The following is a 249,003-nucleotide window of genomic DNA, read 5'->3' on the forward strand; positions in this document are numbered from 1 at the left end:
CATAGAGATCACCTGGCCATAGCCCAGGAGTTTCTGATTCAGGACCTCTGGGATTATTTGCATCTCAAGTAAGTTTCCAGGTGAGGCTGGCCACTCCTGGTGCAGGCACCACACTTCGAGAACCACTGACCTAGGTAGGAGATAAATGATGGAGGGTGTCTTGCAGCAAAGAAAAAATAGCAGCTGTCCGAACTCAGTTGGCTTTCTCCCCACTCTGGATTAGTTCATTTGTTCTCAGTATGCTTCCCCATTTATTGAAGGGTCCTGCGTCATTCGCTCATGGAAGGAACCTCATTTTTACCCTAGAGGCTAGAGCTTCTTGTGGGAGGGTGGTACGGTGTGTGTCGTTAGTCAACTATGAGGAGCTTCGAGATTTTGCCACCCCGGCTGTTTATAATGCACAAGAGAAGAACCACATTTCCTCAGGTGCTGCTCTCTGTGCACTAGATGTTCAGCACTGGGAAGCCCAAGGAAGTCCCAAACAGAAACCTTACACAGTGGCTCTGGAGAACTTTTAACTAATGGGCACTTGTAAATCTAACAGGATTTCCTACCCGTGTGAATGCCTTGGGTAAAATGCTCATTAAACTGTCAGCTAGCAGAGAGGTGTTGCTCCTGGGAAGAGGGTCATAGCATCCTGGGGTGGAAAGAAGCCTCCCCAGGCCACCGGAGTCTTCCCCCCCATCACTCACTACCCAGCCCAGGCTCAAACCCTTCTTTACAAAGCGCTTCAGAGGATTTTATAGTTCTCTTGCAACTCTATCAGGAAATTATTCATTTCGTCCAATCCAAAATATATATCCCTTTTAAATCTGTTATTTCCTCTTGTTAGAGAAGAACTTCTCTGTGGAAATTGAGAATGGCTAACCACTGTCCATCGTAGAACCATTCTTTTTGTACAGTACATAAAGTCCCTTATAAGATCACTCTTGAATCTTAGTTTTTCCCTTTTGTTTCAACATTAGAAGAGTTAACATTTATTATTACTCAAATAACACCTGCACATGGTAAGAAATTTTTTTTATATAGCACAAAATGGTGTACAGTGGAAAGTGAGTTTGCTTCCCACCCTTGGCTCCTGGGCTGATTCCCTAGCATTTACCTCCAACAACACTTTCATAAGTGCCTACTGGAAGTTGTCTGAGTATACTCTGTCTACATGCAAACACAGACACACACGCTTTCTTTTATTTTACTCGATGACACATCTTGGGGAGTTCCTTCACAATAGCAAATACACTTCTTTGTAAGAATATATCAGAAATTATTAATCAGTTCTCTTTTTATGGTCTTCCAGCTATTTCCAGTTTTGTGCTTCCAGATGAGGCACCTTAGACACACCTTTGATTATGATGACAAATACAAGATTTCCTAAGGCCAAGTTGCTGGGTCAAAAGTTTTGTGTGTTTTTAATTTGGCAGATTACATTCAGTAGAGGTTACACCAATTTATGTTCCTTTCGACAATATTCAAAAGTGCCAGTATTTTGCCATACGTTATTGTGTGTTGACGACTTCAACGTTTTTGCCTGATAAACAAAATGAATGCTATTTTAAACCTATTTTAAATTCACACCTCTCTTATTATGAGTACCATTGAACAACTTATAAAAAAATTATTGCATTTTACTTTTAAGTAATCTCTACACCCATGTGGGGCCTGAAATCACAACCCTGAGATCAAGAGTTGGTGTCCTCTACCAACTAAGCCAGGCCCCCCTCAGTGAACACTTGTCATATGTGTATTTATGTTTCTTTTTCTTTGAAATTTGTTTATAACCTATTTTTCTACTGGTTGTTCAACTTTCTTCTGTAGTTTTAAATGCTATTTATATATATCAGGAATTATGCCCCAACTTGTCATTTCTCTTTTGATTTAGTTTAAGTTTTGACTTGATGTAGTTTAAGGTGTTTTCTGTCATGGAGGAACTTCTAATATTTATTTTTTATTTTTTTATTGGACAGAGATCACAGTAGGCAGAGAGGCGGGCAGAGAGAGAGAGGGAGAAGCAGGCTCCCTGCTGAGCAGAGTGCCCGATGTGGGGCTCGATTCCAGGACCCTGAGATCATGACCTGAGCCAAAGGCAGAGGCTTTAACCCACTGAGCCACCCAGGCACCCCAGGAACCTCTAATTTTTATGTAGTTAAATGTAATCGTATTTTTTCTTAGTGACTTTTGAGTTTTATGTCATGCTTAAAAAAGAAAGGGCTTCCTCAATCCAAGATTATTTTTTAAAGTTCCTCCTTGTTTTCTTCTAGTAATTTTGTGGTTTTTGGTTTTGTGGGTTTTTTAAAATATTTATTTTGGTATAAGGAGATACTGATTCGAGTTCATTTTGCTTCCCAATAACTCCCCACTTGTTCCAACACTACTTACTGAATAATCCATTTTTCTTCTATACTGATATGTAATGTCATTATAATAATAGCCTAAATTCCTGCTTGAAAGTAAGCAGGTTATTGGTGTGATCTGTATTCTTCCATTGGCCAGTATATTCATTTGCCAGAATCTCATTATAAGAAATAGTGCAACTTTATAATGCATTTTAATATCTGGTAAGACTAGTATCCTCTGTTACTCTTCTTTTTCAGAACTTTCTAGATATACTTGCATATTAACTTTTCCATAGAAACTTGAAAATTAGTCCGTTTGGAATTGGAAATTATCCTGTTGGTATTTCTGCTGAGACTGCATTAAATTTATAGATTAATTTAAGGAGAATTGGACTTCTTTATGGTTATTGTCTTCCCATCCAATAAAACGGTAGCATTTCCACTTATTTCAGTTTTCTTTTGTGTCCCTTAGTAGCATTTTAAAGTTTTCTTCACGTATAATTTGAACACTTTTTGTTAAGCTCATTCCTAGGTATTTTTTGGTCCTTTATTGTGAATGGATATTTTTCCCATTTTGTTTTCTGTCTTATGTATATTTTTGTATCTCATTTTCATATCCATCAATTTTCTCAATGCTTTCGATTTAAAATAATTTTTCAATTGAGTGTCTTTTTGTGTAATCTGCAAATAATAATTTTAACCTACTCTTTCCCTGTATTTTCACTTTTTATTTTTTTTCTTCTGATCTAATTGCAATGCTAGTGCATCTAGAACATGGTCAAATATCAGTGAGGCTAGTAGACCCATTGGTCTTCTGATCTGAATACAAAAGCTTCTACAGTTTCCCCCATTCAATGTGATTCATGTTTTAGATAATGATCATGTTATTTTATTGAGTTAAGATATTAAGGAAGTAGCTACCTATAATATTTTGCTAAGAGTTGTATAAAAATAAAAAGTGGATGTAAGATGGTTTCATGACTTTTCAGCATCAATGGACATGATTATCATTTTTCTCTTTTGCTTTATTAATATGGTGAATTATAACGAGTTTTTCAATACTGAATAACAAATGGCTAATATTTATTCAGTGTTTTAACTATATGCCAGACACTATTCTAAGCACTTTATATGCATTAATTCATTGAATGTTCTCAATACATTATTATTAACTTCATTTTATAAATGAGAAAGCTGAGGCATAGAGAAGTTAAATTATGTGTCCAGGGTCCTATATCTGTTAAGTTACAGAGCTGGACATAGGCATTTTGGACATAGGCATTTTGGCTCTATGCTTTCAACAGAACTATCTTTAATTTTTTTACCAGGAGGCAGCATGACCACTTTTTTTTTTTTTAAATAGATGGAGACAACGAGAGGGAACACAAGCAGGGGGAGTGGGAGAGGGAGAAGCAGGCTTCCCGCTGAACAGGGAGCCCAGTGCAGGGCTTGATTCCAGGACCTTGAGATCAGGACCTGAGCGGAAGGCAGATGCTTAATGACTGAGCCACCCAGGTACCCAGGAGGCAGCTTTCTCTTAGTGTATGGTTGGATTCTGTCCACTAAAAAATTATTTAAATTTTTTTTACCTTGATGTTGATAGATTAGTTTGGACTACAGTTTTTCTTTTTATATGTGTGTGTCATCTTTGTCAGTTTTTGAAATCAATATATTGTTTGTTTCAAATCTAATTTGAATGTTTTTCTTCTTTTACTGTAGCCTGGAACAGTTTGAGCAGCCCTGGAATTACTTTTTCTGTAAAAGTTTGGTAGAAGACATTCCTCATACCTGTGAAAGTGTCTGATTTTGCTTAAGGAGTATGAATTTTTGATAATTTATTCCATTTCTCCATAATAATTAGTTACTTAGATTTTCTAAAACTTTTCATTAATTACATGTTTCTAGAAAACCATCCATTTCAGGGACACCTGGGTGGCTCCATTGGTTAAGTGTCTGACTTCAGCTCATGTCATGATCTCACGTTCCTGGGCTCCCCACTCATGTTGGGGGAGTCCCCACTCAGCGGGGTGTCGGCTTACCCCTATGCCCCTCCCCCTATTCATGCTTTCTCTCTCTGTCTCTCTCTCAATTAAAAATATAAAATCTGGGACGCCTGGGTGGCTCAGTTGGTTGGACGACTGCCTTCGGCTCAGGTCATGATCCCGGAGTCCCAGGATCGAGTCCCACATTGGGCTCCCAGCTCCCTGGGGAGTCTGCTTCTCCCTCTGACCTTCTCCTCCCTCATGCTCTCTCTCACTGTCTCGCTCTCAAATAAATAAATAAAATCTTTAAAAAAATATATAAAATCTTTTTGAAAAAAATACATCCAGGTGCCTTGGTGGCTCAGTTGTTAAGCGGCTGCCTTCAGCTCAGATCATGATCCCAGAGTCCTGTGATGGAGGCCCACGTCAGGCTCCCTGCTCTGCTGGAAGCCTGTTTCTCCCTCTCCCACTTGCCCTACTTGTGTTCCCTCTCTCTTTGTCAATAAATAAATAAAATCTTTAAAACAAATACAAAAAAAAAAAGGAAAGAAAAGAAAAGAAAAGAAAATCCATCTATTTCATCCAGATTTTCAGCTCCATTTTAGTAGAGCTGAGCAAAGAGTATCTCAGAATTCTTTTAATTTTTATTTATTAGTTCCCCACTTACTATTTTCATTTTGTATTGTTTGTTCACTTTTTTCTTAATTGTATTAAGCAGTAAGTTTATTGTTTTATTTTGTTTTCAGAGAACTAGCTCTTAGATTTATTGTTTCTCCATTTACTATACCATTTCCTGCTTTAACTGTGGTTACTTCTAATTTTGTATATTTTTGTTCCACCTTTTTAATTGATTAGGTTGGCTAATGATTTATATTTCTCTTTTATCGTTTTCTTTGCTTTATTTTATTTTTCCCAAGAACCATTTCTTGGATCTATTTATTAGTTCCGCTATTTTTTTTTAAGATTTTATTTATTTGAGAGAGAGAAAGCATGAGCAGGGGGAGGGGCAGAGGGAGAAGCAGGCTCACCACTGAGCAGGGAACCTGACAAGGGCTCCATCCCAGGACTCTGGGATCATGACCGGAGCCAAAGGCAGATGCTTAATCAACTGAGCCATCCAGGTGCCCCAAGATTTTTTTTGTCTTTGATTAAAATTTTAATTTCCAGTATAGTTGTACTGAGATCAGAGATTCTAATACGTAGTATTTCTGTTTTTTGAAATATATTGAGATTTTTCTTTGTGGCTCAACTTTTGTAGATATGGTCATTTTTAGCGATATTTCAAGAATTCTTGAATAGTAGACATATATTCTGTTTTCAGGGTTTAGAGGTGTAGATAGATCAGAGATACTCATGCTTCTGCACACACATGGTCTCCACCATACTATGGGATGTAGATTTTCAATAACCTTATTTGCTTTTTTGTCTGCTTAATCTGCCAGGGACGGAGAAAAGTTAATTAAGTCTTCCCACAATTAACTTTTTGTCTATTTCTTTCTGTATTTACTGCAGTTTTCGTTTATGCATTTTGAAGCAATGCTATTTGCCGCATGAAAATTCACTGAATTATATGTGTGCCATTACAAAGTGTCTATCTTTGTTTTTTTTTTTTAATGTTTTTAAGTTGATTTATGTAAGTAATCTCTACACCCAACATGGGGCTCCAACTTGCAACCCCTAGATCAAGAGCCACACTCTCGATTGACCAAGCCTGCCAGATGCCTCTATCTTTATTTTGTATAGTGCTGTCTTGAACTTACATTTGGCTGATATTATGATCCTTGCTACTTTTTCCTTGCAATTAATTTGCATGTCTTGGCTGATCCTTTTACAGTCAACCTTTCCAAGTAATTTTTTTTAAGATTTTATTTATTTATTTGACAGATAGAGACCACAAGTAGGCGCGAGAGGCAGGCAGAGAGAGAGAGAGAAGGAAGCAGGCTCCCCGATGAGCAGAGAGCCCAATGCGGGGCTTGATCCCAGGACCCTGGGATCATGACCTGAGCCAAAGGCAGCTTTAACCCACTGAGCCACCCAGGCACCCCTCCAAGTAATTTTTTACAGATGCATTTCTTGAATGTGTTACATGGTCGTTATAATTTCTTATCCAATTTGAATCTTTTTCATTTAAATAGAAAAGTTTTCTCATTTACATTTACTGACAAACTCTTTTTGATCTTAGTTCTATCATCTTATTACATGATATATTATTTACCCTCCTTTTCTGTCTTTTGCTCTATGGCATAGGTTCTCTTGCTTTAAGCTTTATGCTGAGTGAGGTACTTATCTTCTAGTAATTTTGAAGACTGACATTCTACTTTTGTTATTCTAATGATACCTCAGGAACCTTTAATAATATGTTGAAGAGTCTTCTTGACTGGTCAACTTCAAGCAATATATTTTGACACCCTGCTGTAAGAAGTGAGGAAATTAGCAAGACTTCCTCTTGCCCTCCATACTTTCCTGCCCTTCAGAATTAGCTTGTCTCCCCCATTGTACTCAATCGCTACCATTAGCTTACTTCTTCTTGGCACTTATCATAAGTGTATAATTATCCTGTTTATTTATTCATTTACTTGTTTGTTCTTCACCTCCCTGAGTGGACTATAAAATACTTGAGGCCAAAAGCATTGTATGCTTTTGGGCAATCCAGATGAGGTGACGTAATTACTGAATAAGAGCAAGCATTATGAGATTACCTGATCCAGCTCTTTCTTCACAAGAGAAGAAACCCAGCCCTAGGGGTTGGAGACACTTGCCTTACATCATAGAGTTAGCAGGTGAAGGAGCTGGGTTAGAACTTAGATCTGCTCACAGAAGCTTGTTCCCAAACTCCAGGTTTCCTCAAAATGCATCACCACAATGTTTACATCCTAACACCAAGGGAAGGTTTACACTTACACAAGACCAACATTGAAAATATTTTTTTTCATTATTCTGATTACTATCACTCAGCGCCTTCTAAAGGACATGTTTGAAAATAGCTTTATTTATAATGTGCAATTTAAAAGGATTGTCATTTCAAACATCCACAATAACTGCCATAACTCTTTGTAGATATATTCTGAATCTTGACATTTCTAGATTGAGGAAGCCTGACAGGGAGAATACCCTTGCTGTAAACTGGGAACCAAGATTCTAAGTGACACACTCAAACTGGGAACCAAGATTCTAAGTGACACACTTAGAATGGCAAGAATTGATTCCAGAAAAGAATTTCTGTTTCCTGGCAACCAGCTCAGGACTCCCTGAAGGGCACTTTGAAGGAAAGTTCAATCAATGGAAGGGTCAAATGTTTTCTTTTTCAAACGTCCATTTTGCATGTAATGGCTGCTCCGTCAGACTTTACGGGGTGTTCTCTTGTTCCTGAGATCTAGGGTCCTTCTGCGCAAATGCATGTGCTATGGATAAGGAATTACTTAAACTGAATTTATTGACATTTCTTAGAGCATATGAGTTCAAAGAAAATTATTACAGGTAAGAACTCTGTCTGTTAAAACACCACTGTATAGATTACATGGTGATATATGTGGTTAGAGAGACATCCAAGAAAAGCTCGGTACAGATCTCACAATTCTAAAGACTACCCTTTACAACAGGTCAGTAAATCTTGCTTCTGACCCCAAAGCCACCTGCCTGGCTCTGATTATTTTTTCAATCTGACTGAAATCTCACTTGTGGAAATGAATGGGGGTGGGTACAGAAAGGGTGTGTAGTCTGACAGTCCACGGTTTGATCCTGGGCCTTTGGATGGCCTTGAGAAAGGCCTTTAACTTTGCTAAGCCTTCATTTCTCTAGACTTGGATAGAACAAAATAATACTGTTTTAGAGGGCAGATGTGATATTTTGATATTTATGCAGGAATCTGCCACTTTGTATATACTTCACTTAACCACAGCACCTTATTGGTTGTCAAAGATTGGCATGAAGGTCTGGACCAAATGGAAAACCAAGGACTAACTCATGATCCATTATCATTTGCACTTAATTAGGAATTATGTCAGTTTCTCTGTCAGTTCTCAAAACTCTACATTAAGCATAGAAAATAACTCCTGGGATTTGGAAAAAGTTTTCCCCTTAACCGAAAGACAAATGGAGTCAGCAAGAAGGAGAGTCATAAACCTAAAACTACACATGTCACTACTCAGCTCTGTGGGTGAGCAGTTTTCACAGGGGGCACTATGGTACCCTGTGGGGGTCCATCTGTGAGTGTGGAGGGTATGCCATGGATCCCCAGAGCTTTGGTTCTCTGGAGAGCTCTCTGTTTCTGACCAACATGACATATTTCCTTAAATTTTCAAGTTTCACTCTTAGACTTTCAGTTTGCTATCCATAGACATCATTACTTTGTGTGCTAGAAATGAGTTAGAAGGAATAGGGCAGTCTTTCAGAAGACAGACCTATGGGGAATAACCCTATAGAAAAATGGGGAGTTGTCATATCTCACTCAAGGAATATTATGGAGCACTTACAATGGACTAGAGTATGTGAGTGCCTGGTGGGAGGAACACCGAAGGTCCATCAGACTCATCCTGTCCAGTGTTGAGCTGCAAATAACTAGATAAGACTCTTATGCTAATGTGGGCCAAGTTAACCCAAACCTCAGTTTCCTAATGTACAGAAAAAAGAGGCCTGGCTTAGGTGCTTCCCCAAGATCCATTGTACTTCTCTGATACATATTTTTACAAAACTTTACCCTTAGTTCCTTAAAAAACAAACCCCAGGGGCACCTGGGTGGCTCCAGTGGTTAAGCCTCTGCCTTCAGCTCAGGTCATGATCTCAGGGTCCTGGGATCGAGTCCCAAGTCAGGCTCTCTGCTCTGCAGGGAGCCTGCTTCCTCCTCTCTGCTTGCCTGTCTGCCCACTTGTGATCTCTCTCTGTCAGATAAATAAAAAAAAAAAATCTTTAAAAAAAAAAAAACCCAAAGGATAGAGGGATATAATAAGAGACAAACATTTCAAGTGGTTTTACAACATTGTAATGTCCTCTCTAAATTTTCCCTGAGCTAATAATTGTGGCTTCACCCCAGATGCCAATTTTAGCTCAACATTTAAGAATCATTGTGGGAGAGTCCCAAAAGCTTAGAGAGTTGAGTCCTTTTTTGGCTCCTTCTTCTGGTCTGCGGCTGCTAAGTCTTCCATGTAGATCTTTTCCCCTCTTCTTGCTGCCTGCTGGTTCCTCCATATTGTGTACTTTCTGTGTTAATTCACTTTTATTTGACCCTTAACATTATCCATCAGATTCTCACGTGGCCATTAGCATATCTTTGTATTAGTAGAGGCCTCATGGGCATCTGGCCAAAATTCCCATAACTCTTGCTGCTCTTTCTACCTCCTTCCTTCTCTGGCTCTAGCTCTCTATGGGTAAAATTAGCATTTAGAGGTCTAGCCCATCCACCCCTGTCTTTTCCTCCCCAAAATCTCAGCTTTCAAAATGAGCAAAGTGGTAATGCAATAGGACACTATTATACTAAGGAAGTTGGGATTTTGCTTATTGAAGAAGTGGGGTTTCAAATCATAATAGATTTGAATTTTTCTTTTGAAAACATTACATTCAATGAAGCTGTATGTGAGCTAGGCTCACAGTCTACGGTTTATATTGTTATAATTGGCAGATGAAATAAAGATTATAAAACATACTGGAGAGGGAAATGCAACTTAAATATGTTAGAAGTGTTAATTCAAGACATTTCAATTTTTTATTAGCCTCTTTATAATTAAAAGCATAAACTAAATGAAACTAAAAATTACGATAAAAGGATATTTTTAAAGACTCAACTTAATGTAATTATCAAACATTTTCGGATTTGCCCAGAGTCATCTCCATCTATCTGCCCATCTTTCCATTCAATACTGGCACTGGAGGGCAGGGGTGGGAAGCATACAGAAAACAGACTGGATGTTGTCCCTTCTAAGGAGCTTTCATTCTAATGGGTGGGGACCCAAAACAGAAACAAAAAACAAGCATACAAGTAGATGAACATAATAATTTCAAAATGTGGTGAGTTCTATGAAAATGGTGGAGGCGACCATGGTGGAAAATGCCTGGGGAGCACTTTAGGGTACCAATGTCTGAGAAGATGGCATTGGGGAGGGAGCCTAATGATGAGAAAGAGATAATCATACACATATCTGAACAAAGGGTGTTCTGAGATGGAAATATTAATGTTCTTTACAAGGAAAATGAACTTCCATCCCCAAAGCATGTTTTCTTGAAAGGGCTTTCAGAAGATGAGGGGAGAAATGAGTAGTCAAGACAATTCGTAAACCAAGCTCTAGCTGAGAGAATATAAGTCCTTACAGTTTTGGCTTGTGAAGCCAGCAATGATGGGGCCTGACCCCCCACTTAAGCTCTCTGTTCTGTCCTCTACACTTTCTCTACTCAGCAACACTGACCTCTTCACTTTCCCCTGAACCTTCCAGGTATGCTCCCATCTCAGGGCCACCATTCATGCTATTCCTCTGTCTGGAATACTCTTCTCCCAAAGATTCACATGTCATGTTCTCTCACTTCCTTTGGGTTTTTGGTCAAATATTACCTTTTCTTTGAGGTCTTCTTTGGCCATCCTACTTAAATGTGAATGCCTTGATCCGACCCTGGCTTTATTATTATTATTTTTTTCTGTAAGAGTATCATCATTTTTCATGGTATACATTTTATTAATTGTTTTTTTTTTCCAGCCCTCCTTCCTCTAAAATGAGGGTAGGGACTTTTGTTGGTTTTGTTAAGTGTATCCCCAGGGTCTAGAATAATGCTTAGCATATAATAGGTGCTTTTTCTTTATTTGTTAAGTGAATGAAAGAAGAAATGAATAGTCATATTTGCAGAACTAAATGGAAATTATTATACTTCAGGCTAAATATAGTAAATGGAATACATGTGTTTATCTCTGTCCCCTCCAGAAGCTTCCCTAAAAGAACATAAAAGTGCAAACTCACAAAGACTAAGAACTAGAAAAGATAAGAGCAAAAGAGAGATTTCAACAGAATTTTGATAGCTGATACCCTTAACTATTTTGCCAGGCTGGAAAAAGCTGAAACATAAGCCTATAGGGAAAAGCCAATTAGAAACAAGCTCTTTGTGCCATGGATCCATAGAAAGGCTCAGGATTTGGAGGCATCTTGTACCTCCTATGCACCTTTCTCAGGAAGCTACTAGAGGATGCACCCCAACAAAACAGAAAAGAAATGAAGAAAGAAAAAGACTTAGGATTGAAGAAATAAGAATCTAATACAGGAGAGAGGTAAAGGAAATTTCCAGCATGAGAACAAAGGGAGGTCCTGGTCTGACAGATGGTTGGCAGGTAGAGGGAGTAAGCAGTCCAGATTGTAGCAAGACAAAAGATTCCAAGGTTGATGTCTTAGAAAAAAAGAAGAAACTGATAGACAATGTGGTGTATTTGAACATACAGAGAGAGATTTTACAGTTTTATCAGAGGATTTAGGGTTTGATCAGTTATGGGAACATGGAAAGTTAACAAATGAGAAAAGCAATTATTAACTCCAGGGAAAACAAAGAGTTATACAAAAATGGAAATGGAATTATAATTTGCTACTGTGACTCAACTGTGAATAACACTTACTTATTCATCATAATATGACTTTAAGAGGCTGAAGTAGAGGGCAGGCATTTGATGTATGGGGAGAGGTGATAGTATTAGAAGGAAAAAAACCCAGTATTTTCCATAGTTGGGAGTTGGTAGATATTAGCTAAAACTTAAAAAAAAAAAAAAAAAAAAAGAAAGTATCAATAGAAACACATTATTTAGAACTCTAGAGATAAAATACAAGAAGAAATGGCTAAAAATTAAACGTGATGACCTCTGAAAACCAGGACTATGGGTAACGAAGAGGTAGGACAGGAAATGCAACTTTTCATTATAAGCCCTATATGCTTTCTAAGCTATGTGCCTATGTTGTATTTTGATATAAGTAAAAATTAACAAGAGAAAATTGTGCTTTCTTAGTAATCTCAAGGGAAAGATTTGAAATAAGACATGTTCATCCTGGAATACTCATACATAGAAGATATTTGTTAAATGATAAATGAATGAGTGAGAACTGTCATAAGCTTATTTAGAGTTAAGAGTATTTCACTGGCAGCAGATGGAATGATGAGAGGTCCTGCACTGGGAAACGATTTAAGGAAGCCCAGAAAAGATGTGTAATTGTGTACCCCACCACAATGGAGCCCTGGGGTTTCTGCTCAGTTTAACCTATAACACAGTGTAAGGCTGGCAAAAATTGCTCATTTCCATACAGCTGACTCACAGATTTAAAAAGTCCTGAATGGGAAATAAATATGCTGCTCTTAATAAATGTCTAGTTAAGGTATAGTTAATATAGTTAAATGTGAAAGTGTATAAATGATATATTTTAATAGCATTCAGAGCACATTTCAGCACTGAGATGAATGCAAACTTAAAAAAATTCTAACATCCTCTAAACACATTGCCTTATCATAGCAAATGATAAATTACTAAAGAAAAATGTTATTCTGCAATGTTTTGAAGATTAAGTGGAATATGAGTGAAATTAACATTGTGTGTAAGTGAAGCTGTGACTATATCATGTCAGGGTAGTCATAAAATTGCGAAGGGGAGAGAATTAGAGTTTTATGCCACAGAAATGGAAGTAGTTTTCATTTTAATTGTTTTTCTTTAAATGGATTGTTTCTGTAATATACTATATTCTTTCCAGTTCACAGATGTTCAGGAAGGATAAAAGAGTTATAAAATATTCTAATGTGAGCCTTTAAAATAGCTTTTTTGGAACAGAAAAAGAACAGCCTAAAGAATTCAGAATTTTTAAAGTACAATAAAGCATTCATATTGCAAAGTTAGTGATTTGCATTTTGTGATATGGGAAAACAAATGGCCTTTTAACACTGATGCCACGGTTGGCCTCTCAATTAAATAAATCCGTTTCATTGGTGATATCTTTCTTTAAAGTCAGATATCCCGACAGCCACTTCCTTTCTTTCCTCCTCTTCTCATCTTCTGCAAGCAGTTCTTTTGTCCTGGCACTAGAAAAGTCCCCTTTTCTCTGTCATATAAACATGCTTCTGGGCTTCATTGGAGCTAACCCGGATGGATGAATTTGTTGTGCCGTTGGGCGATGCTCCCAGCTGTCCCTCTGCTGCCTCAGAGCCCCATTCTCCCTACACTCATCCTGGAGCCCCTGCCTTGGGCTGCTCAGAAGCTTGGCTACATCTATAGAAGTAGAGTGCTGTTTGTGAGTGCTAACCTCACAAATGCCACCTTTAGTATTTCTCTTCCCCTTCTTCCTTCTTCCTACTTTTATTTATTTATTTATTTTTTTAAAGATTTTATTTATTTGTCAGAGAGAGAGAGCGCTAAGGCAGACAGAGTGGCAGCAGAGGCAGAGGGAGAAGCAGGCTCCCTGCCGAGCAAGGAGCCTGATGTGGGACTCGAACCCAGGACCCTGGAATCATCACCTGAGCCAAAGGTGCTCCTCCATGATTCTTTCTACTACTTGCATCCATGCTATGTACAAAAGCTCTAATTTATCCCAACAGCCCTGTTTTCCTCTTACTATTATAATTGCTTTTTCTTTCCTGGACGCATGGTTGGAGCTTAATATACATAGCCTGAAGAACGGGATCACTGTCCCAGGTGGTTAGTGTTCTGTTGGAGATTAGCATTTAGATTAAGATGCTACATGGGGCTCCTGGGTGACTCAGTCAGTTGAGCATGGGATTCCTGGTTGCCTCTCAGGTCATGGTCTCAAGGTCATGACATTGAGTTCTGAGTGGGGCTTGTGCTCAGCATGAAGTCTGCTTAATTTCCTCTCTCTCCCTCTGCCCCTTTCCCTGCTTGCACACTCTCTCTCTCTCTCTAAATAAGTAAATTTTTTTTAAATTAAGATGCTACTTTATTTGCTTATTTATTGAACAACAACAGTATTTACTGAATGTCTACTTAATTGCACATACTGTGCTATGGTTGCAATGTTGAACAAGTTGAAATGGGCTCTGTCTTTATGAAGTTTACAGTCTGGTCAGCAGAATAAACATTAAGCATACAGCTGAATTGAATTACTTGGGGAACCCATGAATTTCAAGTATCATAAGTGCTTTGGTTTTGCAGTTCCTTCAGTAAGCCAGAAGGTTAGGATGACCCTACCCTCCCACCCTCCTCTCTACAACCCAGTAAAATAATTTTCTCTGGGGGAAGCAACACTATTTGGTGATATTTTATTTTCTATCAACTATTTAGAAAAATAAATTATTCTGCTCATTATGCCATGATCCCATTCAGCATCAGAGTATTTTCTTTTTTTTTCTTTGTTTTTTATTTTAATTCTAGTATAATTAACATGCAGTGTAATATTAGTTTCAGGAGTACCATATAGTGACTCAACAATTCTGTATGTTAGTGCTCATCATGATAAGCATGCTCTTTTTTTTTTTAAAGATTTTATTTATTTATTTGAGAGAGAGAACACAGAGGGAGAGTAAGAGGGAGAAGCAGTCTCCCTTTTGAGCAGAGAGCCTGATGTGGGGCTCAATTCCAGGACCCTGGGATTATGACCTGAACTGAAGGCAGATACTTAACCAAATGAGCCAACCAGGTGCCATGATAAGTATGCTCTTAACTCCCTTCACCTTTTTCACCCATCCCCACCCACCTCTCCTCTCATAACAATCAATTTGTTCTCTAGAATTAAGAGTCTATTTTTTGGTTTGTCTCTCTTTCCTTACCCCCCTCCCTTTGCTCATTTGTTTCTAAAATTCTAAAATCACATGGTATTTGTCTTTCTCTGACTAACTTACTTCCTTTAGCATTCTACTTAGTAGCTCCATTCATGTCGTTGCAAATGGCAAGATCGCTTTCTTTTTTATGGCTGAAAAATATCTCATTGTATATATATATGCCACTTCTTTACCCATTCATGTATCAATGGACACTGGGGCTGCTTCCATAATTTGGCTATTGTTTAAGTAATGCTGCAAGAAACATAGGGATGCATGTATCCCTTTGAATTAGTGTTTTTGTATTCTTTGGCTAAATATCCAATAGCGTAATTACTGGATCTTAGGGTAATTCTATTTTTAGTGTTTTGAGGAACCTCCATACTGTTCTCCACAGTGGTTACACCACTTTGTATTCCCAGCAACAGGACACAAGTGTTCCTTTTTCTCCACAACCTCACCAACACTTGTTGTTTCTTGTGTTTTTGATTTTAGCCATTCTGACAGGTGTGAGGGACATCTCATTGTGGTTTTGATTTGCGTTTCCCTGATGATGAGTGATGTTGAACATCTTTCTGTGTGTCTATTGGCCATCTGTATGTCTTCTTTAGAGAATCTCTGTTCATGTCTTCTCATTTTTAATTGGACTTTTTGGTTTTTTGGGTGTTGAGTTGCATCTGTTCTTTATATATTTTGGATACTAACCCAGCATCAGAGTATTTTCTAATGTTTTCCTTGTCATTCAGCACTTGGTTTCACTGGGCAAAAATGCTTTCTGAGTATAAGAGTAAATCCTTCCCTCTCTTAGTCTGGCCCTTCCTTCCTTCCTTCTCTTTTTCTCTCCTTCCATTGGTAAGTATCGTTTATAACATTAAAAGCAGTAACTTCACTTCAGGATCAAATTTGGGTAAAATAACAGTTTTGATAACAATCCCAGCATTGTCCTAAAATGGTTCTCTATTTATTGATGGCTCAGTACTGCCTGGTCAAGTCAGATGATGTCCTGGCCACATAGAATTTGCAACTACAAATCCTGTCTAGCACATTTATTTTGGTTCACTCAGGCCTTCCCTACTGGTGTGTCTTTTTGGAGAGGTATGAGAAGAGACTGAATGGGTGGAGTGGGAGAAGCTACTCCTTCTTATAAAAAGGAGAGGAAAGAAGGTGACAGTACAGCTGTACACAACAGAACCCAGGGAAAACCTAAGTGAGGCCTAACAAGTATTAGAGAGTGGAGGGAGTCCCCACAGGCAAATGACAGGGGAGATTTGTCGGGGAAAGAAGGTGGAAGCCAGGGGGAAGCTAAGGGAAATGTGCTTCTCCAACCATCCCTAGTGCTTGACTAGGGCAATATTGCCTCCTTGACCAGCCTGTGGAGTAAGGCCATTATGCTTCTCTCTCTGGCTCTCTTCATTACCACGTCTGTGCACCCCCATGCTCAACAAACTTTTATTGAGCACCTCTTTTGAAAATAGCATTGAGATGATCGATGATCACACATCTTTTCATTCCTCAAGGAGTGTAAGGTCTAGTGGGAGGGAAAGAAACAGACCACGGAAGTAGTCTGTGGCAGGGTGAATGAAGAAGTTACTCTAACAGAAGGACATTGGCAGGGATACAGAGAGAAAGGAAGAATTAATTCTGGTAGAGCCTGAGGTTCAAATATGGGAGCTAAGTGCTTAGCCATAAGACAAGGTCATCATATATGAGACTGTAATGTATGTGATGTATCTCTCAACTCTTCATATCAAAGAAGGCTGATGTGTAAAAATGTAATCTTAGAAAAATTAGCTGAGACAGTTACAGTATAAATAGGTGCTTTGCTTTACAAAAAAGATTATTTTTTTAAAAGATTTTATTTATTTCTTTGACAAACGGAGATCACAAGTAGGCAGAGAGGCAGGCAGAGAGAGAGGGGGAAGCAGGCTCCCTGCTGAGCAGAGAACCTGATGAGGGGCTCGATCCCAGGACCCTGAGATCATGACCTGAGCTGAAGGCAGAGGCTTAACCCACTGAGCCACCCAGGTGCCCCACAAAAAAGATTCTTTAGATAACAAGTGTAGGGGCACCTGGGTGGCTCAGTCGGTTAAGGGTCTGCCTTCTGCTCAGGTCATGATCCCAAGGTCCTGGGATCAAGGCCCACATTGGGCTCCCTGCTCTGCAGAGAACCTGCTTCTCTCTCTCCCTTTGCTCCTCCCCCTGCTTGTGCTCGCTCTCTGTCTGTCTCTCTTTCTGTCAAATAAGTAAAAAATAAAATCTTAAAAGAATCAAAAAAATAAATAACAAGTATATCTCATAATAGTAACTAACAGAAGGCATAGATTTAGATTAAAGACTTTTGAAATGTTACTATATCCATATTAAAATATGGCTTGAGCTACAGACATATTGTTACACATTACTTTTCATATGTTTCTGTTGTATTAAGCCAAACTATACCTGTAATTGTGATTACAAATCACAACCAATATTTAGTAAATCCAAACATGTTAATATGAACACACCCAACAAACTTAAAATACATAGGACAATAAGGAGTCAAGAATGCAAGAGGCTCTCACTATGGGTTCCTTGACAACCACTGGCATGAATACTGATAAAGGTCTTCCTCTAGTTCTTCTTCCTGGCTGCACATTAAAATCATATAGGGTGCTTTTTTAAAAATCCCAGAGGCCAGAATCCCTAGAAAGAGGACCAGGGCACCAGTGTTTTTTAAAGCCCACCAGATAATTCTGGTATGTGGCCAAAACTAAGAACCATTACTCTGGGGAAGGGGAAGGGCTTCGTCAATGTTAATGTGCATGGAGTCTTGGGGAAGGCAGGTCCTGATTCAGCAGGTCTGTAGTGGAGCCCGAAATTCTACACTTCTAACAAGCTCCTTGGTGGTGTTGATGCTGCCAGCCCAAAGGCCACTCAGTGGCAATGACATTGGATTTAAACCATGTGCACTGGTACATTTGGGGGAGCATATGATTTGCCAGTGGGGGGACTTGAATTCTCCAAGTCTCATGCTGGAATACAAATGGAATTACATAACAACAATAACTCAAGTTGTACTAGCTCTCATTTGGATGAGTTCTCATGGTGTACAGCACCCTGTAAATATGTCCAGTGGTCCTGTGATAATTCTCATGGGGGGTCTTAGGGAGGGTCTCCAATGGGGTCACAAATATTTCCCCCTTAATTAGCTCTGTTTTTACTGACAACCCCTCCCACCCAACCATAAGACACACAGTGATTCCAATGAGGAATTCATTCAGCTGACAATTCTAGGTAAAATTGAGCCCACCCCTCAAGGTGACTGCCCTGTCTGAATCCCTGCTCATCTTCAAGTAAGAACCATCACCATACCAAGCTTTGCTTTGTTGCTAGAAAGAACAGAACAGGTCCAGTGGAAAAAGGAGAGTGGACAGGAGGAAGGGGTTCTTGGGAGTTAATGCTAAGGAGCATTACAGCCCCAATCTGCCTGGCAACAGGACACTTCTGGGGATCCCAGACTGGAGGGCTGCGCTGTGAGGAGAGGGCTGGACTCCTTGGCAGTGTGTTAGTGCGGGGACTTTTGGCTTTCCACAGACTGGCTGTCTCATCCTAGAGTGGGCTTACGTGACTGGGCATGGGTGAGCGGCTTTCCCATCAGTGAAGGGTGCTGTACTCAGGGAGTCATCTCTCCCTTCCGCGGCTGTACCAACCTCTGTGATTCCTTCTTACCATTTTTCCGAGTTTTACTTTTTCTTTCCATTTGCTCCATTCCCATCTTACATGTGGAAGAAATGATATGGGTCTGTGCCCGATGTTTCTGTTAAACACAAAATTATCTTCTCTTTTGCCAAAATGTGCTTTTTGGGGAGTTATGTGAGGGGCTGCTGGCCAGTTGAAGTGAGCCTCATAATAATTTTAAATATCAATTAAATGAGGCTTGGATATCCAAACCATTCTGCTGACATTTATGTCAAATGGGCCTATAAGGATATATACTTCATTCTTTGGTGCATATTTCTATTGTGTCATAAAACTCTCTTGAATAAGCATTGCCTTTCTTTCTTTCCTTCTTTTTTTCTTTCATTGTGTTATGTTAATCACCTTTCTAAGTGGACTGGAGATGCCAAGATGCTGGAATCCTCCAAAATTTTGTCTTACGGAGGCAAGTAGTGTGAGGGTCACAATGTTCAACCATCTTAGCATAGTTTAGACATAGGAAAGCAGAAAGTACCCTACTGCAAATCACCACCTCCAGTACCATTCACTTGTGAAAATCCAAACTTCCTAAACATACAAATTAAATGAATGTTGGACCCTTCATCTTACCAAATTTTCCTGAAGTTGTGAGTTCCTAGAATACATTCACATCAAGGCAGCTTTCCAGAAGTTAAGCTCCAGCACTATATGAAGTATGCATACTTCTCCTCCTGCATGAAGCATTCCGACTAATATTAATCATGTAGCCTGCAAAAAATACTTCGCAAGAAGGAAAAGATCCCCATGTTTTTACATTTGTAATCAGAACAAGATCAAATCTCGTCTTTGAAGCCAAGAATATCTAGTCCTGGAGAGCAAAGGAAAACATGCAATGTTCGTCAGCTTTCCAGCAGCCTGAGCCAGAACCACAAAGATAAGCAGCTCTTGGTGCAGGCTATGGTTAGGGGCCCAGTCCAGCCTGCCGGGCCTTCCTGTAGGATGACAAGCGGGTTTACTGGCCTGGGCACACAGTTATGTCCACCTTGTGGGCAGACATCCCAGGCAAAGGCCTGCTGCTCACTAGGATTTTCCCAGACCTGGTGGACCCCTCCATCCAGGCCTAACCGGGTGATTGTCAAAGCATTCCTGGACAGGCAGGGTCTTAGGAAAGCCATGTAGTTCCATCCCTTAACTTATGAGATGGAAAAACAGATAACCTGCTGAGGATCATAACACAAATGAAGGCTGGGGTTGAAACTGCAGTTTCATGCTCTTGGCTTCTAGTCCAAGGCTCTTTGTCTACCTGGTAACATAATGGACTCTTCACCTCTTCACCTCTTCACCTCTTTACCTCCACAGTGGGGGTACTGCATGTAGTTAAGCTGCCGGTTAACCTGTTCATCAGTAAAGAATGATCATGGAAAACTCTGGGACCTGAGCTCCTCCAGCTATAGCGTGAGTTCAACAGGTAGAGATAACAAACCCCAGGCTTCCACGTGCCCACTGCTCCCAAGCCCAGCTCCCAGTGCTCTTAGCAAGGAGCCCAGCCTTCTCGAAATCTCTCCCAATAGAAACCCTAGGATCCTTCACCTTCAGCTCCCGTATACACAGCCACAGTGGGGCATTAAGGCTGCCTTGATTTCCTCCGGGAATGAGTAATAGTTCATGGAGTGTTTCCTAGCGGCTCCACATGGCTCCAAATCATAGCCGGTGGCCATGAGAGCTGCCAGCTCCCCCAACAAAATTGGGAACTTTGTGGACCCCACGAGAGGCCTTATTTATTACATCTCCCAGAGAAAGCAGACCAGGGCAATAATCGTCAAAGTAATATTTACCCCTTAATAACTGCCTATTTTTATACCGGTGTTAGAGGTTAATAGCAGTGTTATTTACTCCTCTGCCAAAAAGAACTGAAGGATGTGAAATGTAGCAGTCAATAAAGCTGAACAGTCAGATAAATAACATTCATATTATTTCCTGACAAGTCCTTCTGCAACTCAGGGATATAAATAACTCTAAGAAAGCAGTTCCTGCATTACAAGTTTACTGATGTGTAAAATGTAATTTTAGAAGGAGCTTCAAACCCTAGAAGCATTGGATTCTATAACTATATACATGGGCAGACAGCCCCCACGGTGTGTGCACATGTGTGTGTGTGTGAGTCCCCTGGGAGCACACATGCATCCTCAGATGTGCTTAGTACCTTAGACGTGTGAATGTGGTGTCACTGTGCCTAGCTGTTGCCTGTTCTTTCCTCTCCACTTCTGTGCTATGCCCTTCTCTGCTTTCCTTCCTACCTCACTCATGGCTCTTAATCTCTCTCTCCTGTGCTCTTAAAGTTGGAGCACACGAGGGTTCTGTCCTAGTCCCAGGCTTTCCACTCTCTCGTCTTTCTAGGCTATCCCGCTCATTCTCGTGGCCAATTGGCCAACGTGTGTCTCTGCTCCTCCGTCTCCCTGAGCTCTAACTCTGATATGCTAGTAACAGGATCCTTGATTTCCAGTTGGATGTATAATAGGCATCCCAGTCACAGTCTGGCCATGAGGCAGCTCTAAATTCCACCCCAACCCCCACTGTCTTCTCCACATCAGCAAATGGTACCACTTTCCATGCAGTTGTTGAATTAAAAACCTAGTATCTTTTTATTTTTTAAAAGATTTCATTTATTTGAGAGAGAGAGACAGAGACAGAGACAGAGATATTGAGAGAGAGCATGAGCAGAGAGGAGAGGGAGAAGCAGGCTCCCCACTGAGTGGGGAGCCTGATGTGGTTCTCCATCTCAGGACCCTGACCTGACTCATGACCTGAGCTGAAGGAGATGCCTAACTGACTAATCCACCAAGCCACACCCCCAGTACCTTTTTAATCCCTCCTCTAATGTTCACCTGCCTCCCCACCTTGTATCCAGTTCCCGAGCAAATCCTATAAACTTTTCCTTCAAAATATGTCTGGCATCCATCCATCCATCCGTCCAGCCATCCATCATCCTTTTCTCCTCTCCACCTCCTTTCCTTTGTCCAAATGCACCATCTTTCTGATGGCCTTCCCAGCTTCCATTCCAGCCTCCTCCTCATTCTCCTCCCAGCAGAGCAAGCTTTAGTATTTTTTTTAAAAGATTTTATTTATTTATTTGACAGGGATCACAAGTAGGCAGAGAGGTAGGCAGAGAGAGAGAGAGAGAGGAGGAGGAAGGCTCCCCGCTGAGCAGAGAGCCTGACGGGCTTGATCCCAGGACCCTGGGATCAGGACCCCAGCTGAAGGCAAAGCTTTAACCCACTGAGCCACCCAGGTGCCCCAGAGCAAGCTTTAAAATATGAACCCAAGGGCGCCTGGGTGGCTCAGTCGTTGAGTGGCTGCCTTTGGCTCAGGTCATGATCCCAGGGTCCTGGGATTGGGCGCTGCATCAGGCTTTCTGCTCAGTAGGGAAGCCTGCTTCTCCCTCTCCCACTCCTCCTGCTTGTGTTCCCTTTCTCACTGTCTCTCTCTCTCTCTCTGTCAAATAAATAAAATCTTTATTATTTAAAAAATAAAATAAAATAAGATTCCAAATGTCTTTCCTTGACATGCAGACCCTACGGGATCTCACCCGTTCCTCCCTGACCTTTTCTGCTATCTGCGTCCCCTCCTTCATTGTCCTCTGGCCACAGACTCCACCTTTGGTCCTCAAAGAGATTCTGCTCAGACTGCTCTGGAGCTGATGTTCCCACGCTGGTTCCTCTTGTCAGTCCATGAGCAGGCTCTCCCTGGTGGTTCAACCATCTGGTCTAAATAAATGCACCAGCACCCCGCTCACACCGTTCATATCATCCTTACTGTGTTCTTCAGAGCACCCACCATTTCTTAAAATTACATTGTTCATAGATTTGCTTGCATGTTTATTACCTCCACTAGGCTGTAACCTCCCTAAAGGCAGGGATTTTGTCTGTATTCTTTACCACTGTACATCCTAGGAACCCACCAGACACATAGTGGCATCTTTGTAAGTGTCCTGGGGTTGCCATAACTAAGTACCACAGATCTGGCGACTTAGACAACAAAAACATTTTCTGACTGTCTGGAGTCTTGAGATCATGGTGTTGGTGGGTTTGTTTCCTTCTAAGGCCCCTTCTGTGGCCTTGTAGGTGGCCACCTTCTCCCTGTGCTCTCACATGGCTTTCCCTCCATCATGTTTAAGCCTAAACTTCCTTCTCTTATACGGACTCTGATTATATTAGATCAGGGGCCACCCTACAGGCTTCATTTTAAATTAATTATCACTTTGAAGATCCCGTCCCAACATACAGTCACATTCTGAGGTATTGGGGGTTAAAGGGCCAACATAAAAGTTTTGGGGAAGGGGACACCCAGGTGGCTCAGTTGGTTAAGCGTCTGCCTTTGGCTCAGATCATGATCCCAGAGTCCTGGGATCAAGCCCCACGTTAGGCTCCCTGCTCAGCGGGAAGCCTGCTTGTCCCTCTTCCTCCCCCCACTTGTGTTTCCTTTCTCGCTCTCTCTTTCTGTCAAATAAATAAATAAAATCTTAAAAAAAAATAAGTTTTGGGGAGGGACACAATTCAGTCCATAACAGCATCTAATAAAAACTAATGGTGATGATCAGGAAAGCTAATATTATTGAGAGATTTTGTGCTGGACATTGTTTCAAGTGCCTTTCCTGTATTATCTGAACCTTCACTAGGAAGATGAAAAATTAAGAATGTCACCATTTTCCAGATGTGGAAATGGAGTCACAGAGAAAACAGGTGACCTCCTGGAGGTCACAGGTTATAAAGGGTGGAGCCTGAGTGATTTGGGGACCTGTGCCCTTTCCCATTCCCCTGCCCTCCACCCCGTGTTTATAAATCTCTGCTGAATGAATGGATAAAGAAGCCTGTGTGGTAGTCATTTTTGCTGCGACTGCATGGCCACCAATGCCGGCACACATTAGACAGGAACACCTCATTAATATCTTGGACTCCCTTCTAAAAATGATTTGAAGCCAATGATATGAAAGGGCATCTATATAATATCATTAGCAAAATAGAAATTAAAATAGAGAATCAAGAGGAAGAAGAGGAAGAGAAGGAAAAAGAAGGACACTTACAAGGAACCTGGGTGGCTCGGTTGGTTAAGCATCTGCCTTCAGCTCTGGTCATGATCCCAGGGTGCTGGGATCGAGTCCCCCATATCAGGCTCCCTGCTCAGCGGGGAGTCTGCTTCTCCTTCTGCCCTTCCCCCAATCGTACTCTCTCTCTCTCTTTCAAATAAATAAAATCTTAAAAAAAAAAGAAAGAAGGACACAAATTGTGAGCATTAATGGAGTTGCTGAGATGAACCCTAGTTTTGGCTCTGGGCTTCCTAGTTCTTTTATTCAGAAAGAAAGCACACCAGTTCCTTAGATAAAACTTTTTTTAGAGCGAAATTCTAAATACATGCCTCATGCACTTGCGTTCTCCTGAGAGGATCCTCTGTCCATTAGGGACACTGTGTGATTTCACTCATTCTCAGTTTACTAATCCATTTGGAGTGAGGCCCTTGCTGACTTTCTTCCTTTGCACCAGTTTGGTGGAAGAACGGTTTCTCCTCCAGCAGAAAGCCTCCGAATTGCTGAAATGTTAACCACAGGGAAAGAAGCCCCCATTCCAAAGAGGGGGACTGGGTGTATGCAAAGGAATGAACTCATCTTTTTTTTTTTTTTTTTTTTCAAATGAGAGTGGGAATGGCAAGTTGGAAGGGCCAGAGAGATTAGCTTCCCCTTTAAGAACCGGTTCCCCAGAAGAAGTAACTCAGACACAGCCTCCAGCAGCCAGTCAGAATTTGGCAGAAGACATTGCCTATAAAACACCCTGCAAAGGGCCTGCCATATAGTAGCACTCAGTAAGTATCAGTACACTAGGGGCTTAAGAAGTGTTCAGGACTCCGTAGGAATTCGGATGAATTATTCTCTAAAGTATTTTCAATAATATGGGCACAGAATAGTTGTTTATTAAATTGTGGAAATCCTGGTAAAAAACAAATTAGAAGGCCATTTCCAGAAACACTTAAAAATATATATATCTGTAGCCTTAGTAATGGCCACAAGCCCCACCAAGTTCTAAGCGTCTATGATTTTACTCTAAAATAAGAGAGATGTGCAAAAAGATTATGAACAAGGATGCTCATTATGGAATTATTTGTAATAAAGAAAATAAGAAATTAGATTTATTTTGAATAAACCCAAAAATGATATCTCAAAGGTTGGAAAAAGCTGAAAAATACCATATACATTGTTCTGCAATTTTTTTCCACTTAACCTGTCTTGGTTTTTATGACAGCATCTCTAAGTCTACTATATTCTTACCTTCCTGCCCAACTTTTCATCATGAAAATTTTCTAATAAACAGAAGAGTTTAAAGAATCATATGATGAGGGTCACCTGGCTGGATCCATCGGTCAAGTATGTGACTCTTGATCTTGGGGTCATGAGTTTGAGCCCTACATTTGCTTAAAATTTTTAGGGGTGCCTGAGTGGCCCAGTCAGTTGAGTGTCCGGGATTCCTGGTGTCAGCTCAGGTCATGATCTCTGGGTCCTGAGATTGAGCCCGGTGTGGGGCTCTGTAGTCAGTGCAGAGTCTGCTCAAGTTTCTCCCTCTCTCTGCGGCCTCCCAACCCCCGAGTGCTCTTGCATGCATGCTTTCTTTCTCAAATAAATAAATAATATTTTTTAAAAATACTAAAGATTTGGGGCTCCTGAGTGGCTCATTTGGTGAAGTGTCTGCCTTTGGCTCAGGTCGTGATCCCCGGGATCCCTGAGATCTCTCTCTCCCACTTCCCCTGTTTGCGCTTTATTTCTCTCTCTCTCTCAAGTCAATCAATCTTTAATATATTTTTTAAAGATTGATTGATTTATTTGAGAGAGAGAACATGAGCAGGGGGGAAGAACAGAGGGAGAAGCTAACTCCCCGCTGAGCACAGAGCCTGATCTGGGGCTCCATCCTAGGACCCTGAGATCATGACCTGAGAAGGCTGATGCATAACTGATTGAGCCACCCAGACACCCCTAAAAAAATTTTCTTTTAAAGAATCATATGATGAATGTCTGTGTATTCACCTTTTCAATTCAACCCATCTTAGGACAGACTATTTTACTTATTCCTTAATGATGTAGATTTATGCTTCTTCCAGTTTTTGGTGGTACACCGCCCATCAATAATCATCTTTGTATATATACCATTGTGTGTATATACAAGTAGATCTGCAGTATAAATTCTTGGAGGTAGGGACTCAAAGATCAAAAGATATATGGATTCTAGAAGTTGATCTACGTTGCCATGTGTCTTACCAAACTGGTTGCCTAAAGAGGGTAGGAAAATGCTCATCTCCGTTCACATCTGCCAACACTGGGTATCATCAAACATTTAAAACAGCTTATAATTTCACAGATGAAAATGGTGTGTCTCTTAGTCTGTTTGGGATGCCATAAAATATCACAAACTGGGTGGCTTAAATGAGAGACGTTTATTTCTCACAGTTCTGGAGGACAGAAGGCACAGATCAGGGTGCCTGCATGGTTGGATTCTGGGGAGGGATCCCTTTCTGGCTTGGAGACAGCCAAACAGCCACCTTCTCCCTATGTCCTCAAGTGACAAAGAGAAAGAGCAAGCTTTTTGGTGTCTCTCCTTGTAAGAGCACTCGTCCCATCATGAAGTCCCCACTAATATGACTTCATCTAAACCTAATCACTGCCCAAATCCCCATCTCCAAATACCATCACACTGGGGGTTAGGGCTTTGACATAGGAATTTGGGGAAGATACAAACATTCTGCGTGTAACAATATCTCACTGTGGTCATGTTTGTTTCTATTTGTGAGTTTTTAATATGTCTATTTGCCATTTGTATTTATTTTTCCATTAACTATTTGATTAGCTTCCTATTAACAATTTTCTTACTCTGTTGATTAACAAGAACTTTTGAATTTTAGAGAAATTAGACTTTTGTCATATATATTGCAGATTTTTTTTTAGAATTAGTCATTTGTCTTTTGATTTAGTTTATATGGCTTTTTGTGCAGAAATTCTAAATTTTTATGGCTTCTTGTCTCCCTTAGAAAAGTCTTTCCTTCTTCAAGATTTACAAATTCAAGGATAGATCTTTTTCCCTAATCTTGAAGCATGAATTACTACTTAAGTAGGTCATGAGAGTCAGCCTTTTGGTATGACTTAAGCAGTGTTTTTCTTAATTCACAACCACTAGAACCTTAAGGCCTTGCATATAATGGTGCTGGAGACTTGAAAACTTGTCATTTGCAAACCTTCACCAGAACTTCTCCTCACAAACCCTTCCTCTTGTGTTGTGTTAGGCACTTGGAAAGTATCATGACACATATTGTTCTAAGCCAGAAATCCCCAAATATTTTCCTGATGGCAGCTACTTGTGATTTCTCTAAAGTCTTCAGAGAAAGCAGGGAAGCAAGTGTACCTTTGTGTGAGTGTGTGCGTGCGTGTGTGTGTGTGTGTGTGTGTGTGTGAGAGAGAGAGAGAGAGAGAGAGAGGAGTGGGGGTGGGGTAGTTATGGAGATCTGATGTCTGCTTCCCCCTCCACTTGAAGTGACTAAAAACCAGGGCAGATAGAATGATTGAGCAGGTTAGGGAGAGAAGGGAGGAAACCACAAGGAGGCTATAAGGAGCAGGCTTGAGTGAGCTGGCTTGAATTTTGACCCAGTAAGGCTTGGAACCCTATTAGTTGCAAACCTCAGAGCTTTTAAAAACAAATCCTATTGAGGTTTCTTGGTAGGGCATGTCCCTTTCTGGAGATTTCAGGCCTGTACGATCTGTCATCATGGAGCACTTCATCACTGTCTCTTCTGCAAATTTCTGAGACTAAAAAGAAATGGCTGGAAAAAAAAACTCCTAACATCTCCATCGGGTTATAATCAGTGAGTACAGTAAGTGCAGGGGGTTGATGACTGTTTGCAGAGTATGTTATTTTATATATCTTGTGGGAGAGGTTGAGAGGATTCTGTTTAAAAAGGCTGCCCTAATAAATGATTTACCAGGGCAGCCAGAGATCAAAGAAATTGCTCAGAAATTGCATCTCAGGGCACCTAAAATTGTAAGTTTATGGAAGTCCCCAGAACCCCAAACCTTTTATGACTTTTATATTAGCTAACCACTAAATTTTCAAAGCAGTGTGACTGCTGTGGGTTTTAATAGGAGCTGCATGTTTGACCCCTCCTCCCTTTAATAAATGTAAGGGTGATGCTGCTGAGACATTTTGAAAATATGGTAAATGTCATGGAAGATATTACACGAGTGAGGCTCAAGCTAGATGGTGGAAAGTTTTAATTCTGATGTGAAAAAAATTGACTGAAGACAAATCCCACATACCTTGTAAGAAAATGATAGGAATACTGCCTTGGACATATTGTGTTAGCTGGAGTCTACATGTAAGAGCATTGTGGGAGGTTAAGAAGCTCTGGAGATCAGAAACCAAATTTAGTGGCATCCAAACAGGCTGGACACTGATTACTCTTGCTTACAGTTTGAAAAATAGAAAAATTTCCCAGCACCCTCAGGACTTGGGAGAGTTTCTCTGGAGTTAACTGGTGTCTCTCTTCCCAGACAAGTCGTGGTCTAGTCTGAAAATGGAGAACCAAAAACAGGTAAGAAAGTGATTTTCGAAGTATATTCCAAAGACCCTGAAGCCCATTGGTGATCTTGATTAGGGATCACTCGTAAGTTTTTTCAGCCACCTGGGGACCTAGTCTGGGCATCACTGTGGAGAAGACATAAAAGGGTTATTCACAGGGACAGAAATCAGAATGATTGGTTTCCTGACATGTTGGTAGTTCAAATGAGAAAGTGAGGTGACAAGCCTGGTCCTGGTTCCCCCATCATAGACAGAGCCAAAAATAATTCCCGACACTTGAAGGAAATTTCTTCTAATGGATAACTTTGAGGACATTCATAGTGATGATGACAACGACGTGATGCGGAGGATGACGATGATGATGGTAAGGATAACGGGGATGATGGTGGCAATGGCAGTGATGATTGCATAGCAAGGACGGACCTTGGTCCAGGGACTGTAGAGTCTTGAACCAGAAGAAATGACCACAGGTGATAATATACGGTAATGGAGTATAGGCTTTGGCATCAGAAAACCTGGTCATGTCCTGGCTTCATAGTCTTGGACAAGTCATGCCTCCTTTCTGAAGTTCAGTTTCCTAAGTGCCAAAATGGGAATAATTAGACTCCTCACCTTTCCCCTTAACAGAATTGTCATGAGGGTCAAGTGAGAGTATGTGAAAGTGCTCTATCAACTGTAAAGTACTATGCAAAAGGGAAGAATATAAAGGTAAGAGATAGGAGATTGTTTGCTAAAAGGAATCTACCTTCTACTTAAGCAGTTCTGAGAAAACACGGAGCAGATGATTAAAGACTTTTCTGCAAGAAGTTTTTGAGTTTGCTTGTGGGAGTTACTGAGCTTGCTGGCCCATACGGCTGCTAGCTAGACTCAGCAAATAAATACAGGTTCCTGCTGTGTGGAGTGTGTGGCATTTTCTGTTCTGTTTAGCAGAATCCTATATAAACCAGTCAATATTTCCTAGACATTCAACACTGTACTAGAAATTGGGGATGGGGCTGAAGATGTAGAAGGAGCACCTTCCTTGCTAGCCTGTCTGTGGTAGACAGAATAATGGCCTCCCAAAGATGACCATGTCCGAGTCCCTGGAACTTGTGACTATGTTAGGTTACATGGCAAAGGGAATTAACATTGCCGATGGAATTATGGTTGTTAATCAGCTGTCGTATGATGGGGAATTACCCTGGGTTATCTGGGTAGGGCTAGTGTAATTACAAAGTCCTTAAATGTGGAAAAAGGAGACAGAAGAGGGAGAAATAGAAAGATGGCAGTGTGAGAAGGTCTTAGCCTAAAGTTGCTGGCATTGCAGATAGAGGAAAGAGCCATGAGACAAGTAAAGTGAGCATCCTCCAGGAGCCGGAAAAGGCAGAGAAATGGATTCTTCCCTTCTTCTAGAAGAAATGCAATCCTACCAACATCTTGATTTTAGCCCAGTGAAACCGATTTCATACTTCTGACGTCCAGAACTGTAAGATAATACATTGTATTGTTTAAGCCACTACCTTTGTAGTAATTTGTTATGGCAGCAATGGAAAACCAATATATTGCCTGAGAGCCTGCTAGGCAAGCTACCTTTGTGGGGAGACGGAGCAAAAGAATGGGAGATTTGACCCAATGGTACACATCACATGATGTCAGTGGAATTTGTCATGATAAATTCAAAAACCTAAACCAGCAAGCAAGGTCTGCAAATTTTCCCATTTGGGAAGCTATAGTTGTGTGCACAGGAAGTATATCGGCACCAATGGCCAAGCTGTACACAGCTTCTGGTCTGACATTGATATATTGACTCATCTGGTTTATGTCTGTCTTGCTCTCACTAGAATATAAGCTGTCAGGCTCACTGGTATAGCTTAAATGCTTAAAATAATGCCTGGGTTCTAGTTAGTGCTCCGTAATTTTTTATTAACAAATTCACTCATTTAACAAATTTTAAGACTACGCATCAAGTCTGGAAAAAAAGTTAATTTTAGGCAGAGATATGCATCAGTTTTGTCAGCCTCTGTATTTTTGTACATAGAATACAGTATACCTGGCATTTGATAAGCATTTATTAAATGGATGGATGGATGATTTAAATGAATGAATGACTTAAAGAATGAAACATAAATGCTTCTTGCTCTCAAGGGCTCCGTAGTCTATGGACTTGGTTTCAGATTTGTCAATACAGCCACTAACACCAAAATCGAATTTGCTTTCCTCCTCAAAATTTCTAGTAATTGGCAATGATTTGTCAGGTCAATGTGTTGTGGAAGAGGAGAGCGGAAGGCAGAGAATGGAAGTGAGGAAATAAAGTGGCGTTCTAAATGGGTACTTTTTGCCAGGTAGTATGGGGACTCATCTAGACAAACAGAGTATTTTCTGAGACAACTAATTTCTATTTTTATTTTTATTGCACATTATTTGTAACTTCAACCCCCCTCAGAAGTAACCACTCTTTTAAGAGTTTGGTCTATAATCCCCCCTCTTCACCTATCCTAGTAGCTTACTTATTTTCAGAGCTGCTTAAAGTAAGTATAGGCCTAGACCTTGATATGATACAAAATTGCTGAGAAAATCAATTTAAAAACATACACTAAAAATAATATGAGAGACAGCCATGTAACAGAAATCTCTAGATGGGAAAAATCATTTTTAAATTACTGTGATTTGTACAATAGCTGGATTTCCCATGCTCTATATTTTTGTCTCTTTAAGGTTTTTCATATCTTGAAATTGGAGCCCTGAGCCTATTTGACTGAGAATTAACAAATGAGATTCTATCACTATATTTTAAAAAAAGAACATTTCCTGACATTTATGAGAATGATATTTTTTGTGAAAAGTTGTATAAAGTACTTTGGAAAGAAAAATTGTGTTTTTCTCAAAGGCAGATGAGGCTATCAGTCGCTACTCAGCAGCCTAAAGATTCTCCTCCATGACTGACACTGACACAACCCCAGAAAAAAGACAAGTCAGCAAACTAGGACTGAAGTCCAGTCAATGCTCTCAAGGCTGTCCTTGAACTTCTCTGTTACTTATACTCCCCCCAACTCTGTTTTGTCCTGACATTTAAAGAATGGGTTTATTTGTAATAATAATTAGCGCTTGTGTATCACTTAGTTTACAAAATGATTTCCTACCTATTTTCTTAGTTGATCCTTGAACTTCCTAAGAGATATGTGCTATTGTTCTTGTGGTAATAATTAACTCTGATTTCTCAGATGAGAATACTGAGACTCAATGAGCTTACATGTGACTTGCCCAAAGTCATATGGCCAGTTAGTAGCAGGACTTCCGCCTTCAAATCTCTTCCCTTTTCCTCAAAGCACTGTTGACTCCAGATAAGCCCTAGGCTGTAACCTCCTGACATTGTCATTTAAATCCTCAACAACTTGTTAGGAGAAAATTAGACAAGGTGTATTATTTCACTAAAATCCTTCAGCAGCCAATGCAAAGTGTCCAGTGCCTCCAAGATGTCTTCTGAGATGGGGAATGGACTTGCTTAAGAGAGAATAACCAGCAGGTGCATGTGACCTACATCTGACTCTCCCCCGCCCTGCTGCCAAGGCCTGACTCGGCCCGGGATGCTGTGTTCTTCATGGGTGCAAGGCCTCAAGAAGGCAGAGAGCTTTCTCACAGCAGGTTTGCCAACACCACTCACCCCAGTGTCACTTTTCCCCTGGGCTGCTGTCTCATTGTCCAGACCACACTTGCAGCCAGCCAGAAAGACAGGTGAGGGAAGTGACTTATCAGGAACTTTCCAAGGCTTTATTGCATTTAATGCAGGTCTGGACAGAGGGGAGATCCAAAGGTGGTAAGACCCCCGGGCTGTCCTGGAATGTATGTCAGGCTGTTGGTTTCAAGAGGTCTGGCTCATTAGCTCCATTTGTGCACATAGCTGGGAGCAAAGCATTACAGAAGAGCCTTAAACAAATACAAGATGGGGTGAGGGAAAGCTGAGTTTGAATCCTGCCTTTGCTACCAAATAGCTAGAAACATCCTAATCTTTGAGATTCCCTTTTATCATGGAGGTAAAATGGAAGTAGCATTGTGTCCCATTCCTGGCATTTAAGGTTATAACGACCCAATGAAAAAACATTTGTGAAAACACTTTAAAAACTCTAAAGTACCAAAATAACATCTGTTTGAGTTTTTGGTGGTGGTGGTGGTTTGTCTTCCAGATCGAAATCTCGCTCATAAAAATCTTCCACAGCACAGAGACATTGATACAAACTCATGTCTCCTCTCCATTACCTCATCATCTATGTGCCTTTTTAGCTCATCAGTGAATTCTTTTTTTTTTTTTAAGGATTTTATTTATTTGATGAGATCACAAGTAGGCAGAGAAGCAGGCAAAGAGAGGGGGGGAAGCAGGCTCCCTGCTTGAGCAGGGAGCCCGATGTGGGGCTCGATCCCAGGACCCTGGGATCATGACCTGAGCTGAAGGCAGAGGCTTTAACCCACTGAGCCACCCAGCGCCCCTCATCAGTGAATTATTTACTTCTCCTTTTCCCTGTACTGACTTGAGTCCTTTTCTGATGACTTACCTTAGCATGGAGCGTTGGTCCTCCTTCCCAAGTAGTCTGAAGAGATCTCAACTGAGACCCATTTAATGGTGGGAAAGTAACTACAGGGTGAAAATGAAGTCTCCCTTCTGTTCCTCCTAATTTAAGCAACACTGCTCAGACTGCTGATCTGACAGTTACTAAAGTTGAGGTTCTATGGCAGGGATAGGAATTTTGTCCCCCAATATGTATTTTCTCTCTTCTGTAATTACAGATCTTTTAGCTGGGCACATGGCTGCTGAATTAAAAGCCACATTTCCCAGCCTCCTTTAGGTGTGGCCATGTGACTAAGTTCTGGCCAATGGGAGGTAGGTGCAAGTGATGTGTGCAAATTCTGGGATATAGGCTTGAAGGGAAAGGACACAAACTCCCCTTTTCTTTTCCCCTTCCAGCTGAATGGAATGCTGATGTGGCAGTTGCTGTTGGAACAGTCATCTCAGAGCACAAGATGGAAGCCACGTGTTAAGGGCAGTAAATAAGACACTGGAAGCAGCCTAGGGCTCTGATCTGCTAAAACACCCTACCTTTGGCATGAGACAGAGAAATGCATTTCTTTCCTATTTAAGCCACTATATTTGTGGTTCTCTTGTGATGGCAGCCTGATGTATATCATAACAAAGATTATAAGAGGAATACTTTGAGGTCTATAGTTTCATACTTTTGAGCTTGGGAAGTTTCATGTCTGCTCTAGATCTTGGTCTAAAATAGGAAAAACTCACAGGTGTTCTCCTATGGCTTCCTCCCTTTGTGTCAGTGTTCACTGTTATCACTACTGTTGTGTGGTTATCACTATTAACATTGCTTTAAATAAGCCAGGGGATAGAAGCACAAGAAACAATAACAACAACAACAACAACAAATAGATAAGTTGGACCTCATTAAATTTAAAATTTTGTACATCAGAGGATATTATCATGAAAGTGGAGAGACAACCAACAGAAAGGGAGGAAATGTTTGTAAATCATATGTCTATTAAGAGTCTAGCATCCAGGGACACCTGGGTGGCTCAGTCAGTTAAGCATCTGCCTTAGGCTCAGGTTGTAATCCCAGTGTTCTGGGATCGAGTCCCACATTGGGCTCCTTGCTCAGTGGGGAGCCTGCTTCTCCCTCTGCCTGCTGCTCCCAATTCTTGTGCTCTCTCTCTGACAAATAAATAAAATCTTTAAAAAAATATTAAAATAAGAGTCTAGTGTCCAGAATATATAAGGAATTCTTACAACCAACAACAAAAAGATAAACAATCCAATTAAAAGGTGGGTAGAGAACTGGAATAAACATTTATTTCTCCAAAGAATATATACCAATCAGTGACCACCAAGTCCACATCATTAGTCATTAGGGAAGTGCAAATCAAAATCACAGTGAGATGCCACTTCATATCCACTAGAAAGGCTATAATTTTTTACAAGGGGAAAATAGCAAGTGTTGGCTAGGATGTGGAGAAATTGGAGTCTTTGTACACTGATGGTGGGAATGGAAGGGATTCAGTTGTAGTGGCAAACAGTTTGGTGGTTCCTCAAAAAGCTAAACACAGAGTTCCCCACCTCCTACTTCTAGGCATGTCCCACACAGAATTGAAAACAGGTACTCAAGCAAATACATGTACACACATGTTCATAGCAGCATTATTGACAATAGCCAAAAGGTAGATACAATGCAAATGTCCATCAGTGGATGAGTGGACAAAAGCGTGACGGAATACACATTCAATAGGATATTTTTTAGCCAGAAGGAATGAAGTGCTGGGACATGCTGTAACATGTCTGAACCTCACAAGCATTGTGCTAAATGAAAGCAGAAGTAAAAAGTCTCCTAGTGTATGATTTCATTTGTAGGAAATATCTAGAATGGGCCAATTCTTTTTTAAAGATTTTTATTTATTCATTTGAGAGAGATTGAGAGAGTGATTGAGCACAGAAAGAGCAGAGGGAGAAGGACAAGAGGACTTTCCATTGAGTGGGGAGCCTGATGTGGGCCTAGATCCCAGGACCCTGGGAGCTGAAGGCAGATGCCCAACCAACTGAGCCACCCAGGCACCCCTAGAATGGGTAAATTCATAGAGACAGAAAGTAGCTTGGTGGTTGCTAGGCACTGGGGGAAGAGGAGTAGGGAGAGTAACTACATAACAGGGTTTCATTTTGGGGTGATGGGAATGTTTTGGAACTAGATAGACTTGGTAGCTACACAGCATTTTGAATGTATTAAATGCCACTGAATGGCTCACATGAACATAAAAATGGTTAGTTTTGTTATATGAATCTCACTTCAGTTTAAAAAAAAAAAAAAAGCCATAGGGTTCCAAAGCAATAGTTCTGTTATTTCCAGGGGTCTGATCGAAATAGGAATGTGAACCATCTAAGCCACTAGGCTGCTAATAAGCACCTCTCCTCCCCTAAAAACAACCCCCCCTCCCCCTCCTCCCCACCATTCATCAGGCTCTACCCTGCTACTTGTCAGGTAGCATTAGTTGTGCAGGTATCCAGGGAACTGGGGCGCCCTTGCTTTTCCTGATTCCTTATTATGTTAGGGTGCTGTGAAGGGACTCCTACCAACAGGTCTGGTTTCAAACCCAATTTTGTCACATACTTGCTCCATATTCTTGAGAAAGTCCATTCTTCTGAGACTGAGGTTTCTCAATCCAAAATGGGACTAAATAATATTCTCCTCTCTTCATTTCCAAATCCAGAAACCAATTGCTTCTCAACACCTCCGTTGTTACCATCTTGGTTCAACCGACTGTTGTATTTTCCTTGGTGAATGCCATGGTCTCCTAACTAGTCTCCTTCCTGCTCTTGCCCTCTCTCCAATCAACTGTTATGCTGCCATAAGCATAAGTCAGATAAGTTTTAAGCATAAGACTTAAGCATAAGTCCAAGCATAAGTCAGATTGTGTCTCTGCTCTGCTCAAAACCCTCCAGAGCCCTCAGCTCATCAGGGGAAAAGCCAAGTCTTCGCATTGGCCTTCAAGGCCCTCTATGATGTGATTCTTGCTTCCTCTCTGATCACTGGTTCCCTGGCTCACTCTGCTCTACACCAAATGCTCTTTTATGTTCTTGACTCAGAGCCTTTGTACTTGCTGTTCTTTCTGCCTGCAAAGCTGCTCCTGCCCTCAGCAACTCCAGCCCTCTCTCAAATGTCATCTCAGCAATGGGGGTCTTCCTACCCTGGCATTCCCTATTTCCTTCCTGCTTAGTTTTTATTTTATATTACAATTACATTTAGCACCATTTAACATTGAACAACCAACAAACATATTTTTGTTCATGTATTTGTTTTTTACTTGTCTCCCCCTAAAGTATAAATTCCATGAGCTGCTTTGTGCATTGTGGTATCCAAAGCACTTACAATAGAGCCTAGAATGTAGTAAGTGGTCAATAAATACTGAATGAATAAATGAATGAGTTCTTTTGAAGATAAAATAAGATGGTAAATGTGAAAGTACTATAGAAATGTAGAGTATGTTATTATTTGTATCAAAATGAAATTCATCTCAACAAGGCCTCCATCAGTAGGATTTGTGATAGCTAGAGAAAATAAATAACAAAAATTAAAATTTTCACTGCTCAGAAAACTTTCATGAACCCCAAAGGCTATTTTATGATCTGATGCAGCCTCCATTTTTAGACCCTCATCATTAGTAATATTCCCAGAACTCATTTTGTCAACCTTAATGGAATGGACTTCAGATGTTCCCTGATATGTGTGAGTCGAAGGAGCCTACGTATTTCATAGCCTGTGTGGGATTTTACGGATATATCAAATTGGCTTTTTATTTGCTACTGCAAAATTAAATTAGGAATGAAAGTAATTTGGTTCAATGAAAATAAAAAAACTAAACTCAAAATAGGGGGAAAAAGGCCAAATCACACAGAGGTCAGGACTGCCAGGAAGGTTCCTCTTAAAGTCTTATAAATAGAAGGTAATTTCTAAAATGTCAAGGGTTTCTCGGCTCAATTAAAATTATTTGTAGCACAAATGGTTGAGACCAGGGAGTGCTTTAAACCATGAAAATGCAGTAACAAGAATAATAAGCAACTAGGCTATTGTAGTTCTGGAAGAGTCTTACTTAAATGTTGAAGAATCTCAATCATGTCGGATGCCAGAAAGGACCAGTTATAGAGGGAAGTGGAGCTCTTTGCCCTCAGATTCCTTTCCTCCTGCTCCCACTTAGAAATAGGAAAAAGCCAAGAGCCATTCTGCAATCGAAATGACTTCATTTCCCATGTCCATTCGAAAGAAAGAGCCATAACTCAATGCATACACATTTAGGACAGTTTGGGGATGGCCGTGATGCCACAGCCCTGAGCTAAGAGCATATAATTTCTTCCTAAATGTGTTTTGGACTCCGTGGCTGTCATCTACTAAAGGATGAATTTTGCAAATATTATGAACTTATCCATTTGGGAAGTGAAAACAAATATGGGAGAGACCCAGCTTTTGTCATAGATAAGTAGTTCTTTACATAGCAAGCCCGGGAGCGTTCGGAGCAACCTCGCAAAGTCCAATGAAGTGTCAGTTCAAGCCAGAGGCGTGATCATTCATTGTCAACATGGACTGTCACCAATTACGGCCATAATCAGAAAAATTACTGATGATTGATACCAATGGCAATGATGATTACTCTTGCAATAAGCTTAATTAAAATAATGAAGTGTTACTGCATGTGTGACTTAGTTGTGGCATGGGTGAGATCATGTGTATGTGCCACAAAGAAGTCATCAGCCAGAGTGGCGTACATATTTCAATCCTGACACAGCAGGGAGCCCAGAAGAACTGTGTGCGACTCTTGTGGTCCCCTCCCTTCTCACTTAGGCCCAAAGTTCCTCATTTCTCCTGCACACGTAATTGCTGCCATGAGTGCAATGACAAGAGATCAGTTCAGCCATGTACGCCACCCAGCAAATGCTTGATACTGTCCACTTCTGGTGGGCCTTCCCGTGGAGCTGCTTAGTGGACTCCATCTGGGGTGGGAGGCAAGTTAAGCTGTGCACTGTCCCCACCATGGGCAACCTACCCCCTCAAAGGGGAGAGAAATGCTGTGGACGTCCTGGAACATGGGCTCCAGAAAGTTCATTTTTCTTCCAGAGCTGCCTGCTGCTTCCTTTTCCTCAATTCCTTTGGCACCAGGGAGGTGGGGGGAGACAGGAGAAGAAAGAATAAAAAACCATCGAGGGACTTCGGAGCCACCCAGAAGGACAGCCTTCAACCCAGTGCTGCGTCCATTTCATATAATTGGTGAGGGCCTTAAAAACCCAAACAGCTCTCATCCACAGCAGGAAGATCAAAGGGACATTTACCTACTCACTTCACTTAGAAAAAATAAAACACCCAGCACAAATTGCGGGCTTTTAACTATCTTGTGAGACCAGAAACCTAATCAGAGTGCTAAGGACTATAAACATGTAGGAAGGGAAGCAGACAGTCAAAATCTGATTATGAGCCCAGCAGCACTGATAGGGCCCGATGGCCTACCTTCCTGCAGAGGGATCCGGTGAGAGGGAGCAGGGAGTGAGCAAAATTGGCCTTGAATGTCTGTCCTTCACATATAGAAGGATTTGGAGCCATACAGGCCACCGCTTGCCTCATTTCAAGAGAAAAATTGGCCTCAGCAGTTCATGGACCTTTTTTCCCTGCTGTTCACAAAACATTCATTGTACATTAGCCATAGAAAAATCAGACCCTCATGTAGCATATCAGAGCAACTTTCTCTAGCTATTGAGAACTGGGATTTGTTTCATTTATCCAACAAATATTTATTGAACATTTGCTTTATGCCAGGCTCTGCTCTGGGTGCTAAGTCATGGCAAGAACATGACAGATGGAGACCCTTGCCCTGTTAGAGCTTACATTCTAGTAGACACACACAGTAAACACATATGCAAAATAAGAGTAAGTCAGGTGGGGAACATATCATAGAGATGGGGGATTGAGATTATGTATGGGGTGGGCTTCAGTTTCAGATAGGATGGCCAGAAAAGGCCACATAAAGAAGGGGACACTTGAGTGGACACATGGGAAGTGCTTCTTGGAACTACTAGGCTTGGAATCAGGAAGAAATATCAGGACAAGTCATCAAAAGTAGGAACGGGACTGGCATTTATGGAATGACACTCTGTGCCAGGCATGATGGTTGTTGGCTCCTATATGTATGTTATCTCTTTAATAGTGCCTTCTGTTGGCATCCATCGAATTACAACAAGTAACTTGTTTGAGGTCAAGTGTACATCAGCTGGTGTCTCTGTTACCCCAACTCTGAAGTCTTCTGGGCATATAAATGACTCAAAGGAGTCATTCTTGGATTAAGGTCTTGCTGCAGTGCAAAAATGCACAAAAATGCACATTCCCTGGAACCACTACCACCACTACCACCAATCTATTAATTTTTGTGTCAATTGTGTCATCTTCATCACTGTTAACATTTTGGACTGGATGAGTTCTTGTCGTGGGGAAAGCTGTGCATTGTAGGGTGTTTAGCAGCACCCCGGCGCCTCTTCAGTAGATGCCAGTGGTGCCTGCTCCGCGCCCCCCAAACTCCACCTCCTCCCCCTCACCTCCAAGCTGCAAGAATCAAAGATGTCTCCGCAGGGCAAAATCATCCCCATTAAGAACCAGGGACCTAATGTGAACTGAATTAAGTTTGAAAATACATGTATTTAAGATAAACTCGAGCAACCTGTGCACCATTCAGCAGCACTCCATAGCCACTCTTTGGCGAGCCCCTCCATGTTCCAGGTGTATGGTGGATCTCTAGGTTGCCTCCCACCTGTCTCCTGACACCTGCTTGTACACAGCGAGTCACTCTTCCTTGGCCTGCCTGCCACCAGTCTGCCCTCTTCCACATCCTATATGTCCTCCACACAGTTTCTATAATGAGACCTGATGCTGTTACTCTTCTCTTTAAAAGCCTTTGACACGGGACGCCTGGGTGGCTCAGTTGGTTGGGCGGCTGCCTTTGGCTCAGGTCGTGATCCCAGCGTCCTGGGATCGAGTCCCACATCGGGCTCCTTGCTCAGCGGAGAGCCTGCTTCTCCCTCAGCCTCTGCCTGCCATTCTCTCTGCCTGTGCTTGCTCTCTCTCCCTCTCTCTCTGACAAATAAATAAAATCTTTAAAAAAAAAAGCCTTCGACACTCTTTGAGAATAAAATCCTAATGCCCATCACGATATTCCAGACCTCTCACAGTCTGGCCTCAACCTTCATCTCCAAGCTTCACTGCCTCAGTCTCAGGTTCCAGCCTCCTCGTTTGGCCTGTGTGACCCAAAAAGGGTCATGCTTTCTTGCCTCGAACACACCCTCTCCTCTGCCTCTGGTCCATCTCTTCACTTTTAGGTAGCAAGCCTTATTTCTCCTTTAAAACCAGCCCTAGCTGCATCTCTTCAACTAAGTTTTTCCCAAAATTCTTCTCAATTCTTTCAAAATGTTGTTTCAAGATGTACATCCCCATATACCTTGATCACACTTCTGCTACTACATTGCCTCAGCACATCTTTCTGTTCATCCATCCAACCATCCATTCATCCAACAAATGTTTGCTGAGCACCTAGTATGTGCCAGGTGCACTTCTAGACCCTGGGGATTGTGATGTAAACAAGCCTGGCAAAAAGCTCTGCATTCACTGAGCTTATACTCTAGATGAGGAGCGCAAAAAAAAAAATAACTGAATATATGTCATATGGTGCTACAGTAAGTTCTAGAAATAAGAATGAACTAAACCTGGGACGCCTGGGTGGCTCAGTTGGTTAAGCAGCTGCCTTCGGCTCAGGTCATGATCCCAGCGTCCTAGGATCGAGTCCCACATCGGGCTCCTTGCTCATCAGAGAGCCTGCTTCTCCCTCTGCCTCTGCCTGCCATTCTGTCTGCCTGTGCTTGCTCTCTCTCCCTCTCTCTCTCTGACAAATAAATAAATAAAATCTTTAGAAAAAAAAAAAAAAGAATGAACTAAACCTAATCCCTGCTTTCAAGGGACTATGGCGAAAAAAAAAAAAAAAAGACTATGGCTGTGGGCCAGGGTGGGGGAAACATCGGTAAAAAGTGGGGGAGGAGCAGTGGAGGGGAGGTTAGGAGAAAGAAAGAAAGAGCACACTTACTCTGCTCAAGTGTTAGGTCCCCAAGGTCACAGAGAGGTCAGTGAGATGCATAAACATCTTGGAGAACCTTTTGAGAGGTTTAAGTTAAGACATTTACAGGGTGGAATACATCTCAGAGGGGCCTGGCCTCTGAGGTAAGGAAAAGAGACAGTTGTTAGAAATGCTGAGATGGATTCCACATCCAAATTTACCGCAGGCCAGAACTTTTCCCTTTGTTTCAAGGTCACTTGCAGAAGGACTGGAAGCCTGGAAGGCCACATCCCTCGTTCACATTTTGCTCCTGAAATCCTGTGCTCCTCGGGTGGACCTTCTTGCTGGCTAACTGACAAACAACTTCATTCTCCCTAGGAGAGGCACATCATGTCAGACAACTTGTCATGTCCCCCTTGAGGGACAATCCAGGGATAAAAAAGGCTGTCTCCCAGGCCTCCCCACAAAGCAAGAGGTAAACCAGAATACATCAAATAAGAAGCCCAAAATCATTCCAAGAAGTTGACGTTAAATCAACGAAAAGATCTTGTGGGTTTTACTTGTCCTGTTTTACGTGGTTTGTGTGAATTTCCTCCCACCTCCCCATCCTGCCAGGGCTTCAGGAAGATGTTGACTTTCAAGTCCTTGAAACAGTTAATCTTTGCAACCATCGTTCCAAATGGGAGGCTTAAACTGGGGATCAGCTCACTCTGTGTGTAGGTCATTTAGAGCTCAGTTTCATCTTTAAAATATAGATTAGCCAGGAGAGTATGAGTTCAGCATTTCTATGTAATGTTGTTTCATTGATCCTGCAGACCAACTGGACATGGCTTTGGATAGATACCTAAAAATTAGTTTCAAAACTTTCCCATCTTTTAATATTTTATAACCTGTCAGAAAATCAATTATGGACTCTGCCCCCTTCCAATGCTTGGTTTCATAGGAGCCGATGTTTAAAAAAAGTGAGTTTCTTTCCTCTCCTTTACAAAAAGCAATGGACAAGTTCACAGTGAATGATGACTTCAGGGGAATTCTTGGATTTGTAAAGATTTAGAGATGAATTGAATAGCTTTGACCTGCCAAGTCCAGAGCTTGGGTTTCTCTCCCAGGCAATAGTCAGAGATGGGCTTTCTTAAACACTGGGAAAGATTGGGGATCCAAAGGTTAGTGCTGTGGGGATTCACCCTAATTTGAACTTGTCAAATATCTTCAAGCCCAGGGAATCACAAAGGGCTTTCTCCAAAATCCACCCCTCTCTTATGCACATGCGTACCCGCAGAGCATCGTCTTTCAGGTTTAAAATTATTTTTCCACTTTTTTTGTGGTAGAGGAAGATTTCAAGGAAAGAAAAATATTAGGAAACATGCCGAAGTGATTTTTCTTTTCTTTTCTTTTCTTTTCAGTATTCTATACAATTTCCTATATGAAAGTGCATTCATGGGGCGCCTGGGTGGCTCAGTGGGTTAAGCCGCTGCCTTCGGCTCAGGTCACGATCCCAGGGTCCTGGGATCAAGTCCCGAGTCGGGCTCGCTGCTCAGCAGGGAGCCTGCTTCCCTTCCTCTCTCTGCCTACTTGTGATCTCTCTCTGTCAAATAAATAAGTAAAATCTTTAAAAAAAAAAGTGCATTCATGGTATAAGAAAAAAAACTTTAAAGATCTTATTTATTTATTTGACAGAGATCACGACCCGAGCCGAAAGCAGAGGCTCCAACCACTGAGCCACCCAGGTGCCCCGGGGCGGGGCGGGGGGGACTTTAAAGAATAACAACTTAGGTCAAGTCACACCAACATAACACCAAGAACTGGTGGAGAGAAAGTGGAATTAATTCTGGTGCTGGGTTAGCCACAAACATCACAGCTTCCACACCATGGGAGTTCTTGAAGAAGACATACATGCACCTGTCACTATTGCGTGGCTGTATTCATCACAAGGAACTGTGGTTTGTCCCATGAAAATAGGTTCAAGAAATGGGGTAAAGGAGTGAGGAAGAGAGAGGAGAGGATAAAGGGCGGGGCTGGGAAGACTGAGGATAAAAGAAGAGGTGAAGAGTCAGAAGAAGAAGGTGAGTCGAGTCACATGGCTGTGGAACTGGTAAAGTGGGGTTCCGAGGGAGACTCCAGCTTGCCTCATGTCCACGGGGATGGCAGTAAGTACCAGCAGAAGTGCCATAACCCTCATCCTTGGTAGGAGCTGGGGCATAACTGGATGTTATTCTTTAGATGTAAGTAAAACACTATCTTTGTTATGCTGCCATAAATAACCAGAAGAAGCCTGGGAGATAAAGACCCATAAGTAGCTGCCTTTGGCCGCAGCTCCCCAAATAAGAACACCAATTACCTGCCTCTCTTTCCACTTTCTAGCAACTCATAGCCTGAAAACCAACAGTCAGCTGTCTAGCCACCAGCAGAGTCTTTCTGATCTCCCAGTGGCTAAAAACCTGGGCATCCTTGGGAGGAAGGGGATATGTTTGGCTCGGGGCACAGGGAGAATAAAGTGGTTGTTGGTAGAAGGCACGTGGGGTGGGCTGTGGGGCGGGGCATATGCTGAATCACAGTAAATGGGAGGTTACCTAACAGATTAAAAAGAGTATGTTCAGTTTCTGCTTTGTAACCTGCCTGCCTTGTTGGTTCTGAGAACTCAAGTTATTTCTTGCTTATCGCCTTTGCCAAATTTGTCAAGTCCCCAAAATGTGCCACAAGGCAAATGAACCCAGTTTGTTTCTTTCCACTATATGGAAGGAACCATATTCTTTTCTTTTTTAAAATGATTCATTATTTTTTTTTAGAGAGAGGGACAGCAAGCAGGAGGAGGGGCGGATGGAGAGGGAAAGAGAGAATCTCAAGCGGGTTCCACACCCAGCACAGAGCCCAACTCGGGGCTCCAACCCACAAGCCCAAGATCATGACCTGAGCCAAAACCAAGAGGCAGATGCTCAACTGACTGAGCTCCCCCAGGGAGCCCATGGAAAGAGACATATTATTTTCTTATTCCCATTTGACAATGACATTTCACCTTGGCTGGGGGAAATGTACAAGCATCCCCCTGCTTATTAGTTACAGAAGTGCCTTAACATCAGCCTCACTTTCAAATCCACCTCTCATCGGGCAGTGGGACCTTCAGCAAGTTAAGGCACCTCTCTCTGCTTGCGTTTCCTCACCTCCAAAATACAGGGATGATAATAGTACCAACCTCGTGGAGTGGTGGCAGGGATTCCCCATGGTAAGGAATGTAAAGCATTTAGAAAAGTGCCCAGGGAGAGTTTAGTACTCTGTGTTCAGTATTATTTCCATCGTCAAACATATTTTTGGTACTTCATGTACCAGGCACCATGCTGAACACCAGAGACAGAAAAATGAGAATGTCTTTGGAGTTTATATTCCAGTGGGGTAATAATCAAATCATAACAAATAACAATAAGAAAAGCAGCTAATATTGATTGGGAGTATAATATACATAATCTAATTTGATTTTCATAATCTTAAGAGGCCGGTAAGGATATTATTTATAGGAGAGGAATCCACAGGCTTAAAAAGGTCAGCTACCTTGATCACACAGCACAGCTGGTGAATGACAGAGCCCGGGCTGGAATCCGCCCACCTTGCTCCCCAATTCTAGGTTTTAACCACATCTTTCTCTCACTTTAGTGGAATGTGGGCTACTTTCAAATCATAGTCACGTTTCTGGGGAGCCAGACCTCCGCCTTGTCCCTTCAGAGGATCATTGCCCTGCCTCCCACTTCCTTTAATGCCAGGCACTGAGTATTTTGGTAGCCACTTATTTAACATGATAAAATTCCGCTACCCGGTGTAAAACGTTCTCCCCCCGCTGGTCAGAGGAACGAGTCAGCATTTGAAAGGACATTTAACACTGTTCTGCTTAGCCTTCATGCTGAGAGATGCACGCCCATCTCGAGGCCTACCCTGAGCCAATCGCTGGAGAATGGTTTAATTGGTTAATCATATAAATTACAATCACTTAATCATTTTAATCACCATCAGCCAATTAGCTCAGAGTTATGGGCTCTGAGGTAACAGTTATGCAAATGTTTGTTCCACGGTAGGCTATTAAGATCAGTTGACAGAGACGGATGGGTGGAGGAAGAAAAGGAAAGCGAGCATTTGTTTAGGTTCAACTTCTTTGCTGTTGGGTTGTAATGAAGCATTCAGTGAGGAGAAGCCTTGAGCACAGTGATTTCTTCATCTCATCCAATGGGAGTATGCCAAGTGGATGAGAGGGAGGCCCCGGAGGGAAGTGCAGTGGTGGAGGAGCGAGGAAGGACCAGCTAAGAAACTGTTGAATCTAGATTGAGTTCAGCACGGGACTGCTTTCCTGATTGCCCAGTGGCACTGTCCTGTCACAGCGACAGAAATGAAGAACCAACATGGGGACATAACATTTGCGACTGCCTTTCCCCCACTAGGCAACAGGGGGTGTCCACTAATAATGCAGGACGACTAGGTCAAGTTCGAATGACGCATCCATCTGTATGTAGTCATTATCATCTATAATAAATCTACATAATAACCATAAAGAATGTATAACAGTCCTGGAATGATGTAAGTCATCAGGAGACCAGAAACTTTGAAGAGAATCTGAAACATCGATGATGCAGAAGGAAATATGCTGTATATATCCAGTTCCAGGGTGAGCACCTGGCACCTGAGAGCTCTTCAAGAAATACTTGTGAATGGACAAATTAATAGTGACCAAATGGAACCCAAGAATCGAGGAAAGAAAGAAAGAGGTTTGAATCTGTTTATGTAAATGAGCTGTGTAGACATGGATGTGCGGGTGTGCCCAGGACACCTGGCAGCCTTTGCCTGTTTTTATCTCCCATAGCCCTGAATGTAACTAGAACTTTCTGCAGGATGGTCAAAAGAGGGGACTTGCTTCTTCGTGAGCCTTCAGCTGTAATATTTTCAAGTGCTATGACAGTGAGGTCTTAAAGACAGAACTAACCTTGTCAGAAATGTATAGGAAGTGACATGGTTTTGTGGTCCCCAGGAGATCCTTTGTGATTATGGGAGCCTAGTCTTTCTTCAAGGAATATCTTAACTGCCCCTGAGACTTTTTCTGCCTTTGCTGGTTAGTTGGGTCTAGGTTGGGTTGGGATTCTCCCCGTCATTTCCTGGACACAGACAGACAGACACCCACCCAGTGTGTTACAAAAATTGATTTATTTGAACTTCTATTGTGTGCCAGAGGTCATGAAGGGACGAGGTAAACAGCACTGCCCAGCAAAACTCTTGTGATATGATGATGGCCATGTTGTCAGAAGCAGTCAAGAGAGGCCTATTCTTGAAGGCTGAAATAGTCTTGGAGAACCTTCTGAAAGAGGTGGGTTTTGATCTGTGGAGATTGGATAGACAGAGAGAGAAGGGAGGGAACTTCAAGGAGAAAATTAATTTGGCAACCCAAGTATCTAAGTAACATCCATGTCATTAATCTAGTGATAGTTTTTTTATTTTAAGGCTTTCTATTTTCCAATTAGTAGTTTTTTGGCCTGGTACCTGGCCTTATTTGAACTTGTTTACAGAGGTAGGGCCCAGAAGTTTCTTACCCACAAGCGGACAGGTCAGTGTTTCTTGGTGGTAGCTTCGTGTTTGACCTGACATTTTCCCTCTTGTTTGCCTTGCTTTTCTCTTCCTCAAACAGGAAAAATGATATTGACCTAACCTACCACTGTTTGGAGGAAAAACTGATAAAAAATGGTAACACACTTCAGAGAGTGAAGAACTGCTGTAAAAATGTCTAACAATGAGGGTGCTTAGCTTAGTAAGACACAGAAAACAATGGGTAGAAATGGAAAATTGGACAAAAATCGTATAAAGAGGTTTTAAAGGTTTTCTTCCTTCTGCATTTACAACATTCTATTATTGACTTTAGATTTCTTCTTGCACTTAATTAGTCAAAAGCCAGGAGAACACTCTCTCAAATCTTTCCATTGGTCAGACACAAACCAGAGTCCACGTTCCTAAAGACAGAGTTGCTGAGTCACTCCCATCTTTGATTTCTTCTCTGTTTTCAGTTTTCATAAATACTAAGCTTACACTATATTTATTTGTCCTTGTAAACATGAAGTCACTTTATTTGTCTCTGGGGATCCCCGCACCTTTACTCCAAAATTAAATATAGGTCCCTGACTTCCTGGCGGGCTCGTTTAATGAAGACACTATGGTAAGACAACTCTTTTAAAAAAGATCTTATAAAATTAGAACAGTAGGTTCGAAACTCATTCTGACTCCAGCACCCAAGAGATGTGGTCAAGCCATATGCCCAGTTTGGGTCAAGTTCCTCTTACCTTTCATGGCTCAGGACGGAGTTGGAACTTAGGTTAGGCATTCCCTAGACTCTAAGCCCAACCTGATGTATATGTTATAGGACAGTTTGTGTCTTAGTTTGAGTCGACACAGAGGCATGGATTCAAGTACAAGTAACTTCTTTGGGAGGGACAGGGAACACTAGCAGGGGAGAAGGGAAGCAATACAGACAAAGTGGCTGATAAAAGGTGAGTAATTAGACCAACTGTCACAATGAGTGACTAGAGCTGAATCCAGGACACACACCTCAGAATGAACCCACCAGATGGCAGCTGAACCATGGTATTGAGACAGCAACTACAGTCAGTGATTGGTTGAAGGCAGCTGGAGGCGAGGTTGTTAATTCTGGGCAGAGAGCTTTGCATAGTTCCTGAAAGACCTCTAGGGCTTGGAGACACAAGTACTGGCAGTAGGAAATTGTCCTTGTTCTTGGAGCACACTAACAAGGTGAGGTTGGAGGGATGTGGATGGGACAGATACAGGGAGAGCAGCTGCTACAGTTTGAACCATAATATTTGTACTTTCTTACTCAAGGGTGCAAACTGGAAGATGAAGATGCTTTAGGGACAGAATAGCATGCCCTGACCAGACCAGGAGAGTGCCTACTTCCTATAGCAGCTATAAAAAGGGCAAGGTCATCTAGACTCACTATTGGCAATGTGCCTTGAGTCACACTGTAGTCATCACTCAAGCATCTGAAAGGGTCTGAAGTGCAGACATTATAACACTATTACAAGCTTATGAGAGGAAGATCATAAATACACACCAGAATCCAGAGGAAGCCACAAAACAGCCCTTTATTTTTTCCTTTGGATCATCTATCAGAGGACATGGGACCCATTCTAGACCCTGGGAATGTTGGGTGGTTTCAGCCCTCCTGCCCATGATTGGCATCAACACAGCCATGTATCCCAGGCCTGGTCTATGAAACCTGAGCAGAAGTTGGGATGGTGCGTGGGGCTGGTGGGATGGAAAAGGTTTTTCTTGCTCATAAGTGAGATGCCTGGATAAAAACATTTAAAAAAATTATTTTTAATTTAATTTCAATTTAGTTAACATATAGTGTATTATTAGTTTCAGGGGTAGAATTTAGTGATTCATCGATTGCATGTAACATCCGGTACTCATTATATCAAGTGCCCTCCTTACTGCCCATCACCCAGTTACCCCATCTCCCTACCACCACCCCTCCAGCAGCCCTCTGTTTGTTTCCTAGAGTTAGGAGTCTCTTATGGTTTACCTCCCTCTCTGTTTTTAATCCTATTTTATTTTTCTTATTCTTCCCCTATGTTGATCTATTTTGTTTCTTAAATTGTACATATGAGTGAACTCAGGTGGCATTTGTCTTTCTCTGACTGTCTTATTTCGTTTAGCAGAATACTCTCTAGTTCCATCCATGTCATTGCAAATGGCAAGCTTTCATTTGTTTTTTTTAATGGCTGAGTAATATTCCGTGTGTGTGTGTGTGTGTATCTCACATATTCTTTTTTTTTTTTTAAAGATTTTATTTATTTATTTGACAGAGAGAGATCACAAGCAGGCAGAGAGGCAGGCAGAGAGACAGGAGGAAGCAGGCTCCCTGCTGAGCAGAGAGCCTGATGCGGGGCTCGATCCCAGGACTCCGAGATCATGACCTGAGCCGAAGGCAGTGGCTTAACCCACTGAGCCACCCAGGCGCCCCTATCTCACATATTCTTTATCCATCAATGGACATCTGGGCTCTTTCCAGAGTTTGGCTATTGTGGACATTGCTGCTATAAACATTGGGGTCCATGTGCCTCTTCAAATCACTGTTTTAATATTCTTTGGATAAATACCTAGTAGTGCAATTGCTGGGTCATAGGGTAGATCTATTTTTAACTTCTTGAGGAACCTCCATACTGTTTTCCAGAGTGGCTGCCCCAGTTTGCATTCCCACCAAACGTGTAAGAGAATTCCAGAACATCGTTTTTTTGTTAGAGATCTTTGAGACTGCTTCTGATGCCTGGGACTTCTACACCCACTTTACTGGCATAAAGGGTAACCACTGACTTAAGGCGTGTAGTAGAACAATGGAAAATCCTTGGGTCCATGAGCCTTTGAGTTATCAGTACAGGAGACATCCCACAAGAAAGACTTCTTGTTCTTTCAATTTAAGATACTTTTGGTTGGGTTTCCTTTGGTTTAAGACAATTTTATGTTACTTATGACTAAAAGAAACCTAAGTGATATAATGTCAGTTAACCCAGCACGTTGGTGAAGAGAAGCTCTAGGATATATTAAAGCAATTGAGTCTGGGACTGTGCAGATAGCCTGGCTCAGGCTGGAAGCCTGTTCCATGATGACTATCAAGTTATCTTATGCTTAATTGTCTTAACTCAGGCTTAAGCATAACACAGTACCACATAACACAGTACCACAAACTGAGTGGCTAAACAACAGAAATTAATTTCTCAAGTTCTGGATACTTGACATCCAAGATCAAGGTGCTGCCAGGGCTGGTTTCTCATGGAACGTTCTTCCTGGCTTATAGACAGCTGCTTTCTCACCACATCCTCATATGGCCTTTCTTTGGTGCACGTGCGACCCTAGTGTCCCTTACTCCTTTTATGAGGACATCAGTTCTATGGAATTTAACCTTAATTACCTTTCTAAAGGCCCTCTCTCCAAATATGGTCACATTGAGGACTAGGGCCTCAACATACGAATTTTGGGGAGACACAATTCAGTCTATAGCTTTAATTGTTTATATGTAGGGGTAGGGAGACTAATATTCCCAAGTGTTCTTGGCTTTTTTTGTGTGTTCATCCTCCACTTACAAGCTAATAATAGTTATTTATTAAGCCCTTACTACTGCACAACTTTCTGTTAAGAATTTTAAATAGATCAGCAGTTTTCAAAATGTGGTTTACAACTCCTAGGGGTCCCCAAGTCCTTTTTTCCTAGGGATCTGCAAGGCCAAAATTATTTCCCTAATAATATTAAGATCTTATATGCCTTTAGCACTGTGTTGACATTGGCACCGATAGTACAAAAGCAATAATAGGTATCCAAGGAGTGGCATCACATTATATGAATAATCATTGTATTTTTGACCACCACCATATGCATTGCAGATAAAAAAGCTGGTTTTTCTTAAGAATGTCACTGATGATGCAGTTAAAATTATTGGTTTTATCAAAACTCAACTCTTGAGTACACACATCCTTTGACTATTCTGTGTGATGAAATGGGCAGTTCACACAAAGCCCTTCTGCATAATGAAGTAGGATGGTTGTCTTGAGGAAAAGCACCTGTACAATTGAGTTGTAAGATGAACTGACTGCTTTTTCTCTTGGAATACCATTCTGTACTTGAAAGAACAACAAACAAACAAGCTATGAGTAGTCAGACTTTGGACTTTTGCAGACTTCTTGCAAGTGAACAAATTGAGACAGCTACTTCAGGGAAAACAAGTGACAGTATTTGTTACCAATGATAAAATATGGTCTCTTGGGTAAAAATTAGAAGTTTAGGAAAACGTGTATTTTCTTCTCATGGAGCTTGACAGCTTCACAATATTTAAAAACAGTTTTCTGACAATATTAGAAATAATAATAATGGATATGATTTTTAAATATTAATAATAAAATGTTTAATGTATATTTTCCAGCTGACCCATATGTGATGTTTCAAAATCATGCATGAGTGAAAGGTCTAATCAAACCAAAAGAGACCTCAATGAACTTTACTGTAGGTAACAGCATATGAGAAGTTCATTGATAATGGATTTTAGGTTCTGTATTGCAAATATTTAAGAAAGTGCTACTTGTCAAGTTTTTGGTGTAGTAGCAAAGAAGAATGTCCACAATTATCTGAAAGGCTATTTAATATCTGCATAAATCTAGTTTTTTAATATACTTCAAATGAAACAATATATTGCAACAGATTAATGTAGAAGATATGAAATTGAGTTGACCTCTATTTACCCAGACATCAAAGAGGCTTACTGAAATAAAAAGATTATTCTTCCCACTAATATTTCATTTTAGAAATTGTGGTAATTTTTTACACAAATATGTTATTAATGTTGATATAGAATGGGCTTATTGTTATTTTTTTAAGAATTAATAGATTTTTTAAAATCTTAAGATATAATACGGTAACTATTGATAAAAATAACATACATAAACAAAAATTCTTTGGAATTCTCAATTTTTAAGTAAAAGGATCTCAAAACCAAAAAAGTTGAGAATTAATAACATAAAATAATAATAATAATAAACCAACTGAATAGATAGCTGTGTCGGAGTTCTCAGCTGCAGGCACGAGAAACCCCTCTCACTAGCCAGTTTACAAAGAAAAAGAATCATGTAAGGACATCAGGGCTTCCCCAAAGCTAGATGATTCTTCTACCATCTTTGTAAAAAGGTGGATTCCATGCCTTCTCACCCAGGAAAAAAGTGACATACTTTCAACAGTAAAAAATGCTAAAAATGAATTTGTTCAATTCAGGCATCATATTTCAGGGTTCTCAAATCTGGATGGTTATGTGAAAAAAGGAAAGGATATTTTAAAGTAAATGTCTCCTTTTTTGTGATTGTTGGACATTCCACTGTTACAGAGGAAACATCCTGACGTGGTACAAGTGAGAGAGGTCATCTGTTTATATTCTGCAGGATACCAAATTGGGGCAAGTGATGGACCTTAAAAAAGCCATAAAGCTGAGAAGCATTAAAGGTAGGAAAGAACTATTATAAACCGGATTTTGACTTTTAACACACCCGAAAAGTGGCATTGCTGCCAATAAAGATAATGACTAAAAATTATGCCTATTTCCATTTTCATATATGGAGAGGGGAAAAAATGAGGGAAAACAAATGAAAAATAAGGGAGCTATCTTAATTTTTAGCAAATGGGTCAAGTTTCCAGTATCCAATAACCAAAGAGACCCTATTCACCTTTGGCTTGATTCCCTGGAAAGGTAAGCCCTGTGAAGGCAGGCACTGGTGTGTCTTCCTCATTACTAGACCCAAATGCCTAGAACAGTACTTGGCACATGGCAGGTACTCAGTAAATACCCACTGAAGATGTGAACAAAAGAGACTTCCTTGCTTTGCTTTCATACTACAGCTGCTCTGCATTCTTCAGAAGCCCTGATAGTTTCATAAATGCCTTGGCATTTATAAGCCCCTTAATGTAACACAACAAATAACTGAGCTCCCACTAACTGTACTGGGCACAGAATCTGCCCTTAAAGAACTCTTGACTGATCAGTGTATTGTCTCACTGCTTCTCACATTTTCATGTGCATATGAATCCCTGGGGATCTTGCTAAAATGCAGATTTTGCTTCAGTAGGTCTGCAGCAGGTCCTCAGAGCTTGCATTTCTCAGGCAGATGGCGATACTGTTGGTCACAGCACTTTGAGGAAAAAAGCATTCTGGCACATTTGATTATGTCATTGCATACTGGATGATGGCTCTGTCAATACACTGAGCATTGGCTAATTCCCTTAGCATGTATAAACTTAGCTCTGGTCTTGTTATCCCCAAAGGTGTACAAATCCCAGAGGGCACACCTCCCAGCACAGGTAACCTGAAGGCAGGCAAGTTTACTTTACAGTTCTGCTGAGGTGTGGAAGGGACGAAAGGGTGGATGCAGTCTGGGTGCTGACAGGAGATAAGGCATTTCCACACCTGGCACGGGTAATAGAGGCAGGGTCTCCAAGGATAAAATTTTCTTTCTCACTGCTGGAGACTGCATTCTCATTGTCACATCTAGTGGAGATATTTCATAAATCTGCAGGGTAATCATTTAGAATTTAAATTCTTTCTCACTAAAACGTGTTCATTGAGGACATGAAACTTAGCAAAATGTACAGGCTTTCTCCTCCCCCCCACATCACAAATGTGCTTCCTCAGCAACTAACAACTTTCAAATGATCTGTCACATTTTGCATAATTAAATCACAGTCTCAATGGCAGTGAATCATTGCAGGAACAGTTGGATGGCACAAATAGAACACGAAGCATGGAGGGAAGAATTTCTTGGTTAGTAAATACCTCTTACATTGAGCTAACTATTCCACACTAGCGAAAGGAAATTGATGGAAATACACTTCCAATTCAGATCCACAAAAGAACATTTCTGGAGCACCGGCTGGGGTGATCCCTGCCCTCAAGAAGCCTCCAGTCTTAGGAAGGACAAACGTCAACAACAAAAAAGTTCACCCATGGAATGATAAGAGCACCAGCTAGATGATGGTATGATAATTACAGGATGGTTATAATAAGGGTCACTTATAATAAGGAATCATTTTAAATAAAAAATTTTCATGTCTACTTTCTTAACACACACCTTGGCCACCCAACAACACAGGTTCTTCATACCTCAGAACTGTCCTCCCTCCAAGACTCTGAATTCAGATTTAGTTCCCCATCATGTCATTATCACTCTATTTTTCCTGTGCTGGGCTCTCAATAAGCCTCACTAGGACTTCCTCACTTTTTAGACAAGTGCGGTGATTTATAACACAGAAGAACATCAGACCCTGACTTTCTGGGTTTGTATGAGCTTGGCTAAGTCACCTAATTACAGTGTGCCTCAGTTTCCTCATTTGGAAAATGGGGGTAATAATGGAGGGTTGTTGTGAGGATGAAATGAGTTTAGTAATGCAGGTAAGGTGTATAGAGCAGTACAGGCTCATAATCCCTACGTGATGTTCGCTCCCAATGCGATCACTACTCCTTATTCTCACTGTTCGTCTCCAGCTGTATTACCTCCCTTGCTCCTGATGCATGGCAGTCAGTCTGCCCTGCCCGCATTCACAAGGTACAGCCCTGGAGACCCTTGGAGTTCTTCTCTACTCCCACTGCTAAGCTTTCAAGTGTTGTTAGAGAAAGATGGAGTCAGGACTTCTCTTGGTGTGTCTGTCAGTTCCCTCTGCTCCCCATTCTTGGTGCCCCCAATAAACAGGGGTGGGCTGCAGCCACTGCGAGCCCTTGTGCCCTGGCTATAGCTGTTTGGCCTAGGAACAGACCAATGGCCCATGTGGGCCTGTTCTTCTCTCTCCCAAGACGTTGACATTGAAATGGAGACCTTGAGTTGAACCTTTAGTGGCAAGATTTTGGGGAGAGGGCCCCTGACTCTTGCTGCTGAGGCCCTTAGCATTGTCCAGGCTTCTTCACTTGTCTTGGTCCCTGTTGAGTCCTCCCCAAATCCTTCCAATAAATTCCTGCTCTCTCACACCCCAGCCAGAAGGTGTTTCTATCTTTCTCAAACCAAGGGAACCTCAACTGAGGCAGCCAAGAAACAATGACAACAACGTCTTCTCTGAAGTCGTGCTATTTAATCTCAGGTGGTCCATCATTAGGGCTGGGCACATACTTATCATTGCCTTAGTCACTCCCTGCAGAATTCCCCACCACAGCTGAAGTTGGAAACTTCTCCACTGGAGACTCACACAACTGGCTGCCTCTCCCTCTCCCTCATTCTCCATTGCAGTGGTTCTCATCCCTGGCTGCACCTTGGAGTCCCCTGGGGAGTCTGAAAAATACAGACACCTGGGTCCCACCACCAGCGATTTGGGTGGAATGGTTGGAGAGCACCCTGGGATATTCCGAGCAGCACCCTGCATTGGGAACCCCTCGGAGGCAGACCAAGACTGTGCCATGGGAGCTCCATTCAGCCGACCCATGCTTCCTCACATTTTCACCTTCTCTAGTCCTTTTGTCCTCCTTCCGTCCTTACATGTCCCTGCCCTAGACTAAGGCCCTCACTGGAGAAGGTGACCTGTCCCTGTACCACCCTAGGGACCTCACTCTTCTCCCTTTGTGTTCCTCTAGCCAAGTTCCTCAGAGGAACTGTCTATAGGCTCCAATATGCGCTAAACCAAATTAGGGAGACTAAAGAACACATTTATCCTCCTGGGCATCCCGTGATTCAATGATTATAATTAAGAGCTTTTAATGAGTGGAAATGTGCGGTAGTAATAATAGCAAACACATACTTGAGTGCGCAGTACAGTAATACCAGGGGTACTGTGCACTTTCTGCCCCTATAAATATTATCTAGTTCCCAGCACCAGCCTCTCAGACAGGAGCTGTTCGTATCCCTTTACAGATGAAGGGACCGAGCTGTGGCAAGGCTCAGGAGCTCACCAAGGACGCTGAGCTGGAACATGGTGCAGCTGGGATTCCAGGAGATTAATAATAAACATTTAGTAACAGGTCCTTGTTTTTTATTTAAGAAACATACACATGCGTGTTTTGTTCTCACTTAAATAGTTCTCCACATATGGTTAACTCTGAGTTTGATTTTTGAAATGGCAGTCTGACCAGAATTTTAAAATTAAGACGAAAATTAAACAGCTGCTGTCCCTTAGCCTAGAATCACTTATTCTGTAGTAACAGCCCTTTTTTTTTTTTTTTTTTTTTTTTTTTAAGATTTTATTTATTTATTTATTTGACAGACAGAGATCACAAGCAGGCAGAGAGGCAGGCAGAGAGAGAGGAGGAAGCAGGCTCCCTGCTGAGCAGAGAGCCCGATGCGGGGCTCGATCCCAGGACCCTGAGATCATGACCTGAGCCGAAGGCAGCGGCTTAACCCACTGAGCCACCCAGGCGCCCCTAGCCCTTTTTTTTTTTAATGAGAAAGAGAATGTAGGAGGGTAATTGACAGCATTTTATTGTCTGTGTGAAGGCCAACAATTGTCTAATCCAGCCATGTCATATGCTAATATCGATTAAATTTAATGCTGAGATTTTTCAGCAAAGGAAAAAAAAAAATCAATCTGTTCGTATCAGCCTAAGAGGGACCATTTATGGAATTCTTGCCGTTTGTAATTGACTGCTGTGAGAACAGACACTGTGTAACGTACTTTCTCCCGGTGATTATTTTCTGCTTTCCTTAAGAAACTGCAAGTTACAGTAGTGCTCCCTAGGAGCACTGTTTGCTGAGTCGGTCTGTACAGCTGAGGGGGAATTACCAGCCGAGCACCAGCAGGTTGGGGGAGGCTGCTGAGGCTCCCATCACTAGAACAAGTTCACCCATGTGACAAACAAGCCCTTGCTACCCCGTGGGCTACAAAAAGCAATTGACTGCTGCTCAATTAGGCAGAAATGAGACTGTCAGTCACTGAGGTGGAGTCGTGAGAATTGCCTTATCTGGTTCTCAATAGCAATTTGGGTTTTTGGAAGTTATTTTACAGTTGTAATTACAAAGGGAAATGAAGTCTGCTTTCTCGCTGTTACCAGGTGCTCTTGTTCCATTATAACCTTGATGAATAGCCCCCCAGAGCAAGCTCGCAGGCTGTGGTACTAACTGGTTTTATTACGCAAATACAGGATTGAAAAAACACCATTCAGTTGAAGCAGCATCTTCCAAAGGAAGGACGTAGCGGACTGTCCTCCTTCAAGTATTTAAGTGAATGACATAAACGATATTTAAAGTCAACAAAATCCTTTCAGACCAAGAAAACCATATTCTAATCTAGACTTTTTATTTAAAAATTAGATTTCATGGAATAGGATAAACATATTGCCAAGATCCAAAATCTTCGATGGACTTGTTTCTGGCCCCAGAGACTCACTGGAGATGAAGGCAATCACGTGGCCAACTCTAGGTCCTGGGGCTGGCACCGGGGAGGGCAGAACTTCTCCAGAACTCTGCTGCTGTTTCCTAGGGTCAGACCTTGGGGTAAGCTCCTTCACTTTCCTGGGCTACACTTTTCCCTTGACGGAGTTTTCTAAGAGGGCAAAACTTCTAAAGAGGACTATTGGGAAAAAAGCTACAGAAACCAAGCAGAGCAGAGTGGGTTCCTAGAATGTTGGAGGGGACTTGAGCAACCATGCTGGCCAGTCCTCTTTTTGACAGTGCAAGGGACCGAAGGCCAGGGAGGCAGAGTGACCGCCCTACACCCTTGGATTAGTTGCAAAGCCAGAAGGAGTAATGAATCTCTGAGTCCCAGGTCAGGGGCATGTCCAGCAAATCCCTAAGTGCTGTGTAGAATCCAATGCAAAAATCACAATTTACTCCTTAAATTCGACACACAGTGGGTTGCACAGCATTAACTCTGTTTCTCAGAAACAGCATTAGCTGATGGTCAAATGGTCAGGCCATTCCCTCTTGAAATGGGCATTATTGATATCCCTGGATTAAAGAGAGCACCCATGATACGACATTCATTAAGCATATGCCATCTGTCGGGTGCTGTCTTGATCAGTAAGCTTCCTGATGGGATTCCCATCCCTTCCCCCTAAATAAATGAGGAGAGTGGGTTCCTTTCATATTCTTCTGCCTAAAAAGTTTCCTCTGAAGTTCAGACACAACAATGGAACTAAACCAATGAACCTTCATCTCCCAAGTATTTCAGAAACTCTACACCTCTGGTGGCCTGAGCAAGAAACCACTTGCAAAGAGTTGGGTTGGTGTGTTAAGAGCTACCCTTCTGACCCTTGCAATAAACAAATAGTAAAGTTGTCTTTTGCTAGTCAGTACAAAACTCCCTCTCACTGCTCTAAAAACCATTTGGAATTGGTCCAGCCTACATATCTGTTGGATGTTTAAGAAATAGATTAAGAGGTCAGCAGGGAAAATGAGACATCTCCAGATGGTTGTCTAAATGGACTATGTATGGTAGGAAGGAAGGGATGGGGGAGGGTGTTAGTTGTGGGGAAACATAGGGGCTAGTCAAGACCACAGAACCAGAGAAGCTGAGAGTCACCAGGTGAGGGAGCCTGTGACAGAATTTGTTCAACAGAGAGTGGCAGAAAACTCAAGTCAATGGGATTAAACTATATTGGGTGGTACCTCTTAAACTTTAAAGTGCACAGTAATTACCTGGGGATCTTTTATTTTTATTTTATTTTATTTTAGTTTAGTTTAGTTTAGTTTAGTTTAGTTTTTACCTGGGGATCTTTATAAAAGTGCAGACTCTGACTCAGTAAGTCTAGGGTGGGATCTGAGATTCTGAATTTCTAGCAAGCTGCCAGATAATGCTGATGCTTTCTGGTCCTTGGACCACATTTGTTAGGGTGTTTAATAGGCCATGTCCCTGATGAGACAACTGTAAGGGCAAACTTTAGGGTTTCCTTTTTTGTTTTTGTTTTTGTTTTTTTAGAGGGGTTGCAAAGAGAGTGGGAGAGAGAGAATCTTAAGCAGGCTCCATGCCCAGTGTGGAGCTCAACGTGGGGCTTGATCTCACAACCCTGGGATCATGACCAGAGCCAAAATCAAGAGGTGGATGCTTAACTGACTGAGCCACCCGGGTGCCCCAAACTTTAGGATTTCTTATCCAAAGTTTCTACCTTATCCTTAAGAATCCAGTTTCTATTCATTTCTCTGCACTGCTTGCTACAGTTTGCTCTGAAGTCAGAGGATGCTTCTTCTCGCACTCATATAATGACTCTCAATGCTTACCTTTTTATTCTTATTTAGTTAGCAATCACCTGAGAAAAGCTCTGGAAATTCATCTCAGTTGGATCTGCTCAGGTCACATGAGTCTGTGACCGGTCAGAGGAAAGGGCTATGTGACATTTGCTAAAGCCCATCAAGTCCCACCTCTCCAGTTGGGTGAGAGAGGAGGCTCCCCTACAGCACAAGATCTTCATGGGTGAGAAGTGGCTAAACAGATTCAAAAATATTGTACTGCAGGAAAAAGTATGGAAGAAGGGATGTTGGGGAGCCAAGTTAACAGAGCCTGCTGTGACCAGAGTTGAAGAATGTGCTGTGCTGGCTCTGAATTCTTTGCCAATCTTGGGTCCTTTGATGTCCTGTAGCTTTCACTCTGTGTTTGCAAAATTCCATTGACAACCTCATGCTCACAAAGGGTTCTGCCAATATCAACCCCTCCCATGGCCACACACACACCTCTAATCCCCTCAATAAAGTGGGTAAGACAGACATAGGAACGTTGGTGTTTAATGAGTGAAGTATGTTTTCCAATCTCTGTCTTCTATATTTTGGACCTCCTTCCTTGCCCCTACCATTTGTACTATGTGCTACCAGATCCAAATGTTTTCTTGGGAGAACCTAGTAAAATGTATCTACTCTCTATTTCACTTAACAAGGTGACAACCTGCTGACCTCACAAACCACTTGGTATGATGTGTGACTGCCTAACCATGAAATGTGTTACTTCTCCCAGAGGGACCATGCTTACATTTTTGACTGGCGTCCTCTGGATGGTTAGCATCTTGTGTTAAATGACTGAGCCCCATAATGGGGTTTCAGGCATCATGACAAGCCCCTGGGAGAAGGCATTTTCGGGCAAAGGAGCTTTTGGTGTCCCTTAGGCCATAGCATGTTGGTAGCCATGTGTTCTCACCCAGAGAGCATGCTAGTCCAAGACCAATGGGAAAATGAACTTTCAGTATAAATGCTACTTCCTACATGGAAACTTTCTCTAATTGCAGTCCCCACCCCATAATATAAAAAAAGATGTTGTTTACACCTCTATTTAGTGCTTTTTGCACTCTAACTTGCTGTCATTGTTGTTTCAATCCACCGTATTGTGCATTCCTTGCAGATGGAACCTTCATGGTGCCAAGCATGGTACCTGGTAGCATGCAGATATCAAATATGTGTGCAGTAAATGGAACTGAAGTGGTGAGAGCAGTCACATAACTAAACCAAGATTCTTGTAAAGGCTACTCTCTCCTCTGTAGAGCTACTCTACATCAAGCACTAACTAGTAATACTACCAATGATTCACTTCCATTGTTTCTGAAATTGAAAGATGCCATTGGAAAGAGTGAGCATTTCAAGCCATCAAGAAATACACTCCAAAGGGGGGAAGTAATAATACAATCAGGGGTTAAGAACCAGTAAAATCTAAATATGGCTTGTCACCACATTGATGATACCTTTCTCAGAAGAAGGTAGAGCAGATAAGAGCAAGAAAAAGGAAAGGAAAGAAGGAGGAAGGGGAGGAGGTGCAGGGGGAGAAATTTCTGGGCCAGGTGAATATTTTGGCTATGGAGCAACAGGGCTGAGTACTAAGTGGAGAGGTCACTTCTGGTAACAGGCTTGAGCAATGGAAACTTGAGCAGGGCACAAGTGCTTCCAGTGACCACTAAACTGATGCAGGTAATCCTGTTAAGGAAACTACCCCAAGATAGCCATAGGCCCTAACTAACCAATGGGCTACTTACAACCAGGTACAGTTCCTAAGATTACCAAAAAGAGGGAAATTCCATAGCTTCCCTACCGCCTCACTCTACCCTATAACTATAGCCCCTCCCCACCGCCATGTGGCAGACAGTGTCTCCACTGCTGTCTTATACACATCTCCCTTCGGTGTAGTCAGTAAACTTCTATCTCTTTGTTCTGCCTTGAGTGAATTCTTTCACTTCCCACACTGCTGGCCCCCACCCAATAGGAATGCACTACGCTGTTGTTTTCTCCCTCTGCACACGTCCTCATAAAGTCCAAATTAAAAATTAAAAGAAGAGTCTTTTGAGGATACACAATATTGTCTGTACCTTCTATTAAATCTATTAAATTTGGAAAGTAGCCGAGGCAGCCAGCCATGTAGGAGCAGGACACTGCCAGGCCTTCTTATAGAGGGCAAAGTGCCATCACTGAGGATTCCTGTGTATTCATGGTCATCAACGTCTCCCCTAGTTATCTCCCCTAGTTATCTTGCACGTTTCATTTCCTTCCCCAAACTGGCAGGAAAATGAATTAGATTTCCATTTTTAAATGTGCAAAGTTTTGCTTAACACTGGTTTAAATTATTGAATACTGGAGCAATAAGGTATGAGCTGAGAATGTAAAATTTTTCCAGAATCTGCTTCCACAGTAAGTTGTAAAAGCTGTTGTTTTGCTCAGAATACCACTGGAGATGATTTTCAGTTCCTTAGATCGGGCTGAGGAAGTAAAAAAGAGTGGAGGAAGGAGATATTTTTAGTTTTCTTTCTTCAAAATGGTCAGTATTATTTTGGAAAAAGACATAAGAGATCACACGATTTTGTATAGGTCCATTGTGTATAAGTTCTCTTTCAGCTTCTGCCCTGGAAAAGAGAGGGAGGTTTGGAGCAGTGAGACAAAGGGAAATTTATTTTCTCACCCTGAAGAAGCTCATCCTCAGCTGCACCTGTGAAGGAAGCTGTGCGATGAGGGCTTCATTTTCAGGGAGTGCTTTGAACTTTCTAGCTGTGGGAACAACTGTATACAGGAGAAAAGAGTCAAGTACAACACCCTATGGGAATCTAAAAGTTTTAGATTTGAAACAAAAAGAAAGAAAAAAATTTAAACATAAGAACTAAGAAACAGACTCCAAATTATTCCTAGATGCACATTTTTAACTCTTGCTTTCATAAAATTGCATTCTAAAATGCCATTTAATAAGGGAAGAGTGTTGCATTATAGGGCCAGAGGCTTAGTTCTGGTGCCATTTCTGTCACTTATTGCTGTGTAACTTTAGGAAAATCACCCAGCAGGGTCACCAGCTAATCCTGATTTTAACCCTGAAAGTCCCATGTCCCTGGAGATTCCTCAGTCCCTGGTAAATTAGGATAGTTGTTTGCCCTCCTCGTGAAACCAGTACTACACTATAAGTTAACTAACTTGAATCTAAATAAAATTTTAGAAATAATGCTGAGTCTCCCTTTACTTATGTGTAAAATAAGGGAGTTGGAAGAGATCAGCTCTTAAATCTCATTTAGCTCCAGATAAAGCTAGCTACCTTAAGCTGTTACATTGTTTTATTTGTTCATTTACATATATACCTGGACTATTTTTACCAAGGATTTGAAGAAGCTTATAAGGATCAACAGTATAAAATAAAAATAAATAAATAAATAAATAGGTTTTAAATCAAAACAAAAACATCTAAAATAGAAGAACAAAACTAAGATTTAAGTTGAAACAAAAATATGCTGGCCATCTGACCCAATAATTATTAAATTTGAGTGGCAAATTTGTCTCTGAGCTTCCTGGCAGTCAAAGCAAAAAGGGAAATATAACCTATAATGTGATTGACATTGTCTACTAGGGAAAATATCAATTTATCAGGGGAAGAGAACACACCTGCTCTCTCTCTCTCTAAAAAAGAAAAAAGGAAAAAAAGAAATTCTATCCAGATGAAGGTGAACATCTTACAGAAGCAATGTCCTTTTAAAAAATTATCTTCTTTTTGGCTTGTTTTGTTGTCCTAAAAGCAATACATGTTTACAAAAAATTCAAACAATAAAAATGGGTAAAAAGTGAAAAATAATATTTATTTTCCCTTCCAACTGACTCCCCAAAGGAAGATACATTTCTTGCTTGTCTTTTTAGAAATGTTCTATTGAACCATATTTCTTTTTTTTTTTTTCATTTTTCTATAAGATTTTACTTATTTGAAAGAAAGAAAGACAGAGAGATAGAGAGATACACAGAGTGCACGAGAGCACAAGCAGGGGGAGTAGCAGAGGGAGAGGAAGAAGCAGGCTCCCCTTTTGAGCAGGGTGCCCAATGTGGGGCTCCATCCCAGGACCCTAGGATCAGGTCCTGAGCTGAAGGCAGAAGCTTCAATGTCTGAGCCACTCGGTCCCCTCGGTAAAGTCATTTTGTGCTTCTGAGGGACAACCAGTATTTGATTTCTCTTTCCATGAACATCTGAACATGTACATGCCAGAGGGTAGAGACAATTTCCTTGGTGCTGAGAGCCTGCAGTGAGTTTACACCATTAACAGACATTGTATTTAGACGGGCACTGAGGAAAATCACCACCATTCCTTAGGCAATGGGTGGTCGTGAGCATTTTCCAGGAGGTCATTCTGTCTATGGAAAATAGCTTTGAAATGAGTTGCTGAAGAAAATGGACTTGGGAGATTTGACATTCCAAACTGGAGCCATTTCTAGAGGTCATTTTCTCCTTCTTTGGATCATAAACTCAATGACTGCATCCCATCTAGCTTGCTTATGACACCAAGGGCACAGAGATGTGTGCACATGGTGTGCACAGGGTGCTGTGATCCTCACTGGTTTTCCCTTTCTCCAACTGCAGGAGTCGGCAACTGGAAATGGACCATGTACATGTTCTCCCATCAGTCACTTTTGGGGGACAGATCTAGCTGAAGAACAAGGTAGGGCTTTCTCTCCTCCTTTGGTCAAGAGAGCTTCCCCCATTCAGAGTTCCTGCTGGGAACGGAGGCAGGGGTGAACTGAACAAACAGAATGTCCTGTAGAAAACCAGGACCCTGTTCTATAGTGCTGCAAGCCAGTAGGTCATTCAGGTGATATGCTTGGTGCGTCGGAGTGTTGGGGCTTGTTTTTGTGTGGGTCGATGCGATGGAACTGGGCATGTGGGTGTGATGAGTGCATGCGTTTCTTTTTTCTGATCAAAGATGGTTTGTCAAGGATCTGAAAGTTGACTTAACAAATACATTACAAAACATATATACAAGCTACTCACTAGTATAAAGGTCATTTTTCTCAGATGGATCTCAAATCAAAGCATGCACCTTATCATTTGGTCACCTTGTCATTTCATAACCAAGACCCTTACTCACTTAACATAGGCTACCTAACATGGGTAGCATAAATGACAGCAGGCAAAATGTTCCAGAAGAAAGAATTGTGTTTTGAGTAGTTCTGTAGGATTCTGTAGGGAATCCTGTGAAATCCAGAAGCCTATATTACCATGGCATACAAAAATTTAGATATTCTAAGATACAACATGAGATGTCTTGACATGAGATCTATTAGATTCAGATTTTTAAGCTGGTGGGATTCTTCTTCTGAACTATATGCAGTTCAGATGGTTAAGTAGTTCTGACTCACTATTACAGTTAGTGAATGCTGGAAACTGGAATACAAATAACATTAAACTTAGGAAGCAGAAAGAATAACCTGTCTAGTGTCCTTGACACTTGCCTCACTTTTTAACTTTATGGGCCCTTTTGAAGAATCAAGACAGGCATAGCAGAGATGTCTTTTTCTCTTCCTCTGTTGGTGGCTTCAGCTGGAAGACTGGAAGTCTGAGAGAGGAAATCATTTAAAGGTTCTTCACTCATGTCTGGCAGTTGATGCCAACTGTTATTATAGCTGGGACTGAGGGTTGGAACACCCACTCATGGTTTCTTACTGTGGCCTGGGCTTCCTCAAAACATGGCATCTAGGTTCCAAGGCCAAGTGTCTTGAGAGAAGGAGCCAGGGGGAAGTTAAATCCTTTCTCAGACCTGATCTCAGAGGTCATATAGCATCACTTCCACAATACTCTGTTGATTAGGGCTATCACTCCAAGATTCTAGGGGAGAGAACATAGATCTCCATCTCTTGGTGGAGATGTGTTAGGTATATTGTAAAAAGAGCATATGGGATAGGATAAATGTGTAGATGTGGCCATCTTTGGAAAATATAATCTTCCATGCTATCCCAAGGGTAGAGGTTATTTTTAGCAATGACATAAATGCTAGGAAGGTCTACTAGACATGGTTATTGGCAATGCCTCTTTTGTCAGATCCTAGAGTAGCCCTATGCAAAATCATCAAAATAGTTGGGCTTAGCTTCAAGGATGTGTCCTTGTCCCCCAGCCTTCTACTTGAGACTTCTAATTTTGCTTTCTTCACTCCTAAACCCATAATGCCTTCCAGGTGCCTAGAGTTTTCTATTCCTCTACCATCATGAAAACTTACCCTTGGGTGTTTCACTCCACCAAGGCCTCAAGAGATTTCACTTTCAAACTCACTTGCTAAAGTGAAAATGGCTTCACTTTTTAGCCACCTCAGAGAACGAATATATTTCTACAATACCAGGGCTTTGTGAAAACAAGGTCATGTGCCAAGGCATGATTTGGGGGAAATGGTAAAGCCAGTTAAAGTTCTTGATAGTTTGTAAATTTAGGAATTTGTTCCTTTCTTTAGAAGAGCAAAAGAATGTCCTTGATACGCACCAGAAAGTAAACTCTTGCTATCTGTGGAATTATGGTTGACTTTTATTTTATCCTTTCGTATTTTCAATCTTTTATAAGTTTTCCACAAAGAATCTGTATTGATTTTGTAATTTGGAAACAAAGCTATTTTTAACAGCTTTATTGAGATATAATTCACATACTATACAACTCACCCATTTAAAGTGTACAATTCAATGACTTTAGTATATTCACAGAATTGTATATCCATCACCACATTCAACTTGAGAACATTTCTATAACCACCCGCCCCCAAAAAAACTCCATACTCGTTACCTGTCACTTTCCAAAACCACCACCTCTTCATCCACTATTTTTCTGTCACTATAAATTTGCTTACCTTGGACCTTTCATATATAAATGAAATCATATAATATGTGATCTTTTGTGACTGGTTTCTTTTATGTAGCATAATATTTTTCAAGTTTATACAAGTTAAAGCATGCATCAGCACTTTTTTTATTGCTGAATAATATTCCATTGTATGGATATATCATATTTTATTTAGCCATTCATCAATTGAGGCAAATTTGCATTGTTTCTACTTTTCAGCTATTATGGATAATGCTACTATGAACCTTCATTTACAAATCCATGAGTGAACATATGTTTTCATTTCTCTCGGTAATATATCTGTGAGTGGGATTGCCAGATCATATGGTAACTCTGTTTAACCATGTGATGACCCTTTTCCAAAGTTGGGCAAACCATTTAACATTCCCACAAGCAATGTATAAGGGTTCTAAATTTTCTACATCCTCACTAGCCCAAATTATTAGTCCTCCTACTTAGTGTAAAGTGGTATCTCATTGTGATTTTGATTTGTGTTTCCCGAGTGGCTAATGAGGCAAAGTATTTTTTTGTGTGTGTGCTTGTTGGCACTTGCACATCTTAGGAGGAATGTCTATTCAAATTCCTTGCTGATTTTTCAATCGGGTCAACTTTTTTTTAAAATGGATTTGTAGGGGTGCCTGGGTGGCTCAGTGGGTTAAAGCCTCTGCCTTCGGCTCAGGTCATGATCCCAGGGTCCTGGGATTGAGCCCCTGCATCGGGCTCTCTGCTCGGCGGGAAACCTGCTCTCCCCTCTCTCTCTCTGCCTGCTTCTCTGCCTACTTGTGATCTCTGCCTGTCAAATAAATAAATAAAATCTTTAAAATAAATAAATAAATAAATGGATTTGTAATAGATCTTTATATTTTCTAGATACAAGTCACTTATATGATGGGCCAAATTTTTCTCCCATTCTAGAGGTTGTCTTTTCACTTTCTTGATGTATCTTTTGACACAAAAGTTTTTAATTTTAATAATGTCTAGTTAATCTATTTTTTCTTTTATTGCTTGTGCTTCAGTGTAATATATAAGAAACCACTGCCTAAGACAAGGTCAGAGATTTACCCCTCTATTTTCTTCTAAGAGTTTTACAGTTGTAGCTGTTACACTTAATTCTGATCCATTTTCAGTTAATTTTTGTATATCATGTCAAGTAGGGGTCCAACATCCTTCTTTTGTATGTGGAATACCATATGCTGAACTATTCTTTTCCCCATTTCATTGTTTTGGCACCCTTGTCAAAAATCAATTGAAATAAATTCTTATTTATGTTATTTATCTTGTTTCCATAAAGCTTTATTTCTGCTTTATCAATTTTATTCACAACTTTGTATCTCTATCTTTATGCCAATTCCACATTGTCTTGATTACTCCAGCTTTGTAGGAAGTTTTAAAATTGGGATCTGTGAGTACTCCAATGTGGCCTTCATTTTCAAGATTGTTTGGACTGTTCTGGGCCGCCTTGAATTTTCACATGAATCAATTTCATACAGATCAATTTGTCAACATCCGCCAATAAGTCAGCTGGGATTTCGAAAAGGATTGTGTTGAATCTGTAAATCAATTTTGGGAACATTGCTATCTAAATATTATGTTTCCTGATCCATGAACATATGATGTCTTTTCATTTATTTGGGTCTTTAATTTCTTTCAGCAACGTTTTATAGTTTCCAGAATATGGATTTTTTCACTCATACTTTCATTAAATTTGCTAAACAAGGGGCGCCTGGGTGGCTCAGTGGGTTAAGCCGCTGCCTTCGGCTCAGGTCATGATCTCAGGGTCCTGGGATCGAGTCCCGCATCGGGCTCTTTGCTCAGCAGGGAGCCTGCTTCCCTCTCTCTCTCTCTCTGCCTGCCTCTCTGTCTACTTGTGATCTCTCTCTGTCAAATAAATAAATAAAATCTTAAAAAAAAATTTGCTAAACAATAAATTTTGTAAATTTATTCCTAAGTATTTTATTCTTTTTAATGCTATTATAAATATGATTGTTTCTCAATATCATTTGGTTGGTTTATTGCTACCATGCAGCAATATGATTGAGTTTTGGGTATTGATCTTGTATTCTGCAACTTTGCAGAGATTATTTATTAGTTCTAATGGTTTCTTTAGTTTGTTCTTAGGATTTTCTGTGTACAAGATCAGGTCATCTGTGAATAGGGATAATTTTACTTCTTTGCCTCCAATCTGGCTACCTTTTATATCATTGTCTTGCCAAATTGCCCTATCTATACCCTCCAATACGATGTCGAATAGAAGTGGTGAGAATGGACATCCTTGTCTTGTTCTTGATCTTAGGGGGAAAACATTGAGTCTTACACCATTAAGTATGACATCGGCTGTGAGTTTTTCATAGATGTCTTTTACCAGATTGAGGAAGTTCCCTCCTGTTGTAGTTTGTTAAGTGTTTTTTTCAGGAAGGAGTATTGAATTTTGTCAAACTTTTTTTTTTGTATTTATTGAGAGGATTACATGGTTTTTGTCCTTATTCTATTGATGTAAGTTTTCATCCTTTTTCTATTGATGTGTTGTATTACACGGATTGATTTTCAGATGTTTAACCAACCTTGCACTTCTGGGTAGATTCCACTTGAGCATAGCATATTTTATATGTTGCTACTATTTTTTTTAAGATTTTATTTATTTATATGACAGAGATCACAAGTAGGCAGAGAGGCAGGCAGAGAGAGAGGAAGGGAAGCAGGCTCCCTCCTGAGCAGAGAGGGAGTCCGATGCGAAGCTCGATCCCAGGACCCTGGGATCATGAACTGAGCCGAAGGGAGAGGCTTTAACCCACTGAGCCACCCAGGTGCCCTATATTGCTACTAGTTTTGTAAAAGTTTTGGGGTCTATAGTCATAAGAGGTATTACTCTGGTTTGCTTTTCTTAGGATGTCTTTATCTGATTTTGATATCAGAGTAGTGCTAGCCTCACAGACTGACTTAAGAAGTCTTCCCTTCTCTCCTGTATGAAAAAGTTGGGGAAGAACTGGTATTAATTATTTTTTAAAAGTTGAATAGAATTTAGCAGTGAAGTCATCTGGTCTTGGGCTTTTCTTTGTGGGAGGTTTTTTGATACTAATTCAATCTCTACTTATTTAGGTTTATTTAGGTTTTCTATTTCTTCTTGAGTAAATTTGGAAGTTTTTTCTTTCCAAAAATTTATTTATTTCATCTAAGTTATCTCACTTGTTGATCTTTTGAAGAATCAACTTTTGGCTTCATTGATTTTTCTCTATTGTTTTTCTATTACTATTTCATTGATTTCTGCTTTAATGCTTGTTATTGCCTTCCTTCTGTTTGCTAACAAAGTTATTTTTGACTTTTTGAAAAGAAGGAAAAATTATTCATCCAATATACCCTTGATGATTATTAGGATTGTTTCCAGATTGAACTATTACATATAAAGTTGTATGAACATCTTTACATGTATTTATATGAATGTATATATTCATTTCTCTAGGAATGGAATAGGAATGAGATAGATGTATGCTTGGTTTTATAAGTGTTATAAGATAAATTGAGGCATGTTAGATGTTAAGAATTTATTTGAGCAAAAATTAATTCAAATCAGGCAGCATCCAGTCTAACAAATGGGAAAGAGCTCCGAGAACTGTATAAAATGAATAACCTTTACAGGTAAAGGGAGAAGGAACAAGGAAGTTCTATTAGGCAAAATGTGGGTGGGTTATTACAAAGCTACTCTCCTTTAAAGGATGGCAGAGGTCTATCATGTAGCTTATCTCACTAGTGGTGATCAGGCAATTCCTGACTGACTGGTTAAGATTCCATTTCTTGGGGAGCCAAAACTATATTACGTCTCAGTTTGGTGATATCAGGCTGAGCGTGAGTGACTATGTTTGGGGCCTGATGTCTTGTTTTTTAATATAAAAAACTATTAAACGGTTTTACAAAGAAATTGTACCATTTTACACTCCAACTAGAAATCCATGAATGACCCCCCCCTACACACACACACATTTGGTATTGTCAGTCTTTTTCCATTTAGTTCTTTTGCTAAGGAGAATAATGGTATTTTCTGATTTTAGTTTGCATTTCCCTGATAATCAATGAGATTGATCACCTTTTCACTTCGCTCCAAGTGACTATTCAAATTTTTGTCCCCTTATCTCTTAGTTGTCTGCTTTTCCCCTATTGACCTCAGCTCTTTATATATTCTATGTATACATTCTTTGTCAAATAAGTTATAGTACTGATTGGGTTCAGGACACACTACCTCAAAATATGTAACATCTTGACCTACTAAGTATTTCAAGCTGAAGAAATGACAGGTGCAGGAAGGGCTGTCTGACCTCCCCCTGAAGCAGGTCATAAAATCCTCAAGGGAGAAGTGCCCTTCCTATATCCAAGAAAAGGAGCATCCTTACTTCAAAAATAGAGACAGAGAGAAATCTGAATGACCAGGCCTTGCTAAGTTCCCCCAGCTTACCACCCTTACCCTTACGTCATGTCTTTGTCCTACCATATTTTCCCACAACTTTCCACTCTACCTCAAACCTACCATAAACATACCCAGATTTAACTGTTTCTTTGAATATTCATTTCCTAATGAAGGCTTCTGTGTCACATGAAACTTATATCAAACAAATTTGTATGCTTTTCTCTGGTTAATCTGTCTTTTGGTACAGGGGTCCCAGTAGAAGACTTAAAGGGGTGGAGGAAAGACATATTTTCCCTCCCCTACAGTATACAAACATGGACTACTATACAGCAATCAAAGTGAATGTACTATTGCTACATACAACTCTGTGGGTAAATCCATCCACGTAACAATGAGCAAAAGAAACCATCATAAAGGAATATATACTATGAAAAAAAGAGTATATACTATGCAATTTCATCTGGATACGATTTAAAAATTGGCAAAACTAACCTACTGTATTAAAATTCAGGGGAGTAGTTCCCTTTACGATATTGGGTAATAACGGGGAGGATGCATTTGGGGACATCTAGGATCCTGGCAACATTCGATTTCTCCAGTAGGACACCGGTCACACAGGTGAGTTCAGGTTTTGAAAATCTACAGAGTTGTCACTTTGTGACTAGTGCACTTTTCTGAATGATTATACTTCAACAAACTATTCAAGAGAAGGAAAATCATATTCTTGAGAAATGTGTTAATTACCTGGTATTTATGAGCAGGTTCTCTGCATATGATGTATTTCTCACTTATTGTATTAAGGTATTGTTTTTCTTTACATTAAATATATTCCTTGTGCATACTCTCTTTATATTATAAGACAAACATTTCATCCAATAATAGGTCAATAGCAGGGTTTAATTTTTCCTTTGCTCTGGGCTGTAGACACCTTGGCAGATAACACAATCTGAGTTCCCCATCAATCCCATACTGCTGAATACAGTTCTCGTACAATGAAATGCCGCAGCTCACACTGCTATCGCTGTCCCCTTAGGAATTCATTGTAAAAGGTTTCACTGTACTTTGTAAAGCAATTTGGAATCCTTCATGATGAAAGGTTCTATATAAAGAAGGTAATATAATGGACTTGGCTTTCAACTTCTTTCATTTAAGCCTTAACAGAAACATGAATCTAGTATATTAGCATCATAAACCAATAGGTGCTATATAAATGCTGAATAGAAATATTCTGGATGAATAAATTGCAAATATAGCTATGTATTAGCTAAGTGCTTTACCAAGTATTATGCAAATGAGGATTAATAAGGCAATTACACTTAATTAAAATAATAATAATGCCACATTCTTCCAATCCTCTCAGCACCCATTGAGTTAGATATTGGGTGTGGGTCTGCCACTTAAATCCCAAGTCTCAATGCAAACTCACATGAGATGCATCTTTGGAACAAAACAGCCTTCCTTTGAGTCCATACCAAACAAAAGGTCTAAGCAAGTTAGTGGGGAGAGGGGTAAAGGAAGCCTCTCCTGCATGACATTGACTTGATGCTTTGAAAGAGTCCATGATACCTAAAACAGTGTTCCCAGTTCTTGGAAAATGTGTAATACTGTCCAGAATTTCTTTATGCTTCTCAGCATTGCTTTGGGGACTAGATCCTCCAACACTTCCTGAGGCTGTGATCACCGTTATTAAATCATTAAACAGTTGTTCTTATCCCAAGACAGGGACAATCAGAAACACCCTAAGTTATCCCTACATAGAGCCTAAAAAATTATTAGAATGCTGTTGATGAAAGGTGTGTTAACATGAATCATTATCATCATTATGTTTCTTTCTTTTTTTTTTTTTTTAATAACATGTTTGGGTACTGAGAAGTGATTTCTACTTATATAGGAGATGCAGTCCAAAAAACATTTTTTTTTGTAATTTCAAGTCCAGATTTACAGAGAAATGTATTTATGATGAAACATATAAAATCTACAACTATTATTTTTGTGTGTAGATCAGATGAACTACTCAGCTTGTGGGTGAAAAGTGGCAGTTCTGTTTTCTCCTCTCCTTTTCGAGCCTTGCCATGATACGACCGAGCACAGCAAGGCTCTCGCTAGAAGCCAATATTCTTGCTTCAGCCCTCTGGACAAAATTATATAAACCGCCAATCCTTTTGCAGTAAGTTTCAGATTTCACTATGGTTGGACACAGATTTGAAAAAGGGGGAGGAGGAGACACCACCAGACTGGAGAGACTGCTACGCAGAGGATGGCAAGCAGCAGCTGTTCCTTGTCTCCCTGAAGATGAGCTGGGCTTCCCTGAAACGGGAGGTCTGGAGGTCCATGTCTCCGGAGGGAGCTGCACGGAGCATGTACGAGTCCTCACCTGGAGGAAAGCACAGAGTGGACCCCACTCTTTGTCTCTACTTCTTCCGGTTGCAACATCACAGGTATTTTGCAAGAAAGAGCGTATTCTGTCCAAGAAGATCCTTGTCTTAAAAGTCATCCAGTGGGTCCCAAAGCTGTTTTTGTTACAAGAAACACCAAATAGAAAGCAAAAAAAGCCCTCCGTGGGGTCCCTCAGCAGCCTATTAACACTGGTCTAATCTAGTGGAATCCAGGAAGTGAGGTCATTGTTAGTTAGATTCACACCATCTTCAGTGACGCCTTCATGAGGAAGATGGGACCTGAATCTAGGCTTCACATGGCCAGTAGACTTTGTCTGAGGGATGTGTCCATTGGGGTTCAATGCAGGAAAAACCAATCACTCCAGGCGTGTCAAGCACAAAGGGATGAAACACAGAGAAATAAGTTCACATGAGGAGTCGGAGGGATAAGTCAGGGGCGTTCTTGAGATTGGACATTTGGCTTCAAGACCACAGCACAGCAGCCATGATGTAGGGGTGCAAAAACTGCCAGGGTCCATCCTACTGGGCGGCTGCTTGTGGAACAGCATTGCTGCAGGAAGAGAGTCTCAGCCTCCTTCTATCTTCCTGTCTTCATGCAAGAGCCTAAACGGTATCTAGAACCTAAACGATATCTAGAACCATAACCTCCAAGGCATCCAGGGATAGAGCATTTAGCCTTCCAGTTCTGTGGCAGAAACAGGCACCTAGAAGGTGCTGACTGGGTCGTGACCAGAAAAACGGCGGGGGGGGGGGGGGCAAGGGGAGGGATGAGACAACATAGGGGAGGAGCCTGAGCAACAGTGGAGCTAATACAATCTGGAGGGCGATTCCAGGTCAAGTGGGAAGCTGCAGTTCCGCCGTCAAGTCTGACAGAAGTCCTGAATGGATAAATGGAGGGCAAGGAATCGTTTCTCCATTAAAAAGCTAAAGACTTGGGCGCCTGGGTGGCTCAGTGGGTTAAGCCGCTGCCTTCGGCTCAGGTCATGATCTCAGGGTCCTGGGATCGAGTCCCGCATCGGGCTCTTTGCTCAGCAGGGAGCCTGCTTCCCTCTCTCCCTCTCTGCCTGCCTCTTTGTCTACTTGTGATCTCTCTCTGTCAAATAAATAAATAAAATCTTTAAAAAAAAAAAAAGCTAAAGACTAGCTCAAGCAGTCTTTTTTCAGGATGACATTAGATGTCATCTTTAATTTCTTTCCTATTTTTATAACATAAGTAATCTATGTTCATTGTAAAAATATTAGAAAATACATTCACCAAAAAAGAAAAATAATCAGTCATAATCCTACCATCAAGGATAATCAAATATTGGTGAACTTCCTTCCAGATGGTCCAGTGTTTCTTTTATTATGATACCTTGGGTTTTTTTGTGTGAATAATTCTCCACATTAATAAATTACCTTCTGGTGACATTATCAGTGTATTACCAGCCACACTGTCAATAGCGCTATGTCACAGAGATGTCTCATATTTCGTCTAATAAATACTTTATTTAAAGGCCCTCTTTGCTGGGCATTCTGATATTTTAGATTAAGTGATGGAATGAATGGAAAATGTAACATTTTGGGGGGGGATTGAATTGGGAGATGTGAAAAGCAAAAAAATAGCAATAAGATGGAAGGACACAGCAAAGCCCATGAAGTGTTCAGGCTGAGGAAACTTAGAAGCCATCCTCGTCCGTCTTCCTCATTTAATAGATGGGGGCAAATGAGACCACAATTCACTCTCTTTATCCCAAACTCTCTGGTCTTCATTCTCCATCTTTCTTTAATCTGTACACACACGTTCTGAGGTCTCAGCCGGATGTATTTGAAGCCCTGTGGGGATTAGGCATTCCAAGCATGGTTTCAGAGCTGGTCATTTCTCCCTGTTCTTGTACAATTGTTTGGCAGTTGTAGCTTTCTCTCTCTCTCTCTCTTTTTGGTCAGAGTAATAGCTCTTAAGCAGATGGTTATAATCAGTCCCCACGGGTGAACCTTGGAGGGAAGTTGGACGGGAGACTCAGCAAGGATCGGGGATTCTGTAACTCGCTTGGCTTGAACCCAGGCCAGGAGCGAGGGTGCTGATGGCTTCCAACCTCTTCTTTGTTGAGTAATAAATATCAACTGATCTTTCTTCATATGGTGGAGATAATAGCCTCAGATCTAAGCAGCAACTAACAAAACATATGACTTACAGAACAAGGTCAACAAAAATCCAAGCTATTACAATTCAGTTCAGTTCCACTCGCCTCACGGAGCATATAAAATGAGAGCCTTTCCTGTGGCTGATACAGTGTCTGTGGGGGAGGATCAGTGTTAAGAAAACATCAGATACAGACCCTACCCTCAAAGCAACTACTGTCTGACAAAGGAGATGAGAAAAAACTTTCAGTCACCTTGTGGCATCTGCTTATGTTTTATGTGGGGATGGCCCTGGGTCCCAGATAATTTCTTCCACAACTTCCTCACCTCTTGGATTTTGCTTGTGAAAAAGCAGGAAAGTGAGAGAGAATTGTATACGGTTTTATATTTTTTCAGTGCAAGAATCCTGAAGACATGATGTCTAATATTGTTCTTGTCTAGACACCCTAATCTTTTTACTTTTTAATAAAGCAATAGACAGTTGTCCCTTGTGGTTTATAGCTACAGTCCCTTATCAGAGGAACACTTGCCTTTTAAGTGGTGTTAACACCGAAACCTTCTTCTCTTGTCTCTTTCTAGTTAAGATTTCCTCATCTTGATCCTCTCTCCCCACTTATTGATCACACATTGCATGCTTCAAAGTGTTCACTTAATCATCCCACTTTTTCCAAGAGAGTAGCTAACTCTTAATATGCTGCCGGTTTCCTGTTACACTTCCTTTGCATTAAAAAAAAATACTTGAAAGAGTAAATCTGCGCATAAAGAAACTACCCAGACCAAAAAGCCCTTCCACGAATTTTCCCTAACGGAGCTGGACGGCAAGCAGGGAAAATGTAGCAATAACATTTGCACGCTGTCCCAGAGCTCCTGGCCCCCTGCATGGACAGGTCCAGCCCAGGTGGAAGCGAAGCCTCAGCTTGTCACTTGACACTTGACCCCCACCTTCTGCGGTCTCAGCTGGATGCCTCTGAAGCCTTGCAGAGGGGATAATGCATTCCAAGCATGGTTTAAGATCTGGCCATTTTGCCCTGTTCTCATATTCCTTCTGTTTGACAATTTGTAACTTTTAATTTTTTTGATCCGAGTAATAGCTCTGAAGCAGATGGTTGTCATCAGTCCCCACGGGTGAGCCATGGAGGGAAGCTGAATGAAACACTCAGCGAGGATCAGGGATCGTGTGACTCACTGGGCTCAACCCCAGGCCAGGAGTGAGGGAGGGTGCCGGTTGCTTCCAACCTGCTCTTCAGTGAGTAATAAATGTCAGTTGATCCTTCCTCATCTGGTAGGGGTGATACCCACACAAGAGGACATGACAAGCAGTATGTGGCAGGAAGGTATCCGCGGGAGCCAAACTCATGCGTGCTTAGAAAGAAGTTGTTGAGTCCGTTTGTCATTCTTTGTATGTCCAAGTTTTAGTAACAGGATGTTTTCAAATAGTTTACATTTCTCTTGGGACATCTTCCCTAACCAAATGTCATACTAGTGTCAGCCAGGAGTTATTTGGATTGGCTTGACTCTTGTTGTTTCCAGATCCATGATTTAGGCCGTTTCTGCAAGCCGGATCCTACATGGAAGATAATGGGCTTTTCTTGCCTGTCCATAAGGAGAAAGATTATTAGATCAGTGGGAATCTGACAGAGTACATTATTAAATCCTTGGACGTTAAAAATTTCAGCTATTTGGAATGCTCACGATAGAAGCAAACTGCAGATGACTTTTAAGAGTGTATTTGATGAAAATGTTAACGCTAATATTTATTTTTATTGATGTTATTTTATGTAATGTTATTCTCTAAGGAAATTGTAGTTATTAGGCCTTTCTTTTTTCTTCTAAGCCTTTTTGTTGTGCTCCAAGAATCTTTTTTTTTTTTTCCTGGTTTCAGCTTCATTCTAGAATATTCAGAAAACACAGGAAAGTTTTTTAAAAAATTTCAAAGTACCTATGACTTTTCAGTCCTGGGGTCTTCATTTTTTTTAAAGACAGCCAACAGTGAACATCATTTGAAATATTGTAAAGCCTTTAAATTTTTTCAGAATTGAGTATTTTCCAACTTAAACCCTGAGTCATTCTTCCAACAGAAAATTTTGCCCTGGGGCACATGGGTGGCTCAGTTGGTTAAGTGTCTGACTCTTGATTTTAGCTCAAGTCATGATCGTAGGGTCGTGAGTTCGAGTCCCAGGTTGGGCCCTGTGTTCAGCACAGAGCTGCTCAAGATTCTCTCTTTCTCCCTCTCTCTCAGCCCTTCCCCCTGCTCTCTCCCTCTCTTTTTCCTTTCTCTCAACATAAATCTAAATAAATAAAAACTTAATTTAAAAAAAGAAGAAGAAATCTTGCCCTAACATCAATATTCCTTGATGCCACACATTGAAGGTTAGTTCTAGAATGACTCCTTTTCAGATTCATGGACAAGAAGATCCAGGCATGAGGTGCCTTACTTAGCCTGGTTCATTTCCCTGGGGTCTTGGTAAAACCACTATTTGCTTTGTAATACAATAGTCAATGAATAAAATCTACAACCAAGTATGCAATTGAGGGGACCACTCAGTAGTAATAAGAGAATATATCCAACAGATTAGAAGATGAAGTGTCAACCCTGGCTGCAAAGGACTCTTGAGGAGGCAATATTCTGAGTTGGGTATGTTGCTTCTCTGGGCAAAATGATATTTCCGAAGTGAGGGGCAAGAACATGTGACTATCTGGTAGACAGCTGTGTCTGCCAGGGAGCTACTACCCCCAGAGCTAGTTGGGACAAATCTGGGACACCACCCAAGACCTCCAGCCCTACCTCCCATGAGCTCTGAGCTAATTATGCCCACTTTCCCCTATATAAACCTAAAGCCAGATCAACAAGACAGTTTTGTGTTAGAATTATCCAACACGAGTAGTGAAAGATTAAGCAATAGTCTTTTAATAGGGCACATGGAGTTTTTACTGAGCCAAATCATGTAGATGCATTTATGACTAAATGTGCCTCCTATCTCCAGCAGGCTTTTTAAAGCCAGGTCCCTGGAAGCAAATTCTTTCCAGAAACAGTTATTCTAAGATCAATGTCAAGAAACATTTATTCTTGGGGCGCCTGGGTGGCTCAGTCTTTAAGTGTCTGCTTTTGGCTCGGGTCATGATCCTAGCATCCTGGGATGGAGCCCTGCATGGGGCTCCCTGCTCAGTGGGGAACCTGCTTCTCCCTCTCCCATTCCCTCTGCTTGTGTTCCTTCTCTCACTGTCTCTCTCTGTCATAAATAAATAAAATCTTTTTAAAAAGAAACATTTATTTTAGAAGCAGTGGCTTTTCACCCTAGCAATTTCTAAATTGAAAAATATACCCTGGTTAATGAGCATAGATAAGGGAAAAAAAAACCCTACTTAATTCAACAGATTTTTATATTGGTCCAACTTAATTCTACAGGCTTGTATACAGATATGACTTTAATCTTGTAGGACATCATTCATTTAATGTGCTTCAAATATATCTTGATTATAAAATTCTCTCTAAAGCTACATCTCTATCACTTTTTTTTTTTTTTTTTTTTTGGCTTACGTCTTTGGATCCCAGTTTGAAAGTAAAGGCATTCTCCAGTTAATTCCTGCCATCTCGAACCACTTCTAACTGGAGAAGTTGCTAATTGTTCTTCACCTTCTCTTTCCTCCTATTTATCACCCCAATTCACTCATGCTAGCCTGTAGATTGGGAGAAGTGTCTACAAGTATAAAAGAGATATTATTTAGAACAACAGCTGTCACAACAAGGTTTTGTTTTACAGCAGCCTCGCCCTTCTTTGCTCTTTTCTGCAAGTGAGTGGCCAATTGCCCAGAACTTCTGAGATCTGGGGTTTAAAACTCCGCCATCTCTAGGCTGTTCCTGTTATTGGATGAGATAACTACATTTGGCAGAGGTGCATATAGCTGTTCTGATGGCAGAGAAGATTAATTTGCAACCACGGCTGCAGAGAAAGAAGGAAATGCAACTACTGTCCCCTTGGGAGAAGCCACTTAGGCAAGAAAATAAGTAAGAGGATTTTGATTATATTAGGAACTCTTATGCTTGTGCCCAGGGAGGCTCCATCTTTAAACTCTTGTCATTTCATGTTTACACAAAAATTATAATGGAAGGAAAAAGGCTTGTACTTTCCTGTACAAGCATTTCACATTTAAAAACTCTATCCATGTCCTACTGGGGTTGTGCAAGCCACGGTTTACATTTGGTCTTTTTTTTTTTCTTTTTTTTTTCATTTTTTTTTTATAAACATATATTTTTATCCCTAGGGGTACACGTCTGCGAATCGCCAGGTTTACACACTTCACAGCACTAAAAATATGGAACACTTCACGAATTTGCGTGTCATCCTTGCGCAGGGGCCATGCTAATCTTCTCTGTATCGTTCCAATTTTAGTATATGTGCTGCCGAAGCGAGCACACATTTGGTCCTTTTTTCATCTCCTTAAATGAGGTAACAGATGTAAAGGGACCAGCACAGTCGGTGGCACACAGTGATACACCCAGATATGTCTTTTTTCTTACCTTCTCCCTCTTTTGCCTCAATCTTGTTGCCCCTGCTCCTTGTCAGAAGTCACAGCTGAAGAGAATCCAGAATTCCACATTATCTGGGCTAGAGTTGGTTGGAGCCAAAGAATGGAGCACTCTACTTTGGGGCATCAGGCTCTCCCAGGCCCAGTGGTTTCCTGTGTGCATCATGGCTTTCTACTGTTGGCTGCAAGGAATCCACATTCATGCAGTTTGCTGCCCTCCCCGCCGACTACGATTAATTCAACAAATGGAGTGTTGGCGCAGTTGAAGGAGAGATATGTACATAATAGCTTTATTTATTTTTTAAAAGATTTTATTTATTTTGAGAGAGAGAGAAAGAGAACACAAGCAGGGGTAACATCAGGCAGAGGGGGAGGGAGGAGCAGGCTCTCCTCTGAGCGGGAGCCTGAAGCGGGGCTCGATCCCATGACCTTGGATCACGACCTGAGCTTAAGTCTCACACACGCCCACACATAATAACTTTAATAAAAGTACTGTGTGCCAGGCACTAGGTGATAATACTATAACGATAATAACCATAATTAGTGTAGCTGCTGTTTATTGAGCATTTGTTAGAAGCCAAACATATGTGCTAAATGTTTATATATATGGGATATTCTTTTTTTACTGAATGGGCCCAGGGGAGTAGGTTTTAATCTAGAAACATCTTTATCGCCTTCAAAGAGAGGGTCTGTCAGACATCGGACAATGTCAGATCTCTATCTCTCCTGGTCACTCTTGATTAAGAAAACAGGCCCAAATCAGATATGACATAGTCCAGTCTAGACTAAAACAACACTTCAGACCCAGATAAGGTTAAACCTGCCTGGATCCCTAATGGCCTCCCAGTTCCCATCTGCAATCCCCATGAAGACCAGCTGTGCCTGACTTCATGAGCTGCCCCTATAATTGTTCAACATCCTCCTCTCTTTATTTGAGCAAGCTGGCAAGCTCACAGCCAACCTTCTCCAACTAGAAGAAGATGGGCAATAAATTTTCAGCAGAGCTTTTGAGTAACAAGACATTTTTGCTGCTGCAACCCCACTGGCTTCCACCCAAGTTCTCAAGCAGTAATTGGCTGCCTTTTGCTACCTTTCTCCCTTGGAGAGCTCAGGTGGGGTAGCGTCAAAGTTTTTTAACTAATATCTTTGTTTGTGGAAAGGGACATTGGGGCTGAAGTTTTCAACTAGGCACCAAGAGAGAGGGAAAGGGAGATTTTTTTCTGAGGAGGATATTTGGGGAGAAAGCTTCACCCTCAGTTGTGAGAGAGGTTCTGCCCTCTCACCTCCGGTGAGACAGGGCTACTGGGCCAATGGAATATGTCAGCCCCGTGAAGTGTGGTTAATCTCTGGCCTTCTCTTGCACAGTCTGTGGGGGCCATGATTGCTGTGTCTCCTAGGCCCCTCTTTGTAAGATCCCCCTTGGGGAGATGTCTCGTTCCACTCTTCAAATATGGGGTTCCTTATCACCTCAGGTCTCCCCCTTGGAGATTGATCTGAGAGCTGATGGGACAGTATCTGTCCCTTCCCACATCCGGTCAGACACTATCTGACTTAATCCTCTCAACAGCGCTCTGAGGGAGACAGATTCCTGCTTACAGACAAGGAGCTGTGGGGAGATTGAGTGTCTTACCCCGGATCACATACTCAGTAAGGCCATTACAGGATTAAAACCCACTGTGGGTCTAATCCCCAAACCCATTCTTCCCACGATAGCCTGGCACAGAAGGAAAAAAAAAAAAAATCCTGATAGAAACCAGGCAAAGTCTTCACCTCTGACTCTGACGGCAAGTGTTCCCCAAGAGCCGAGGGCGGAAGAAGCCCTGGGGAGGTGGTGGGATCTGGTCTGCAGAGGCCGGATCGTGAGGCATGCGTGGGAAAATGGTGGCAAGTTTGGATTCCGGCAGAGATCATCGGAGTCCTTCCAAGTTTTGAGCAGGTAAGTGATTCCCTCATATCTCTGCTCCAGAGATTGGGGGTGTTGGGGCTAGGCTGCAGGTAGAAGCATAATGCAACCGTCTGAGGGGAGGGGGTGAGGGTCCAGGAGGCAGGACTGGTGGGGAGGAGGAAAGGGGGAGGGGAGGGACGAGGGCCGGGGAAAACTGTAGTGATCAGCTGTGACACAGACCGGAGGAAGACAGGCACTGAAAAGTAGCATGGGTGCTCTCCAAGGTGCCCCGTTAAAAAAGCAGATCTACAGGCTTCCCCTGCGAGCCGAGCCCAACTGGCCCACACGACAGAGAGATGCTGAGCTCTGCAAAGGTAAGGTAAATGCTCAGCAAAACACAGTTCTGCGGCATCGGACGGCGCAGGCCCGGACTTGTGTTTGTAATGGATTTGCGGGCTGCTTACCGTTAACGCTGTTAGTGACCTGTGGGGAGCTCCGATCTGTGGACAGGGCTACCTAAACACCTTAGTTATTACTCGTAAAGTACGCACAGTGAGCCTGGGCTAGTCCTTTTCTGTTCTTCTTTTTAAAATGCAGATGCCGGAGTCTTTAGAGCATGAGTGTGTGCGCGTGTGTGCACGTGTGTGTGTGTGTGTGTGTGTGTGTGTGCAGGATCACGTCGGTATGGCTTTCCCTCTGTGTTCAGCAGACCACTTTCCCTGCCCGAATCAGGTCGCCTTGTTAAAGCCAGGAAACTCCATGTCAGGCATGAAACTTTTCATTCTAAATCAGCTTTTGCTTCTAACTTCGTTCCACCCAACAATGCCCATTAATCAACATCTCGCTCAGCCAGGGGGCCTTTCAGGCTTAGGTACCCTGCTGTGTGAGCTTCTGACTTGGGCTTCCAGATGAAGTCCACCTTCCCGATGCCTCCAGCTCGTCATAATCTGCTCCTTTCCTGCCCTCCCGGCCTCATCTTTTACCATTCAAGGGCTCCCTCCTACTCAGCCTTTCTGAACTTGCAGTTCTCCCAACATGCTTCTTCACACCCCGGGGCGGCGGTATATTTTGTTCTTTCTGCTTGAGATGTCCTTCAACGCCAGCACCACGCATGCGCCGCCCTCCCTCATCCCACGTGGACTCACCTTTACCTCTCAGCATAGGGGAGACCTCTTCCGAGGAGCTCTCCCTCCCCTTCCTGCTCCGAGTTTCCCTCTTCAGTGTTCCCGTGGCGTTGTCACAACAGGTTCATACTGGGTTTTAAAATACTTCCCCCCTCATTATGCAAGTCACTCAGACTTATTGTCGACAATTTGGACAACAGAAGATTTTGGACAAAAAGACTTAAAGGAGAAAAAAATTACACATAAGCCAACAACTTGGGGTTATGAGCCCTGTTAACATTTAAATGAACTTCTTTCCACCATTTTTTCTGTGTATATAGTCAAATACTTTTACATACTCAGAAGAGGAAAAAAAATCAAAGGCTGCAAAAAATGACAGAGAATATTGACTGATGGTAGTTCAGTGAATGTAGTGTTTCTAGGTGACTGGTAACTTTAATAAATCATTCAGAAAGTTTAAAAATCAGATTGCAAGGGTTTTTTTTTTTTTAGCATCAGTTTAACAAAAATACATGCTGGAAAATGAGTTCTTAAATCCATTTAAACAGTTTATATTCTCTTTTTCATTTGTTTGGCACTTTATCACATCCTAAAACTTCTTTGAGAATGCATTGTTAGTTTATAATCCTGTTTCATGATTCTCACTGTATTAGAGTGTTTGCTTACTTTTTGGTATCCCCTACGGGCTACAAGCTTATTTAAGGTAGGGCCTATGAATTCTATCATTTTTTTTATCTAGTACCTAACATAGTATGACTGTTTGGTTAGCATGTAATAAAAGGAATGAATGAAGGATGACCTCACTTTTCCTGAATTCTTTATTCAGTCAATCAACCCCTGACTAGTTGTTATCTATGCTGAGGTATCCAAGACTATGCTTGAATCCACAGATCCTGTGGATGCCAGGTGGCTCCACTGGCCACATGCCCCTTCAAGGATGAAAGCCTGAATCTTCTAAATGCTGGGAGTGCTGCTGACAGGAAGCCCTTGAGGATTGCTTCTCTGAAAGGGAGCTGCTTTGTCCAAGGTTACCACCTTTCTTAAAGTGGCCTGCATCTAATGCCTGGTCCATGGGGGTATGAAGCTCTGGCTCCCAAACCCCAAATAGGGATAACTCTGAAGAGCTGTCCCAGCTACAGAATGCCCCGTAGTGTCTGTTGACGCTGCCACAAAGACCATATCCCAAGTCAGCTCCTCCCTTTGCCCAATCCTGCTTCTTTTTCCTTTCCTTGGGTGTTGACTCCAGCAGCACCTACCCTCCCCCCACCCTGCCGCCACCCCCCAATAAACTTCCTGCACGTTAATCTCCATCTCAGAGTCTGCTTCCTGTTAGAACCAAACCTGCAACAGTGGGGATCTAAAAGATGAGTTGACACACCTCTAACTTGGGTTTCTTCTTCTGCCACCTCTAACTTGGGTTTTATGTACTTCTAGATCATAGACTGTGAGCTCCTCGAACAGAGACCCCCATCTTACACCTATCATGGCACTGGGCCTCACCATAGTCTCTAGTATGTAGAACACTCTCAAATACACTTGTCCTCTTCTGGAAGGATGATAATGAATGGAGGGAGAAGTGTGAATATGAGGAAGGCTGAGTAAGCATCAACTGAGCATTGGTGGCTATTGGGATTAGAGGCAAGAATGGCCAACGGGTGTTTCCTGAATTTCAAGTCTGAGAGACTGACAGAGGGAAATGCTGCTGGGGAGCAGAGTTAATTTTGTGGAAAATTGGTTTGAAATTAGTTTGGGGCACACATGTTGCATTCGAAGTATGTCAGGTTCTTCAAGAGGAAATGTCTGCTAGGCAGTAGCTGATCCAGAACTTGGTCTTGGGCATGAGACAGTTTGGAAATACAGACTGAAGCATCGTGGATTCACACTGAGGGAATAGTTGACGCTGTGAAAATAAGGAGAGTCTCAGAGGTTTTGTTTTTGTTTTTTTCTTTTGAAGTTTAGAAACAGACCCATCAACAGATTGTCCCTCAATTAAAGAAGGAGAGAGCAGAGGGAGTCAAATATATTAGGAAGAGACTCTTATGGTGTAGTGTCTCCAAAGAAAAAAAGACCAAAATTTCAAGAGCAATTGCCTTCTGTTAATTTGGCTCAAGCCATGCTAGAGCAGCAGTTTGAGTTCTCTGTTCCGTGATGTGTACAGTGGAGGATACAGAGGAGATACGGAGGCAGGACAAAACTTCAGGGAACATGGCCTGCTATTCTCAGAGAGGGAGAAAAATAGCAAGATGCTGGGAAGACAAAGAGCCGGTAGATAATACAAAGCTCTTGGAACTTAAATATATGATAACAGAAATTTTACATGTAATAGAATTGGCAGGTAACTGGTGAACTCCAAAAAACTAGACCAAGTAGGCAAAAATGAAGACAAGAGGAAGTGGAGAATTAATTCAGGAAGTCTAATTTCAGAAGGATAGGCCAGATAAAACAGACAAGGGAATTAGATAAAACAGACCAGGAAAGTTCTATAAGAAGATTTTCCTGAAAGATGTGAGGTTTCAGTTTGAATGGATTCAATGAAGACCCAGCAAATGAATGAAATTACCCGCAGCAAAGCAGGTCATGATATTGTAGAGTTTTAGGGATAAAAAATAAAAACTCAGAGAGAGAGAGAAAGAGGGAGAGTCACATGCAGAACCAGAATGGTATCAGATTCAGTAGTAACAGCAGAGGTTAGAAGACAGTGAACTAATGTCCTGAGGTCCTAAGGGAAAATAATTTCCAAACTAGAATCTCATACCCAGCTAAGTTTTCAATCAAATACGAAGGGGAAAGAAAGATAAGATCTCAAAATGTGTCTTCCAGGTATTACGTTTCAGAAAGTTACTAGAGAGGTGGTTTTCCCACCAAAACAAGGTAGCTAAGAAAGAGCAAGACATGAGATTAACAACAACCATAACAACAAACACAAAAAAATTAGAGGATCCAGGGTGCCTGGGTGGTATAGCTGGTTGAGCGTCTGACTCTTGGTTTAGGCTCAGGTCATGATCTCATGGGTCGTGGGATCAAGTCCTGTGTTTGGCTCCACGCTCAGTGGGGAGTCTGCTTGAAGAGTCTCTCCCTTTGCCCCACTCCCTGCTTGTGCACACACACATGCTCTCTCTCACACTCTCTCTCTCTTTCTCAAATAAATAAATAAATCTTTAAAAAAATTAGAGGATCCAACAGAGAAGAGAAGAAAAAACTTCAATGATGATTAAGGTGGAGAAATGAGAGAGCTGAATTCTGATCTTCTAAGCAGGAAGTTAATTAGCAATATCTAGACCTGAAAAATAAAGAAATAGCAGTAAATAGTTTTTATTTAGAAGTATGAAGGAAATAACAGGAGGAATGGCTGAAGAGATGAAAGGAATTCCCTGGAATCTCATGGAAACAGGCATTGGGGTAGGGGGTTGGGTGGGGAAGGATTATTGTTTTTCTTTAAAGGTCTTGTAGTAGTATTTGACTTTTAAACTAAGCACGTTTCATACAAATAACATCTAAATAGGCAAAAATCCATTAATATGCCAGAATTAATTTGTAAATTGTGTGTAAAAATAGCCCCCTTACCAACATTATTAGAAGTAGTATTTCAGGGGAAGAAGTCAGCCCCTCTGATTTGTCTTTCTTCTTCTGCAAATGGTTTTTGAGCAAATTCTTGGGAGCCCATCAATCTGCCAATTAGAAGAAAATGTAAGAGTAACAGCAGGAATCATGACTGCAAGGAAACAGTTACCATCCCATAAAATTATGGCCTTTACCAAATTAGAATAAACCTGTCAAGACAATGTTTAACTATCTTTATGTAAAAATCAAAATGGTCTGACTTCAACTGTCAAACAGACTCTTTCAACTTGTCTGTAACAAAGTGCTCCCTTAGTAAGTCGTATACTTGAAGTTGCACTTGGAGTCTGGGGAAATGCAGCTGGCCGACCCATGAATCCAGGGAGTCTGCCTCCGCCATGGCTGCCTCCGGCCTCCTGTAGACCAGCTGGCTCATTTAGTTGGCCCAGCAGTTTGGCAGGCCGAGTGGATGTCACTCCCGTGGAAAAACTCTGAAGTAAAATATCATTGCACCTACTTCACTGATCAATAACACAAAATAAAAAATCTAGCTCTTCTATTTGGATGAGAGGCAATTTTCTGTGGCTTCTCACACTTGCTAGAACTTTACAAATACGTATCCCCCAACCCCCCAAAAGAGACAAATCGGTACTATACTAGTTATTTTTATGTGCTGCCCCATCCTTTATACAAAGTATCTCAGACCACTTTAAAGTGAGAGGGCAGAATGGAGAGTGTGATTTATAGAGCCTGAGAGGCCAAGGCTAATGCTGCAGAAGCAGGGAATGGTTCACTGAGGATTCTGGGAAAGGAAGGACGGCTAAGAGGTGGATATAAACTGCGCGTGCAGCCCCTTGCAGGGACAGGGAGAGAGAACTGTAGCGGGGGTCACCACTTCAGGCTTGGGCCTGAGGAGCACATCAGGAAGGGCTGAGCAGAGCTAGAAGATAGATGGACAGCAACAAAAGTTGCAATGCTTATCCATCTCTCTTCGCAGTTTTTTCTTTTTTAAAGGAACTTTATTGAGATGTAATTCACATGCCGTAGGATTCACCCCCTTAAAATGTAAAGTTCAATGGTGTTCAGTATACTTGCAGAATTCCACAATTATCAATCAATTTTAGAACATTTCCTCACCTCCCAATAAAACCCATACCCCTTAGCGGTCACACTCCTCCCGCTCCCCGTCTGACACAGTCTTAGGCAAACAATATCCTACCTTCTGTCTCTATGGATTTGCCTTTTCTAAACGTTTCATATAAACAGTATCATATGGTATGTGGTCTTCGGTGACTGTGGTCTTTCCTGCAGCACAATGCTCTCAAGACTCGTTCACGTGGCCTGCGTCACTACGGCTCTCCTTTGTGTGGCCCGGTAACATTCCGTTGCCCGCTTGCACTTTTGGTTTATCTATCCATTAGTTGATGGACATTTGGATTGTTTCCATTTTGGGGTCATTATCATTAACACTGTAGTGAACATTCATGGACAAGTGTTAATGTGAACATAGTTTTCAATTCTCTTGGATACACATCTAGGAGAGCAGTTTCTGCGTCAGTTGATTACTCCATTTTTTTTTTGACTTGGCAAACTGTTTTTAAAAGCAACATTTTACATTTCCATTAGCAATGTCTGCAGTTTCCAATTTTTCTACAACCTCCCCAATACTTGTTATGACCTGTCTTTTTCATGATAGCCACCCTCATGGGTGTGAGCAGTGTTTCATTGTCCGACTGATTTCTCATCTTTACTTTTGTTGCTACACTCTGATGATAGATGGGCTTTGGTGGCCAGTGGCTATTGTATTAAAATTCCAAAATGAAAGAAAAGGATGGACAAAGAACTCTTGAACTTTGGTGCACATTTTTTGGAAAAGATTTTATTTATTCGAGAGGGAGAGAGAGCTTGGATGAACATGGGGGGAGGGGCAGGAGAGGAACAGGGACAAGCAGTAATCCCATGACCATGTGATCATGACCTGAGCCAAAATCAAGAGTCAACTATCAATTCACTGAGTCGCTCAGGTGCCCCTTTGTTCAGCTTTTAAAATTGTCCACAGACCCCAATGCTTGGAAAGGATAAACAGAGATATTAAATAAACTATCTATTATTACTATTTGTTACACATTACTACTTACTGAGGACTTATATAACACTGAAGACTGTGCCAAGTGCCTTAAAGGAAATTAAAAACACGTAGGCTCTTCACCACCAAGGACTTGCCGAATTTTAGACCTCACAGTGATGGCAATAATACTGTTTGCACACAACTTTACAGACAATAAAGGACTTTGAAATCTTTATTCTGTCCACCCCCCAGCCCCTTAGGAGCCAAGAGCTACAGCAGCCAGGGGCTCTGTGCCCCTTCACCCCAATGAGACCAGCATCAGTGTGGATGTGTCACAGGGCAGAGTGGCAGAGGGAACATCGCCAGCAGGGCGCAGTGGGGAGCCACATGACACCAGGAGTGTCGAGAGCCAAGAAGGACCGGTGGGCTGGGAAGGCGGTCCAACCACGTCACAATGCCACGGGCAGGAGAAACGGCTGGGTCCAAAGACAGACCCTGGAGGCCTTCGTTGTCCACCCAGACCACGGAGGACTGGGGACCCAAAGGGAGGGTGCCTGGCACCACCTGGAATGGCCCAATGGGCCACCACTGGCTTTCCTAGGACACCTCCACTCCTCTAGCAATGCTGACCCATTTGTGAGTTCTTCAAACGTGTTTCCCATTCTGACATCTGTGTGCTCTCTCTGTTTTCTGAAACACTCCCCTCCACACCACACTGGCAAAAGTGTCATCCTTCAAGACAGTGTGTCTTGCTTATGAGAAACCTATGCCCTCTCACCACTGTTTATAAAGGCAGCCAAATATGGCATCCAATGCTCTTCTCAATCTGCCCCAACCCACCTCTTGCAACCCCTCTCTGGCCCTTTCCCTTGGCACCTGCCATTCTCCCATAAATACTCTGCAAAGCCTTCCCTGACTCTCCTAGGCAGGACTGACTGCCCTTTGGCCCATGTTTCCTCACCCCTTGCTGTACACCAGCATTGCCCTCATCACTGTTGAGCGTGTTACATACCAAGATGCGTACATTGTAGTTCCTCTGACTGGGAGGTCACGGCCGGCAGGGGCTGTCTCATTCATCTTTGTATCCGTAGTGCCTGAGTGGGTTATCCAAGTGGTAAATGTCCAAAAGGTGATGTATGAATGGGTGAAGTAATGAATAAGTGAATTTACACAAAGTGCCAGACCAATTTGGCAATATTTAGAAAAATATTGCCTTGGACAAATGTTCCAGCTAAGAGTTCATCCTAACATCAGATCAGAACAATTACAAATTATGCTTATGTTTACACTTATGTTCTCAAGAAAACCTACTTAAACCTATTTAAACCTGCTTTGATTAGAGCTCCTCTTTGATTAGAGGTTGTAAAAGATAGAGAAGTTTTATTCAACCAAAAAAATGCAATTAGGACAAATATAAATGAAAAAGTGAAATGCAAACCTACTTTTATTTACCAATGGTCATCAAGAGTGGCGAGCTAGAAGTGCAAACAGAAGCATAGTTCCTGAACCTAATTATTCTCCAAGGTAGTAACATATATATATATATATATATATATATATATTTTTTTTTTTTTTTTAACAAAGGAGGGGGTGGTGCTGGCCTTTGAGCTGATCTCCAAGAAACGCAGTAGACTTGTACGCAGTAGACTTGTGCAACGTCAGAGCAGCATTTTGTGGTACACTGTGGCCTCTGCAGGTGAATGGATGTCTACAGGGGAAAATCCCTGTAGTGAGTTTCAGGTGGCTGCAAATGCTTTGCCATGCCTCTCCCCAACAGGTGGAGTCTACAGCCTTTCACCTTGAATCTGGGCTGGCCCTGTGACTTTCTTCCTCCACTAGGATGACAAAAGTGACACTGTCACATCCAAGGGTAAGCCTTAAGAGATCTGTAGTTTCTGCTCTTTGTGCTAGAAATGCTCCTTCTTGGAATCCAGACGATGCTCGGAGAAGCTCAAGCCAGATGGAAAAAACCCAATGGCAGAGAGCTAAGGTACTCTGATCAGTAGCCCCAGCTGAGCTTCCGGTCAATGGCCCATGCTGGCTGCCAGCCGTGCTGGCGAGCCCATTGAGGGGTGCCCTCCTAGTGAAGCCAAGCCCCCAGAAGCTTGCAGCCCCATCACACACCACACAGAGCAGAAGAACCACCCAGAGGAGCCCAGTCAACCCACAACACTGTGCAATACAATACATGGTTGTTGTTATTTTCAGCTGAATTCACACTGAACTTCGGTGTGCTTTGTTTTGCAGCAATAGATAAGCGAGACAACCCCTGATTCGGAACGAGGCAGGTGGTATTTACTGGAAAGTGAAACCAATTCAAAATTCTGCTCCTCCCGAGGAATACCAAAGTGGACAGAAATAAGACTTTCTGCCTCCCAGGCAATTCCCAAGAGAAACAGCTTAGCTGGCGGTGGAAGAATTAATAAGAACAATGCAGTAAAGTGAGATAAAGTGCGCTATGTCAGCAGTGTCACTGGCCAAGTGTGCAAAAACTATCGTGCCATTAAAGTAAGCAATCCAATTACTACCATATGTACAAAGCGAAATAATCAACTTGCAGGTTGATGAGAAGAGTATATAAAATCAGTAGCTGTAAAGAACATGGTGGAATCAATAACGTTTATGAAAATGGAATTAGTTGTGTGTGAATGCGGGTAAGAAATGCACAACACGTTCTGTACCTTGGAAATGAAGAGAGGGCCCTCTGTGGTCCAATGCCACATTCAGAGTAAAGGGTTAACAAGTACCTGTCTACTGCCCGACTCCTTGATTACGTCCAAGACTGTTGCATTTATATACTACTTGTTAGGTTCTGCTTGTGCCCAGGCATTGGAGAAATCCAACCCAGAGGCCCCCTACTTATCAGGGTCCAGCTCGTGCCACCACGGTGAACCCTTCCTTTATTTCTCCTATCAGTAAGGAATCATTTTCCTCACTGAGTCCCAGTGACACTTTGTGTAAGTTGTCAAAATGGCACATACCTGGTTTTACTTTCTGCCATTACTGAGGGGCAGGACTTGTCTTACACAGTTTGGTGTGCCTTGTAATAGGTAAGCTGTGCTCCTAGGTGTGTAGAAAGGCTGTGTAGTGGGTATTCTGTTCAAATGCACAAACAGGTGGATGGATAGAAAGAAGGTTAAGTGGATGGGTGTGTGGATTCCCCTTAAATTGGGACCAATGGGAAATCCTGAGAGCTGGAAAGATACGAGAGGAAAGATCAAACAGTGGTTTGAGAATTGCTTTGCAGGGCCTAAGCATGGGAGGACTGTCAGGAGGAGAGGCTTGAGAGTCTGCTTTGAAGCACATATTCTTTTATTTTATATTTCCTGTTCATTTGGGGCAGATCTGGGGGTGATGTTTGAGTCTACGAACAGGCCACCCCTTGGTACAGCCACCAAAAAAGTTGCAAAATAAGTTTGATTGGTTCTCCAAAGCTTGCTGTTGAGCCTGCGTGGCTCAGTTGGTTAAGTGTCATGTCGTGATTCCAGAGTCCTGGGATCGAGTCCCATATCAGACTCCTTGCTCAGTGGGGAGCCTGTTTCTCCCTCTACTTGTGCTCTCTTCCTCTCTGACAAATAAATAAAATCTTTTTTGAAAAAAGTGAAAGAAGAAAGAAAAAGAAAGGAAGAAAGAAAGAAAGAAAAGAAAGAAAAGAAAGAAAGGAGAAAGAAAGGAAAGCTTACTGTTGGTGGCAATATCTGATGTGCCCAAAGAAGGCTCCTGGAACTGAGAAGGAAATTACCTGATTGTGGTTTGAAACTCTACCACTAAAGCAATGGCAAGAAAGTGTTAAGATTTCACAACACTAGGCAAGGAGACCTTTGCAGATGGGGTCTCTGCCCTCCGGAGCAGTGTTTCTCAACCTTGCCTGGCCTCCATTCCTTGGAGACATTGTTTTGATCGATGTGAGGAAAGACCCCTCAGTATTTTCTAAAATTTTCCTGGGTATTTCTAGTGAGCAGTCAGAATTAGGAACCATTCATTGCTCTAGAAGCTTACACTGGATCCAGAAACAATGAGAAGGACCACTGTGTACAAGACACTCTGGCAACAGAATAAAAACATTGTCTGCTTATGAAAAGAGCCACATTGTATGTACATTAATTCAGTTGACATTTATGGAGTGTCTATGATGTGCCAGGCCTCATGCAAGGGGCTGGGATACAGTGATGTACAATGTGCTCACAGGCTCACCGAGTTTATAGAAGTCCAGTTAGAGTATCAGACATTAAATAATAAACACATATGTAATTACAAATTGGGATAAGTGCTATGGAGGAAAGGACAAGATGCTGTGATACAGAATAATCCAATTTAGGTGAAGTGGGACAGGAAAGGAAAGCTGGGAGCAAAGCCCATTTAGGTTGAGACTTAAGAATACAATTCAGGGGGCTCCTGGCTGGCTCAGTTGGTTAAGCATCTGACTTTGGCTCAGGTCCTGATCTCAGGGTCCTGGGATCGAGACCTGCATCAGGCTCTGCACTCAGTGGGGAATCTGCTTGTTCCTCTCCCTCTGCTTCTCCCACTTGTGCTCTCTCTCGTATAAATAAGCAAGATCTTTTTTTTTTTTTTTTTTTGAAAGAATACAATTCAGTGGTACTTCTTTGAGGACTTGACAGTTAGCACTAGGTTGAACCACATGAAATGGCTGGGATTTAACCATTTATGCCCTACAAAATGGTGATTCCCTTTGGTTCAACACAACGCTGAGTCTGAGCAGGGACTGGGGAGAGAAGGCACAGGTGTTCTGTTTCCTTCCGAGCCGGGACAGATGGCTGCACAACTGGAGGCACCTGTGGCAAAGGGAAGACAACTTGCCCCCCAAGATGCCAAAAGGAAAGAAGGCAAAGGGGAAGAAGGTGGTCCAGGGTCTTGCTGTCATGAAGAAGCTGGAGCCCAAGAAGGTGGTCAATCCCTTGTTTAGAAAAGGCCCAAGAATTTTGGCATTGGATAGGACATCCAGCCCAAAAAGGGACCTCATTGGCCTGGACTAAGAAGAAGGCTGCAGGAAAGGGAATGTTCCCAGATAAGAGGCCGACTGTCCTTCGAGTTGGGCTTCGTTCGGTCACCATCTTTGTGGAAAACAAGAAGCCTCAGAGGGGAGTGATTGTATATGATGTGGATCCCATTGAGCTGGTTGTCTTCCCACCTTCCCTGTGTCGTAAGATGGGGGTTCCCTAAGGCATTATCAAGGGGAAGGTCAGGCAACAAGTGTTGGCAAGGGCAAGGGCAAAAAAAGGGCAAGGGCAAAAAAAGGGCAAGGGCAAAAAACACTTGCACACTGTATAAATTGTGGGAAGCAGTCTAGAGGTTCCTCAAAAAATTAAAAGTAGAAAAGGCATATGATTCAGTAATTCTACTGCTGGGTATTTACCCAAAGAAAATGAAAACACTAATTCAAAAAGATATGTGCACCCCTATGTTTATTGCAGCCTTATTGAAAATAGCCAAGATAAGGAAGCAGCCCAAGTGTCCATCAATAGATGAATGGGTAAGGAAGATGTGGTGTATATAGACCCATGGGATCGAGTCCAATATCAGGCTCACCTGGGTAGTGTGCCTCTGTCACTCATAAACCTCAGGTCCCTTTATTAAAGAACCACAGAAACTCAGAAATTAAAAATCCAAGATTCCATTTCTTGACCCCTCCAAAGTCCTGCTTTTGAATTCAGTGACAAGCCCCACAATCCAAGTCCTACAGCGTGCGGAGACTGGGGACACAATCCCTGGCTGATCAGACAGGGAGAGGGCTCCGCTATCCCAGACGGCAACTTTTCCTCGCTCACCTGGCGGGCAGATTGGGCTGCTCCTGGAGGAGGGGTCTGCCTTGGCAGCAGCCACCTGGCGTCCACTCTGGCTTGTCCATTCTGGCTTGGGACGCGCTGCTCCTCCCCTGTCTCCAGTGAGCGGGACAGAGCATCACCTCCCCAGGCCGCCCACTGCACTCAGGACCCACTGTGCATTCGACTGCTTCCCCCAGTCTCTAATGAGGCCCGTACCTCCTTTCACAAGAGCCAGTTTTGTGGGTATTTACAAATCTTTGCTTTGAAATCCCCAGAGAGAAAGAAAGGTGCCCTAAACTCCTTTCTTCCTCACCTTTTAAGGGGTTCCCATCCAACGTCTCCACCCCCCTCTTTCCTAAGCCAAAGGAAAGGCATGCCTTGCAATCCCTTTAATTAACAGTTTGTTTTTATTTTTCAATATTTGGTGGTCGATTTAGTTTAAGGTCCTCAGGGAATTTACACAGATTAAATAAGAGCAGCTGGAAAGTGGAGAATGTTTCCACGGAGTTTCTCTTCTCTCTCTCTCTCTTTAATTGGTAGCAGCACAATCTAACAAGGTGAGTCTAATTCCATTCTGCTGAGAGAGGAAGAAAGTTTCATTTTTATTATCCTTCCAAGAATATCTAGCAAATTGGCAGAGTTGGGTTTTTTTTTCCCCTTAATATAACGAAAAGGAGAAAAAAACCAATTTCTGTCCATTTCTGAGGAATACCAAGTGTGAGGGTCAAATGAGGACACTGACGTGTCTCCTGCATCAAGCTTTTGCCTTGCTCCAGAGCCCGGATGCTGCTACCCATTTTACCCAGTCCAGCCGGAGTTGGCTAACCCGTCTGCTGCCGGCCCAACTCCAGCTTCTCCTGCTCCTCGTGGCAGCAGGTAACACCCTCTCCCCTCCAGCCACTCTGAGACACCTCCTGCTGGGGCCCATCTTTATCTGCTTCATATCAACTGTTTCCTTGACCTCGGAACCAGTCAATTATCAGCTTCTGAGGCCTCCCTCAAGCCTCACCACCTCCATGAAGCTTTCCCTAACACGAACTCATAAGATTACTTCTTTTCCGTGAATTCTACACAATCCCACGCCGTTGGGTGTAATTCTCCAGGTGTGACCATGGCAGCATGGAGAGCAAGCCCCAAACTGTCATAGACACAGACTGTGTGCACCCTGTTAAGAATATTTTTATATTTCCCAAATACTCTTATACTGGTCCATTAAAAAGCAACTAGATACAGCCTTAACGGAAGGCACTGGGGTAAGAGGAATAAAAAAACTTAGTATTTTGTCAGCCCTTTGACCCACGAATTATATCTCTAGGAATATACCTTCAGGAAAAAAATCATGTATGAAGGAATGCTTATTAGAGGTATTTATTACTTCTAAAAATTGGAAACCATCCAAAGGTCCAACAACAGGAAAATAAATTATAGAGCAGTTACACAATGGACTATTCTACAGCCATTACAAATACTACATAATAATATTTTTAATGGCAGGGGGGCACCTGGGTGGCTCAGCGGGTTAAGCCTCTGCCTTCAGCTCAGGTCATGATCTCAGAATCCTGGGATCGAGTCCCACATCGGGCTCTCTGCTCAGTAGGGAGACTGCTTCCTCCTCTCTCTCTCTCTGCCTTCCTCTCTACCTACTTGTGATCTCTCTCTGTCAAATAAATAAAATCTTCAAAAAAAATAATATTTAATGGCAAGGAAAGCTATTCAGGATATATTGTTAAATTTTGTAAAAATGGGCTTCAAATTAATGGCAAATTTGTTTTTCATCATCTAGCTGTAGTTTATAAGGGCTGGAAAAGGAAATTGACAAGTCATAAAATTAAAAAGCAGAGCTTCCCTGACATTCCCTTCTCTAAATATTAGATGAAAACTTTCTTCAATACAGATAAGTAAAATATAACCAGACTGTTTTCACCCAAATGCAACCACAGTCAACATTTTGATGGACCCTCCCTATCTTTTTTCTACATGTGTGTGCACACACATGTGGCAGTGATCACATGGATCACGGCTGCACACTTCCTATTCCTCAGTCATTACCCTAGATCTGTAATACACATCTTTGATTTATCAAAGCTAATGCTGCTTTGTATTTTTACCTTCTTTCAATAATACAAAAGCCTTAGTACATTAATTCATCCCTCCTCCCCGCTCCTGAACTTATGTGACCTTGCTGTCATGCATTTTAATTCTATACATATTGCAAATTCCACAAAGCATTATCATAATCAATATTTATGTTCCCTACATATTTACACTTCTCTTGCTCTTATTTCTTATTTCCACTGCTCTTGACTCCTTTCTTCATCACAGACCTCTTCATCTGTGATCATTTTCCTTTTCTATAAAGAACACTCTTTAGTATTTCCTTTAGTACATGTCTGTGGTACATATCCATCAATTTTTGGCTGACAGGCTTTTATTCCACCTTCATTTTAGCTCAAGATATTTTCTCTGAGAATAGGATTCTAAGTTGGCAGTCAGCAGTCAGATTGATTTTTTTTTTTTTTTTTTTTTTGGTCAATTCTCTGAAAATGTTTTGAATAGTTTTACTCTAATGTGCCTAGGTCTGGGTTTTGTTTTGTTTTGTTTTGATTAGTCCTGCTTGGAGTTTGTAGTGATTCTTGAATTTGTGGCTTCATATCTTTCATCAGTTTTTTCAAGTTCCCAGCTACTATCCCTTTAATACTGCTTCTGCCCCGTTTCTCTCCTCAACTTTCAGGATTCCAATTATGCATTTGTTAGATCTTCTCACAGAATGTCTGTATCTCTTATTCTCCTAGTTTGTTTTTTTATTTCATCATTCAAAATATCATTCCAAATTTTTTTGGTGATCTGTCAGTTCACTAATTTCTTTAAATAATTATTATTTAAAAAATTTTTTATCTAAATTCAAGTTAGTTGACATATAGTATATTATTAGTTTCAGGGGTAGAATTTAGTGATTCATCAGTTGCATATAACACCCAGTGCTCATTACATCATGTGTCCTCCTTAGTGTCTATCACCCAGTTACCCCATCCCCCAACCAACCTCCCCAGCAGCAAGCCTGTTTTTTCCCTATAGTTAAGAGTTTCGTGGGGTGCCTAAGTGGCTTAGTCCATAAAGCATCTATCTTCCATAAAGCATCTATCTTCAGTTCTGTTCATGATCCTGTGGCCCTGGGATCTAGTTCCAATTTGAGCTCCCTGCTCAGCAGGGAATCTGCTTCTCCCTCTCCCTTTGCCCACCCCCACTCTCTCTCTCTCAAATAATAAATAAATAAAATCTTTTTTAAAAAAAGAGTCTCTTATGGTTTGCCTCCCTCTCTGTTTTTATTTTATTATATTTTTCCTTCCCTTCCCCTATGTTCATCTGTTTTGTTTCTTATATTCCACATTTGAATGAAATATGGTATCTGTCTTTCTCTGACTTATTTTTGCTTAGCATAATACCCTTTAGTTCCACCCACATCATAGCAAATGGAAAGATTTCATTCTTTTTGATGGCTGAGTGATATGAATATGAATGAATGAATATGAATATCCATTCATCTGTTGATAGAACTATGGGCTCTTGCCATATTTTGGCTATTGTGGACATTGCTATTATAAACATTGGGGTGTATGTGCCCCCTTGAATCACTATTTTTGAATCCTTTGGAGAAATACCTAGAAGTGCAATTGAGTACACTAATTTTCTCTCTCTCTCTTTTTAAGATTTTATCTATGTTTGAGAGAAAATGAGCAGCAGGGAGGAGCAGAGGGAGAATAGACTCCCCACTGAGCAGGGAAGCCCACATGGGGCTCAATCCCAGGATGCTGAGATCATGACTTGACCTGAAGGCACACACTTAAATGACTGAGCCACGCAGCCAAATTCATTAATTTTCTATTCAGCTTTGTCTAACTTTCTACTAAACTCATGCAATGAGTTCTTTGATTCTGTTACTGAAATTTTCAGCTCTACTTTTCTTATGATTCTTCTGTGCTCCAAATCTCACTTTTATCTTTCATATCTTTGAACATACCAAACATTATTATTTTACAGTCTTTGTTAATATCTCCATGGTCTGGATTCCGTGTAGGTGTGTTGTTTCTTTTGATTTGTATTTGTGTATTTTCTCCCCTCAAGTGCCTGGTTATTTTTGATTGAGTGTCTGAAACTGCCTAAGAAAAACTGTAGAAAAAATTCAAGTTCAAGATGATGTTATTCCTTCAGAAAGGATTTATCTTGGCTTCTGAATGGTAATTAGGAACATTAGGCTTCTGGGATCCTCTTAATCCAAATCCAGAGATGAGAGTATTTGAAACTGGGTTTCAGACCCTTGGAGACTTAGTTCACTTCAGGTCATCTTTACTTCCAGGATACAGAGATTTCAGGGTATCACCCAAATTATGGAAGGCTGGCTGGTCTCCCTCACCCGGGGGAGCCTTAGATTCCGATTTTTGCCTACCCATGCAAGGCTATCAGAGCCCTGCTTAGCTTCTGAACCTCGCCACCACTTCTTCCATAGTTGGCAGAAGTGCCACTAATGCCACTAGCTTTCAGGTGCTCTGGGCACTATCTTCTCCTGAGTCTTAACCTGATAATCCTTTACTGTCTTATTAGCTCTCACATGTCTTCGAGCAGATTTTTAATAATGATTTTGTCCAGCTTTTCTCATCATCCTCAACAAGTACATTGATCCACATTTCCTAATCTGCCACCACTGAAAGCAGAATTCTGTCACCTATTATGAAACTCAATTTTTAAAGGGCTCCTCTATTTTTTACCTCTGTTATCGGATAATTAGTCACTGTCTGTTTCTTATCATTGTTAAGGAGTTGGTTGTTCTTTGTTTCTTTGAATCTCAAAACAACTACCAACAAAAACTGCAGAGAATTACTTCTTCCTGGGATGGATTTAGTGGTAGATAAATGTTCAAGGATTCTTTCTTTTGTGATTCATACTTGCCCCACTTTCTTCGTCAGAAACTGATCTGTGATATTGCCTGGTAAACCAAGGCCCCAACAAGATGGAGTCCCGATGTCTCCCTGACTATAGGCCACACTGTCTCTTCCTCCCTGAAGTCTAATTCTGTCCAAAGGGTGAAAGCCTGCCATGAGCCACATCCACTGTTCCAATTCTAAAGCACTGGGGCTGAAGGAAAACAGTCTGCAATTCCACACAGTAAATCTCTGGGCAATAAAGCTGAAGCATCCACAAGATCATATTTTAATTTGCCTTTGCCTACCTCTCATTTGCTACCGGCCTCTTTTCTGTCAGGGACTTACAGAGTTTTGTTGCTAGTGCTGCATTTCCCAGCTACCAGAAAGAGGATCTAATGTTTCTTTTTCAAAGGTCAAGTCCATCACCGTTATTATTTTCCTGTTTGAGCTGATTTTAATAACAGCCTTTGGAAGGAGTGAGGCCGGGGTGGCATTCTAGAGCAGGGCTTCCGTCTCCAGGGTCCCTGATGAACAGAAGTGCGTGTTGGGAGGAGGGGACTGCAGCACGGTCAAGGCCCTCAGGGTCCTGCTCCTCACGGCACAGAGCTTTTTGGGCTCTGGCTTCTTAGAGAAGTTTCAGAAGCAATGGCTTTCTTTGCCCCACAAAGCCTGCATGAGCTAATGACGTTTGGACACCCGATTGGCTGATAAGGGCCACAAAATTTTTAGAGAAGTGGGAGGTTTCTAAGTCTGGCAGAAAGGGCTCCATTCTATTCCCATCGCCCTCCTCCCCGGTCGTTATAGGAGAGGAAGACCTGCCAGGCTCCAGGTGTTCACGAATGCACCATCTCCCCATCTTGGCTCATGCAGGATTTTAACAACACTACTACCCTCTCTCCCACAGACAAGACCTCATCTTCCAAACCCAGGGGACCAAAAGTAAGGGATCTGGGAGAATGAACTTTAGAAATTGAATTCAATTTAAATCACTTTTAAGGGGGTGGCCTGGTAGCTCAGTTGGTTAAGCAACTGCCTTCAGCTCAGGTCATGATCCTGGAGTCCCAGGATTGAGTCCCGCATTGGGCTCCCTGCTCAGTGGGGAGTCTGCTTCTCCCTCTGACCTTCTCTCCTCTCATACTCTCTCTCTCATTCTTTCTCTCAAATAATTAAATAAAATCTCAAAAAAAAAGAAAGAAAGAAAGAAAGAAAGAAAGAAAGAAAGAAAGAAAGAGAGAAAGAAAGAATGCTAAAGGGCACCTGAGTGGCTCAGAGGGTTAAGCCTCTGGTCATGATCTCTGTTCATCTCTGATCTCATGGTCGGGCTCTCTTCAGCAGGGATCCTGCTTTCCCCTCTCTCTCTGCCTGCCTCTCTGTCTACTTGTGATCTCTCTCTCTGTATCAAATAAATAAATAAAATCTTTTTTAAAATCACCTTTAATGAATTCTTGGGGTAGAGGTTATAGGCTATATCTAGCGCATTTTCTGAAATGCCAGCAGTCTTTAATATAGTAACTTCAAGATGTCTGTGATATGCTTTTTTAGGAAAAAAAATAATCTATGTTTATGATACCATTTTGGACAAATAAACAACACATTTACATATAACCAGATGATAGTATGTACACTTAAGAAATCTAAAAGGATATACAACATGGTGTTAGTAAAATTAGGAAGGGAGGACTTAGTTTTTTACCTTATACACTTTGTTTTTTGGATTTTTTTTACATTTTATTTTTCTTAAGTATCTCTATGTCCAATGTGGGGCTTGAACTCACAACCCCAAGATCAAGAGTCACACATTCTACTGACTGAGCCAGCCAGGCACCCCTATACCTTGTTTTCTTTGTTCTTACAAGTAAGAATTAGTTTCTAATAAAGATTAAAAATTTTTAAGTAGAGGCTTTAGAAGAATTTCATGAAAAATAAAGTTATAAGAAGATACACTGGAATGTTCAGAATATTAAGTTAGATTTAAAAGTCTGTTCTGTAATTGATTCATTTTTCATTCATTGTGCACATATTTTTTAAATATCACTATTCTTAGCATTTTATCACTAGGTGATTTTTAGAGTTAAAATGGATTGGGTTGGAGGAGAGAAAGGAGAGTAGGAAAGAACCATGAAAGGAAGACCAAAAAACTAGAAGACAGGTCTTTTGCTTAAACTTACATAATTTATCCATCCCGTCCATCCATCCGTTAATCTTCTCATTGACTACATACTCACTACCTACTACTTGCAGGACCCTATGCTAAGTACTTCAGGGCATAAAGAGATTTTTTCCCAATAGATTTTCTTTATTTGAGAGAGAGCAGAGCAAAAGAGAGTATGAGCTGGAGAGAGGGCAGAAGGAGAGGGAGAAGCATGCTTCCCGCTGAGCAGAGATCCTGACTCGGAGCTCCATCCCAGGACCCTGAGATCATGACCTGAACTGAAGGCAGATGCCTAACTGACTGAGCCACCTAGATACCCCAAGAGGGCAAAGAGAATTTTAAAAATCACTCCTACCCAAGAAGTTTATAAGCTAGTAGATTCCACTGTCATGGCCCTAAAATGTTTGTACTAGGTCACAGACAGAGTGATGCACCTCCCACAGGCCCCTTCAACAAAAGGCCTGTTTTCCCAGCTGCTGGGAGTGTTGGGCAGACAGCTTTCAGTTTTGCCTCAGTACAGACCACACCGTCTCTTCTTCCCTGGGACTGCCTCAGCTCCACAGAGCCACCTCACCCAAGGTCTGGCCCCTTCCCAGGTGTCCAATATCCAATAACCTACCGATGAAGGGGTGTAAAGGTCTGGAAATGTTAGCCCAACCTGGGAACACTCTGAGGGCCTATTCGAGGTCTAAAGCTCCCTGTGGAAATGGACTGAGTCTTGCTGGGCCTGAATCACAGCTTGGCTTCTCCTTCTGTCCATTAGACTCCCCTCCCCATCTTCCGCAGGTGTCAATAACAAAGGTATCCTTTAATGAATATTCTACACGTGAAACTCATCTCAGAGTCTGCTTCCTTGGGAATCCAACCTGCAACACACTAGCCATAGAGGCCTAATGTTTACAAAAAAATGTTAGAATAAGTTAGGTTCTTCTACTTCTTGGCTTTAGTCTAGCCAGGGCTACAGAAGCAGTAGTGATAGGACAGGGTTTGGCCTAGGTAAAGGGCCAGTGAAGGGCCGGAGAGTAGGGCTTTGAAGGCCACATGAAGTTCCTGTTGCTTATTCTTCTGTGTGTGTGTGTGTGTGTGTGTGTGTGTGTGTGTGCATTCACAGCTCTTTGAAGTATAAACATCGCGCTCAGCTCACTGGCAGTAGAAAAACAGGCTGCAGGCCAATGGGCTGTAGGTTACTGACCTTGTGTAGAGTATCACAAGCACAGACCTGTTAGGAGACAATTCTCCATGGGTCCTTTCTGTTTCTGCACATCTAGCAAAGCAAGGAGCTGAATGACACTGTTCCATACTATCTTTTGAAGTATTCTGTATAGCGTACAGCCTCAGAAGATAGACTGTCTCCCTCCACAGGAGAGCTCAGGCATGCTCTCTGCCCAGTGTATACGACCGAGGTTCCCCTAATCTTAGGATTCCTTTCCTGCAACTCAACTCACAACATGTAAAAGTGTCAGCTGGCACTCTTCATGCTACTTTGTGGGAACGAAGTTCAGGAGACTGGTACAAGAAAATGTTGATGCTCTAGCTACTGCTATTCTGTAAGCAATAAACTGTTGTCTCTGACCCAGGAGTATCATGACTGTGGCATCCCTGAAACTGTAGCAGGCTCATTTGTTAGGCTGCAAGTAGAGTAAAACCCCAGACCCTTCCCAGTCCTTGATGTCCTGAGTTCAGATTCTGGCTTCGTCACTTACAGGTTGTAGGACACTGGGCAAGTTATAGGACTTCTCTGAGCCTCAGTTTTCTCATCTGGAGAACAGATGTGGTGATGTCACTAACAGCGTCTGTCTCATAGGGCTCCTGTGAGGATCACATTAGGGGACCCCATCCATGACACATTGAGAGCTGGATAAAGATGAGCTCTCTTAATTATTATTGAGGAATAGGTTATTTAATTCCCAGGAAGGCTCAGAGACAGGGATGGGGACCACACCTGGAGATGACCCCCAAACTCTGACAGCTGATCCCATACTGGGACTGCCCCTTGCCCTGGGGCACGGACTCTGCTACTGCCCCCAAGCAAGCTTGCCTTGCCTAGTCCCTGCATTTCCTCCTCAGCTCATAGGATAGCAGTGGCCTAGAGTGTGGTCACCAGACCTGCAGCTGGAGCATCACCAGAGGATGAGCTAGAAACTCAAGTTCTTGGACTCAGCCCAGATCCTTTCCATTGGAAACTTAAGGGTGGGACCCAGCGATCTGTCTGAACAAACCCTCCAGGTGAGAGCGATGCAGCTGACACCTGAGCAAGACGGCCTGAGAGCGTCTGGCTCCATCGAGATCAGTTCTGCCTCACAGCCAAAACTCACCCTCCGCCACCAGGACCGTAAAGGTCCTGGGATCTCCAACGCACTATCATGCCTTTCGGGTGAATTTCACCCCTTCTGGGTAACTCGGATACCCATCCACTGACATAGTCTAAGCACAAATCAAAGAATTGTACATGCTTCAAGGTCAAGGGCTCCTGTGAGCAGACAACAAATTCAAGCCTGAACATGTGTCAGCCTCCAGGTACACATTTTCCCCCCATCCGAAAGCCCATTATCAAACTTTTCTCTGTATTATTCTGAGAGAGAACACATGACCCTTCAGTAAATAGAAAAAAAAATCTCAAAATTTTCCTTAAAATTTTTGAATTATTATTATCTTGACTTAAAACAACTCAAAAAAAAAAAAAAAAAAACACCCAACACCCTTGTTATTTGTAAAAGGTAGGGCTACAAATGCACAAAAAAGGAATAGGTTACCAAGTGCCAAGCACTGCATACACACTACCTCGGTTAACCACAACCTGTGAAGGCTGGAGCAGCCATTCATTTGTTTGGGGGGCTCCAGTCATGCTGCACTAGAATCACCTGGGGAAGCTTTAACAGACTTGGGCTGCCCAGCTCCCTTGCTACCCGCCCTCCTCCCCCAACTCCATAAGAAACCCTGGTGATGGCATCTGGGCAAACACTTTTTGTTTTTTTGTTTTTGTTTTTTTAATTTTAATTTCCCCCATGGTTTTTACCTGCAGCAGAGTGGAGAATGGCTGAGCTCTCGCCCTTGGGGTGAGGGTGTTGGCAGAGGACAGCTAGTGGGCCCTGAGGCCGCCAGTCCTGTACCCCTCGGCAGATGGGGTGGAATGGAGGGGGAGTTCCCACGAGACAGCGTCTCTTCCTCTCCTCCCCACATGCACAGCCCGCTCACTGGCTTCTAGGTGTCTGGGAAACCGCCAGTCCTGGGTCGGCTTGCCCTGGCCCCTGGCCCTGGAACCAAAGGCTCAAGTTCCTCCACAGCTGATGGCACTTTGAGGCTGGCAGTTGCCAGGAACATTGTGTGGCTTCATGTGTCTGCCAAGAAGGTGCTCAGTGAAAATAGAACGTGCCTAAGAGGAGAAAGAGCAGTTATTACCACACTGGGATGCCCCTGGTGTGGGCTGGGGGCTGGAAGCTTACGGGCCTCTTTGGGCTGCTTTCCAGAGCTCGTCCGGATCCGCTCTGTGCCCCGCACACTTACTCTCCTCGTGGTGCCAAGCGGGGCTGAGCACTGCAGGTCTCCCTTGTTCAAGAGCTGATGATCTAGCAGAGCTCCCAGCTGATTCCTCCTCCTCTTTCCTTACAGCCTACGCACCTTTTGGTCATTTCGCTGCTCATTGGCACCTCCTCCAGAAGGTGACCTGGTTACGGGAGGAGGCGAAACTCAAACCCAGCAATTCTCCATCCTGTTAGCAGCTCCGATAAAAGCCTTGATGAATGAGCAAGTTAATGCGGTCGGCTAAGGCTCTAGCCTCCCGGCAGCCCTGACCACCCCCTCCCTGCACTGGGCTCAGCATTTACTGAGCACCTACTGTAGCCACCAGAGTAACAGCTGAAGACCCAAGAGGCGCTCGGGAGTGCCTGAAGCACGGCAGAAGACGTTAAGGGAGGATGTCCTCTGCCAGGCCTGTCTTGCCATTTCTCTTCTTTTACAAACACGGAAGTACGGCCAGGACAGACAGGTAACTTGTTCAGACCACCGCCAGTGAGTCCACCAGGAATGCGGATCTGACAGAAGTCAGAGTGTGACATCTACGTGCCTTCTGATTTTCTACACTGCTACTCTCAGGGAGGTTTTCAAGTCCCAATCCTCAAGGGACGTCTGACCCAGTGTGAAAGGAATGGCATCTTTATGTTAAAAAGAAAAGAAAACCACAGAAACCACGGCGGGAGTGGCATGCGGTCATCATAGCTGCTGAGCAGAGGATAAGCCCCCACCCTGCGGGAGAACGAGGAGGGGTCTCGTCGGGGCAGATCAGGGGCGCACTTGGAAAGGGGCAGGTGACCACCAGAGGAGATGGGAAGCAGGGGCGGGAGAGGTGGAGTCTGGGGCACAAGTTCCTTGGGATGGATGGGGCTGGTCAGTTAGGGGTGGTGGGGCCGGCTGGCCAGGGCAGTGGAAGTAGGTGCGGTGCAAAGGCCCGCCGCCCTCGCAGTATGGACAAGTCAGGGCCCCGGCGTGGAGCTGTGCTCCAGGAAGGCTCACAGGAAGGAAGCCTGTGTGGGGTAGGCCTCGGGGGAGAGCGTGGAGGAAGCGGGGATCAGCACCCTTGCTGCCATAACCCAAGCTGAGGCAGGAGGGAGCAGGTGGCTGGGAAAGAGGGCCCGAGGAGCACGGGGAAGATGCACACTAACAGACTCCAGCCGGTGCTGTGAAACGAGGTCATGGGGCTTCCGTCATGGCAGGTCCCCTTGTTGCAGCGTCAGAGGGTTAATTTTTGGTCCCCAGATGGCTGAGATATCTGCTCTGGGATTTATAATTTATAATATAAATATATAAATTATATATTATAAATTTATATATATATAAATATAATTTATAATTTTTCTAGAATACTCAAATTCTTAGAATTCTTAAAGATTTTAAGCCCTTTATGGGCTTATATTATGAAATATAAAATTATGAAAACATAATCAAAGGCAGCATAACTGCATTTTATTTTAAGGGAGTTTCTGGAAGGGAAGGGGGAGAAACGGTGGGTAGAAGAATGCCCCCAGCCACACAATCAACATTTATAAATGAACCTTTATTTTAGACACTTCAATGCTGTTTGTTAGACATTTCAGTATTTTACATGTTTTTCAATGTACATTGTACCAAAATTTCTATAAATAAATAACTTTGTACATAAAAAAAAATTCCCTGGGATTTTATAATTTTAAGCCCTTTAAGGGCTTAAAATCTTTAAACTAAGTTCTTCTCTAACAATTTCTTCCAGGCTTCATAAACTCAGCTCTGCTATTAGGCTCTTTGAAGAGAAGTAAGGGGATCCCTGTCTTCTCAATGATCGCCCAACAAATGCCAGTGGGTGGGACCCTCTCTCCCCAGGCTTCCTCGTACATAGTTCTCCATGTGTGTATGTATGGCAAGTCTCTAAAGTCACTGGCCCACAGAATGTCTTAAAATGAATGTTCAGTTCTCCACATTCTCCTTCCCCTCTTTCCTACCCTAGAACATTTCTGGTAATAAATGAATTTAGAAACATTTTCTATTCCTTGGCTCAAACTGACATTGGCTTTGGGAAGTATCTTTCCCCAAGTGCATTCTGTAGTTCATGCTGGGGCTCTCATAAACTGTGATGAGACTTATGGGTGGCCGAGAGCCCGTCTCGGGCCCTCTCCCTGCCTGCCCATTGAGGGGCAGCCTTTCTGCAGACCACTTGCCTGTCCCTGTTCCCAGCTGATCCATGAGTCTAGTCCAGTGACTCATGGGTGCCTGCGAGAAGAACACCACACTGGGCCAGATTCTAGCTCTTGGATATGATGATGGAGGGAAGGACCGGGGGAGCCACGATGGGCCAAGTAGAAGCCAAGGTGAGGAGGCAACAGAAGCAGGAGGTAGCTTGTCCCTAGCGCTGCCTCGGATCTTCCTTTCAGATTCCGGCTCAGGTCCATGTACATCCCCTTCAAACTAAAAACCTGCCAATGAGACTGAAACACAGCATGCGCCATACTCAGGTATCAGCTCTTCTCAGATTTAAATGTGAAAAGGAATCCTCTGGGGAACTTGTAGTACTTTGGATTCTGATTCACGGGTGTGGGCTGGGGCTGAGATTCTGTGTTTCTGTCCTGTTCCCAGATGATACCCCTCCTGTAGGTCCCCAGCCCACGAGGGCAAGAGGATAGGTGACTGCTGTTACTCATGCGGGAAGAAAGAAAAACCTAAACCAGAAAAGCCAACAAAAACTAGGTTTCCAGCCTGTCCAAAAGATAGCAAAGAGGCAAAATTGATAATACTTTTCCAGCTCTTTTCCTTTCTATGGCATTTAGAGAGGTAATCAAACCTGAAAAACAATAAATAAATAAATAAATAAATAAATAAATAAATAAATAAAAAACAGAAACAAAAATATAAGGCAAAATAAAATAAAATGAAATAAAAACCCACAAAAAACCCTGATATGACCAAGGGCCTTGGAAGTTTTAGAATACTGGAATGTCTTCAGGCAATCTTCCTTTAATTTCTTTTAGAGCAGAACTCTTGAATTTTTAAATCAATCTCTTCTCTGGCATTGATAAATCCACTCATGTTCCTAAGTTGATTGATTTTGAACAATTTCTATGACTCTAACACAAAACTTAGACTTCACTAGATGGCAATACGCTGGAATTTATAATCATCCTAAACTCAGTGGGTATGTTTCCCCCTGCACAATTTCCAACAGTCTTGCTTTCTGTGGCTGCTGTCCTGTGTCAAAAGTAGAAGCCTAACTCTTGACTGAATGTAAATGCTAACATCATTCTCCTTTCTGTTCTAACTGCAAGATCCGTCACACCGCACACCTTCTTCAAACACCAGGAAAACCCCACTGGGGTAGAGGTGGTGTGAGATAGGAAGTAAAGGGAAGGCAAGGGGCACCTTTCGCAAATAGGAAAGCCAACCTTGGATCTGCTTTAATTGAATTAAAAAGCATAAAGTTAAAAGATGAGCTCTAAAGATATCCAGTAGGCTACACACTCATTCATCTTAAAAAAAAAAAAAAAGGCTTTGCCTCAGTGGCGTTATCATCCGGGTTAAAATCTTGGGCAATGACTCGTTTAGTCCATTACAAGTTGTGAGCATTTACTGCCTGTGATAAACTGGAAACATGACCATGAGCTTTTAGTGCTTCAGGTAGGCTGATCACAGCTCTCCAAACTGTAAATTATTTTAGCAACTCCTCTAGCAAGAAGGAACTGAATGAAAGAGAAGACCCAAGGCTTAGAGGACCGTCCTTCCCTACCCTGGTGCTTATTGACATGGGACACTTAGGTAAAAGCGGGCTTTCTACCATCCCCCCTCCCCTCCCTGACCGGCCTTTTTTTTTTTTTTTTTTTTAGATTATTTATTTATTTATTTATTTGTCAGAGAGCAAGAGTGAGCACAGGCAGACAGAATGTCAGGCAGAGGCAGAGGGAGAAGCAGGTTCCCTGACGAGCAAGGAGCCCGATGTGGGACTCGATCCCAGGACGGTGGGATCATGACCTGAGCCGAAGGCAGCTGCTTAACCAACTGAGCCACCCAGGCGCCTGACCAGCCTTTTTAGTCGTATTTTGTGTAAACTTCAAAGCCCTCTGTCAGTCACGCAATAAATGCAAACACAGCTCACCGTGACAACAAACACAAGTGCTATCAGAGGGCTAGCTGCCGCGTTTCACGTAATCACATTTTAAAATGTTTCTCTTGGTCTTACTGATCTACTTCTTCACTATTCAAACAGCATCTTTAAATATTTTATTTATTTATTTGACAGACAGAGATTACATGTAGGCAGAGAGGCAGGCAGAGAGAGAGGGGGAAGCAGGCTCCCTGCTGAGCAGAGAGCCCGATGCGGGGCTTGATCTCAGGATCCTGAGATCATGACCTGAGCCAAAGGCAGAGGCTTTAACACACTGAGCCATCCAGGTGCCCTCAAACAGCATCTTTAATCAAAAAGGTTAATACATGGGTAAATGCTTTAAAACCCCACTAAGGTCATGAAAACTATGCCAGCTACACCTGAGACCATTCGTATCTGGGACGCAAAATAACTGTAAAGATGTCACGCTGGTCACTTCCTCTGAATCCAAAGTCAACACACATTGTAGAGCGTACAGACTCCTTAAGGAAACAACAGGATAAAATACTTGGAAGTGGAACTATTTTTTTTTTTAAGATTTTATTTGTAAGTAATCTTGACCCCCAATGTGGGACTCGAACTTAACAACCCCAAGATCAGGAGTCGCATGTTGTAATGAGAGAGCCAGCCAGGTGCCCGGAACTCACTTTCATTATCTGCCATGGGTTCAACACTTCATGTACACTCTCTCATCTCATTTAATTCTTGCAATAGCTCTCTGGAATGCTTTTCGATTTTAAAGATAAGAAAATAAAACTTCATGAATAGTTTGCTAACTCTTGGCAAGGCTGGTGTGCAGATACAAGTCTACTGTAATCCAAAGCCCTCCCGTTTCCCTTGTCTCCCCAGATACCAGCCAGGCAATGGTGATCCTCCATCACCTGTCCTCCAACACTCCCGACCCCTGTCTTCTCCTGGCGCGCACAGCTGCTCTATTTACCTCCTAGGGCTCTGTTATGCTAGCATCAGGCTTGGCTGCCTGTAAACAACCATTTGTATTCCCTTCCTAACAACTCGGAAGGCTCCTGGTGGCCAGAAGCAAGGATGGATAGATCATTTTCACTGGCCCTGCGATGCCTCCATTGACAACCTAACAGATAGAGGGTACATTCTGGGGTTCCGAGAGTTTGGATAGCTCTTCTACCTTTCTTCCACCTGCAGAAACAAACCCTCTTACCAGCTGACTCTGGGCTTGGCCAAGAGCTGGAAAGAGTCTGATAAGGAGACCAAGGCACAGAGAAGGAACTGACCAACTTGTTAATGCTCTAAAACAAAGATGAATGAGTACACTAGTAAATATAGCTTTATGTGTTTAGTTATAAATAGACGCTTTATTATTTCTCTACAGTACCTTCCTAGGGATGAAATGTTGGGTCACAGAGTTTACTCTGTGGCCAACACTGTACCACGCACTGCACACAGACTTCTTGAAGCCTCTCAGCTCCCCGGTGAGGTAGGTACAGTTATCATCCCCATCTTAAGATGAGAAGATAGGCAGAGAAATGCTGGTAGTTGTCCAAGGCCACACACTAGCAAAGGGCAAATCTGGGATTCCAACTCAGGTCTGACCCCCTCATGGCCCAACATTACCGCCTCAATGCTGCTGTGTTAAAAGATTCTGCAAACGACCCAGCAATCGTATTACTGGGTATTTACCCTAAAGATACAAATGTAGTGATCCAAAGGGACACATGCACTGAATGTTTATAGCAGTGATGTCCACAATAGCCAAACTATGGAAGAAGGCCAGATGTCTATTGATAGATGAATGGATAAAGAAGATGTTTTATACACACACACACACACACACACACACACTCTCACTCACACAGGAATACTATGCAGCCATCAAAAAGCCCCAAATCTTACCATTTGCAATGACATGGATGGAACTAGAGGGTATTATGCTAAGCGAAATAAATCAATCAGAGAAGACAATTATCATATGCTCTCTCTGATATGAAGAATTTGAGAGGCAGGGTGGGGGTCGTGGGGGATAGGGAGAGAAAAAAATGAAACAAGATAGGACTGGGAAGGAGACAAACCATAAGAGACTCTTTTTTTTTTTTTTAAAGATTTTATTTATTTATTTGACAGAGAGAGATCACAAGTAGGCAGAGAGGCAGGCAGAGAGAGAGAGAGAGGGGGAAGCAGGCTCCCTGCTGAGCAGAAAGCCTGACATGGGGCTCGATCCCAGGACCCTGGGATCATGACCTGAGCCGAAAGCAGAGGCTTTAACCCACTGAGCCACCCAGGCGCCCCCCATAAGAGACTCTTAATCTCACAAAACAAACTGAGGGTTGTTGGGGGGTGGGGGTGAGGGAGAGGGTGGTTGGGTTATGGACACTGGGGAGGGTATGTGCTATGGCGAGTGCTGTGAAATATGTAAACCTGGCGATTCACAGACCTGTACCCCTGGGGCTAATAATACATTTATGTTAATTTTTTAAAAAAAGATTCAGCAGGTGCTTGGGGGGAAGAAGGATGGTTTTCATCATTATTTTCAAAAGTCTGATTACAAGTCTGTAAAATAAGGGAGGGTTTTTTTTTTAAAAGATTTTATTTATTTGTCAGAGAGAGAGCACAAGCAGGGGGAGCAGCAGGCAGGGGGAGAAGCAGGCTCCTTGCTGAGCAAGAACCCTGATGTGGCTCGATCACAGGATCTTGGGATCACAACCTGAGCCAAAGTAAGACGCTTAACAGACAGAGCCACCCAGTCGTCCCTAAAGGAGGGTTTTGAAACCTATCTCACTCATATATAAAACCTCAGGAAACCAAGACCAAGCAAGGCTCTGGACTTTCTATCATGAGGGGTTCCTGTGTTAGTAGAAGGAGTATCTCAGAGCAACAGGTCATGACTCCTGTCACAGATCTTCCCGGCCAGTATCCGGCCACAGACACACTGAGATGAGGATGTTTATGAGTTGTCTGCTATAGGTCAGAGACTGTGCTAGTAGCTTAACAGGTGCAACTGGCCATTTAGAGGGACTTTTCCTGATGTCTTGGAATTAGCTTTGGGGCCCATAATAATAGGGGCTAAGTGTTCTTTGTTTCTAATGCAAGAAAGCTTCCAAACTCTGGGGCCGGACACCATGCACACAGCCCCGTTCCAGGCTGCTTCAGAACTGGCAAGCCTGCCTCGCCACAACCAGACCCATTCCCTCCAATCCCTCTTGCCCTGGAGCCCTTGGAAGCAGAGCTCTTGGGAACTTTGGCCTTAGCTCTGTTCCCAGTGAGTCAAAGGAGCAGGAGTGTCAAGTATTACTACTAAAAACTGGGGATGCTTCTAAGAGAAATTTGGTATCACTCTCATTCATTCATTCATTCATTCATCCATTTTCCCAACAAATGCAGTATTTAATGAGTCCCTACAATGCGCCAGGCACCGTACTAGGTGCTTGGACGGTATCAGTGGCAAAACAACGGTCTGGCCTGCACAGAGCTTATCTTTGGACATTGGCTCAGGCAGTGGTCTTGCTGATCTGCCTCATGCCAACCTGAGCTGGAAGAAATGAACTGGGCAGCGACATCTGCAGAAAGACGGGGAGGAAGTACAACAGCCCGGATTCCCACTGTTGTGCACCAAAGATGCAGCTGCCCCTGGGTGTCAAGAGGACCCCTGAAAGGCAGATTGGAGCCTTCTTGTTAGTACCCACCTAGAGGGCTTCCCCAGGCAAGCGCACCGGCCTGGGAGACATCATCAGGTATATTCCCATATGGAAGCTATGAGACATAGAGAAAAGGACAAGCTGGAGGGAGATGGCCCCATTAGGAAACAGTGGAATGGGCTTGCTAGGAAGGGGTCCGACAAGGCCCTCCAAGGCTGCACCCGCGTTCCCTCAAGGAATACAGGATTCACATGACTCTGCTCTCCTAAGGAGTCCAGGAGTCTTACTTGGTCACAGATGGATTTTACTGGATCCTCTCCTGAGCAATCTTCACAAGCAGGCAACCCAACATGGCCTCATCTTCTTCCTCAGCCTAATCAAATCCATTTGGAGAAGCAAAGGGCATGGCCTCCTTTTATGCCCCCTATCCATCTGAATTACCTGGACAGGGCCTGGAGTCCTGCCCAAATCAGCATGAAATTGTCCCCAGCCTCTCTTCTAACACTTACCAGACAGAGCTGGACCTTTCTCTCTTTTTTTTCCCCTGAGTGGAATGTATCCAAGGTGACATTTATAGGAGTGTGCTGATTGGATCTCGCTTCCAGGAAGCAGTGCAAGTCTGAGGTCCTTGGCCTTGGTGAGGCAGGACACAAAGGCTGAAGGTTGTTCTTTAAACCCAAGTTTCCAACTGAGCAACTTAGTGTCACCCATGCTGACAATGTTCAAAAACATCTCTTACAAGCAGAATAATGCGGCTGCTAGCCAGACAAAGAAGGAGGCCTTTGTCCGCCATCAACTCACGGCACTTATGGGAGAACCCGGTTGAGAACTTCCTGTTTCGGCTCATTTTATTTTGAAAGTGCTTCTTTTCCAAGTTACCCTTCATCTCTACAGAGCTGCTCCTCTTGTTATCTATCAAGTCAGCAGAGTAAGCAAAGGTTTTGATATTTTCTTCACTCCAAAATTTACAAAGAGGAGATACTCCTGACCACTGACATCAAAGCGATGACTGACTCTTCTGAAAATCAAAAATAAAACTGGAATTCTATTGATCAGAAGGGATTTTTTTTCTCTCTGGGAATACTCATCTTGCCATGTCTCACGCAAATGGCTTCTAATTAGTAAAAATTTCAGAACGTGGGATTATGCTGCTGTTTCCTCTCCTCTACTTCTCCCATTTCTCTACAATGGCTCTGGAAGGTAGGCTCTGTGAGGGCAGGGCCTTCCTCTGCCTCGAGCACGGAGGGAGGCCGGGCCTAGAGAATCCAGCATGGCTCCAGGGAGGTCCTCCATAAACATCTGTAGAGAAATAAATATTTGTGGTCTGAGCCTGCAGCTGCATGTTACCTCTTCTATTATAATTTGGATTAATCCTCCCTTATCTCTCAAATAACATAGAAAGGGAAGAAAACCTTTGTGTAACCTAATTTTAAACTCATAACCTATTTCCTTCATTATATCCTTCACCGTTTAGAGCAAGCAAAACAGGTCTCAGGTCATCATTTTCCCATTAGCTGAGGACAGCAAGGATTCACTATTCTTTCCCTTTCCCACAAAGTAATTTTAAGATTTCTAGCTAGGAAAAAAAAAAAAAGCCAACAACAATGGTGTCATTTCCAACCTGGAAATGGCATTGCTCATTAAGGTTGAAAAAGTGACTGGGGTTTGCTGAATCCTATGCAAATCAGTCCTGATGAGCCCTTAACTAATCTGTTTACAAACCAGACCTGCTAGACAGGCCTCCGTGATTTTCTATCAAAGCAAAGCACTGCTCTTTATGGGCATCTGGCTGGCCCTGAATGGGTAGTTTAAACATAGACTCTTTCCTTCAAAGTAAGATCAAAGGCTTTATTACTCCTAAATGAGTGCATTATTTCCACTTACTACCTTCTTGTTTGCAATTTGTGTTTATGAACAGCACTGTCTCAGGTTTACTTTGTGAATTACTAGTTTCTGAAAACAGTATGGCAGTTTTATGGGGCACGGTATCCATTTGTGGAGATTATGTAGCATATAATACATAGAATGGCCCATCAGATAGGACATCAGGCGAAGAAAATTCTCTACAAAGATGACAATACCTGACCAAGCAGAATTCATTTATGATTTTCTATTTTTTTTTTAGAAGAGGAAACCATCTGGCGTAACAGGTTAACACAAGAAAAGATTCCCCAACTCTGAAGCGCTGGAGATTAGATAACTCTTTGACTGCCTTGAGGAGAATTTTCTTCAAGTTTGGTTCCTTCTGAAGAGAGCAAGTATATACGGCTGGACGGTGGATGAGGGATGCCATCAGTACCATTCCGGGAGAAGCACGGCAAGGTATTTTCAGAAAAGAATAAGGAGATTATTTTTAAAAACAAAAAAACCCAAAACAGACATTCCAGCATGAGCCAGACCCTTGTCTCGGAGCTATCAGCCAGTGGCCTCCCCGGAGCCTGGGTGTCCGCCCATCCTGGTCCCAACAAGGAGACGAGAGCCCCGGCCTTCACTCCCGCCCTCCTGTTCATCTGAGGAGGATGGAGCTGCCCAGAAAATTGCATCTTTTAAGATTTGTGGTGACACGGGTGTATAAGCTTGAGGGTGTCGCCGACCCGCAGAAGGAGCCAGGCTGAACTGCTTTGAGTACAGTGCAGCGGAGGGAACACCCAGCCTCGGGAAGGGGCAGCTTTTAATGTCCCTAGTTGGCCAGAAATTAAATGGGATGGCCAGGAAGGGCCATAATCAAGGATCGAGCCACCGCTCAAAGTCATACCACTCCTTAATCGTTTTCTCTTTTTCTTTTTGACATTGAAGCAAGCATAAATTCACAAGGATAAAAACACATTTATCAGAACCCCATGGTCAGATCCCTACCGATCCAAAATGAGTTGGGCTGAAAGTGGTAAGCTTGACAACAGGGAAACTAAATCCATCGTAAATCTCTTTTAAAAAGTCTCTTCCTGCTTATCACCTTGTATGTGTCCTTGATGGCCCAGTTCTGCCACTGCCACATTGGGGGTAAAAAAAAAAAAAAATCAGAGAATATGTATTAAACCCTGAGTGAAAAACCCATTACTGCACTCACAATTAGTATCAGAAATTGGAGAAATGAGACACTCAGATTGCAAAGACACTAGCAGAGAAATGTGTGACTGGCAGACATTAGGAGGGCTGGAGCTCCAATCCGAGCAGGAGGGCATGAGGCCATAAGTGCATAATAAAATACGTTCTCAGTGAACATGTATAATGGATCTGTACGTAGTGGTTGAGGCTCAGAATATCAAGTCTCTCTCATTCTCCAACAGTTTGCTTTCTCTTTCTTTCCAGTGCAGTGGCTGTCTCCCGACTCGCATGTTAACGTTCACTGTTCGAACCTCCTTTGTCTAAAAATGGGCCTTGCCTCTGAGACAAAGGGTCAATTCTAGGCAAAAGTAAGAGCCAAATAAATGAGTTAGGAGTTAACTAGTAGAGCATACTTACATTAGCACAAATAAGCTATCAGGTCTCCCTGGTCATCTTGGCTCATTAAAGGGACAAAACTAAATCAAGCAAGGAGAATGAATCATGTTTGGCACTTATAGAGAGCAGACCTGGGGTCAGGGTTAAGGTCACTAAGAGGAGGAGAGAGACAGGGATTAAAGTGACGTTTGTTCTTAGTTTCTGAGATTGGAGCTCCAAGGGGAAATTTCTGGGAAAGGCTGCAAATAGTCTAAAATTATCATATTTCAAATTCTATCCATAAATGGAATGAAAATTAAGTTCAACAGGCCCAAAACAAATGTAAAAGAATAGGGAACTTGATATTGTCTGAACTCTCTGCCTAGAGGGCTGAAAAGCTCCATCTGGAGGTGGATTAACTCTTTCAGGGCACAAGGCTATCTCTTAATGGTGTTGGGAGGAGTAATTCACTTCCAAAAGTAAGTCACTTCCAGACCATTCATTTTTATAAGGAGTACTGGCAACAATTATGCCTAATTCCATATGATTTAAAGGGAAAATAAGGAAGGGTGTTTTTTGTTTGTTTGTTTGTTTTTTAACTTTCTGGTTTGACAATGTCAGTGAGAAGTTTTCAACTCTAAGATCACGTTGGGTACTGAAGCAATATTTGTTCTAACCTACAATAATCTCAACTCTAAAGCATTTTAGGCATTTATCATTTTTAATGACTATAGCAAATGCCAAATTTTGTCCTTTTGAAGATAAAATGCTGCACGCAAAAAGTCATGGGATTTGCATATATGGCCAGGGCTGGGAAGCACACCCCAAACCTGCCCTTTGATTTTATGAGTCTGGCTGTGAGGAAGGTTTCCATCGTCTTTCCCTCTGCCAATGTCATTATTTTACAGAGAGGCCTGCCAAAATGCAGCTCGTAGCTAAGCTTGTGTGTCAGGTTTATTCAAGTGGCTCATTCTAGATGAGCTCTCCTGCCATCTCTTTACCAGGCATGACGGGCCATCATTAATAAAAATGTATTGATCTCTGAATCTATTCCCGGCTATAAAAAAAACCCTAATAAATGAGATGCCTCTATGAGCAATAAATAATACCTGACCAGAGAGAGTCCAAAACCTGTCAGAAGCACATGCCTCCCATTTTCTCAAACCCCTAACCAAAAGGAAGCAGAATTTTAGAGCTAAAACAAATGTTGGAGATCAGGGTGCTCCTTTCGTTCTCAAAAGAAGGAAACTCTCCACATGATGTCGCACAGGTTGGTATTGACCTGGGGACCCAGGTCTCCTGTCTCCTCACTGGGTAGCTCTGGTAACCAAGGCACTGGACAGCACCCCAGCCAAGGGCTTCTGCTTCACTGTATTTTCCTGTTCACGTTCTGAAAGAGGCGAATTCTAGTTTGAATGAAGAAGTCTTCATCCCTTTTAGGTATTCTTGAATTATGAAATGATGAATACAATTAAATAGTAAAAGGTCATCTTCCATCTCTCTGCCACCAATGAGAGGCGATTCCATGTGTGCATTGGTGCGATGGACACGCTGGTTTATGGGCCTGACACCTTGCACAGAACATTACAAATCCCTCTGATGGCCTTAAGATTCCTCTTCAACTGAACTGAAAGTTAAAAACCCCGCCCAGGCAGATGCCATCCCATTGGCCGGCCCTTTGAAAATGCTCAAGGGTGCAGTTACGCAGCGGAGGCTGGAAGCAAGTTGTGCTGTTTTCCCCCAGCAGCAGCAGGCTCCTGACGGTAGCCTGGGTGGGATTTATGCACACGGATAACGCTGTTCCATCCTCCACTCAAATCTGCTTTATCCCCCCTCGCTTCCCACTCCCCGGAAGAATTGGACAGATCATACACATTTCTGATTGTCTGGAAGATAAGTCAAGATCAAAATTCATTGCATGAGGGACACCTCGGTGGCTCAGTTGGTTGAACGTCTGCCTTCAGCTCAGGTCATGATCCCAGTGTCCTAGGATGGAGTCCCACATTGGGCTCCTTGCTCACTGGGGAGTCTGCTTTTCCCTCTGCCTCTACCTGCCACTCTCCCTGCTTGTGCTCTCTCCCTCTCTCTGACAAATAAATAAAATCTTAAAAAAAGAAATTCATTGCCTGAGAAAAATGACCAAGGAGTAGGCTCAGGTCATTTGGAGTTCACTTACCACTGGACTTCACTGGGGCTGAGCATATGCTTCCTTATCGTGATGTCAGATCAACAGAATAGCAAAAGAGTCTCCTAAACAGGAATGAGTCACAGAATCCCTTAAATAAGTCAAACCTGTGTTATTATGAAATTCACCTTCTGTCTCAAGGCCCGTGTAGGAGATTACATTTGGAACCACCGTGCTTCATAAAGGAATATGTGTGTGCAAGTTGACGTTCAAGGTACATAAACCGGGGTGCTTGGGTGGCTTAGTCGGTTGGGTGTCTGGCTCTTGATTTCAGCTCAGGTCATGATCTCAGGATCTGGGATTGGCCCCATGTTGGGCTCTGTGCTCAGTGGGGAATCTGCTTGGGATTCTCTCTCTCCCTCTCCTCCTGCCCTACCCCTACCCCACACTCACTCTGTCTCTCTCTCAAATAAATAAATCTTTAAAAAAAAAAAGTACATAAAGAGACAAAATCTTGCTAACAAAAATGTCTATTTTTCCCCAGAATATCTTTCAACTAAGAAAAATTTATCAAAATTTCACATTCTGGAAGACTTCTTGGGCAACTGTGTGTAACAAACTGCATCACGGATAACACAGAGTAAAATAAACCTGATCTGCTAAGGAAGAATCTTTAAGAAAGAAGTTCACACGCTTAGTTCACCTGACACAAATGCAATGTCATAGCTTCCACTGAAGTCATTCACACATTCACACATTCACTGAGCTCTTACTCAAACGCAAGGTGCTGACCTCGACAGATGACTCAGAGCTGAACGTGCCACCCTCTGTGCCCTCAAAGAGCTCATAGACTCCAGGTGTGGAAGGAAGTCAGGCAAGCCAGCACATATGACGTAATAGGATAAGTCCTATGATGTAAGAGATGTCATCAAAGAACTATCTATGGATACAGAGGGGAAGCGACTTGGCCTGACATGGCTGAGGAAGACCTTTTAGGAGATATGGCACCTGAGCTGGCCGACTAGGAGTGGAGAAGGGCATTTCAGGTGAAGGAAGTGGCACACACAAAGGGACTGAATTGTGACACACGTGGCGTCCTCGAAAAACGGCAAGTGCTGTGGCTCACAACCTTTGGCACTCAGGGTACCACAAAGTTGGTGAAGAACAACAGGCGTCAGAGCGTGAAGGGCCATGGACGCCATGCTACAGAGCTCGGACTGCATCCCAGGCTAAAGGATTTCATGCAAGGGAATGATGGGACTGGATGTCAGTCTTAGAAAGATAGCTCTTGCAGGGGTGTGAGGGACGAACTAAAAAACCAAACTGGTGGCCAAGCAGCAGCTGTGAATCTGAGACAGAAAGATGAGTAGTTACCTCTGGCTAGAGGGTGGGAGGTGAGAACAGTCAATGACTGTGAACAGGCACAAGAGATGTGGGGGTGGGGGTTGCGGTAATGGAAACGTTCTAAAGTCAGATTGTGGTAATGATTGTACAACTCTGAGAACTTACTAAAAATCACTGAATTGTACATTTAAAATGAGCAAGTTTTATTGTATATGTATTGTACCTCAGGAAACTGTTAGAAAAAAAGAAGAGCAATTGCAAAGATGGCAGAGCATCTCAGACAAGCAGCCATGAAGGCCTGAAGCAGCATCCGGGGGTTTAGACCTCACGATGCAGAGTGGGTGGAGGGAGAAGGGAGTTGGGGATGGTTCCTGGGAGCCTGGATGGGACACGGGTCAGTCAGAGAAGCAGGTCTGCTGGGCAGGAGGATGGGGAGCTCAGGTTTTGACATACCAAGTCTGAGGTACCTGTGGAACGTACACGAGCAGGCTGTCTCACACTCTGCATGGTGGACACTTGGGGCAGGATAATTTTTATTGTGGGGGATGTCAGTGCACTGTAGGATCTTTTGGCAGCATCCCTGACATATACTCACTGAATGCCAGGAGCACTCCCATCCCCCCCATGACAGCCGCACATATGCCCACGCACTGTCATATGTCCCCCCAGGGCAACACTGCTCCCGTTGAGAACCACTGATGAAGACAGAAAGATTGTAACTCATGATAGTTTTCCTTAGTTTTTCTTTTTCATAGGGATATAATTCACACGCCATAAAATTCACCATTTAAAAGTATACGATTCAGTGGTTTTTAATACATTCACAAAGTCATGCAACCATCACTATCTAATTCCAGAACATTTTCATCACCCTAAAAAGTAACTCCACTGAATAGCAGTCACTCCCTATCCCCCATTCCATTAGTCCCTGGAAACCACTCATCTACTGTGTGTCTGTGGATATGCTGATTCCTGACATTCCATATAGAATCCTAGATACATGGCCTTCTGTGTCTGGCTTCTTCCACTTGGCATCACGTTTTCAAGATCCGTCCATGTTGTACTACGTGGTAGTATTTCATTCCTCTTAATGGCCATTCTTCCATTGCATGGATTTGCCAGTTTGCTTATGCAGTCATCAGTGGGGGGACATTTGGACTGCTTCCCTTTTTTGGCTCTTATGACTAATGCTGCTATGAACATTTCATGCGCAAGTTTTTGTGCAGAAGTATATTTTCGTTTTTCTTGAGTACATATCTAGGAGTAGAATTGCTGGGTCCTGTGGTAACTCTATATTTAATTTTTCAAGAACTGCCAAAGTATTTTCCCAAGTGGCCGCACCACTTTATACGCCTGGCAGCAACGTATGAGGGTTTTACATCTGTCCACATGCTTGCCAACACTTGGGATTGTCCTTCACTCGTATTTTCTTGTTTCAAGTTTCCAAGCAAGCATTGAATATTCAGCTCCATTGTTTATGACAACTTCATAGATGAGAAAAGTAATGGTCAGAGGAGGGCGGACTTCCATACGCTGAGAGGCTGGCAAAGTCCTTTCTAGCACTAATAGCCTTCACGTAAGATGCTTACGAGTCCGACACAGAGATCCATCCCTGCCTGTCCCCTTTCCTCTCCACTGGAAGAAATCCCTTGACAGGTGTCCTCTTTCATGCATCACTTCTTTCCTTTACTGGACCATCCCACTTCCATCAGGATAACCCCATAGCATCTCCAATCTTTAAATGTCAATAAAATTTCCCTTGACCCCCTATCCCTGCCAGTTTCTACCCCACTTGTGTTTCCTCTTACAGCAAAACTTCTTGAGAGTTGCCCCTACTCTTTGCATCCAACTTCTCTTCCATTCCCTCATGCTCAATGCCATTTCCAACACACCAGCACACTTGTCGGAGCCACCAATGACTAGGCCAAATCTAAATCATTAATTTTCGGCTCTTAACACTCAATACTCAACTTATCAGTAGCTTTTGATACAAATAACCGTTCCTCCTTAAAACTCGGTCCTCATTTGGCTCCCATTGTTTTCCCAGCCACTGTCACTCCTCCTCAATCTCACTCGCTGGTTCTGCCTCCTGTTCCCAACCACCGAAAGTGAGAATAATATAGACCATGGTCTTGGACCTTTGCTTTTCCCCACTTATGTGGCTACTAGGCACTTCAAATACAGAGGTTTTTTCTCCTGAAACCCCCACATCTTCCCCACAGTAAATGGTGACTCCTTTTCTTCACTTTTACCACTAACCTTGGATTCTTCCTTGGACTTCTCCTTTCCTTTCTCATCCTATCCCTCAGTTAGTGGATCTTTTATATTCAACTCTAACCACTTCTTGCCTCCCCCATCATTAAATTCTGGCCCCAGCCCCTATTGCTTCTCATCTGGATTACTACAATTCCCTCCTACCTCATCTCCTTGCTTCCACCATTGCCCCTACACTCCACTCTCCACATAGCAGCCAGAACGATCCCTTTAAAGAGTAGGCGAGACCACACCAATCCTCTAAATGAAATGCTCAATGGGCTGGCATGATAGGATGTTTGCAAACTGGCCACCTTAATGCCTTTCTTTGTGCCCATACTCTAATGTTGGCCACTCCTCCGTGGACTTTGGGCTTGACTATGTGATTTGCCTCGACCAATGGGACAGTAGAGCCTTGAAACAGCAGAACCCCGCAAAGTGTCTGGTCACTGGGGCTTGTCCTATGTTGCTGTTGAGAGCCTTTCCACCACCAGGTGAAGAAATCCTGATTAGCCTCCTGGACCATGTGGAGAAAAGCCCCAACCATTATAGCTGTCCCAGCTGAATGAGGCCAAACTAGACCCTCCAGCTCCAGAGGAGTTGGCCCAGTGTAGAATAATATAGCCAACCCAGAGAATCTTGAAAAATAATAGACATTTGTTATTTTAAACCACTAAGTTTTTGGTGGCAATGTAGCAGTTAGCTTTTGCTTTGCCTAACTGATACAATGCTAATTTTGCTCGGAATAAAAGCCAAGGAGCGAGCGCTTGGGAGGCTCAGTTGGTTAAGCGTCCGACTCTTGGTTTCAGCTCAGGTAGTGATCTCAGGGTCTTGAGATCGAGTCCTGCACTGGGCGCTGTGTAGAGCGCAGAGCCTGCTGAAGTTTCTCTATCCCTCTTTCTCTCCCTCTGGCCCTTCCCCACCTCACTCTGCCCCTCTCTCTCTCTCAAAAAAAAAAAAAAAAAAAAAAAAAAAGCCAATATCCTAACCTAGCCTACAAGGCCCTACAAGATCTGGCTCCCCTCATCTCGTGACTTCACTTAGAGCCTCCTTGTAATTCATCATATCTAACATTATCCTACCTTTGTGCCTCTGTACATTGTTACTCGTTCCTAGAATATTCTTTCCTCGGATACCTGCATGGCTTGTTTCCTCACTTCCTTGTTAAATCTCTGTTCAAATGCCACCTTAAGTACCCTAACAGAATGGATGGGTACTTCCCATCCTTCCCCCTTATCCTGCCTTTTTCCTTATTATTATCGGACATATGCATGAAACATTTATTTCTTGTCTGTCACATCCCCTCACACCCACACACACCCACACCCCCACACACACACATGAGACACCGGAATTTATGGTCTACAGGGGCAAGACTTTGTTCTGTTCATCACCATAGCCCCAGCACTTAGAATAGTGCCTGGAATTTTTTATGACCAGCAAAATGATGAAAAGAGTAGTACTTCTGCCAAATTTGGTGTCTAGGTCTATCAACAAGAACACGCCGAGGGGCTGTGGTAGGGAAAGTGGCAATTGCACTCAACACTGGGGGATATTCCATTTAATGCAGGCTGAGTTCCCATGCACCCACAATCTAGAAAATACTCAAATGAATGCCCATTAAGGATTCAAACAGAGCCCAGCAGGATGCTGACCTCCACCGCCCAACTGAAACTCTGTTCCTTTTGACTTCCCTCCCTTCCTTTCCTTCTCACCCTTTCCCCATCAGTCTGTAACACCAGTTTGTCAGATCATTTAGTTGTTCACCAAATGGCTGGAAAGACACAAAAACTCCAAGGAAGTATTATCTGCATAGAAATTTATTTGAGTTCAAAATAATACAGTTATATTTAGAATAATGTAATAATTATCTAAAGCATATATCATCATTGGCTCTGAAACAACTCTAAAGATGTCATTCTTTTGAAGTCAAAAAATAGGTAGTAAGAATGTACAAGGAAGCAAAAATATAAAAAACAAGTTTGCTGAGTATTGGGAGTTGTAACAAGGACACACTAAGGTAATGTAACAGAGTCCAAATTCTAAAACATGCAGCAAGGAGTTCTCTAGCTTTATCAACTCCCTGGAAAATTGGTGACCCCAATACTGCACGAATACCACCACTTGGGTAACAGGACAAACTTCCCGAGGGACACAGGTAGTCACTCACTATATGTCCCCCTTTTCTCCCTCCTTTCCCCATATCAATTTCTTTTCTTTTCTTTCAGATCAGTTTCATCCTGGCAAAAACATGTTTGGTTTTATTTGTGAAGTGGAGTAAATAACACCCTGATTGAAGTATGCAATGATGTAGTTGAAGATGCTCAGGGATCAAACTTTTGAAAAAGGTTAAGAAGCTGGTTAGCAGAGACCATCAGTGGCTTGCAGGAAAATAAATTCCAGTAACACATTTGCTAAACAGATAAAAAGAATTAGCAGTTAAAAATGGGTGAAAAAATCCTACGGTTTACTGGGACCTAGACAGTCAAAAGCAGACAGGTGACCTTTGATTAGACCCATTTACTTGTGGAGTGAGCTATAAGGAGGCTCCAAGATTTGGTGTTCAACAGTGTCCACAGCCAAAGGCAAACTCAGAAGCTCTCCTCCTCTCGTAGAAACTGGAAGACGGACGAGAAGTCTTTCTTTGAGTAACCCTTCGCACACATCATCCTGTAGATCTGATGGGCTTGGCTGCCCAGAAGGATTGGGCTCTTTGTGCTGGTGGCAGAGTCTTGCGCCAACCCCAGATCCTAAATCAAACAAGGGCAGGAGGGAACACATTGAGACTGGCAGTCAGAGCTCACTTTGGAACTGTGGCTCCTAATGCTTTGGTTTCAAAGAAGGAGAAATGAGGTCTGAAAAAAATGAGATACTTACGAATACTGTGGTAAGTTAGATGTATTTTTGTAAGTACTTTCATAGAGCTGTAAAACTGCTCCAGACAGAAACCTTAATTTCTGATTGTCCTCTCCACTCCTCCGTCCAGACCTGTTTTGTTTTGACTTTGGACAGGGGTTACTATACAGATGAGAGCACATGGGAAATGTTTTTTCAAATCTGCAGAAGCCTGGAAGCCTAAGACAAACCCCATTATGACTAAATACCCGTTCAATCTCTTATTCTACAAATTTTAGCAATTGCTGTGGGCTGGGCACTGTTGCAAGGGCTGGTGATACAGGCATGATAAGACCCAGTCACTGTTCTCATGAATCTTGGGGAAGATGGACAACAGAACAAATATTAGAACTTCAGACGATGACAAGCACTATAAAGAAAAATAAAGCAGGGCAAGGGCTTGGGAAGTGGCGAACAGCAAGGGCCGGATGGAAGGAAGGGAGTCCTGGTAGAGGATATATTTAGGGAAGCCGTCTCTGAGGTGAAGACCTCTGACCTACAATCTGAATGTCAGGGAGTAGCGAGCTCTTTGGAGAGTAAAGGAAGAGTTTCAGGTAGATGGAACATCAAGGTGTTGGGGGACATGGCTTGGATATTCAAGAAATAGCAAGCGGGTCAATGAGGCTGCATGTGAGCCAGGGGGCTGGAGAGGGAAATGAGTCCAGGATGGACACAGGTAAAACATGGCAGCTTTAATATGTGTGGTAAGGAGTTGGGACGTTAAGTGCAATGGGACATCTGCCTTCATGACAAACAACCTTTAACATCTCAGAGAGCGAATGCTTCATTCTGAGGGTTTTAGAAAACTTACGGCTGCTTAAAAACAGGCAAAAGTTAACATTATATGTCTTTGATAGTTAAACTGTAGCTAATGAATATCCACTACCATAAAAATGGGATTTTGTCCAAACCTGAAATACATGGGGTTGATGGGAGACAATGAAGCCTTGGATAATTGAAATATCCCCCAAATTTCATTTTATTTATGATTTTATAACAGCTGCAAACTGGTGGCAAAACCAATTAGATCTTCTTACCATTACCATCCTCACTTCTCCCCCCAGTGGAAAAGTCCGCAAAAAATGAAAGGGGAAAACAAGAAGCAAGATGAGAAACGCTTCTACTCTGAGGAACATCCTTGATAACAGAGCAGTTATCAATACCACCCACTCAAAGGAAAATAATTATTCAAAGGAAAAATAAGTCTCTTGAATTTGTATGATGGCATACGTGCAAACATGACTTTGTGCTTATCTGTATAATTTTCACAGGTAGACAAGAGATTTGAAAAAACTGCTTAACCTTAAATTCTTCTACAGCTTCCTAAAACTAGAAAGGGAGTTTAGTCATTACCCACACAATGAACAAACATACAGGTGCCCTACTGCTTACGCCCAGCCAAACCTCTCTTGTTGCCATCGTTTGGCAGCATATCTGCAAGATGTGTTATTTTCAAAAGATGGAGAGAAAATCTACATAGACTGCATTCAACTTTTACCCTAGTTACCTGGAACAGAAGAACTTGGAGTTAAACATAACATACCGAAGGGGACACAACACTACTGAGAAGACAAGTTGAGAGTTTTTCAAATGGCAAGTGCATACCCCAGATAAAACCTAACAAAACCACAAACATGGACAGTGTGATAGCTTTGGCGCCTGCTGCCTTAAAGGGTGCACATTCTGAAAAGAGAAAAATGGTTAGTGTCTCAAAGTCTGAGAGGCTTGTCCATCTTGAAATGCAAACGTCAAAAAGAAGGTGTCCTTTGAAGCTTATAATATGTAATTTAAAATAAACAGATTTTCCACTTCACTAATCAGATAAAATATTTATGAATCCATAAGTTAAGTGGCTAGTTCAGGAAGAAATATAGAACAACTGTAATAAGTTTTCAACAAGTTAATGGAGGACCAAGTTGTTATGTTACCAGGAAATGGTCCTCCCTTGGGGGAGGACCAAGAGTCATCATGCTTTTCCATACATTGTTCTGCAGTGGCCATCACAGACATCTAGGCTGGAGAGTGCAAAAGATTAATCTAGTTTTCATATTGACTATGTTCTGATTATATACACATAGCATGTTAGAATTTTATCATGTTAAGACCTAGAAATAAATGTACAAGCCTCTACTTCAACAACACACTAACATCATATTCCCTAGAACAATACATTTAATAGCAGTTGAGCAAAACATCTCTTAGGAAGTAAAGACTTGATCTGCTCAAGCAGGAAGGACTGCTTTAATCAATGGGGCATCGACGGGGATTTCTTTAATCTCCATCAGTTTCTCTATACGAGTTTAATTAGCTATGGTGCGTTTTTGTTAATAGCAATCCAAAGTGATGACAGATTTTTTTTTAAAGTTCCTTTTAAGTTCCTTTCTAAGTACTCGCATTCCAAGCAAAATTAATAAGTCTTCCTCTTTATAAGGGAAATTGCAACTGCATTTCATAGAGGAAATGAGAGCAAAGGAGAACAGTAATTTCCGTATGTTTCACTCCCGTGCTGTCTCATGCTGTTAGTGGAAAGTGCTATCGTTTATGATCAAGAACATCATTTTAAAGAAAAGACCTTAACCGTGGCAGCTTCTTCCTGGGGAGGGTCCCCACAGCAAACAGCAAAACCACAGGTATACCACACAGGGGAGGACGGCAAGGGCAGAGTTCCCAGACAAAACCAGCACTGCAGAGGACTGGAGGCCAGACAAATTCATCTGACCCTTTTGACGAGAAGCCTCCTATTTCTTACTACTCTCCTTGTTAGCTGCTTCCTCTGCTCTGACCATTAGTGGTATTGCAGGAACTGAATAAGCTAGTGCCTCACAACCCACTTCATATGGAGATAGAATGGAAACTGAGCATAAATGCGATTCTTCCATTCTTCCATGTGCCCTAATAAATCACCCGCAGCTTCAATGAAAACAATACACTTAAGGAGCTACTTCCTGTTTCTAACAACAGCCACACTGCACAAGTACAAAAGCCTGTGTGGAGGCTATGGATGCAGATTGGCATAAAAATCAGTATTTTCTTAAATGAAACACGAGGGGAAATCAAATTGCAAAATAAGAAATAGTTCAAACACTGCTTTATCCCATTAATATTTAAAGCATACTGACCATACGCCAGGAACTGTGCCAGAGGCTGCGATGGAGGGTGCAAGGACAAATGGGGTGCAGGCAGAGGGGAGCAGCCAGGCTGGGGGTTTGCAAGTGAGAGCCAAGGAGAAATGAGTCCAGTATGGCCAAAGCGAAGAGAGGGGCTGCAATGGCAGAAACGAGCTGGTAGGACAAGCAAAGGCTAAATCATCAGCTTGCTGGTGGACTTTCATCTACAAGTGACTGGAAACCATGAGAGAGACATGGTGGGAGAAAAGGCACACTCGGAGTTTTATATCTCAGGGGCCCTCTCTTTCCCGTGATGTAGAAAATGAACGAGAGAGGACTCTGAAAGGCAAGGAGACCAGTAAAGGGCTGACGTGGTATAATCTAAAGGAAGCTCAGCCAAGGCACTTGCAGTGGCAGAGGAGGGGACTGCATGAATTCAAGGCACACTATGGAACAGAATGGACAGAAGGCCATGGAGAATAAAGGAATGTAAGCTGAATACGGTGTCCAGGTATAGGCTTTATTACTTTTGTAAAGGGTCGGGGCGGGGAGTCAATTATGGGGGCAGGGTGGGGTAAGGAATAGCTCTATGCAGAAACCTGGAAGGCTATTCCCCAACAAACTATTTTCTAAAGTTGAGATCACAGATAGGAGGTCAGCAATTTGTTTTTCAAATGATTTTTCACATAAATACACACATGTTCTTAAAGCAGGAAGATGTATTATCAGAAAATTCTTACCCCTCCCATTCTAAGGACTTGGTAAATTAATGGAAATTTCTGATGAAGAACGAAATTTTACCATCTCATATTACAAACAAACCCCAAAACCCACAAAATCAAACTCCCAGCCTATTCTTCTCATCTGAAATGAACATGATAAGGGTTTTTAATCAAAGCTTTTAATCAAAATTTTTAATCATCTCCAGTGAGCGAGTGAATCACTATTTTGGTAATTTTGCCTTCTAGGATACACATACGCTTTGTTAAAAGGGGGTGGGGGATTAGACCACTGAGCACTTTTTCCCTCTCCCTTGGGTCATCTCTGTATTTACCATACCTTAGCCATGAGTGTTGCTCCGAATCCACCCTGGTAGTTATTAGCTGACGGAACTCCATCCATCACCCCGGGCACAGGATTGTAAGTGTCACTTGACCAACACCGTCCTGAGCTCATATTTAGGATTTTAGCCAATAGTTTTGGGTCAAGCCCTAACCTGTCAAAGGTCAAAGAAAAGAAGTGTTAGATGTCAAAATGTACAAGTCATGCGCGACTTACGCGTGTATGAGGACGCTCCATCTTCTCTCTCCATTTATTGTCTGTCTTCAAAAGTCAAAGCAGATTGATGAGAGCAAAGAACCGAATCTTAAATTATAGGGCATTAAAAGCCAGTGATTTACCATTTCAGAGCCAGGAAGTTCTGCCCTGAGAGAAAACCCTCCAAACTATCCTACTTCAGAGAAACATCCCACAATTGCCGAAGTGGTGTTGGTTTATCACACACATGGGTTTTCTAGTCTTTTGGATATTATTGCATTTATGTGTCACACAAGAACCTTAAACCAATGTGATCATCTAAATTCTACATTCTTCACTCACAAATGATATATTTCAGAAAGAAATACTGACAGATAAACTGTGCATCATGGGAGTCCTTGTGGGTGCATTTATATGCATGTTTATTCTTTTAGCTTTTATGAGAATGGATGCAAGAGATAAGCCATGTGCCATAAGATGAGCTTAAGTTATCCTTATAAAAGAAGACATTTCTTGCTGCAAACTTTTCCTTATTTATTAAATCTTCATTAGACAATCCTGCTTATGAAGCAAGTCTGCACAGAGCTGTGACATATGCTATCTATTCAGAGACATGCATTATAGTTCTGGGTCAACTGCTGATAAGGTTACTGATCCTGATAAAACAAAGCTTGCCCAAGCGGAAACATCATTTGTTCTATCACTGAGCTGATGGCATCAACGGCTGTTCAATGTGGACCCAGAAAAAAAGAGCATCAAAATGCTGTAATACTTTGATTCTGAGTATCTTAATGTAGTTTGGGAAGCAGAGTTTGACTAAGTATCACTGAATCGAGTTTCAAATAAAACTTTCTACCTAGCAATGTATTGGTTTCTTTCATACAAAAGCCATTATAAGACAATTGTCATAAAAGCTTTCTGCTTTTTCTTAGGACCAATCTCTTCCAGAATTTAAAAAAAAAAAAAAAAGGCTGAAAAGAGACACACAAAAATGTAAAACAGATTTTGCATTTTGGCATGCCCAAGTTCTTGTTTACTTCCTGTGTTTGAAACCCATGTCTTTATTTCCCAGTGTGAGTATCATAACCAGTACAACATTCTTCCAATGCTAGAGCGGAGGGCTAGGGCTCATAGCCAGGATATGTATGGATTTACCACATAATACAACTGTTATATGATCAGGCTTTTGAGAAGTAGCCATGGTCCAAGGAATATATATGGCACGCCACATGTGAATCCATATGCTGGGCCATATTATTACAGCGGGTTTTTGTAAGGATTATAACAGAGAAGATTCACTCTAAACTGGCTGCCATACATTCCATTCAATGGTGGACTGCCAGAAAGAAAGCCAACAGTTCATTCATTCTTTTATAAAAATCCAAGTTTGTTACTGATGTAGTTTGCTATTGCTGCTTTCTTTCCCCTTTTAAATAAAATAAGGCCATCAGTATGCTGTTCTAGCAGATAACTTGGGAAAAGATAAAGCTGATGTTCATAGGGAATAATGTGGAAATTATTAATTAAATAAAATCCCATGTATATTAACAACGAGTTCATCTGCTCTAACTGCAAAGATATTCTTTAAGCACAACTGTTCAAGAATGTCGATGTCTAATGTGGTCCATGAGTGGGGAACATTTTTAAGACCCCAAAACATGGTTCTTCCCTTTCACTTGAAATGTCATTTAGGTGCTTCGGAATTTAGGTTTTCTTTCAAAAATGGCTCATCACATTTAAAGCAGCAGAGATGCTCCTCTCTTTGTAATCTCCCTGGTTATACTCAACAGTAGCTCACAACAGTCTTTCCCGCTACAGCAGTTCATGCTCTGTCTCTAGTACTCACCAAAATGGTGAGCAAAGCTTATTATCCTTTGTAAAACACTACATTTCATTTTTCTTGAGTGTTCAAGGAAAAATACTGGCACTGATTTATGGAACCCTGTTTGGTGAACACAGTACTATTTAGAAGCGTCCCGAGGGGCACGCAGAAGAAGCCATGTGGCAGTTGCTATGTGCTCACTTTCAAATCTGATGCTTCCCCACTGTGCTGACTCCCCTTTAGGAGCTGGCTGCTCCCTCTCCGCTTTTCCTCCCCCGACTCACCACTCTACAGCAAAATGTATCATTAAAAAGAGCAAGTTAGAAGTGTTTTGCATTTCATCTTTCTGAGGATTCTTTCACTGGCACATATATAACTGACAGTTAAAATTAGACATAATATTAAAATCAGTTACTGAAGTCCTCTGTCTTCCACTGTGCCTAAGGCTTGTAATGGTCTGAAACCAGCTAGAATACACAGTAATTGTCATTCAGAGAGTCTATCCTAGAACGTCATGCTTCACTGGAGAAGACTGAGTTTCCATTTGAAATCAACAAATTAATCCAAGACAGGTATCTGAAAGGGCAAGTTTAATAGGAAGCAGCTACTGGGCTCTCAACCATGATAAAATGTTATTGCTGTTTCCCTGTAAATTGGCTGGGAACATATGATACTTTCTGCATAAGAGCCCCATTGCTGTTCAGGAGATATACAGCTCAAGCCATCAAAAGGATGACAGTCTGTCAGTCCCCATAATAACTTGCCACTGGATGTGGTTCGAGAGTGTGCGCGTGCATGCATGTGGCTTTACGATTGCTGGAATGTTCTCTGATATAAACAGAGAATGAATTCATTGCTCTGACCGCATATATAATGCAACTCAAACAAACGTCACTGTGTCAAATCTACTCACCTTTAAATCACAAGAATTCTAAATGAACTTTTGAGAGAAGTAAAAATGATGCATACACTGTAAAAAAAAAAAAATTTAAAGAGAATCCAAATGTTCGCCTTCACTGTAACCGAGGCTTTTAAAAAGGACCAAAAAAGTTTTTTGACCTTATATTCTCTATAAGTATTTATGGTGTCTGGTTTTATGGAAGAACAAAACAAGTTATGTCACTAAACTGAGATGTTTGTATCACAGAAACAGATCTGGAAATGAAATACTTAAGACTATGTCAGTTTTAATCAGTCATTCACTTACTCATCATTGTTTACAGATCTGCCATGTGTAGGCACTGTGCTTGGAGCCAAGGAGACAGAGTAAAGAAGCTAAGAAGAGGCTGTGTCTGCCTTCCAGGAATGGACCCATTAAGACACATACACACAGGTCACTTTCACCTGAGGCAAGAGAAGTGCCTCCCTTCTCTATCTCTCCCCTTTTCATCCATGTGACAAACCTTCACTAAGGACGTACTATGTGCTAGGTATGTGCTTAAGATGCAGCAAAGAGAAGATAAAACCAACCCCTTTCAGGGAGCACACATTCTAGTTGGGGAGACAGGCAATAAACAAACACATAAATAGACACACCAGCTGGTGAAAAGTGCTATGAAGAAACTACTTTAAAAGTACAACTCAGGGGCGCCTGGGTGGCTCAGTGGGTTAAGCCGCTGCCTTCGGCTCAGGTCATGATCTCGGAGTCCTGGGATCGAGTCCCGCATCGGGCTCTCTGCTCAGCAGGGAGCCTGCTTCCTCCTGTCTCTCTGCCTGCCTCTCTGCCTGCTTGTGATCTCTCTCTGTCAAATAAATAAATAAAATCTTTAAAAAAAAAAAAAAAAAGTACAACTCAATTCAAATACTAACCACCAGCACCACCAACAATCACATCGATAACTATCACGTAGAGCATGATAATGCGCCAGGAACTGCTTTCAAAGATTTACATGGATTTAACTCATTTAATCTTAGCAACAACCCTGTAGCTAGGTACTATTATTTTTGTCATTTTAAAGAGAAGAAAGCTTAAGTCTATAGCAGAGCTGGGATGCAGGTATGGACAGACACCCAAAATCCCACCATCCCAAGTCTCACGGCATTATACAGGTAGTGAACTTAATATTAATAGTCAATAAGCCAATACGATGGTGTTTTGTCAGTTTATTAAGAAACTTGGTCAAACTTTTATTATAAACCTTTTGCCACTTGTTCTCTACTGTATATGTATTAGGTATACAACTAAGAGGCTTCAGGTCATCATCACCTAAATGAAAACCTAACAGCATCCAAAGGGCAGTAGTCAAGAAACTAAAACTATGCTTGTGGGAAAGTTCTCATCTTGAACAGCCTTCCAGAAGTTCAACTGTTTTAAGTTTCCTTTAACGTGGAAAAAGACAATGTGGTTGTTGCTAGAGGTACCTGGGCCCTGGTTGGTAATGCAAACGGCCTGCTATACCACTAATATTGAATAAAGAGAAAAACAAAAAGTCAGTTCCAGTGAAGCAAAAATAAAAACACAGTAACAAACCCTCCATTATCACAATTCTTCCTTCGTGATGCACAGGAACAAAACTTCTCTAATGCAAGCAGGGCACCTTTGGTGTCAGAAAACTAACGTTCTAAGTCCCAACTAGAACCCAACTGGAAGGTAGAAAGGTCCAATAAAAAAGATTCTCAAAATATGCTGTATACCCATATTTTTTATACTTTACTTTTTTTATAGCATTTAAAAAATTTCACTAACATCCATAAAGGATCACTCTAAAAGATCATAGGGTCAATAAGAGTTTTAAACTGTAAGATTTTATTCTTCCAGTTTTAAAAAAAAAAAAAATTGGGAAACAGCATTCTAGGAAAAATACTGACTTGAGGATGAAATTAATCAGAAATGATCACTTCATAGGATTAGGTGACTCAATTTGTAAATGTTGACATTAATGCTCTAAAAAAATTTCACTTCAGAGTGAACAGAATGTAAATGTGGCTGAGCCACTTTGATGCTGTACTACTTTGTGGGAATTTACTACTTGGGAATTTATGCTTGCTGATGCCAATTTTCTCTTTCACCTTGCAAAGCTCAATAAATCGTGGCCACTCTCTCTACTCTATTAGAGAACAATCCTGTCATTTTAAACCATGTCTGTAAACCACCAAGAAAAGACAATAGCAGAAGCCATCATTTTTAGGACTTTCAATCCACTGAAAGTCTTTGTAAGACAAACTGAAAAAATCCTACTGTTATGAAAATAAGCAACCCATTAGTATAACTGGAAGCACCAGAAACTTATAAATTATTATAACAGTTAAGTAAAACTAGCAAGTTCCTAATTTGTGTCCGTTCTTTATATGTAGTATATGTAAATATATAAATATATACTGGTACAAATTTATATATACGTGTCTGTGTATATAGAGAGATATTTAAATATATATATATATTATATATATATATTATATATATATAATATATTATATATATAATTAATGTATGAACAGTTTCCAAAAAAATTAAACATTAAAAGGTTCATCTTTCGGGGCACCTGCGTGGCTCAGTGGGTTAAAGCCACTGCCTTCGGCTCAGGTCATGATCCCAGGGTCCTGGGATGGAGCCCCGCATCGGACTCTCTGCTCAGCAGGGAGCCTGCTTCCCTTCCTCTCTCTCTCTGCCTGCCTCTCTGCCTACTTGTGATCTCTGTCAATAAATAAATAAAATCTTTAAAAAAAAAAAAAGGTTCATCTTTCTAAACATTGTTTTTATCATAGTGTATTAAGGTCAATTATAAAGGAAAATCTATTGTTGCTTTTGCTCTTAACATTTCTATTTGGAATTTTATCACTTTTCATCTTCTCTTTGTAATTACAATTCACTGTAGTAGCCAATGTATATATTTCACTGTACACATTTATTCAATTCATTTGATTCAAGTGACTTTCATACTATTCTTTATTAGCTGGTGTTTGGAGTTAGACGTCTATAAGCACTGACCATACAAAAATTTCATTTTAGAATAGCAAGTGACCATCTAATAAGAGTTTTGCTAGGAAAATTATCTGAGGAAGACCAGAGGATATATCACTATGCCTCAGGAATACCCTGATCCAATGATGCTCAGAGTAAGAAGCAGGATATAAAACAAACTGGCAAAGATAAAGAGGGAAATTTCAGTAGAGCATAGCCTAGGTGATCTATGCTTTTGCTTTTTTATTATTCATTTATACCCAGAAGAATGAAGATAAAATTCTGAAAATGCATATGCATCCTAACGCTCTAATCCTATTGTCAACACCAATTAATTTTGTATGCAATTTTGGTTCCAGAAGTTTACATCTTCCTCTTTCATGAAATTAGTATAGAGGATAGACATGAAAACAAGTTACTGGTAACAAGTTTTTCATTTATGAGGAAGTGACCCATAGCCTAAAACTGGCTACAATACACACCACTCTGAACAGTGCCCTGTATACTACCAGTTTTATTTAGGCTTTGTACAGATATGCCTTACCATCTTACAGACATTCAATTTTAAAATGTAAATGGTACAGGATATTGATAAACCAATTAGCACTGATGCAAAGCAAATTCCTCTTTTATCTCAATTACAACATGACAACTTAATAGGTCAAGATAGTTTAACATCTGAGACAAGGGCAATTCAATAAACAACGGCATCTTGATATGGTAATTAAGAGGAAATGTGAATCCATTACTGTGTTTTAAAAAATATCCCAAGCACTTTGGCTCTTTTTATTGCTTTTATCAAAACCTGTGATATGAAACACTATTCTGATTTGTGATATATCTGGTAAGCAGCCTGGGGAAGTGTAAAGAAAACACCTGAATAAAGCATCTGCCTAATTAAGCATTTTCTAAAGTAAGAAACGTAAATTTATTTTCATGAAATACAAAACATTCAAAAAATTAATTAGGTGATTAATCATATGTAACATTCCTAACCCAAAAGATTAAAGGCTAAAATTAAGACATTAACCTTAAGCATTCTAAAGGATGATGATCATCACAGGAGAACAAAATTCCTGAATCACTTTAAGCAAAGTATAAATGCCAATTTATTTTAACAGAAAGATGTGTCCTTATTGTAAAGTAACAAAACCACAAGCAAGTTAAAATGAAAGAATTATGCGCATGAGCTGCAGCTCTATGAATGCCATCCAGTTTGTCCCAAGACTAAAGAGCTGAGGGCCCTTTTAATGTAGATTTTGGAGACTATTTAAAGTAGATACATAAAACCAGTCGTGGTAGGATAACACTTGAATTGACTATACGTTAAAATGCTGTTTTATACAAATTTGTCCTACGCTGCCAAAGTATGCTTAAATTTTATAGTAAAAGTGTTTCTTGTATTTCAATACAATAGCAGAAATGGAGCTCCCATATAAAAGGGATAATGTAACTTGGAACATACAGCACAATACATTTTATGGCTATGGCAGAGTATTCAAGCTCTCCAGGGTCCTACTGGTCGTCAAATAAGCAAAGTCTATTAAAGTTCAATAATGAAGTACTTTCAAAATGTTCCTGGATCAACTCATTTATCTCTCATGAACTTTTATTTCAACATCAGAAAATCAAATAGGGAAGCTCATAAAAATTGTTAGTACATGAAAATATAGAGTCAACAAACCTGATTCCAAGATTCATAGCTTCAGCAGTTCCAATCATACTAATAGCTAACAGCATGTTGTTGCAGATCTTTGCAGCCTGAAAAAAAAATGGGAGTACATATTAAATACCTTTTATTTTCAAGTCGTAGCTCACAGGAAGTTGTTCTTTACCCAACTCTCCAGGTTTCTTTCTAAAAGTCAGATCATTTAACTGTTGATCCTCTCAAATGGGCAAAGGAACATGGTGCCACATGCTTCCTTCTGAGCTTACCAGGTCATCTGGGAGCAGACCCTTCCACTGGGTCAGAACCCCACTGTGGTGACCAAGCTCCTCCTGTGGGCTCTGTCTATAAGGCATACCGATCGATCGATCTAAGTGGCATGACTGCTCTTTTTTTCCAGTTTCATTGAGATAGAGTTGACATATAGCACTGCGTAACTTTAGGTTGTCCGGCATAATGATCTGACTGACACACATCATGCAATGGTTACCGTAAGTTTAGTTAACATCCATCATCTCATACAGATACAAAAAGATACATGTACATATATATTTTTTTCCTTGTGGTGAGAACTCAGGATTTACTCTTAACAACTTTTTTTTTTTTTAAGATTTTATTTATTTATTTGACAGAGAGAGGGAGATCACAAGTAGGTAGAGAGGCAGGCAGAGAGAGAGAGAGGGAGAAGCAGGCTCCCTGCTGAGCAGAGAGCCCGATGTGGGGCTCGATCCCAGGACCCTGGGATCATGACCTGAGCCGAAGGCAGAGGCTTTAACCCACTGAGCCACCCAGGCGCCCCTCTTAACAACTTTTATATACATCATATGGCAGTGTTAGCTCTAGCCATCATGTTATACACAAAATCCCCAGCACAAGTGCTCTTTATGGAATGGGGCTTACATTCTAATTGGGGCAACGGAGTTAACACAATAAAGATAAAGGCAACAAACACACGAACAAAAACAACTGAGTGGAAAATTATATGGCTTTAAGACAGAGACAGTAGAAACTCCAAGATCACTGAGGGCAGAAGCAGAGAGGAAATGGAACTGAAATCCATCTCTTAGAAGGCCAGGCAGGAATTTAAATAGGCAAGAGAGAGAAAGGAGGAGAGCAAAGAAAAAGGCAAATATGTAAGAGGGATTAAATATATCAGAGCATGGGATGTTCCTGAGAGCAGTAAAAAAACTGACTCAGGTACATATGTTTTAAGGAATGGTGAGAAATTTAATAGTTAAGACTGGGGTAAGAGCCGTGAAAGCTAGGGTGGAGAGTTAAAATTTGACCTGACAGAAAATAGGCATCTATTCAAAGTTTCAGAATGGGGATGTCTATGTGTACAAACATCTTAATGGAGTTGGTCTTGGTTACAGTGTTGGGCAGAGCGGTAAACCCGGCATCCACGGTTTCTGAGCAGTACACAGAGCTAATGAGAAACTGGACCAGTTAATGTGAGGAATAGAGAAGACTGTCAACAACGAGAGACACTAAAGCAAAAATCAGCAGAACTTGGCAACTGGACAAGAGAATGGAGACAATAGGTATATCTGAAATAATACCAAAGTCTTGAGTAAGATAAAGAGGGTGCCAGTGACCAGGACCAAGGATTAAGATGAGGGGAGATCTAGTGAGAGCATGTGTTTTGTTGAGAGGGGGACAGCTAGTTTGATTTCAGAGTTCAGTGTTGTCATTCACCTCTATCTGATTAGAGAATTGATATATTTCTAAATGAAAATTATTTGCTTTTCAAGAAAAAAATTAAAGGGGCACCTGGGTGGCTCAGTGGGTTAAAGCCTCTGCCTTCAGCTCAGGTCATGATCTCGGGGTCCTGGGATCGAGCCCCGCATCGGGCTCTCTGCTCAGCGGGAAGCCTGCTTCCTCCTCTCTCTGCCTGCCTCTCTGCCTACTTGTCATCTCTGTCAAATAAATAAAATCTTAAAAAAAAAAAAAATTAAAGTGTGTAGATTATTTCTTCCTGACTATATTACAGACAGAGCTTAAAAGTAATTAGATGGAGGATAACAGCAACTCAGATGCCATGAGCACTTCAAATGGAAGCAGTGTTAAGAATGATTTCAGTGGTCACTAGGATGATACATCAGAATCTGAATGATGGAACTTTCAACATCTTTTTAAATAGTTAACTGGCTGATGTCTGCTTAAGTCCAACAGGAATGATGGAAAACTAATTTATTCCAAAATAATATAAGAAAATCTGAGCAAAAAAAGGGGCACCAGGGTGGCTCAGTCGGTTAAGTATCTGACTCCTGATTTTGGCTCAGGCCATGGTCTTGGGATCGTGGGATCTGGCCTGGAGTTGGACTCCACACTGGGCATGGGCTTGGGATTCTCTCTCTCCTCTTCTCCCTCTGCTCTACCCACCCCCACCGCCATGCGCACGCTCTCTCTCTCTCTCTCTTTCGAAAACAAAACAAAACAAAACAGAACAACTCTCAGCAAGGAATCCACAGATTGAACAGAGTAGAGAGGAATAAGAAATAAGAATGTGGTCAGGAAAGAGAAATAAACATTAGCCAATTCTATATCATCAAGTCAGTGTCAATAATGTAAAGATGTTACCTGCCCGGTCCCAACAGCTCCACAATACACCACATTGGAGCCCATGCACCCCAGTAACTCCTGGGCAGCAGCAAATTCATCTTCGACTCCTCCCACCATAAATGTGAGGTTCCCAGACCGAGCAGCTCCCACACCTGAATGGTTTGGGGGTAAAGGGATAGAACAAAAGGATACATTTCTTCAAGTGTTTAAGTAGATAATAAAATTACAGAAAATCCCAAAACAAATAAAAATATCTTGCCTCCAAACTGTATTTATGTCAGGCACGTAAAAGATAGTCTATATCGCTCCTGGAATGTGTGTGTGTGTGTGTGTGTGTGTGTGTGTATTCTTAAGGAAGCGCTACATCCAATATGGGGCTTGAACTTATGACCCCAAGATCAAGAGTCACGCTTACAGACTGAGCCAGCCAGGTGCCTCTCTTCTAGAATATTTTGAAAATTAAGTAGCATGGAGTTTAATCCTAAACCAAAAGGGACATACAGATTCAAACTCTTATTCTCAGTTCATGGTATGAGTGATATGGGAAACTAAAATATGCATTTATTCACATGCACCTATTATTCTAAGAAATCTATTTAGTAATAGAAAGTATATGAAAAAGGTAACTTGTGCCCTGACCAGTACAAGAACAGCCAGAGGGGTCTGCTGCCTAAGTCTGGATTTGGGGGTCTCTGGCCCATTTGCTTGCTCTCCGTGTACCATCTGCAGATGATATCTACAAAGTGGAAGACCTGGCTCTTTCCCCCAAGACAAGGAAAGAGCCATTTTTAAGGTAAAATGGCAAGAGTCCTTTTTAAGGTAAAGAAAACAGTTGCTTATTTAGACTGATTATTCTTATGTGCATTTTCCAATCAATATTATATGAGTTTTCTCTTCCTTCCTCCTATACACCTTTCAGGCAATTCTTCCTAGTGCTATGAGCAAGAAGAAGAAATGAGCTTTGGTCTGGCTACTCCTTCACAGCTCTTAACAAAGGTCTGATGCATATTCATTGATTGAAATGATTAGTTAGCATACAAAACCTGTCCTAGACGTATCCTAAAAAAAAGAGGGAAGCTTCATTCATCTAAATTGTTATTAACTCTAAAATAAAACCAGGAGTATTATTATTGTTTTTAATATTAGAGAAATTTTAATTCATAATTTTCAAGTTAGATTTTGTTGATCAAAACCAGGAAAGCATGTGGGAGAGCTGTATTAGTATGATTTTTGCCTTTACACTTTATTTTATAGTACAGCTAGGAATAAAGAAATCGTAATTGTCTGTGCCATGTATCAAACCTGGCCATTAGAACAGACAACTGCAAGTAATGGCCTACTTTTTAATTTAATTTATTCAATGAAATACATAGTTTATATATAAAAAGCCCAAGTGGAGAGATCCATATTTCACTGAAATTGTGAATATTTTGCTATTGCCAAGCCAAGCAGCCTTTTCCACTTTACAGTTCATGCTATTTTAACTAATTATTAAAAGCAAAAGAGGTCAGCATTATGTTAGCCAAATAATTGGGGAAGAGGGAGTGTCCATGTGTTATGAAAGCCTGAGATGCTCACACATAAGGTTAAATTACAATTCACAATATTTTCAGACACACTTTGGAAATGATTACGTACAAAACCCAATTATAACAAATGCTTTTAATTAGCCAGTTTGTGTTCTTTGAACATTCTATAATGTTGAAGTTCAAGTGGCTGTCACTTTTTTAGTTTCTAATTTACTTCACTAAGATGATAGATCATCATTACTATTTTACAATTCTTTTGCTCAATTTCTATACCCATTTTTATACAAACCACATAACCATCCTTAGTCCTAATCCTGTTGATCTGACCTAGGAATTAAGTAGACAATTTAAGTCAAAGCTTACAAACAAATCCAGCACTATCCATCATAGGTCATAGCTTTGTATCTAGATTACAGATTACTAAATAGCTTCAGAGAGTCATTTATTAAAGGAAAATTAATGCTGACAATGGTTCTCAGCTGGTTAATCTTTTGACAGGTATACTTTCTCACTTGTTCAAACACATATTTCAAAAAGAAGGAATAAGTTACTTAAGCAAGAGACCACAAAAGAAATAATAACTCATTTTTTAAGTCGGAGGTCTGTGGTACTTCCACACTCCTCCTCTCAAGGTGGTGGGCATCATTATTAGGACTTTTCCTTATCACACGATCCAATGTCAGGGCCTGACTAAACTGGGTAATTCTCAAGGTTTGGCATTCTTCGGGACCAAATCCTGTCTTCCATACACATTCCTCTAAATGTTTGACTCTATGAAGCCTAGTCCCACTGTAAAGGCAAAATTAAGATCTAAGTAATCCTAAAATAAATGTAACCATTTTGAGCTTAGGAAATACTATCTAGGAAGGTGGAACTCTAAAGCTATGTAAGACATCCTATAGAGGGGCGCCTGGGTGGCTCAGTGGGTTAAGCCTCTGCCTTTGGCTCGAGTCATGATCTTGGGGTCCTGGGATCGAGCCCCACATTGGGCTCTCTGCTCAGCGGGCAGCCTGCTTCCCCCTTTCTCTCTGCCTGCCTCTCTGCCCACTTGTGATCGTTCTCTATTAAATAAATAAATAAATCTTAAAAAAAAAGACATCCTATAGATTACAGAAGACCCTGTACAGATTCTGAAGTCTATCAGTAATAAATAATACATTTATTATACTGTCATGCCACTTTAATTCAAGTCTATTTCCCAAAACAGGAAAACAGACTACACACTTATGCAGTTGCTAGAATATTGGGAGAGGTATTTTAACTTTACATTTTAGTAACTATATATACAAAATCAAAATATATCCTGTACTTAATTCTATTACAGCATTTACAACTCCAGTGCTTCTCTCCCATGACCACAGAATCAGAAAAACTGAACGCATTTGTACAAATGAAAAGGTAAATGCCCAAACCATACAAAATAGGTGGCTGGACCATCCTGTTTTTAAAAGGACAGCCACCTACCACTTCTCCTGGAATCTGCTTCAATTTCAATCAACCTCAGCGGGGAGAAACACTTTAAATCTAATCTAAGTCTCAAAGTCAGCCTCTTTCTTTCTCTCTGTCAAAGAAATCACAAGAAACCTCCATTACCTAAACTGCCTTCCTTCTTTCTTTCCTTCCACTCCTATTTATGGTGGACATAAAAAATTTGACCACTGGAGAGCCACTGTCAGTGGTTCTTAACCCTGGGAAGAAGAAATATCCTTGTCCTCAAGGAGTTTGAAACCTAGTGTTTGTGGTGGTGGACGTGAGTGTGCACATGTATATGGAGATGGGAGAAGAGAGAAGGCAAACAACTGTAAAGAGTAAAAGATGCATACTACAGGAGAGGTCTGCATATAGTCATCTGGAGGTTCAAAGAGGAAAAACATCATCAGCAATTATCTGTTCAGTGCCTTTAGCAATTTGCTCCATCCTTGTGCTTGGGAGAATATTTAAAATACAACTATTCCAGAAGGTCCAAAATAAAAGGTCATAGTAGATATAAAACACAGTCTTTGCCCTCAAAAGGTATAAAATACAGTTAAGGAAAAGAGACACATACCACCTACTCAGAAGTGAATGCCAAAAGGTAGCATCCTGTACCAAGTGTCATGGATGAGGACAGCAGCCACCAAAACCTGATTCCCTCTTTCCTCCCATTTGTTTACCTCCATCATTGAAAGGCTAATGCGCTCTCAGAAAGAGAAAGGGTGAAAAAAGAACTACTGTTCTCAAAGAGTAATGGTCTTGCCATCAGCTGCGGGTAAGCTTTGAAAGCTTTGACAAGAATATAGGTATTCTGGGGGTACCTGGGTAGCTCAGTTGGTTGAGCATCTGCCTTCAGCTCAGGTCATGATCCGAGGGTCCTGGGATTAAGCCCTGCATCAGGCTCCCTGCTCAGTAGAGAGCCTGCTTCTCCCTCTCCCTCTGATCCTCCTCCCCACTTGTGCTCTCTGTCTCAAATAAATAAGTAAAATCTAAAAGAAAAGAAAAAGGTTACCTCCCCCTTTCTTTAAAAAAATAAAATAAATAAAATAAAAAGAATACAGGTATTCTCAATCTATTTGCAGATCATGTTCAGAGCAGTTTAAAACAACATGAACTGAGCAAACGATTTTGTATGTTTTACATATGGACACTGAGATCTGTCTATTATCTAAATACATACAAAACCCTATCTCTCTTTACAACAGACTCAAGTTTGCTTATTAGACAAAAAACAGAAAACTGAGGATCAGGATTAAGAACAAATACAATGAAACCATAAGATTTCACAATGAATTTCAAATATGGGTCTGAGTATTTTAGAGGTCTTGGCAAACACTTTTGGGAGCGGAATAAAGCAGCCTCAAGGAAAATGGAGTTCTTCCTTACATTGAGTTACATGGTTTAAAAATTCTCATTGGTTACTTTATGAAGGAGATGGTAAATCAAATAGAAAATGTTCATCATATTTTTGTATCAAAAGCAGAGGTAATTTTTTCAAGGTTAATTCAATTCTTGTTTTATATATGTTTCTAATTCAGCCCACTCGCAACAGAGATCAACATTAACAATAATCATCTCAGTCTAATAGTTTATGTTTATCTGTGTCTCAATCTTTGGCAGTTTTGTTTTGTTTTAAAAACCAAAACAGGCTTAAGTTTCAAATTATGTGTCGACATGAACATAACTAGCAGCTGAAGACATTATTCACTATTACTCAGCATTTCTACATAGCGTCTCATTATTGTTTTCTTTCTTCTTCTTCTTCTTCTTTTTTTTTGCTCAAGCAGGGGGCAGCGACGGAAGGAATGAGAGAATCCCAAGCAGGCTCCATGTCCAGTGGGGAGCCTGATGGAGCGCTTGATCTCACAACCCAGAGATCATGGCCTGAGCTAAGATCAAGAGTCGGGCGCTTAACTGCGTGGGCCACCCAGGCATCCCACACTACTGTTTTCTATTAAGTAAAAGTTATTCTTTCTGAAGTACTTGTACATTTATGTTCACCAAAAAGAATTACATAACTCACTGTATCTTCCCTTTGGTCTTGAGTCATAGGAAACAATGAACTTTCTTTTTTTTTCCACCTAAAATGGCTTCTGATTTTTTTAAGTTTTACTTTTGTCAATGGGCTCTAACCACTTCTCTGGTTTTCTCATCTACTCCCTGTAACAAAAACCACCATGCTAGACATACCCAACTATTTACAGTAGCTGGTATGTGTAGTGATTTTTTTTTTTTTTTAAATGTATCCATGCCTTTCCTGGGCAACTCCCTTGTTTGTAATTCCCTTGCCCTCTTTGCCTGGCAAACTCCCAATTATCTTCCAATGCTCAACTCAAGTCAACTCTAAGAAGCAATTCACGACCATAATCCCCATTCTCTATCTTTATGACATTCCCAGTGGTATCTGTAATAAAGCACTTACACTACTCTAATCAATGATTTTTCTGGTGTGTCTTGTAAGGATCTTTATGGGCAAGAGCTGTTTGAATCTCAGCACCCAGCATATAACATGTGTGTGATAAATGTTCATTGTCTTTTTAGGAGGTGAGCAGAGAAGAAATCAATGGTTACTAAAATAACCAAGAATACTAAGACAGTGCTTTCTAGCTTATCAAAAAAGCTCAACTTTGGAGTAGGATTATTCCAAAGGTAATAGCATGTTCACTTATTGTTGCATATACACACGTAAGCAAAAGTGCACATGTACGGAGACATTACCATGAAGACACCAAAAAATGAAGAACATGTAATCTGAGTTAAGACACCTGAAGTAAGGTCACAATTCAAGGTCACCCCACTTGGATAAGTTTGGTTCCTCCCTCTGAAGATAGTGATAAAATCACTTGCCATATACATTCTGAAGCTCAGATGAAAGAATACTTTGGAAAGGTATTTTACACGGTTATCACACAAATTTTATAAAAAAATTAAATATAACAACAAGTAAACCTACTCGGCCTGAGTATCTCAAGGTCTATGGCCTAAGAGCAGCACAGAACTGAAATTTGGAATTTAGCCTTACTAAGAAGCTGAACCAAGGGTTATGACAGAAAATCCATTATGCAAGTGCTGATAACTTAGAATAACCATTTATAAGTCACAAATAAGGAAATCATTTTTAATTCTTGGACTATCAAAAAGAGGCCTTCAAATCCAGAGAGAGAAGAGACTGAAATCTAGAAAGTACAATCAAATTGTATTTGTTTTTGATACTGTAAAAAATTTTGCCACCAAAGCACTCTCATTGATATATAGCAAAACGCAGTAAATCACTTAATTTACTCAAAAGAACTTAAATGTTTTAACCAGTCTGCCATCAAAAGAGATCAAGAAGAGGACCAATGGGACTTGGGCTGCAATGTGAGCCGTCTTTAAAATGCAATTGTTCTAATCATTTTCTACAGATGCAGCCTCACAAGGGGCTGCTGTCACAGGGACCATTTACGACTTGTTATGGTGTCTCTATTGTTTACCGGCGACATTCACTGAAACAGGCGACAGCTGGGACAGAAAGCTGCTACTCATCGAACAATATAATCCCGTGAAAGTAATCAACAAATTTAAGGGTGTTAATTAACTTTACACTTTATCATGTTCAATTAGTTGTCCTTTCTAGAAAAGATTGCCGTGCACAATCAGTTTAGAGCGTGCCATGTTTGATTTGTAAGTGATCACTGTTTCTGTTTCAGAGTCCATGTCAGATGTTCTCTTGGGTTTTGGTGACACAGATGAATGGCTCTGCACATGTTAGGGGGTGATCTGGTTTAACATAAGCCAGCATAACATAACCCCTTGTTAACACTACTTCTGGCATTATCTGTGCTGGAAAGAGAAAAGCAAAAACACTCTCGACACTACTCTAGAGTCAGATAAACAAAGTTTAGTTAGTTTTTCCTGAAATAAACACAGACACAGACACATGGGAGAAATAAGCAATTTTTCATCATTATTTTTTAAAGTAAGACCTGTCTTTCAGGGGCATGTTTGGGATCATTTCCTCCCAGCAAGATCTCAAAGCTCTGCTGCATTATGCACAAAGCAGCACTGCAGCCTTGTGCTTTACATAATGCAGATAGCCTTTTCCGTGGCAGGTGAACAAATGCTAGCCATGTGCTGTTAAGTACTCGCTGGTGTTAAAGTCTAGACTGTGACTTTTAAATCCAGAAGCTATATTTTATAAGCGGGGGAAATCTGCAGAGAAGGACATTCATCTATGAATGTAGTGTGCCTTTTCTCTTACCTTTCATATACCTGTCCCTCCCCACTTGCTAATAGGACAAGGAAAAGCTCACAATGGAGTGACAATATATTCAATACTGCATTTTAATATAAGTCACCGAAGTTCCTCTGCACTGATAGAGCTTTTGCATCAGAATATTTCAAAAGTCCCTGATGAGGTGAACAAAACCGGAAACTGAGGTTTAGCAGCAGGTGTCTTCTTACCTTTAGGAAAACAATACCAAGGGACAGGTATCTATCTCTTAAAAACCTAAACCAAAACCAAAACATCTACACAGTCTTCTGAAACATCTTCATAAAGCTATACCTTGTTCTACGACTAGCTGTTTCCTGCATAATGCAAATGAAACACATATAAATAAACTACAGCTGGTTAGCTAGTTATAGCATGCATAAGGACAAAGCCAAACTTCTTCAAAATAGAAAAGTTGTTAACTCTGAAAGCTAATAATGTCCTAAGTTAAATATTAAAGAAGGAAATTATAGGCTATATCTGAAACAGCTGAAACCACAATACACAGCAGCAGAAAACATTAGTTTTCTGCAGAAGATCTGCAGGGAGAAGGGAAGCGGTCGATAGATCCTTAAATTGGAAGCAATAGCCGTTCTTCTATCCCAAGTTGGCAGCTGCTACATTTGCAGACCTGGTTCATTATTTACCCATAATGACCATCAAGCTGCAGTCAAAGTCAGATCACAACAACTGTCAGCAGCTCTTTTAATTAGCCTTGTTTGAATTCAGATAAATATCACAATAGACCTGCTTATGCTGAAAGAGCAACAGAACGTTCCACATGGAGCTGAGCGGGCTTGAGAAGGACCAGTAAGTGCAGTATGGAAGCCATCAGACAGAAACACAGTGGGGTTTTTAAATGATAGGGAAATCAGAGAACAAAATGGTTTGCTTTCATTTTAAAAATCACTTTAAAGGGGCGCCTGGGTGGCTCAGTGGGTTAAAGCCTCTGCCTTCGGCTCAGGTCATGATCCCAGGGTCCTGGGATCGAGCCCCGCATCGGGCTCTCTCCTCGGCGGGAAGCCTGCTTCTCCCTCTCTCTCTCTCTGCCTGCCTCTCTGCCTGCTTGTGATTTCTGTCTGTCAAATAAATAAATAAAATCTTTAAAAAAAAAAATCACTTTAAAAACCAATTCCCTGACGTTCACCCCAAATGAAGATGGTGCCCAGTGTTGGAGTGAAATATTAAGTCTAGGCTTCTGAAAGCTTGATGTCTGGAGTCCAAGGAGAAAGTTAACTTAATGCCACTGGAGACTGTGATTTTAAAAACTCCACCTTGTAGACAATGTGTCTTTCAGCTTCAAAATTAATTTCTAAAAGCCAAGTTAAAAAAAAAACTTTCATTAAATGCTTGCAACTTTATTAGACTTTTATTTCTATTTTACTTTCTTTAGGAGCTGCATAATTTGCAACATTTTTCTGTGATAGGAATCTGATATCTTCTATACATTCCCTGTGTTCAGCATTAACAATCACAAAGCAAAAAACAGGGCCAACAATCAGATTTTGAGTAATCCAATTCTTGCCATATTCCACGCCGCTCTGGGGCTGTCCCCACTCCAGTGTGCTTGAGAAGAAAACAAGTGTGATGATCACCTGCCCTCTATTTTACAGAGAACTGATTGTTCACATATATTCTTTACAACTTTGGGGGTAGGTAAAAAGAAGCGACGGCTGACAGAGAAGAGATGGTAGAGAGTAAGAAAGAATAAGAAAAGGCAAGATGATAACCTCATAGCAAACCAAAGTAAACTGAGGACAGCAAGAAACTAAAGAGAAGGCTGTGCAAAAAAGCTACGCTCAGCTAACGAGGAATTATCATCTCTGGAAACCTTTTGAGAATCTGGACTCTTGAATTTTGGAGTGGGCACAGCTGAAGAAGAGGTGCTTCTAAATGGAAGCTGGACTCAGTCCACTCTCATTCCTTCTAGGCCTTCAGCTGTTACGTATCATTCTGTAACCATTTCTGTTAGCAATAATCGCGCCTCGCCTCGGATAAACCTCATTGGCTACGATACTGCCACTGCGCAAAGCTTTGTAACCATTTCTGATGCTGCAAAACGTAACATTAAGGAAGAGTAACCACATTTACACGCGGGTCAAGGACATGCTATTTACACAGGGTTTGGATCTCAGCTGCTATTTCCTAATTGAGTAGAAAAACACTCCTATAGGAAGCAATTAAAAAAAACATATTTGTGGTCGACTTCAAGTACTGAAAACCTGTGTAATAAAACTTTTACAAAGTGTTGTGAAACCAAGTATGTGATAAAGGCAACTACTGAATGTCAACAATATAAGTGGGGAGAACTCTTCATCTGGTTTCATGAGACCGAATCATAGCAAAAAGGAGTACTTCTTGCCCCTTTTTTTGAAAATAAACAATAAACTACACACATCACCATCTCATAGACAGCCTTCCCTCCTTACCCTTTAATACACCCTACCTCCTGACTATGGGCATAGCCAATAGTTGTAACTTTGTCAGTATGTCAAGTACCAAGACAAAAATCAACTTGTCATTCAAGTCTAGACTCCGGCTCAATATATATGAATCAGAATTCATTACCAAGCAAAGCCTCATACCCATGAGGATGGCTACTATAAAGCAAAATAGATACAACAAGCAGTGGCAAGAATGTGAGAAATCAGAATGCTTGTGCACTCTAACTGCACAATTAGAATATAAAATGAAGCAGCCACAATGGAAAACAGTATGGCAGCTCCTCAAAAAAATAAAAATAACATCACTGTAAGATCCAGCAATTCCATTTTTGGATATATACCCCCAAAGAACTGAAAGCAGGATCTTGAGGAGATATTTATACACCAGTTTTCATAGTGGCATTATTCACAATAGCCAAAAGGTAGGAACAACTCAAATGTCCATCAATGTATGAATGGATAAATGAAATGTGATATATACACATGATGGAATATTATTCAGCCTTAAAAAGGAAAGAAACTCTAACACATGTTGAACATGGATGAACCTTGAGGACATCATGCTAAGTAAGTCACATAAGCCAGTCACAAAATGACAAATACATTGTCATGGTTACACTTATATGAGGTGCCCAGATAATCAAATTCACATAAAGACAGAAAGTAAAACAGCGACTCGCCCCAGGGGCTGGGCAGAGAGGGGAATAAAAGGTTGCTGTTTCATGAGCATATAATTTCAGTTTTGCAAGATAAAAAGAGTTCTGCAGATAGATGGTGGTGATGGTTGCACAAAAATGTGAATGTAGTAAATTCTAGAGAACTGAACTGTCTACTCAGAAATGGTTAAGATGATAACTTTTATGTTATGTATATTTTACCACAATTAAAAATAAAATAAATTTAAGAGGAAAATCAAAAAAAATTTTTTATTGATGGTATTCTGATTCTCACACACTAAAACCCCAGAGGATTTCAGTGAAATGCTATTAACTTTTAACATGCTGATAATGTTTAATATAATGATTTTTACGAACCTTAAATGTAGTTGTCTAAAGAAAACTGAGGAAAGCCTAGTCTTATAATAATTAATAGAAAATAACAATTAACAGAAAATAAACAAATGTACACAGTTGAGGCAAATGGGTAAAAACTAAGCTCCTCCAATTCCCAGCACTATCCTAACTTCACTAGGCCAGGTGGCTCCCTCAAAGACAATATGTACAAGTTCTGCTAAGAGGTCATCGAGGAGTTAAGTTGAAAAAAGCAAGAGACTGACCAAAGCACATAACCTACAATCAAGAATTGGTTAAGCCAAAAACTTAGGCTACAGAAAGAAACAAATGATTATAAATCAATAGGAACTGGTATTTAAACTTCAGCCACAAACATGGTAATTGGGAAAAAAAGAAGTCCCACCACGTTGTATGTATATATAATCTCTGTGGCACATACAACGTGGTGGGACTTCTTTTTTTCCCAACTACCATGTATATATACCATATATATATGCCAACATTCATAAAAATGAGATGCCACCTAGAGTCTTGGCATGGTTGGGCTGAAGGATGGGGATATAAAATATAAGAGGATGTAAAGTGAAGTGAAATGACTCTAAGATTTAAGAGAAGGCAATAATCCCAAGATAATAATTGGCAGCAAGGTGAGGGCTGCTGCTCTGCCCAATTATGAAGCCAGATTTAGGCCAAGAGGCTACGGTTATTTAATTTCCTTTTTCCCTATAGGCATGAGAAATCGTGGTGCCTTTGTATGAATTGTAGAATGTTTCAATTCAAGGCGGGCCAACTACAAAAAGGCAGCCCCTGTGCAGAAGCAAATCGGAAAAAGGCTTTACCCTAAGCAGGCAATTAGAAGAAGGTAAGAAGACCCAAGTTCTACATGTGGAGAGTGAGCAGCAGTGTAGGGAAGACACAGCAGAGCTCCATTCAAGCTCCAGTTCTGACACTAACAGTATTATTTTGTGCAAATCAACAGCTTGGAGCTTGGAGTAGAATCCCATCTCCAAGTCTACTAATTTGTGAAATCGGTCAATTTATTACAGCTAATTCATATATCCATTCAACTTTAGTGAACTCCTACTATAGTACACAGCACTGTGCCAGGCAACTTCAAGGCAGGATGGTATTTTAATAGTCTCTAGGCTCAAAAATCTTCCAATCTAAAACGAAACAAACAAAATATTTCCAATCTAATGAGCTCCACATGTTCAAACAACTTTTGTCTTGCCATTCTCTCACGCAGACCCCAAACTGGTTCTTCCTCCTATGTGTCCTCTCTCAGTTAAGACACTACTATAGCACTAGAAATCCCAGGGCAGCAGTTCTCAAGGTCAGTTCCCAAGAATATGACTGTCACAAGATATTAAAGGATATTTACAGTTATGTGGCAGCCATGTTTTGTTTCCAGCCAATAACCTTTCTCATCCTCCTTCTGTCAACAAATCCTGCTACTCTGGCCAAAGGGCGGTATTCACGGACAATGAGGGCATCCCATCCTTAGGGCAACTAGCCCATGGGGCCAAGCAAATACAACAAAACCGAGAGGTCTTCCCTGGGTTGCTAAGCTATGGCTGCTGAGGGCTCACAGGAAGAGTGTGTGCAGTAAGATAATGAGGTTGACATGCAAAGCATAGCAGAAACAAGCAAATAATAAAGACAGAAAAAAGTAGAGTGTTTTCAGCAGCACCATGTGGTCAGTTCTTGGTTCCTGAAGCTCTTTTTTCCATTTGAGAGCTTTCTTAGTCATTCCCAAATCCCCACCCAAAAGTTCCTCAAATTGATTAAAGATTTGGGAATAAAATAGATATACCTTGCTAAAAAAAGGTTAAATGTCTAAGAATTTAAGGACTTATTTAATATGCAAATATGCACCCTGAATATTTCCAAGAGGGGGATAGGAAAATACACCATTTCTCAAATTCATTTGATCACAAAATTCCTTTTTTTAAGGAACATCCTCAGAATTAGTTTTCTCTAGGGCTATGCTCCAGGAAATGCTACCCTAGAGTCATCTGACATCTTCCTACATTTCTATATCCACTAATCTAGTAATTTCTGTTGATTCTGGTCTGAAATTTCTCTGTTAGTACTTTCTCAGTGGGCTATTTTCTTTCCCTTTCGACATAGCTTTTCCTTTTTAAAGACATTTGGGCATGTCTCGAGAAGAGTAGATAGCTAGATTTTTAAATCATAATTTCATGAAAAGTAAGTTTAATTTGCTTACATTTATTGTGATTAGACATATTTCTAGCGCATTTTGTATTTACTTTCATTTTTCCTTGAAAAAATTTTTCCCTCCTCTCTTGCCTTTTGTTGTATTGATAAAAGTCTTCTAAGTTCTTTTTTACTTTCCTGTGGGTTTTTCTAGCTATTGATTACTTTTCTATTCTTCTAAATGATAATCCTTTAAAACCTTAAACATATATAACTAACTATAAATTTTTCTAATAACATCAGAAGTTTTTCAGGATTTCTATTTTCTCTTAAATACGATGTGAACCTTAGGATGCATTAAGCCCGGAGACATCACTCTACTCCCCCAAACACAGTACATCTTTCCAGAGTTTTAGTTTTACCTTTTTTAAAAGATTTTATTTATTTATTTGACAGAGAGAGAGAGAGCGCAAATAGGCAGAGCAGCAGGCAGAGGGAAGGGGAGAAGCAGGCCGCCCGCTGAGCAGGGAGCCTGATTTGGGGCTTGATCCCAGGACCCTGAGATCATGACCTGAGCCGAAGGCAGCGGCTTAACCAACTTGAGCCACCCAGGGGCCCCTAGTTTAACCTTTTTAAACACACACAATAACAGGTTTTTTAAATTGTCAATAAAGTTAATAACGACTTTAAAAAATCATTCTGTGCTCATGATTGTTCCTTATATTCTCTTTCTCCTTAGACTGATATTTTCTTCTTAGATGTACTAAAGTATATCATTTAATAATTCCTTAGGTACAGTTATTTTATTGTCTATTTTCTTTCTTATGTATGTAGAATTTCAGTTTGCAGGCTCATTGTGAATGGAAAACTTTTTGTTTACTCCCTACGCCCTTGCCCTGGCCATCTGTGCTCACTTCTCCCTATGATTTTACGGTTTTCTCTTTTGGTTTCCTGGGTCCCAGTTTAGGACCAGTTCTTACACTGGCTGGGGGTTGGGAGTGTCTGCTCTTTAGGGATACTAGGGAATCACAGATCTTGTCATGGAGCCGGCAGATGGCTTAGTTCAGTCCCTCGTCTAACCACTGTAATGTCTTTCCATGTCCTAGGTTCAAAGCTTGCTAAAAACTATAGCCCTAGGCAATGGTCAGTGGGGGATTTGAGCTTCCTGGTCTGCCAGCTGTGTGCCTGGGCCAGTCCCCATCACTCACATGGAGTACTTTTTTCCCAGGAACAGAACTCCCAGCCACTATTGCCCAGTTCTGGACCCAGAGCTTAGCTAGCAGATGGTCTAGCGTCACTCAATACACTATATTTCCAGTCTAGTTTTGGTCCATGGAGACATGTATCTCATCCTGGAGCACAACTATGTTCCTACTTATTTTCTTGTATATTCTATTACTATATTCTATGATTTTCATGCACTCTGAACAGAACAGGTGCATCGGAACATGAATTTACCAATTTAACAGAACATATTTTATTTTTCCTCCACTTTTCTTTTCTTTCCATTCCCAGCTACTGGCTCTAGTCATGGCTCTACTCATCTTTCACCTAAAATACTAACACCTTAGGTCTTCCCCTGCCTGCACACTCTTCCCTGAATCCAACTGTCACCAATGCCATGAGAACCATTCATCTTATCTGTCTCCTTGAAATCTTTCAACATCTCTAACTCACCTCAAGATTACAAGTTTCTCAGCATGGCATACAAGGTTCTTCCAAGTTTGATCTCAGCTCACCTTTCTATATTAACTTCTCAGCCCCTGACACCCACCACCTGGCATTCTAGCCAAACCAGATGATTCCTTTTTTCCCCCTATGTACAAAAGATGAACTTCCTCTTTCTTGCCTTCCTATGCTTATGCTGTCTCTTCCTGGTATGCTATACCCACACTTACTCCCAACTCCAGCACCCATCTCAGGCTCTGCTTATCGAGCATTACTAACTCTTCAAAAGTTCAGCCAAGTGTCATTTCCAACCCCCACCCCATAAGTACCCAGTAAGCCTGTCTATGCATCCCCCACACACATTTTATTTGATCACATCACTCTCTATTATAGTTGTTCACCTGTTTGCTTCCCCTAGACCCAGAGCTCTTTGCATAATAACCATCTACTAAACTGAGAGTAAGAAATTTCCAGCAACAACAACAACAAAAAAAGAAATTTCCAGCAACAAGAGAAGTGGAAGAGGTCTTATAATGTAGAAAATAATGAATAGCATTTTATTAAAAATTTTAAAGTTTTAAAAATTTTCATTAAAAATTTTTCCTGATTTGTTAATGAAAACAGAAGATGAGGAAAATCACAGAAACCTGTACAGTATGATTTAGAAAATACTATATCGAGAATACATAAATAACTTATACAACTCGGGACACCTGGGTTAAACTCAGTCAGTTAAGCATCTGCCTTCGGCTCAGGTCATGATCCCAGGATTCTGGGATTGAGTCCCCACATTGGGCTCCCTGCTCATCGGGGAGTCGTCTTCTCCCTCACTGCCTGCCACTCCCCACTTTCTGCTCTCTCTCTTCTCTCTCACAAATAAATACATAAAATCTAAAAAAAAAAAAAAAAAAAAAAACAACTCTATAACTCAACACCAAAAAAACTCAAATACTCCAATTTAAAAATAGGCAGAGGACCTGAATAAACATTTTCCCAAAGACGACATTCAGACAGCCAAGAGACACATAAAAAGATACTCAACATCACTAATTGCCAGGGAAAAGCAAATCAGAACCACAATGAGATATTACCTTACGCTTGTCAGAATGGCTAAAATAAAAAAGATAAGAAATAAGTCTTGGTGAGGATGTGGAGAAAAAGGCACCCTTATGCACTGTTGGTGGGAATATAAATTGGTGCAGCCACTGTGGGAAACATACAGAGGTTCCTTAAAAAATTTAAATAAGAAATACCATATGATGCAATAATTCCACTACTGGATATTTACCTGAAGAAAACAAAAACACTCCTTCGAAAAGATACAGATACCCCTACATTTATTGCATAATAGCCAAGACAGAGAAGCAACATGACACCATAAAAAGGTTCAGATCTTGACATTTGTGACAACACGGATGACCTAAAGAGTATTATGCTAGGGGCACCTGGGTGGCTCAGTCTGTTAAGCAACTGCCTTCGGCTCAAGTCCTGATCCCAAGGTCCCGGTCATTAGGGAGACTGCTTCTTCCTCTCCCTCTGCCCCTCCACCCCCCCCACTGGTTCTCTCTCTCTCTCTCTCGTACTCTCTCTCAAATAAATAGATAAAATCTTTTAAGAAAAAAAGAGTATTATGCTAAGTGAAATACGTCAGAGAGAAAGACAAATATCATATGATTTTCACTCACACAGGGAAATTTAAAAACAAAACAAATGGATAAACAAAAAGCAGAATGAGACCTATACAGAGAACAGACTGATGACTGACAGAGGGAAAAGGGGTAGGGGAAAGAAATCATACAATATCTGTCCTTTTATGTCTAACTTATTTCACTTAGCATTACATCTTCAAGGTTCATCCATGTTGGAGCCCGTATCAGAAATATCATTCCATTTTAATCCCGTTAACATTTTATTGTATGTACACACCACATTTTATTTATCCATTCACCCATCAATGGACACCTGAGTTGTTTCTACTTTCTGGCCACTATGAAAATCGCTGCTATTAACACTGGTGTACAAATAACGTTTCAAGTTCCTGTTTTCAATTCTTTTGGGTATATGCTAGATTATATGGTAATACTGTTTAATTTTTTGATGAACTACCATAACATTTTCCACAGAGGGTGTACCATTTTACTTCCCATGAGCAGTGCACAAAGGTTTCCAATTTTTCCACATCTTCACCAATACTTGTTTTTGTGGTGGGTTTTTATTTCATAATAGCCTAGATTCTAATGAGTGTGAAGTGGTATCTCATTGTGGTTTTGATTTGCACTTCTGTAATGACTAGTGATGTTGAGCATCTTTTCATTTTTTTTTAATATTTTATTTATTTATTTGACAGAGAGAGAGAGAGAGATCACAAGTAGTCAGAGAGGCAGACAGAGAGAAAGGGGGGAAGCAGGCTCCCTGCTGAGCAGAGAGCCCCATGCGGGGCTCGATCCCAGGACCCTGAGATCATGACCTGAGCCGAAGGCAGAGGCTTAACCCACTGAGCCACCCAGGCGCCCCCATCTTTTCATTTTTTTTTTAAGATTTTATTTGAGAGACAGCATGCATGAGCAGGGGTGGGGCCGAGGGAGAGGGAGAAACAGATTCCCCACTGAGCATGGAGCCCAACATGGGGCTTGATCCCGGGACCCTGAGATTATGACCTAAGCCAAAGTCAGATGCTTAACCAAGTAAGCCACTCAGGTACCCCATTTCTTCATTGTTTTATTGACTATTTGTACACTTTCCTTGGAGAAGTGTCTACTCAAGTCCTTTCCCATTTTTAAAATTGTGTTATTTGGTTTTTGTTCCTGTTGAGTTCATTTTATCCTTTAATATATACTTCATTTTTATTCAGGAAATTTTTTTAAATTTTAGAAGCTTTTTTAAGATTTCATTTATTTATCTGACATAGAGAGAGAGCACAAGCTCTCTCAGCAGCCAAGGGAGGGGGAGAAGCAGGCTCCCTGCTGAGCAGGGAGCACGATGTGGGGCTTGATCCCAGGACCCTAGTACAGTGACCTGAGCCAAAGGCAGACACTTAACCAACTGAGTCACCCAGGTGCCCCTAGAAGCTTTTTGTAACACTCAGCTTACTTCCTTACCATATACTTTCAAATTCCATTCAAAATTTGCATTTACTTTTTCCTAAAAGTTCTGTGTTAGCTGCATCCCCACTTGACATATTTTTTGAGTTCTAAATATATTTTCTTATATGACTTCTTTGATTAAAGAATATGAATTCTTTAGAAATGTGATTTTAAATTTCAAATGTATAGAAGATTTATTTATCTATTTATTTGCTTTTGATATCTAATTAAATTGCACGTAGTTAAAGAATACAATCTATAAGATATAGATGCTTCAGTACTGAAGACTTGCTTTGTGGTCTATTGTGTGGTTAACTTTTAATAATTTTTCAAGTCTTTTTCTTTTTTTTTTTTTTAAGTTATCTCTATACCCAATGTGGGGCTCAAACTCACAACACCAGGATCAAAAGTCACACGCTTCTCCAACTGAGCCAGCCAGGTGTCCCTAATTTTTCCAAATCTTGGGAAATACATTTCTCTTTCAATTTCTGGGTAAAAGGTTCTATATACGCCTCTTATGGTGTGTGTATAGTGGTATACATCACTCTGATGGTGTGCCATATCTGTCAATTTCTCCTTGTGGTTCTATACTTGTTTGCATCTTGCATTTTAAGGTTATTCTATTAGATGCAGTACCTAATGTTTTTAGAGGAGCTCTTCAGGAGGTAAATTTTCTTAGTTTTCCTTTAGCTAAGAATATCCCTTCATTCTTGAAGAATATTTTGCCATATATGACTTGGGTTTCAGCACTATAAGGTGTTGTTCCACTGCCTTCTGGGATTCATAGTTTCTCCGAAGTCATTCCAATCATTGTTGCCCCGTAATGCATCATTTTTCTCTGCTTTCAAGATTTTTTTTCTTTTTCTCTGGTTTTCAGCAGTTTGATTATACTATATCTGGGCATGGGTTTCTTTGTGTTTATCCTTTTTCAGATGCACTGAGTTTGTTGGATTTATAAGTTTGTCTTTTGTTAAATTTAGTGAGCTTTCAGCCATTTTTTTCTTCAAATACCTTTTTTTTCTGTACCACACTCTCATCTCTTTTAGAACTCCAATGTCACAAATGTTAGGCTTTTTGATATTACCTCACGGGATCTTGAGGCTCTATTTTTTAAAATCTTTTTTTCTCTCTGTTGTTCAGAATGGATAAATTCTATTCAAGTCATTTCTGTCTTCAAATTCACTGACTCATTTGTCATAGCCACTCTGCTTTTAAACACACCCACTTTTTTTTTTTTTTTTTCAAATTTCTAGTTACTGTATTTTTCAGTTATAAAATTTCAATTTGGCTTTAACTGCTTCTATTTCTTTTCTTCTTAGAACATGGTTATGATAGCTGTTTTAGAGTCACTGCCTTGTAATCTCAGGTTTGGCGTCTTGATTGTCTTCTCACTTGAGAATTTATCAGACTTTTCTGGTTCTTCCTGTGTCAACTAATTTTTTTTTTTTTATCATATCACAGGTATCTGGATATTATATCTGGAATATTGTATGAGACTCTGGGTCTTGTTCAAATTCTATGAAGAATATTTGGGGTTGGGGGTCTTGTCTGTTTGTTTTACCAGGCAACCAACCAGGTTAGGGTCAAACCAAATTGCAACATGCCTTTTGTGAGCTGTGGTCCCAATGTCAGTTCAGTTTTCAAAGTCTCTGCAGTACTGTTTGAATCTGTTCTACACATGCATCAGCCAGGGGCCAATCTGATACTTGGAGGGCTGTCTAATCCATAAAGTTCTTATATCCTTTGGTATGCTGTTCAGGAGAGATCCATACTGTATGACTCAGGGGGATCCCAACAATTTATACAACATACAGGACCCTTTCTTGAGTTTCATCCTATGAACTGCTCCCCCATGGACACTCTAGTACTCCCACTTCTAATCCTCCCTTTGTGGTCCTCTGTATATAATGTCCTATGATTCCTAAAAAAAGGTATGTATCTGGGGCCAAGATAAGAAGAATAAAGAAAGTAAAAAGCAACAGGGATTCCTCCCCACTCTTTCGACCATACTTCCTCTGGGCAGAGAGAAGGATTCCCCTGTCCATTTTTTTTTTTTTAAGATTTTGTTTATTTGAAAGAGAGAGAGAGCGTGCGAGAGCATGAGAAAGGAGAAGGTCAGAGGGAGAAGCAGACTCCCTGCAGAGCTCGGAGCCCCATGCGGGACTCAATCCCAGACTCTGGCATCATGACCTGAGCCGAAGGCAGTTGCTTAACCAACTGAGCCACCCAGGCACCTCCCACCCCCACTCATATTTTTAAGAGTCTGCACGGCTGCCATTGCTTCCACAAAATTGCAATTTCAGGAATAAGGCTCGTCAGTTTGGCAGTGCTAAGAGTAAAAAAAGAAGTGAATTTCCCCCTCTCTGTTCATATGGCCCCTGTTCCTGATTCTTAGACCAGAAAGTTCCTTTCTCTTGCAACTTTTGTTTTGTTTTGTTTTGTTTATACCCATGCACAGTTCCAGATTCACAATGCCTCAGAATCCAGGCTGGGAAATGCAAAGGGGAGGGGAAAGGGTTTTAGGGAGTTTGTTGGCAGAGCTTTTGTACTTCAGGTTCTCTTCTCCTTCTCCAATCTACCTCCTACCACTTACTTTTCTGAGTTCTCAAATAGCTGCTCCATTCATTCTGTCCAAGGTTTTCAGTTACACATTCAACAAAAGGGCAGTGTTTTTTCATTCTATCTTAACCATACCTGGAATCTCCCCATCATTCCTTTTTTTTTTTTTAAAGATTTTATTTTTTTATTTTTTTATTTATTTGACAGACCGATCACAAGTAGGCAGAGAGGCACGCAGAGAGAGACAGGAGGAGGAGGCAGGCTCCCTGCTGAGCAGAGAGCCCGATGTGGGACTCGATCCCAGGACCCTGAGATCATGACCTAAGCCGAAGGCAGAGGCTTTAACCACTGAGACACCCAGGCGCCCCTCCCCATCATTCTTGAAGAATAGTTTTGCTGGATGCAAATTCTAAGTTGACAAGTTATCTGTCAGTACTTTGACAAGACTGTTCCATGTCTTCTGGCTGCCATTGTTGCTCTTAAGAAGTCTGCTATTCACACAAAAGACTATATATTGTATGAACCCCAAAGGCATATTTATATGATGTTGTTACATATTCTAAAATAGACAAAACTACAGTAATAGAAAGCCACCAGTGATTACTAGAGCTGGCGGCAAGGAGTGACTACAAAGGGGCCTGCGGGAGGGGTACCTGGCTGGTTCAGTTGGTAAAGCATGTGACTCTTGATCTTGAGGTTGTAAATTCAAGTCCCACATTAGGTGTAGAGATTACTTTAAAAAATCTTTCAAAAGGGGGGGCATAAAGGAACTTTCTGGGGGTGATGGAAATATTCTATGCTTAATTGTGATGATGATTATCAGTTGTCTAAACTCATCAATCTTTAAAACTTAAAATGGGTAAATATTATTTTACCAAATTATACCTCAATTATGCTCAGAGGAAGTCTGGTATCAAACTCTTGTTCTTTTGTAGGTGATCTGTCTTTTCTAACTATTTTCATCTTTTATTGGTATTTTGCAGTTTTACAACCATGTACTTAGTAAGATTTCTTCTTCTTCTTCTTTTTTTTTTTTTTTTTAACTATTTGGTATATCTTGTGCTTCCCGTTTCTGTGGATTTATGTCAATTCTGGAACATTCTCAGACATTATCATGTTGACCATTTTCCTCCATTTCATCTGGAACTCCACTCAGATGCATGTTTGACTTTTTGTTCCTAGCTATATATTCATTTTTCTTAACCTTTCTTTTTTCATATTTTCTTTTGTATTTTCCATCTCTAAGTCTTTCAGTATTGCATTTGGGTTATTTTTTTGGATCTCTCTTCTAATTCACTAATTTTCTCTTCAGCTCTCATGCGTCATTTAACTTATCTACTGATTTTTAAATTTCAATATTTTTTCCTCAAAATTTGATTACTCTTTTCTGATATTCTCTTCTTCCTTTTCCACCTATTTTTAATTCCATCTTTTATTTATTTAAATGTTTTATATATACTCATTTTGTACTCTATTTGAGGAGCTTCAGTACCTGTAGCTATTAGATGTTGAATTGTTTGTTCCTGTTGACTCTTGCTCTGATAACTTATCTCGGTCTGGGTTTTGTTTTGTTTTTCCTTTCTCTTTTTTTTTTTTTTTTTTTTTTTGGCTAGCTCACATTTACTGTGTGAATTTACTTAGTGAATTCTGAGAGTCCTGGGTTAAAGATGATTTTCTCCAGAAAGGATTTTTTTTTTTTTTTTTTTGTAGGTGACAGGCCCTACCAGCCTTATCAACTCAAAACTCCTTAAATTTGGGGCACTGGGGTGGTTCAGTAGGTTGAGTATCTGACTCTTAATCTCAGCTTAGGTCTTGATCTCAGGGTTGTGGGTTCAAGCCTTCCATTGGGCTCCATGCTGGGCATGGAGACTACTTTAAAAAATAATAATGACAAAGCCTTTAAATGTATTGAATGTTCTCCCAGCTGGGTGCACTCTTTAAATCTGAACTCTTCATCCATGAGAGCCAAACTACAAAATCACAAAAATTCAGGGGACATTGATATATTTTATTTCTTATAACCTATAATCAGCATAGACAGATAGATTTACCAGTTAGTCCCCTTTACCAGCAGGCAATACTGTCTGCAGGCCACCCTTTTCCCTGAGGGAATGGTCTCTGGGTATTTTGGCTTTGTAGAGGGGATGAATGGAATGCAGGGATCAGCTTCCTTACTTTGTGTTAGCACAAGGCCGAGTTTTCCATTAAACCCATGATCTTTCACCCATGAGTATTAATACCCCCAGCTCCTGGTTCCTAGAATCAACACTGCCCCAAGAGGAGACAGAGCTTCTGGGTTCCTCACTCTGATTTCAGGTTACTATTCAATTATTTAGTCATTGAGGATTTCCCTTATTTTTTGAGGAATCTGAAATGCATTCAAAAGTATGCTTGCTGTAACTGATCCAGCACCTGGGTGTTTCATGACAGGAGGGTATTTTAACACACCTAATCCACCAAACTGCCAGAAGCAGTGGATGGTTATGCAAAGAAACAAAATGGGTCCTTAAATGTGAAAGGAAAGATTGATTCCCATCTTATTTTTATGCCAGGATATCTTTAACTCTTTTCTGATAATAAAACAGGTTTCATCTTTGCCATTAGTACCTGTATTACACTAAAATTTTATAACAGAATGTTGCTTTTATGGCATCTACTTTTAAAAGTGAAATCAAGAAATTTCATCCAACTAGATACAGCAGTCAATCAAGTTTATGAATACTTTCCATGAAAGTAATCTAAAAGGAAACATTAAATACTGGGAATCTCTAGATCACTTTAATTTTGTGCTTTACTTATTTAGATTTGTTTGTTTGAGACATCTCATAAGATATTTACTATACACAAATCAAGTATTTACTGAGTATCTTCAATATACAAGTTACCCATTCTTGACTCTTTGGGGTATACAAAAATAATTAAGACAGGATTCCTGTTCAAATTAAGTTCTGTGATCCAAACAAGAGTTATTGCACCATAAAATTAACTTTAATTATAAGAAAATTAATTGTCTTAAAAATGTTCAAAATTCAAAGGAGGAAAACTTTACAGCCATTTGTGGACTGAAATTAGGAAAAATGAATAGGCAAAACTTTACTAAAAAGATCAGATCAACATGGGCCAGGAAAGATGATTAAGATCCTGATATGCTGTGCCTGGTGATGGTGGGGATGGGTGGAGGGGTGGGCATGAGTCGGGCGGGCAGGTCGGGGCAGGGGGGGGGGGGTGTGTGTGTGGCGATTGGCGTCCTAGGGAGATTGGCGTCCTAGGGAGTGTAGCGAGTGTCGGAGGGCAGGGAGTCCCCAGCCCCTGAGTCCCCAGTGTAGCCCCATATGAGCTCGCAGTATTTTCCTTGTATGATTGGGCCCATTGCTGGTGGCGCTGCTGGCCTGGAGCCTGAGAGGATTATGAAAACAGGTCAGACGAAGTGTGGCTCAGGACTGGGGTTGGGAGATGAGTGGCAGCACACTGGGTTGGAGATGAGGGAGAGTTAGGGAGGCCTCTGCTGCTGTGACTGTGAGCCCTGGTCAATGATGACACGACCCTGAGCAATCGGAGTTCTAGGAACCAGATGATGGAGTGGGTGCTAAGAATGGACTGAGACCGGAAGAGAAAAAAGAAAAAAAAGAAAAAGATCCTGATATGCTGGCAAGGAATGACTTGGGGCAGAGAGAAATTCTAGGTGAAGTGAACTGTGAAAGCAAATACATAAAAACAGAAAAGTATGGGGTGTGTTTAGAAAATAGTAAGCAGGGCACCTAGGTGGCTCAGTCAGTTAACTGACTCGATTTTGGCTCAGGTCATAATCTCAGGGTGGTGGGACTGAGCCCTAGGTCAGGCTCAATGCTGGGGGTGGAGCCGACTTAAGAGTTTCTCTCTCTGTCTGTACCTCCCCCTCTTCTCTGTCTCCCTCTCTCCCGGAAGGAAGGAAGGAAAGAAGGAAGGAAGACGGACATCGTAAGTAGCTGAATATGGAACAATTAAAACTCCAGATACACTGACTCTAGTTTAATCTTCAAATATGTCATGCCCTTTTCCAATTCTAAACCTCAAAAATTATCTCTTTTTCTTGGAACATCCTCACCCAACTCCACAATGCATGATAAATACCTATCAGTTTTTTAGGAAAGCAACTGGCCTACAAATCAGATCCAATAAATACAAATAACCCAAAATATAGCATCAATTTATCATGGAACTCATTTATACCTCTTATGGCAATTACCAAGCTGTACTATAATGTAGTATCTTTTTCCATGCCCACCTCACTTTACTAGAGTGTGAGCTCCTGAAAACAAGAACTATGACTTACTCCAACCCACCAATTTATATCATATACATGTATGTGTGTGTATACATATATTTATAATCCTCACAATAGGAACAGAAGAAGGATAGAAGGAAGAAAGGAGGACAAACCTGTAGATTTCCATGCAAGCACTGCAAGAACTTTGGCAGACAGTGCAGCACCACAACACGCCACAGGCTGATGAGAATAGATGTAACGAAAGACTCAAAGGCTGGGCAGCACCCAGGATAGTAGCTATGAGCCGCATAGGGCTACTGAGAACTTGAAACAGAGTTAGTTCAAAATGAGACGTGCTTTAGGTATAAAATACACACTAGGTTTCAAAGACGTATTATGAGGGAAAAAAGGTGTAAAATATCTCAATAATTTTATAATGATTACATGAGATAGATAATATTTTAGGAATACTGGGTTAAATGAAATGTATTATTAAAATGATGTTAGGGCACGTGGCTGGCACAGTTGGCGGAGTGTGCGACTCTTGATCTTGTGGTTGTGAGTTCAGGCCCCACACTGGGTATAGAGAATACTTAAAAATAAAATCTTTAATTACATAATTATAGAAATAAATAAATAATAATATGATGTTCAGCTGTGTTTCTTATTACATTTTTAAAAAAAGATTTTATTTATTTATTTGTCAGAGAGAGCCACCAGAAGCTGTACACAGAGTGGCAGGCAGAGGCAGAGAGAGAAGCAGGCTCCCTGCTGGACATGGAGCTGGATGCAGGACTCGATCCCAGGATCCTGGGATCATGACCTGAGCCGAAGGTAGCGGCTTAACCAACTGAGCCACCTAGGTGTCCCTCTTATTACATTTTAATGCTGCTACTAGAAAACCTAAAATTACCCATGTGGCTTACATTGTATTTCTCTTGAACAGCGCTATTCTCAGAGTATGAACCTAAAAGATCAGAAAATTTGAAACTATGCTATACTATAATAAGGGAATCAAGAGGAAGAATGGTTTTATAGAAAAGATGAGCTTGACTTAGAATGAGTTTGACTAAAGGGATCCAAGAGATAAAAATGCAGGGCTACAAAGTAGAAAAGTCTATGATGGGAATACAGAATTAGGAAAACTCTATGGGGATGAGACAGTTGAAATTCTGGAAGAATATGTGAGTCCCCACAGGAAATTTTTAGATCCCTCAGCTTAGAAGGAAGAAGACGAGGAGGTAGGTAGTTTTCTCAAAGGGCAGGAAGAGCTAGTAACCTAGCTGGCATCCCAAGTTGGATCTTTGAAATCCTTACCTGCAGCAACATCATAATTTCAGAGTATTCTGGGCTGAATATATTTGAAGTCGAAAACAGGGATTTAAATATATTAGATGCTGTTGCCAACAAAAAGTGCATTCTGAATTCGAACAGGTAACTTTCTATATGTTTGATTTATAAACAAACAAAACCCCTACAAATTAGTTTGTTATAATAAAATGGATACATAGGTTTAGGCATGTGAACCTTTTTACTTATTACTCCTCCAGGACACATACTTCTCTGTTTAATAGTATGGAATTTATATACTACATTAGACCACTGGAAAGAGTAACTGAAAAAGAGCTGAAAAAAAAAATTTGAAGTTACAAATCCACATATCCTCCACATTTCTTTTTATTTTTATAGAACACAAGAAATTTGCAGCATTTATAAGCAAAAGGTTATTTTTAACTAAACTCTCAATTTCTTCAATATAGAACGATGCAAATGTAAGGAGCATCATTTCAAAGTATAAAATACACTTTTCTCCCAGGAGATTTAATAACTCCTGTAGCCCCAGAGATATAATAAAGTGCATAATCAAGAAAAGCAAGTTAACTCTTCGTTCACATGTGTTCAGATAGAACTCATTTTAATGGACAAAAGTCTGTGTTTTGTGAAAAAAATTTCCAGCAAAGGATATCCCACAACTCACAAATTTTAGCATTATAAAATTATTTTAATTTTCCCAGCATAAAATTATAAATCAAGACACACTGCCAAATGGGTTTTCATTGGGAATTTTAGCATTTTTAATTTATTTGCCAAGAATCCCTGGACTTAATGGATATACAATGTAGATGAGGGAAAAACACACATACACGTGTCATTACAATGCAGGTAGGATGATAAGTCCCTTACATGTGGTTCACAAGAACGATCACCTCTGCCTGAAGAGAAAATCACAGGACGAGGCATTTGTTTGGGCCAACTCTGACAGATAAAAAAGTAAGATTAAGGGGTGCCTGGGTGGCTCAGTGGGTTAAGCCTCTGCCTTCGGCTCAGGTCGTGATCCCAGGGTCCTGGGATCAAGCCCTGCATCGGGCTCTCTGCTCAGCAGGGAGCCTGCTCCCTCCTCTCTCTCTGCCTGCCTCTCTGCCTACTTGTGATCTCTGTCTGTCAAATAAATGAATAAAATCTTAAAATAAATAAATAAATAAGATTAAAATCCTAGCAGGGGGAACCTGAGTGGCTCAGTCGGTTAAGCATCCGACTCTTGATTTCAGCTCAGGTCATGATCTCAGGGTCGTGGGATCCAGCCCTGCACTGGGCTCCGCGCTCAGCATGGAGACTGTTTGAGATTCTCTCTCCCCCTCCCACCGTGCCTCCCTCCCATCCCTGCTCTTGCTCATCATGTTCTCGCTCTCTCAAATAAAAAAGATTTTAAAAATAAAATTAAATAAATAAAAAAAAATCCCAGTGGAAGAAAAAAAAAAAAACAAGAGCCAGAGACTTGAGTAAATGAGGTACACATCTGAGAAAGAGTGAGTGGTCTAGGTTGGCTAGAAGTTACAGCATGTGGAGAAAAGTAGTGAAAAACAACAACAGAAAATTAAGTTGGATCCAGACTGTGGAGGGCACTGAAGGGCAGGCTGAGAAGATGGTGCAGGCTTGAGGGAACAATGTACCAGCTGTGAGCCTAATGCAGAGGGAAGCAAATCCTAGAACAGTAGCTGTAAGCACACAGCACTGGCCATGGAGTAGTGAAGGCAACAGAAAGCAGAGGGAGCCTGAGCAGTGCCATGCCAAGGTACCTGCTCTCTGAGCACAATGTCGTACTGCCCGCAGGCAAAGGAAACACATGTGCACGTGTTCAGTTTTTCCCTATGTTTCAGAGGCCTCTTCTGGGGCAACCAGCCGAGCCTTTAAGAAAGAAAACAAATTTTTATCACATGCGTAGGGAAATCTGCCTTTTCCTGAATGGATTCCAGGCTGGACAGGCTGAGGAGAGCCATCTGCTCATAGCGGCGGCAGCGGCAGGAACCGGGGAGGCATACTTGCTCGCACGCATGGCTCTTCCCTTTGCCGGCTGCCTCCGCCCAAGCTGCCTGCCCTGGGATTTCTTTCAGATGTGCAGTGAAAGTCACATTCTACTGCTCCCTGAATCAAGGCTGGGAAGCTAAAGAGGAAACGTTCAGTCGCTAAGAAAACAAAGCAGCTGATTCACACCAAAATGGAAAAAGAACCCAAAGGAGGGAGTTAAGACACCAGGTGAAACACAGCAAGGAGCAGGGATGGGAGCAAGAGAAACCAACAGACATGAAGTCTTCAGACAAGGGAGAGAGGGAAGAATGGACCAGAACCATTACACCTACAATGATGTAAATGTCACTTTCCCTTACAGTGAAACTTTATTTTTAAAAGAACTTTTGGCCCATGAAAGGGGTGGAGGTGGTAACAAAGTTAATTACGTCTCATAATTAGTCATTAGGACTAGATAACAAAGCCTTCAGCAGTGTACTACTCTAATGATGGAGGACCAGCATCTGAGAAATAGAATAGTATATTAGCATAACCACGTATGCAAAATACATAGAACCACTGCCACAGTTAACTTGTCATTGAGTGATTAAATATGAATTCATAATTAGAAAAATCCACAGTGTAATTTATTGGCTTTCCTGACTGTTTTGGTTCATTAAAAGTTGATTACTAAACAGTGACCTCTAGTGGCCCATAATCTTCTAATGCTATATTGTTTCTTTTAAAGAGGTAGCCAGCATACATACCAAAAACCTTTTTACCTAAATAAGGCTGTTATTTTGAAGATGTTAATATTCCTTTTCCCTATAAAGGGAAGTATTGCCTTCACTCGTTCTTCTCTCTTTAAAATTCATTCTGTGTGACAAATACAAAGGGGTTTAAAAAAAAAGCTCTCTTGCTTCCACATATTCATTAACAATTTGTGACTGAACCCCTATGTGGATGTTTGGGGCATTTTATTAATACTTGGAAACTGTATTAGATAATAACAGAATGAACTTAATTCATTCTATATTGTCTAATTAGAACTTATGTCAAATTAACATGACAGTCATGCTATCTAATCACTGCCTATACACACATGGGACATACTGAAAACACGTTTTATTTTAAAATTCAAAGGTACCCGTAATTTCAGATCACTGCATACCATACTACTGAGGTTTTTCTTAAAAGGTAATTGATTAATAACTGTAAAAAAAATCCAGCTCATTTCTTAAATTTTTCTTAAAGAGGTTTTTTTTTTAATAATAATAATGACACTTCTCAAGAAGTCTACTTCTATAACACAAAACAAACTTTCCAAGCATCATCTCTCCCTTAGCATGATTATCTTTTTTAAAGTATTCAAATGCCTATAGTAGTACTTTAAGTTAAATCCAACTTACAATTCTGTAAGCACATATGATTTTATTACTTCCTACCCAGTTATACTCATTATTCAAACAAGGTTTCAGAAAGGCTCACAATATGAAAAGAAGACTTTAGGTATATTATTAAAAGAATTATATGTATATATCTTCACCCTCCCCCAAATCAGTCATGGTATTGATCCTGATTCTCTAAAGTAGTGGCAATGCTGTAGCTTCCTTAGATAGTATGACTAAGCCTCCAATAAATTTAAGATGCAAACAAAAGAAAGATATATACTGCCTCATGTACTATTTCTACAGAACATGTGGGTGTGGGGTGCCAGTTGTTTCCTGTGATGATTTAAGATAGTAGCTGGATAATGAGTTATACCTTCTGTAAGAACCGAATCACCATTTAATGCTATTATCAACAGTTCATGACCCACCAGCAAGAAATGTCAACCTGATTAATATAAACACTGCTGACCTCAAACAAAAAAAAGAAAGAAACTTACTCCTCACTGTTATTAACATCTACTGTTCTTTAGTACGAAAATATAAAAAGTCAAATCTTTAGGTAAAAATATTTTTAGAGAATTTGCTATGCAAATTTTGCTTAGTGAGAGTTGGTAAGGTTCTGAAAAGGTAAAACTGAAGGCTGCATATAAATATACACATTGGTTACAACTAAGGGAAACATCTTTTAGAAGATACATGATTTTATAGTTCATTGTGTCATTTAAAATGTTTGCTTTATCTTTTTAAATAGACAGCACTAACTAGGGTTAAAGCAAGATATCATTTTGGTTACAAAGCTCACTGTTAAACTTACCTCTGATACACAAGTTTCAAAAACAACCAGAGGTAAGATCAGAAAGATCTAAAAACAGAATTTAGAATGTCATATTTCCTTCCACGAGCACAGGTCTAAGAAGGCTGGTGTGAAAGATTCCTTTTTCTCAGTGAATTGTAGTATATTCACTTGCAATTCAGCCTGTTTCTGCTTTACACAATGAGCCATTTCTGGCTGTAGGTAAACCTGAAAAGCTGAAATTTCATTAGAGATTATTTAATGCTGTCATTTTCAAATTCCAAAAAGTAAGAGAAAAGAATATATGCTACAATCAGGTTTCAGAAAAACTTATTAGTTCACCCAATAGACAGCTGATCTTTACTAAAAACAAGACCAAATTTTCCTCATTACAATAAGCTAGGTTTTTAGAATCTACAAAAAGTAAACCAACTCCTGCTTCTTTGTACCACTGAGAGGCTGGGCCTCTAAGAGCATCTGACAACAGGCAGAACAAGTCAAGATTCTCTACCAATGAATGCCAAGCTTGCAAAGATTTTATTTAAATTGGGATCCCATTGGTAACCACGCGTTTCACCTGAGACCAATATTTAGGAAACAATCCAACAAACCCAGAATGAAGAAAATTCCATTAGATAATTGATCTGGACTCCAAAACTGTCAACATCATGGAAGACTGTTTTTGTTTTTTTTTTTTTTAAGATTTTATTTATTTTTTTGAGAGAGAGAGATCACAAGTAGACAGAGAGGCAGGCAAAGAGAGAGAGAGAGAGAGAAGTAGGCTCCCCGCTGAGCAGAGAGCCCCATGCGGGACTCGATTCCAGGACCCTGAGATCATGACCTGAGCCAAAGGCAGCAGCTTAACCCACTGAGCCATCCAGGCGCCCGGAAGACTGTTTTTTTAAATGGAGAGTATGGAAACTGCTCTAGATTAAGGAAGGCTGAAGACACATGACAATGACATGTAATGCATGAACCTTTATTAGATACCAGATCAAAGAAAACCCACTTATCTGGAGGATAATTGAAAACAATATGAATATGGGCTCTTTATTAGATGACACTGAATCGATGTCAAATTTCTTGGATGTGATAGTTTTGGAGTTACATATGAGGATGTCCCTGTTCTCAGGAGATTTATTAAAAATATCTGGGTGTGGGTGAGCACTTCAGCCAAAAAGCAGAAGTTTGGGAAGCTGGGGGAAGAGCCTATTAATTGAGATCAGAAACAGAACAATTAATTAGATAGCAGAGCACTGATCCACATATAAATGGAATCCCAATATACTGATGATTTAGAAATGTTTCATTAATTCTATTTTTACTATCTTTTAAAAAGGCAGGAGGTGAAGGAGGAAAAATTCTGACCCAAAAACCAATGTAGATAAATACTTACACTTTGATTAATCAAAGATACTTTCTTAAAACATGAGTTAAATTTCTATAACCTGAATAATTCTTCATTAATTTACATTATTATATGGCTGAGTTCCTCTGTATCTCCATTTTAACAATCAAGTTTATATATATGCTTTCTCTCTCCAGTAGCTCTGAGTATTTCCTGGCAATAGCTTCCCAAGCAAATGAGTAACCACACTAATGGTATTTGTTCTAGGGTATCTACCAGAGCATTATGTATGGAAATTACCTAGCTGAGTTCCATCTGAGGGTTGTTTTACAAATAAAAACTCAACCACCAAAAAAAGAAGCTAGGTATTTTTATCCTACTACTCTCTGACTCACATTAGTAAAGAAACCTGGAAGTAAGGCTCACAGGCTGATTTTTGTTGTGTGGGGTTTTTTTGTTTTTTTTTTTTTTTTGCTTTTTGTTTTTTGGTTTTTGTTTAGATTTTATTTATTTATTTGAGAGAGCGAGAACACAAACTGGGGGTGGGCAGGGAGGGGCAGAAGGAGAAGCGGGCTCAATCCCAGTATCCTGAGATCATGACCTGAGTGGAAAGCAGATGCTTAACTGACTGAGCCACCAGGGCGCCCCTCACAAACTGTTTCTATGACACACTGCAAGCTACTGAGTTACAGCTTATGTAATTCCGTAACACTTACTTCCAAACTGAAACTACACTGTATGTATATTGCACTTGTATACTTTCAAAATACACAGAAGTCTATTTGAATAACCAGATTTCTATAAATTAGGGTTTGGTGAAAAGTGATACAAAACCAAATTAGAATATATGTGGTTGTTTTTCCTGTGAGTTTTCATGAAATAGTGGTGTCGAGCAAATAAATTCTTCCCGTGATTTTAATGAATGAAATGCAATCAATTATACTAAGACCACAATAGAGATAACTCAATATAAAAATCACCATCCCTGGCCTCCTTAATAGATGAGAAAAAGTCACAGAGCAAGCATCTGCACCCAGGTCTTCTGGGCAACAGTGCTGAGTAAAAAGAACCTTGGGATTTGTACAGATGCACTCATTTGTGAAACTGCCACCAATGAAATCCATCTGAAAAGAAAGCTTGAGCACTTAGAAATCAGGGGGGAAAAAAAAAATCTCAGCTCCCAGAAACCAAAAAACTATCTAGATAACTAGATTTGCTTAAAAATTCTAGGAAAATTTTTCAGGTAAGCGTATTTGTAGGAATTCAGTAAAAAAAACTCTTAAGAACCAAATTTCTGGTGAGATTTTTAGCTTCCAATCTGGTAAAATGTATCTACCAAAATACTTGGTAAAAATGATTTATTAGGTATGTTTTGTGCTCTTCAGAGTTTATATTCTAATTTATATCTTTCCTTTTTAGGAAGATTCATACCTCCACTCACTCATCTATTCATTCAACCCAAGTCTGGGTGCCTACTATCTGTTATGTTCTGATCTAGGCACTGAGAATACGGCAGTGAACAAAACAGAAGAAATCTCTACTCTTATGGGCTTATAATCTAGTAGAGTGGTTATCAACTCGGATTACGTATTAGAAACAACTCTTAGAGATTCTGATTTAAGTGGGGGAGAAAGTGAGAGAGGTAGAAATCAGAGTGGAAGTAAAGAGGTTAGCTTCAGATAAACCCCTGACGGTTCATCCAGGGACAGGAAGGCAGGGTATATGTCAACTTGTAGATGTGATCATAGGGTCATGCGGATGTTCTTTCATAACTGTCTATTTTCTCTGTGAAAGTAAGGAGGAAGATCATCAACTGCCACTGGGGAAGGTTACTGGCGGTCGAAAGAGAGAAGAGAAGGTATGAAATATCATTTAGGTGATGGAAAGAGTGAATGAACTGTCAGGCTGTCTTAAGGGTCCACTTAAGATCAGTGATCATTAATTTACAAGTGAAACCAGGCCAACATGGTCACCCATTTACTCCACCATGTTCAGCTACTCAAGGGCAGGTATAGGGCAAATGAACAGCTGGATTTGCTCTGGGATGGGATCTAATTCAATAGGGGGAAAGAGGTATAAGAGAGACATTTATCCTATACCACAGAACATAAACTGGATAGGAAAGGAAGAGGAGACTGAGGAAGACAGGGATGAAGAAGAGGCTGTTTTATTATTCTCCTTCAGTTCTAGCCCCCTCAGGCACTGACGTCAACTGTATTTCTTATCCTTTTAACACCTAAAGTTCCCTTCTTTTAAAATACTCAGTTCTTTTTCTTTTACAAAAGGTAGCTTGATTACTTTTGTTCAGGAATGACCAAACACAGCCTATAATCATAGTTTCTTTCATATTTCAAGACAATTTAGCATTTGCAGGTCTTTTAGCATTTAAAGACCAAGACACTGAATATCATTTTTCCACTTTCACCAAAAAGAAAAAAGATTCTATCGTAAGTAGAAATCTGGAGAGACAGACCAATTCAAACAGATTCGGTCTTTTATAGTTTCTTTGATAAAGGGAAATCCTCTAGAAGAAATACGGTACTTAATTTTGTCCCCAACTTTACTAAAAGAGAAGCCCATTTATTTGAGAGACGATGAAAGAAGAGGTACTTGTTTCCTCTCTTTGGATACAACTAGGATTTGAGGGGTCAAGAAGACTTACTACAATGATTTAGGATTCAGAGTCTCTTTTGAACAGAACTATCACCTGGCAATGTCTTTCTCAATTGGTAGGTAACCCATGCTTCCTTATTCTCCTTCAAACATCACTGTATGCTTTCTTACAACTGTTATATAAAAACTGCTAAAAGCAAAAGATCTTTTCTTAACTCATTTTACAGCAAAACCTCACCTGAACTGAGGTGAGGTTATTTACAGTCTCCATTTATTCTGCTTAGTTTGAATATTCAATTACTTCACTGCAGAAATAATTAATGTGTCTGATTACAGAGGGCTACCCTGGACCCTACTAGGGATGTCACATAATATATGGTAAATATAGGGTTACTATCTTCCTAAAAAATCAAAAACAAACTCACAATGCTCCAAGAGTTTCAAGGAAGGGATTATGTACCTACAGTGACTTTTTTTTTCCTTTCCCTTTTCTTATTTTAGGAACAGGAACCCAAACTTCTGGCTTGGTCAGAGTTAATAATTACTCACTTCCATCTACTGAATGATTATGATGTTTTATATACATTATTTTAATTTAATTGAACACTGAGGAATGAGTCTTTCAATCTGAGATCTTAGAATTTATTAACTTTAATCAAATCTTTTCCCTACTCGGAATCCATCCAGCTGGTAAGGAGCAGAGCGAGCCATTTCTTGTGCTCATCTGGTGGTTATCATTTCTCCTTAATCAGAATTAGTATATTACATGGGTAAAATGTAGAAATCTCAGAGTCAGCTAGGCTTGGTTTTAAATTTGTTCCACCTCCACAAATGTCTAGGACATGATCCTGAACCTCTTTGTTCAATCTTTTCTTCATCAGCAAAATGGGAGGGTGGGGCAGTACTTACCTCATAGGATTATAAGGGAGAATTAAATGAGATAATGTCTGAAAAGCATTCAGCCTCATTACAACAGTACCTGGCTGGGGGCTTATTATGTAATTGCAGCTCAGGAAATAATACTCTTCCTCACCTATCTCTACCAAAGGCAAGTGTATGATGCTATTTGCTTTCTGAATTATAAATGTTATTCATAAAATTTTTTTCACCAAAATAAAATGATAGCCACATGATATATGCTCTTCTTGTTTTCAAAGGACACTTATTTTGATTTCAAGAGGAGCTTTACTAGCCCCTGAATGTCACAGACACACTGCTGGCATATAGAATTTTAGAGGTAAGACAAATGTTAGAATGAAGTATATTTAGTGATCAACTATTATATTCCAGGCATATGACACCTCAGTTCTTTCAACAAGCCTAACAGGTAGCTATTGTTGACCCAATTTTTAAAATAAGGGGGAAAAAACTTCAGCTTAAGTAACTTAGACAATGTCACAAAACTAGTAAAGAAAAGATGTCTTCGGGGTGCCTGCTGGCTCAGTTGGTACAGCATGCGACTCTTGATCTCAGGGTTCTAAGTTCAAGGCCCACAATAGGTGCAGAGATTACTTAAAAATAAAATCGTAAAAAAAAATAAAATAAAATGTCTTCTGGGGCGACTGGGTGGTTCAGTCATTAAGCGTCTGCCTTTGGCTCAGGTCATGATCGCAGGGTCCTGGGATGGAGCCCCATGGCAGGTTCCTTGCTCGGGGAGAAGCCTGCTTCTCCCTCTCCCACTCCCCTTGCTTGTGTTCCCTCTCTTGCTGTGTCTCTCTCTGTCAAATAAATAAAATCTTGAAAAAAAAAAAAGATGTCTTCATCAAAAGTCTGGAGGAAACAGTATCTTGTGATATAGCCCTAACACACTCTTTTTTTTTTTTAATAGATTTTATTTATTTGACAGAGATCACAAGTAGGCAGAGAGGCAGGCAGAGAGAGAGAGGAAGGGAAGCAGGCTCCCTGCTGAGCAGAGAGCCTGATGCGGGGCCCAATCCCAGGACCCTGGGACCATGACCCGAGCAGAAGGCAGAGGCCCTAACCCACTGAGCCACCCAGGCACCCCAGCCCTAACACTCTTAACAATGTTTTTAAAACATTTTCACCCTGCTGGGATGCCTTGGTGGCTAAGTCAGTTAAGCGTCTGCTTTCACCTCAGGTCTGAACCCAGGGTCCTCGGATTGAGTACTGCATCAGGCTCCCTGCTCGGCAGGGAGTATGCTTCTCCTTCTGCTCCTGTCCCCACTCATGCTCGTGCTCTCTCTTTCACTTTCTCTCTCAAATAAATAAAATCTTAAAAAACAAAACAAAACAAAAAAACCTTTCCCTACCTTATTTCCCGAGAAAACTGCTTAACACCCTAGCATCAGAGAATACATTTGTAATAAACATAGAATTTATAATAATTTTTTATAAAACTTGAGCCATATTGTGTCTTGTTTTACAATCTCCTTTTCCCAACAAAACACTGCAAAGTTTTTTTTGTGTCCAATATTAATCATTTTGATTCATATGTCATTTAATCCCTAATTATTAATTCCCTCCTCCTGGCCATCAGGTTTTTCCAAGTCATCATTATTTTAAATCAGTGGTTCTTAAACTGAAGACCCCAGAGCTTTTGCTTATGTGGATTCTGTCAGTATTTGTCAGTTAGAAATTAAAACTAAGAAAATTATAAAATATTTCTTAACTCACTTAAAAATAATAAACCCACCATTATGTTAACACACTTTCATTAAAAATAACAAGCCTTTCCAAAGCAAGAGAATATTTACTAAGAGTATCTCCGTCTTCAATTTTGCAAATCTTTTTAATTCTGGCTTAATAGAAAACAACTAGATTTTCATACTAGCTTGCATACAGAAGCAGATATATGTTGTTTTGGCTGAAATATATAACGGAAAAGCTGATTTCATACGGATATGTGGTAGGTAAATGGAGGATTAATTTAATAATGTTTTTAGATCATTGTGGATATCTTTGATATTATAACAAAACTTGACACATGGTGGTTTCATAAAGACTAATTGCACATATGTAATCTAAAATTGTTATCAACAAACTTTTTTTTTTTTAAAGTTTTTTTTTTTTTTTTTTTTTTTTTATTTGACAGAGAGAGATCACAAGCAGGCAGAGAGGCAGGCAGAGAGAGGAGGAACCAGGCTCTCCACCGAGCAGAGAGCCCGATGCGGGGCTCGATCTCAGGACCCTGAGATCATGACCCGAGCCGAAGGCAGCGGCTTAACCCGCTGAGCCACCCAGGCGCCCCATCAACAAACTTTTTTCAGTCTGCTACATTAAAATCTGTTTTGCACTTTGAATGCATTTTTTAGTCGGGCATAATTTTTTTTTAAGATTTTATTTATTTATTTGATAGAGAGATCACAAGTAGGCAGAGAGGGAGAAGCAGGCTCCCCGCTGAGCGGAGAGCCCAATGCGGGGCTCAATCCCAGGACCCTGAGATCACGACCTAAGCCGAAGGCAGAGGCTTAACCCACTGAGCCACCCAGGCACCCCAGTCGGGCATAATTCTGTAGCATCATACAGTGGTCTTTTGGAAAGCAGTGGTTCAGTGAGTTATGTAGATCTTCCAAATTCCTAAAATGTGATATTAGTAATTCACATTCTTTAATAGTACAACAAATCTCATCATAAGTCTTTACCATTAGGAAGCTATCAGGTTCATAGCATCAGACACAAGTTTTCAAAAATTCTAATTTTTGCTTGAAAGATTCAATTTTATCATTGGCAACAAATACTATCAGTTGCTTTCCTTGAAGTAAGAGACTCACTTTGTTCTTTTTCTGTAAAATGTCTTGTCAGTTATCCTTTTAAATAAAAATGGTGTTCCACAAAAAGGTAGATACTTCAGCTGGGACGTCAATCACAAAAGTATGAATCACACTATCTATAGTAGCAGACGTGTTTTGTGCATACTTTCCATTTCATCACACAAGATATTAAAAAAACACATTTTATTGGTTCATCAAGGACATTCTTAAGCAAAACTACATGTGTGTCACAGTGAAGAATACACTGACACTGTCTTGATTCACACTAAGGTCTTATAGTTTTACCCACTATTCCATTTGCCCTGTAATATTAGTATTATTATGAAAGGAATGTTGACCTCATGGTGCCCTGAAGATCCATAAGAACACATGAGAACCAGAGAACACGTGAGGTTCATGAGAGCACACTAAGAACCAGTGTTAACAATGCTCTAAGTACATTCGTAGAGCTAAATCTTTACATACATTCTTAATGTGGGGGATAAAGTCTTAGAAGTAGAATTACTAGAGGAGTTATTTATTTATATACGTATTTTAAAGTTTTTGATGCATACAGCCAAACTGTTTTCTGAATTGGCTGAAATAATTTGCATACCTATTAGCAGCCAACACAGCTCCATATTTCCCCTACCTCCAGTAAAGACAGACTTCTGTACCTTCGCCAATTTGAAGGTTAAAAATGATAAGTCTTCTGGAATGTTCTTGCTGTCATAAAGCCCAAGTTGCTCCAGTATGGACTGCTTTGTTTCACTATAATTTGGTTGTACGAAAAGTGAGCTTAGACCTTCTAACAGCAAGTTTCTCACTTTACTGGAAAATGCTTCTAAGTAGAGTTTTCCTGCCCTTAAAAAAAGTCCCGTTGTCTAGTTACATGATTTTTTAGAGTAGGAATGTTACAAGATGACAAAATTCTCAATTTAAGAACACATGTAAACTTTTTAATAACAAGCACTAAACTGGCCTTCTTCCATGTTTATTCTAATCTGAGAAGATGAGTGGTTATACAATTCCTCCACATAAATGCAGTCCACCTGGGCACAGGAGGGAGGGTAATCTGAACACACTGACTTCCTACCAGTTGACTTACTTTCTTTGCAATTTATCCTTTAAACAAAGTCTTTTTTTCCTCTGAGCAATAAATCTGAGGTAAATTATTATCACCGATTTCCCAGAAAGAAAACACGCCCTTGTTATAAATATACAAAGACAGAGGGGAAACAGGAAAAACAATATTCTTTTCTACCTCAACTGACGGTCAACATGGGATCTCAGAAAGGTGGCCAATCTGATTTGAAGGGTTTAAGAATACAACGTAATCCAGAATGACTGCAGTATAGAGCAAACGTGTAAAAACAGCCCTAGCGTCTTTGAAAAGGAGAGGAATCACTCTGGGAAGTGTGAGCTTTGTGGATGTAACAGTGACCACCTCTACTTCCCTGGGACAGATTTCTTTAGCCTAACAACCCTCGCTGGTGACTTGTGACATTCTCCTGCCGGTCCCTGCAGGTCCAGTACCCTGACAGGCCATTATGAAAAGGCTCTCTAACAGGGCCGCTGGCTGTCAGAAGCCACCAGCTGGCCTGCCACAGCCCCGCAGTCGCCAGGGTCCAGCTGCCAGTCTGGGCGGTGCTGTCCATGCTGAGCAACGTGCCACCCAGCTGCTGTGTGGTCACGTCCATCTGGAGCTCTCTAGCTAGACAAATCTCTAGGCCTGTCAGATCTCTTCAGCAAGCCTTGTTATGCAAATTCAATTACTCAAGTGTGCCCTATTACTGCTGGCTAACTGCTCCTAGAACCAATCTCACACTGACAGTCAGTTCACATTTTTTGCTCACCAAAAAGTACCTCATTTATTCTTGCTTTGCTATTCCCTTGTATCATTAAGCTGAACAGCCAAAGTCCATGGTATTCTAACCTCTCTGCAGTGGGCTACTGTTCTCCACAAAGAACGCAGAGGAAAATTAATTACAAAAGAAAACCTTCTAATCAGACATGAAGTGGTGTTAAAGCTGCAGCCTCCTTACGCTTGACACAGATGATTTTACTACCAGAAATGAGAAATTTAAATCTTAATGGCTGAAAGGAAAATCTGGTATAACAAGTTAAACGGGACAAAAAAAAAACTGAATTATTAGGAGAAAAATGCTGTAGTAGTACTTTTACTAATACCCACTTTTAAGTAAAAAGGAAGAAGTGACAAGAAATTCAGGTAAAGTTTACGCTGATGGCTCACTGCCTGCCTGGTCTGCACTTTCCACTCCCTTGTGCCCCTCCCCAGCCATGCACACCCCCTCCCAACATGCACTTCCTCCCTACATTTTCCTCCCTCCTCTCAATGTACCCTCTTTGCCTCCCCCTTCAATTAGGTTTCTTTTTCTTTTAATAACTCATCTTAACCAATAAATAATTTGGAGATTATATGGGATATGGGTACTCAAAAGCAATTAACCATTTCTAAATGCAGCTTAGGAGAAAAAGAGTCCAAGTAAATGCTTGCTTATGAATCATGCAATGATACAAATACCAACACAAATTTAGTGAAAACAGGTATTAGAATGATATTTGGACCCCATTCCCTAAGGAATGTTTCTAGCACAGGAAATGCTTAGAATCTTTGCTTTGAAAATAACACTTCACTGTTGACTGCAAAAATGAAAGAATGAAGACAGCTGGCCAAGCAAAAGCCAAACCTGAAACATCATTCAGGTTTAAAGCCTATAATACAAGGGAGGGAAGTTTACTGGTTTTCCTGGTTTGCCTAATTTTCTAAATAAACCTAGAAATAAATAAGGAAAGGAGATCCAAGGTAAATACAAGGCAAGAAATTTTGTTAAATATATGTAACTGTATAATATATACAGTATTTTTATATCAGCATGCATACATAGTATTTTTTTTTTAAGATTTATTTATTTAGGGCGCCTGGGTGGCTTAGTGGGTTAAGCCGCTGCCTTCGGCTCAGGTCATGATCTCAGGGTCCTGGGATCGAGTCCCGCATCGGGCTCTCTGCTCAGCGGGGAGCCTGCTTCCCTCTCTCTCTCTCTCTGCCTGCCTCTCTGTCTACTTGTGATCTCTCTCTGTCAAATAAATAAATAAAATCTTTAAAAAAAAAAAAAAGAAAACCATTAAAAAAAAGATTTATTTATTTATATTTAGAGAGAGAGAACACAAATGGGAGGCGGGCAGAGAGAGAGAAAATCTTCAAGCCCAAGCTCTGTTGAGGGCAGAGCCCAACGTGGGACTGGATCCCAGGATCCCAGCCACTTAACTGACTGGGCCACGCAGGCACCTCCCCAGTATTTGAAAGACCTAACAAAATATATAGTACCTTTGAATATATCACAAAATCATCCTATTATCTGATAATTTACTAATTTATATTTCCTTTACTTTGCTTCTAGAAATCACTAACAGTTCTTTAATTAATCTAAGAAATCAACACTCTAAAAGCGTAATTTGTTGTATTCTCTACTTGTTTTTAGTTTTTTTACCCTGATCTTGATCAAACAGTAACAAGTGTAGTATCTATATGCTTGCCCTTAAAATTCTAAAATCAATTTTTTTTAAAGATTTTATTTATTTATTTGACAGAGATCACAAGCAGGCAGAGAGGCAGGCAGAGAGAGAGAGAGAGAGGAGGAAGCAGGCCTCCTGCTAAGCAGAGAGCCTGATCTGGGGCTCGATCCTAGGACCCTGGGATCATGACCTGAGCTGAAGCCAGAGGCTTTAACCCACTGAGCCACCCAGGCACCCCTAAAATCAATTGTTTTTAAAAACTGTTTCTCCAGGTGCCTGGGTGGCGCAGGTGATTAAGTGTCTGCCTTTGGCTAAGACCATGATCCAGGGTCCTGGGATCAGCCCCACCCTCATGCTCCCTGCTGGTGGCGGGGAGCCTGCTTTTCCCTCTCTCCCTCCCCCTGCTCATGTGTGCTCTTTCTCTCTCATTCTCTCTCTCTCTCAAATAAACAAAATCTTTTTTTAAAAAATTGCTTCTCAAATGCTTCATTTTCAATGATTCTTAAAACCAAGTATCTTTTAACTTTTGAGAAACAAAGGTTTCAAAAAAATTTACACAAGTTAAAATTAAAAGAGAAAAATTATTTCACTCAAATATGTAAAAGTAAAAATATACTATGTATACAAATTAGGAACCATTCATATCTGTAAGAAAAAACAGCTATCTCACAGTAAGACTTTTTTAAAATGTGGGAATGGCAGTATTAGGAGTTAACACTGAAAAGGTGTCTTTTTATTTAATGAAATGTTTTATCAGCATGTTATATTTCTACTTATAAATTCAAAATAACAAAAAAGGGTAAGTGAAGTATACTTCTACTACATTTAGAAATTACTAAAATGCTTATACTTTAATTAGGAGAACCCTAAGATTTATTTTGTTTACTTTTTATGGTGGTGACAGGGTTCAAAACACACTCTCCCAAAGTATGGCGCCTTGTCATATGATGAAATCTGAGACCTTTCCTTTCTCCCCTGAAGTAGGTCACAAGACCCTCAAGTAAGGGGTACCCTCCCTATAACTAGAGGAAAGGAACATCCTTATCTCCAGAGACCGAGTAACTCTGAAAGGAATCCCAATGAACAGGCCTTGTGAAGCTTCCCACAATTTACTTGCCTCACCTGATACCCTTTGTCCTATCATATTTTTCCACCTTCCAGTCTTCATCAAACTTGGTCCAAAAACAACTTTAACCATTGGGGCACGTGGGTGTTTTCCTCCTTATGAAAACTTCCCATTATGTAAAATTCATATTAAATAAACTTGTACGCTTTTCTCTTGTTATTCTGTCCTTTGTCATCTCATTTACTGACAAAAGAATCAGGAGAGTAGAAGAAAAGAACTTTTTCTCCTCCCCTTCAGTGAACAAAATCTTTCTCCCAAATCTTCATATACAGTATCAATAACTAGGACTCATCCTTAAACTACTCTGCTAGATTCTCAAATTCTTCATCAACTAAGAACTTTTTTTTTCACCTTAATAATTCCAGTAGTGATCATAACAAAATAGGAGTAATTGACACTATTGAGCACATACTATGGATCAGCTACTTTTCCCTAACGGCAACCCTATGAAGTAAGTATTATTTATAATGTCCATTTTACAGAGGAAGAAACTGAAGAACAGAGATGTTAAATAGCTTGCTCAAGGTCATATGGCCAGTTTGCAGTAGGGAAACTAACTTTGAACTCCACTGCCTCCACTTTATTATATACAGAAACTAAGAGAAAACTAGAAATCAACCACATGGTATAAGATATTCACCAGATTGTAAATGTAGTCTTGGGGATTATATAAACTAAAATGAAGACAGTTATGACAGTGGTTTTCCCTCTGGTAGGGATTCTTTGGTTCGTTTCTGGAAATGAATGAATTTGCCCAAGTCTATACAACTAGTAAGCAACTTAAACTTGAGTCTAGAATCCAAATCCCATGATCCCTGCATCATACCACACAGCCTCTTCTCAAAGCTCTAGAAGTCCTGTTTTGCAAATCAGAGTTCTGATCTGGGTTTCAACATCCCCAAGCGAACAGTAATGTATATTTTTCCACTCTGATTATGTTAGAACATTCTGGTAAAGTCAACCCTGAAGATGGGGTTTTGGTGAGGGGGGAAGAAAAAAGGAAAGATAGAAATTCCATTATGTGATTTTCACAGAAAGCAAAGCCTTAAAAACAGCATTACAGTAAGGACTGCGCTCACACAGGAGACTCAATGATTATCTTTTTACAGACTAGTGAGAGTTTTCATCTTACATATTATTTCATTTAAGCCTCAAAATAATCAACACAGATAGACTCAGTACTAATATTCTAACCACTTTTAGTTATACCTAGAAAAGTCAAGGCTCAGAGAAATCAAATAATTTACCTAAAGTTACAACAGGTAGTGAGAACAATGGAACTCAAATCTGTCTTCAGATTCCTAACATTTAAGTGCTCTTTTTACTATACCCAACTTGCTTTCATACTGTAATTAAGTACTTTGCTGCCCTGTTTATCAGAATTTCCTTCCTATGCCAATCTGTCCACTTTTCAAAGCAAAAAATACTGGTCTTCAAATTTCTAAATCATTGGATTTTTTCAGAAGCGTAAAGCGCAAATATAAAAGTTTCCCACAGAATGAAGTCAGTCAAAAACAAGCGCAGCCCTTCACAGACCCTCTGGCAGGCAGATTCTTAAAGGAACATCTGCTATCACTTAGCCACCGCCCATCTGATCCCTTTAGAGCCCTGCCTCCATCTACCCCTCAGCTGTAGAGGGTTCTGAAGGTATCTGTTAATTCCTTCAGGGTCCTAGATAAGGATTTCACTGAATTCTGTAAACTAGAAATACCACTTTCTTCAAGGTCTGGTCATAATATTAGCACCTGGAATTAGAAAAGCACTTTCTTATCACATTAAAGACATACAACCAAGAATGACTAAGTAAAATTATATTTCCATCCTTTCAGTGAGGCAGCCTGGTGGTTGCAATCCTTGAATGTCTCCCTCAAGGAACAGAGAAATGGTTAATAGGAGGCAAAAACATCTCAGGGAAAGATGCTAACGCTGCAAGACAACCACATTAGTTTTTCTTTCTAAGGGAACCCATCCCGTTTTTGGTGTCAGATGATCTCATCTAAGCCTTCAACTTTGAATTTTAAGCTTAGCTTTTAGCTTTTCTAAACAGAGATACAATATAAATTCTATTAATTGAGTACAAATCACAATTATCATTTAAAAACTTCTCCACAAATCTCAGGTCTCACCCTGGAAGGAAATTTTAAGTTTGGCAAGGACGTGGGCCCTCACGGCTCACTTGTCCATCACTGAGCCCGCCCCATGGTCTGGCTGCCTCCACTGAACAACACAGACGCTTTCATCACTTAGTTTTATTATCTGTAACCATTTGCACAGGACACAATGTAAGGTATGTAAGGCATTTACAAAGACAGTATTTTTCTAAAAAGTACAACTAAATCTGCCTTCTTGAAACTTAGTCTAACACCTTTCTTGTTAGCCTCGAAAAAGGGACATTCTTTAAATGGCGTTGTGGGCTTCCAAAAACTAAATGTATTGCTACCTTAATTTCTCACACAATCCTTTTCTACCCACCGCACTCCCCAATCTATATAAACACTTTTCTAAATACAGTGATTCTGGAAGAAACTTCCTGTGTCTTACCAATCTGGCTCATCTCACTTCTTGCTACTTCTCCCTCCCCTCACAACCAGAAACATTAAAATCCAGAAATATCCAACTGCCACACTTCAGCAAAGACACTGTGCTACTTCATGTTTCTGCGTCCTTGCATGTGCTTTATTCTGTTGCCTGAAAATAGACCTCCTCTTCTTCCTTGGCAAATTTCTATTTGTCATTTATTTGTTTGTTTACAGATTTTATTTATTTGGAAGATGGAGGGAGTGCAAGAGAGATCACAAGGGTGGGGAAGGGCAGAGGGAGAGGGAGAAGCGGGCTCCCCATGGCGTTCCATCAGTGGACTTGATCCCAGGGTCCTGGGAGCCAAGCAGGCACCCCTCTATTTATCTTTTAAAATGTAAATTAGACCTCACCTATTCCAAAAAGTCAATCATGAGACGGCCCAAATGGATCAATAACTTCATTTTGAACGTTGTGTCTGTTACATTCAGTATCATGTATTGCTTTATGAATATGCATCTGCCTCATCTAATAGGTGATGATAACCTCGAGGGCCCAGTCATCTCTTTCCCAGCACCCAGGGAGGATAGGAAACAGGAGCTGCTCAATGAATGTTTGCTGGGTGAATGGATGTAGAAGAATAAGGAATAGAAATATAATTAACAGGGACTAGATTTTTCATCAGGAAATAAAAGAAGAAAAAAGGAGGAGAAATGGAGGACAAGGATAAAAACAATAAAGCAAACTACTGGGACCAACTCAGATATTTCTTATCCCAAAAACTGGTTCCATCCAAGTTAGGAGTCTTTGTGAATTTCATAGACTGACCTTGTAATGCCTAAATCTAAAGTACTTTAAAGAAAACAACCAAACACACATCATGTTACCACTTTTCCTGAAACTATAACTCTAGCTCAAGCTACCATCCTCATGTGTCCAGCCTATTGCAATAGATTCCTAGTTAGTTTCCCAACTTTTACCCTTTTTTAGAAAATCCAGAACTGATTATGCAGCTTCCCTGCTTAAAATGTTCAAGATGTCCCACTGTTCTTAGTACAAAGAACAAAATGAGTAGCATGACCAGAAGGAGCTTGAGAGGCCAGCCCAACTGTTCAGCCTCATCCAACACCACAGTTCTCTTCAAATGTCCTCTGTTTAGAACATTCTTCTCCAGTGCTTAGTTAATTCATTCCCTCTTGGAAGGTCACAAATCAATGGTTACTCTGTCCAATAACACCTCCTGGCCTCCAAGAAAATCTCTCTATCCAAATACTACTTTAGCCCAACGTATCCCCACTGCATTACAGCAACAAAAATACTGTACAACTTTTTGTTGTAAGATTAGTATCTGTGGGGCGCCTGGGTGGCTCAGTGGGTTAAAGCCTCTGCTTTCAGCTCAGGTCATGATCTCGGGATCCTCGGATCAAGCCCCACATCGGGCTCTCTGCTCAGCAGGGAGCCTGCTTCCCCCTCTCTCTCTGTCTGCCTCTCTGCCTACTTGTGATCTCTCTGTCAAATAAATAAATAAAATCTTTAAAAAAAAAAAAAAAGATTAGTATCTGTCTCCTCTCAATTAGATTGTAAATTCTATTAGGGCAAGGACTGTGCCTATTCTGAATGCTCACTTTCTGTTGCCAATGGAGTGTTAGACCCATATTAGAAACATATTTATATTTGTTGAGGAAATTAATAATGAAAACACACATTATCATGGGATACTGCCTTAACATTTAAAAAAAAAAAAATCTCCCTCCAACCAGAAGCTACCATTGTGTTTATGATCAAATCCATCAAAACATTCTCATTAATATCAGGAAAATGACAAGTGCATCTATTACCACTACTATTATTCAAAACTGTTCTAGAAGTATCAACCAATGTAATTAGTAGCAAGAAATAAGACATCTAAAAAATTTAGAAAACATGAATTAAAATTATCATTTTTAGAACTGGAAAACCGAAGATGGCCAACCGAAGAACTACTAGAAACATAAGAGAATTCAAAAGGAAGTTGAGTTCAGGGATGCCTTGGGTGGCTCAGTTGGTTAAGCATCCAACTTGGGCTCAGGTCAAGATCTCAGGGTAGGGCTCCCTGCTCAGCAGGGAGTCTGCTTCTGCCTCTCCCCCTACTCGTGCTCACTTTTTTTTCTCTCTCTCAAAAAAAAAAAAAAAAGCCTTAAAGAAAGGAAGTTGAGTTCAAATTAACATACAGAAATTGAAACTTCTCATATTTATGAACATGAATAAATGGAAATGTTAAAAAAAGAAAAAGAAAGGACTCCACATATACCAACAACAATAATAAAGATAAAAAGACTTTGGAATAAACTGTACAAGAAATGTTTAGGATATACAAGAAGAAAACCTGAAAATCCTAGCAAGAGACATAAAAGATATCAATAATGAGTAAATCTTAAACTTGGCTTTGTAAATATATCAATTTTCCATAAATAGTCTAGTGCAACCCCAATCAAGATATTAATAGAATGTTTTGGGAGGAACATGATAAAATGACTCTCATGTCTATTTAGGACAATAAACAAGCAAAAGTAGTCTGGGGAGTTCTGAGAGGGAAAAAAGGGAAAGAGAGGGAAAGACTCTTCTTCCCAGGTAGGGTAGACAGGAAAATAAAGCAACAGAAAGTAAAAATGTCCTACTTATAGAAAAAAATGGAAAGTAAAAATGTCCTACTTATGGAAAAATCAACAAGAAGGTATCAGTAGAAGAGTATAGAGAGCTTAGAATAGACCCAAATATACATGGGAATTGAGTATATGAAATTAATGGGGTTTGTAAAATCAATGGTGAAAGATTTTTCACTAAATTGATACAAAGAAAAGGTAATCTAGATCTTTACCCTCATTCCCTCCACTGTAATAAATTCCAAGTGAATAAAAAATTTAAAAAATGAAATCATAAAGCAAAATAAAAATGTGTAAATCTTTTTTTAAATCTTATAATCTTGGAGAGATAAACAGGACATATAAGTCAGAAACCATAAAAAGTAAGACTGGTAAGTTCAACAACATAAAAATTCAAGATTTCTATATTTCAAAAAAACCCATAAACAAGATGAATAAAAAAGAAAAGACAAACTGGTCAAAAATATTTACAACATATATATCTCCCCACAAATAACACTCGTTAAAATATAAACTCCCTCAGAGCAGGAATGTGTATGTGGGTGTGGGGGGTGGGAGGAGTTCTATGATCTATTCCCAGGCCTAGACTAGTACTTAGTACATGGTAGTCAATAAATATTTGTTTAATAAATGAAGGAGCATTTGACACTCATACATATCAATTAGAAAAGATCAATGCCCAGCACAGTGCCCAACACTCCTAAGTACTCAACAAATATCTGCTGAATGAATGAATCCAATCAAAACATGTCCAAAGGATAGGCAGAAACAATCAATGGAAAGAAAACAAACAAACAAACAAACAAAATGGCCAGGAAGCATTATTAAAATGCTCAAACTCGTAATTTGGAATTTTAAAAAATTGAAAGAAAGAAAATCAAAACTACATTATACCATTTTTTAACTATCAGACTGGAAATGTAAAGATAGTACTGACAAGAGCATTAATAAGTAGTTTCCTACACTGTTAATAGAGGATTTACCTTCGGTGAAAAAACTTGCAACATTGACCAAAATTCAAAATATATAAGCTCTCTGACCCAGTAATTCCATTTTTTAGAATTTCTCTTACTGATTAAATTCACATACACCGTACATGAAAAGATCTATGTCCCAGAATATTAAGAGTAGCCATTCCGTAATAAGTCTGTCCCCTTAATAGAATGTTTTATAATAACTAAATAGCATAAATCTTTTATATATTAAGACATATTAAATTAAATTAAATGAAAAAAATAAGTTGCAAAAAAGTCCCATATTTGTTTCAGTGTGCATATGCATATACACATAATAAAATCTTTGTAAAATATTAACACTGTCTTCAATTAGAATATACAAAAGTTTTAAGAAGAAAAGGGAGATAAGGGTACTCATGTCATTAAAAAAAATCTGAAGGGAAAAATAAGCAAAGAAAATGAAAATAAAGGGAGGAGGAATAAAAGTACACAGAGGAAGATTTTTTTAAATAGAAAAGTGGTAAGAAAACCTGATGGCCCTAGAAATCCAGAGTTATGATTCATATCCCTATTTCCAAAAGGATTCTGAGATAGTATATGACACAAATGCATGGACCTTAAGCACTAAGAAAAAGGAAAGAGGGTCTTTCAGGCTCACTATGTATTCCCAGTGCCTACCAGACAGTAAGGACTAAGTAAATATGTGATAAGCTAAAGCTACAAGTGAGAATGGAAACCATAAAGAAAAAGGGAAGGCTGGGAAAAGGATCATGATTATTACTAGGTGCCAAAATCTAGCTCTGATTTCCTAGCAGTCACAGTAAAAAGAAAAACTGGGTGCTGCAAGCCAATAATCTCCCAGCAGGTATAGAGGCTACTCCCCACTGTGGGAGGTATTGCCAGAATTCCCCCCAAACCAGATTCATTTTGCACCCTCTACCTCAGGTGCTGTAACCACAGTCAAAGACCTGGGAGCACTTCAGACACCACTGACACCACCTAGTACTCCAATGAGAGGTCAACTGTTTTCTCCAACACTGGTAAAAAGAAGGGGCTCAAGACTGCAGACACTCCTACTATCCTTCCCTATGCTGCTTCTAACTATTAAAGCTAGAATACATAAAAGCTAGAACATAAAAGATAAAGGAGCTGGAATAGGGAGTTTCATATTCAAAAACTAGTCAACTTTTAATTCCCTATATTAAAGAAGTATTAATGAAAATAACTGAAATAGAGGATAATAATTATTTGCAAATCACTCCACAGATTCAGTTCAGGCTACAGCTTTATTCCCAGATTGCATCCAGTTGATCTAGAATGGGAATCCCTCAAGAAAGAAAAAAACCAGTATCTTCAAATGCCAGGTAGTTAGGTTAGAATCTCCCACCTGTTTGTCAAAGGATTTGATCAAACATTTGTTTCAATACAATATCTAAGTGGCGGCTAAGACCTTTCAAGTTCAGTGTAGATAAACAATAGATCTGCATAAAAAGCTATTAGAAGTACATATTATCTGAAAGTTATACTAGTCAAATTAATCAGAATTAAACAAACAAACAAACAAAAAGGTGTGGCCAAAGAGGGATATACCTCTTAACATATTAGAAATATGCACAAAGAAGTCTTTTAACAATAAAACTACAGATAGCTATGCTGTGTAAGACTTCAACAGCGCATGAACACAAGAGAAATGACTGCATAACATCTTTGCTTCCATTTTTATTTTGCAAAAGAGGAACAATTCTTCATTATGTAGACATCTCTCCCTGAATGCTTTGAAGGAAAAGGTTTATATTACAGACAAAACTGATCATCATTTCTGAGTTTTGTCCTAAAACTTTGGAAAAGAAGAGGAAAAAAATCACTAGCATCAATGAAAAGTAAACATTCTTATTGCTGATCTGCTAATGGGTTTGTTTCTCCATCAGTTTGAATACTATGATTCCATTTTCTTGAGGAAACTGAAAAAAACTGTAATCTTTCCAGATCAAACTTCCACCAAGCACTTTTAGTACAACATTTATCATACCTAGCAAAACCACCAGAGGACAACTCCAGCTGCTACAACAAAACAGAGAAAGATAAAGGTCTCCAAACACTTAATAGCACTTTCCCAAAAAAGGGCCATAAACCTAACACCACTGAAAGAGAAATGCAATCTGTACTTTGCAGACCGAGACAGGAATTGTTTCAATACTATCTTTTTCCCTCTTCCTCACCATAAAAACTACTCACCCCTAGTTGTGATGTACAGATCTACATCCCAAGACTCTTAGGAGATTAGGAACCCACAAGTGCCAACAAAGACAGGAAACGAGGACTTCTTTCCCACACAAGCTTTATCGCCATTTCATTTCAATAATTACGTACTGAGTGAACACTGAAAAGAAAAGCAGAAAAGTACGCCTACTCAGAAGCACAACCAAGACAAAGTAAGTACAACTCAAACTAGACATACAGTAACACTTTCAGCCCTGCCAAACCAAGTTTAGATGAGGAACACCTTAAGAGAATATGAGAATGATCCCATCCATTTGTTTTAAATCGTTCCTGAGAAAGAATAATTAAAGGGCCCATCATATAGCAAAAACCATTATCAAAGACATGGGTTCACATAAAAATAGATATGCTTAAGAATCCATCAAAACTATGGTTTAGGGTCTGGAGTAAAAATATTTACTAAATGCCTTTCTTGGGTTCAATTTAGAGATGGTAGAAAGGAAGGAACTTACTTTAAGGAATTTCAGTGGGAAATGCAGGGAAAAAAAACAGGGGCAATTACATAAATTTTTCGTCCTAACCTTTATTTTGAATCCTTTACATTTACTTTTTAGTTTTTAAAATTATGATTAAAATTCAGCAGGAGAAGTAAAATAATGCAAATAAAATTAAGTATCGATGACCCAAAAGATGGGGGGGCAGTTAGGAAAGGTTTTTTTCTCCCTTTAAAAAACGTTTGCATGAAAAATTATAAGTAGATGTTTGTTGGTCCTCTCTTTGTAATTGTGAACATTGTGGTTTCATATTTAAAAATTCAAGAACATTTAAAATTCAGACATAAGTAGGGGCACTTGTGTGGCTCAGTTGGTTAAGCAGCTGCCTTCGGCTCAGGTCATGATCCCAGCGTCCTAGGATGGAGTCCCACATCTGGCTCCTTGCTCAGCAGGGAGCCTGCTTCTCCCTCTGCCTCTGCCAACCACTCTATCTGCCTGTGCTCACTCGCGTGCTCTCTCTCTCTCTAACAAATAAATAAATTTTTAAAAATTTTTAAATTTTAAAAAAGATTTTTAAAAAATTCAGACGTAAGTAAATGGAGGGTCTATCAACCCACATTTTTGTTGCTAATGGGAAAAAAATTCAGTTTAAGTTACTATGGGATGTGGAGGATTGCTTCTCAGCCTTTAAGATCACGTGTACTATGGGATGTGGAGGAAAGAACAGAGAAAATAACCTCTTATTTCTTGATGCTAAAATTTTTTCTTGGCAAGGTAGGGGAGGAGTGCCAGGTGAAGATTCACATTCACACAGATGCACATCTATGATTCTCAATGGAAAATAAGTGGGAAATGGTCAATGGTTAGAGCGTGAAACCACAAACAGCTCATTCCCACAGTACCTTTTCCCAAAACTCATGCCCCAGTCATGACCCTCATATCCACATGACACATTCTACAAATTAAAAATCAGCAACTCCTCATTTTGGAATTTATTTCAAGGTTATTCTGATGTTTAATTGTATTGTAAATACACTTAATAAGAGGTTTTTGGCATGGACATCAAAATCATTATTCTGAAGTGCTATTTTCCCCTATTACTTTTAAATTTATACCCATATATAATTGATAATACTTATGAATTCCCCAGATCTCTCCCTTAAATAACAAAACCAAAATGGGTATTTTTCTTCTGAAGTCCTTATTTTTCTTCACCCTTATTTCCAAACTAGTTTTCCCATATCACCTTCCCTTCATAAAAACATTGCTGTATGTTCACATTAGCACACTTCCTAAAATATCACAGCCTACCCTTTTAAAATCACAACCTCAATCTTCAAAAAACACATCACCATTTAAATCTGATATAAAGATAAAGATCGAGAATTGCTTTTTCTTTTCTGATGAACAATCTCATTATCATAGGCCACTGCTGTTAGAAAGATAACATCACTGAAGTCAAGCAAAACTAAACTTGACCTTCACCCTGTCATAATCAGACGACCCACCAAAAGTCCCTTCCAATAACAACCAAAAACAGGAAAAGAGCAAAAACACACAAAAATAAATTTGACTAAACAAGAGTTTTCATCACTATCCAGTTGGACGGTTTTCTGACCAGCAATAATCTTTATTCCCTTGGAACTTTACCCTAGTAAAAGGGCCAGGGTCAGAATATCTTCTTTTTTTCACCTAAAATTTCTTTTTTTTTTTTTAAAGATTTTATTTATTATTTGACAGAGAGAGACACAGTGAAAGAGGGAACACAAGCAGGGGAAGTGGCGGAGGGAGAAGGAGGCTTCCCATGGAGCAGGTAGCCCGTTGCGGGGTTCGATCCCAGGACCCTGGCATCATGACTCCAGCCGAAGGCAGATGCTTAACAACTGAGCCACCCAGGCGCCCCTCATCAGAAACTTCTTGCCAATATTCTCTGCTCTACCCTTTCCTTTCACAGTAATCTATCCAAAAAGCATTTCTAGAAACAATGTGGATATAACAGGCTGGGACAACAAACTGAAATGAAAGCTCCATATATGATGACCAAAAAAACCTGGGAACTGGTACCAGGCTCTTCTTTAGTGCTCTAAGCTAGTGTAACTAGAATGTTGGTTTGTTTTACCCTGTTGAACACACCAACATAAGGGAAAGGGCTTCCTCTTCATTCTTCTTTCCAAACTACTGCTAATCACATTTGGAGTTAGAAATCTAAAAGGATAAAACCAGACATGTCAGACTATTTAAACACCTGAAATTCTCAGGGTTCTATTCGTTTTCCAAATATGCATTAGCATTTCAAACTTCAGCATACTTGATTTTTATAAAATTCAGAGAAAAACTGGCAAAGCAAAATGTCGTAAACATCAGATTTTCTTACAACTTTCAATGAAACCTATGTTTTATAGTTAGACTATAATGAGTATGGGTTTGTTCACTTGGTTTGTTTTAAACATAATCTGAATTAGGTATGGAAAGCATCTTTCAGAGAATTATCATTAGGATAAAACTATTAAAACACACACACACCCCCCCATACACATACACACACACACCCCACACTACTCTTAAAGGTCTTTTGTTAAAAGGTGTCGAGAGATTTTTTTTTTTTTTTTTTAGTAATATAACTGAAGAACCACGTATACTGAGAGGGGTTAAAAACACTGACAAAATAAAAATCAATTCCCAACACATTATAATTCAGTAAAATAGCAAATTATAGTTGCAACGTCAAATAAGACTGAAGAGTACTCTTTATTACTATTATTATTATTATTACTATTATTGACCAATAAGCTGTATACACTGTTAGTCTTAAGTCTTAATGTTAACTACTATAAACTTATCAAAAAGTGTACGTGCCCACTGAAACTCAATAATATTTGGTAAAGGCCATTTTTTTGGCATTTAAAAAGTCGTGACTAAATAACTTATTTTGGAAAAAGAAAAATTTAAAACACACGTTAAAAGAGAAAACATACCCTAAATAAGATACATTTTGGCTCTTTTTAATACCCAACTTCTAAAGACCTCCCAAGGAAGTTATTTTAGGTTTATAACTTATAGTTTTTTACTTCCAGTTCCAGATTTTCTTGTCTCTTTTATTCCTATAGTTGACTAGATTCAAGAATGTAAAACCAAAAACAAAATTGCTTTAAATTACATATGTGGACCTTTTTGGTCGACTAATAATTTTTTCCGTATTCTGATTTGGGGTGGAGTGTGTCACTAAATGGTGGTATCAACAGAGCATGAAAAAGTATTTCTACTGATTTTGTTTTTAAATAAATCAAAGCCTTTTCATTATTCTAACAATCTAAATAAATACCAGACTTGAAGGTATTAGTCCTTTGCAATATTTTAAGATCTTGTACCTAAAATGCCTTCTTTTTTGCTACATTGGGTTAATTCTTATAATAATTACATGCTGTCATATGATCCCTTCCTCAATAAGCCTCACCTTCCTCACTAAAAAATGAGGAGAATATGCATTTCATGAGGTTGCTATAAGGATTAAATGGTCTAAAATACACAAACTACACTACAGCATGGTAGCCTGACACACCAAAAATATTTAATAATAAATATTAGTTGCTTTCTTCTAGAAAATTCTGTATTATGAAACTTATTTAAGGTGATTAAAGCAAAGCTATTTATAATCTATTTATTGATAAGGCCATGTGCAATTTTATGCTTTCCACTCCATTAAGATTGTCAGATTTTTTTCCCAAGGAGGCATGGGGGTAGGGATGGGGCAAGGCACAGTAGACAAAAACTGAAAAAGAAAAATCATAGATATTGTTGCCCTTACTTTCATTCTCTTAAAGTATCCTTTTTGATAAGCTTGACTTTTAATCACTTTTATCTGTTTTTCTAAGAAATACATTTTTCTTAGTTTTGTTTTTTTTTTTAAGAATTCAAGTCTAAAACTAAACAGATATCCTATGCCAAAGTACACCTCAACGCGGATATCTTGGTTGCTGAACATTTCACAGTACAAGGCCTCAGTCTCTTTTAAAAAAACAAAAACCAAAACAAAAACCCTCTGAAGATCACTGATAACTAAGCATTCTCTCATGGTTATGAATTATTTCACATCTCTTAAAGGTTTAACTTGGTTAATTTTATATGCAAACATACTTTCTCATTCTTTACTCTCAATCCTGCTGTGGTCTATGCCGCAGAATCCCCTGATGGCTAAACTCGCTGCAACCCAGCCCACTTCTCAACACCCCCTTTTCCACGCAAACATCCACCCCTCATGAAGAGATGCCCGGCATTGTTTGAGCTGAGTTGGAAACAATACACTTCCATTGCGGTTAATTTACATCAGATGCTGCCTGGCCTGAGGAGCTCTGTGCTGTCTTTTTTACCCTTTTTCTTCCCGGGCTCCCGCCTCCCTCTTTTTAATTTAAATTACTCTTTTTATTTTAAAAACTTCCATTTGTTTTATTACCTTGGCAGCTTTACTTTTTCTCCGGACTGACTAAAAAGGTAAGTTTAAACAGTTTTTGCCAGGTTGATGTCTTTTCTTTTTTTACATGGGTATCTGACAACCAGAATCCATACCGTTAAAAGTGCAATGATGATGTTGCTTTTCTACCATGCTAACTCATGTTGGACACAATTTCACTGTTTGTAATCTAAATATACAAAACACAAAAATGTTATTTTATATGCAGTTAAATTGGCTATTCTCTAATCATCTTTATTAACAGCAACACATGTACTCCTAGAGGATACAAAGGGATTTGATGCTTGCTTTTGCTGTTTTTATTTTTTTTAGAAAACCATACAATATTACACAGGCAAATTCAGTAAGTCATTGTTTCCTTGAGTAATATTTATAACATATTAAAATTATTTAGCTTTTGAAATCTAATATTAAAAATACTATAAAGCCAGCTGTTTTGAAAGCCAAATGTCTCCCCCAAAATACAGTTTTTAAAAATTTTCCAGATATCTGAGAATTAAGTATAACTATTTTTAATAAAATCATAATTAAAGCCATCTCAGAGACCAAAATCCTAACCTTCCAATCACATTTCACTGTATTAACTATTTTATCTAACATCAAGTAAGTAAAAACATGTTCCATCGACACAGTTTAAAAATAAAGTACGCAAAGACTCCCAGCATAGGCAAATGACACAAATAATTAAGAATCACATTTCAAATTTAAAAACACTTCCACCCATAAGATTCCAAAAGTATGAGTACATGGTTTTAACTTTTAACATTTACTCTCTGCACTACTTTCTCTTCCCTTCTCAAACTAGCTTCCCCTACACCCCCAACACACACATAAAATAGATCATTTAGGCCAGTGGTATTTTAGTACATCACCCCTCCTCCTCCTCCACTTAGACAGTCTTGCCTTTTATATCTATGTGGAGGTTCCCATGGCAACACTCACTTACACCAATACTATTTCCAACTGAAATGAAAGAAGCCAAAATCTAAATGCTCCATTACCAAATTACACACACCCTAAAACAAGTAGATTTTTTTCTATTATTTTTTAATGAAAAAGTAGGTGTCTGGAATTTCTATAAAAATAATTAATATTACAGAAATGACTAGAAAAACAGTCATTGTAGGCAATTTTATATATGCGTATTATTACATGAGATTTGCATGGGCTTTATTACATAAAACTGGTATGCTGAGCCAAGAGGTTTTCTTAATTATCATCATGAATAGGAAGTATAATTTTTGCTAATCCAGTCTACTGTATCGATTTTTTTTTTTTTTTTAATGGTGGCTACATAGCTCACAAAAACCCTGGTGAGAAATTCTAACAAAACAAGCCAAGAAGCAATTCCTGGACAGCAGGAGGCAATTCCAGAACACAGGCACAATCTATAAAGAGAAACCACTACAGCTTTTTGATGTTAAATACGTAGAAATATCAGCATACAACAAAGCTAAGAAACAGACTGTTGTATCAAGTTTAAAAGTAAAATATTCAGGGTCAAATGTCTTGAGTACCTTTATCTAGACTATTTCCAAAAGTACTACTTTCAAATTTTTATAATTTTTAAAACAAAATTCTTTCTTTGTAATACTGAAGTCTGCATATATTTAGCTTCAGTACAACACACATTCCAATCAAGTTTTTCAAAATATAGAGAAGTGGGGGGTGATGGGTGTTGCTGTGTGTGAAAGTGTGTGTGTGTGCATGTATGTTTAAAAGCAAGAACATCAAGGTGGGAGGTCAAAACATTTACTTTGAAAACATATACATTTCTTAAACAGGTTGTGCACACTTCTAAGAAGCCTCACAGAAGAGGCAAGAATATAAAATGAGTAAAATTTCATAAAGCTTTTTGATAAATGATCAAAGCTAAGCATTAAAAATCTCTGCATGGTGAATACACTTTTTAAAAGGATAAAAATCAATAGAGTGTACACTGAACTGAACTGAATTATTTATTCTGACAACAAATCATAGCACCTGGATAGTCTGTATTAAGTAATTTGTTTCTGTACAGTTTATTAATATATGTAGGTCATAAAATAGAACAATATGTATTTTAATTTAAAAATCATACTTTCATAAAATTTATAATGAGGGTTTTTCTTCCTTGCTTTTACATTATCACTCTCTTAAAATGAGCTGATTCAAAAGACAATAAAGACTCCCTCAAAATCAGTACAGGAAACTACAAGAATTTACTTTCCCAAAAGCAACTTTTAAGACATGAGCATGAACTGCCTAATGAATCTCATAGTCAGGCTTGTGAAAAGGACCAACTAGCACCTTTCAGAGGTCTTTCTCTCTTTTTAAAAATTCCCATACAGTGAAACCTGCTGACACTTTTTTTTATAAGGGCTGGGCCGGGTGTGAGTGTGTTGGGGGAAGGGATGATTTGCAGTACTGGGGAGTTTCTGCAACATTTGTGAGGGTTTTTATAGGCAGGATCCTCTCTGAGTATTTAGAAAAGCAAAACAAAAATAACCAACTATTAAAAGTTCATTTTACTTAAAAAAAAAATAACAATCCTTTGCAAATTTTCAACATTTTACTTTCATTTCAATATTAACTATCTAAATGCAGACATTTGCAGAGTTCAGAAATCTTTCCAGGTCTTTGGAGACATTTAATCAACGTTGATATTAGATATATTTTAAGCCAACCTCAAAAGCAAAATCTAGAAAAAAGTATTATAACCTCTCCTGAACAAAAAAGAATTTAAAAACCTTCCTTTATCACAAGCAGGTTTGGATGCAATGCCACCTGGTGGCACAAAAAAACTTGTAAGAAGGCTTTGGTTTTTTTAGGAACTGAGCTGTTTGAAGCTCCAACCATCCCTTTGAGGACTCTACCCTCGCCCAAACAAGTTATTCATCCCATTGTTTAACAATAAATGATAATTTTTATTTAAGAACTTTAAAATTTTTAAGCAATTAACTGCATGTGACAATTTCTTCAATATTTAAATATCATAAAAGAAGCAAAGTATTTTTTCAAAATCCAAATTATACCACAGCTTTAATTTTTAAAAGATGAAATGTTTAAGAATGGCGGGGAGGCAGGGATGGAGTAACTGAGCTGCTTTGTAAAATTACACTGTATAATTAATTCCATGGTAAGAATGTTTTTATGGCGTGTTTTGGTGACCTTTTATTACCATCAAGTTCACAATGCTGGTGGCCTGCCTTTTAATCCCTCCGCAGACAAAGGCCCTAAATAAACACAGATCCCTTCCTGGGAAAAAGTCCACTCTGGTTAAATGGTAAGGAAATGAGTAAATCATTAGTAATCTTTAAAGCCAAAGCTATAAACTCAAGTTACCTTAAGTTGAAATGAAAGTGTCCTGCAAGAGTTTCAAAGTTCTGTCACAGATAGAAATCTCCAGCTCTTGACTCCAGACTAGGCGCCAGCTGATAAACAAACAATTTAAGTCAAGAGCTGGAGAATTCCCAGCTTTTTCATTTAATGGCTTTGGCCAAGAGTATTTATTGCCTCCAGTTTTATTCTCACTTAGCCCTAAGAGGAAATTTAAACTCATCATTATCTTAAAGCCCCATATGGGTAGCAGTCAGCTCACCTGATAGAGCTCCTCTTACCCTGTACCAGTCTGAGTCTCTAACTAGAAGTGATGTAATAATGTAAACTAATTAACTATAGTTTTAGGTTGACTTTTTAACAGGCTAAATAAATTCTGTTCAATATAGTTTATATTCCCACTCGGGGTAGTAACAATTCCAAAAAGTTTAACTTTACAGTTTTACTCCAAACTACCAGCTAAAATGGAAAAGGACAATGGGATCTCTCACTCATTCCCCCACATGCTCCTGCTCTGCCTCTCTCTCCCTTCCTCTCTCTTCCCCCTTGTCCACTAGCCCTTGAATATTATATAAAGTAACTTTTCTGAATCAAATATAGACTATTGCTTTTAATTTTTAAATATCCAGTGTTGTTCGATCTATCTCTTAAGAGAGCAGTGTGCAAGATTTAAGATGTAAATGTCTTATCAGGAAAAGCTGTTGATCTTATATTAGTACTAATAAGAATATAAAAATACACTCCAATTAAAGATCAACAGAAACCATCAAATATTTCTTAATGCTATATTTAAAAGTTTGCTATTAAAGATTATAGATCTCAAAGTCATCATTATGCTGTTGCTCTTACTCCTTTCTCAAAATTTCATTTACTTTTAGAAAAAAAATCTCATCTCTACTTAGAACTTTATGTTGAAAAAATTCTTTTAACTATTGGAATGTTTGCAGATATCTGACAACTTCAATAAATCAACTATTCTTCTTCCTCCACTGCTTGTCTAATGAAAAAAAATGCTGCAAGATAATATTCATACTAAAAATAGCTTTGTAGGTAAAGAGTTAATAAAATATGGCATTTATGAGAAGAAAAGTTCTTTGCCTCTCACTTCTTAATTTTCAGGAAGTTTTATAAAACCTATCTTGGCTGGAAAAGCCAATTAACCATTTCAGAGTTTGCCAAGACTATTTTTCTACTCTTTTAATATATGTACACAGTACATTAAAAATGTTGGCCACTTGAGAACAAATATTACCCTAACACATAAGAATTAGGGGAAATGGAATGTAATTAATGATAAAATTATTTGTATGCCCGGCCTCATATTATGTTTCATTAAAAAAAAAAAAATAACAAAAAACCTCCCTAAGAACAATGCTGTCTCAAGAGACCACAACAGATAAATGTTCGGATGACCATAACTAACAGCCAACAACTCAATAAAAAAGATGTCAGGGACAAATCTTAAAATTCTTAATACCCTTCTAAAAAAGTTCACATTCTCTCATATTGATAGTGGTAATCTGAGCTAAGTACAAAAAACACCACCAACAAAAATCCTCTACCTTCAGGTCAAGTTAAAATCACTGCAAGGAAGCAGAGGGGAGGTAAGTCTGCTGCCATACCTTCGACTGGCCCTGATGGAAGGGTCCTTACTATGAAATGCGCCTTTGAATTCAAAATTTTCACAACTAAAATACACAGAGCAATGCAAAACAAAATAGAATCATACAGCAAATATAGAGAGAGGATTTAAACTCTACTTAATCTACTTTTCATCTGCTAACATTACCAAACTTTAAGGAAATCAGACATCTAAAAAACCACAAATAAGTCTGATAATGGTTTGATGGCCATGACAAGGCCCTTGTGAAATTCTTTTTTTTTTTTTTAAAGATTTTATTTATTTATTTGACAGACAGAGATCACAAGTAGGCAGAGAGGCAGGCAGAGAGAGAGGAGGAAGCAGGCTCCCTGCTGAGCAGAGAGGACCCTGGGATCATGACCTGAGCCGAAGGCAGGGGCTTTAACCCACTGAGCCACCCAGGTGCCCCGTGAAATTCTTAATTCCATTTCTTTCTCCCACTTTACCTCCAGTGCTATCCAAGGATCACAAGTGAAACAAAATAAAGACCTAACACGCAAGCATACTGGAACTAATTTCACACTGCTTAGGAATCAACAGATGTTAATAAAAAATAAATTATATATAATAGCTGCAGAGGATTTATTTGCTAAATATACTTTACCTTTATATAAACACCAGTAGGCAGTTCTGAGCTGTGACCAGACCCAATTGTGTCTGGTCTGACTTACATCCTGAATGGCAATTAAAGGACATTAAAAATACCCTAGGATTACTTCAGACAGGACCCCTGCCTTATCCATGCACTTTCCAACATAACCAGGTGAAGAGAACACAGTATCCCTCCACTACAGGACCCAGCCTGGCAAGAGCAACCCTGGTAATGGTTACTTGACTGGAAATTGCAATGCAATTAAAACCTGGCCTGCAGATTTAGAGATGGGGGAACTGCAAACTGCCAGAAAGTGAATTCTTAGAAATAAACTAGGTTGTCATTAGCAATAATAATTATCACTAACAATAAATGAGAACAACAATAACACTGAGTGAAGTGATCACCTTGCCTTCCCTAACCCATTCTTCTGTTTTCTTAGGAGACAAATTATTAAAGCTGTCTCAGCTATGTTACACTGGGCAGTGAGTAGGCAGTCTTCCCTAAACTGTTAAGAACTCATTAACACCTTATATAGAGACTCCTGTCCATGACAACTATTGTAGGGGAGAATTAAGCACGCCAAAGAATGTAAAAAGAGGTTTTGAGGGGGAGACACCTCTTCTTAGGGACTAATTTCAAAGAAATTCCTGGAATTTATTTACCAAACATTTCTGAACTACTTGTGCAAACTGGAGAAAATCCTAGGCAAAAAGGATACTTACTGGATACAAGGTGGTAAGTAAAATTATGGGTAAATGTAAATGGCTAATCTAATTAGCCCCTTTCTGGTGTGTTGGTACTGATGAATCTTATGTCATTTTTAAGGAAATGGATTTGTCCATGAAACAAAGTTAAAGAAAATATTAATTATCTGAATTACTAAAGCTCTAAATACTGCCAGAATAGACCAAGGAAAGGCTTACTTTAGCTAATACTTTTTAAGACCGAATAATTCAAATCTCTCAAACAAAAGTGAGTGCCACAAAATGTCTTTTTTTTTTTAACTCTTTTTTTTTTTTTTCAAGTAATCTTTATGCCCACCATGGGGCTCAAATTCACTACCCCAAGATCAAAAGTCCCATGTTCTGCGGACTGAGACAGCCAGGTGCCCCTTCCACGAAGTGCTTTTAAATTTTCTAATAAGTTAATAATATAAAAAGAACTAAAAATCATCATAGTAATACAATTCTTTAAAGGGGAAGAACCCATGAAAATGAATTTTCTTAACCCTGTTAAACCAATTTATTTCAAAACATTAAAAAACAAATAAAATCTTACCGAGGTAAGATTAAAATGTAAGAATAAACACCACACTCAATACTACTGTGTAATCAAATAGCTTATGAGAACATGAAAAAAGACCTATTGTGTGTAATAGCCCTTCTCTCTTCACATATTATCAAATAAGGCAAATTCAGTTGTATGAAATTTGGTAAAAGAATTTACTTTTGGACAGAAATAGCAATGTTTCCGCCCAAAGCCAAGTAAAATTGCCAAGTTATAAACTTCTCTAAGAAAACGTTTTAGTGGAAAAGCCAACAGACCCTTAACTATAATGGTGCTATGTGCTGAAATAGGAGTAATTTTTGTTTTTGTGGTTCCTTTACCATAAATTAGATACAGATCTAGTGGGAAAACAGCAGATATCCAGTTCAGTGAGCAGTTAAGGCCAAGACTACAAACCTGATTTTGAAAACAATAGTGGAGTCTATGTGAGACTTTCATTGAGGCATTTAGCAAGTGAGTCTAACACTCTAACAGAAACTCCTTAATAGATTTTGTGCTTACTACTCCATATTCTAAGAATACCTCGAAAAAATTACTAAAACTTAAGCCAGCCAAGTAGAGCATAAAGTTTGGTTTCCTGATCGGGAACTGTTACACAAACACATACACACCAGTTCAATTATTTAATTTTGACATTAATCCCTAACTGGAGCAATACGGTTTAGCAGATCAATGAGGCTGGCCAACAGCCTTGGGCTAACTGCAAGCGCCACTTCAGAGTCACTTCAACTCAACATCTCTGTGTAACTCTGTAGACATATGAAGCAATCGGTGAATTTTTTCCTCAATTACCGAGCACGGTGAAGTGCTCTAATTACACCCTTGGAGCAGACCAAACAGTATTTGGTCATTAGTCACAAATTATAGTTTTTAATTTGCTTTATGTCCAGCATTCATTATACAAGAGAAAGGATCACATTGGAACTAATCCTGTGGCAGCAAACCCCCTCTCCACACTTAAAAAAAAAAAAAAAAAAAAAAAGCACATATCCAAAACGGTGTGACTAAACAATGTGTGACATTAAAGAAGGATTACAACTTTCAGAAAGATGTAATTTACACAAGACAGGTAAACAAACTGGGGCATCATATTTGAGGCCAGGGTCATGGGCTAATTTATATAAAGCTCAGTAGCTTTACTTTGATAATCACAAACAGATAAACAAAGGCATGGGGTCAGACATATGGGAAGTCAAAGTATAGGTGAGTCAATTTAATAAACACTGAGTACAATTTCCTGCTAAGTCCTGGTGATACAAAGATAGACGTTCCACAAACATACCAACCTTGTTGATACCTCAGGGCCCATACAGAGCAGTCAGCTACTGAAATACTCTTCCCCGGAGCTGTGCACTCAGATTCTGCTTAATGATCACTTCCCCAGAGAAGGCAGCCTGTCCATTTTATGTAAAAGGACCTTCCCCTGAAGTCACTGTTTACTCTGCCATTTTTTTCTTCATAGCACTTATCATTGAAATTATTTTCGCTTGTTTATTCTCTCTATTCTAAATCATAATTCATGAGGCAAAAAACTTTGAATATCTTCAAAGCACTATGTCTAGTGCCTAGACCATACCCACCACATAAAAGTACTCAGTAAGTGTTCGTTGCATGAAATGAAGAATGAATTGTGTCCCTTGGAATCAAGGCATAATAAAAAAGATTAGATCTTAAGAGTGTATAATCAGAAAACAGTATATAATCTTTTTTTTTTTTTCTTAAAGATTTTATTTATTTATTTGACAGACAGAGATCACAAGTAGGCAGAGAGGCAGGCAGAGAGAGAGAAACAGGCTCTCCACTGAGCAGAGAGCCCGATGCAGGGCTTGATCCCAGGACCCTGGGATCGTGACCTGAGCCGAAGGCAGAGGCTTTAACCCACTGAGCCACCCCGGCACCCCAACAATATATAATCTTGTAAGAATTATATAAATAAAATAATATTAGGTACATTTCATTGAAGAAAAAATAAAGACCTTCATTTTTAGTCATCTTCTTTCCCTAAAAGTTCTAGGCTCTCCCTAATATCATGTGAACTTTAGTTTATTAACAGAAGTATAACAAAACTGAAACTAAAGGTGATAAGAGAATTGTAAGAGCTAACCAATGTCCTTTCTTCCTTGTTTAAAGAATATTTACTAAAGAACTGCCAAATCTAATACCAAATTCCACTGGTTCCCCTTGAACGTAACTGGGAATCATTTATAGAGCCTTTAGGTAATCTTTAAAATAAATTTTCCATTTCCCCAAACTAAAAATTCTTCTGTTACCCCAGAATCAACAGTAAGTCAAATCAGGTGTTACTTTCTCTCTTAATATCCATACAGGTGAGTAGAAGGTAAAAGTCCAAGTAAGCTTTACTAGCCATCCCAGAAATGACAAAGACAGCATTTTTTTACAATGCCCAGCATGTTGCTATGGTCAAACTTTTTTTTTTTAATTTAAATTCAATTAATTAACATTATGTATTATTAGTCTCAGAGGTAGAAGTCAGTGATTTGTCAGTCTTATATAAAACCCAGCGCTCGGGGCGCCTGGGTGGCTCAGTGGGTTGAGCTGCTGCCTTCGGCTCAGGTCATGATCCCAGGTCCTGGGTTCGAGACCCACATCGGGCTTTCTGCTCAGCAGGGAGCCTGCTTCCTCCTCTCTCTCTGCCTGCCTCTCTGCTTACTTGTGATTTCTCTCTGTCAAATAAATAAATAAAAATAAAATCTTTATAAAAAAAATAAAATAAAATAAAACCCAGCGCTCAATGCATCATGTGCCCTCCTTAGTGTCCATCACCCAGTTATCCCATACCCCCAACAGCCTTCCCTCCAGCAACCCTCAGTTTGTTTCCTATGATTAAAAGTCTCTTATGGTTTGTCTCCCTCTCTGATTCTGTCTTATTTTATTTTATCCTTTCTTCCCTATGATCCTGTTTTGCTTCTTAAATTCCACATATGAGTAAGATCATTTGGTAATTGTCTTTCTCTGACTGACTTACTTCGCTTAACATAATACCCTCTAGTTCCATCCATTGTGATCAAACTGTTAAACTCTTTCTGGTTGCTAAGTACTGGAAAGACTGCTGTGCTATGTTATTTTGCACTTTGTTTACAAATCATTTTGTTAGTATGTTTTACTAAATTCTAAACTTCTAATGTAAGAACTTTTAAGTTGTTCCGAGTATTATTCTACTTATTTTATCCTACCCCCACTTTTTGATCATAATCATACTTCCCAATGGCATCTAATATTACAATATAACATTCTGAACACAGTAACTACTCATCTTACTAATGGTAGAACGTAGAGGCAGTTACTTGAAATTCAGAGGTTAATAATCTGGAAATAAATAAACTGGAAAACAGCTTGGGAGTGAGAAAAAACTGCAGGACAGCTCAAAATATTTAACAATTACCCTGCACTTTAAAAACGGAAGATCCTTGATTAAATCAACCATACTTTATTACATGCTCACCAGGAAATATACACTGGAGATAGAAAGTTGAGAAAGACATGGTATCTGCCTTCTTTGGAGTCTAGTAGTGGAAGAAACAGGCACAAACATAAGCATAACACAGTTGTGCTTGCAGTGGCATAGATACTATACTATGGGGACACAGAAGAGAGCCATGAAAAAAAAGTTTCACTGCCTTCAGGTATAATCCTGTTCAACTCTAAGTCCTTATACCTCAAAATAGATCCTATCCTAGTCAAATTCAAACATGTTAGGAATATGTCAAAATACTACTATACTTTCTCTTTTTCTGGACATTTATTTGATTAAATAGCACCAGCCAGTGGATCCAAAACAGGAAAGACCCAAAAACCTCCATCCTCTATCCGTCCTATCCCAAGACAACTGCAGAACAAGGCTCCTGATAGCCAGTTAATAAACATTTCAGGATGGAGTCAACACAATAAGACTAATATCTCTCCAGATGTCTCCTGATCTAAGAATAATGTCCTCTTAACCATTTCTTCTAAAATGACTCTGGAACAGAAATGTTAGGCCCCTCCCAGGTCAGAAGCTAACCTCTAAAAGTTAGAAAAGAAGGCAATTCTCCCTTCACTTCCCCGCCAAAGGTTTCACTACATGGCAGTGCCAGTTAGCTAAGACAGAAGACAGAGGACCAGCCACTACCTAACATTGTTAGAAATGGGATTAACAGCAGGCCACCACCTTCAAAAACAGAAAGGCTACCACAGGGTGGGACTAAAGGGAAGAAGGTCTGGTGGAGTGGGGGAAAATCCTTAGCCTGAGTTGGGAGAGTAAGATTCTATTCTAGATTGGTTATCAAACTGGAGAACCCTTAACATCTTCAGACCTCAATTTCCCATCTATAAAATAACAAAGTAAAATTAAATTATTGCTAAAGTCCCTTCTAATAAAAAAACTCAATTCTAAAAGCACAAAAGATACCTAAAAGCTAGACATACTTAATATTTAACCCCCAGCAGTCCATGAGAACACCACAATGAGACTTACTGAATTTTTACCAACTTACATTTCCAGATCTTACTAAAACATGGGTATCTCGTGTCAGCTCACCAGGGCAGCTACTTAGGTAACATTTAGGCAAACATTCTCCTTTGTAATCAGGAATACAGAGATGTAAGTCTGGGACCTGTTTACAGCAAACAAAACGCTTCTCTCTGCTGGCTTAATAATAAACTTCATTTTGGCAACTTAGCTTTGGCATTCAAGTTGGCCTTTAATGCTAACTACAGTACTGTCATTCTCCCTCAGAAAGGGTTTATAATGCTTAGACTAAACAAGCACAGGTAGCACACTAATTGATACACTAAGTAACAAACACTTGTGTGTAATTATGGCAATATCAACTATATTGGCTCCATCAGTTATCTATTGCTCCATTACACCCTCAAACTTAGTGAGTTTATTTGCTCACAATTCTATGGGTAAGTAATTAAAACTATCTTAGCTGGGCAGTGCATTTGCTGGTCAGGCCTGAGGTCACTAAATGCAGCTGCAGCTATCTGGGAACTTGACTCTAGCTGGTCAAGATGGCCTCACTCTCATGCTTAATGGTTAGAGCATGTCCCAGGCGGCTAATCCAGGCTTCTCTACTCAATAGCACAAGAGTCCCCACAGGCAAGACAGGGCAAGACTCAATGAACAAAGTGCTTTTCAAGTCTATCCTTGTGTAACATTCGCTAACATACTACTGGCCAAAGCAAGTCAGATGGCTCAACTCAAAGTCCATGCAGCACATGGACACAGAGAGTAGGTTTGGACATGTGAGCCATTCAAGGTCATTACTGTAACAATGTACCATACTAGCTGTTGGCTATTTTTAGCACTATACTGAGATGATGATTTTTTTAATTTAAAGGACAAACTTCCATTTAGCAATCTTTATTTTCCTCTTAGAATAAGTTAGAACTTTATAGAAAATAGTATTTCCTAATGCAGTGGAATGTGAAACAAATCTAGTGTTGGTCTTGAGCAAATGATTGGTTTCTTCAGTCCCGCCTTTCTAGAAAATCTCCAGCTAGAAACTAGTCTTCAGCTACAAATTACATATGTATGTGTATATGTTTGTGTGTGTGCATGAGTGTACCATATTTGATTACACAATAATTTTGGAAAACTTGCAAATTATGGAAAATCATAATACCCATGCTACTACCATTACAAAATACCCAGATACCTACCATCAAGATTTGATATAATAATATGCTTTTAAAATTTTATTAGTGAAAATCCTTGTCCTCTGATTGAGATGATCATGATTTTTAAGTATGTTAATTCAGCAAAGTGGATTTATAGATTTTCTATTATTAAGCCATCTGAGTACATATGAGATAAACCTGATTGTAGGTTCGATCTCTTTTATACATGGTTGGATTTAGTTTGCTAATGCACTTTTTAAAACTTTTCATTTCTGTATTCATGACTGATATAGACCTAAAATTTTTCTCATTTCTCTCTCTTTCTGGTTGAACTATCAGAGTTACACAGGTCTCATAGAATGAGTTGGGAAGTCTCTTTTTTTCTATTGTCTGGAAAAGTTCATATAAAATTGAAATGATCTGCTTCTTGAAACTCTGGTAACATTTCACTTGTTAAAAATCATCTGGGCCTAAAGTCCCCCCTGTGAAATGATTTTTTCTTTTTAACTGCTTCCTCAACTTCCTTAACAGTTAAAAGATGATTCAAGTAGGGACACCTGGGTGGCTCAGTCGGTTGAGCATCTGCCTTCAGCTCAGGTCATGATCCCAGGGTCCTAGGATAGAGCCCAGCATCAGGCACCCTGCTTAGCAGGGCGCCTGCTTCTCCCTCCTCCTCTGCTGCTCCCCGTTTGTGCTCGCTCGCTCTCTTTCTCTCTCAAATAAATAAATAAATAAATCTTAAAAAAAAAAAAAAGATGATTCAAGCTAATTAATTATTTCTTGAATCTGTCCTGAAAAAGTTAAATTTTCTACAAATAGCTCTAGCTCTACCCACAGCAATCTGGACCAAAAATTCACAATTCTTCCAAGTTGTGACATCCTTTTGCCTGGACTTAGAGCAAGTTAATGTATTTTGAGAATACTAAATAACAAAAGTGAGTTTTGTTTTATTTTTGTTTTCAATGAGGAAATTGAGACTCCTGTAACAGGTCTAAAAATAACTGGTTATATCTTGGGTACCACAAAACTGTAATTGCTATTTCAGACAAACAAAAATAGGTATGCATAGATTTTAGCTGCCACTTACCACCGGAAACAGGAGCATCCATGAAAACTGCTCCCATTTTCTCAACTTCTTTGGCCAATTCTTTTGAAACTGCAGGGTCGATAGTACTGGAGTCTATCAATAGTGAGCCTTTCTTCACTTTTCTAAGTAAATAAATAAAAATAATAGTCTTTTAAAACTATAATTTTATAGTTTTAAAAATATAATGTGCAATTCTGAATAAACATTTCATGCAACTACCTACAGAATTAGAATCTGCTAAAAGCTGCCAGATATCAAGGAGGTCTTTGCTTTAGTATTAAAAACATTATTAGAACTGGTTGAAAATCTCACATCCATTTTCAGATCACTTAAAGTTCAAAGTAAACCCAAACCCTTTCAAACAAATCTAAATAATCTAATAAACTCCGTGGTATAAATTCTGGTTTCAGATGAATAACATAATACCATAATAATATAGGTAGGCAATTTAAAACACCTAATAACTTTAAAAGGCCTATTGTAGGATTTAAATTTTTGTTTGTAAAGTAGCTGAGGCTCTTTAAAAAGTACTTTATTTGTCTTTAACAAGCCATATTGCAAATTTCACACATCCATGTCATTTCCACTAGGTAGAATAAACATAAACCATTGAAATTTAGCCATTTGCTTCAGGGTGGCATACTCTTTAATAACTATAGTTTTTTAAAGATAAAATAAAACATCAAAGAAGCAGAAAGGAAAATAAAGGAATGGGCCTGCAAATCTCACAGATAAAGTTTTTCTGTTCTTTACAGTAAATGTATATATATACTTTGGCAAAGTGGGGAAACAGTCTTTTCTTCTATCATATTTTACATCAATAGTAGAAGGCATTCTTTTTTTTTTAATATTTTATTTATTTATTTGACAGAGAGAGAGAGATCACAAGTAGGCAGAGAGGCAGGCAGAAAGAGGGGGAAGCAGGCTCCACGCCGAGCAGAGAGCCCGATGTGGGGCTTGATCCCAGGACCCTGAGATCATGACCTAAGCTGAAGGCAGAGGCTTAACCCACTGAGCCACCCAGGTGCCCCAGTAGATGGCATTCTTATAATAAGATATTTTCATTTATACTGTAAGTGCAGATTTTATATAATCACATGGTTCCCTTATAATCTATGCCTATTTTCACTGGCTAGGAAATGGACCTAAGTTATCATTTATTTAAAGGGCTATGGCTTACCTTTAATTCAAACTTCCCAAAGTCCTTACTACAGATTAACTAACCCAGGTAACACTTAATCATAATTATGACTGGAAAATTAGAAATGAATAAATATAAGTCTTGAAGGAGGAAACAGAAAATCACTGCTAAAAAACAAAGAAAAATCTTTCTATAGAAAAAATAGTATATAAAATGCTTTAAACAATAATTTTAATAAACATATGAATTGATCTGGTCCAAATGCAATGATTGGGTATATTCCACAGAAAAGAAATAGCATGCTCTATATAGATCACCTCAGTATGTGGAAGTTTCACTTTGTGTAACCTGAAAATTAAGTATTACATTTCCCAGTGTTGCGTGACAGTAATATTCTTAAGCTCTTAAATCTTTAAGCAAATGGGAAACTGGCTCAAAAATTACATATGTACTACAAATGGGGAAATGATTCTGACCCAGAAGAAAATAAAGAACCACCATGAAAAGCAAATTACAGTTCAACTTGAAGCCACACTCTTTGAAAGCACTCCTGGACAAAACTGCTCTGCTAGTTGGCTACCATATTCCTTAGTAAAGAATATTAATAAACACAGGATTTTGTCTCCATACAAATTTTTAGTAACTTAGACTTGACAGGCAACACAGGGCCATATTGGGACAGACTCCATAATGAGACAGCTAGGTTACCTTAGGACCACACACACCATGGGCCGGAGGACTCCACCCAAAATGAGGGCCTTTCAAACTTCCCTGAAATCTAAACATTTATCTTATCGGTTTTCTGCCTAATATCCAAGTGTCTTTTGCTTCCAAGTCTGTTAGTTTTCTAAAGCAATTCAATTCCCCAAAACCTCATATTTCATGTATTACATCTTCATGAAATTTTTTTTTTCATCTTCATGAAATTAAACCCTTTCTTTTAGCCCTACATATGTCCACAGGGCCTACCAGTTTGTTCTAGTTCTTTGCTGAAATTCAACAAGTTAGAAACAGGAACGAGTAAAACCAGAAGATTAAATCGGAAATTCAACCACTGTCATTCTAACACAACCACAAGGCTTTGGCAATAGACAGAAATTAACCAAAAAGGTTCTCAAAGCCAGGGAAGCTAAGTACTGGCTAGAAAACTCTGACCTAAATTACATTTTATTTAAAGAGCTACTGCTAACCTTTAATTCCAACTTTTCAAAGTTCTTACTACAGATGTACTAACCCAGAGGACATACAATAACTTTTTAATAATATAATAAAATGTTAAATAATGGTGTTCTTTCCAATGTTTGGTTTTATTTTTCATAGAAACCTTTTCCTGCATTTCTATAAACCATAAGAAAATTATGCTTATAACATTTGTACAGTTTAAAATGCAAGTTTTAAAAGTCTCTTAAACATGTTAGCCATGAAAGTGTAAGTTTAATGCAAGAGTTAAGTAAAGAAACAGAAACAAAAAAAGAAATTATTCCCAAAAGTCACATGCTTGCTTTCAGTGAAAAAATAAACCCTTTACAATGAGAGAGAAACTATACCATTCACTTTTAAGAAGTAAGAAAACTGTACAGAAAGGTTTAACAAACATAACTGTAATTTCCTAAAGCATTAACAAACATGAAATTCATGGACTATCATAACAAGAAAACTTCCACGGTTCAGAAATACATACTTCAGAATTCCATTTGCTCCAGAATAAGCTTCTATTGCATTGATACTGGTGGGCAACATTGTAATAATTCTGTCAGCTTTTTCAGCTACATCTGCTGGGGAAGACACTACCTTTAAAAAAAAAAAATTACAAAGGCACATTACTTAAATTAAAATGGAAGCAGTTTTTATAGCACAAGCAGGATCCACTTTTTACGCATGCTGACAACAGTGACTGAATAAAACTCATTCTTGTTTCCAAATGACAAACAAAAACATTTACTGCCTAAAATAGAGAGTCCATTCCTTATACACATATAGATGCAGTTTCTATGGAATCGAATCTACTGTTTATTTTAAAAAGCGTGAATTGAGTTGAGGGGAAAAGGGCAAAACCCAACAGTCCTGGGAACAGATGTACTTCTCATGGATTCCTCCAACTTGGGATTCTTAAACCGCATACTTTTTGGTAGAAGCTTTGACTAAGAAAAACAATCTAGTGCAACAGAGATGGAAGCTGAACTCCAGGATTCACCAATGATTCCATAGACAGCAAAATCCCCTAGTAAATTCTCAAGCCCCAATTACCACCATTCCCCAGTCTCCATTTTCAAGAGGAAAAAAAGCAAAAAATTAAGCCTGTAAGGAAAGGAAAAGGTCAAGGACAAGGATGTGAGCACCTCCTGAATGAGCTATAAGTACCATCATAAAGGCTGAGCATGTGAGCTACCAGGAATCTTGTGGAAACTGGAGATACAAGAAAGACACACAAATAGGCATCAAGGTATGCTCATTTCCACCCTCATTTCCGCCTTATGATGACCACAAACACATTGACAAGGAAAGTTACTGTCCATCCTGTGTATGTATGCATGCATGCAGAGATGTACGCACCCTCACTGGCATTCCCCAAAACCCTGCTCTCTCTCACACATGCCCCTTGATATGCCTGGCCAGCATGTTGGCGACCAAAGAGGTCAGAAGAGGCTGGGAGCTCACTTCTTGATTCAAACGCTCCTTTAAAAAAAAGAATCCATCACCCCAACTGTCATGAAAGCTTTATCTCTCTTAAAAAAAAAAAAAAAGACAAAATGACTGTCAGGAGGATAACTGAAGATTTCTCTGTAAAATGAGGTACACATGTATCAGAAATGGACATATTTTCTGCTAGGAAATGTGAACTACCATATAAGCAACCTAGAAACGGGAATGCCTCTGCTTCTTGTGTAGCAGAATGATACCTAACGTTTTTTTTTTTCATCTTTGACGTACAGTTGATGAAAGTGGAAGAATGGAAAGGCAAACAGTGTGTAATCTAAGTATTATGAGCCAGAGGTAATCACAATTCAATTTTCCCTAACAGACTATTAGCTTAGAAATCAAATTTGAGACAAACACAGTTTTAACATAAACTAATTTCATAAGTCATACTTTAAAATGTCAGGCAATCAAGTATCCTAACACTTTGTAAATTAACATTAAATTCTAACATAAAGAATCTCAGACCCTAAAACAAAAAAAGAGATACCCTCTCTTTCAATATTTCATTCTAAAGGCAATACGGTATTTTAGAGGCTACAATGTAGCACATCAATGGTACATTTTGATACATCACTGGGATTTGCCCTAAAAATTCTGAAAAAAAAAAAAAATCGTTTTTTTCTGTGGAATTACAATGACATACTTCAGCTAAGTAAAAACCTTTCTGACACCCAAATAAATGCTGAGATTCAAAAAGAGGCAACTGTTTGCTGGTAAACAGCTCAGGTTGACTCAAGAAAAACAGAGCTGAATAAGATGAGTATAAGAATAGGAAAAGTTATAGGAGCAGTATTTCTCTATTCCAGGACTGTATCAAGAATATGGGTTATACAGAGAGCTTCATCTCTTCGTCCCCCCTTCAATGAAGTAATACAGACAATGCAAAATGATGGCACACCTTTCAGTGGCCCTTCCTTCTCTCGATCTTTCAGAGACTGTGGTAAGCCCTGAGGTCTAAGAGTCAATTTCAGACTTCCTCTTAGGAATTCAGTGAGTCTCTTCCATTGAAGGAAATTCAATTCCACCTAAATAACTCCTTGAGAGGTGCCCTTAGGGGCACCAACAATTAGTTCACAGATCTAAGTATACTTCACACCTCCAAGCTTCTCATACCTATGAACTGGCCGTGCCAATTCATGTAACTGCCAAGTGCATGGGGTGCCCAATCAGCCCCCTGCATCCCTAGCATCTGCTTCTTGGGATGCCTGGATTGCCAGAGTACTGCTAATCCCTCAATTATATATTATTTAGTGTCAAAGCTCACAGATCCGGAAAAAACACACAATGATAGTGATAGCTGGAATGTCACCACTGTATTGGCCACAACTGCTCCATATCTAATGACTGTATACATTTGGTACATTATAGTAAATCTCTAATTTGCACTACAGAAGGCAAGTTTATTAGACAGACACACAGACATGTGTGTCCAGCTATTCAAATCATCTTGACTTCAAGACTCTGAAATAATTGACTGACAAAATTTGGCCACGACTCAAAAGCTGGAGGGAAAAAAACAAACCTTGTTGCCAGTCTGACACTAACCACAAAAGCCTTTAGAAGCCAAACTAATTAGAGTCCCTTCAATTACATTTACTAATTGAATGGATAAGCAAAGACAGCATGGATCAGTGAAAGGAACACTAATTTGGGAAGCCAAAGACCCAGGTTCAGTTGCAGCTCAGCCACCAAGCCCATGTGTGATTTTGTAAAAATCACTTAACCTCTCTGGCTTCAGTTCCTAAATCTATAAAGTAAGAATAGTGACTTGGGTTATCCTTAAGGGCTTCGATCTCCAAAGTAGAAAGGAAACTTAGGTAAAGAAATTTTCCACTTAAGTTCTAGGAAGGTAGAGCCTCTGTGAAAAAGAGCTCATGAGATATATCAGTACAAAGGTACAGTATTAATAAGATTCTTCTGTACCTTCTGTCTGCAGACAGTCACTGACCTGGCTGACTTGGTCACTGCTCTGCTCTGCTCTGTCATGACCATCCAGAAAGATCTCTCGCTAATTCCATCTGCTTCAATCCTAAATTATTATGAATTAAGATGACTCTATTTTTCCATTATCTCAATTTTAACTATAGGAAATTGGTTCCTTTGTGTACCATTATCTCTTCAGTCTTTGAGAATTTTTGTAGCCAATTTCTCCGGATTTAGATTCATCTGTATGCTAGTACCCATCAATGGCAGGTATGCAATATAAGGAGTAGAAGACTGGACAAATTAAAGACAAAATCTGCTTTGCTGGGTCAGGGGAAGGAGGGAGGCTTCGAGCATCAAGGCCCAGAGTAATCTGAGGGAACTGCACCTCCTTTTTACGTATCCATCAGAAGAAGACAACTGTTAACTAGTTGCTTTCCACAAAGAAAAATCTCATTGTCTCTTCCAAATAAAACAGTCACATAAATTAAGCTCAGCATTGCTTCCAAGTAAGTCAAGTGGGTAAGAGAAACTTGCTAAGAAATAAGATGAACATGACCTTGGTTAAACCTACCATTCTGTGTTTTTTAATCTTTCTAAGTAGAAAAGCACACTGTTACTTCAAAATTACACTACAGTAGAAAAACTGACAAAAACAGTTTGTGCCTACATCTTAAAACATTTGGTCAACAATGACGGAGCACACTCAGTAAGAGGCTTTTAAAGTCCTCATTTAACAAGACCTGAGTGGATGCCAGCTTAGATCCCAAGAGAATTACTTAACCAAACATGCTCAGCCTTACAACCCAGGAACAACAAGATAGCTTCCAAGTTTTCAAAGAGAAAACAAAAGAAAAGACAATCTAATTAAGCCTAGTTCAACCAGGAAACTCACACAGGAGTGGTGTAAAAGTCCCAAGACTATGGCACAGATCGGCAGCATCTCCAAGGAAATTCCTAGACAATGAAAATGAAGCACAAGTCATATGCCCTTGACACTAACACTTAAAGAGAAACTGGTATCTTCTGTAAAATGAAAGTGGGATGGAAGGGACAGTGCAGAATGTATTCTTAAACAGGGATGCTATCAAATCACTTTATCTCCTAGTATGGTTTTAATTTTTACTATCATTCTTTCATTTAAAAATATGTCTATAGGGCACCTAGATGGCTCAGTTGGTTAAGCATCGGCTCAGTTCATGATTCCAGGGTGATGGGATCGTGTCCCACATCAGGTTCCCTGCTCAGTGGGGAGTCTACTGCTCCCTCTCCTCCCAGTTCCTATTTTCTCTTGCTATCCCTGCTCACTCTCTCAAATAAATAAATAAAATCTAAAAAGAAATATATACATCTATAGTTCTCTTCCAAAGCACTCTGGACTCAGAGACTCAGCCAAGACTAGTATGTTTCTATGAGTGGTGTTAGGGAATGAAGATTTGGGAGACAGATGGCAGAGATACAACAACCACCACCATAACAACAGCAGTAAGACTAATAATAGCAGTAATAGCACTCTCTACATGCCAGGTTCTCCATGACTAAAAAGGTACTATTAAAATCACCATCTTTGGGCGCCTGGGTGGCTCAGTGGTTGGGGCCTCTGCCTTCAGCTCAGGTCATGATCTCAGGGTCCTGGGATCGAGTCCCGCATCGGGCTCTCTGCTCAGCAGGGAGCCTGCCTCCTCCTCTTTCTCTCTGCCTGCCTCTCTGCCTACTCGCGATCTGTCAAATAAAAAAATAAATAAATAAATAAATAAATAAATCACCATCTTATACAATGAGGAAATTTGGGCACCTGGGTGGCTCAGTGGGTTAAAGCCTCTGCTTTCGGCTCAGGTCATGATCCCAGTGTCCTGGGATCAAGTCCCGCATCGGGCTCTCTGCTCAGCGGGGAGCCTGCTTCCCCCTCGCTCTCTGCCTGCCTCTCTGCCTACTTATGATCTCTCTCTGTCAAATAATAAATAAAATCTTTAAAAAAAATAAAATAAAATAAAATGAGGAAATTTAAGTAAGAAGAGTTAAATAATTTGTCCAAAGTTACACAGCCAGCAAATGGTAGAGCTGAGATTTAAGCCCCGGCAGTCTGGTTCCAGGGTTTTTTATACCACTGCATTCACAATTTATCAATTCATGATTTCTAATAAACAAAGCTTTGATAATTACCTTTGTAATGCAGGTTACATTCTTAGGAAAGATTATAAAAGTTGAAATGATGCATCTTTGTAGGTTAAACCTGAGCTTCCAACAGAAATAAGGATATAATAAAGGGACACTGAAAGAGGAATACCCACATTTTTTGTGGAAAGGACCAAAATCATATTTAACCAAGTATAAATACCCTATCAAAATAGGTTAAGTTTTTTGTTGTTGTTGTTTTTTGTTTTGTTTTGTTTTGCTTTTTAAAGATTTTATTTATTTATTTGTCAGAGAGAGAGCACAGGCAGACAGAGTGGCAGAGGGAGAAGCAGGCTCCCTGCGGAGCAAGGAGCCCGATGCAGGACTCGATCCCAGGACGCTGGGATCATGACCTGAGCCGAAGGCAGTCGCTCAACCAACTGAGCCAGGCAGGCATCCCTTGTTTTGTTTTGTTTTTAAGTAGGCTCCATGCCCTCCATAGAGCCTAACACAGGGCTTAACCTCACAACCCTGAGATCAAGACCTGGGGCTGAGATCAAGAGTTGGATGCTCAAACAACTGAAGCACCCAGGTGCCCCAAATTCACACTATTTTTTAAAGTAAATTCTATGCTCAACATGGGGCTTGAATTCACAACCCCATTAAGAATCACATGCTCTACTGACTGAGTCAGCCAGGCACCCCTAGAAAAGGTTAACATCTAAAGGCATAATAAATTGATTAAATACCACCAATCATGTCAAACATTTTTAACATGTCAAAGTTTTTATTTCCTTCATAACCCATGCAATATGTTCTACTACTAGACTGGGCTTAAAGAAAACCTCCAGGGTTGGAATATCTAAAGCATTTCTTCACCTGGAACTGCAGGGGGCTATCACGTAGCCTCTTGGAATGAGGGAGGAGCCTTGGAGCAAAGCAGAGACAAAAGGCAGACAGAAAGGAACCTGATAACGTCTATGCCCAAAATTTGGCTGTGCCATGGGCCAGACCACTCCCCAACTCTTCAGTTAAACGATGAAAAGAAACAAAAAATCCCCACTTTTTGCTTTACCAAAAAAAAAAAAAAGCACTTCTTCAAAGGAATGTCCAAAGCTCTCTAGAACCTATTTTGGTACCTTCTCTCCCTGCAAATTTCTCGCTGAAAGCACAGTCAACATTAGAAATCAACTATCCAGTCTATGCAATCGTTGGCAGCGGGGGGACCTCATATTCTTTGGCTGCCATTTTATCAGCTTTACCTCACAGAGCAATGTTGGGAGAAGGCAGGGGCAGTTGCGGGAGGGACGCTTGTTCTTAAAAATGGAAGTATCAACACAAACACACTCTTGAATTGCTGAAACCTTGAACGCTTCATTGCACTACTGTGCACAATGGCAGTAAGTTTCAAGGTTTTCACCTACATTTTTCTATCCCATTCCACGTCTGGTCTTTGTCTTTTCGTAGTAGAACGAAACTCATTTGTTCTTTTATCCAAAAATTTTTTAAACTAAATATAGCTATGAAATAATAGTGCTGACATTTTAATATATCAGAACTTATTCATCCACATTGTTACTTTTTGAAGTACTGATCTTAGGAAATCACACTTGTTCCAATGACATCACCACTATTCAAAACGTTTTTTAGACTGCGAGCATAAATTATTTAATAAATGTTTTCATTTTATTATGGCATGATATTCCCCCTCAGGCCCAAAGCTTTCTTATCCTTTATCCTTCTCCTTTCATTCGTCTAAGTTTCATATTCTCCTACCCTCCACTGCTGTCATAATCAATACTCAGAGGATCTCACAGAGTCAAGGTCATAGGGGAACCAGAGATGTGAGGAAGAGAAGATGTGGGAAAGGAGGATTCTCTCTTCCAGGCTGTTGCCTCAGAACTTTCCCACCATGTGTTGGGGGCAGGGATGGGAACTGTAGACAAGAAGCTAAAATAAGTCTTTACTCTTCACTAATCTGAGAGGAGCAGCTACCCACAATCCATCTTCTTTCTTTCCTCATACCCACTTATATATCTCAAGGAAAAGGAATATCCAATAACTGAACGAACCAGTGTCCTAGAATCTTCTCATTTTTATTTAGGAATCTGGGAGATCCTGTCTCTACCACATTCATTTCAAACTACATCATTTCTGTTTGGAGGTGAGCAAAGATTATACTTAATATTTTTGTAGTTCCTCTGAGAAATGAAATGACTCTTTAACAGTTATAGTTCCCTATCAGAAATGAAGTGATTATTAACAATTATTATTTTTTTCTCCTCAAAAACTGCTTCAGTACTTTATTGTCATCAAAACGCAATTTTAATAGAAACTTCCTTGTACTAGTATTGAGTCTTGCCACCGGAGACACACCTAACACGCTGTCAGATCCAACTCAACCTGTTTTATTCTCCGCAGCACTAGGTGGACTGTTAGACATACAGCAGATATTCAAAAATTCTACCCTAAAGTAGAATTCTACCCTAAGGCAGAAATTTCTAGAAATCTACACTGCTCTTTACACAGGCATTACGTTTCTTAGTATTTGCTTTAAGTCTATCATCCAGAAGTGGGCTGTTTAATTTTTGTCTCATTTTTTTTCTATATTTCTCAGAAAATTTTTAGTACTCCCCCAATTCTGGGATTACATTCAGCCTTACCACTCCACAACCTGCACAGAACTTCCTTCATATCTCAAAAAAAACGAAACTCTAAATTCAATTACTAATATATGATCTCCTGTTATGTGAGTTATTGGTAAAGGTTAACAAATTCAAACAGGAACTGAGCAGTAGATGCTAACATCTTTCCTATATAGCTATTTGAATTTTACATTTGAAGAAATTAAAGTACTATAGAAAATACTGTATCCGAATCATAAAATTTTTACGTGACAAGGTCTTGAAACAAAGCATTCTGAGTTTCTGAAACAAGTGCTAAGCCTATAATTAAAAATGAGTAGGATATACTCTAGTCCAGAAATTCTTCAAACAAGAATGACAGCCTAATAACAGAACACTTGAGATACTTCATTCACTCAGCACTGTACTTCATATGGCACACAGTGTTGCTAGGTTGTCTCCTGGTTTAATGGCCAATAACACATATTCACAAAGTGTTGCCACACAATATTTACGAAATACATTTACATATATTCTCATTTAAGCCTCATAATCTAATGACACACGTTGTCATCATTCCCATATTACAGATAAGGAAGACAGCTGAAATAACTTGCCCCCAGTAAGAAAGCAGGTAAGTATTTAAGCTGGGATTCAAACTGCGTTTCCTATCCCTAACCTATTCTTGGCCTAAGACAAATTATGCCTCTCAATAACATGGGAAGCTATTTCTACCAAACTACCTGCTTTCATAGCACAATCAGTAAAGTTACAATCTCAGAAAACTGATACAGAGCCAAAACAAGCCCTTTGACCCAACCTGAGAAATGCTTGAAGTCACCTGCCAAAGAACAGACCGCCTCAATCTCTGCTGCACAGACGGATGCTGGATGAAAGTTAACAATAACAACAATACAAAAATAAATCTGTAACATGTATATGATTAACAATGAAGTAGGTTTATAATTCCATTGTGTATACTCCTCATTTGTCATATTTATTTTTAAACATCAAAATCTATAACAAATCTAAAGAAAAGGCTTTACCTGTTCACCTGCATCTTGAAACTCTTTGCATGCATCAGGGAACACATCATAAATAATGAGTGGATAGCCATGTTTCATGAGGTTTTTTGCCATTGGATTCCCCATGTTGCCCAGTCCAATGAATCCAACTGGAGTCTTAGAAGCCATTGACCTAGAACATACTGATTTCAATAAATTACTTTCAGTAAGGGCAGTGACATTTCTTATTGTAAACATTCATTCAGTATTAGTTAAGTCAATTGTTACTGAGATGTTTTCTATCTTTATTTTAATTTTTTGTAGATTTTATTTATTTGATAGAGACAAATAGTGACAGAGATATCAAGAGAGAGCACAAGCAGGGAGAGCAGCAGGCAGAGGGAGAGGCTGAGCTTGGAGCTAGATGCAGGACTCCACACCCTGGGATCATGACCTGACCTGAAAGCAGATGCTCAACAAACTGAACTACCCAGGAGCCCTAAAATGTTTTCTATTTTTAAAAAAACCTTTAAAATGCTAGTTTTAAACTAATGATCTAATCACATTTAAAGACATCAACCACGTACAAACATCTAATTATTTAGTTCTATAGGAAACAACTATACAATTTTAAGCAATCTCTCCTGCTTTCTACCTATATAACATCCCTTTTGCCATTTTTAACAATAAATTTAAAAATGTTCTCATTTCTAAAATATGTGTTTTACTATTATGTGATGTACTTTAGATTCTATTGTAAGGGCCTATTTATCCAGATGGGCCCGACCTCGGTCGAAGAGCCATTTTGTTGTTTATGCAGTAAAACTTAAATTGACCCTGCCCCCCCCACCCCGCCAGGGGAACTTACTTAAAAGCAAGTCCGGGAAACCAGTCCCAGGTAACGAAGGGTGGGTCAGGTCAGGTGGAGGTAATAGCCCCAATGCAAGGAAGAGTCGGGTCAGGTGGAGACATCCAATCAGTAGAGCGCACATACTGTCTCCCTAGCTACCAAAGAGTGTGGGCCCCGCCTTTTGGGCGCCTTTTGGGCGCCAATTCTGACTAAGGTGAAAGGCTAGTTCAAATAGCTACTATGGGGTGAACTGTAATTTGATTGGCCACTTATGTGTGACCTAGCATGACTGTGCAGCTTTCTCTGTGCGTTATAATCTCATTGGTCACCTGTGCGTGGCCAGGTCCAACCACGTGGCCTTTGCTCTATAAAAGTTAGTCTGTGAGGCAGGGAGGGGTCATCTTCTCTGTAATGGGTGGCCCCAACAGTCTGATTGATCCAAAATGGTGCTTGGTGCCAAATAAAGCTTTGCTTGACCTTCGCTTTGTAACAGTCTCGCTCCTTTGACCATGGACCCATTATTGGGGGACCCAACACTATCTATATTATCACCTTTAATAATGCGTATGACAAGCAAAATACTCAATAAAACATGTATCTTGGACAAGGTCCAAGAATAGAAAAAAGTTTTTTACCTTCCCACCCCCATATTTATAGAAATCATCCCCTCCAATGGTGTAAAAAAATCTCAGTAAAATGTTAAACTAACTAAGTCACCAGTTTATAACATGGGTTCTAGGGGAGATGGAAATGCTTCCATGGGCTTTAAATGGCAAGGGTAATAGTTTCAGTGCCTTGGGCTAATAACTCCATTCACTTTCAGAGAAGAGGCATTTCCATTTACAGAAAAGGAATTGTTCTTAAAAAGCTGTATGCAGGTTTTGTTTGATTTTCTTCATTTTCACAGAGGCCTTTTGAAATCATACTGGGGCACACAATCCAAAGTAATGATTTTTGCAAGAAAGAGCAAAGGGACTTTGCATTGCCATGAAAATAACCTTACACATCATTTCTTCATTTCTAGATTAGAACTCCACTCAACAAGTATTTACTGCATGAAATACTATGACAGAGCCAGAGATAGACATAAGCAAGATACATACAGTCCTTGCCCTCGAACAGCTCCCAGTCTACTGAGAGGAGAGCTCTACTTGCCCTTTCCCCTGGCCACTGAAAGCTTTACTTTTCCTTTGTCTTTCAAGGACTCTAGTTATACAACTGTGTAGTATACCAACTAATTACAGTCAGTCACCCCTTTGAGTTTCAGATCCTCTCAACTGATGGATCCCTGCTCGTCCCTGAATTTAATTTAAATGCAATTAGATTTCCTAAAACCAAATTATTTGAAGCCCTAAAGCTTAAGAAATAGAGGTCTTGAGAGAGACAAACCCTAAGAGACTCTTAATCAAACAAAACAAACTGAGGGTTGCTGGAGGGGAGAGGGATGGTGTAACTGGATGATGGACATTGGGGAGGGTATGTGTTGTAATCAGCTCTGGGTATTATATAACACTGATGAATCACAGATCTGTACCTTTGAAACAAATACTACGTTATATGTTAATTAACTGAACTTAAATTTTAAAAAAGAAAGAAAAGAAAAGAAATAGAAGACTTCTGGGTGCCTGACTGGCTCAGTGGTGAAGCATGCAACTCTTGATCTCAGGGTTGTGAGTTTGAGCCCCATAATGGTGTACAGATTACATAAAGTAAAATCTTAAAAAAAGAAATAGAGGTCTTCTTGGGTTAGAAGCATATTTAATTCCTTTTAACTTGACGCTTGACTCTAACATTTCCATTAAACATGGGTGTCATTCTTGTGCAACATCACCCTACCAGTGCTAAGTTTAATACCATGGGTATTATAGGACTCCTGTGGCTGACTTTCTGGCCCACAAGGGGTTCAGTGACAGAGAAATGCCATCTAATTTAAATGTTACAATATTAAACAGAATGAGAAGCATACTTTGTAAGAGAACTCTAGCACTAATAACTAATGATGATGCTAATAACTATTGTAACAGAGTATGGTATGAAACTTGGAAAGGTATCATTTAACTAAAAATATTGGAAACTAGGATGACTGTGATTTAAAAACAATTAATTTAACAGACAATTCACTCTAGGTCAATAACTATGGCAAGGTAGAACCATGTTCATTCACACATTCAAAAACAGGAAGCTACTATTAAGTACCTTGCCAGATGCCACAGAAGACACAATGACATATAGTCCTTGCTGTCAACATGCTTAAAATCCAAAAGGAAATAAACTATGTACACAAATACCAACAAAGGAAAGTTGAAGATAAAGTATGAAAAACAGGGACACCTGGGTGGCTCAGTGGGTTAGGTGTCTGCCTTTGGCTCCGGTCATGATCCCAGGGTCCTGGGATCAAGTCCCACACTGGGCTCCTTGCTCAGCAGCCTGCTTTCCCTCTACCTGCTCTGCCTGTTCTGCCTGCTGCTCTCCATGCTTCTACTCTCTCTGACAAATAAATAAATAATCTTAAAATAAAAATAATAGTAATAATAAAAAAATAAAGTATCAAAAACAATGCTGACATAAAGGAGAATTCATCCGGTTTAAGTACTTAAAGAAGGTAGCACGTGACCTGAGTATTCCAGGATTTCAAATGGAAAGGAGAGTAGGAAGGAAGGGAACTCCTTATAAAAAAGGACAGGACTATATGCAAGGAAATAGAAAAGCCAAGAAAAAAATAACAGTAAAAATTATTCTTGGCAATTTTACTACATGCCAGATCTTACTAAACACTTTATAAATAGCATTGTCATCATATCCTATCATTCCCTCCTTTCAGCTGAGAGCCCTGACACTTAGTGAATTTAAATGAAATGCCCAAGACTATACTAAACTGCAATGCTAAGTTTCAAATTCAACCAATGTAACTCTAGGTTCTTCCCTTTTAACCACTATATGACACTGCCTTCACTATTCCTAGAGGATGCACAAAGAAACAAACAACACAAATTAAGATTGAAAGAAACAATGCAGGGTGCCAGGGTGGTTCAGTCAGTTAAGCACCCAACCCTTGATTTCAGCTCAGGTCATGATCTCAGGGTAGTGGGATTGAGCCTGAGATGGGCTCCACGCTCAGCAGGGAGTCTGCTTGGAATTTTCTCTCTCCCTCTCCCTCTCCCTCTGCCCCTCCCCACTGTGCACTCTGTCTCTCTCTAACATGGATGAGAATCTAATCTCTAACATGGATGGACAGATCTTGGAAGGAAGGAAGGAAACAGAAGTGGAAGGGGAAGAGTAAAGAAGGGAAGGGAAATTTAGCATACTAAACAATTTGACCATATTTTCTAAGTAAGAGGTATGGCCACAGGCAGCCATCTCTTTGACATCATCAGCCTTAGCAACATTTTTCTAGAACTGTCTCCTCAGGCAAGACTAATAATAAAAATAAACCACTGAAACTATATAAAGGCTAATATAAAAGTATCAGTATTATTAGTGCAGGTCTCTCTTTGTTCATTTGAGCTGCTTCAACAAATATGCCACAGTCTGAGTGGCTTAAACAACAAACATTTATATCTCACACTTCTGGAAGCTGGGAAATCCATGATCAAGGTGGCAACAGATCCAGGGTCTGGTAAGAACCCACTTCTGGGCTTGTATATGGCCATCTCCTTATATCTTAACATGGCCAAGAGCAGAGATTGAGAGGACAAGCTCTCCTGTCTCTTTTTATAAGGATACTAATCCCATTCATGAGGGCTCCACCCTCATAACCAAAATTACTTCCTAAAGGCCTCACCTCCTAATACCATCACAGTGGGGGTTCGGATTTCAACATATGGGGGGGCAGCAAACATTCAGTTCATAACATTTTAAAGCCAGAAGTAAAAGTACATAGCAATAGATTGGATTATGGGCTAGAATAAAGGAAAGATCAAAGATGACAGCAAGAAAACAGGGCTAGCAATAACCTAAGTAGAGAAATCAAGAAAGAAAGCTATAACCATCTTAAAGTAACTGAACAATGAGCTGATAGACATCCCACAGACTTAGAAATATAACCAATTAAGATCATCTCAGAGATAGGATGAGAAAAAAAGACACATATTTGGTAACAATCTGCTTTAAGGCAAGAACTGAAATCGTGGTAGTTGATGAAAGTGCCAAATGAGAGTAAAAGACACGGAAGAACAAAGCCCAAGGGAATATCAACATTTAGAAGTCAAAAAGAAGAAACAAACTCTAAACCAATACAGATGTTAAAAGTAGGGGGCAAGGATATTAAAGTGATAATAACTGTAGTCTGATTGTTCCAAAGATAGAGATATGAAAGATACACAAAAAAAAAAAAAAAAAAAAAAAAAGACCCAAAATTGAAGTGCCTGGGTGGCTCAGTCAGTTAAGCGACTGGCTTCAGCTCGGGTCATGATCCCAGCATCCTGGAATCAAGCCCCGGCTCGGGCTCCCTGCTCAGCAGAGAGCCGGCTTCTCCTCCCTCTGCCTGCCACTCTGCCTACTTGTACTCTCTCTGTCATATTAATTAATTAATTATTTATTTTTTTTAAAAGACCCAAAACTGAATTTCATTAAGACGAAAACGACCATGTGTAAAATGAAAATCACACTGGGTTAAAAGCCGAACAGATACTGCAGAAGAAAGGATTAGTGCTCTTAAAGACGTAACAATATAAACTATCCAAAACAACATGCAGAGAGAGAACTTAATAAATAAAAAGAACAGCAGTGAGCTGTGGGACAGCTTCAACTAGCCAAATACACATGTAACTGGAGTCATCAAATGAGATAAAAGTAGAGATGGAAAAAAGACATGAAGAAATAACAGTCAAAAATGTCCAAATTTGACAAAAACTATAAACCCTCCACCATACACATCCAAGAAGCCCAAGGAACCCCAACATGGGAAACATAAACACAACTATACCAAGACACATCATAATCAAAATGCTCAAAAGCAGCCAGAGAAAAAGATTTTATACACAAAGGAGCAAAGATAAGGCAGATTTCTTGTCAGAAACAAGGCAAGAGAGAACACAGTACAGCATCATCTTTAAAGTACTGAAACAACTACTATCAAGGAAGGAATCTATATCCAGTGTAAAAAGACATAATTATAAATATTTGGGTTTTTTTTTAAGATTTTATTTATTTATTTGACAGACAGAGATCACAGGTAGGCAGAGAGGCAGACAAAGAGAGAGGGAAGCAGGCTCCCTGCTGAGCAGAGAGCCAGATGCAGGGCTCGATCCCAGGACCCTGGGACCATGACCTGAGCCCAAGGCAGAGGCTTTAACCCACTGAGCCACCCAGGCGCCCCATAATTATAAATATTTGTATATGTGAAGGGATAGGAGGAAATTTGGAGGCATGTCAGATATGTTCACAATCTTAATTTTGGTGATGGTTTCTCAGGTACATACATGTGTCAAAACTCATTAAATTGTATGCTTTACTGAAAAAAAAAGATTTGATTTATTTGAGAGAAAGAGAGAGTGCAGGAACAGAGCGGAGGGGCAGAGGGAGAGGGAGAAGCAGACTCCCTTTTGAGCAGGGAGCCCCACGTGGGGCTCAATCCCAGGACCCTGGGATCACGACCTGAGCCAAAGGCAGATGTTTAACCAAATGAGCCACTAGGGCACCCCAAACTGTATGCTTTAAATATGTACACTTTAGGGGTGCCTGGGTGGCTCAGTTGGTTAAGCATCTGCCTTCTGCTCAGGTCATGATCTCAGGGTCCTGGGATCAAGCCCTGCAGCAGGCTCCCTGCTCATCAGGGAGTTTGCTGCTCCCTTCCCCTCTCTCCCTCTGCTGCTCCCCGTTTGTGCTCTATCTCTCAAATAAATAAATATGTGCAGTTTATTATAAGTCAACTATATTACAATAAATCTGTCTTTAAAAAGTCAACATGTTGGGGTACCCGGGTGGCTCGTCAGTTAGGCATCTGCCTTCAACTTGGGTTGTAGTCCTGGGGCCTTGGATCATGTCCCGCATGGGGTTCCCTGCTCAGTGTGGAGACTGCTTCTCCCTCAGTCCCTCTACCCCACCCCCCAATTGTGTGCTCTCTCTTTCAAATGAATAAATAAAAATCTTAAAAAAAAAAAGTCAACATGTTTATAGAACAAACAAGAGGAGCCCTGGGTGGCGCAGTCAGTTAAGCTTCTGCCTTTGGCTCAGGTCATGATCAGAGCCTACTTTTCCCTCTGTCTCTCCCCTCCAACCCAGCTTGTGTCCTCTTTCTCTCTCTCTCTCTCTCTCTCACTCACTCTCTCTCAAATAAGTAAGATTTTTAAGAAGAAAAAAAGAACAAGAGAAGACAGCTCTCAAATAAGATATTAAAGTGATTTATCAATCAAATGCAATGCATGAAGTTTGGAGGGATCCTGATTTGGAAAAAAGAAAGAAAAAAAGAATGAACTATAAAAGATATTCTTTTTTTTTTTTTTTTAAGATTTTATTTGTCTATTTGACAGACAGAGATCACAAGTAGTCAGAGAGGCAGGCTGGGACAGAGAGGGGAAGCAGGCTCCCTGCCAAGCAGCGAGCCCGATGCAGGGCTCAATCCCAGGACCCCGGGATCATGATCTGAACCGAAGGCAGAGGCTTTAACCCAGTGAGCCACCCAGGTGCCCCTATAAAAGATATTCTTAAGAAAATTATGGAACTTTAAGTATGAACTAGATATTAAATGATGTTAGGGAATTGCTAATTGTCTTAGGTAATGATAATTTGGTTATTTTGGATATCATCCTCATTCTTGGGAGATTCAGTCTGCATTATTTAGGGCTGAAGTGTTACGATGTCTGCGTTGTACTTTCAAATGATACAAGTGGGATATGAATACAGTTGGAAAGAAATAAAGCAAAGGTCAAAATGTTAACAACTGTTGACACTAAGCAAAGATTACACAAATATCATTGTATTATTCTTTCAATACTTTTGCTTGAAATTTTTCATAATAAAGGGGAAAAAAACTCAACATATCTATATGGAAAAAATACCACAAACATGACAAAATACAAATAACCAGGAAAAACACTTGCAACACACAAGAGAAACAGCACTTTTTTGGTTTACATGCAAATAGCTCTTTAAAATCTAGAAGAAAAATATGAATGACTCATTTTTTAATTAGATAAAAATCACAAAAATAGTGTACAGAAAATATTTAAATGACAAAAAAACTTTAAAATTATATTCAATTCTGTCATAATTGGAGTAATATAAAACAAAGCAATGTAATATCATTTTTCAGTTATCAGATGAAGAAATTTGTCTCTCTGATAAAACTACAGGCAAGGAAGGACTAATGAAAATATGTACTCCCACACACTGCAGAATTACATATTAGGTCAGCCTTTTGGATAGTAATTTGAAAAAAAATTATCTACATTTTTATTTTATTATGAAATTTAAAATTAAAATGTACCTACTCTTTGACCCAGTAATTCCATGTCTAGGAATTTATGATACACTGGGAGGTCTCACACTTTTTTTAAGGGGTCAGGTAGAAAACATTTTCAGCTTTTCGGGCCATGAGGCCCTGTCACAGCTATTCTCCTCATCCACTGTAGTTTTAAAGCAGCCACAGACAAGCTATAAACAAATGACCAAGCTTGCGGTCCAATACTATTTTATTTACAAAAACAGGGGACCAGCTATAGGCCATAGTTTTCTGACTCCTACTACACATAAACTCTAAACAACACAAAAATATATTTTATTATAGTACTGTTTGTAACAGCAGAAAAATTGTAAACTAAATACACATTAACAGAGCACTTGATAATCCACAGAAAAGCAATACAATGAAATATTACGCAGATGTTCAAAAGACTGTGTTATCTAGAAGTATAGTGAAAAAAATCTCCAGGATAGGTTATTAAGTGAAAAAAAGCAAGCTGAAGAGCATTAGATATAATCACATATAATATATAAGGAGAAAGGAATATATATGCATTAACTTTTATTGAATTTCTGTAAGAATACATAAGAAACAGTTGTTACATCTAGAGAGGCCAGAGTTAAGAGAAAAGACTATTTTTTATAACCTTTTGAGTTTTTACTATGTGCATATAATTTTTGTAACTACTTTTATAATAAGATAAAATACAAGCACTGGCACATAGTGTTTACTAATGTTACATGACTTTCTAGAGAGAACTTTCATCAAGTGGACATATGGGGATAAAGTCAGTTCTGAAGCAATCAGAGTAAAGACGGTGATTAAACAGATCCAGCAAAGTGGATCCACAGCCATTAAACGTTGCAGGTTGACTTTCCAACATCCCTTCTTCCCAGAGCCAGAGGCAAGCTCCAAATAACCTAACCCGATCACGGTAATTCTGGCTCTCTACAACTGACAGCTTCCACACACTGGCAGCCCAAAGTCAATGATTTGGCAATGCTGTGGGTAATCCGGATATGTAACAAGGAATGTTACAGAGATTAACAAAAGGATTGTATCTAATCAGCAAGTTTCCTAGACTATCAGTGGTAACACTACTTAAATGAACAGCCAGGAGGAGCGCAGACCACAGGCAATGCAAGTCAACCAGAAAAAGAGCAGGAGTTGGATAAAAGATAATACCAGAAGGCTATCAAAGGCATCACTGAAATTTCTGATTATAATTAAGTCTGAGGTCTGAGATGGATGCAGATAAACCTAGAGAGGGACTTAACGCAATGAGGGGGCAGAAAAGTATGTCTATGTATTTGGAGGGGGAAAAGAGGGAGGGGTCAAAGGACCAAGTGAGATGACAATGATATACAGCACACTGGTTAACACAGGGGCAGGGGGTGGTGTAATATTAACCAGAAGGCTAGTTCAACTTTTGAAATATAGATAGTATAGCAATTCCTAGCAGTGAGATCTTGAAAGAGGCGTAGGAAAGCACTGATGTTAGTTGTTATAGTTGAGGCTCAGCTTTGGATAAACCAATATGAAAATCAATGAAGATAAAGTTTTTTAATGATGGGCTCAGTTGTTCTCTTCATTTCATTTTTGCTTGTTGCAAAGATAGAGAAAGGGTAGTATAATTAGATGATTTAATGTCAAAAGAGAAGAGTTTTTACTGATGGTGATAATGTTTCAGAACAACTCTGAAGGACAGCCATATATAAGACCTAGGTTCCAATCCAGGCAAGGTCACTTCTTAGACATATGCCCTTGAACTAACAAGCTACCTAACTTCCCAAGACATTAAGTTGTATCAACAAGAGTCACTACTTCAGGTTATTTAAAGACATTTAAGGACTCCTTGAGATAATACACGTAAAGTGCCAAGCAGTGCCTGGCACATGATAGGTCATTAAGTATTTGCTACTTTTACTATCAGTAGTCAAGAAGCAATATGGGGGTACAAGTCCTATGCCAAATGCCCATTTTGTCCAGCAGGTAAGAAGAGCCAGAGTGTTAGAAAAAGGGATACAGCGTATTTTAGAGGATGCTCTCTAAGGAAATAGAGCTCTTATTTAAGGTGAAGCATCAGGAGTGCTTGGACAATGAAGAATATGCTCCTAAAGAGGCAGAAATTCAAATAAGCATAAAAGAATTCTTACCCTAATTTCTTACACTTTCAGACTTAACACATTTTCCTTTAAGTACATCACTCACATTAATGTGTAGAAATAGAATCAGATGATAGCTAAAATCAAGCTGGCAAGAAATCAGTCAACACAATACAAAAATGACACTGGTTGACTGGTAAACAAACTAGCTAGAAAATTTGGCAAAATTAGTCTCTAAATCTATAGATGTAAAATTTATCGGTTATGTCCTTTTTCTCTAATACAGGGGCAAAGTTATCCACATCTTCGTAACATGCTACCAAAAACCAGCCTGCTCTAAATATCAAAATGCAAAAAACTGTAGAAAACTGGAAAATATGAAAAAGTATATCATGGGGAAAAAGTTAATCTCCCTACACAAAAATAATCACTATTTGCATTTTGCATAGCCCTGCCAGTCTTTTAAGTGCATTTTCTCATTATATTGAGATTATACTGTATACACAACTTTTATCCTATTTTATCACATAATATTATGTCATAAGTATTCTATTTGCTTTAATACTAAGAGTTAACCAAACTAAGGGTGGTGACTTACTCTACAAAGGCCTTTACTGTTTGAGTTATTTTAGAAATAATGTAACAAGTATATAATCTCACAAGTCTAAGGTCAACTTTTGGTCCAAGGACCATTTGCAGCTTTTCAGAGCTTCATGTACAACCCTAGAGGCTAATGTTAAGGAAAAAATTGATGTGTATTTTATTTATACTATGCATTGCTTTGAAAGTAGATTTCGTATACACAAAAAGGGCCATAACAACAACAACAAAAAAAGGTTATTCCCACTTCTGTATATGATTCCAGTTAATGTTCCCATTCCACCTTTGGTCAGGGGAACATTTTAAGACTGTGATACAAATTATTTTTCCATGTACATGTTGATGAGTCACAATGAATACAAAGGGCCTATAATTATAGATTTTTTCCTGTCAGTTTAAAGAAGTCTAAACTACAACTAATTACCTTTTAAGATAAAATACAAAAACTTTTAAATAAATGGTGATGAAATAGTAATATATGTGGAGTTTAATATTTATTTTTCCTTTTTGATGTTTTTAATATTTTAAAATTAAGGTATGCTATTAACTAGCAACCTTTAGGTCTCTCTTTTTTTAAGTAAATAAGTTGTATGGATTTTTATAATAGTAGCATCCATCTGATATAAACACACTAAACATACGATAGAGACAAATATCCCACAGAAATCAGAACACTACATAACATTACTATTTGAATGTGGTTCTTTCTGTCCCTAGACTCTAGATTTGCGCGTAAATTTTTAATTTATTTTTTAAGACTCCAATGTCAAAAAAAGGTAACGCAAAAGTAAATTTAGTGGGGTGCCTGGGTGGCTCAGTTAAGCGCCTGCCTTCAGCTCAGGTCATGAGAGCCCCACGTAGGGCTCCCTGCTCTGCAGGATACCTGCTTCTCCCATTCCCATTCCCCCTGCTTATGTTCCCTCTCTCGCTATGTCTCTCTCTATCAAATAAATAAATAAAAATCTTTGGGAAAAAAAAGTAAATTTAGTGAACTAAAATTCACAGAAACATTTAAACAGTTCCAAGTAAAAACAATTGTTGAAATGTTTTAAGCAATCATCACAAAATGAAATATTTAAAATTCATCATAAGTCTACGTCCATACATCTTTGGGTCAAAGGGTCAAAGAACCCAAAGAACAAGATTATACGCCAAAGTAGTCTAACCAGCACTGTGAGGTAGGCTCTTCCAATTGAGAGGCAACTATGACAGTCTTGGGCCTCAGGCTCTTCCAGCATGAATTCAAAGAACTTTCATAACTCTAACGGGTACATCCAAGGTTCATTAAAATATCATTAAAACACCTTATAAAACCACTAAGTAGTACATATATCTTCCCTGGCTAATCAACACTTAAACAATAGCTCATTCATGTGAAAACTGGTGTTACATTTAGTACTGGAAAAGTGACTAAAAGATTTAAGTATCTCCCAAGTGGGAGGCATTTTTTTTGTAGCTCAATACATACATGTAGCTCAAATACTGGTTACACTCAAGTTTAGCAGATTCTGTGAGTTTGTATCTTCTTACTGTGATTGTGTAGCAGCTGTTCTCTTGCATCACATAGAGCCTAAGCCAGACAGGAAATTCACAGTTCTGCTTAGGTATTACTGAGCCTGAGAAGGGAAGCTATCAAGCACTAAATTCCCAGCCTGGTATTTTTCTATGTGATCAGAAAAATATTAGTACCAAGGCTTTCTTAAAAATCCTGAGTACGAAACTGCTCAATAGTGCATTGTTACACTCTCAAACTTTTACAAAAAGACAATGGCAATGTCTCCATAAATCAACCAATTTTTTTTTTCAATTAAAGAGGAATGCTGGTGTAGTAGAAGCTGCAGGAATGAGAAAAAAAAAATCAAGAACTACTTTCTGGATCCTGATGGGATACCTTAATTCATTCGTCCAAGGGGCCTCAGGTTCTTCACTGGAAAAACGACAAAGATTAGATCTCTGTGCCTCTAAAAAGTGCCTCTTCCTAAGTCGATAGTTGGCTTCCATAAGTTATAATGGTGCGCGAGGAGAAATGGAGTATGTGCAGGCCACAATTTTAAGGACGCTGAAAGTGTCTTGGTTAATAATCTGACAGAAGTGCCATCTTCAGGTAGCACAGTTACCAAAAAAGCGGGGCAGAGGAGGCAACTCGTGCTAGTCAAGGGGGTGACCTAAAACTGTGCCGGAATGACTTGTCACCTGGTTTGTATAGCCGACCACTTGTGTAAAACCATCCCACGCGATTAAGGTGGTTAAACAAAAATCAAACCCCACTGCCCGATGGCACGCCCACCAGGGTGCATAACTGGGGGCGTTGAGAGTCACAGGGATAGGGGCTAGGTCGACCCTGGGGTTGGGCCCTCCAATTGTCTTCGCAGCCCTAACTCCAAAGAAACACGCCCCAGAGCCAAATATTCCTCCCTTAACCCAAGCTCTTCCCACCCCTTCCTAAGTCCCCCGAAAGGCGCTGAGAGCCATTCATCTGGATCCGGGGTGGGGGGGTGGAGGGGGATTACTGGGGGTGAGGGGGAGGACTAGCTGTGCGAGAGGCTGCCGCAGAAGAGGCCAGGCCTTGGGACCAGCCAAAACTGGGGGTTTTAAGCCCCGACCCAAGCGCAGCGCCTCCCGTGAAAACACCTCTTCGGCCGTCAGGGCGCGAGAAGCGGGCAGCCGGAGGAGGGACGGGGGGAGAAGGCGCGAGGTCCTTACCCGCTGCAAGGCTGTACGCTGCCGGGCGCTGCCGGCGGCTCCAATACCGGAGGCCGGAGACGGCTCCGCGGAGCCGTAAGGAGGCTGCCATGCTGCCCCCGCCCCGCCTCCCCGCGGTGACCTCCGCGGCTCCCGGCTCACCCACTGACTGCAAGTGTGCGCCGCTAAGCGGGCGGGATCGACCGCGGCGTGGGGCCGCGCGCGCACGCGCTCTGCAGCTCAGGGCGGGAGCCCACCGACAAGGGGAGGAGCGCGACGCGGAAAGGGGCGGCTGGGCGAGACAGGGGTCGTCCGTCCCCTCACGGATAGGGAACCAGACCAATCAGGATTCTCAGGTCTCCGCACTTCGCTAACCAATAGGAAGCCTTTTCGAACCCCACCCACATCAAGCGCTCTGGCCCCGCCCCCAAGCTCCTCCCTCGTCTAGCGACTGCGGGCGTGAGTCTCCTTGTTTATCAAAACGCTGCGGGTGTGCGGGAGGCGGTGGCTGCCACTCACTGTCGGCACCAACGAGCGCCTGACCCTCCGGAACCGCCTCCTAGGAGGGTGTAACTGCTCGTGCTGCCTCCGTGCAGACAAGAGCAAAACTGATTCGCCGCAGCTGCTGTAATTTTTATGCAAAAGCAGAAATTCCTAGGGACCCATTTTTAAGTTCAATAATAGGTGGATCTCCTAATGTTAGTTAGTACTTGTATTTTTAGCGTCTGTTCATTGAAAAACAACAGAAATCTACCATTAATGTGATAACTTTGATACGCATTTCACTTTAACACAACAATTTCTCCATGAATTTGAGAAACATAGGAAAACAAGTTGGTAACATTATTCTATTTGATAGGTAGAATTACTAGGAACTCTATTCCAATATATATTTCTTTAATGTTTTGAAAATTCTGCATTTTGTAAGCAAAAACTAAGGATAAATGAAAATACAAAAAAAAATAGTCTATATGTATGTGTGTCAGAGACAGAGAGAGTTATTCATTCTTCTTTCTGTGCTTAGTGTACATATTTGAGTCTCTGAACCCTTTGGCAACAACTGCAGGGCTTCCCATCTCCACTGACCCCACAAAAGGGTTGTGAGCCCCGCACACTCCAAAGCAAGACTTGTAACCTTTGCAGAAAGGTAGTATAGGAAGAAAAACAGTGAGGAGTGTCTAGGGCAATAGAAATCCCAAGGTGTTCCCCCCCCCCCCCAGATTCATTCTACTTATTCATTTGCCTAGATTGTGCTCACCCAACCTTTTAATCTGAGTAGTAAAATCAACAGATTTGACTTTGACCTTATTTTTCACTTCTGCCCAGTCAGTCATGGAGTTGGAAGTACCTAAAGGAAAAGGAAAGAAACTGGGTAATTTCCAAGCAGGTTCTTTTCATGGTTCTGGGTAGGCTAGCAATGTTTCCAGGAACTAGTACAGAGTGCAAGGTTCACATTTCTAACTGGTACAAAAACAACTCCTTTCTTTGGCTCTCTCTCCACTGCAGTCCTCTATTCCACACCAACCAAAAAGAAGGAAGGGAGGGAGGGAGGGAGAAATGAAGGGAGGAAGGAAGGAGGGAAAGGGGAAAAATTATTTCAACATTGGGACAGTCTCCTAGATTTGGGTTCCTGTCCAAATCTATTTAATTGGTTTCTGGAGAATGTCCTACCTGATCTTCTCTCTCCAGTTTATTTGGATTTTAGCTGGAATAGACCTCCTGCAACCAATAAATGTAGTCCTATGGATTTCTATAATTAACTGCTGAAATGTGCTCTGCTTTTCAACTATGTCAGCCTACATAGCAGAGCTATTTACAACACAGGACAACATATCAATTGATCTCCCAGCTCCTAAACTTTATATCCCAGTCCTCTTGAGATTTTATATCCAATCAGATCGTTTTTGTCATTTTTATGGTGCGCTACTGCTTTTTGTTTCTCCAGGTGGTTTATAGAGACCTTTTCTTGAAAATGAGTGTTTCTTTGCAAAAGGTTGCTTCCTATGTGCAGTGTCTTCCTGGACTGGAAGAGGAAAAGGAGAAAGGGGCTCAGAAAGAAGAGCAGTCAGAACTAAAGCTGGGCATGAGAACTTTTTAATTTGTGCTTTTTTTTTCCCTCCAAACTAATGTCATGGCTTTGAAAAAGGAATGAGTGCATTGAAAATTTGACTCTTTTGCTCAACTGAGACCAGGGGATAAGTCACAATTTCTCCATATCCCTGCATCATGTAGTTTAATATCTCCTCTCAGAAGCCCTTTACTGATTCATATATTAAGGCTCTGAGATTTTTACAGAAGTTTATAATAAGCATTATCATTTTTTAAGTAATTACTATTTGAAGGTGCTTATAGATATTATTATGTTTGCAAAGGCTGTTACTACCCATGTTGGCTTTATTTGATTGCCTCCCTGATATCTTGAAGGGCATTGTAGCTTTTTCCTGGATCTCTGACATGTAGTTTTGTTTGAAATTGTGTTTCAAGACATTACAGCCTCTTTGCTTCTGCTTCCAGGTAGATGGAATAAGTATATTTTTCTCTATCTCTCCCAATAAGTACAACTAAAAACTTTGGACATTATATATAAAACAAATTTAAGAAACTCTGAAACATGGAGAAAAAATGGCATACTAGCTAGGGACTTCTGGACCCAAAGACGGAGGGAAGTACTTGGGTTTTTGTTTAACCTTAAGCTCCCATACTGAGTGCTAGAGAAGTCAAAAGCTAGAAACCTTGAAATGCCAAGAGGCACAGACAAAACTGCCCCAGTGAAAGGCTATTCTCTTTAGCCAAAGGATGAGGAAGGGGCAGCCTACCAAAATTTCACTTTTACACCAAAATGTCACTTTTACAAAATAATTACTCTGCTATAGACAACCACCACACAATAAAAACCTATGACCCCACCCATGCCTGGAAAGGCCAAGTGAGGAGCCTAGACTTGCACACTCTATAGGCTATAGTGAAACACTTCAACATCCTAACATCCCAATCCCCCATTCCTCAATCCCACTGGTGTCATGTCAGAGAAAGCCAAGTAGAGGGCCAAGACTTATATACCACTGCTGAGTTATAACAAATAACCCTCTACACATATCCCTGATCCCTCTCCTTGCAGAGACCATGTTGGGAGCCTGGACTGGACTTCCACCCCTACTTGACAGTAATGAGACAGCCCTTCTCCCTGCTGAGAGAGTCAGAGGAGGGACCTACTGGAGAGTAAGGACTTTCATCACTCTCTGGTGTAAGGAGGCCAACCATCCCCATTATAGTGCCATTGGAGGACTCATGGGGAGTAGTAATGAGGCTCTCCTACCCCTCTCAGCTAAGGAAGTACCAATGGAAGCCTAATGAGAAGTTGAACTCCTACCCAAGCCCACCAGTAATGAGGAACCACACCCCCATGCCATCAATGTTAACATGGGCAGAATGGAGAAACTTGAATTCTACACTTAATGTCCCATTAACATAGACAATGCCCCCTCTATTCCTTTTCCAGGGCTAGGAAAAGCCAGCTAAAATAGGTGGTTTAAAGAAGATCCAGAGTAGAATAATAACCAAACATCCAGGTTGCAGTTGAAAGTTGTTCACCATACCAAGAACCAGGAATATCTTAAACTGAATGAAAAGAAAAAACATGTCAATATCCCATAAATCAACTATAACAAAAATAATAGAGATTTTTGGCTTTGTTTGTTTTTGCTTAAAGAGATGATTACCAGAGGCCCATGCCATAATTTCCATAGCCTGCGATCACTCTGATATTTCCTGGGTCAGATCATTTCTACATTTGGCCGAATTTATCTGTAAGGAGTATTAAGCAGTGGCTTGCAATCCCAAAGGCATGTTAAACCGTTTTCAAAACACCAAAGCTCCATCCTCATGCACAAGTGGCTTCTGGAGTAAGTCACAGAGCATTTGAATTTGTTTTTAATTTCTTCAAATGATTCTGCTACACAGTGAATCTAGAGGGCCACAGCCATAGGAGGGAAAGCTAGCTAGCATAAAAGATCCTCAGGAACTCCCCATGCTGGCAATGACAATGGGCATAGAGAAAAAGAGACAGGTATGAAAGGTATCTGGGAGGCAAATCCAGTGATACCAGTTCTGAAGTTGAAGGAAACTTGAAAGAGAAATAATCCAGGCAGAGCCCCAGGTTGTTGGCTTGGGTGACAGAATAGTTGAAAATGCCATTTCCCAATATGGGGAACTGGATTATATAGAGTTTGAAGTGAATGTGTCCAAGGGCAGTTGGCCAGATGGAGAATCCACGTTAGAGATTCATATTTAGAAGTCACGGGCTAAGAGATGGTAAAGGAAGTCATGGGTGTAGGTGGGATCATTATGAACGTTTTAAAGGAATATTTTTGGGGTGCCTGGCTGGCTCAATCAGTAGAGCATGCAACGCTTGATCTTGGGGTGATGAGTTGAAGCCCCATGTTGGGGGTAGAGTTTACTTAAGAAAAAAAAACTTTTAGTGTTTTTAAAAAATTAAAAATAAAGGAACATGGATGATGATAAAACTCCAGAGAACACCATAAGAAGTCGGTGGAAGAATTAGAGCTTATGAAGACTGAGAGGGAGGGTCCAACGGAGGAAAGACATAAGGAGCAATATCCCAGAAGTCACAGCAAGAGAAAAGTTCAAGGAGGGAATAGTTCACCCTGCCAGTTGTTACCATGTAAGTGATAAGTGCATAAAGATAAGTCTTTATTGGCTCTTGGAACTCAGAGTTAGTGTTGGCTTTAGTAAGGGAGAGCAGATGTAGTGAAACGGTGGGGCCAGATCACCGTAGTTCGAGGAGAGAATGACCAGCGGCAAAATGGAGAAATTCAGACAGCAATTACTGTCTGTTTTTTCATAACACCTGGTCTATGAAGGGAAGAATTTATAGAGAGATGTAAATGCCAAGGGAGGCCTTTATTTACTTGTTTTCATTTTAAAGAGGAAAGATATTGGAGTATGTTTAAATCCTAAGGAGAAACAGCAAAGAGACTGAATTGAAGAAAGGGATGCTGATAGGTGATAGTTTTGGGGTTATTACTGAACAATCCCAGGGCTTCTTTCTCTTTAATTAAAAAAAAAAAATGCTTCCCTATTTAGTTTCTGTGTAAGACCTGTAGTCAGAAGGAAAGCATGTAGAGAGCCTCAGCTAATAAAGCTGTGGATTTTCTTTCCCACAACAACACAAGCTTAGAACAATCTTCAAAACACATAGTGAGGTATAATAATTTTTAAAAATACAGATCAGGGTGCCTGGGTGGCTCAGTCAGTTAAGCATCTGACTCTTGATTTTGGCTCAGGTCTTGATCTCAGGGTTGTGTGACGGAGCCCCATGTCCCGCTCTGCACTCAGCATGGAGTCCACTTGAGGTCCCCTCCCTATCCCCTCCCCCTGCTCATGTGTTCTCTCTCTCTCTCTCTCAAATAAATAAATAAAATTAATCTAAAAAAAAAAAAGATCAGGGGCACCTGGGTGGCTCAGTGGGTTAAAGCCTCTGCCTTCAGCTCGGGGCATGATCCCAGGGTCCTGGGATTGAGCTCCTCATCGGGCTCTCTGCTTGGCGGGGAGCCTGCTTCCTCCTCTCTCTCTGCCTGCCTCTCTGCCTACTTGTGATCTCTGTCAGATAAATAAATAAAAAATCTTTAAAAAAAAATACAGATCAAGTTGGGAACATGCATACATTTATGAAAATATTTAAAATATTGTTTCCTAAGAAGTTTTAGGAGTATAGGAGAATTCTCATAATACAATGTTAAGTGAAAAGAATCAAGATACAGGCACCTGGGTGGCTCAGTCAGTTAAGCATCTGCCTTCGGCTCAGGTCACCATCCCAGAGTCCTGGGAGAGAGTCCCTCATTGGGCTCCTTGCTCAGTGGGGAGCCTGTTTCTCACTCTACCTGCTGCTCCCCCTCCTAGTGCTCTCTCTCTCTCCCTCTGACAAATAAATAAATAAAATTTTTTAAAAAATCAAGATACAAAACTGTTCTTGCAACATTTTGCAATTTGTATTGTATTAAGCATATATATATGATATATATATACACATTCAATTTGTATTCTATTAAGTGTGTGTGTATATATAGTGTGTATATATATATATGGATATATATGGATATATATATATATATATGTACATGCATAGGAAAACAAAATGTAGGAGTAAAGATGTTTTTTCTTATCTCTGCTTTTCTTCGCCTTTTCTACCTCACCATCCATAAAAATCAATTCCAGATGAACAAAAGACTTATGTATAGAAGACAAAATTTTAAATCTATTAAAAGAAAATGTGGAAGAGTATCTTTGGAATAAGGAAGAATTTTTTTTAACAAGTGACAAAAACACAAGTAATAAAGAAAAGTATTAACACATTCAATAGTATTATAATTAAGAACATCTGTTCATCAAAATATAACAAATAGAAAGTGAAAAAACAAGCCACTGGGAAAAGATGTTTGCAACACAAAAAACCATCAAAGGATCGGTATCCACTATATATTTTTATTTTTATTTTTATTTTTAAGTAATCTCCACACCCAATGTGGGGCTCAAACTCACAAACCTTAAATCAAGAGTCGCACACTCTATCAACTGAGCCAAGCCAGGTGCCCCACCACAATACATTTTTAAATCCCTACAAATCTACATAAAACATATAAACAGCTAATAGAATAAAAAAGTAAAAGATATAAACAGACATCTTATTAATAATCATGAGATGCATATTAAAATCATGATGAAGAGATAGAGAAACAGGAGCTTTCTTACATAGCTAGAAGGAGTGTAAATTAGGTCAATGACATGGGGAAATTCTTTGGCATTACCCAGTGAAGTTGCACAAACTCAGTAATTCCACTCTTAAATATTCAGCTTTGTAAAATGCATCTATATGTTCATCAGGAGCCCTGTGCAGGAAAGATCTTTTTTTTTTTTTAAGATTTTATTTATTTATTTGACAGAGAGATCACAAGTAGGCAGAAAGGCAGGCAGAGGGGGAGGGGGAAGCAGGCTCCCTGCTGAGCAGAGAGCCCAAAATGGGGCTCTCGATTCCAGGACCCTGGGCCAATAACCTGAGCTGAAGGCAGAGGCTTTAACCCACTGAGCAACCCAGGTGCCCCCAGGAAAGATCTTAATACTGTTGTTCCAGTGGCAAAAAACTGGAAAAAATGCAAATATTCAACAGAACAAGGAAATACATTGTGGTGTATGCATAAAATGTAATGTCATGTTAGCAGTGAGAATGAACGCAATATCACGGCTCTCATTAACATGCATGACCCTCAAAAACAATGTTGAGTGAGTCACAAAAGAAAAAGTACTTTTATAGAGAGCTCAAAAGAGGCTGAACAAAGTATTTCTTTGTATGAATACATACACATGTAGTAAAATGATATTAAAGTAAGAGAATGATTAACACCAATTATAATATAGAGGTTACCTCTGATTAGGAAGAAGACGAGGTGGGGTGACTGGGGAGAGGCACATGGGAATCTGCAGAGCTATTAGCAAAATTCTGTTTTTTAAGCTTTGTGATAGGTCCAGGCGGTAATTTCATTCGTCTTTAAATAAAATGTTTTTACTAAACATGTACATGTCACACACTCTTGTAGGCATGTGATTTAACTTGGAGGTAATTTTTTAAAACTAACCACACACCCACAGTGTGCTTAAGAATGTAAATTTGTGAAGGTTAGGACACACTTAATGGGGATCATTTACAGGTTCAGGCAATACTCAGAGAGTGATGGAAAGAACTTGGGTCTCTGATGGAACCTGGGCCTCTGCTAATATGGACCTGGATAACAAGGTCAGCCCTGAATCTTTTACCTAGACTAGTCAAGTCCCTGTATCTTGGGATCTTTTCAGGCCCTCATAGACTGGGACAAGTTGGCTAAAAATTACAAGAGACCAAAGTTAACACCAGAAAGCTAATTGATTAATTTACTAGGAAAAGTAAAACGGCAATACCCTAGCAGGCACAGTTAGCGTATTCCATCCCCTGTAATAAAGCTACATGGAAAGCTAATTCATCAGAAGCTGTTTCAGTGACTTGCCAGAGAATTTTAAAGTTCATGTGGTAAAGTCATTCTCTCCCTATAGGGAGACCTGCATGGAACTTAGAAGGCTGCTTCTTGATCGTAAAATCAAAGCAAGGGGAAACAGATGAGTTAAATGTATAGTGATGAGCTTTTTACTTTTGTAACCACAGGGACAGGACCAAAATCAAAAGCTAAAATCTCCTATCTCTATCTTCACATCTGAAATGGTGGTCAAAGGTGAGAGCAAAAATAGGTCAAAGGCAGAAGATACGGCTTCCTTTTCCTGACCCCAACCCCAATCCTAACCCTTCCTTTTCCCTGAACAACAGACATTACCAATGTTTGCCTCTGGAACTCTTCTTTTTTTTATCCCAAGGGCTGGTCCAAGAGAGTGTTGCTTGTCTTTAATAAGATTTCCACCTGTTTTGGGGGAAAAAAAAATATCTCCCTAGATTGTAGACTTTCTGGGAACAAGTGCCTTTGTTCTGAGAATATACTATTTATTATTTTTTTGGTGGTAAAACATCTTTTCTCTTATGACATGATGGTGGTGGTTTTTGAAATTGAAACGTTGGAAGCACTTCATCAGGCTCTCCAATTTTTTTAAAGAGTCATAAAACCTAAAGGCCTGTTTTATCCTCCAGAAAATAACAACCACTCTTTGATTGACACGTTTTTAAGATAAGATTATCACTTCAGATCAGTTACACTGAAGTTTTCTGAGCCTTCAAGCTATCCTTCAGGTGAACCACTTTTGGTTCATTTTATAACTAAACTTCTAGACTTTTTTTTTTAAAAGAATTTAACTATTTATTTATTTTTCAGAGAGAGAGAGAGAGAGAGCACAAGCAGGCAGAGCGGCAAGCAGGAGCAGAAAGCAGGCTTGCCACTGAGCAAGGACCCCCCCCCGCAGTGCAGGACAGGATCCCAGGAACCCAGGATCATGACCTGAGCTGAAGTCAGCAGCTTAACCGACTGAGCCACCCAGGTGTCCCAACTTCAAGGTGTTTTATTTTATGTCTTTCTCAAGTTATTAGGACATAACATGATAACCCTGAGGTATTTAGAACATCCCATGAATTCACTTTCTAAGAGCACAGTAATCATGTCTTATAACAGTAATAATAACATCTGCAATTTCTTGAGCGTGCACCATATGTCAGATACTGTAAGTGCTCTATCAGTTCTTTACCTGGGTTAATTCAGTCAGTCCTTTCCCTAGGAAGTATTTATAATTATTTGTCAGAGAGCACAAATAATAATTATAATTGTAATTATTATGAGCACAAATAATAATGACAATTATTATTTGCATTTTAAGATGAGATGATCAGAGCACAAAAAGGCTGTTAATTTGTCTAAGATCACATAGCTCATAATACCTGGAACTCAAAACCAGGCGATCTGATTCCTAAGTCCAAGTTCATTTTGTGTCTCAAAAAAATCATGTTGCATTCTCGTGGACAAATTAAACCCCGCTTTTCCATGAGGCAGAAATCTGACAATGCCTAGTGGGGCATTGTATAGTGTAATTTCCAATACTTGGTACTTAAAAAATATTCAGTGCTAAATCTAATCTACCTTATCCATAGAAATACACAAACAATTTGCATTTCCCAGGGTGGAAAAGTGAAAATCCTTCTCAATAACTCCCTCCATCCTTTTTTACTCTTCTCTTTGTGAACACTTTGTCCCTAAAATAATTCATGACTGCGGCTTTAAGAAGAATGATATTTCTTAAGAAGTTTTTCCCTTGTACTAACACTAGTTTCCTTTTTATTTTTTTCAACAAACTTTAAGGTTTTAACCTACTCCATCAGTGTGACTGAGATAAGACCTTGTCTCTCTATTGCCTTATAGGGGGATATAGCCTTGAATTCTGTTTAGGGAGGGTCCTGCTTCGTCTTTCCCCATACTGAATCCTCCAAACCTTCCTTCGCCTTCCCCACACTGACCTCTCATGAGTGTACTCCATGTAACCTTTCCTAACAGGTGTCTTTTGAGAAGTCCACATCATCGGCCAATTTTCCACATATGGTTAGTCTCAGCTTTCATGCTTTGGGTCTCCCAACACATTCTGTAATGTCAGGCCTAGCCAGGGTTTCCAACTCCTAACTCTTTTTTTTTTTTTTTTTTTAAAGATTTTATTTATTTATTTGACAGAGAGAGATCACAAGTAGATGGAGAGGCAGGCAGAGAGAGAGAGAGAGGGAAGCAGGCTTCTCGCTGAGCAGAGAGCCCGATGTGGGACTCGATCCCAGGACCCTGAGATCATGACCCGAGCTGAAGGCAGCGGCTTAACCCACTGAGCCACCCAGGCGCCCCTCCAACTCCTAACTCTTTAAGAAAGAAAACCAAACCAAAAATCATTCACATTCAAGTCTTCCTTTAGTGTGTTCTATATATTACCTAACATGTCAAGGGTCCCCAAGACCACCCCCAGTTTTAGGGGTCTATTAGAAGGACTCAGGACTCAGCATATAGTCATACTCATGGCTATGATTCATTACAGAAAAAAAAAAAAAAAAAATACAAAGCCAAAGCAGCTGAGGCAAAAGATACAGGGTCAAAATCCAGAGGAAGCTATGTGTAAGCTTCAAAGAATCTTCTCTCAGTGGAGTCATATGGGACACACTTAATTCCCCGGCAGTGAGTTCTGATGTGTAAAATGTTGTCTACCAAGGAGTCTCATTAGAGACTCAGTACCCAAAGCTGTTATGTATGCATGTATTTATTTATTTATTTAAGATTTTCTTTATTTGACAGAAAGAGACACAGAGAGAAGGGAACACAAGCAGGGGGAGTGGGAGAGAGAGATGCAGGCTTCCTGGCAGAGCATGGAGCCCAATGCCGGGCTCCATCCCAGGATCCTGGGTTCTTGACCTGAGCTGAAGGCAGATGCTTAACGATGCGCCCCTGTTTTTTATTTATTTCATTTTAAAGCTTGCTACTCGTGTGTGTGTGTGTGTGTGTGTGTGTGTGTGTGTGTGTGTGTTTAGGACGTTATTTATTTATTTGTCAGAGAGCACAAGCAGGGGCAGTGGCAGGCAGAAGGAGAAGCAGACTCCCTGTTGAGCAAAGGGCCCAATGTGGGATTCAGTTCCAGCAGCCTGGGATCATGACCTGAGCCGAAGGTAGACACTTAACGGATTGAGCCACCCAGGCACCCCTCAGTGCCCAAAGTTTTTACTGGGGGCTGGTCACATGGGCACCCTCTGCCTAGCACAAAATTCCAGACTCCAGAAGGAAAGCAGGTGTTTGGTATGAACTGTATCATTCGTACCAAGCAGTTTACGTACGGTGAGCCATTCTTACTAGTTAGGGCGGTGGGAACCCTTCCCAAATCCAAGTTCCCAGACAATAGCCAAGGGCTAACCTTGCCCTTCAAAGTTTGTAACTCTTCTTTGAATAGCTGAGAAAGTACAAGTAGAGGAGATCTGGTAGAACAGGTCTAAGGCAAAGTCCTTGAGGGAGAGCCAAGAGTCTGAATCTGGGGCTCCCAGACATATTGCCAAGCCCAGAGGTCTGCAGCCAGACAGAAAATGAGAAAGAAAACAAAAAATGGGAAAGCGAGGCAGGAATCTGACAGAATTAAAGGCCACTGAGGGCTCTGATCAGAACTGATTGATCCTAAATACTGCTGTGTGCATTGGGAACGACTCCTGGTACACAGCTGAATCAACGGCTTAAAACTATAGAGTTAGGTCTGGCAAACGCTCTCCAGATTACTCCCACAACACTGCAAGGACCCATCAAGGAAGAATGCCTGAGACTGAGCACTGAGGTGAGTTTTGATGGGAGAAAGCCGGTGCCACGTCAGTTTCTGGACCTCATCTTTCCCACTATCTCAACTTCTTTGGTACCAGGCAGAGTCAAATGTCTCTCTGTTATCTGACACATATCTAAGCCTCCTTTCAGAGCGTCAAAGAGGCTGACTTCTGTGGCCAGTATTCCCACAACATACAGGCAAACATTCCTCCATCTGTCCATGCTTGGCAGAGCTCTGGAGAAACCCTGACAGTAGTGTCACATGGGAGAAAGGAAGTCCTCCCATGCAACTCTAGCTAGTTATATGTCCCAGTAGACAGAGCTGGGATCCAGGCCTTTCTGCTATGCCAGGGTGCAAACTGAGAGGGCTACTGGGACCCTTTCAAGAAAACTAATTTGACTCATTAGGGAACCTAATAGTCCCATATGCAACATAACTTCTTTCATTAGTCAGACAAATAAAGGATACTCTTGGCCCAAAGATAAGTCAGTGATTCCCAAGGAGCTCTTATTCCTTTTCCTGTCCCCTAAGCCTGCTAGGGGATAGTGTCATGCAATTCAATCATAAACCATATTTCTTTTCCTCTGGGTCTATCTCAGGCTTGATGGGGCTACTGATAAAGACAATTTATGTGTCCTCTGTTCTTGCTCACACTTGGTTGAGCTCACACTCAACCATGCACCTGCTAGATAATACCTGCAACCATGTACCTACAAAATGCAATAGAATAGTACAAACCACCAAATGGCTTCTTTTCCTACAGAGTCTTTACAGGGCCCCATACTTGTAAGCCCATGTTTGTAGGGTATTTTAAATCCAGGTCCAAGTCTATTTCCCCTCACTCCTAAACTCATGGCCAAGAATCTATGAACCATGTGCTAGAATACTTCAGATTCAGGCCATCCTCTTAAAAGGACAGTTGCCCTCGGGGTGCCTGGCTGGCTCAGTGGGTTAAAGCCTCTGCCTTCAGCTCAGGTCATGATCCCAGGGTTCTGGGATTGAGGCCCTCATTGGGCTCCCTGTTCAGCAGGAAGATTCAGGCCATTCCCCCTTTTTGTGTTCTCTCTCTCTGTGTCAAATAAATAAACAAAATCTTTTAAAAAAATAATAATTGTAGGTGTGTAGGTGGCACACACAAAACTTTCAGCTTTATTTGCATTATACAGTCCTTCAGGAATATCATCTCTTGCTGGGCATACTATGAAAAACAGATAAGCCAAAAGGTTTAGAATTGCTGTCCCTTTCCTTGAGAGTACCAATATTTACTCGAAGTTGGACTAGATTTAGAACAGGCAGAATGTCCATAGCAATTTTAATTTGATCCTGTTATTAACAAGAAAATATTCTGTTGCTTACTTGTCAGGCTTTTTGTGGGTGTCTTTCTATCATTTTATAATGTTTCTTTGTAGCAAATCACTAGTGAGAGAAAGTTAAACCTGATGGATTAATTCTGCTTTGGAGTTTGTAAATTACTGTACATTAACCATGACGATCATTATTCTACAGTCTCTCCGAGCCTGATACTCTTGAAGGATCTAGTACTATTCCCCCAATGGTTACATCCTAAGTGACAGGATGATATAACAAATGACTGAGTCTATATCAAATGAGAGTGCTTCCTATAAGTCATATCTCTTCAGCAGACATATTATGATCATTATTGTCAGGCTTTATTCTGTTTGTTGTTGCAGAGGAGAAATTATTTGGTTTTCTTTGATAATAATTTGATGAACTGGGGTGATTTTGTGCAGGCAACAGTGAAAAGACTTTCATAACAGCACTGAAGAAGATTAGGGTGAGAATAGTGGTCATTTTGTTGGTTGATATCCATATCCATCTCTGCTTTCTGACCATATCCTAATTCAGGTTAACCGGTATGACTCTTCACATGCGTGTTGGGGAAAATGGTCACACCCTGCTCCAGAGAAAGGCTATTGGGAATGAAGGGTAATGCCATCTTCCTCATTACAGTGACTGGTGCTGGAACCCAGACCTAAGCTGATCTGCAGATAGCATTCCTCTGGTCTCAGGGACTGGTTCAGGAACAACATATAAACCAGGATGGGCCCATAAGAAATGAGAAGAAACATGCAGAATCTTCTGAGAAAGAGTTGTCCTTGTTCCTACAAGAGAATCACAGATGTGAAGGTAGCATGAGAAAAGCCAGTAGGAGGATGAATCCAACCCACAGAGGAATAACAGTCCTGGAAGGCTGGATTAGACTGAACCTGAAACCAGCCTCGCTCTGGACTTCCATTACGTGGACGCATGAATTCCCAGATACATGAGCCGATAAAACAAGGGGAAGTCTGGTATCCTAATGGAAAAGGTAAGTTAGTTTTAATTTTATTTCACTTTTAAAATATTTTCTTTTTTCTGTTTCTTTTTTAAGATTTTTAAATTTATTTATTTGACAGAGAGAGATCACAAGTGGGGTGGGGGAGCCAGGCTCCCCACTGAGCAGAGAGCCCGATGCAGGGCTTGATCCCAGGACCCTGGGATCATGACCTGAGCTGAAGGCAGAGCCTTAACTAACTGAGCCACCCAGGCACCCCTTCTGTTTCTTTAAGATTTTATTTATTTATTTGACAGAGAGAGACCGTGAAAGAGCAGATACAGGCAGGGGGAGTGGGAGAGAGAGAAATAGGCTTCCTGCCGAGCAGGGAGCTCAGTCCCAGGATCCTGGGATCACGACCTGAGTGGAAGGCAGATGCTTAATGACTGAGCCACCCAGGTGCCCCTCTGTCTCTCTTCTTAAAATATCTCTACACTCAGTGTGGAACTCAAACTCATGACTCCAAGATCAAGAGACATGTGCTCGGGGTACCCAGGTGGTTCAGTGGGTTAAGGCCTCTGTCTTCGGCTCAGGTCATGATCCCAGGGTCCTGGAATCAAGCCCTGCATCTGGCTCTCTGCTCAGCAGGGAGCCTGCCCCCCGACCCCACCTCTGCCTGCCTCTCTGCCTGCTTGTGATCTCTCTCTGTCAAGTAAATAAATAAAATCTTTAAAAAATATATTTTAAAGTTTTACAAAAATATTTGATGAGCATATGGTAAGATTCAGTCAATGTAAAAGGACAATCAAAGTAAATGTCCATCTCATTTCAAATATTATTTACTCTTCAGAGTCAATACAGAGTAATTTCACACACATATATGTGTAGGTCCTTCTTTCTATTCAAATAGAAAAACAGTATAGGCACTGCTCTAAAGTCTTGCTTTCTGTACTTTGTGTATCTTGGAGATCACGTCAAATCATACATATAGATTTATCTCATTCTTTTTTTTTAATTCAATTAGCCAACATTTAGGACATCATTAGTTTCAGATGTAGAGTTCAGTAATTCATCAAATGCATGTAATACCCAGTGCTCATCACATCACGTGCCCTCCTTAATGCCTGTCACCCAATTACCACACCCCCACACCCTATCTCATTCTTTTCATTTTTTTTAAGGATTTTATTTATTTTGAGAGAGAGAAGGAGAAAGAGAGAGCATGCTGGGGAGAAGGGCAGAGGGAAAGGAAAAGGGAGAGAGCAGACTCCCCACTAAGCATGGAGCCTGACCCAGGGCTGGATCCCAAGACCCTGAGATCATGACCTTAGCCAAATCAAGAGTTGGACACTTAACTGGTTGATCCATTCAGGTGCCCTATCTCATTCTCTTTAAAGTCTGCCTGATATTCTATTGTAAGGAGGTACCACAATTCATTTAACCAATTCTAATTTTTGCCACTATAAATAATGATGAAATTAACATCCTTAAATTTATATATTTAGATAAAGATATGAGTGTAGTGTAAATCTGAGGATAAATTCCTAGAAATGCAATAAATGGGTTAGAAAGTACATACGTTTTATATTTTAATAGTTATTGCCGAAGTTGATAGAACCTCTTTACGAGGACTTTTGAAAGTAGTTACTAGGGGCACCTGGGTGGCTCAGAGGGTTAGGCCTCTGCCTTCGGCTTGGGTCATGATCTCAGGGTCTTGGGATCGAGCCCCGCGTCGGGCTCTCTGCTCGGCGGGGAGCCTGCTTCCTCCTCTCTCTCTCTGCCTGCCTCTCTGCCTGCCTGTGATCTCTGTCAAATAAATAAAAATCTTTAAAAAAAATAGTTACTAAAATAAAAGATAAAATAAAAATGAAATGAAATAAAATAGGGGCACCTGGGTGGCTTAGTTGATTGAATGTCCAGGTCTTCATTTTGCCTCCGGTCTGATCTCAGGGTGGTGGGATCCAGTCCCCCATCCACTCCGCACTCAGCAAGGAGTCTGCTGGAGATTCTCTTTATCCCTCTCCCTCTGCCCCTCCCCTCACCCGTGTACACGTTCTCTCTCTCTCTCTCTCTCTCTCAAATAAATAAATAAATCTTAAAAAAAAAAAGATGCATTCACTTTTTTGGGGACATGGAGAAATATTTAATAACTATAGGTGTGCCTCTCTTCTCATTCCTGTTTTGATTTGACAGCCTCCCCAGACTGTCAATACCAGAGAAAACATGGGCACTTTTTCTCCCCAGGATTTAAAAACCAGTAAGGCCCCAGTTTTCTAGTTTTGGAAATGATTGCAGGTGAGATTATTCCACAGCATGCCTCAAGCCTCTCTGCTCAAGGAAAATCCCCTCCTGGTACTACAGGATACTGAGGTCTTCTGTTCTTTTGCAGCCTGGTGCTGGGAACTGTGCAGGTGGAAATAGTAGTAGGCTCAGGCATTGCAGAGGTAGCCCCCATTAATAGTGAGGAGCATCATGGAGGTAGAGAAAGTCTTGTAACCAATGTCAGCTAGTTGCCTGGCTGTTGGCAGCTGCCTCTAGGACTCAGCTCCCTATGTGGGAGAGTGCGTCACATGCCCAACACAGCACAAGTCAAATAGACTGTTTTTCTTTTTTTTTTTTTTTTAAATTTTCATTTTTTATAAACATATATTTTTATCCCCAGGGGTACAGGTCTGTGAATCGCCAGGTTTACACACTTCACAGCACTCACCTTAGCACATACCCTCCCCAATGTCCATAACCCCACCCGTCTCTCCCAGTCCCCCTCCCCC

General features: G+C 40.3%; 1 protein-coding gene, 1 long non-coding RNA gene and 3 other non-coding genes across 5 annotated transcripts; 2 read left to right on the plus strand and 3 right to left on the minus strand.

Annotated features, from left to right (window-relative positions):
* Positions 1–78,639: 78,639 nt before the first annotated feature.
* LOC125081495 (U6 spliceosomal RNA) lies at positions 78,640–78,746 on the minus strand. The gene has a single exon (XR_007121701.1). It is a non-coding gene; the product is annotated as a U6 spliceosomal RNA (small nuclear RNA).
* A 14,918-nt stretch (positions 78,747–93,664) lies between these two features.
* On the minus strand, positions 93,665–103,543 carry LOC125080357 (uncharacterized). The gene is made up of 2 exons (XR_007121342.1): positions 103,364–103,543; positions 93,665–93,853 (listed from the first exon to the last, which is right to left on the minus strand). It is a non-coding gene; the product is annotated as an uncharacterized LOC125080357 (long non-coding RNA).
* An 18,977-nt stretch (positions 103,544–122,520) lies between these two features.
* HIBADH (3-hydroxyisobutyrate dehydrogenase) lies at positions 122,521–232,394 on the minus strand. Its single transcript, XM_047694640.1, has 8 exons — positions 232,171–232,394; positions 218,553–218,713; positions 209,826–209,935; positions 207,004–207,125; positions 137,947–138,080; positions 135,385–135,461; positions 127,780–127,936; positions 122,521–123,468 (listed from the first exon to the last, which is right to left on the minus strand). Exons 1-8 carry the CDS (start codon positions 232,259–232,261, stop codon positions 123,310–123,312), a joined length of 1,011 nt encoding a protein of 336 aa, XP_047550596.1. The 5' UTR covers positions 232,262–232,394; the 3' UTR covers positions 122,521–123,309.
* On the plus strand, positions 161,413–161,552 carry LOC125081548 (small Cajal body-specific RNA 17). Its single transcript, XR_007121745.1, has one exon. It is a non-coding gene; the product is annotated as a small Cajal body-specific RNA 17 (non-coding RNA).
* Positions 161,631–161,712, plus strand: LOC125081543 (small Cajal body-specific RNA 18). Its single transcript, XR_007121740.1, has one exon. It is a non-coding gene; the product is annotated as a small Cajal body-specific RNA 18 (non-coding RNA).
* Positions 232,395–249,003: the final 16,609 nt, after the last annotated feature.

This window comes from Lutra lutra, chromosome 11 (assembly GCF_902655055.1).
Source record: "Lutra lutra chromosome 11, mLutLut1.2, whole genome shotgun sequence".
In the NCBI taxonomy this organism is placed as follows: domain Eukaryota; kingdom Metazoa; phylum Chordata; class Mammalia; order Carnivora; family Mustelidae; genus Lutra; species Lutra lutra.

Bases quoted from the DNA above. Each gene is read 5' to 3' on its own strand.
- HIBADH (XM_047694640.1), bottom strand. From the start codon at position 232,261: ATGGCAGCCTCCTTACGGCTCCGCGGAGCCGTCTCCGGCCTCCGGTAT. The intron at 218,714-232,170 runs GTAAGGACCTCG...TATTGAAATCAG, and splicing joins AGCGTACAGCCTTGCAGCGG to TATGTTCTAGGTCAATGGCT. The intron at 209,936-218,552 runs GTAAAGCCTTTT...TTTTTTTTAAAG, and splicing joins TTCAAGATGCAGGTGAACAG to GTAGTGTCTTCCCCAGCAGA.